Consider the following 205,870-nt stretch of genomic DNA (forward strand, 5'->3'; position numbering starts at 1 on the left):
GAGCCTGACCGGTTGTCCATATCGGGATTTTCCCCCAGGGGCGTGGTCATCTGCCACCGGCCCAAGGATCCACCCACAACTCTCCTAAATAATAACAGTTTCATTACTGTACTATATATCTACTTCTATCTATATAAGCTTGTGTATATCAGTCAGTCACATTGTTGTGTGTCTGTTGAAACCAGACAGCACCGCCCTAGAAGGTGCACTGAAGTGTTGCCAATCTCACTTATTTTCCGTGAGTTTGGGCTTTTTTTTTCTAGCGATTCGCTTTTTTTTTTTTTTTCAATTCACGGGTTGCTTATTATTGGATGTCCTTCTCTTTCAATCGTGTTTTTTTGGGCTTGGTGGGTGGGACTTGAGCCCACCTGTCCCTGTGATTGGCTACTGCTGCCATTGAGGCCTGTTCACTGTCAAAGGAGCACATGGACAGACAGGTACTGACTGCAAGTAATAGCGACTGGTGACGGAGCAAGATTTTATGCAGCACAGCAGGCTTGAATGCTGAAGGGAAGGAAGCTCTTAACTGACAAAAATAAAAGAGGTACCCAGAGGGGGAATGAGTTTGAGGGGGCCAAAGAAATGCTTGCATGGGGTGGAGAGGGGTAATGAGTTTGAGGGGGAAAAGTGTGTGGGGGCCAGGCCTGTGCTTGGGGAGGGATGAGTGTGAGGGGCCATTGTTTTTTTTTTATTTTTCATTTTTAAGGAGCTACAGTGTTCAGTGGCTGAGACTGGAGTGGTAGTGCACCAGTCAACCAAAGAACTGGTCTGCATAGGAGGGTGGCTAGATAGAACCAATTACTGAATAATGAATTTGAGTTTAAAAATTTACTTTTAGCGCATGCTCTCTGGAAGAATCTGTGTAATGTAATGTAATCCACAAAAATTTTAGGGATTTAAATACTAGGGATGTGCATTCGTTTTGGACAAATTAGGCAATTTCGTTGAAATTGCCTAATTCATCCTGTTTCGGGAAACCCAAAAAACGAATGCACTTTTTCCCAAATTTCAGAAAAATTCATTTTTGGGAGTTAGTGTGCACTAACCCAAAATTTCTGGTTCCCCAAAAACAAAAGCCCAAAATGCGGGAAAAACGAAATTTCCTGTGGCGGGCTTTGCACAACTCTATTAAATATTATTACAAGCCACTGTGTTTCCTTCATTACACTCACTAAAGTATTTTTAAAGTGTTTTCTGTGTATAAACACCTTCTAATAAAAGTAGTTTTAATCTCATGTGTTTTGGGCTTGTTTTTTTGGAAAATATTGCTTGTTCTTTCATGAAAACCTGACAACCCTGGTGTACTGTGCAAAATGAACATTAAGACTGGGGCTGTGATTGAGCTCTGAGCCTAAAGTGAGGCACGGAAAGGTGAGTGAAATGAGAAAAGAGAGACTAGAAAGAGTGTCGCTAAATGGTCCTATTTGGAGCTACTCCACTCTCAAACATTTGCAGCTGTTCACAATCTTTGAACGCTTTCTTCCTCTCAGCACGAAACCCCGAAGATAGGCCTATTTTTTGGTTTCTTCCGCCTAGCTTTATCTCTTCATCTATGTTTTTGCCACATGTGCAGTAACAGCTAAAAAAAAAAAAAGTTGATATGATAGCAACTATAAAAAATAGAGATATTTTACAAACACTACCCCTCTCTCTGTACTTCCGCCAGTCACAATACATGTTAATACAGTGCAGACTGCGTAGCAACGGAAATGCGATTCACGTGACAAGATCTGGCCAACGGGAGACCAGCCTGTAAATTTACTGATATTTAATTGAAGCTGGTATAGCCATCTTGGAAACGGGAGGTGCAATCACAAGAAATATAACTATGAAGATGACTGAATGAAAAGCTTCGCTATTTTCAGACATCTAAAATCAAGTACAGCATAGTTAGCTAAGAATAATTCGCCGTGAAACAAGAGTAAAGACAAAAAAAAAAAAAAGAGACTATGGTGCAGTCCTGCTCGGCCTATGGTTGTAAAAACCGCTATGATAAGGATAAACCAGTCTCCTTCCACAAGTAAGTGTCTTCGCTGCGTGGAGAGCCATAGAATGGCATTCTGTAATATTTTTTTAAGCCTTGGAACCTCAGCGCGCGCGTCTCTCTTTGTACGTCATACTTCCTTCTAACCGGGGCGCGTACTCCTTGGCTCTATCAGAGGCAAAGTGTCGGGGCGGTGGCGCGCTTAAAGGAGCAGGAGCGCTATGTGGCCCCTTGTACCAAGAATTTAGGGGGGTTGGGGTGGGGAATGTTTCAATATGTTGAGTTGAGCACGTGTGGAAACATCTCTGGGTGAGTGAGTTGTGCGGTTGTGGATTCCGAGTTTGTTATAGCGTGTTGGCGGTGGACTATTAGTGTGTGTTTGGCTCTGTCCCAAGAAACTCTCCGCTTTTAGAGAACACTTTTAGTATTTTTGTGTGTTTTTCTCGCCCGATAGCTGCACTGCGAAGTAGGTAATAAAGGATCTGGGGTGAGGCATTTCATCATTGTCGAGGGCCTGCTGTTTACGAAAATCATTGTTATCTATATAATTTTCTGAACCATTACGACCCTCCCTTTTTTGCAGGCGTCATAAAAAACAACTTTAGAAACTTGAGCATGATTCTATACTCATTGGTGGAAAGAGAAACTGTGTTCATAAGTCAGACTCTGATAAGCTCACGGAGAGAAGGGTGGGGACGTGGGGTGAGGGCACTTTGAAAAAGCTATTGGAGGGTATTATGTTCTCTTGAAAGGGACCACACTCATGTATCTCGTGCACGTACAGCACAGTTGAGAATAGAGTGTATATTAATGTCCAGGCAGATGTTCTTATGGTAACTAGCAGAAATTGATCCCCTTGCCGTTACAGATCATATGCCTTAATGGGTTGATTTGAAATGGGAGGATTTTTGTGGGGCAAGTAGGTAGTGTAAACAAGAATACATGAATAAAAAGTAGGAAGAATTTCAATCCCCACAAGTGGGTTGTGCATCTCTACCAGCAGATGGAGATGGAGTAAAAGCTGACCTCATGGACATATAGCCCTATCAGCCCTCTGTCTCCCAACAGTTGGTGGACATGCATTTCCCGACTGGGGATTGCTTGTAGTAAAAATAAATAAAATAAAAAGAAAATTCAGGAGAAGTTTATTGTCACCACGTGAACTCCTGAGGTGATATTGGTGGGTTCCTCCCTCAGTTGAGCGCCTTTAGTACAGCAGCTTTTCAGGCAGGGACTTAAAAATAAGGCGAAGTGGTTGAAGGATGAGAGAGGCTTGGTGGTGAAGGATTTCACGCTCTACCCCCCCATTGTCAGAGACTCTTGTGCTCTCAGCCAGGGAGGGCTGAGCTCAGGTAAATAAAAATGTAAGTAGAAAAAGAAGAGTAGAGAGGTTTCTTTTCCCCTATTCTAACCTTACCAGATCTTCTGCCTTTGCATAAGTGGTCACCATCTTTCCCTTCTCCCTCTTTCGTCTTTGGGGAGTTTTAGTGAGGTGCGGAGGTGCTGTATCCTCAGTGGGTTGAACAGCCTTTAGGCTAGGCCCCTCAGGCTTGTTTGTCAAGCTTGTGGTAGGCTTTGGTAGCTTTTTTGTATGCTTCCATATGCACCCTTTTGCTTAGTGGCAGTGCGTACTGAGTGCCTGCTTGAGCATGTGCCGAGCACCAACTAGAGGTAGTATTGAACGTGAGAGTCCTTGAGCGCATACTGTGCACGTACTTGATTGAACATGTATCTTATTTCGACGCACAAGAAATTTGAGACAGTATGGCACCAGTGACTAAGTTTAAGCTCAGCGATCTGTGCTGCTTGCCATTTATGGGCAATACAGCTAGGGAATTCTGCAAGTCTGTGTTAGTACTGCCTGGATGTTCGAGATTATTTTGCCTCTGACTGATTTTGCTGATACTGATCCATCCTCTCGGCCGGGGGATCATTGGAGCTGAGGGCGACACTACGAAGGTGTCCTCTTCTTCAGTTAGTCCTATGAAAGAAATGTCTTCAGGGGATATTCAGTCAGAGGATGTCAGATTGGGGCATATAGGGCCTGGTATGGACCTATCCCCCTTTTCCTGGGTGGAATTTTTCCAGGGACTACAGCCCTTTCTGCAGGGTCACTCTGCAGAGATGATGATACCTTCGTACTTGGGGTCATGTACTTGGGGTTCCCAGATGTCATAAGAACATGCCATACTGGGTCAGACCAAGGGTCCATCAAGCCCAGCATCCTGTTTCCAACAGTGGCCAATCCAGGCCATAAGAACCTGGCAAGTACCCAAAAACTGTCTATTCCATGTTACCGTTGCTAGTAATAGCTGTGGTTATTATCTAAGTCAACTTAATTAATAGCAGGTAATGGACTTCTTGTCCAAAAACTTATCCAAACCTCTTTTCAACAAAGCTATACTAACTACACTAACCACATCTTCTGGCAACAAATTCCAGAGTTTAATTGTGCGTTGAGTGAAAAAGAACTTTCTCCGATTAGTTTTAAATGTGCCACATGCTAACTTCATGGAGTGCCTCCTAGTCTTTCTATTATCCAAAAGAGTAAAAAACCGATTCACATCTATCCGTTCTAGACCTCTCATGATTTTAAACACCTCTATCATATCCCCCCTCAGCTGTCTCTTCTCCAAGCTGAACAGTCCTAACCTCTTTAGTCTTTCTTCATGGGGAGCTGTTCATCCCCTTTATCATTTTGGTCGCCCTTCTCTGTACCTTCTCCATCGCGATTATATCTTTTTTGAGATGCGGTGACCAGAATTGTACACAATATTCAAGGTGCGGTCTCACCATGGAGTGATACAGAGGCATTATGACATTTTCCGTTTTATTCACCATTCTCTTTCTAATAATTCCCAACATTCTGTTTGTTTTTTTGACTGCCGCAGCACACTGAACCGACAATTTCAATGTGTTATCCACTATGGCACCTAGATCTTTCTTGGGTAGTAGCACCTAATATGGAACCTAACATTGTGTAACTATAGCATGGGTTATTTTTCCCTATATGCATCACCTTGCACTTGTCCATATTAAATTTCATCTGCCATTTTGATACCAAATTTTCCAGCCTCACAAGGTCTTCCTGCAATTTATCACAATCTGCTTGTGATTTAACTACTCTGAACAATTTTGTATCATCTGCAAATTTGATTAACTCACTTGTCATATTGCTTTCCAGATCATTTATAAATATATTGAAAAGTAAGGGTCCCAATACAGATCCCTGAGGCACTCCACTGCCCACTCCCTTCCACTGAGAAAATTGTCCATTTAATCCTACTCTCTGTTTCCGTCTTTTAGCCAGTTTGTAATCCACGAAAGAACATCGCCACCTATCCCATGACTTATTTTTCCTAGAAGCCTCTCATGAGGAACTTTGTCAAATGCCTTCTGAAAATCCAAGTACACTACATCTACAGGTTCACCTTTGTCCACATGTTTATTAACTTCTTCAAAAAAGTGAAGCATATTTGTGAGGCAAGACTTTCCTTGGGTAAAGCCATGCTGATTTGTTCCGTTAAACCATGTCTGTGATTTTGATGTTTAGAACACTTTCCACTATTTTTCCTGGCACTGAAGTCAGGCTAACTGGTCTGTAGTTTCCCGGATTGCCCCTGGAACCCTTTTTAAATATGGGGGTTACATTAGCTATCCTCCAGTCTTTAGGGACAATGGATGATTTTAATGACAGGTTTCAAATTTTTACTAATAGGTCTGAAATTTCATTTTTTAGTTCCTTCAGAATTCTGGGGTGTATACCATCCGGTCCAGGTGATTTACTACTCTTCAGTTTGTCAATCAGGTCTACCACATCTTCTAGGTTCACCGTGATTTGGTTCAGTCCATCTGAATCATTACCCATGAAAACTTTCTCCAGTACGGGTACCTCCCCAACATCCTCTTAAGTAAACACCGAAGAAAAGTAATCATTTAATCTTTTCGCGATGGCCTTAGAGAAGATAAGTGCCCCTTTAACCCCTCGATCATCTAACGGTCCAACTAACTCCCTCACAGGCTTTCTGCTTCGGATATATTTTAAAAAGTTTTTACTGTGAGTTTTTGCCTCTACGGCCAACTTCTTTTCAAATTTTCTCTTAGCCTGTCTTATCAATGTCTTACATTTAACTTGCCAACGTTTATGCATTATCCTATTTTCTTCTGTTGGATCCTTCTTCCAATTTTTGAATGAAGATCTTTTGGCTAAAATAGCTTCTTTCACCTCCCCTTTTAACCATGTTGGTAATCGTTTTGCCTTCTTTCCACCTTTTTTAATGTGTGGAATACATCTGGATTGTGCTTCTAGGATGGTATTTTTTTAACAATGACCATGCCTCTTGCACACTTTTTACTTTTGTAGCTGCTCCTTTCAGTTTTTTTTCTAATTATTTTTCTCATTTTATCAAAGTTTCCCTTTTGAAAGTTTAGCACAAGAGCCATGGATTTGCTTACTGTCCCCCTTTCAGTCATTAAATAAAATTTGATCATATTATGATCACTGTTGCTAAGCGGCCCCACCACCGTTACCTCTCTCACCAAATCCTGTTCTCCACTGAGAATTAGATCTAAAATTGCTCCCTCTGTCTTTGGTTCCTGAACCAATTGCTCCATAAAGCTATCATTTATTCCATCCAGGAACTTTATCTCTCTAGCGTGTCCTGATGATACATTTACCCAGTCAGTATTGGGGTAATTGAAGTCTCCCATTATTACCGCACTACCAATTTGGTTAGCTTCCCTAATTTCTCTTAGCATTTCACTGTCAGTCTTACCATCTTGACCAGGTGGACGGTAGTATACTCCTATCACTATAGTCTTCCCCAACATACAAGGGATTTCTACCCATAAAGATTCAATTGTGTATTTAGTCTCATGCAGGATGTTTAACCTGTTGGACTCTATGCCATCGTGGACATAAAGCGCCACACCGTCTCCCGGGTTCTCCTCTCTGTCGTTGCGATATAATTTGTAGCCCGGTATAGCACTGTCCCATTGGTTGTCCTCCTTCCACCATGTCTCTGAGATGCCAATTAAGTCTATGTCATCATTCACTGCTATACATTCTAATTCTCCCATCTTACTTCTTAGACTTCTAGCATTAGCATACAAACATTTCAAAGTTTGTTTTTTGTTTGTATTTTCATTCTGCTTTTTTAATTGATAGGGATAAGTTAGAATTTTTTAGCTCAGGTGAGTTTTTAGTTACAGGCACTTGGACTATTTTTCTTATTATTGGAACCTCATTGTCGGGATGCCCTAATTCTAATGCAACATTAGTATCCTTTGAAGATACCTCCCTCCGAAACTTGCGCTGCTGAGCGACTGTCGGCTTTCCCCTTTGTTCTAGTTTAAAAGCTGCTCTATCTCCTTTTTAAAGGTTAGCGCCAGCAGTCTGGTTCCACCCTGTTGAAGGTGGAGCCTATCCCTTCGGAAGAGACTCCCCCCTTCCCCAAAAGGTTCCCCAGTTCCTAACAAAACTGAATCCCTCTTCCTTGCACCATCGTCTCATCCACGCATTGAGACTCCGGAGCTCTGCCTGCCTCTGGTGACCTGCGCGTGGAACAGGGAGCATTTCAGAGAATGCTCCCCTGGAGGTTCTGGATTTTAGTTTTCTACCTAAGAGTCTAAATTTGGCTTTCAGAACCTCCCTCCCACCTTTTCCTATGTCGTTGGTGCCCACATGTACCACGACAGCCGGCTCCTCCCCAGCACTGTCTATAATCCTATCTAGGTGACGCATGAGGTCCGCCTCCTTCGCACCAGGTAGGCATGTTACCAGGCGATCCTCACGCCCACCAGCCACCCAGCTGTCTACATTGCTAATAATTGAATCACCAACTATGGCGGCCGACCTAACCCTTACCTCCTGGGCAGTAGGCCTTGGGGAGATATCCTCTGTACGAAAGGACAGTGCATCACCTGGAGAGCAGGTCCTTGTTACAGGATCCTTTCCTGCTACACTAGGTTGATGCTGTCTAGTCATGAGACCTTCTTCCTCCAAGGCAGCACCAGGGCTGCCAGTCTGAAGTTGGGACTTGGCTACTATGTCCCTGAAGGTCTCATCTATATACCTCTCTGTCTGCCTCAGCTCCTCCAGGTCTGCCACTCTAGCCTCCAGAGATTGGACTCGTTCTCTGAGAGCCAGGAGCTCTTTGCATCACATGCACATGTACAACTTCTCACCGGTGGGTAAAAACTCTTACATGTGACACTCGATGCAAAAGACTGGGAAGCCCCCCTCTTGCTGCTGGACTGCTGCCTTCATCCCAATTTTGATCAGTTCCTAGTTAAGTTTTACGTTGCTATGGGAGTAGGAATGTGTCTAACATCCTTTAAAGGTATTGGTGAATTTACTTTATGTCTGGTAGTGGCCTACAGGGGTCTGATAAAACTCTCAAAGTTTTGTTTTTTTTTTTTGTGTGAAATTGGCACCTTCCTATAAATTAATGGATGGGAGGGTTGGGAAATACAGTCTAACTTCAGTTAGTCAGCCAGAGTGACTCACTGCTCTCTTGATTAACAAATGTTGGTACCTATTCAAACCAAATCACACTACTTCAACACCATTCCAAGGTGAGTAACTGAACTGAACTTTTCAACCTTTTTACTTAGGTATACACTGCTCCTAGCTTATTTCTAGCTTCTGGCTACTTTTTGGGGGGTTTTTTGGGTTTTTTTTTGTTTTGTTTTTTTAAATACAAGCACTCAGTTCTGCTTACTAGCTGCCTTATTGACTGACTATTTAAAAATACAAAAAATCTAACTTGTTTATTCACCGCCTTACTGACTATTAAAAGCACAAATACACTAAATAATATTCCCAAATAGTTAACTTTGCCCCAATACTTTTAAAAAAGACAATGTCCCAAGCAAAAACTTACTGATTCCTTTCAGCCACCAGCAAGGTGATCCTCTCTTCTCAGTGCTCCCACTGGAATGTCTGTTATTACGTGCAAATGCTGCAGGCAGTGGTCCTTGAGGTTGTGGATAAGGATGACTCTGATGCCGATTTGGGTTTCTCCCCTCTGGAAGAGGGGGAAATTCCCCCAAATTTAGAGCTCATAGAGTTGCCAAGTCTATCTCAGACTGGGCTGGGGGTGACTATGGGTGCGTAAAAGAAGGATCCTCTTTTGGTTACCTTATGCAAAGCGTCATGTTTCTTTCCTCGCCTGGATGCAATTCAAGAGTTTACTGACCTTGAATGAAGTGCTCCAGAAGCAAACTTTTAAAGGGGGATGCACTTTGGGTTTGTATTCCTTAGATCCAGCCTCAAGGGAACAGTTGCGTTTCCTGAAGGTAGATGCGCTAGTGTGTTCTGTGACAAAGCGGGCCACCATTCCATTGGAAGGAGGGCAGCTCTAAAGATGCTCAGGATAGGAGACTTGAAGCTATTTTTAAGCAGGCCTTTGAGGCCTTAGCAATGAATTTGCAAATTGTCTCTTGTTGTTCCCTGGTGGCTTGGGCTAGTCTGCATCTCTCTCAGGAGAAAGATGGAGTAGGGTAGCATTGTAGAGCTGTGATGGAACTGGGAGCCGCCTTCTTGGCTGATGCCCACTGCGACCTTGTTCACACTGCCGCCAGAGGGGTAACTTCTGTAAAGCGGCTTGGTGACAGCTAATGCTGCGAAATTGGTGAGCAGACACAATTTCTGAGTTCATTCACACGGGATTAACTTTTAAGTGTCCTTTCTTATTTGACAGTGAGTTGGAGAAAATGGCAAAAAGATGGGGAGAATCCCAGGTCCCTCATTTGACAGAGGATAAGAAGTTGGCATCGCGTCCTTTTGGGTCAAGAGGCTGCGCTAGAGACTACAGGTGTTTTCATCTGTATAGGGGAACAACTACTAAGGGGTCTCAACCTTTTGGTAGGTCTCAGTCCTTTTGGCCCAGACAGCCTTGTAAGAATGTGGGCTCCGGGAACAGAGCACCTCAGTCTTCACAATGAAGTGCACTGACTCACCTATGGTACAGGAGATAGGTGGGCGTCTATCTCGCTTTTATCGGAGGTAGGTCCAGATCATGTCGGATCAATGGGTCCTGGGAAGTGATACAAGAAGGCTACGCTCTAGAGTTTATTCGTATTCCTCTGGATGCCTTTATGGTCTCCCTGCAACTCCCTACAGAAGAGGGTGGCAGTGGAGACCACCTTAAGGAGTCTGTTTGTCTTAAAGGCTGTAAATCCTGTTCCTGAATCACAAGAAAATACGGATCGCTATTGTCATACCCAGAAAGGAGGGATCTTTTCGGCCCATCCTGGATGTCAAAGGAGTCAGTCTGCATTTGCAGGTGGAAACTCCACATTCCATAATAATGGCAGTATAATCGGGAATTTCTCATGTCTCTGGATCTGATGGAGGCATATCTGTGTATTCTCATTTGTCAGGAACATCAACAGTTCCTGCGGTTTGCCGTACTGGGACATCATCTGTTTCAGGCCCTGCCCTTCGGACTGGCCACTGCACCAAGATTATAGTGGTGGTAGCAGCATCCTTGCGCAAGGATGAAATCCTGGTTCATCCATATCTGGACGACTGGTAGATTCAGGCCAAAAGTGTGGAAACGAGTCACCTGGCTTCTCGCAAGGTGGTTTCATTACTGCAAAAATTAGGCTGGATAGTGAACTTGGCCAAGAGCAGTTTATGGCCATCTCAGGTGCTGGAGTATCTTGGATTTCGTTTCAATATGAAGCAGGGTAGAGTGTTTCTGCCAGAGAGTTGCATTCAGAAATTGATTGCTTGAGTTTCATCCCTGAGAAGGGCTATTCTCCCCACAGTGTGGTCTTATCTTCAGGTGCTGGGTTTGATGGCAGCCATCTTGAAAGTTGTCCCTTGGGCAAGAGCACACATGTGGCCTTTTCAGTGCATGTTGCTTTCCTGGTGGGGTCCGCAGTATCAGGAATAGGTGGTAAGGCTTCACTTGCCATTTACAGGTGAGTGTCCACTTAACAGTGGTGGTTGCAAGCAGATTATTTCAGGAAGGGAGTTTCCTTAGAGACACCGGAATGGTTAGTGCTCACAACAGATGTGAGCCTTCAGGATTGGGGGGCTCCCTGTCAGGAGTTGCTGGTGCAAAGTTGCTGGAGTGCCGAAGAGTGACAGTGGAGCATCAGTTGATTGGAAGCACGTGCAGTTCGGCTGGATTGCTTGAGGTTAAATATTTTGTAATTTGCTAGATCAGAGCATAATCCTATATCTGGATACCTTCTTGATATTTTCTGAAGATCTGTCGTGTTGCACCATCCCTGGAAACACAAATTGTATGCCAAGCTCGAGAGGTGTGAATTTGTCAAGCAATCCATGGAATTCTTGGGACATATTTCCTCCGAAGGAATACAGATGGGCCCCAGTAAGCTTGGTTCAGTGGCCCAATGGCTTGTCCAAAAAAGTGTTAAGAAAATGCAGTGCTTCTAGGGGTTGTAACTTTTACTGGCTATCCTGGGCTTCTCCAAATTGACGGCTCCGCTCATAATAGGATGGTTCTATGCACATGTCCGAAATTCCTGCCTTAACCAGTAAATCTTTCTTCCATCATTTTTCCCCAGGACACATTTCATCAGGAGTGTATAAACCTTGTACAGTTTGGATTGGTAAAGAACCTTTTTCCTCTATCGGAAGTGTTCTTTTTTTTTTTTTTTAAATTCTTTATTTCCTAGCGTGTAGCAGATGGACTCAGAACCAATGGGTATAGTGTACTCGTGCTAGCAGTTGGAAACGGATCAGATTTCAATATGACGTCAGCCCCTAGTACATTTACCCCTGCAGGAAGTGCAGATCCTCAGTATTTTCCGTCTCCATAGCAGTTAGGAGCTATCTGCACGCTCTCAGAGCGTTGGAACCAAATTTAAAGAAGAACATTCTACTGACGACGAGCCCCGCTCTCTTGCGGTGATACCCTCGGGTCCCTCCCCCAGTCTAGATTCCCGAGGTGATTTCCGTGATCCCTCGGAGGTGAGCCTCGGTCCGGCGGCCGAATCGCGGCGAGGACTTACAGCCCCCGAGTGAGAGGAGTTCGGGCACGGCTGAGAGGCAGCGGGTGCACCCTCAGAAGCGACGGTGAAGGTAGTTGCCCTCTCCCCCCGCAGCCGGAGACCGCCCGGGTCGAGACCGGGAAGCACCGAAGATAAGGTAAGGTAGAAATCTTTACTTGTTCCGGTCTCCGAGGATTGAGGACGAGCGCAGGCCATTGGCCGAAGCCAGCGCCACCGGGTTGATTCGCCCTAGCAGGTCCAGACCCCGGCATTTCCAAGGGCCTTCCCACGTGGAGATCCTCCGAGGTAGTTGCCCGCATGGTCGCCGTTGCCATCTTGGCCTTAATCTCGCCGTTCACATCGCCGCCCGGCCGAGCACACAAAATTTACCTGTGCGCACAAACCTACTTCTGCGCGTAAGTTATACGCACAAGAACCCTTGGACGCATAAGCTGCGCGCGCAAGTCCCGGTCGCACCTGAAGAAGAGCGCGGACTACGCGCACTCGACTACCAGCATGCACGTCCCGGGTTAAGCGCTCAGATACGCACACGCGGCCAGGCGCCCCGGAGCGAAACATGTACGCGCAGGCAACCTCGACACCTCCAATAACGGAAGTAAAATCCCTAGGCCTCTGCTCAGCATGCCACCTCAGGGCCGCCCAGAGCCAGGAAGCCGATGCCTTATGCACCCAATGCGAAGAGGCCCTGGGAGATCCACCACAGGCTCAGTCTCACCCAGGGCCGGGGACTAGCTCTTCAGGGGGCTCCCTGGAGCTAGCAACCCCCAGCGGGACTCCCTCTCAGCCGGAGGCTCCCAGGGAAGCAGCGCCACTCAGTGTGGACCCCTCGTCTATTTCTTGGGTGGAACTCTTCAAGGGGATTCACGCCGTTGTCCGAATGCAAACAGATTCCCAGGCGGACCAACCACATACGTCGCAGGAGGACCCCTATGCTCCAGGCCCCTCAAGATCTATGCATAGGCCTTTACCGCCAAGTAGTCCCACCTTCGGGGGTACGGACATCTCAGAAGAAGAAGACGAACACCTAGAAGAAGGAGAACTCCCCCCGGGGACAGAACCCCACCGAACCATGAGACGGTTCTTCACAAGGGAGGAGCTCCCGGATCTGGTCTCCCAATGCCTGGCGGAACTGGCTATTCCGGATTCAGAAACCCAGGGGGATCCCGAGGAGAACCCATTTCTGGAAGGCCTTCGACAGACCTCCCGTCATTTCCCGCTCTTGCGAGTCGCTCAACAGCTAATTGACCTGGAATGGAACACCCCAGAGTCTGCCTTTAAAGGGGGGCGGGCCTTGGCCAGCTTGTACCCCCTGGATCCAGCAACCAAAGACATGCTCGCTTGCCCTAGAGTGGATGCCATGGTCTGCGCAGTCTCCAAGCGCACCACCATTCCGGTAGAGGGAGGAGCAGCACTCAAGGACACGCATGACCGGCGGCTAGAAGCCATGCTTAAACAGTCATTGATGTGGCCGCTATGTCTCTTCAGATTGCGGCCTGCTGCACCATGGTGACACGTGCCTGCTTATCCCAGGCCAGGAACGGCACCCCGGGAGATATCCTGGACCCAGCGCTATCCTTTCTAATGGACGCAGCCTCAGACCTCGTACTCACAGCGGCCAGAGGAGTATCATCGGTGGTGGCGGCCAGGAGACAGCTCTGGCTCAGAAGCTGGTCGGCCGACCCATCTTCCAAAACACGCCTCACAAGGATGCCCTTTAAAGGAACACTTCTGTTCGGCAGCGATTTAGAAAAGATGGCGGGCAAATGGGGCGAATCCCCAGTACCGCGCCTTCCGGAAGACAAGTCAAGGAGAGCCCAGCGACAGCCTTCCAGGGCCTCCAGGGGCAGAAGCTCGCAGCGCTTCAACCCATACAGGAGCAGCTACCAGGCGCCCCGCCCTCCGGGCAGGAACCAGTCCTTTTGGAACAAGCACAACAAGAGGGGAAACAGCTCGGGCTCAGGGCCCGGCCGCGCTCCGCAATGAGAATCAACCGACCCATCCAAGGTAAGCCATAGGGGGCAGACTGGCCCTATTCTACCAAAGATGGGTCGAGATAACTTCGGACAAGTGGGTCCTAGCCATCATCCGGGAAGGGTACTACCTGGACTTCATACGCACCCCCCAGACAAGTTTGTGGAGTCCCCCTGCCACGACCCTACCAAAAAGGCGGCAGTGGAATTTACACTGGGCAGGCTACTGAACCTCGAGGCCATAACTCCGGTACCTTCTCAGGAGATAAACTCTGGTCATTATTCCATATATTTTCTTGTTCCCAAGAAAGAGGGAACGTTCCGACTAATCCTGGATCTCAAATCCGTAAACCGATACCTGAAGGTCCCCCGCTTCCGCATGGAAACCCTGAGATCCGTAATAAAGGCAATACAGCCAGGAGAGTTCCTCATCTCCCTGGACCTGTCAGAGGCGTACCTGCACATCCCAATTCATCAGGAACACCAGCGTTACCTACGTTTCAAGATCCTGGGCCATCACTACCAGTTCCGGGCCCTACCCTTCAGGCTAGCCACAGCACCATGGATGTTCACCAAGGTGATAGTGGTAGTGGCGGCAATACTGCGGAATGAAGGAGTCCTCGTACATCCTTACTTGGACGACTGGCTGATCAGGGCAAAGTCACCAGAGGAAAGCATCCAATCAACCAACAGAGTCAAGACTCTACTGGAGAGCCTCGGATGGGTGGTCAACACTAACAAGAGTTCCCTGCAGCCCTCACAATTGTTGGAGTACCTGGGGGTCCACTTCGACACCAAGGAAGACAAAGTCAGCCTGACTCCCACAAGGAGGTCAAAACTGTGGAACCGGTTGCAATCCTTGATGAGCGACCCTCGCCCCACGGCATGGGATTACCTGCAGGCCCTAGGGCTGATGGCATCCACACTAGAAGTGGTCCCCTGGGCGAGGGCCCACATGAGGCCTCTACAACACTCACTGCTGTCCCGTTGGAACCCACGGTCGCACAACTACACCGTACGCTTAGCCCTCCCGGGCACTGTTCGGACCAAACTACACTGGTGGCTGCAGCCCAGCCACATGAACAGAGGCTCAAGACTATCATCCCCAACCTGGACTCTGCTAACTACAGATGCCAGCCTACGGGGATGGGGAGCACACTGAGAGGAATTAACCGCCCAAGGGCAGTGGAACACAGAAGAGGCAGGATGGAACATCAATCGCCTAGAAGCACGGGCAGTCAGACTCGCCTGCCTGCGGTTCGCCCAAAGACTCTGAAGCAAAGCGGTCAGGGTGATGTCCGACAATGCCACAACGGTTGCCTACATCAACAGGCAAGGGGGAACCAGAAGCCAACAGGTGTCACTGGAGATAAACCGACTGATGGCATGGGCGGAAGCAAATCTACAGGAGATCTCCGCCGCCCACATCGCCGGGAAGGACAACATCGCGGCGGACTTCCTCAGCAGAGAAAGTCTAGACCCAGGAGAATGGAAGCTGTCTCCCACAGCCTTCCGGATGATAGTAAACCGGTGGGGAACACCGGAAATGGACCTTCTGGCGAACAGAACCAACGCCCAAGTACCCAGATATTTCAGCCGCAAGCGGGATTTACAATCCCAAGGGATCGATGCCCTGGTGCAGGCCTGGCCAAGGGGGACCCTACTATACGCCTTCCCGCCATGGACCCTCTTGGGCGCAATCATTCACAAGATACAGCTACACAAGGGACTAGTTCTTCTGGTGGCCCCGGATTGGCCAAGAAGACCATGGTACGCAGACATGAGAAGACTGCTGGCAGGGAACCCTCTACCCCTGCCCTTTCTCAGGGACCTGCTACAATAGGGTCCGATCTTCCACGAGGACCCAGCTCAATTCTTGCTTACGGTCTGGCCATTGAGAGGGCTCGCCTGAAGAAGAGCGGATATTCGGGGGCGGTAATAGACACCCTCCTCCGAGCACGCAAGTTCTCCACATCGTTAACATACATAAGAGAATATTTGAAGCCTGGTGCGAAGATCACGACATCAAGACACGTTCACTTAAAGTTCCCATGATGCTGGAGTTCCTACAGAGCGGACTCCAGAAAGGACTGTCCCTCAACTCCACCAAGGTACTGGTGGCAGCACTGGCATGCTTCGGCACCAGGGGCGAGAGCGATAGCCTAGCCTCTCACCCAGTTGTGTCACGTTTCCTGAAAGGAGTCAAACACATTCGTCCACCTCTGAAGTGGCCGGTACCTCTGTGGAATCTCAACCTCGTCTTGGACTTCTATCTGGAACCACCTTCAGACCTCTTCGAGGGCTATCACTCCATCAGCTGACCCTGTAGATTGTCTTCCTCCTGGCAGTTTGTTCAGCGCAACGCATCTCTGAACTAGAAGCGCTGTCTTGCCGTGAACCCTTTCTTAGGTTCACTCCGGGATCCATCCAGCTGCGCACGGTACCGTCATTCCTTCCCAAAGTGGTCTCCCACTTCCATCTGAACCAGACCATCTCGCTCCCGTCGGCGGGAGCCCTGAAGAATTCGGAAGAAGCCCGTAGTCTGTGTCACCTCAACGTTGGCAGAATCCTTTCCAGATACCTGGAAATGTCAGAACCCGTACGGAAGACGGACCACCTTTTCGTCCTTCACAGCAGGAAAAGACTAGGGGAAGCAGCCTCGCGGGCAACCATAGCCCGATGGATCAAGGAAGTCATCAAGGCGGCCTATGTAGAAACAGGGAAACCTCCGCCTCTACAGATCAAGGCCCATTCGACCAGAGCCCAGGCAGCATCCTGGGCAGAAACAAGAGTGATGTCGCCCGCCAAGATTTGCAGGGCGGCGACATGGTCCTCCATCCATACCTTCTCCAGATTCTACCGTCTGGATGTTCAGGCCCGGGAGGACACGGCATTTGCAAGGGCAATACTGAGTGGGTCACAGGCAGCCTCCCACCCGGTTCGGAAGTAGCTTTTATACATCCCATTGGTTCTGAGTCCATCTGCTACACGCTAGGAAATGGAGAAATTACTTACCTGATAATTTCGTTTTCCTTAGTGTAGACAGATGGACTCAGCAGCCCGCCCTTGGCTGCCGTCACGCATGGAATTGCAAATGATTCAAGGGTAAGCCTCCTTTTCGTTTACCTAGGTCTCCACCCGGCTGGGTGTCGACGCTTTCCGGTTGAGCTCCATGGCGGTCTCCAGCTATACTCAATCGACCAGTTCAAATTAATCCAGTTAATCAAGTTATAACGTTTATATAGTTACGAAGTTATACAAGTTAATCAAATTAACCAATCGGTCAGTCAAACATATATCCACAATGCTTGGCAAGGAAGAATACTGAGGATCTGCACTTCCTGCAGGGGTATATGTACTAGGGGCTGACGTCAGATTGAAATCTGTTCCGTCTCCAACTGCTAGCACGAGTACACTATACCCATTGGTTCTGAGTCCATCTGTCTACACTAAGGAAAACGAAATTATCAGGTAAGTAATTTCTCCATTTATTGCTTTTCATTTCATTACAATAAACAACATAATGAAACATAATGACTGAGTTGAATAAACATCTAACCATATTACAACTTAATCATATGCTTTTCCTTTATCAACCTTTTGTCAATCATAATTCAAAAGGAAAATATCAGTGAAATCCTCTCTAAACTGAACGGCATACAAAGGTAAAACATTTAAACCTGAAGAATATACATTATCTAAGACCTGTCTTTATTATTAGAGCCAGTCATTTTATGCAAGTAGGTCCTTCAAACCAGCTGGGTCTAAAAATGAATAGTTCTTACCTTCCAACTTAATACACTTACATGGGTATTTTAAGTTGAAATATCCCCCCTTATCTAATACTACCTTCCTATATTGCAAAAAGTTTTTCCTACAAATTTGAGTAGATTTATTGAGATCAGGAAAGATCCATACTTTTTGACCGTAGTAAGTATTTAGCCTACTACGGAAAAAAGTCCTCAATATATTATCCCTATCTGAGGAGAATGCAAATTGAACTAATAACGTCCCTCTTGTCTTTATTTCCATATCATCTTGTGATTTTTGTAATAAATTGGATATATCTATGGAATTACTACTTGTTTCCATTCCTTTACTCTTCTTTACTATTCAATCTAATTCAATCTCACTTTTCTTACTCCCCAAATAGAAGGCTTTAACTATCACTGGTAGACATTTTTCAGGAATTTTCAAGATTTGTAATGTATAATTCCTAAACAATTCCATGAAGTCCATTTTGCTTATAATTGGAAAATTATTAACACTTAAATTTAAAGATCTTACTATATTTTCTATATTTCTAATCTTTTATTAGTTTCCCCTTCTACATTTATCTGGTGGCTCTGAATTTTCTCAATTTGCAAAACCCGTTTTTCTATTTCATCTATATCTTATTTTTGCTTTTCCAACTCAGCAGTATTTTTAACTGATGAGTTGGATGTTTTCATCACAGCTTCAGTTAACTTATTTATTGAAAGATCTAATTTCACCATATAATTCCATAGACTTTCCAAAGTTATATTTGCAGGTTTCATTGGCAAATTTTCCACTTTAATTATTACATCAATATTATCTTGTTTCCCATCAGTGGGGTTAATCAATCTTGGTGTACTGGTCTCTTTAGGTATATTGAGGGAACCTTCCATCAAGCTCAATTGTATTGCTTCTTGCAATGTTTGTTCTATAGGTTTCAAGTTCTTATAGGATTGATCTAATTTTCCTTGAAGATCCAAAGGGTTTGAGGTTCCCTCATGCAAACCACTTGGACTTAACGAGAGAATACATCTCTCTCTTCCAGGTGGTAATGGAGTAGCTGGCGCCCCTGGGCTCAATGATGTCTCAATGGCCAGGAGAAAGGCATTCCGTTCTAATACCTCTCACAGCGGCCTGCCCTTGCGGGGAATTCTGAGGGTCTAACCATTCAAGTACAGTTTTCTGTCCAATTTCTACCATATTCACATCACTAGGAGGCCTTAATTTTGCCTTCCTTTTGGTGTGCGGCATGACTAGCAAGGAAAAACAAAGTTTTTAACATGAAAACAAAAAACTTGAATGGAACAATGTGTAATTAAAAAAGAGGATTTCACTTTGGAGGTCTTTGAGGAGAGAAAAGTATAGATAATTCCTACCTTAGGAAATCAGCTGTAGATGTTAATTTGCTGTCTGGGCCAGCATGTAACCCCCAAAATATTCAAAGGCAAATAAAAGCAATTAGCCAGCTCTCCCCTCCTCACCTCGGAGAACACTGGCAGATAGTTCAGTTTTTGTAGCTGCTTCTGGGTCCCGCCTCCAAGTGACGTCTCAGCAAGCAGAGCAGGAAATCAGCTGTAGATGTTAATTTGCTGTCGGGGCCAGCATGTAACCCCCCGAAGTATTCAAAGGCAAATAAAAGCAATTAGCCAGCTCTCCCCTCATCACCTCCTATCAGAAGTGTTCTAAAGCCCTTACAGTCCACCTAACCTTTTGTTTCTACTGACCCCTCCCCAAAAAACCTGGAATAGCTATTGCCACATCCACTCTTTCTAATTGGATAGCAAATTGCCTTCCCTTTTGTTATGGCAAGGCAGGTCTGAATATGTATGTGCATATCAAGGCGCATATTAATATTGGCACATTGAAGGCCTACCTGAGATTGGTCTCAATGGTAGAGATTTGCAGAGTTGCAACTTGGAGATCAGGCCACACATTCACATGCCATTATTGTTTGTTTAGATAAAAATTCCTGACTTAACTGCAGGTTTGGTCCTGAGGGACCAATTTGAGGTTTAGAATCCAACTCCATCCTATTTTGGCCCTGTTGTTGTTTTCAAACTACTCTCTTCAAAAACATAAAAAAGAGATAATGACAAAAATATCTTGTTGCAAACAGTCATAGTTCTGGCTATTGGCACTATTTTATGGTTATATTTTTTTCCCTTTTTATGTTAGGGGTATCCTGTAACTAGGGATTCCCCACATATGAAGACTTCATATCCTTCTTGTATTTGGAGAAAGCAAAAGTTGCTTACCTTCAGCAGATGTTCTCTGAGGACAGGATGTAAGCCATACAGAACCCATCTGCTTCCTCTTGGAAGTTGGTTCCTATATGTTAGCTATATTAAAAATTGAAGGGACCCCATACAATGTCAATGACCACAGGACTGCTCACTTGTTTGGAGTATGCGAAAATAGCATCTAGAAGCCTCACCATCTCGGGTTCCATCAGATGATGTCACTCTAACTTCTAGGACTTATATCCTGCTGTTCTTGAAGAACACTGTTTTTTTGCGCCCCTTTGTGCGCCACTTTCCTCTTCCCTCCACCATTGCATTATATCAGTCCCCACCCTGCTTAGAATCTCTGCGGTGCCATACTCCCTCCCACCCTTGACCTACCTGACCAGCCTTTCCCCACTGCATCCTGCTACCTATACAGCTTCCCATGCAGTACGTAACTACATTCTTTCGCAGTCTCCACCTCTCTAGATACTGTTCCCCGCTCTCTAATTCTATGACAGCCTCCAACATGGCAACCTACCCTATCCCTAGTATCCATCACCCTCTCCCCAGACCCCCTGCAAAATTAGCCCTCTATCACACACACCCACACAGATCCCTAATCCCCATCCTCACCTCACCGCTGACACAATTCCTAGGCCTCACCACTCCCTCCCTAATTCTATTCAACGCACAATCCCTTAACAAAAAGTCACCTATCCTCAATGACCTGCTAATCGACTGCAAGCCTGATATCTGTGCGGTCACTGAAACTTGGTTTAAAGAAACTGACTTGGTTATCATCAACCAACTCCCCACATCATCTTATGATCTCTTTTTTCAATCCCAAGGCCCAAAAAAAGAGGAGGCGGCCTCCTCCTCGTTGCCAAAAAATTCTTAAACCTCAAACCTGTACACACACCCACTCCCCCGAAGCTTGAAATAGGCTTATTCAAATCCTCTGAACTACAAGTATGTCTGGTCTACTCACCTCCAGCCCTGCTTGAAATTAACCCATCTCCCTTGATCGAATTCATTGCTGAGTACATTAAGGCTGACATCCCCACCATTATCCTTGGAGACTTTAATCTCCATGTAGACGCCCCCACTCCTTTCGTCATCATGCGAAGCCCTCCTCAACTCCCTTCAAGCAATAGTATTTTAACAAATCATTACCACCCCTACACATAAAGCTGGCCACACCCTTGATCTAATTTTTATTAACTCTGGTATCCACGCCCCCACCTCCCCTTCATGCACCCTTGTACCATGGTCTGACCATCACTTCATAAAAAGCCTCCTCAATATTAACACATCATCCCCTAGCACGAAGGCCTCCCACACCACTATAATCTCCAGAAAATCCTGCCCTAGCGAAGAGCTTATTGCCGCACTAACTACCTCCCTGCACAATTTAGATTGTACCGACCCCGACTCTGCGCTAACATCATGAAACAACCTCACCATGGATATAGCCAACAAACTTTGCCCCATCTCTAAACGCACCATAAATACTGCCTCCAAGCACACGAACCCATGGTACACCCCTGAGCTAAAAGCAATGAAAAATAAACTCCGCCAAAATGAAAGAACCTGGCATAATGTCCCCACTCCACAGCACTCCGCCAGCTATAAAACAACCCTTCACTGCTACAGAATTACCACTCTGAAGCACAAATGTGATTTCTATGCAGCCAAGATTCACGACTATAGATACAAACTTTCAAAAGGGAAACTTTGATAAAATGAGAAACATTGTTAGAAAAAAACTGAAAGGAGCAGCTACAAAAGTAAAAAAATGTCCAAGAGGCGTGGTCATTGTTAAAAAATACCATTCTAGAAGCACAGTCCAGATGTATTCCACACATTAAGAAAGGTGGAAAGAAGGCAAAACGATTACCTGCATGGTTAAAAGGGGAGGTGAAAGAAGCTATTTTAGCCAAAAGATCTTCATTCAAAAATTGGAAGAAGGATCCAACAGAAGAAAATAGGATAAAGCATAAACATTGGCAAGTTAAATGTAAGACATTGATAAGACAGGCTAAGAGAGAATTTGAAAAGAAGTTGGCTGTAGAGGCAAAAACTCACAGTAAAATCTTTTTTAAATATATCCGAAGCAGAAAGCCTGTGAGGGAGTCAGTTGGACCGTTAGATGATCGAGGGGTTAAAGGGGCACTTAGAGAAGATAAGGCCATCGCGGAAAGATTAAATGATTTCTTTGCTTCGGTGTTTACTGAAGAGGATGTTGGGGAGGTACCCGTAATGGAGAAGGTTTTCATGGGTAATGATTCAGATGGACTGAATCAAATCACGGTGAACCTAGAAGATGTGGTAGGCCTGATTGACAAACTGAAGAGTAGTAAATCACCTGGACCGGATGGTATACACCCCAGAGTTCTGAAGGAACTAAAAAATGAAATTTCAGACCTATTAGTAAAAATTTGTAACCTATCATTAAAATCATCCATTGTACCTGAAGACTGGAGGATAGCAAATGTAACCCCAATATTTAAAAAGGGCTCCAGGGGCGATCCGGGAAACTACAGACCGGTTAGCCTGACCTCCGTGCCAGGAAAAATAGTGGAAAGTGTTCTAAACATCAAAATCACAGAACATATAGAAAGACATGGTTTAATGGAACAAAGTCAGCATGGCTTTACCCAGGGCAAGTCTTGCCTCACAAATCTGCTTCACTTTTTTGAAGGAGTTAATAAACATGTGGATAAAGGTGAACTTGGATTTTCAGAAGGCGTTTGACAAAGTTCCTCATGAGAGGCTTCTAGGAAAAGTAAAAAGTCATGGGATAGGTGGCGATGTCCTTTCGTGGATTGCAAACTGGCTAAAAGACAGGAAACAGAGAGTAGGATTAAATGGACAATTTTCTCAGTGGAAGGGAGTGGACAGTGGAGTGCCTCAGGGATCTGTATTGGGACCCTTACTGTTCACTATATTTATAAATGATCTGGAAAGAAATACGAGTGAGATAATCAAATTTGCAGATGACACAAAATTGTTCAGAGTAGTTAAATCACAAGCAGATTGTGATAAATTGCAGGAAGACCTTGTGAGACTGGAAAATTGGGCATCCAAATGGCAGATGAAATTTAATGTGGATAAGTGCAAGGTGATGCATATAGGGAAAAATAACCCATGCTATAATTACACAATGTTGGGTTCCATATTAGGTGCTACAACCCAAGAAAGAGATCTAGGTGTCATAGTGGATAACACATTGAAATCGTCGGTGCAGTGTGCTGTGGCAGTCAAAAAAGCAAACAGAATGTTGGGAATTATTAGAAAAGGAATGGTGAATAAAACGGAAAATGTCATAATGCCTCTGTATCGCTCCATGGTGAGACCACACCTTGAATACTGTGTACAGTTCTGGTCGCCGCATCTCAAAAAAGATATAATTGCGATGGAGAAGGTACAGAAAAGGGCTACCAAAGTGATAAGGGGAATGGAACAACTTCCCTATGAGGAAAGACTAAAGAGGTTAGGACTTTTCAGCTTGGAGAAGAGACGACTGAGGGGGGATATGATAGAGGTATTTAAAATCCTGAGAGGTCTAGAATGGGTAGATGTGACTCGGTTATTTACTCTTTCGGATAGTAGAAAGACTAGGGGGCACTCCATGAAGTTAGCATGGGGCACATTTAAAACTAATCGGAGAAAGTTCTTTTTTACTCAACGCACAATTAAACTCTGGAATTTGTTGCCAGAGAATGTGGTTAGTGCAGTTAGTATAGCTGTGTTTAAAAAAAAAGATTGGATAAGTTCTTGGAGGAGAAGTCCATTACCTGCTATTAAGTCCACTTAGAGAATAGCCACTGCCATTAGCAATGGTTACATGGAATAGACTTAGTTTTTGGGTACTTGCCAGGTTCTTATGGCCTGGATTGGCGACTGTTGGAAACAGGATGCTGGGCTTGATGGACCCTTGGTCTGACCCAGTATGGCATTTTCTTATGTTCTTAAAGCACTTTTCTCTTACGTCGCAGGGCTGACTAAACCAACACCCCCCCCCTCACACCATACCTGACTCCGTAGCCTCCGCCAAATGTGAGGAACTTGCACTCTACTTTCACAATAAAATAACGAAGCTCCTCACAAGATTCCCCAACTCCTCACTCCCCCCCCCTTCAAGCACAGCTCCTATCCTCCCCACACTCTATCTCCTTGATCCCACCTCCTCCAAAGAGATAGAATCCATCCTCAAAAAACTCAAACCCGCTTCCCACCCCAATGACACCATCCCTTTTAAGGCACTCCTAGCTATCCCCAGCTCTATAGCTAGAGCCATAGCTGATATTATCAACTGTTCCCTCTCTTCAGGTCTTGTCTCCGATACACTCAAGCATGCTGTGGTCAAACCCCTCTTGAAAAAACTCTCCCTCGATCCAAAAGACCCTTCCAATTTCCGCCCCATCTCAAATCTCCCCTTCATTGCCAAGATAATGGAAAGAGTTGTCAACACCCAACTGATGGACTACCTTGAAAACCACAAGATCCTTCACACCGCTCAATTTGGTTTCCGGAAACATTTCAATACAGAATCCCTATTTCTCACCCTATCTGACCATCTCCTCAGAGGTATTGGACAAGGTCACAGCTACCTCCTTGCCCTCCTAGATATTTCTGCAGCGTTTGACACCATATGCCACACCCACCTACTTGCCCGTCTTGAAGAGATTGGCATATCCGGTCTTACCCTACTATGGTTTAAATCATACCTATGCGACATAAAATTCTCCGTTAAAATAGGCAAAGCCATTTCTGTTCCCCATCCCTTCTCACAAGGAGTCCCACAAGGCTCCTTCCTCTCCTCCACACTCTTCAATATTTATCTCACTCCGCTCTGCCACCTACTCTCTGATCTTAATCTTAAGTTCTATCTCTATGCTGATGATGTGCAAATCATCATCCCCATCCACACCTCTATTTCTGATGTGCTGAAACACTGGGAAGCTTGCCTTACATCAATCAACTCCCTCCTCACCAACCTCCACCTCTCCCTAAATACCAATAAAACTGAGCTCTTACTCATCTCACCACATTCCTCTCCCAATCCCTCCCTCTCTTCTGATCCAGCCTTCAAGACCATTGCCACACAACCCTTTGTAAAAGACTTAGGAATTTTCCTCGACCAACAATTGACCATGAAGAAATACGTGAGCTCTATTCTTAAGGAAGGTTTCTACAAACTCAATGTCCTACTACACACCCAAGATTTCCGTACTGTGATTCAAGCCACCCTAGCTTCGAAACTGGACTACTGCAACTCACTCCTCCTAGGACTCCCATACTCCACGATTAGACCGCTGCAAATGCTCCAAAATGCGACAGCTAGAATCATCTCCAACACCCGCAAAACAGACCACATCACCCCCATTCTTAAAGACTTACACTGGCTCCCCATCCCATCCAGAATTCTCTACAAAACATTAACTATCATTCACAAAGCCATCAACTCCCACAATCCCCTTCAGTGTGGTGTTGTCCAACCGACCTACGAGAACAGCCAATAAAGGAGCCCTTCTTGTCCCTTCCCTAAAAATAGCACACTTTCCTCCACCAGAGACCGTGCTCTCTCAATTGCTGGCCCCTCACGCTGGAACTCCCTACCGTCCAATCTCCGCTTAGAGCCATGCCTCTCCAACTTCAAGAAGAAACTTAAAACATGGCTATTTAGACAAGCCTACCCAGACTAACCTTTCCCTCTTCCCACCTCCCTCCCCCCTCCCTCCCTTGCCTCCTCCTTGCTTTACCTTGCTCTACCTACAGCCATGATTCTACTTTGATTTTGTATATATGATCTGTATACATTGTATTATTGACCTGTATATTCCTGACACAGTTTTTTACTTTGACTTTTTTGTCACCCTTTCTTAACTAAGTTATTTACTCGTCACGTTGCATTTGCGCTGTACTTCCTCGCTTTCTTGGTTTGAACCCCTCCCATTATGCAGCCCCTGTTATTATGTATTTTCTCAAACCTTTTGTTGTATGTAAACCGGCATAATGTCCACACTAATGCCGGTATAAAAAAGTCCTTAAATAAAATATGTAAACAGCTTTTGCTTCACCTCCTTTTTCTCACTGATATCTCTTCTTTATGTCATTCTGCTAGAGCAGTCCAGATGTTCTGGTTTATGCCATCCTTCCAGAAAATGGAGACAGAACAACGATAAGGAGTGGTGCAGCTCAGGAACTTGTCAGTATTTTCCATCCTCAGCTGAGGTTGGCACATGCTGGACTGATGCAGCAGAATTCTTGGCTCCCAGAGCTACAGACTTTTTTTCCTGAAGGAGCAGCCTTAGCTTCGCTCCCAGGATGTCAGCCTCTGTCTGCTTTCCCTGGGAGAGCTGGATCTTCAGCTGCTAGGTTAATAATTTTGTAATTGTTCCCCTAGTTGAGTAGGATTGTTGGTTCTGACTCCCTGGACACCCCCCCCCCCCCCCCCCCCACCAGTGGCCCTGGTAGGTGGCTCCAAGAGTTTCTTTGTGTCCTAGTTGAGCCAAGAGTTACAGATAGGATTTGGAGAGGAATCCTTGTGAGAGTGTTTCCTTTTCACGGGGTGGATGGATAACGTCTAAGGCTCTCCCTCTTCCTCCTTTTTCCCCTGCCTCTGACCTGTTCTAGCTCCTCTTTCTCCATCCTTGTTCAGGCCTTCAAATGGGAAAATCAGCTGGGAAAGACAACAGGGTTAAAGATGCTATACTGAATGAAAGAGTAGTCTTCAGGGAGAAAGAATTACTTCAAAATGGTGGACGCATGGCATTTGCTCCTGGAGCTCCAAGTAGCTGACAAAGTTAAGATCTACATTTGCATTTTTATGGTGATGTGCAAGAGGAGTTTGTCCTGCGTTGCTGGTTTTCTCTTCTCCAAGGGACCCGAGGAACTCCTTTTGTGGCTTGTGGGATAGCGTCTGGCCAGAGAAGGGAGTGGGAGGAGGAGAAGCAAGTGGACCTGGCTAGCCACGGAGGTTTGCTGCTTTGAGCTCTGAGGACAGATACACTTCGCAGCAGCCAACAGAGAATGAGATGCTGTTGAACTTCGATTGCCATCGCAGCATGCTGATATCAGACACCAAAGGCCAGAAGTGTGGAGAGCAGTTGGTTGAGGTTCCTGTTCCAATGTGATTAGTTTGATTATTCCTTCTGCGGTTGGAACTCCTTCCAATGTTTTTTTAGAGGATGTTTTGGCAGTAGTATCCAAACTGAATACTCCTTAACTGTAACTGTTAAATATATTGAGGCCAATATTCAGTAGACCATTTACTGGACAAGTTATCTGGCTAACTTTAGCTGGATAACTTGTCCTATATATTCAGCAGGATAAACATTCTGCTGAATATACTTGCTTAAGGTAGCTGGATAACTTGAAATCCTAACCAGCTATCAGCTCGATCCAGTAAAGTCCGCGGGAGAGCGGACGAACGCCCGCTCTCCCGGCGCGCGCACCGGCCCCTCGCCGGTGCGCGCTATCCAGTATTTAAATGAGGCGACGCGGTGCAAACGGGGAAAAGGAGGCGCTAGGGACACTAGCGCGTCCCTAGCGCCTCCTTTTTGTCAGGAGCGGCGGCTGTCAGCGGGTTTGACAGCCGACGCTCAATTTTGCCGGCGTCGGTTCTCGAGCCCGCTGACAGCCACGGGCTCGGAAACCGGACGCCGGCAAAATTGAGCGTCCGGTTTTCGGCCCGACAGCCGCGGGCCGAATTCAAAATTTTTTTTTATTTTTTTTTTTACTTTTTTTTACTTTTGGGGACCTCCGACTTAATATCGCTATGATATTAAGTCGGAGGGTGCACAGAAAAGCAGTTTTTACTGCTTTTCTGTGCACTTCCCTGGCGCCGGAAGAAATTAGCGCCGACCTTTGGGCGGCGCTAATTTCTTAGAGTAAAATGTGCGGCTTGGCTGCACATTTTACTTACTGGATCGCTAGGGAATACCTAATAGGGCCATCAACATGCATTTGCATGTTGAGGGCGCTATTAGGTGCCGCGGGCGGGCCGCGTGTTTTCCTCCCCTTACTGAATAAGGGGTAAGGGAAAACACGCGTCCAGAGCAGGGTGACAGTGCGCTCCGACGGAGCACACTTTACTGGATCGAGCTGTATGTTTGAATACAGTCTGGATAACATTCTACTTAGCCGGATATTTATATCCAGTTAAGTAGCTGTCAGTGTCACCCAAAAAAAAAATAAATTCTAAGGGCCTGTGGCCTAATTATGAATCATTCCCTCCACCCCCTTAAACATGAGATCCAAAACAAGTACATCCCTTCCCCTGTCCGCTTCCGTTGCTGCCTCTTTCCAGGTCCGGTTTCATGGTCATCTGTGCCCCTGGCCTTCATCCTGCTGTCTCCCTGGTCACAGCAAGAAACTTTCTCACCCACCCCCGAAGGCCAGAACAGATTCCTGCTGGGAGCAAGGGTCTTGCCTAGTCCTTGTGGCTCCAGAGCTGCTTCTGAGCAGTAGTGCTGGAAGCAGAAGCAACGCTGGAGCCACTGAGAACAAGTCGGTAAGAGTTTCGCTCCTGGCAGGGATTTGTTGTGGTCATTTGGGGGGGGGGGGAGGGGATAGGGGAGTCCTGTGTGGGGGGGGGTGAGACAGTTTCTGCTGTGACTGGGAGGGGGGTGATGAAGACCAGGGCACAGATGACTACTTTTTGTTATGAAACGGGATCGGGGAAAAGTGATGAGGTGGGAGGGGGGGGGGGGGCGTGCTTGTTTTGATGCTGCTGGGTCCAATAGGGCTGTTTATGTTTAAGGTGTGCAATCAGACCACAGGCCATTAGAGTTATTTTTGGGGAGTGATACAACTATTTATATTTCAAAGATATCCATTTAAGTAAAAAGTTATCCGGCTAACCTAGCCAGTTATACCAGATATTTGGCTAGGGTAGCCGGATATCTTAGCCCTCCTTGGAATGCCCCCGAAATGCCCCTTTATTATACAGCTAAATTTATAGCTGGATAAGTAGTTATCAAGCTATAGTTTAGTCTATGTGACTGAATATTTATTTATTTATTTAACGCTCTTTTTTATACCAGTATTAGTGGACACATCATACTGGTTTACATCAGAACTGCAGGTAGAAAATACATCAAACAGGTACTGGGTACGGGATAACAGAGGATAGAGAGATGAGAGGCCGGATACTGGCATAAGTAAGCAACATAAAATATAAATAACAGGAGAACAATGTAACAAACTTTATACATAATTTCTGGTAGAGTACTGATGCTGCATAGGGTCATATTTCCTAGCATGTAGACAGGACCAGTGGGCTTATGCTCCCCTGCCAGCAGATGGAGACAGAGCAAGCTGACGTCACAGTATATATAGCCCTGCAGTGACCCCAGCCTGCCAGTATTCTCTGTCTCAAGCAGATTGTGGACGTGCATCTCTGTATATGGATTGCTTCGAGCTTTTTGGAAGGAGAAATTTGAAATTATAAGTAGGGAAAAGAAAGCCTCTCTCTCCTATGGTGATATCTAAAGGTCCTTCCCCTGTTTGCGAATTCCTCCCGTGACTTCCGTGGCCCTCAGAGGTGTACCTTGGTCCGGTATCTGGGTTTCCTGGTGTGAACTTAGCTGCTAGTTCAACTGAAAGGCAGCGGGTGCAAGAGGCCGAGTGTGGCGGTGACAGCAGATGCCCTTTCCCCCCGCAGCTGGAGACAATCTCTGTACTTAGTCGGTATGCGAGCTCAGGTCAGGTTAAAAAAAAAAAAAGTTTTACCTTTGAATCAGAGACAGAGGGGGTTCAGGACTTCCTCCGATCTCTGTGTTTGACGCACCGTACTGTTCATTTACGCTCCCATCGGGGATGGGGAACTGGGCAACCTGGTGGGCTGAGCCCTGCCCTTAGGCTTTTTTCTTACATGCCGCATGGTGGCATTATTTTTTTTTTTTGCACGCTCCTGTGCGTGCTCTGCTGCGCTCTACAGGCCATTTGTGTGCATGGTTCATTGGCTCTGTGCGCGCATTTACGCTCATTTTTTGGGCGTGCTTATTACGCTCACAAAATTTTACATTGTTCACATGCCTAGCTAGGCACTTGCCACACTTTCTTCTAGGCGCTTATTTTTTGTGCGCATATCCCTTTGAGCACGAGCCATTCAGACGCATGTTTACCGCATCAATGGTGCTGGTGAGCAGGAAGCCTAAGCATCTTCTATTTGTGTTGCCTGACCTGGCTTCTAACCTGTGACAGCACTGCGCAGACACTCAGGGAGTGTTCTCTTCTCTTCCTTGGATTTTGCTAAGCCTGGTTCCTCCCATTCTGATGAGACCTTGGTTCTCCCTTGACTGGATTCTCTGCAGGTGAGGGCAATTAGAACATAAGAAATTGCCATGTTGGGTCAGACCAAGGGTCCATCAAACTCAGCATCCTGTTTCCAACAGAGGCCAAACCAAGCCACAAGAACCTGGCAATTACCCAGTTCTGGCCAGTAAGTGGAGCTTGCCTCCAGTTCCTCGGTTGCCAGAGGATAAGAAGCAGTTACAGTGCCTCTTTGGTATGAGGGGTCGTCTCCGGGGTTCCAGGCGATTTCGTCACTACTGAGGGTTAACCTTTCAGCGGACTCAGCCTTTCGGTAGGTCTCAGTCCTTTCATCCCCAGCAGCCCAAGAGGGGAGCAAGTTCGGGTGAGACCTTTCCGAGTTTCCCAATGAAGGTTTGCCGACACCTTCTAGAACAGGAGATGGGGGGATGTCTCTCGCTTATCGGAGGTGGGTCGAGATTACCTCGGACCAGGAGATCCTGGAGATGATACGAGAAGGATATGCACTGGATTTTCACAATATTTCTCGGGATGTGTTCATGGTGTCCCCTTGCCACTCCCCACAGAAGAAGCAGACCGTGGAATTTACGCTTCAAAGGCTCCTCAGGCTGAGGGCTGTGGTTCTGGTGCCCATGTCTCAAAGTATGAGGCAATATTCCATTTATTTTGATTTGCCCAAGATGGAGGGCTCCTTTCATCCCATCCTGGATCTCAAGAGAGTCTACTGTCATTTTAAGGTGATTCATTTTCTAATGGAAATCTTACATTCTGTGATAATGGCGGTGAGATCGGGGGGAATTTCTGACCTCCTTGGGTCTCTGAGGCTTACCTTCAAATTCCCATCCGATTGGAGCACCAGCGCTTTCTCTGCTTTGCGGTGTTAGGGTGCCATTATCAGTTTTGGGTGCCGCCCTTTGGTCTAGCTAGTGCTACCAGTACATTTTCCAAGGTTATGGTGGTAGTAGCGGTAGCCTTGCAGAAAGAAGGGATCCTGGTACACTTGTATTAGGACAACTGGCAGATTTGAGCCAAGTCTCAGGAAGAGAGCCACTTGGTTATACACAAGGTGAACTCCTTATTGCAGGAGCTCGATTGGGTGGTAGACCTGACCAAGAGCAATCTTCAGCCATCCCAGTCGTTGAAGTATCTGGGGGTCCTGTTTGACACAGGGCAGGACAGAGTTTTCCTACTGGAAATTCAGATCCAGAAATTGATGTCTCAAGTGCGTCAGTTGGAGAACACCATATGCCCGATAGTGTGGTTTTACCTACAGGTGCTCGGCTTCATGATGGCTACTCTGGAATTGGTGCCATGGGCAAGGGCACATATGCATCCTCTTCAGCCCCAGCTGCTGTCTCGTTGGAACCCACAGTCTCAGGATTTGAGATTCGGCTCCAGTTGTCAATTGCTCCCGCCTCCAGTGGTGGTTGCAGGAGGATCATCTGAGAAAGGGAGTTCTCTTGTCCTCGCCGACCTAATTGGTACTCACAACAGATGCGAGTCTCCACGGGTGGGGGGCTCACTGTCTGGAGTTAACGGCCTAAGGGCGTTGTAATGCCAAAGAGTCCCATTGGAATATCGATCGCCTGGAAGCCTGGGCGGTACGGCTGGCATGCTTGCAATTCAGCCACAGGCTGCGGGATCAAGCGGTTCACATGATGTCAGACAACATGACGATGGTGGCCTATATAAATCACCAGGAAGGAACCAAGAGCCAGCAAGTGTTGCAGGAAATGGGCCAGCTTATGGAGCGTGCAGAAGGTCATCTGCAGATTATCTCGGCCTCTCACATTGCAGGAAAAGACAATGTAAGAACGGACTTTCTCAGCAAGGAGAATCTGGACCCAGGAGAGTGGGTGGTGTCAGCCGAGGCATTTCAGCTGATTGTGGATCGCTGGGGCCTTCTGTTCCTAGACCTGCTGGTTCCTCGATTCTATAGTCACAGCAGAGATCTGTGGTCCCTGGGAATACACGCTCTCATACAGGTCTGGCTGGAAGACAGATTGCTTTATGCCTTTCCTCTGTAGCCCTTGCTGGCAGGATAATTTGTAAGATCGAAGGCCACAGAGGGCTTGTACTCCTGGTGGTACTGGATTGGCCCAGGTCATTGTGGTATGCAGGTTTGCGAAGACTCTTGGTGGAACCCCTCTTCGTCTTCCCCCGCACATGGATCTGTTACAGCATGGACCGGTTCTTCACGAGCATCTGACTCTGTTGTGTCTTACGGTTTGGCCCTTGAGAGGGCTTACCTGTTTAAAGTATGGTTATTCCTCTCTGGTTTATTGCCACCTTCCTACGTGCACTGCAAGTTCTCCACTTCTTTGGCGTATGTGCGGGTTCAGAGAGTTTTTGAGGCCTGGTATGAGGAGCGGGGTGTTCTTCATTCAGTTAAGCTCCCATTCATTCCTGTCTTTTTGCAGGATGGGTTGAATAAAGGGTTGGCCCTTAATTCCTTGAAGGTGCAGATTGCAGCTCTTGCCTGTTTCAGAAGCCCGGTGAATGGTGTTTCCTTATTGTCTCATCCTTCTGTGGCCTGTTTTTTGAAGGACATGAAGCATCTTAGGCCTCCCTTTAGGTTACCGGTTCCATTGTGGAGTCTTGGTGCTGGATGTTCTGGGGGGGCCTTACATTCTGACCGCTGTGTAGCCTTTCCTTGTGATTGTTGATCTTGAAGATTGTGTTCTTGGTAGCTATTTGTTCAGCACATCAAATTTCTGAGCTGCAGACCTTGTCTTGCTGGGAGCCTTTCCTTCGGGTGACTCCAGTGTTGTTACAGCTGCATACTGTTCCATCCTTCTCGCCCAAGGTGGTCTTGGACTTTCATTTGAATCAGTCCGTCTCCTTGCCATCTCTGGATAAGGTCAGGGATGCGGAGGAGTATTGCCTCTTGTGCTCCTTGGATGTCAAGTGACTTGTTGTGCGGTATCTGGAGATTTCTGAACATTTTTGAAAGTCTGATCACTTGTTTTTTCTCCATGGCGGGAGTAAGCAGGGTGCTCCGGATTCGCAGGCTACCATAGCTCATTGGATTAAGAAGGTAGTCACAACCACATATGTGGATGCTGAAAATCCGCTGACTACTCAAGTTAGGGCTCTTCCCACTAGGGCTCAGGCAGTGTCATGGGTGGAGGTTAGTTTGTCTACCATTGATATCTGGACTTTTAACATTCACCACACCTTCAATTCCAGCAGTCTTACTGCCTAGCCATACCGCAATATCCCTAATATTTTATTTATTTATTTATTTAATAGCTTTTGTGTGCGGTCATTCGAAGACCATCATAACGGTTTACAAGATATAGGTAAAAAAACAATAAATGCTAAAAGATAAAAAAAAAAAAAAAAAAAGCAAAGAATAAATAGTAACAAAAGATAAGAGGCAGGCAGCATTAAATGAATAAAATAATAGTATTGTCAACACCAAGTAAAATATATCATTAATTTAAAACACATCTGAATCCTTACGCTTCTAAATGAACCATGAGGGAAACCTAAGTTGGATCCTGATAGGCCTTCTGATATAGCCAAGTCTTTACCTCCTTTCTGAATAATTTTAGGTCTGATTGAAGCTGCGTTGCCATTGGAAGAGAATTCCAAATTCTGGGGCCTGCTAATGATAAAGCACGGTCTCTGACTTGGCCGAGATATGCTGATGAGGGAATCATTAGGAGGGCTTTGTTAGCAGAGCGGAGATTGCGTTGAGGGGTGTGTAGTCGAATAGCGGCGTTAAGCCAGTCTGTCCACCAAATATGATTTTGTGTAGGATACGTAGAATTTTGTATTCAATTCAATATTAAACTGGTAACCAATGAGTGAAATTAAAATCGGAGTTATTTGATCATGTTTCTTGGTTCCTGTTAGAATTCTCGCTGCAGTATTCTGTAAAATTTGAAGTGGGCATATAGTAGAGATTGGTAAACCAAATAGGACAGAATTGCAGTAGTCAGTGTTTGCAAAGATAAGTAGCAGGAGTAACATTCTGAAGTCGGATGGATTGAATAATAGTTTTTAAATGTTTTAAAATTTGAATGTTGTTGTATCCTTCTTTTAGTTTAGTGGATATGTGTTTTTTTTAGATACAATGATCACTCCTAGGTTACGAAGATGTGAATCAGGGTGTAGTGTATTTGAGTGATGCATATAGGGAAAAATAACCCATGTTATAATTACACAATGTTGGGTTCCATATTAGGTGCTACAACCCAAGAAAGAGATCTAGGTGTCATAGTGGATAACCCATTGAAATCGTCGGTTCAGTGTGCTGCGGCAGTCAAAAAAGCAAACAGAATGTTGGGAATTATTAGAAAGGGAATGGTAAATAAAACGGAAAATGTCATAATGCCTCTGTATCGCTCCATGGTGAGACCGCACCTTGAATACTGTGTACAATTCTGGTCGCCGCATCTCTAAAAAGATATAATTGCGATGGAGAAGGTACAGAGAAGGGCTACCAAAATGATAAGGGGAATGGAACAACTCCCCTATGAGGAAAGACTAAAGAGGTTAGGACTTTTCAGCTTGGAGAAGAGACGACTGAGAGGGGATATGATAGAGATGTTTAAAATCATGAGAGGTCTTGAACGAATAGATGTGAATCAGTTATTTACTCTTTCGGATAGTAGAAAGACTAGGGGGCACTCCATGAAGTTAGCATGGGGCACATTTAAAACTAATCGGAGAAAGTTCTTTTTACTCAACGCACAATTAAACTCTGGAATTTGTTGCCAGAGGATGTGGTTAGTGCAGTTAGTATAGCTGTGTTTAAAAAAGGATTGGATAAGTTCTTGGAGGAGAAGTCCATTACCTGCTATTAAGTTCACTTAGAGAATAGCCACTGCCATTGGCAATGGTAACATGGAATAGACTTAGTTTTTGGGTACTTGCCAGGTTCTTATGGCCTGAATTGGCCACTGTTGGAAACAGGATGCTGGGCTTGATGGACCCTTGGTCTGACCCAGTATGGCATTTTCTTATGTTCTAATATCAAAGAAGATGGTTTGTTAGGTGTGGGTCTTCTATCTAGTAGGATGATTTCAGTCTTGTCAATGTTTAGTATCAGTTTCATATGGAACAGTAATTGTTTGATGATTGTTAAATACATAGCTGTTATTTTGTAGGTGGATTCAAGAGATTTATGGATTGGAATGAGAATTTGTATATCTTCTGCATATATGTAATGTTTTAAACCAAGTCCAGAAAGGAGGTGACAGAGGGGGGAAGCTTGTAAATGTTGAATAAGGTGGCAGAAAGAGCTGATCCTTGTGGCACTCCAGTGGGAAGGGAAATTATGTCTGAGGTGGAATTATTAATCTTTTCTTGGAAATGCTGGTTGGAAAGATAAGAGGTGAACCAATGTAGAGTTGTATTTGACAATCCAATATCAGCTAATCTGTCAAACATAATGGAGTGTGACTGTGTCAAATGCTGCTGACAAGTCAAGTAGAATCAGTATGTCGTTCTGTCCACTGTCAAAACCTTTCAGAACGGTGTCTGTCAATGAAGTAGAAGGGTTTCAGTATTGAAGTGTTTGCGAAAGCCAGACTGTGATTGGTAAAGGATGTTGTTTTCTAGATCAGGTTTCTCACCTGTTTTTATGTCGGGACATATCTGACAGATGGTTCTCACAATGAAAAATTCAGGAACTGAAATACTTGTATGGTATATCTGAGATCTCAATATATTGAAAGAATCACACACACTGGAAACTTCTATATACAGTCGGTATGCCTCTTTTTGTAAATCCGATTTGTAATGGGATGTTGCCATTGATCTCCTTGAATGGTGTATAGACACATGTCACACTTATTATGTGAATAATGACCCACATTACTTTCCAGTATCGCATCTGGTGCCATATCAGGTAACGCGGCTCGAACCATTTGGTTTTTAATATTAGGACCACGTTTAAATTAGACGACTAAATACCCAATACATTAGACGACTAAATACCCGTTTTGAACAAAGGATCTCCATTCTAACTTCAAGTTCTGAATAAGAGCCTACCCTGACTCATTAACTGTTGTTAATATCCTAATCACTACGTTCCTTAAACTTTTTTGCTTTCTAGCAGTCTTTGCTTCCAAGTTTACTACCCCTGTTGAATGTAACTTTGTTCTTCCTATTTTTACCTATGGTTCTTGTTACAGTTCCCCCTTTCGATGTAAACCGATCTGATATGGTCCTCAACCATGAAGGTCGGTATAGAAAAGTGTTAAATAAATAAAAGAAATTAATGGTCTCTCACTGAAGAACAGGTACAGTTGCGTGCACAGACACTCAGGCTTTCTACTCCCTTGTTCTGTCTTACATATACAGGCTTCTCACTCCCATGCTCACTCTCTCTCCATATGCACAGGCTTCTCATTCCTATAATCACTTTCTTTCTCTCACATTCACAGAAACCAGTCTCTCTCACACATACCGTCACCTTACCAACCAGTCTCTCTAATGCATGCGCACACACACACATAGACTTCCCATGCTGTCTCTCACATATACAGGCTTCTCACTCCCATGTTTTCTTTCACACCCCCCCCCCCCCCCACACACACACACCAGGCTTCTTACTCCCATTCTTTCTCACATAGTTTTCTCACCTCCATGCTTTCTCTTTCTCACACACACACATCAGTCACCTCCCTGACCAGTCACTTTTATTGTCTCTCACATATACACACATCACCTCTCTGACCAGTTTCTCTCAATCACACACATACTCTCTCACACACTTACACACAGGCTGACTGGCTGTCTCTATCTCTCACTTCCTGTCCCCCCCCACACCCCCAACAGAGCACAAATGGTAGCTGCAGCAGCCTCCTCCTTCAGCCCCCGCAGGCCAAGAAAGAAGAATCCCATCGGCCGCGGGAGGTTAATGCTGCTGTCTCCTTTGCTGATTGCCGGCTGTTTCGGATTTTGCTCTAGGCCCACGCTACTGCTCGGGGCTGATGCTGCCGCCTCTACTTTTCCATGTAGCTTGGCTCTTTCTTCTTCCTGTGCATCGCACTGTGTTATCACTTCCTGTTCCGAGCCATGGAGGCAGGTGCGGGAAAAAGAAAAGGCAGTTGCCAGCCTCCATTAACATTGCTACTGTTCCATTGGGCTTGAATGTGCTGATAGCCTGGGCGACAACAGCAGCAGTGGAAGATAATCTGCCTCTCGCTTGGTGAAGGAAGAGCAGCGGGAGACTGGTAGCACATGACACACCTGCCAGTGCTTGGTGACACACCGGTTTAGAATCGCTGTTCTAGATGTTCAGTTAATTGTTTCTGAACTACTTTTTCCAACAGTTTGGCTAGGAAGGATAAATTAGATATCGGTCTATAGTCATTGGGTGCTGTGCAGTCAAAGTTGCTTTTCTTAAGGATGGGCTTCATTATGGCTGATTTAAGCAGATCAGGAAAATGGCCTTCGGTAAGCGATAGATTTATGATATCCTGATACAGGACCAGCGATTGTATGAGCAATGGATTTCAGTGTTGTAATTGGAATGCAATCTATTGGATGCGCTACTGGGTTTAATTGTTTTATTAATGATTCTACTTCAAGTGGGGAAGTGAGTTTGAAATCTATCCATTTAGAGGTTTCTCTGGGAGTCATACTGATGGATTTGCTATCTGTGCTATTTTTATTTATTTATTTATTAAAGGCTTTTATATACCGAATTTCTTGATACAAATCAAATCAGCTCGGTTTACATCGAACAAGTAGGAACTATAACCAACCAAACAGTAAAGACTATTAAATTGTGTTGTCAGGTTGAGTATTTTATCTTTATGTTGAAACGGTTTTTATTGAATTTTTGCAGTAAGACAATACAACTACCAGAGGGGAGCGGTTCCTGCACCCCTCCGGACCGCAATAACCATCAACAACCACAACCATCCCCCCCCCTCTCCCCCCCCCCCCCCAAGAGGAGCAAGCAAGATAGCAGTTAGAGTGATATCAGAAGTTACAACTTACAAAAATACAGGAAGTACAAAAGAAAAACACATGGAGATGTGGTCCTAATCATTTAGCACGTAGCTACGCGCACGGTGTGGGAGGGACTGTATGTAAGGCTGCCAGTTAACTAAGAACCGACGTCGCTGGGTTGGAGAGGACCGGGCAGCCAAGCCTTCCATGGTCATCATGAAATGAAAGCTGTTCCTCCACGCCCAGAAGGATGGATTGTCCGTTGAACGCCAGCCGGAGAGAAGGATCTTCTTTCCCACAAGACAGGCCTTGTGCAATAACATGCGCGAGCCAAGATCTCGAATGCGGACTGGGGAAACACAGCCAAAAAGCATCCAATGTGGTGTCACCGGGAATGCCACATCTAGCAAATCAGCCAAATAATCCCCCACCCTCTGCCAAACTGTCGTACAGAAGGACAGGACCAAAAAGCATGGGAGAGAGTGCAGGGAGTCGTGCCACACCGCAGACAGGCCGTGGAAAAGTCGGCACTAAAATGATGTGCCCTGTCCGGGGAAACATAGGCCCTGGAAAAGAATTTAAACTGCATCTCTCTATAATAATAGTTATTCGAGATCTTGGCTACGCGCCGAAATCCAGCTCGCAATATACAGGCAGTCACAGAAAAGTCCCCATCCTTATTCCACCGGGACACCAACACATCCATATAATCCTCAGCTTGGAGGGTCCTGACCCTCTTATAATACATAGATAAGGTGGGGGCCGTAGCGTTCCCAAAATGAAACACCCCTTCCAATGCATGTACCACCGAAGGCGCCTTGTAGGCATCCGGAATGGCACGAAGATAATGGCTAACCTGAAGATAAGGAAAAACCTGCGAAGGTGCCAACCCATACAACTCCCCCAACTCCCGCAAGGTTAAAAGGACCCCCTCCGTACTAAGTAAATGGCCAAGCCGTGTGATCCCCTGACGTTCCCAGGCAGCAAAACTAGCAGACTGGTATCCCGGAGTGAAGTCCACATTGCCCCGTACTGGCAAAAGGCTGGCACATTGCCGCGGCAGTCGCAGCAAACTAGTCAAGCGTCGCCAGGCCTGTCGAACAGGACGTACCAGGCCTGTGGTGCGTAACAGGGGTGGCAGCTTACTAGAGGAAATCTGCAGCACACACGCGGGGTCGTAAGGAGCCATTAGTACCTGATCTACGGAAAGTGGCGAATGGACCGAGGAGCCCAACAGCCAGTCCCGAATAATCCGTAAATGACTAGCCAAATTATAATCCATCAAATCTGGGACTCCTAACCCACCTTTCCCCCACCGAAACTGCAGCCAGCGTAGCGGCACCCGCGGTTTCCGGCCTCGCCAAAGGAAACGGCGTAAATCGCCCTCCAGGCGCCGAGCGTCCTTCCGACATAACATAATGGGCAGCGTTTGAAATAGGTAGAGCCACCGGGGCAAAAGAACCATTTTGAATAAGTTGACCCGCCCACTCAAGGAAAGAGGCAGGTGGGTCCACCTAGCCAAACTATCCCTTGTAGACTGAAGCCTGTCGGGGATATTCACCTGGTAAATACGGGCGGGATCTGCCGGTAGATGGATCCCTAAATAGGGCAAAAAGTCCTCCACCCATTGCAACGGAAACTCATCCTGCCAGGCTGCCTGCAGGGCCGGCGGGTAGATCAACGCCGAGGACTTAGATTCATTCAATTTCAATCCAGAGAACACCCCAAATTCCCACATCAGGCGCAGCAGCAGGGGCAGAGATGTCTGAGGGTCTGTCACCAGTACCAATAAATCATCCGCAAAGGCCACGGCTTTAAAAACACTGGCTCCCAACCTCACCCCTCTAATCTCACGACTCCTCGACAGGGTTAATAACAATGGCTCAAGTTGCAAAATAAAAAGCAGCGGGGACAGGGGGCACCCCTGCCTAGTGCCGCGGGCTATCTCAAATGGTTCAGACCGTGCCCCATTCGCCAAGATCACCGCTCGAGGGTCCGAGTACAGCAACCGCACCGCCTGAAGGAACAGCCCCTGGAATCCCATAGTCTCCAACAGAGAAAACAGGTAACCCCATTCAACCCTGTCGAATGCCTTCTCGGCATCAAAGCTAATAACCAAATGGGGCAGATCAAGCGCCCGGCAGACCGTCATCGCCGTGAGTATACGACGTACATTAGCCATGGCATAATGTCCCCGCACAAACCCCACCTGATGATCCCCCACCAGCGAGAGCAGTAAGGGCGCCAAACGGTCTGCCAGCACCTTCGCCAGGATCTTATGGTCAACATTCAGTAATGAAATCGGGCGATAAGATCCGGGCTCCAGTGAGTCCTTCCCCGCCTTAGGGATAAGAGTTATCAATGCCACATTATCCCGTGAAGGGAAGGAACCCACCTCAATCAAAGCCGTAAACGCTGCGGTCTAAGGGGCTACAAGCTTGTCAACCAATAACTGATAGAATTCCGCCGTATACCCATCGGGGCCCGGGGCTTTCAGAGGTTTGAGCTGGCGGATAACCCCCCGTACCTCTTGTTCCGACAGGGGTCTATTCAACTGCTCGAGTTGCCCGCCAGTCAGTGCGGGAATATCTATCTGAGAACAGAACTGTCTACCCTTGTCTCCCTTCCCTGCAGAAGACGCATACAGGGCGGCATAATAGTCCCAGAACCCTTGTAAAATAGACGGAGTATCGCGGGCAACCTTCGTAGGGGCTAGCCGCAAGGCCGGGATCACCCTACTAGCACGCGTGGACCGAATCAAATTCGCCATTGTGCGACCCACCTTATTACTGTACTGGTACAAGTGAAATTTGTAGTATAAAAGACTTTTTTTCCCCCTCTGGTGTAACAAAGAGTTAAGCTCTGCCTGGGCAGACCGATATTGCGCCACGGCCTCCGTTGAGCGACACCTCAACAGACGGCGCCTAGCCTTACCCAACTGTGCATTTAATAACAGGATGCGTTTATCAATCATCCGGCGATGGTGAGCAACATATGAAATAATATCGCCCCGTAGGACCGCCTTCGCCGTGTCCCAGTACAACGCTGGCTGAGATACGTGTAGTTGATTCAAGGACGCGTAATCCTCCCACTTCCCCCGCAGATAGGCCTGAAATTTCACATCGCGAGCTAGAAAATAAGGATAGCGCCACAACCGATTAGTCGACTGCAGAGAGGCGAACTGAAGTTCTACCCACACCGGGGCATGGTCCGAGATCACAATGTTCTCAATACCGGCTGCCTGAACCAAGCTAAACATAGTCCGACTAACCAAAAAATAATCGAGACGGGAAAGGGAGGCGTGGGCCCGGGATAAGTGTGTAAAATCCTTCTCTAAAGGGTGTAATGTTCTCCAAGCGTCTAACAGGTGCAGAGAGTCCTCCAACATGCGTGGGCCCGGGATAAGTGTGTAAAATCCTTCTCTAAAGGGTGTAATGTTCTCCAAGCGTCTAACAGGTGCAGAGAGTCCTCCAACATGCGTGGGCCCCGGCCCGCCCTCCGGCGACCCCCACCGGACTGGGAGGTATCCAAGGTCACATCTTGAACCGCATTGAAATCGCCACCTACTAACAAAACATCATTAATGTGGGGAAGTAGGAGGGAATAAATTTGGTGGAAGTAAGCAGGACAAGAAACATTGGGAGCATACACATTGCACAGTATCACGGTGCGACTGTATAGTTCAGCTTCCAAAACCAGATAAAGACCCTGCGGGTCAGCAACCTCTCGCTTAATCGTAATAGGCAAATTCTTATGCAGTAAAATGGCAACCTCTGCAGATTTGGTAGTGCCTGAGGCAAAGCGTACCTCCCCCACCCAGTCACGTTTTAATTTCAGGTGTTCTTCGGGAGTAAGATGAGTCTCCTGTAAGTAAGCTATGTGGGCCGACTGACGCTTCAATAATGAAAGAATTTTGGTACGCTTAATCGGCGTGTGTATCCCACACACATTCCAGGAGAGTAATCTAGTGGGATTACTCAGAGAAAATTAACAAAAAAAACAATACCACGGGAACAGACCTTATATACCCAGAGGGCGCCCTCCCAGCCAAGGCCCCTCCAGACAAAATCCCTCCAATACAGCAAACCATAAGGACCAGGATGTCCAGGAAAATGAAGTAACTCACTCCATACCAACAGTGTCGTTCCTCCCTCTGGAACTGCGAACCCCCCCCAAGTCAAAGAGACGAACCCCTAACCCCCTAGTCCCGCCATCGAGTCCCATACCTTCCGAACAGAAGGTAAAGGTCAGGTCATGAAGTGTCCCCGACCCAGCCTCTCTATAAACTAACACGAAAATCCCACCTATGTTTCAAAGCCCCAACAAGACTAACCCTGCAACAGGCAGACCCACGCAACCCCATGTAACCCCCCACAGTCACACATGTCCCACAATAGTGTCCCGTTCAGTCCCAGAGAGCTCCTCAGGGCAGTCGTCTGGAGCGGGCTGTGCAGTGCTCACTTCACCAACGGGCATCACGTCTGCGACTGAAAGAAACCAGTCTACGTTGCGGGAAGCAAGTGTGCAAATCCAATTGAAATGTCAAGCAAAGCTCATACTCCAAGAAAAAAACAACAACAACAAAAGAAACGTCCGCGGCAGGCCCCCCCTGACAGAGCACATCCAGCCGCACCAAGTCAGGCAGGGCAGGCATGGGGAAAAGAGAAAAAAAACCCCACTCAGCCCTTAAAAGGGGGGAGCACACAGTCCAAAATAAACTGTCCCCTTCATGTCCAACTCACAGAGGTCAACCAAAGACCTAGGCCACCTCCAGGGCTCAGTGTCTGGGGAGCCTGAGCAAAAGTAGGGAAAAAGAAAAAAAATTTTTGTGTTTCAAACCGTGCACAGGCCCAGCTGCAAACATCGAAAAAACCTCAAGCAGTTCCCCAGGGCAACTGTACAGACAACTGGAATACCAGAACCGAACTTTATCGCTGGCCCTCTTACCCCCCAACACAGAGGCCTAGGGCAAGGGCAACCAGTCTTGCAGCAGCAGGGAACAGATGCCAAAGTAAACCATCCAAGTCAAGTCAGGAGTGAATCCACAAACTGCTGCGCCTGGGCCACCGAGTCAAAGACATGCGCTTGGTCTGCTTGCCAAATGCGGAGGCGCGCTGGAAACAGCAAGGCAAATTTCACTTCCCTGTTATGTAACGTTGAGCAGATGGTAGAGAAGCCCTTCCGTGCCTCAGAGACCGACGTAGAGAAATCTTGGAAGATGCGAATATCATGGGCCTGATAACTTAAGTCCCGCTTCGCCCTGGAGGCCCTCCAAATCTCACTCTTATGCGCCGAGTTGAGTATCTTGGCGATCACGAGCCTCGGGCGAACATGCTGCGCGCGCTTCGCGCCCAGCCGATGTACTCTCTCCACTACAAGTTTCCCTTGCAGGTGAGGTAAAGCGAGCGCCTCCGGAATCCAGGTTTCTAAAAGGGTGCAGAGCGATCTCTCCTCGATATCCTCGGGAAACCCCAGAAAGCGCAAATTGTCTCGTTGCGCCCGGTTCTCCAAATCATCCACTTTCAATTGTAAGGCCTTCAGGGCACTATCATGAGCCGCCATTTTGTGTGCCGTCTCGCCCCCTGCGTCCTCCAACGCGGAGATTCGGGTTTCAGCTGCCTCGAGCCGCGGCGGCAAGGCTGCCAAAGAATCGTGGACTTCCCCCATCTGAGCGGTTAGCACTGACCATTTCTCCTCAAGCGTTTCCCGCATCGCCTCCTTTATGTCCGCCAAGGTCAGCGGAGCCTGTTGGGGGGAAGGGAAGTCCAGTGCCGCCGCATCCGCCATCTTGGGGTCCCGGTCCTTCTGCTTGTCGCGATCCTTTTTCGCCGGTTTTGTAGTCATCGGGGAGAGCAAACTGGTCCGGGTCCTGGCCACTGACATAGGCACACTACCCCACTAAAAAGCCACAATCGGGGAGGCCGCAAACGCGCTAATGGAGCCGCGATAAGCGAGGCTGGTCGGGAGCCGAGGAGACCCACGTCCTCCCCGCTACCACATCACGTGACCCTCTCGAGTATTTTATCTTTAAAAAAAATGTGCAATTTCATTACATCTGGTCTCAGGGAAAGAAGTATTTTCCTCAGTTGAATTCTTTGTAAGGTTTTGAGCAATGGAAAATTAAAACCTTCAGGCTATGGGTAAACTTGTATGTTCTCTTGGAATAAAAGTCTTTCTTTATCTCATTGATTAATGTTTTGTAGTAATTTTTGTAAGCTCTATATGCCCCAAGCGAGCTGTTTGATCTATTTTTCCTCCAAGTTTTCTCTTTTTTTCCTAGTTTACATTTTACATTCCACATCTTAGTATTATACCAAGGACTGAGCAGTTTTGAATGTTTTATAGTTTTTGGGCGCAATGGGTTTATGTTGTCGGCAATTGAAGAGGTCATCTCAAGCCAAGATTTAGTGGCTTGTTCACAATCATTAAGTGACATATTGTCAGTGCGTTTTTGCAATTGTTCATCTAACTGTTCTATCTTAAAAGGAGGTTGAAAAGGTGAAGGATACTGGTTGAACTTTTTTGAGAAGTGTATCAGTTGTAAAGGGAGAAGGAGGGTTGAATCAAAGAATGCTCAGACCAAGGAATTTGTATAATGATCTGAGAGAAGCAGGTAGTAAGCTTGGAATTGGTAAAAATCAAGCAAAGCGTATGCCCAACTTTGTGGGTTGGACTGGATATGATTTGCTTTAAGCCAAGAGCTGAAAGAGAGTCAATCAGTGCATCATATGTTGCGGAGCGTGGAATTGATTAAATATGAAGATTGAAATCCCCGAGGACTAATGTGGGCTTATCAGGATCCAGGTTACCAGCTAAAAATTCAATGACCGGCGAGCAGTTATGGTCTAAGAGTCCAGGTGGACAGTACAGAAGGTAAATCTGTAAATTATGTGTTTTTAAATAAACCAATTTCATATGATGGCACAATGTCCTTTGGTATTGTTTTTAGGTATAGCTCTTTTTTGGCTATGAACATAAGACCACCCCCTTTGTGATTTGGTCTGGGAACTGAGAAAATAGAATAATTCGTTAGATATCTGGTTGAGTAAAACATTATCTGGTTTCTTTAGCCAGGTTTCTGTTATAGCAAAGACATCAGGTTTGAGATCATCAAGTATGTCTGAGATTATAGGTAATTTTTTAGTTAAATGATTGAGCATTAACTAGAAAGACAGTTAATAAGAAACAATTGGTCAGAAAGGCAACATTGTTGTATGGAATAGGAATGAGAATCAGATTAATCGAATATCTTACATTACTCTTTGATTGTGGGTGTTAATCCAATAACAACCCTTATTTGAGTTACAGGTAATGTGGCAATTAATGTTGGTGCCGCAGCGTGTCTGACAGCGGCTGCTCCTACTAAGGACCTCTGCATATTTCCTATAATACTCCTTATTAATGCTATTTCAATTCTACACTGGTTAGCTTTTAAATTAGCCACCTCAACAGCTGTAGCTGGAGAGTTTCCTTCTGTAATAGGATCTCCTGGCATCCAGGGTTCTCTAGTAGTCTATCTGTGCCTGTTAATTGAGGCAGGAATTTCAAACGCTCCACCGAGCCAGCCTGAAACTGTTAGTGCTGTAGTAGTAATAATTATAGAACTGTACTAGGACTGGTGCTTTTTAATATATTTATTATTATAAATGATCTAGAAAGGGGCATGTTGAGTGAGATGCTTAAATTTGTGGATGACACACAATTATGCAGAGTAGTTAAATCACAAGCGGATTGTGATATATTACAGGAAGACTTTGCAAGACTGGAAGATTGAGCACCAAATGGCAGATGAAATTTTATGTAGACAAGTGCAAGGTGATACATATAGAGAAAAATAACCCTTGCTGTGGTTACACGGTTAGGTTCCATATTAGGAGCTACCACCAAGGAAAGAGATCTAGGCATCATAGTGGATAACACATTGAAATCATCTGTTCAGTGTGCTGCAGGAATTATTAGGAAGGGAATGGTGAATAAAATGGTGGATATCATAATGCCTTTATCGCTCCTTGGTGAGATTGCACCTTGAATACTGTGTGCACTTCTGGTCGCCACATCTCAAAAAAGATATAATTGCACTGGAGAAAGTATAGAGGAGGGCGACCAAAATGATAAAGGGGATGGAACGGCTCCCCTATGAGGAAAGGCTAAAAAGGTTAGGGCTGTTAAGCTTGGAGAAGAGACGGCTGAAGGGGGATATGATAGAGGTCTAGAAAATCATGAAAGGGCTTGAACAGGTAAATGTTAATCGGTTATTTACTCTTTCGGATAATACAAGGACTATGGGGCACTCCATGAAGTTGGCAAGTAGCTCATTTAAAACAAATTGGAGAAAATTCTTTTTCAGTCAATGCATAATTAAGCTCTGGAATTCATTGCCAGAGGATGTGGTTACTGCAGATAGTGTAGCAGGTTTAAAAAAAGGTTTGGATAAGTTTCTAGAGCAGAATTCCATAAAGTGCTATTAATCAACAAGGATTAGTAGCCTGGGATCTATTCATTTAATGTTTGGGTACTTGGCAGGTACTTGTGACTTGGTTGGCCATTGTTGGATACTGGGCTTGATGGACCCTTGATCTGACCCAGTATGGCATATCTTATGTTCTTATGTCTATTTACTACTCTCCAAGTAGGTATTTGTAATTGGAGAGCAGTATCTTGGGTATGTATTTCAATAGTTAAATACCACTCAGCTAAATTCTAAAAGTAATGTTTTCTTGATCAACTAAAATTGGAACGCCTTGTGCAGTGACTTCCAATTGAAATACCGGCCAAACCCTGAGTTGATGAGCCATTATTTAGGTCTGTGGGATAAAATTGTATTGTGAATCAAATTACACTCCCAAGTTTTGCACCTGATCAGCAGATTTTATCTCTGAACATAGTATCATCCTTTTAGATATCTCAACAGGTCTTGATTTTCTTGAAAACCACAAAATTTCAGTTTTTTTCCCGGATGTAATGCCATGGCATTTTCTGACATCCAGTGAGGCATTGTTCTATTACAACTTGTACCTCAGAAAATTCACCAGTAACTGGGAAGTAAAAGCTGTATCTCATTGGCATAAAACAAAATATACATCAAGAGTATCAAGAAGTACACACAGTGGCTGAACAAAAATATTAAAAAGTAAAGCAGATAAACTAGAGCCCTGAGGAACACCAGTACCTGCTATATATCAATCTGAAACCTTGTTATTTGATTATACCTGAAGGTTACAAACCATTGCCAAACATTTTCCACTGATTCCCAGACTTTTTAATCTAGTTAACAAAATATGGTGGTGAACCGTGTCAAAGGCAGAGGTGATATTTAGATAGATTCCAATCACTGGGTATCCCCTCTCAAAATTTCTCAATACAGAATCATTAACAGTAGCCAATAACATTTCTGTACTGTGGTTAGTTCTAAAACCACACGGTCAGATTTTCAAAGGGTGCGCGTAAACCCCGAAAAGCTGCCCCTGCGCGCGCCGAGCCTTTCTTGCATAGGCTTGGCAGCACTCACAAGCCCCAGGACGCGCATATGTCCCGGGGCTTGCAAAAAGGGGCGGGGACGTGGCTTGAGCCTCCAGGGGCGCAGGCGTTGGCTGGCGCGCGTAACTTCTTCAACAAAGGTAAGGGGGGGTTCTAGGTAGGGCTGGGGGGTGGGTTAGGTAGGGGAAGGGAGGGGAAGGTGCGGGGGGCAGAGGGAACGGAGGCAGGCTGTGCGGCTTGGCGCGCACAAGTTGCACAATTGTGCACCCCCTTGCGTGCCCCGACCCTGGATTTTATAACATGTGCGCGCATGTTATAAAATCTGCCCCACATTGTTTATCATGTAAAACATGGGTTTTCAAAAAAATAATCAATCACTTGAAAATATACGGCTTTTTCAATTAATTTGCCTAATGATATCAAATTGACTATAGTCCTACAACTTGCTAGTAATTCATCTGATAAATTACCTTTCTTTTTTACTGGCCACATTTGAAATGTATTTATTTATTTAAAAAATCTTATATACCACTGCTCATTACATCTCAGCGGTTTATAGAATGCCATATACATTAACATAGTTTTGTCTACATTAAAAATATATAAAAGCAATACAGAAGAAAAGAAACATATCAATGTACAACAAGACATATACAGTAGCATTACTTCAACAGCCTTTCTTTACTATGAAGTTATATTCTCAATTCTGAATTCCTCAGCTAATAGCCAGGTCTTTATACCTTTTAAAAAAATCTTTATATCGCCCTGTGTTCTGAGATATTCTGGCAAGGTATTCCACAAGTTCAGGCTGGTGATTGAGAAGGCTCGGTCTCTTACCTCACCAGTGTGTGCCTGTCTAATTGTTGGAACCTCCAACAGACCCTTATTTTGTCATTGCAATGTTCTGGAAGGAGTATAAATGCGCAATGCTGCTCCTACCCATGGGGTATTGATAGTATTTATCAATTTATGTATTAGGACTATCTTGTACTTAATCCTAGATCTTATAGGAAGCCAGTGAAGTGCAACAAGGAGTGATATGATCATACTTTTTTTTTTTTTTTTAACCAGAAAGTAGCCTGGCCACAGAGTTTTGCAAGAACTGAAGGGAACATAAAGTAGATGTAGGAACACAGTACATTTGATAGGATGCCTTCATCTAAGGAACTATTTATCAAAGCCCTAAAGATAATTTTAAAAATTATCTTTTAGAACTGAAAATATCCAAAAAGGACAAGATCCAATGAGCAATATGATTTTGTTCATTTTATTTAAATAGATCTCAATATCTACTGTAGAAATAAAATCAAAATCACTCCAGACAGGATTAATACTAATAGTCATGGAAGCAATAATATCAGATTTTAACTCATTATCCCTCGTTACCGCAACTTTCTTTTGAAAATATTGTTAAGTAATCCTCTGATCCTTTCTCTATTTTAATTACTCCTTGAGGTTTTGGTTTTAAAACTTGATTAATAACTCAAAATATATCATACGGATGTTTTAAGGAACTCTTTAAACATGTTGAGACATAGGTCTTCCTTGTGGCCATAAACAGTTTTCTATACTCATCTCGCAGTTGTGGAGCCCATGCTCCTTTTTTTTCTTCTGAAAGCGTTTTTTCTGCGCCAGGTCCTTCTCCATTCCTCTCGGCATTACTTAGCCAATGGCCCGGTAAGATTTTGCCTTCTATGCAGTCGATTACCAGTAGCAACGTCCTCCGGTGTCCGTCGGTCATTGACCGCTTGCCAGCCTTCTTTTCGTCATGGTGTCATTGAAATTTTCATCGATGCCTCCAGTGCCCTCAGATTATGTCCCTCACGGATCCACATGAGGTGTTTATCCTTTGCCTGGGGGCATCACACGATGTCTGGGGCTGTCATTTTTGCGTCCAGGTGACCCCTAAGGGCCAGCGTGCCTGCCTGGACAAGATGGAGAAGTTGTTCAGCTCCAGGAAGTCTTAGCCTTCGACACCGGCTTCAGGGGCATTGATGCTGAAGGGGCACAGAGAGCCATTGGACACCGATCCCTTGGTGTCCATTCCTCCTCCAGGGAGGGGTGCCGGAGATCAGCCTTCAATGGTCTCGTCTCGCTCAAGGACTTCGGGGTCGTCTCATCCTTGGCGCCGGGGAAAGACCGGGCTGAGCACCTTGGGAAGTCCTGGAAACATCGCCACTGGTCTCCATCCTCGCAAGGTGCCAGGCTTGGGTTGGCGCTTGTGTCTGCTGTGATGCCCCCAAAGCGACCCTGCAGCAAGAAGGTATCGCCCTCCATCGAGGCTGGGGATCAAAGGCGTTCCCTACTGATTCCGGTGCCGGGTGCCAATTCCCTTCGGGGCTCTGAAGGCGATCTGGCTACGCCTTCTCCTCCTCAGGCTGTCCTCTCATCGGCTGCCTTCGAGGAGGAGCTTGAACGCAGGGTGCAGTTAGCGGTTGTTCAAGCCCTGCAGGGCATCAAGCCAGTGGCCCCACCAGTGCCACAGCCTGCCCCTTTGATGTTGTCGAAGTCGGAGGGGTTGTCAAGGCCCTCTGTTCCACAGCCAGTGTTACACGGTCTGGCTCCAGGTCCTTCAGGATCCTCAGTTCCCAAGCCATTGGGCATGGGAAGACCTCCTCCATGGGCTTCTCTGGGCAATCTTAGCGATGATGATACCTCCAAGTCTTCTTCCGATGACTTCGGTGACCTTCCTTTTGGACCCTGATTCCCCTACTACAAAGACTAGATTGGCTTTGCGCCCTTGATCTAAAAGATGCCTACACACACATCAAGATCTTCCATGCCCACAGGAAGTATCTGTGCTTTGTAGTCAGCGAGCAGCATTTTCAGTAAAGGGTGTCGCTGTTCAACCTGGCCTTGGCCCCATGTGTCTTCACCAAGTGTCTGACCATGGTGAGTGCATACCTCCACAGGTTGGGGGTGCATGTGTTACCCTACCTGGACAATTGGCTCGTCAAGAGCTCCCACCCAGGAGGGAGCGGTATGGTCTCTGCACTTGATGGTTTGGGTGTTTAGAGTCCCTGGAGTTTATTATCAACTACCCAAAGTCTCATCTTGACCTGTCGCCTCAGTTGGATTTCATTAGTGCCAAGTTGGATATGGCTCAGGGCCGAGCATATCTTCCCCGTGATTGGGCACTCACATTCATGTCCATTGCGGGAGTGGTCCACCAGAGCCGGCAGGTTTTGGCACACCAAATGTTGCGACTCTTGGGACACATGACCATGGTGGTCCATGTTATTCCCTTAGTTCGCTTGCATATGCGCAGAGCTGAATGGATCTTGTGGACCCAGTGGCGGTAGGCCACCCAGGACCCTCGCGTCTGCATCTGGGTTAATCCGCCTCTCCAGGACTTGTCAGTGAGAGTCTGACCAATTGGAGCAGGGGTGCATTTTCAAAGTCCCCCTGCCCAGATTGTGCTCACTATGGATGCGTCCAACCTGGGGTGGGGTGCCCAAGTGGAGGGGCTCTGCATCCAGGGCTTGTGGTCCACCCAGGAAACACAGTGTCAGATCAACTTCCTGGAGTGCTGCGTAATCCAGTATGTGTTCTGGGCGTTCAGAGATCGGCTGATCAACAAAGTGGTTCTGATCCAGGCAGATAACCAGATAGCAATGTGGTACATCAACAAAGAGGAAGGTACGAGGTTTTCCCTCCTGTGCCAAGAAGCCATTCAGATCTGGTCTTGAGCACTGTCGCAGGGTATGGTGCTTTGCGTCATGAACCTGGCCGAGATGGAGAATGTGATGGTGGGCAGGCTGAGTCGAGCCTTCTGACCCCATGAATGGTCCCTAAAACAAGAAGTGGCAGATCGTATTTTCTGCCTCTGGGGACCCCGGACGTGGAACTGTTCGCATTCCCCTGCAACAGGAAGGTGGATCAGTTCTGTTCCCTGTCCAGGGGGTATGGCAAACCAGCCTCAGATGCCTTTGCCAGCCATTGGGGCAAGAGCCTTCTGTAAGTGTATCCTCTGCTTCCCCTCGTGATGAAGACTCTCCTGAAGCTCCGACAGGAGCCCCTCATTGGCCGAGGCAGATCTGGTTCTCGATCTTGCGGGATCTTTCTGTCCAGGAACCAACCAGTCTGGGGACTTCCTCAGACCTCATCACGCAGGATTGGGGGAGGCAGCTCCATCCCAACCTCCGGGCCTTGTCCCTGATGGCCTGGATATTGAGAGGTTGATTCTGCAGGCCCTCGACCTTTGTGATGATGTGTCTTGAGTCCTGGTGGCTACTTGGAAGTCTTATGGCCCAAAGTGGAAGAGGTTTTCCATCAGGTGTGAGCACCTGGATCCTGTTCTCCTGCTCTACACTGAAGCTGCTTGATTACCTCCTGCACCTTTCAGATGCTGGCTTAAAGACCAACTCCGTTAGGGTCCCAGAAAACAAAGAAGTAGGTGATCTATAATGGCCATCAGATTAAAAAAAAAAAAAAAAAAAGAATAGATGCCTTCTACTTTTCCAAATTTTATTAAAAAGTGCCCGACTCAGGCCGAGTTTCGCAGCTCAATAGCCGCTGGGGCAGCGGCTGTTGAGCTGCGAAACTCAAAACTTTTTTGTTTACCCTACTCCGTTAAGGTACACCTGAGTGCGATCGGTGCCTTCCACCGATGGGGTGTGGATGGTTTGCTCATCTCTGTGCATCTCATTGTGGGTTGCTTTATGATAGGTCTGTTTCAGTTGACACCTTCCCTATGGTCTCCTGCAATGTCCTGGGATCTTAATGTAGTGTTGGCTCGGCTCATGAAAGCTCATTTTGAGCCGCTGCATTCTTGTGACCTGGAAGGTCATATTTTTGGGCGCAATCACAAAGGTGCGCAGAGTCGGTACGCTTCAGACCTTGGTGATATATCCACCTAAACGAATTTCTTCCATGATAGGGTGGTTCTGCGTGTACACCAGTCAATCGTCCTGCCCACTTTTTTTTCCCCAGGTCTCATTCGCACCAGGGCTGGATTGCAAGAGAGTCTTAGCATTCTACTTGGAGTGAACGGCAGGCCATAGGCAATCTATGCAAAAACTCTTTTGAAAGGAATAGATTAGGAGGTGCAGTTGCTAAGCAGACCCTGTTCAACTGGCTGGCAGATTGCATCTCCTGCTGCTATACAGAGGCGGGACTGCAATTTGGGGGCCATGTCAAAGCTCATTCTGTCAGAGCCATGGCAACTTCAGTGTCCCACTTGAGAGCAGTCCCCGTGGGCGAGATCTGCAAGGCTGTGAAGTGGAATTCTCTCCACGTTTTTGCCTCTCACTACTGTCTGGATAGGGATGGCTTACACGATAGCAGCTTTAGCCAGTCTGTTCTCCAGAATCTTTCAGCTGTAAAACCCAACTATTCTTACCTTCGGCCCTTTTTTCAGGTTCAGGCTGTCTCCCTCTGTTACCAACAGCACTACTGTTGTGCCTGTTGGCACATGATTAGGTGTTTGTCTGGTCGTCTTGTCTTCGGGGATAACCTGTAGCTAGGGATTCACCCATGTGTGAGGACTACCATCATGCTTGTCCTAGGAGAAAGCAGAGTTGCTTACCTGTAACAAGACAGCAGGATGTTGGTCCTCATGAAACCCGCCCACCACCCTGCAGAGTTGGGTTTCATTATGTTTGTTTGTTTTTTTCTTAATTTTGTGTTAGGAGACTGAAGAGGGATCCCACGTGGATAGTGGCATGCTGGGCATAAGTTTTCCGTGCCGGGCTCCATCTGATGATGTTACCCATGTGAGGGCTAACATCCTGCTGTCCTAGGAGAACACCTGTTACAGGTAAGTAATTCTGCTTTATCTGCTGAGTCAGTTTTCTTTTCAACCAGTACCATCTTTACCCAAGGGCATGTCATCTTTTCATTCAAAACAAATTATTTATCTTCCTTGCAGGTCTATACTGTAAAGTGCGGTTGGAGATTCCCCTTCTGCAACTCGCTGTGGGCGCACAATTTTTATTTATTTATTTTATTTGAAATTTTTGTATACCGACATTCGTTAGGCAAACATCACATCAGTTTCCATGTAACATAAAAACTGGCCATCTTTCTGCAATTGGGACGCGTAAAGCGATCCTGCGATACAGTCTCCAGTTTCACGCGTCCTTAGTGCTTCTTGAAACCGACGCGTAACCCTTTCCGCACCCAGCATGTATATCATATGTAAATGAACGAATTAGCTATTTAATGAAGGAATTAGCTATTCCCTCCGATACTGTGACGCGCGCTCCAATTATCTCCTTTGTAACCCGCTATTTTGCCGCGTCCTTAACCTGTTAGTTTACCGCCTACCCTCTACCTGGTGTTAGTCCTGCACCATGGACGACCTCCATATATACTAACCCGCTTTCAAACTGCATTCAGCCCTTCTTTCTGCATGAACGATGCTGCACGGAACGCCGATTGCATTAGTTATTTGCTTAAAAAAATTATTTCATCCCGCATGTTCCGTATGGGAGCTGACAGCGGCTTACAAAAAAAATTACAGTTCTCATAAAATGCTAAAGTTGAATCCCCCATCTCCACACAGGCGGGCGTGCGGTCATCCAGGCAGCGGCGGGAGCCGGCGGGCGGGTGGGCGTCCGTTCATCCAGGCGGAGGGAGCCGGCGGCGAAAGCGGCCTCCAGCAGCCCCCGCCGGCAGTGAATGAATGCACGCCTGTTTACGACCGTGCAATTTCGGCGCTCAAGATAGTCACATGCCGTGACGTCACGCCTTGAGCACCAAAATTGCACGGTCGTAAACAGGCGTGCATTCATTCACTGCCGGCGGGGGCTGCTGGAGGCCGCTTTCGCCGCCGCTGCCTGGATAAACGCGCGCGCCCTCCCGCCGCCGCCTGGATGAACGGGAGCGCAGCCGCCTCCCGCCGCCGCCTGGATAAACACGCGCCCACCCGCCAGCTGCCTCCCGCCGCCGCCTGGATGAACGGGCGCCCAGCCGCCCGCCGGCTCCCGCCACCGCCTGGATAAACGCGCGTGGAGATGGGGGATTCGGAAAGTGACATCTAGGTGTGTGTATGTATGTATATGTGTGTGTGTGTGTGTGTGTGTGTGTGTGTGTGTGTGTATATATATATATATATATATATATATATATATATATATATATATATACACACACACAACAAAAAAACCCAAAAACATTTTTTTTGGAGAAAAACAAGCACCCTTATTCAATAAACCATCTCAAAAATATGATATTTCATAAAAATATTACTTTTTATTGAAAATTTAACAGTAGCTTATCAACACATCATAAAGTGCATATTAAATAATTCATTGATTACTTCAAAAATTAATATTAAGTCCATATAATTATATCCCTCAACCTTCTACGTCTTGTCTCAATCTTACCCTTACCGGACATGATATTCCCTAACCACATTGATGTACTGATCGATCATTCATGTTGAATACACCATTGAGATTTGAAGAAACTTATCTCAATTATTCAAATTACAATCCTACATTAATTTATTAATTTTATATTAATGGTGTATTCCATTCAGCTGATTCTATCTTCTATCCCGACAAGGACCTCGTTTCGCCAATCTGGCTTCTTCAGGGGAATACTTTTAATAAGACCAAACATCAATGGACAGTAATCATTTCCACCTCTTGTATCTATAATACATAAAACAATGTTAAAACAACCTACACTCCCCAAATCCTAAATCCCCATATATCAAATTTCACCACATTTTCAAAATATTATCAAATCCTCTTTTACATCATTGTGCATATATGAAATTTTTTATCAATAAATTATTTTTAACAAACAATTCAATTTCTGAAAACCTCATCTGACTCCTACTCCTACCTGAACATAAAGGAGTGGATCAGAAAAAGCACGTTCAATTTGCTTCAGCTCAGTAGCTCCTATTGTTTTATTTAACAAAAACTCCAATATGAGCGTGCTCCTACAAAATAATTCAAAAAATGTGATTCAACTTTCTTCTCTCGATCAGATTTAAATGATAAAATTTCAAAAATTAATTTAAATCAACAAATTTATAATCTGGTGTAGTCTTGTGATGCTCCCACATTGTGACAATTGTTAAATTACCTCTCTGCAAAGTCAGAAGCCCGTCTCCACATATAATGACCGTAGCTCTTTCTCCCGTGGTCTCCAAATACCGTTCCACCGTTCCTATAAGGACCACAAAATTTATATCTACAAAATTCTCAAAGTTCATTAAATCCAGAATTATCCTAAACCCCTTTGCTTAGATAAAAAAAAACCTTTTTGTTTTACCTTGTTACCAGTTGAAACTTCCACCCTTCAAGATGGAGTCATATATCAAACACTCAACCACTTTAAATGAACTGCACGGGGGAAACTTTGTAACTTTTTAGGTTTGTTCACAATCGATCCCAATTTTCCTCTGCCACTTACAATAAATACACATGCTGAAAACAAATAGAGAATTTACTAGAATTCCACACTAAGTCTTGCTTATATTATAAAGAAAGCAACAGCGCTCACCTTATCCATCTCATAGCCGTGCGTCTCCCTCAATGCTGCTTCATAATGACGCTTACACAATCGACCTGCTCATTTATAATCCTCCTCTCACTACTCAAACATCCAATCCTAGATCACGTTTTATACCTGTCCAATCATTTCCTCCTCCTCATCACAACTCAAACATCCAATCCTAAGTCGCGTTTCCTACCTATCCAATCTTATACTCTCCCTATTCACAAACGATGTCTTCATTTGCCAGCTTCCCCTCCAAAGTTTATGAAATTTAAACAACTCCACCATTATCTACCCGAAGTATATTTTTCCACTCCACCACCCAAATTTTATCCCTAATACCTAGTTGAATAAAAATCATATCATCCACAAATTTAGAATCAATATTCCTCACAGTTATGTATGTTTTTAAATAGGAATTATCTATGTCCCTATATAAAAGAGCTATGTTCAGACCAATATTCCCTCCACACTGTACTTTTCTCTACAACTAGAATGAATTTCAACTGAGCTGAAAAATAGAAATAAATACCGGTTTTATGAACTATATTAATCCAAAACTTTTGTTTTAGTTTTGGTTGTTTTAGTTTTGATGGTTTCCCCCCTCCCGCCTTGCTTCGGGAGGGGGGAAACCATCCACTTCCTGGTACCTGTCATTTCAAATGTCAGTTGAAATGACATTTGAAATGACAGGTACCAGCGCACCCAGGATACTGTATAGGCGCTGTATTAAGCGCCTATACAGTAAAATGGGTTGCGCGGGCCTTACGCTTCGCCTAACGCTTCGCAGACGCGGCTTGCATTTGCAAGCAATTTGAATAGAGTATCGAGCGATATGTGAAGAGAACTGTGCGTGCGGGGAACGAGGGTGCGCCCTGCACTGCCGCACTCTTTCTAACGCGGCATAACTGTATCGACCTGTTGGTTCTTTAAAAAGGGAATGTCAGGGGTGGAGTCAAAATGGCGACTCATTGAGACGCACGATACTGCAGCTCTGGCGTTTATTTTTCCTTCAGAAGAAATTACCTTCATAATGCTCTAAAACGCAAAGGGAAGTCTAGAAGTTATCCCTCGACTTCTACAATCCCTCTGGGGCAGAAAACTATCGAGCAGTGTGCAGTCAAGCCAGCGAATTTGGGCGAGAGGTCCGGCTGCAGGGTCACAGGAAGGAGACTGTGACCCATCCTCGGAAGTAATATCCCTCAGCCCTTTGGATGCACGACTCCCTCCCGCTGCAAGAGCAACATAGACTCCTCGCCCAAACGGAAACCCGGAGTTGGTTAGCCGAGGAAGTCGGGCTGAGGGGGAGACGTTGGTGGAAAGACAATTGCAGCACTCCGAGGGAACCGGAGATTCACTCACTGGAGAGGGAAATTTAAGCAGACGGGAAGGACAGGACGTGAGTAGAGGAGGTGTGAGTACTGTCCCTATAATTCCTGCTTGTTCCAGCGAGTTGTTAACAGCGTGTAAACTGGAGGTAGTAACACTAGATTCTCTATGGGCTTTGACTTCGATGGCAAAATCTTTAACAGATTGCTCTGAGAAAATTAATGCTTTAGCCACTCAAATGGAGATCATTTATTTATTTATTTATTTATTTAATTTTATATACCGGCAACCGTTTGCACATCGTGCCGGTTTACAAGTAACTTACAACAAAAGATATATAGGCGTAGCCTTTACAGAGAACGGTGTATAACATAAACGCAGTAACAGAATAAATAACTAAATAACTAATAAATAACTAAATAACTAAAGGGAGGGATGGAGGGGGGTAGTCGAGACAAATGGGGGGGCAGGGGGAGGGTGCAAAAAGACACAGGGGGATAAGATATGAATTGGGATTCGAGGGAGAAATATGTACACTTGTTATATACAAAATTGTATGAATCATTAGAGGGGGAGGGTATTGGGTGTAGGACCTGAATGGGGGATGTTGGAGAGAGATGAGGGTTGGGCTAGCAAGTTAGTTGGTGGAGCTGATGAGGAAAGGGGGTAAGCTTGGAGGAAAAGCCAGGTTTTGAGTTTCTTTTTGAAAGTAGGTGTGGAGGTTTCGGTACGTAGGTCAAGAGGCATAGAGTTCCAGAGGGAGGGGCCTGCAAGGGAAAGGGCTCTATTGGTGGTGGAGATGAGTCTAGTGGATTTTATGGAGGGAGGGATAAGGGTTCCACGGAGGGAAGCACGGGTGGGTCTTGTGGAGGTACGAGGGAGGAAGGGTGGGTTTAGCCAGTTGTAGTGTTCGTTAGTAATACTTTTGTGGATGAGGGTGAGGATCTTGTAAATAATTCGTGAGTGAATGGGAAGCCAGTGGAGATCAATGAGGGTGGGAGTGATGTGGTCTCTCTTATTGACATTGGTGAGGATGCGAGCAGTAGCGTTTTGGAGGAGTTGTAGAGGTTTGATGTGGGTAGAAGGGAGTCCAAGTAGGAGAGCATTACAGTAGTCAATCTTTGAAAAAATTATGGATTGGAGTACTGTACGGAAATCGGAAAAGTAGAGAAGGGGTTTGAGTTTTTTGAGGGTTTGTAGTTTGAAATAGCAGCTGCTAAGGATAGATTTGATATATGGTTTGAAGGTTAGTTGGTTATCAAGTATAACACCCAGGTTTCTTGTGTCAGAGAGAAGGTTGGGGGAATGTAGGGTGGAGAGAGTAGGTGTGGCTGCATGTCTAGAGGAGACGAGGAGGAGCTCAGTTTTTTGCGGATTGAGGGCTAGGTGCATGTCAGTGAGGAGCTGGTTTATTGAGGCGAGAATGGTGTTCCAGTTTTGGATAGCAGTGAGAACAGAGTTTTTGAAAGGGATGAGGATTTGCACATCATCCGCATAGATGAAATGTGTGATACCAAGGTTGGAGAGGAGGTTTGTAAGGGGGAGCATGTAAATATTGAATAAGGTGGAAGAGAGGGAGGATCCTTGGGGAACGCCACAGTCGAGATTAACAGGAGGGGATGTAAAATTGTCTGTGAGGACTGTGTAGGTACGGTTTTGGAGGAAGGACTTTATGAATAAGAACTATGAGGCTAATAAGTAGGAAGCGTTTGTGAAACTTCAGAGTGTTGAAAAAGATGTGCAACAAATAAAGTTAAATTAACAATCATTCATTCAAGATTGTGGGGCCTTAAATCGTAAGGTTGAAAATATTGAGAACGCACTGAGACACTTAAATCTAAGAATTGTAAATTTTCCTAGGGTGATGGGAGAAATTCCTCGTATGACAATTAAAAGATACTTCTCAGTATTAGAAATTTCCTCGGATCAAACCCCACCCCTGGATAAGGTTTATTTTCTTCTCGTGCGTAAAACTCAAAAACAACAAGTTTCCCCTGATCTGATGGATAACCTTACTGGATTTCTGGAAGCATCATATGAAGTTATTGAGAGGTCAACATTGATCTCTCTCTTTAATGAGAAAGATCTTGGAGAAATAATGCGGGCGTATTTTAAAAAACCCAATGCTGAATTTATGGGTTCTCATATCAGGATATTTCCAGATCTCACGAAATCAACTTAAATAAAAAGGAAAAACTTTCTAGCTTTAAAACAAGAGACTTTAAGATGTGGGAGCAACATTTTTTCTTTGCTTTCCCTGCAAGTGTATTGTAAAGCATAATAAAGATAGTTTCAGTTGCTCCGGTTGGAAAAATATGTAAGATTTTGTTACAGCAAAAAAAGCTGTAAAGTTAATGAGTAATAGTGGTAGTAATCCGTGATAATGTAATAGCCGGAATAGAGAAGCCAATATTTCCTAAAAAATGTTTGTCTAATTCTCCTTTAATGTGCTGTTACTCCACCCCCCTTCCAGTTTGGGGTCTAAAGGGTGATTTTGAGAAAATTGAAGTATTTTTCTATGTTTGGATTAATTGCTTGATGTAATTTTTTTCTTCAATTTCTGTTTTCTCATTTATATACTATTTTTCTTGTAACAAAGTGGATACTTTGTATAATTTTGAAAATTAATAAAGAGAAAGTAAAAAAAAAAAAAAAAAAAAAAGGGAATGTCATGATAGGGATAGATTGCATCATTTTTGGGATTTCACATTCTTCTCAGATATTTGAAGATGAAGTACCCTTTTAGGCTGTTTGTTTTGTTCGATGGACTGCTCGAAGGGGAGACAGCTTCAAAATTCTCTTTGGCAAAATAGATTAAAGAGACTATCTTCTCAGCATATTTGCTGAAGAGTCAGCAAGGCTCTTCATGCTCATACTATGAGGGCTGAGGCTTCCTCTTGGGCAAAGCCTTCAGCAATTGCTCACAAGGATATTTGAAAGGTGGCCAACTGGTCGTCCTTACATTTCTTTACTAAGTGTTATATGCTAGATGTTGCTAGCCAAGGGAGATACTGCATTTGGGGCAGGGATTCTCGGAGCAGCTCTGTCTTCCTTCCACCTATGTTAGAATGGGCTTGAGTACTTCCCATGTGTCTAGATGGGTCTATCAGGTTGATTTCCTGTTTAATTTCCTTTCCATGAATTCTGCTTACCTAGTCCAGGACCCTCCCAGGAAGTCAGTGGTTACAATTTCTCTTGTTCTTGATTGAGAGGCTCTTTGGTCTTCTAGAAGATTTCCAATTTTTTCTGTGGAGCGAATCAGTATTCTCCGGGTCTTTTTCCTGGATCCTATGTCTTTCTTCTCTTCCCCTTTTCCTTGTTGGAATTGAGAGGTTTGCTTTGGGTTTTCTCACCTTTCTTTTTTTAATAGCTAGTTTTTCTTAGGGGTTTTTAACCACTTTTTTGCTTTGGCAAGTATCTGTGCCGCATCACGCCTTATAGTAATGATGAGGTGACTGAAAAATTGTCGTTCTCCATCTGCTGATAGTGGCTTAAACCAATGCATCTGGACTAATTTAGCAGGATTTAAGAAAATAAGTCTAAATTTTTCCTTATGCATTCAAGAATACTTTTTTCAGTTGCTTTATTATGTTATTTGGCTACCCTGAGGTCATCTGAGAAGATTACTCCCAGATTGTCTTTTCTCTTTAATTGATGCGAGATTAAAGGATGTCTTCATCCCAAATAAATGATTTTCCTTTTTTCACTTTGAAGCTCATTTTCCAAACCCTTTACTCTTTCCAGCTTTTTGAAGTCCCTTTTCATTTTTTCCACTTCTCTTGACATGTCCACATTTATAGATTTTAGTTTCATGTGCAGATGAGCATAGTTTCCCCCTCAAGTTCTCAGCAATGGTTATTTGTTTCTTTATTTTATTTACTTTAGTAATATTTATAACCTGCATGATCTAAAAATCTCGGAAGTTTACAAAAGAACATTTTCCTTGCGTGTAGCCAGATGGACTCAGGACCAATGGGAATAGTGTACTCCTGATAGCAGATGGGAGACGGAGTCAGATTTCAAAGCTGACATCAGCCTACATATTCCTGTGCAGGAAGCTACTCTTCAGTATTTCTCCGTCTCCTAAAGCAGATAGGGACACATCCACATACTAGAATAGTGTTAACATTTCTAAAACAATGAAAGAAAATTTACCTAAAGAAGGCGAGCCCTGCTCTCCTGCGGTGATACCTAAGGTGTCCCTCCCCCAGTTGAGAATTCCTGAGGTGATTTCTGAGATCCCTCAGAGGTAAGCCTCGGTCGGGTAGCAGGCTTCCGGTGTGGACTTAGCCCCCAGGGTGGCTTAGAGGCAGTGAGTGTTGAATCGAGCGTGGCGGTGAAGGTAATTCCCTCTCCCTCCGCAGCGGAGACCGTCCAGCACAAGACCAGGAAACGCAGAGACCAAGTAAGGTAGAAATCTTTACATTTAAGTCTCTGGTCTCCGAAGCTCAAATATACGAATCGATCATCCACCTGGCAAGGTTTAAATGGCACTGATTGGGTTGAGCAGCCCTGGTTGGGCTAGGCCCCAATTCAGTGTGAGGGTCCACACAGGTGGAGACCCTCCGGGGGGGGGGGGGCACCATCTTGTCAGCGGGGTCATCTGTGCCATTTTCCCCCTTCGACCGGTGGTACGAGCGGGGCAGGCTGGACGGCCGAGGCGCCTAACTTCAGCGCACCCATAGAGGCACACGCAGAGCCATGCGCACAGCGGCGCGCACATCAGAGTCCGACGCACAAACTCCATAGCCTGTGCGCACTCTGTGCGCATAACTTCGGCGCGCACAACTAAGCGCATCCGCACGCATACCTACACATAGAGACAAGTTTTTAGCTTTCCACACGCACAAACAATGGCACCACTATCCAAGAAGGCCAAGGGACATTCCCTTTGCCCAACCTGCCACTTAAGAGCCGCGCAACCTGAATTGGAATCCTTCCTATGCCAGCAGTGCGAAGAGGCCTACGGGGAACCAAAGCAAGGTCCCCTACAGCCAGGAGAGGGATCCTGAACCACTGATGATTGTACCCCGGACCTATGTATTTCCAACTCTGCGCCCCCACAGGAAGGCTTCTCTCCTCTTCGGCTCATCAAACCTCGCTGGATCCACGTTGATCGCTGCATCGGGGGTAGGCCTGCGCGATCGGCGCCAAGCCCCGTCGGGGGAAGGTCAGTGAATTAAACTCCCACCCAGACGGACTCAGCCCCGATCGCGCAACCGCACCGGCTCAGGCTGATCTGAGAAACCTAAAAGCAAAATAAAAAAAGAGAAACCGCGCCGAGGCCCGCCCACCACCCAGCGGCCACCAATCAGAGCCAGCCCCGCTGGGATTTAAACAGGGCTCTGCGGGCGCCATTCCTCCTCTTCGGCTCATCAAACCTCGCTGGATCCACGTTGATCGCTGCATCGGGGGTAGGCCTGCGCGATCGGCGCCAAGCCCCGTCGGGGGAAGGTCAGTGAATTAAACTCCCACCCGGTCGGACTCAGCCCCGATCGCGCAACCGCACCGGCTCAGGCTGATCTGAGAAACCTAAAAGCAAAATAAAAAAAGAGAAACCGCGTCGAGGCCCGCCCACCACCCAGCGGCCACCAATCAGAGCCAGCCCCGCTGGGATTTAAACAGGGCTCTGCGGGCGCCATTCCTCCTCTTCGGCTCATCAAACCTCGCTGGATCCACGTTGATCGCTGCATCGGGGGTAGGCCTGCGCGATCGGCGCCAAGCCCCGTCGGGGGAAGGTCAGTGAATTAAACTCCCACCCGGACGGACTCAGCCCCGATCGCGCAACCGCACCGGCTCAGGCTGATCTGAGAAACCTAAAAGCAAAATAAAAAAGAGAAACCGCGCCGAGGCCCGCCCACCACCCAGCGGCCACCAATCAGAGCCAGCCCCGCTGGGATTTAAATAGGGCTCTGCGGGCGCCATTCCTCCTCTTCGGCTCATCAAACCTCGCTGGATCCACGTTGATCGCTGCATCGGGGGTAGGCCTGCGCGATCGGCGCCAAGCCCCGTCGGGGGAAGGTCAGTGAATTAAACTCCCACCCGGACGGACTCAGCCCCGATCGCGCAACCGCACCGGCTCAGGCTGATCTGAGAAACCTAAAAGCAAAATAAAAAAAGAGAAACTGCGCCGAGGCCCGCCCACCACCCAGCGGCCACCAATCAGAGCCAGCCCCGCTGGGATTTAAACAGCCCTCTGCTAGGCGTCGCGCGCCGAACGTCGCGCGACGAAGGAGCACGACAAAGGGGCATGCCCCTTTGTCTCGCCCCTTCGTCGCAGCCCCGAGGAAGCCCCGAGTCTACATCCTGGTCTTTTGTCCGATACTATAATTACATACCATCTTTGTTCTGCCCACCGTCCAGCTCATACAACATAACATCAGCACCAACAAATCAAAGCACAAACATCACTTAATAACAGCTTTAATCTTCATGCCCCAGCTACTTCCAAAAGATCTGACTAACTAAACCACATACAGACAGTGGCACCCGAGACTCCAAGCCTCAGATCTGCACAATCCAAACCAATTGCACAACGATAGCTCGTGGACTTTACCAGACTTGCCAGCAGACTCCTCAGAGGAACCTTAAACATCTCATTACTCGTCCACCCAATAGCACCAGGTCTGCTTCCGCTTAACATTCGCCCATCATTCTCCAGACTGCACTCGCCCATCACTCTCTGGACTGCACTCGCCCATCACTCTCTGGACTGCACTCGCCCATCACTCTCTGGACTGCACTCGCCCAACATACATCCTTCATACATACAGCACTCTTCTAACATTATCCATCTAGCACTCTTCAAACCACATTCGTCCAGCACTCTTCAGACAGCATTCACCTAGCACTCCTTTCTGACCATAACGATTCCTACAGTCTTCCACTTCAGCCTCTTACATCCCAACATGCACCCCCTCTCAATTCCCATCATCCTCAATTCCAAATGGAGAACACCAAAGCCCTCTTCCCCCCCACATCACAATCGTCAACAGAGGCTCAGGCCCATTTTGCTGACACCAGCCACTCAATTCCTTGGACTAACTCTATTCTCACTCACATTGATTAATGCGCAATCAATCGCTAAGAAAAGTCATATATTCAACGACTACCTATTCGATACAAAACCTGACATTTGTGCTATCACAGAAACCTGGTTAAAACCTTCCGACACAGCGCTAATCAATCAACTACCCATACAGGATTACGATGTTCTCTCTATTCCCAGACCCAAAAAAAGAGGAGGTGGACTTCTCCTCGCAGCCAAAAAAACACTGGGTCTGACTTTGCAGACTTCCAATAACATATCAAAGATTGAATTTGCCCTATTCAACTCAAAACATCTGACGATCGGCCTAATCTATGCTCCCCCCGGAATACTGGAAGCTGACCCATCCCCCATCATAGAACTTACAGCAAAACACCTAAATTCCAGAAAACCTACCATCCTCATGGGAGATTTTAATCTGCACGTAGATATTCAACCTCATTCTACCAACTGTAAAACTCTTCTCTCCTCTCTCAACAATATGGGTTTCAGACAATTAGTGACTGAACCAACACACAAAGCAGGCCATACATAAGAACATAAGAACATAAGAAATTGCCATGCTGGGTCAGACCAAGGGTCCATCAAGCCCAGCATCCTGTTTCCAACAGAGGCCTTATCTTCCAACAGAGACCTTATCTTCATAAATGAAGGTATCACAACCCACACCACTCCAACTTGCACTCCAATACCTTGGTCAGACCATAGAATTATATCATCAGTTTTAAAAATTAAAGATCTTCCACCACAATCCATACTACCAATAACTATATCACTTAGGAAACAGTGCTCTGGAGACCAACTCAGTGAACACTTGGCCAAGGAACTTGAGCACCTTGACCTATCCGACATAAACTCAGCAACTTCATCATGGACCAACATCACTAAAAAGGTTGCAGATCAAATTTGCCCCATGACAATTAAATCTATAAATCCAAATAAAGACAACAGGAGACCCTGGTTCACACAGGAGCTAAAAAATTTTAAACACGAACTGAGATGCAAGGAACAAAATTGGCGAAAAAACCCATCTTCAACCACCCTCCTCACCTACAAATCATGCCTTAACTCTTACAGAAACAACATCAACACAACAAAGAGACTATTCTTCTCCAAAAAAATCCACCACCTCATTTTTGATTCAAGAGCTCTTTTCTCCTATGTATCAACCCTCACAAAACCCCCGGCACCCATCATTCCAGACGATCAAGCACTCAATAAAGCAAACGAACTGGCAGACTTCTTCGACAACAAAATCACCTCACTCCTAGCCCCCCTCAAGGGACCATCTACACATCCAAAACACGTAATCAACCTCACCCCTCAATCTTCGAGTTCACCCGCTCAACAAACACCACTCTCAACCACTCAACAACCTCCACTCCCAACAGATCAACAACCATCGCACCCAAATGTCAATCAACACAACACTTCACTAACAGTGCTCAACACTTTTGAGCTCACATCCACTCTAGAAATAGAGAACATTCTCAAGAAGATAAAACCATCCTCCCATCCATCAGACCATATTCCATCCAACAAACTTAGTCTTATCACCAACATCATAGCCAAACCTTTAGCAGACATTATTAACTGCTCTTTCAACCAAGGACATGTCCCGAACCAACTCAAGTTAGCCATGCTCAAGCCGCTCCTCAAAAAACCCAACTTACCCACCTCAGACCCAGCTAACTTTAGACCCATAGCAAACCTCCCTTTGATTGCCAAAGTTATGGAGAAAGTTGTTAACAAACAACTTACAGAATATCTTGACGAAAACAATATCCTCACCTCAAACCAATTTGGCTTTCGTAAGACTATGAATACCGAATCATTATTAACATCATTATCAGACACTATCATTTTCAACCTAGAAAAGGGCCAACCTTGCCTCCTCGCTCTCCTGGATCTCTCATCAGCGTTTGATACTGTTAACCACTCATGCCTCTTGCAACGCCTAATAGACATCGGTATTACAGGAGTAGCTTGTAACTGGTTCAAATCATTTTTGGAGAACAGATCATACAAGGTCAAGATAAATAACAAAGAGTCCCACACCATCGAATCCAAAAGGGGGGTACCACAAGGATCATCCCTCTCCCCGACCCTTTTCAATATTTATCTGCTCCCACTCTGTCAACTTCTTACTAACCTTAAGCTAAGACATTACCTATACGCGGATGATATTCAAATCCTCATCCCTATAGAAGATTCCCTACACAAAGCCATATCATTCTGGAATAAATGTCTGTTAGCTATCAACAATCTACTCACCAGCATCAACTTGGTTCTAAACAAAAACAAAACTGAAATCCTCATCATTTCACCGGAAAACTATACCCTCTCCTCACTTTCTACCACTAACCAACATCCGGAAACACAGGGCTCTCCACCTCGCAACAAGTTAGAGACTGGGAGTCATCTTAGACAGCAAACTCTGCCTCAACAAATTCGTCAACAACACAACAAAAGAATGTTTCTTTAAACTTCAAACATTAAAGAAACTCAAACCTCTCCTCCTTTACAGAGACTTCCGCATGGTCTTACAAGCCATCATTCTCCCAAAGCTGGATTACTGTAACTCCCTCCTCCTAGGCCTTCCAGCATGTACCATCAAACCACTTCAGATGGTCCTGAATGCCTCTGCAAGAATTCTTTCAAATGCCAAAAAAAGAGATCATATCACCCCTATTCTCCACCATCTCCACTGGCTTCCGATTAAATACAGGATCCAGTTCAAATCTTTAATGATGATTCATAAGACCTTACACAACATCGCACCTCTCAACCTAACATTTCAAATTCGATTACACACATCCGTGAAACCAACCAGAAGCGCCTATCAAAACAGACTAATCACACAACCGGCGAAATCCATTTTGAGGAAACGTGCATTATCCACAGCTGGCCCATCACTTTGGAACTCGCTCCCTCCAGACCTTCGTTTGGAAACATGCCACCCTACATTTAAAAAGAAACTTAAGACTTGGCTGTTCAAACAAGCTTTCCCCTAGAGCCAAGAACACGAAGAAAAGTATTTTCAAGCCCACAACGTTTTATTCAGATCTATTATTTTATTCAATCAGAAATTTACACATGCTGAATTCATACATACTACATACATATACTCATATTGACTTCATATTTTTCCATGTTATTCATTGATTTATTAACTGCTTGTTTATTAACGGTTAAATATCATACACTATTTGCTTCAATTAATTTATTCAATGTAAAAACTTTGCTTACTTAGATTTGTTCAATGTAAAAACTTCTTTTATTATGTTCTATGTTCTATGTAAACCGCTATATTTTTAGCGATAGTTACTGTTCTTTGTAAACCGGGGTGATATGTATACTATACAGGAACCTCCGGTATATAAATCATTTAAATAAATAAATAAATAAATACTACAACCCCTCCTGAGATCAATATGGACCCAGAGACCTTCTCCTGGGTAGAACTTTTTTAAAGGGCTGCAAACCTTTGTCCAGGCACAACCAGCCCCTGCTGTGCACCAGACTCAACCCCTGCCGGAAGCACAAGATCTTCCTGGCACCTCCCGGGTTCCTCAAGACATGCCTCTCCTAACCAAGAGCCTCCCTAATAGGGATCCAGACACTTCAGATAATGAGACTGACTCCCTGGAAGAAGAAAGAATCCCTCCAGGGATGGAGTCATACTGAACCATGCTCTGATTCTTCCACAAGGATGAATTACCAGCCCTTGTGTCCCAGACTCTGAAGACGCTGGGCATTCCATGCACGGACCCTATAGCGGAACCAAAGAAGAACCCCATCTTGGTGTCCCTCCGTAAGGCCTCATGCTACTTTCTGTGTTGGAGGGCATCCAGGAACTGATTGACCTGGAATGGAATGCCCCCAGAGGCCAGCTTCAAAAGGGGGGGTGGGGGGGGCGGGCCGGCCCTAGAAGCCCTATAAGCCCTATATCCTCTGGAACCCACAGCCAAGGAGCACCTACGTTTCCCAAAAGTGGACACTATGGTCTCTGCAGTCTCAAAGCGCACTACGATTCCCGTTGAGGGAGGAGCGGCACTGAAGGATACCCAGGACAGATGACTGGAGTCCATCCTTAAGCAGGCCTTTGACTTATCAGCAATGACACTGCAGATTGCTTTCTGCTGCGCTTTGGTGGCACATTCCTGTTTGCTCCTCTCCAGAGAGCAACTAGGTCCGGAAACACGATGGAGCCTGCTGTCTCTTTCCTCTCTGACGCTGCCTCAGATCTCGTTTGCACCTCCGCCAGAGGCGTCGCCTCGGCTGTGGCAGCCAGAAGATAACTATGGCTCCGGAATTGGTCGGCTGATGCAATATCCAAAGCGAACCTCACGAAATGCCTTTTAAAGGATTTCTCTTATTTGGAAGCGAATTGGAGAAGTTAGCCAACAAATGGGGCAAATCTCCAGAACCCCGACTACCGAAAGATAGGAACATAAGAATTTGGTGCTCCTCCCCCAGAAGAGCCAAGGGCAGAGGATCACAGTGTTTTAGACCTTACAAAAACACACAGTCCCAAGCACCTCGCCCCTCAGGAAGGTCTCAGTCCTTTCGGAACAGACACACCAAGAGGGGGGCAGGCTCCGGCTGTACCACACAATGAGAAGACGGAGACCCCTCCACAGGAAGAATATATAGGGGGCAGACTTGCTCTCTTCTACCAAACATGGGTCAAGATAACATCGGACAAGTGGGTCCTAACTATCATTCGAGAAGGGTACTCTCTGGAATTCCACAGCATCCCTCAAGACAAATTTATGAGATCACCCTGCCACTCCCACTCCAAGAGGCTGGCAGTAGAAACCACCCTAGCAAGCGTACTCAACCTGAAGGCAATAGCCCCGGTGCCCATGACCTAACAAAATACTGGCTACTATTCCATCTATTTTATCGTCCCCAAGTACCAGGCTTATTTGGTTTGGGGTAGTAACTGCCGTAACAAGCCAGCTACTCCCCGCTTTTTTGTGAATGCAAATCTTTTTCCACGTTTCCTCTTGCCGTTGAAGCTTAGAGCAATGTTGGAGTCACATTAACCGTGTGTATGTTTATTGAATTAGGGTATTCTCTCCAGGCAGTAGCCGTCATTCCCGTGAGCCACCAACTCTTCATTCACATCCTCTAGACTTTATGGATCCACAGTGTTTATCCCATGCCCCTTTGAAGTCCTTCACAGATCTGGTCTTCACCACTTCTTCCGAAAGGGCATTCCAGGCATCCACCACCCTCTCCGTGAAGAAATACTTCCTGACATTGGTTCTGAGTCTTCCTCCCTGGAGCTTCAAATTGTGACCTCTGGTTCTGCCTACATCAACTGCCAGGGAGGAACCAAGAGTCAGCAGGTATCTCTGGAGATAGAACCCCTCATGGCGTGGGTGGAAAAAAACCTGCAAGGGATTTCGGCCTCCCACATCGCGGGAAAAGACAACATCTCAGCGGACTACCTCAGCAGAGAGAGCCTAGACCTGGGGGAATGGTCGCTGGCGGACCCGGCCTTCCAGCTGATTGTAAATCACTGGGGCTTTCCAGGCATGGATCTACTGGCAACCCGTCTCAATGCCCAAGTTTCCAGGTTCTTCAGCTGCAGATGAGAACCACAATCCCAGGGAATCGACGCTTTCATCCAGAACTGGCCAGAAGAAGACCTCCTGTACGCCTTCCCACTCTGGCCACTACTGGGCAGGATCATCCACAAGTGAGAGCACTACAGGGGGCTAGTTCTACTAGTCGCTCCGGACTAGCCAAGACGGCCATGGTACGTGGACATGTGAAGACTACTTGCGGGGAACCTCTGCGTCTACCTCCATGCAGGGACCTTCTTCAGGAGGGACCGATCTTCCATGAAGATCCGGCTCGATTCTCTTTTACAGTATGGCCCTTGAGAGGACTAGCCTGAAGAAGTGCGGCTACTCTAAGGCCATGATTGACATCCTGCTCCGGGCATGCATGTTCTCCATATCTCTGTCTTGCATATGAATCTGGAGAGTATTCGAAGCCTGGTGTGAAGATTGCAGTCTCCTCCCGTGGACAGCCAAGATTCCCACAATCCTGGAATTCCTGCAGGACGGCATGAAGAAGGGGTTGTCTCTCAACCCCCTCAAGGTCCAAGTTGCAGCACTGGCCTGCTTCAGATCCGAAGTGGACGATACCAGACTGTCAACTCATCTAGATGTGTCTCGCTTCTTGAAAGAGGTTAAGCAACTCTAACCACCCTTAAAGTGGCCGGTGCCTCTATGGAACCTCAACCTAGTACTAGGCTTCCTTGCAGGGGATTCCCTCAGACCAACATGCGGCCTGTTGCTACATTTCCTGACCTTTAAAGACGGCATTCTTGGTTGCAATATGTTCAGCTCGGCGCATTTCCGAACTTCAAGCACTATCCTGCCGGGAACCGTTCCTCAGGTTCACTCTGGGCACCATACAGCTGCATACTGTACCATCGTTCCTACCGAAAGTGGTCTCCCAGTTCCACATGAACCAAACCATATCTTTACCATCTCCAGATGAGCGCAAGGACTCGGAACACTCACGCCTCCTTCGCCACCTGAATGTCTGCAGAATCCTAGTCCGATACTTGAAAAGATTGGAACCCTTGCGCAAAACAGATCACCTGTTCGTTCTTCACAGCGGAAAGAAACAAGGGGAAGCGGCATCGCAGCAACCATAAGCCTGCTGGATCAAAGAAGTCATCAAGGCAGCCTACATAGAGGCAGGAAAGCCATTACCTCGACAGGTCAAGGCTCATTCTACAAGGGCCCAGGCAGTCTCCTGGGCTGAAACTAAGCTGCTGTCGCCAGCCGAGATCTGTCGGGCAGCAACGTGGTCTTTCCTACACACCTCCAGGTTCTACCGCCTGGATGTTCAGGCCAGGGAGGATACAGCCTTCGCAAGGGCAGTACTAAGTGGTCTACAGGCAGCCTCCCACCCTGTGCAGGAGTAGCTTTTGTACATCCATTGGTCCTGAGTCCATCTGGCTACATGCTAGGAAATGGAGAAATTACTTACCTGATAATTTTGTTTTCCTTAGTGTAGACCAATGATTCTCAACCTTTTTTTGGCCGGGACACACCTGACAGATGGTTTTCACATGTGTGACACACTAAACATGACCATCACGGGATTAAATGTAAACATGCACTCTGCATCCACAGGAATCCCCTCAACCCCCAGCAATGAGTGGAGAGCAGATCTAGGGCATTACCCTGTACAACTCGCCATACAAAAAAGATATTCTGGTTCTGATGACATCCCAGTAAAAGTAAAACGAACTCCTTTTACTACCAGGCAAAATAGCCTTCTTTATGAAAAGACAGTAATTTACCACTAATGCATATCCTATTGAGAAAACAGAACAAATAAGATTGATGCAAATGCCTACATGCTAGTTAAATACCTCACCTTAGTCACTTACCCTTCACCAAGTACAGAAAAACCACAAATTATAAATATGGAGACAGAAACTGGAATGGAAAACTAAAAAAGCCACTCTGCATGCAGTGCGAACCTGGAGAAATGGAAAGAGAAATATAGCACCTAAAAGACTCTCAGGATTTGCAATAATGCACACAAACTAACCTGCACAAAGTTACACCTGTATTATGGAACACACTAAAACGATTTACCTACAAATGTCGGTAAAAAAAACCAACCCTTTAAATAAATAAAGAAAGAAAGTAACTATCCTATCTAAGAAATACAACTATTAAACCAGGCCCTAAACACTAATACATTTCCTATTGGGAAAACAGAATAAGCCAAGCTGCTATAGAGCCCCACACAGAAATAATTGTAAAGCTATACTAAAAATGTTACAAAACAGCTGCTGAACAGAATAATATCCAACAATTAAAAATGCATAAAAATTATTAAAACATGTCCAAATATCAATAAAATATTTCAAAACAGCAGACATTGCATAATACCCAATAATTAAGATGTCAGTCAATCAAGAAAAATAAATTTAAAAAGCCACCTTTACTTACCCTCTCCAGCAACTCTCCTACTCCTTTCCCTTCCAGGCCAATAGCACTCACCAGAAGCAGCAAGGGCTGCTGAAGCTCTGTCCTCACAGTCCTCTTCCTTGGCGCCCACAACCAGTCACTCACACACATACCTCCAAATAGACGCCACGACCAGTCTCGGTCTCTTTCACACAAGTCATCTTCCTGACCAGTCTCTCTCTCTATCACACTCATGGTCTCTTATATACAAGCTCTCGATCACACACAAATGCTCTCGCACCCACACACAAGAGCTCTCACCCAGGCATCCATTCGCACCCAGGCGTCCATTCACACCCACGCACACAAGCTCTCACCCAGGCTTCCATTCACACCCACGCACACACCAGCTCTCACCCAGGCTCCCATTCACACCCACGCACACACCAGCTCTCACCCAGGCTCCCATTCACACCCATGCACACACCAGCTCTCACCCTGGCTCCCATTCACACCCATGCACACACCAGCTCTCACCCAGGCTTCCATTCACACCCACACACACACCAGCTCTCACCCAGGCTCCCATTCACACCCACGCACACACCAGCTCTCACCAAAAACGTATTCGTTCTTCACTGCAGGGATGGGCTCCAATTCCGCCATGGCTTTACTCTGGCGGGCCTTCTTTTTGCGCCATCACTGGAATGGGCTTTGTGGTGGCCTCGGTCGGGGTCGGGTTTCCTCTTCGCCGCCACGGGCTGTGGCGGCCTTGCTTCATCGGAGTTCGAAACTGCTATTTCTCCCATCCCACCCCTGGGCTAGGCGATGCCTTGCCTCACTGGCCAATCAAAGGCTTCCTCCCTTCTTCCTACTCCCACTGGTAGGTAGAAGGGAGGAGGTTTCTGATTGACCTGTGCAGGGGCAGGCAGAATGAAGGAGGCTTCCTGTTGGGCAATGGGGTAAGAAGAAAGGAGGCTTCCAATTGGCCCGCAGGGGCTGGAAAAAGGGAAAAGGGAAGTGCAATGGGCAGTGGGACACCGGGAGATGCAACACACCGGTTGAGAAGCGCTGGTGTAGACAGATGAACTCAGCATTCCGCCCATGGCTGCTCCAGAAATTGAGAACCTCTGATAACTAATCTCGAGACTAAGCAAATACGGGTAAGCGACGGCCAATCCCTAGTTCAAGACACCCACAGTTTGTCTGGTGTTGGCGTTTTATTGTTTGAGTACACTGGCGGTCTCCAGTTAAAAAAAATATATATATATTATCAGTTGAACCAGTTCAAGGTTAACCAAGTTTAATCAAGTGTTAAGCAACATATATCCACATTGGCTTTTCGAAGAGAATACTGAAGAGCTAAGCTTACTGCACGGGTATATGTAGGGTGATGTCAGCTTTGGAATCTGACTCAGTCTCCCATCTGCTATCAGGAGAGCACAATGCCCATTGGTAGATCCAATATAAAATCTTAACTATTATACATAATTTTATTCATAACAACTGCTTGTGGCTAACTGCAACTCTTCATCTCTACATTCCTTCATGCACTCTCCGTTTACAAAACCAACTTCAAGTTCCATCCCCTAAAGCCACGAAACTTAATATGACAAGAGAATGGGCATTTTCCATCACTGGCCCCATTACATGGATCTCTATACCAAATTCCATCAGAATTTTAAGTGTCAAACAAGAATTTAAGAAAGCTATAAAACACTATCTATTTAAACAAGCTTTCAAAAATCTTTTATGAATTTACCTTTTGTTTAAGAATGCTGTCTGTCGTTAAGGCTTATGGTGTGATGTGTGTCTGTCCTTTTTATTTAATGATTTTATTTTACGTTTTTATTTGACTTTATTCTAATTATCATATTTAATTATTTTATTTTATTTAACTTTTGTTAGTTGATGTATCAGGAATTATACTATTATGCTTGTACTATTGTAAACCGCCCCGAACCTTGGAGGGCGCAGTCAATAAATCTTTTTAAATAAAATAAAAATAAATAAATTACTGTTTCACCCACACATTACCATGCATGTAGCTTGCCATGCAGGTCTGTCCAGTAATCTCTATCCTTCTGACATCTAACCTTGGCTTCCTATGTGTCATTTCTGGTTATTTTGTTGTGCAGTCTTTACTTAGCATCCCTGAATGACCAACTTATAAGCACAACTCGTCTGAGGTTGAAATCTGCATTTATGTCTTATCTCCCCAAAGGACCAGAGATGTTTGTGCAGCTAAGTCTACGGAGTAAAAATTCTTGAATGCTTCCCAATTACTAAAAGCACAGTGCAGGACGATAAGGATCTCACATGAAGGTTAAGGTACAACCTCCCCAGAGAAGAGGTGCTATAAATGTAACCCAGTGGTTAAAAATTATTAATGGTGGTGTAATTTTTATTTAAAAAAAAAAAAAAAAAAGGGCTGAAAATTTATTTTACTTGTCTGCTGGATTTGGAGGCTGTAATAGCCCATGATGTTGAGGCAATCCTGAAGTCTTGGGCATTTGCTGCACTGCAGGGAAGGCAGAAGAAGCTAGGGAAGCTGCTGCGATTATCGCGGTGAAGACAGGGAAGGCAGCCAGCTGATTAACACAATCACAAGGATTTCCTGCCTCATGGCTGTAGGAAGACATTGGCAGTCAACTGTTCAGGGGAAAAGATGGTCCCCCGGAGTGAGTACGTGCAGCGCCTTCTTTTCTCAGGTTAGTGGCAGTGAAAGGCCAACTGGAGAAGGGAGGAGAAGGAGTCATGCCTGCCATTGTGGGAAGCCAGGGCAGGTTGATTTGAGCAGTTGCAGCGCAGAAGACACTACCATTGTCATGTGGAGCTAGCCAATGGCATTGAGGACAACTGAGAATGTCCCTGCTGCTTGCAAGAAGTGTGAGAGAAAGTTAATTTTGTTATAGTGCTCTGGAATTGGGTTCAGAGATGTTAAGAAATGCTGCAAATTAATTTAGAACCCTCACAGACACATTTTAAAGAGACAATTTAAGTTTAAAATTCAAATTTTCCACTACAGCAGACTACATTTTACAGAAATACTGTGTAGAATTCCTGTTAGAGTCTATACAAATAAGGTAGTCTCGACAGTATAAATCAGAGCTGAGGGGATGCTGCGAGGAGCTTGTCAGAAAAAATTCTAATCCCATATTTTCTAATTTGGTTATAAAATTTCTAATTGTTAGTCCTATAACTACAATGAAGGGGTGTGTCCATGAGTTAAAATTAGATTAAAACTTGTCCTAAAGTACCCCAGAGAACTATTTTTGATGAGGTCATCATCAGAATGCTAATCTCACTGAGTTATGACAGTTGAAATGGGCAGTTAGTCTGATTTAAGTAAGGGAAAGAGCAGAAGATGATATTCGTGATCTCTATTTTGAGACTGCTCTAAGTTGCTAGTAAAATACCAACTTAAGCACACAGAAGCCAAGCACATTATAAGAGAGAGAGAATGAATGTGAGTGATTTAGTGAAAGTGTGTTTAGAAATTTAAACCAAAGGTAAGGTTTAGGCTCAGGATAGAACAGTAAATTTCTACATAATGGTTGACCCATGTGGATAGATGTCAACTTTTATAAAATTGAGACAGTCATTAAGCTCCTATTCTCACTAGGGTGAAACTGAGATGTAACCCTGATTTAAATACATTCAGCAAAGGGTGAAAGGAACATTTTTTTCTCTGAAAAAGAATAAATATTAAATAAGGGGAAAAAATTCTCTGTGAAGGTAAATACCTTTTTTATAAAATAAAAAAACATCCACATGAACCATTATATATCAAAGAGATAGCTTAAAGAGAAAAATAAGTATGTCAGAAACATTCTTAAAGAAAAGTTTTATGAATTGTCATTGTTTCTCCATTGTAAATATGGGTCTCAAACAGCATGAAACATGTTGATTTTGTGATATTTTGGTGCTGTTATTTTGTTCATTGTACAAATTGTATCCAGACGTGCCAGAACTCTAGAAAGTGGTGAGATATGGTCCAGTCTCCAGTAGTATGCTATCTCCATTCTTGTTGCTGTGCAGACATGCGGAATCAGAGGTTGGGAAGTCCAATCCTCATCGCAGATTTGATGAATTAAGTGCCAAGTCTTTTGTCAACTGAATATTAGTGTTATAAATCTTGGATAATATGCCCGATATCTGCTGCCAAAGATGCTATACCCTAGAACAATCCCACAACATGTGTAAAAAGGTACCTCTAGAAGGACAGCCCCTCCAACATTTTTCACTTATTTTAAAGCAGAATTTATGTAATTTAATTCATGTAAAATACCACCTATATAGCAATTTATAGCTGTTCTCTATTATTAAAGATGAAATAGAGGATTTCCTTGCTTGGAGGACAAACAACCAAGTATCCTCAGTAGGAACATACTCTAGATCTTGCTCCCAAGCTTTTAAATGGGTGGGCTTATCCTTCAGTTTAGCATTTAATAGCTTATATATTTTAGAAATCACATTTTTCATATGGTGTACGTGTGAACAAAATCCTTCAAATAAAGATTTCTCAGTATGGAGTAAGTCTCTGTCTTGGATACTGGCTATAAAGTGTTTAATTTGTATGTATGAGAAGATTTTGGAATATACTTATACTTGTCCCTCAAGGTGTCAAAGGATAACAATTTCCCATTTACACAAACATTTTCAATCAACAAAATTCCTTTCTCTTTCCAGCATTTAAAAGATTGTAAAGGTAAACAAGGAGGAAAAGATAAATTATGAAAGAGATAGGACGAGTGGAAATAAGTCCCTGGCCCTACCAAATGACATTTCCAAACATCCCACACTTTTAGAGTATGTCGAGTAGTAGGGGCCATATCTGGGCAGTCTCGCCAAATTTGTCTAGGTTGCCATGCTGTAGCAGTTAAGGGCATTCTATGTAACAAAATTGTTCTGTTTGAACCTACTGTTTACTCACATCTGTGTTGTGCCAATCAATAATGGATCGGAGCTGGGTTGCTGCACAGTACCATGTTAAGTTAGGGACCCCTAAACCTCCATTTTCTTTAGATTGGAAAAGGACAGTACAAGTGACTCGGGGGGGGGGTGTTTCCCATATAAAGCGAAAAAGTTTTATTTGCCATTGTTTGAGCAGTGAACTGGATATTGGAATTGGCAAAGTTTAAAACAAGTACAGGAACCTAGGTAAAATATTCATCTTAATTGTGGAGATTCTCTCAAGCCAGGATAAAGAGAGATGTTCCCATTTCTCTGGGTCTAAATGGATTTTCCTCAATAAGGGTGTATAGTTCAGCAAATAGATATTATTCAGAAATCTACCAATATATACTCCCAAGTATTTGATCTTTGGGTAAGACTATTTGAACTAATGATGAATTTTTAAATAAGATTCCAACTGGCAATTGCATGAGATATTGAGAATCTCAGATTTCTCCCAATTAATTTTAAAACCTGAGGCCTTACTAAATTGAGCCAAATTGGATTCGATTGCTTGCAGAGATGAGTGCGGATTGCTAATGGTGAATAAAATGTCATCTACAAACAGTGAGAGTTTAAATGACTGGGAGTTCAATTGGAAACCAGTGAAATGTGGGTTATTTCTGATGGTTATGGCCAGGGGTTCCAAAAATAATGCAAAAAGTAGAGGTGAGAGGGGGGCGACCCTGTCTGGTGCCTCTCCAAACCTGGAAGGAATCAGATTTTGAGGCATGCTTTTGAGGTGTCATAAAAGGAGTGCACCCAGTTTAAAAATTTGGAGTCAAAGCCCATTTTGCTTAAGGTGGCAAATAGATATGGCCAGTGGACCATATTGAATGCTTTTTCAGCATCTATAGCTAAGAGAAGTGTGACTATTTTTCCCTTGTTAGCTGCCCAAACTATGTTTTAAGATTTTCTGGATATTATCCCTCGCCATTCTGCATGGAATAAAGCCCGCCTGTTCCCTGTACATACCAGGATCATTCCAGACGGTGGGTTATGTTCCCTGTCCATCAGATGGAGTCAGAACACAAAATTCCCAGGGGAGGACCCATATAACTACGCCTCCCCTGTAACAGCTCTCTGTAACGTTCTGACTCCAGCAGATGTGAGCAGGTGACTTGGGGTGGTCCCCAGCTTGTTAGCTTAGGGCTACCTCCTCAGGGGGATCAAGTTTAAAAAAAAAAAAAAAAAAAATAGGAAGCTTTAAATTTACAGTTTAGGTCACTTTGCTAAGGCTCCTCTTACAGCAGGGGGAGAGCTCTCCGCTGGTGCTGGCTCATCGCTCTCTAGCCTGGTGACTTGCTGACAGGCTGTTGCCTGTTTTCTTTCTTTCTTTTCTCATTTTCCTCACTGAGGGCTCAGTTGGGGTAAGTGTATTTTTGTTTCATCTTCTTTTTCAGCAGAAGACTGCAATTTTTGGACTCCGTTCGGCTCTCTGAGGTGAAAGTCGGTAGTGCCGGCCTCTCCCTCCTGACCCAGGTTTTCCCCCCTCCCTTTTGGGGAGCGACCGACATCCCGACCTGCGGCCCCGCAAAGCACCATTCCCCGGGGCCGCCTGCTGTCGGGAGGTTAATTCCCCGTCAGTTCTTCTTTAGGTCGGTGGGGGACCGCGGCAAGCGTCCGTTGCCGGGTCGGCGCTCATTTTAGGCGCAAGCCACCTGTAGAGCCTCCCCCCCCTCTCTCCCTGCGGCGATACAGTCCGCGGCGCCTTGTGAGGGCTCCGACAGGGCCGGATTATTTTCTGAAGAGGGTCTGTGCTCAGGCTGTTTCCCCGAGGGGGAATGTGCGCCAGCTACTAGCAAGGACATTCGAGCTGCAGACCGCGTGGGAAGGAAGCGCCAGGCCCCATTCCCTCTCAACGTGGGAACGGCGGCCATTTTGTTGCAAGATTCTGATGCCGCGTTTTCTGAGGAGGACACGGATAATTGTATATATAGAGGACTCCTTATTTACATTGTACACTTGTATATAATTATCCTCCTCTATCTCTTTTATTTCTTATAATCCCAGTTCATGAACCCTTGTTAATTGTAACTGCTTCTCTTCTCCACGTTTATTTATGTTTTTGGTTATATTTTTGCACCCCTGTTTTCTGTAAACCGATATGATGAGAACGAGTTCTTGAATGCCGGTATAAAAAAACCTTAAATAAAATAAATAAATAATCCGTTCTCCATTTCTAGGCCCGTTTTGGACCCTTACTCCGAGTCTAATCCTGATAGGCAGAGGGGGGATCCCTCGTGGGGTGACCCCTCAGGATGCCAGGCCTTTTCCCCTGAATTCATAGTCCTGATGCACAGGGCTTTTCTTCAGAGCAGAGACACGACCTTTGGGACCTGGGGACCCTCTCCCCCCAAGATACCATGTCCTGCCCCCCTCCTGGGTGGGACCCTCCCTCAGACTCGCCCCCCTTTAGTAGGCGGGGGAACAGGGACATCTCGTGGCTCTACCGGGACACCATCGATAATACAGACTTCGTCGGGGGAAGGACAATCCCAGGATCCTGAAGTGGACGACCCCACCTTGGCGGCCCAGGTGGAGGGCGACGACCCTAGGGTCCTCCGCATCTTCCAAGCAGCGGAGTTAGATGACCTCATTCCCTACATCCTCCAGGAAATGGATATTGATCCCCCTCCGGAACAGGTGGGGCTTGACCCGGCTCTCAAGATGGGGGACCCCCTCCTAGCAGGACTGCGGCTTCTAGCCAAGTCTTTTCCCACTCATCACAAGATCTTGCAGTTGATCACTCGGGAATGGGATTCCCCGGAGGCCAACCTTAGGGTCGGTAGAGCCATGGAAAAATTGTATCCTCTGCCGGCCGATTTTTTGGAAATTCTCAAAGTTCCCACCGTAGATTCTGCGGTATCAGCAGTCACAAAGCATACCACTATTCCTGTCACTGGAGGGACGGCGTTGAAGGATATGCAGGATCGGAAGCTGGAGGTTTACCTCAAGCATATCTTTGAGGTCTCGGCCTTAGGGATGCGGGCGGCTATCTGCAGTTCCCTCGCACAGCGAGCGGGTCTTCGGTGGGTGCAGCAGCTTCTCACCTCCCAGTCCTTACCAGACGCTGAGGCTCACCAGGCGGACAGACTGGAAGCCGTGGTTGCCTATGGAGCGGATGCTTTATATGATCTTTTAAGGGTCCTAGCCCGAACCATGGTGGCGGCGGTCTCAGCACGTCGGCTCCTTTGGCTTCGCAATCGGTCGGCTGATGCCTCTTCGAAGACTTGGATCAGATCATCAAGTCCCTTAATGAGCACGCAGTGCACAAGTTGCCCGAAGATCATATAAATACTCCAGAAACCGTTATTGTAACCAGCGGAGAGCGCGTCCTCAGAGGCAACAGCCACCTCGGGCTCCCTCTTCTCGTTCGCACTCCTGGAACCGGCCCTTTCGTGGGCGCCGCCAGGGTAAGGAAGCGCAGGGTGCTGGTACATCCGCTAAATCTACCCAATGATGCCAGACGGACCCGCAAGGTGGTCCCTCGACTGGGGGGTTGCCTTGTTCTCTTCTACGAAGAGTGGGTCCAAATCACGTCTGATCAATGGGTTCTGGATATTCTAAGACGCGGTTACGCTTTGGATTTTGTTTGCGCTCCTCGGGACCGGTTCCTGTTTTCTCCTTGCGGGTCCTTAATCAAACGGGGAGCCGTGCGGCAGACCCTCGATCGTCTCCTTCAATTGGGGGCCATAGTGCCGGTGCCAGCCGCCGAACTGGGCCGGGGGCATTATTCAATCTACTTTGTGGTTCCCAAGAAGGAAGGTACTTTTCGTCCTATCCTGGATCTCAAGCATGTCAACCGGTCCCTCAGAGTCCCTCGTTTCCGCATGGAGACACTCCGTTCAGTGTTAGCAGCAGTTCATCCGGGAGAATTCTTGGCTACGATGGATCTCACGGAGGCGTATCTCCACATACCAATTTGTCAAGCTCATCAGCGTTACCTATGCTTCAAATTTTTGGGTCAATACTTCCAATTTCGCGCTCTTCCCTTTGGCCTGGCTACAGCTCCACGGGTTTTCACGAAGATCATGGTGGTAGTGGCGGCAACCTTGCGCAAGGAAGCCATCCTTGTGCATCCTTACCTAATCGATTGGCTCATCCGTGCAAAGTCACGAGCGCAGTGTATCCTCGCAGTCGACAGAGTGGTACAACTTCTCCAATCTCTGGGATGGATTGTCAACTTCACCAAGAGCAGCCTGGTCCCGTCCCAGTCGTTGGATTTTCTGGGAGCTCGCTTTGACACCAAGAATGCCAGGGTTTTTCTGCATCTGGACAGAGCTCATTCTCTGCGTCAGCAGATTCAAGGATTTATGGCGCTCGAGACGCCCACTGCCTGGGACTACCTGCAGGTACTGGGGACCATGGCCACGATCATTGATCTGGTTCCTTGGACATTCACACATCTGAGGCCTCTGCAGAGATCCCTACTCTCCCGGTGGCAGCCGGTGTCGAGAGATTTCCTAGCAATCCTTCCGATTCCAAGAGGAACCTTCATCAGTCTCCATTGGTGGCTGGAACCGCGGCACCTAGCTCAGGGGGTGTCGCTGGAGGACCCAGATTGGGTGATTATCACCACGGACGCCAGCCTCACAGGCTGGGGAGCGGTCTGTCGGGACAGCTCAATCCAGGGTCGATGGACGGAGGAACAGTCGAAGTGGCCCATCAACCGCTTGGAGACCAGGGCTGTCCGTCTGGCGTTACAGGGTTTCTTCCCCATAGTACGCCATCAAGCAGTCAGGGTGCTATCGGACAATGCGACTACAGTGGCGTACATCAATCGCCAGGGAGGCACGAGAAGTCCGGTTGGTCCCTCTGGAAACCGACAAATTGATGGAGTGGGCAGAGCTTCACCTCCAACGACTAGCGGCCTCGCATATAGCGGGAGTGGACAACGTACAGGCGGACTTTCTCAGCCGACAAAACTTGGATCCCGGAGAGTGGGAGCTCTCGCAGCAGGCGATGCGGATAATAGTACGGTGATGGGGTACACCGCACGTAGACCTAATGGCAACCGCCGGAAATGCAAAGGCTGCCCGCTTCTTCAGCCGCAGGCGGGAGCGCGGCGCCGAGGGCGTGGACGCGCTGGTCCTGCCCTGGCCGCGCCACTGTCTCCTATATGTTTTCCCACCGTGGCCCCTCGTGGGCAAGGTCATCCGCAGGATAGAGGCACACCAAGGGCCGGTGATCCTTGTGGCGCCAGAGTGGCCCTGACGACCGTGGTTCGCGGATCTGCGCAATTTGACGGTGGAGGTTCCCCTTCGTCTCGGTCAGCTGCCACGTCTTCTACGCCAGGGACCAATATTTTTCAAGGAGGCAGATCGCTTCTGACTTGCGGCCTGGCTTTTGAGAGGTGTCAGTTGGAGGCGCGATTATCCGGAACCGGTTATTTCAACGCTACTGAAAGCACGTAAGATGTCCACCTCTGTTACCTATGTTCGAGTCTGGAAGGTCTTTGAGGATTGGTGTGGAGCGAATGACATTCTTCCCATGCAGGCCTCAGTGCCACAAGTTCTTTCCTTCTTGCAGGCAGGTTTGGATTTGGGTCTTGCTTACAATTCTCTTCGGGTTCAGGTGGCGGCCTTGGGGGCTTTTTTTCGCAGTGGAAATAAGGAGTTTCCGTCCTCGCATCCGGATGTCTTCCATTTCCTTAAAGGAGTGAAACACTTGAAGCCTCCGATTCGCCACCTTGTCCGTCGTGGAATCTGAATCTGGTGCTCTGAGTCCTCTGTGGTTCGCCGTTCGAACCTCTAAGCTCGGCTACCATCAAGGACGTCACTCTCAAGACCATTTTTCTCGTGGCAATCAGTTCAGCAAGACGTATTTCCGATCTGCAGGCCCTATCCTGTTGTGAACCATACCTTCGTTTCACGCCTGAAGGGGTTTCGCTGAGGACGGTTCCTTCTTTTCTCCCTAAAGTGGTTTCGGCATTCCACCTCTACTAATCGGTGGAATTACCATCTTTTGCCTTTTCTGAGTCTGGAGACCTTCATAGACTGGATGTACGGCGGTCTCTGATACGCTATCTGGAGGTGACTAATGATTTTCGGCTCTCCGATCATCTGTTTATCCTCTGTTCCGGACCCTGGAAGGGTGGCATGTCCTCCAAACTATCTATAGTGCGGTGGTGGAAGGGAGTGATCATAGCGGCGTACCTTGGCGTGGGTAAGTCCCCTCCGCTGGTTGTCAAGGCTCATTCTCTTCGAGCCCAGGCGACATCTTGGGCGGAGAGCTCCTCCGTCTCCACTCAGGAGATTTGTAGGGCGGCCACCTTGAAGTCGATCCATACGTTTGCGAGACATTATCGCCTGGACGTCTGTGCTCCGTCGGGCGGTCAGCTTGGAGACAAGGTAATACGAGCAGAGCTGTCTGCGGCCCACCCGTGATGGGAAAGCTTTGGTACATCCCAACGTCTGGAATGATCCTGGTATGTACAGGGAAAAGAAAATTATTCCTTACCTGCTAATTTTCGTTCCTGTAATATCATGGATCATTCCAGACACCCTCCCTTGGTTTGGGGGTTTGCTTGTGGGACATCCCTGCCTACCTGTCTTAACAATCTTTTACTCTGTATTTCGAATCCTGCGTGTCTTTTTTGTTCACGCACTGCTGTTCGCAAGTTCACTGTTCAGAATTTAGTTGCTGTTTATTTGGACAGCGGTTATTTCAATTCCTTCTTTGATTACTTGATCCCTCTGTTTTTGGTCTCTCTTTTTTGGGCTTTGTTAGTCTAGTTACTGAGAGCTGTTACAGGGGAGGCGTAGTTATATGGGTCCTCCCCTGGGAATTTTGTGTTCTGACTCCTTCTGCTGGACAGGGAACATAACCCACCGTCTGGCATGATCCATGGTATTACAGGAACGAAAATTAGCAGGTAAGGAATAATTTTCTTATCTGACTGGATAATCTGGCCAATAAAGCAGTTAAAATGGTTGGCTAATATCTTATCGTAATGAGCTCGCAAACTATTGTATTCCTTAGGCTTATGAATCCTCTCAATGTAAATCTACAGCTAACTAACCATAATTTCAGAGGAACCTCTCATTCAAAATTTCTTAATTAAAACACTCTCAAAAATACTTATGGGAAATTGTATCAGAAAGCAATGTGCTCTTACAGTCGTCTGGCTCTTGCCCACAAAGGGCTGCAACCAGTTTCATGTATGTGGCACTCACAGCCACCTCATTTACTCTTTCCCAGTGATCATAGTTTTTTTTTCAATTTTTTAAAAAAACTTCAATCATCCCACTTGTGTTACCAAAATTAAAACCACAGTTGCGCTTGTTGTTACTTATCTTAGTTAATGCCAGACACCGATGTGCTCCAAACCTTCTTTCATTCACTCATTATTTCATCCTATCTCTCGGTGCCGCTTTTTCCACAGCAAATTCACGCTCACTGGCGCTTCACTCGCTGTTTTCTTATGGTGCTGTCTGCCGCTGTGTACATGCTGTTATACCTCCGAACACTGGCAGTGAGATTGAAGGAAAGAAATGTTTAAATTGTTATTTCTTGTGAGCAATGAGTTCTATGTGTCTTACATGATAGGAGATTCCCCTGAAGAAGGCGGGAACAACCGCCGAAACATTGGCAATGTAGGGAGGTATAACAGCGTGTACACAGCAGCAGACAGCACCATAAGAAAACAGCGAGTAAAGCGCTAGTGAGCGCGAATTTGGTGTGGAAAAAGCAGCACCGAGAGATAGGATGAAATGAATGAATGAAAGAAAGTGTGGAGCACATTGGTGTCGGGCATTAACTAAGATAAGTAGCAACAAGCGCAACTGTGGTTTTAATTTTGGTAACACAAGTGGGATGATTGAAGTTTTTTTAAAAAATTGAAAAAAATTATGATCACTGGGAAAAGAGTAAATGAGGTGACTGTGAGTGCCACATACATGAAACTGGTTGCAGCCCTTTGTGGGCAAGAGCCAGACGACTGTAAGTGTACATTGCTTTCTGATACAATTTCCCATATGTATTTTTGAGAGTGTTTTAATTAAGAATCTGTGAATGAGAGGTTTCTCTGAAATTGTGGTTAGTTGGCTAATATCTTAGCCAGAAGCTTTAAATCAAGGTTTATTAAGGAAATAGGTCTGTAGGAGCCGCAAAGTGTGGGATCTCTACCTGGTTTGGGAATGATAGTAATTCCAGCTAGATTAGAATTTGGAAGCAATGAGTCGCCCATGCGCAGAACGTTGAAAATTTTCTGCAATTGGGACATAAGATAGGGTGCAAATTAATTATAAAATTTAGCCAACAATCCATCAGGTCCTGGAGCTTTACCTACTTTAAGATTCTTAATGGCGAGTAGGATTTCAGGACTAGAGATTTCCCTGTCAAGATCATCACGCATCTCATCAGTTATGGTAGGGAAATTTTTTTCAGATATTCTTCAATATTATCTGAATTGATTGAAAAATCTGGGCTGTAAAGGTCCGTATAAAAATTAAGAAAGTGTTGCCCAATATCTGAATTAGTAGACAAAATGTGACAGTTAATATCTTTGATTTTTAAGATAAAATTTCCTAGCGTGTAGCAGATGGACTCAAAACAAGTGGGTATAGTGTGCTCGTGCTAGCAGTTGGAGACTGATCTGATGTCAGCACGGGTACATATACCCCCGCAGGAAGTGCAGCAATTCAGTAATTTTCCGTCTCCAAAGCAGTTTGGAGCTACCTCACGCTCGCTGAGCGTTTTTCCAAATTCTAACGACTAAATTCATAGAAGAAACCTACCTGAAGACGAGCCCCGCACTCCTGCGGTGATACCATTTGGTCCCTCCCCCATTTGAGTTTCCCGAGGCGATTTCCGTGGTCCCTCGGAGGTAAGAGCCTTGGTCCGGTGGCCGACTCGCGGCAGGGACCTAGCCCCTGAGTGAGAAGGGCTCGGGCGCGGCATAGAGGCAGACTCGGTCCCGGCGTGGACTTGGCCCCCGAGCGAGACGAGTTCGGGCGTGGCCTAGAGGCAGCGGGTGCACCTCCTCGAGCTCGGCGGTGACGGTAATCACCCTCTCCCCCCGCAGCCGGAGACCGCCCGGGTCGCAGCCGGGAAGTGCCGAAGACAAGGTAAGGCGTACATCTGTACTTGTTGGTCTCCGAGGAAGCGAGGAGTAGCAGAGTCTGCCTACGTGGCAACCCGCCAAGGGGGTCGCCATTTTGCCTGCCTGCTCACCATCGCCTTCTGCCCTGGTTCGTCACCGCGCCATAGGCGCACGTTGTTACGCATACGTCGATAGGCGCACGTTATTAGGCGCACGTTGCTAAACGCACGTTGTTAGGCGCACGTTGATAAGCGCACGTGGACAGGCGCACGTGGATAAGCGCATATTGGTAGGCGCACATATTTAGCGCATATTACAAAGTGCAGACTCTAGCTGAGTTAACAGACGAGATGGAGCGTAAGAGAGCCCATGTGTCAGCGGAGCCGGCACCTCCACAATCAGGCATAAGCCTCTGCTCTGCATGCAACCTCAGAGCCACACAGAGCGAGGAAGCAGACTCCCTATGTGCCCAATGTGAAGAGGCCCTGGGAGTTCCAGGCCAGGACCGGTCGCAGCCCAGTGTATTTGCCGGTTCCTCAGGGAACACCCCAGACCTAGCAGGCAGCGGTGAGCTGCCAGGGAACCCGAGAGACCTGATGCCCCTAAGGCCAGATCCGGCTTCGCTCTCCTGGGTGGAATTATTCAAGGGGATTCATGCCTTTGTCACAATGCAGTCTGCTCCCTGAACGGGTCCATATGTATCGGATGACCCGGCCCCTGGACCCTCAAGGCCTAGGCACGGCCACTCGCCACCCGGAACCCCCACTTATGGGGATTCAGATTGCCCTGAGGAAGACTAAGAGCCCCCCGAGAAGGGAGAACTTCCCTCGGGGATTGAAACATATCGGACCATGAGGCGCTTCTTTCTGAAAGAGGGTCTCCCAGGCCTGATCTCTCAATGCCTGTCGGAACTGGCTCTCCCGGGCCATGACACCCCAGGGGAACCTAGAATGAACCCCCTGTTAGAGGGCCTGCGCAAACGACTCACCATTTTCCCCTCCTACAAGCAGCACAGCAGCTAATCAATCTGGAATGGAATGCGCCGGAGGCCTCATTCAAAGGGGGTCGGGCCTTGGCTGGCATGTACCCCTTAGACCCGGCAACTAAGGAAATGCTGGCGTGCCCTCAGGTAGACGCCATAGTTAGCGCAATTGTGAAGCGCACCACCATTCCGGTGGGGGGGGCGGGGCGGCCCGGCCCGGCCCTCAAGGATGCACATGACCGGCACTTGGACGCCATTCTGAAACAAGCCTTTGAGGTGGCAGCCATGTCCCTACGAATTGCGACTTGCTGCACTGTGGTGACGCATTCCTGTTTATCACAGGCTAGGAACAACACCCCGGCTGAAGAGATGGAATCAGCTCTCTCGTTCCTCACTGACGCAGCCTCCGACCTAGTCCGTACGGCAGCCAAGGGAGTGTCATTCTCAGTGGCAGCCAGGAGGCAGCTCTGGCTACGTAATTGGTCGGCCGACTCCTCTTCCGAGACACGTCTCACGAGAATGCCCTTTAAGGGATCCCTCCTGTTCGGCAGCGACCTCGAGAAACTGGCTAATAAATGGGGTGCCTCTCCATTACCTCGTCTACCAGAAGACAGGCCAAGGAGGAGTCAGCACCCTTTTCCTAGACCATCCAGAGGTAGAAACTCTCAGCGCTTCAACCCTTACAGGACTCGCTACCAAGCACCTCGTTCACAGGCCAGGAACCAGTCCTTTCGGACTAAGCACAACAAGAGGGGAACCGGCTCGGTTTCGGGCCCCGGCCGTACCCCACAATGACAATCAGCCGACCCATCCGGGGGTAGCAGCCATAGGGGGCAGGCTAACCCTCTTCTACCGCAAGTGGGTCGAGATTACCACGGACCAGTGGGTCCTCGCCATCATCCGAGAAGGGTACTACCTGGACTTTCTTCGGCTTCCGCCGGACAAGTTTGTGGAATCTCCTTGTTCACCCCTCAAGAGGGCGGCACTAGAAGTTACCCTGTAGAGGCTTCTGTCCCTAAAAGCCATAATCCCAGTGCCTGCAGGGGAGATAAATTCTGGGCATTATTCTATTTATTTCATAGTGCCCAAGAAGGAGGGCACTTTCAGGCCCGTCTTGGACCTCAAGTCAGTCAACCGACACCTACGGGTCCCCTGCTTTCGCATGGAAACTCTGCGGTCTGTCAAAAATTCAGTACAGCCAGGGGAGTTTCTCACATCCGTAGATCTGTCGGAAGCCTACTTGCATATCCCAATCCATCGGGATCACCAGCGCTATTTACGCTTCAAAGTCCTGAACCAACACTTCCAGTTTCGAGCTTTACCCTTCGGGCTAGCCACCGCGCCGCGGACCTTTACCAAGGTCATAGTAGTAGTGGCAGCGTCCCTCAGGAAGGAAGGAATCCTCATCCATCCCTACCTGGACAATTGGCTGATCAGGGCAAAGTCACCGGAGGAGAGCCACCAGGCAACCAACAGAGTTATAGCTCTTCTGGAAAGCCTAGGATGGGTAGTAAACTTGAACAAGAGTTCCCTACAGCCTTCTCAGTCGCTGGAATACCTAGGAGTCCGGTTCTACACCCAGGAAGACAAGGTCAGCCTGACCTCCAAAAGAAGATCAAAGCACCGGAATCGTCTGCAGGCCCTGCTGAGCGCCACCTGGCCCACAGCGTGGGATTACTTACAGGTCCTCGGCCTTATGGCATCCACTCTGGAGGTGATACCGTGGGCGCGGGCTCATATGAGGCCATTACAACGCGCCCTCCTATCTCGGTGGAGCCCACGATAACAGAACTACACCGTACACCTACCTCTACCAGCCAGAGTGCGGAATCAGCTACAATGGTGGTTGCAGCCCGGCCTCATGAGCCGGGGGTCAAGAATGTCCTCCCCAACCTGGACCCTGCTCACTACAGATGCCAGCCTGAACGGATGGGGAGCACATTGCGAAGAACTCACCGACCAAGGGCGGTGGAACAGAGAAGAGTCTGGGTGGAACATCAACCGACTAGAGGCACGGGCAGTCAGGCTAGCGTGCCTGCGATTTGCCCACAGACTTCACAACAGAGCGGTCAGAGTGATGTTGGACAACGCCACCATGGTGGCATACATCAACCGACAGGGCGGAACCAGAGGCCAACAGGTATTCCTAGAAATAGCCCCCCTGATGACTTGGGCGGAAGCAAATCTCCAGGACATCTCCGCTGTCCACATCGCTGGGAAGGACAACACCACGGCAGACTTCCTCAGCAGAGAAAGCCTAAATCCAGGGGAATGGCAGCTGTCGCCCACAGCTTTCCAGATGATTGTGGATCAGTGGGGGACGCCGGGCATGGACCTACTTGCGGACAGGTCCAACGCTCAAGTACCCAGATATTTCAGCCGCAGGCGGGATCCTCTATCCCAGGGGATCGATGCCCTGGTACAGCCATGGCCTCAGGGGATCCTGCTATATGCCTTTCCTCCATGGCCCCTGCTGGGCGCCATTATACACAAGATTCAGCGGCACAGAGGCCTAGTTCTTCTAGTGGCCCTGGACTGGCCAAGAAGACCCTGGTACGCAGACATGAGAAGACTACTGGCAGGGAATCCACTACCCCTGCCTCCACACAGGGACCTGCTGCGGCAAGGTCCCATCCTCCACGAGGATCCAGCTCAATTCTCTCTTACGGTCTGGCCATTGAGAGGGCTAGGCTGAAGAAAAGAGGATACTCGGGGCCAGTAATAGATACACTCCTCCGAGCACGCAAGTTCTCCACATCACTAACATATATAAGGATCTGGAGAGTATTTGAAGCCTGGTGCGAAACTCACGGCACCAATCCACATGCCGCTAAGATCCCTATCATTTTGGATTTCCTGCAAGAAGGACTTCAGAAGGGTCAGACCCTCAATTCCATCAAGGTTCAAGTGGCAGCGCTATCCTGCTACGGTCCCTGGAGTGACGGCAACAGCATTGCCACACACCCAGACGTTTCACGTTTCCTGAAAGGAGTCAAACACATTCGCCCGCCACTGAAGTGGCCAGTGCCCCTGTGGAACCTCAACCTAGTTTTGGAATTCCTAGCGGGACCTGCCTTCAGACCACTTCGAGGCCTGTCCCTCCGTTTGTTAACTTTGAAGATGGTGTTCCTGCTGGCTGTATGCTCAGCACGCCGCATTTCAGAGCTACAAGCACTGTCCTGCCGTGATCCATTTCTCAGAATCACTCCAGAGGCTATCCATCTTCGCACGATTCCTTCCTTCTTATCCAAAGTAGTCTCACACTTCCACCTCAACCAAACCATATCCTTGCCTACCACGGAAGGTTTGAAAAAGTTGGAAGAAGGTCGAATACTACGCCATCTCGACATCGGCAGGCTACTGTCCAGATACCTGAATATGTCAGAAGCAGTACGAAAGATGGACCACCTGTTCGTCCTTCACAGCGGGAAGAAGCAAGGGGAAGCGGCCTCACGGGCAACCATCGCCCGCTGGATCAAAGAAGTTATCAAGGCGGCCTATGTAGAAGCGGGAAAACCACCACCTCTATGGGTTAAGGCTCACTCTACCAGAGCGCATGCGGCCTCCTGGGCAGAAACTAGGATGCTGTCGCCTGCAGAGATATGTAAAGCGGCGACGTGGTCCTCCCTCCATACCTTCTCCTGATTCTACCGTCTGGACGTCCAGGCCAGGGAGGACACAGCATTTGCGAGGGCAATCCTGCACGGACCTCGGGCAGCCTCCCGCCCAGTCCGGGAGTAGCTTTTGTACATCCCACTTGTTTTGAGTCCATCTGCTACACGCTAGGAAATGTAGAGATTACTTACCTGATAATCTCGTTTTCCTTAGTGTATGCAGATGGACTCAGCATCCCGCCCGGCTGCCGGTAAAAATGGGGATTCACCGACTCACGGTAAGCCATGCTTTCTTATATAGGGCACCCACCCTGTCGGGTGTCGACGCCTTCCGGTTGAGAACACTGGCGGTCTCCAGCTACTGTCAGTCGGTCAGGGTAATCCTGTTCATTTAATTGATCGGTCAGTCACACATATATCCATAAAGCTTTTGCAAGGAAGATTACTGAATTGCTGCACTTCCTGTGGGGGTATATGTACCCGTGCTGACGTCAGATCCGTCTCCAACTGCTAGCACGAGCACACTATACCCACTTGTTTTGAGTCCATCTGCATACACTAAGGAAAACGAGATTATCAGGTAAGTAATCTCTACATTTTGGAAGGTTATCTTTTTCAGTTTGAGTAAGCAGTTTACCCACTTTTTCACCTCCTTCAAAGTATTCCAGTCATTAAGTCCTCTCTAGCTTTAGAGAGGAGGGATAGGGTATCCCTAGAGGTATTCGTTTGATGTTTCTGGGATAAAAGTTTAATAGTATGGCGCAGCTTTAAACATTCCTCCTTGTTCTATCGCTTGAGGAATGTGCCCCTAGAAATGAAAAAAACCCTAATGAAGGCCTTGAAACAATTATAGGAGAAGCAACGGAGTTGTCATTGTCAAAATTTTTTTTGAATAGCATTAATAACAGAATTGTTATAAATAGGGTCTTATAGTAAAGACTTGTTGAGTCTCCAAAATCTTATACCTGCATCATAATGGTCAAATAATACATCTACCTACAGGAGCATGGTTGTAATTATCCCTATATCAGTGGCTTGTACATTATGAATAATTGTCTTGTCTACCAGGAGGTAATCCAGTCTAGAGTAGGCATTGTGGGTTTTGAGTAGTAGGTAAAACCTGAGAGGTAGGGAATCGAGTCCTCCATGCATCCATCAGGGATCTCACAACTGTAAGGTGAGCTCTCGCAAAGGAGGAAAACCCTTTGATGCATCCAGATTAGGAGAGATAACCATGTTGAAATCACCACCCACAATTAGGTTGCCTGTCATGGATGTAAGCAGAATTTTGTGAAGTTGCATGAAGAACTTCCACTGATCTTTGTTTGGGGCATAGATGTTAGCTAATGTATAATCAATACCTGTAGTATTAAATTTCTTCCCAAGGGATCCTCAATACTACGGTGAAGGTGAATGACAGGGTACACTCTGCTTCTACCCTACCTGAATCACACAACCCTTCTGCCCTTAGGAAGAAGTTTATTATTTATATAGAGATGTGGATCCTTCTTTAGTGATATTTAGAGAAATAAACCAGTCTGAATGTATGAAAATTTCTTTTATTCAGATAAAAAAAGCAATTATGTTTTAATACCAGCTTGGAATAACTGACTACACTGTTCATACATGATTATAAGCACATATTATAACATTTACTAACATTTTCTGACAAAGGACACATTCACAAACAAAGGGGCAGATTTTAAAATGTTCAAGCGCGGCGTACATTTGTGCGTGCAACCCGAGGCCTCAGAGGGAACTTTCCTTTCCCCCCCCCTCCTCCTTCCCTTCCCCTACCTGTCCCGCCCCAGCTCGAAAAAAAAAACCAATAACCCATACCTTTATTTCACAAGTTATGCCTGCTGGCTGACTGCTGGACCGCCCCGCGACTTACAAGTGTCCCGAGGCTTTACGCACGCCACCGGGCCTTTTGGAAATCGCCCCGGCACGTGTAACCCCTCCGAAAATCTGCCCCAAAGTTCTTTGACAACATTATGCAGACCCCGGTGTATTTCGAAGACTTACTACAGGGAGAAAAGAATATTTGAGAAAGTTTAGAAGATTGGAGATGTTCGTATCTTCATGATAGATGTGTTTCTTGGACGAAAGTAATATCAGCCCTTAATAACTCTAGCTCTCGAAACAAAGTTTTTCTTTTATAAGGGGAGTTAAGACCTTTATCATTAATGGAGAGTATCCAAAATGGTGGCATCTGCCTTAAGGAGTGATAATTTTAAGAAGTCAAAGAGACTGAGTCCAAACCATCAACAACACAACCAAGGACTGCTTCTACAAACTTCAAGTTCTAAAAAGACTCAAACCACTCCTACATTTCCATGACTTCAGGACAGTCCTCCAAACCAAACTTTTTGCCAAGATAGACTACTGTAACACTCTTCTTCTGGGTCTCCCCGCCTCCACCACCAAACCTCTTCAGATGCTCCAGAACACGGCTGCCAGAATCTTGACAAACACCAACCGTGGAGATCACATCACACCCATCCTCAGGAACCTACATTGGCTCCCAATAAGTTACAGAATCTTACACTAGTCCCTCACCATCATCCACAAAACTATTCACAAACAGCTCCCGCTCGACCTTCAGATCCCATTCAGACTTCACACCTCTACAAGACCCATCAGAGAAGCTTACAAAGGAACCCTACACATCCCCCACAACCAAAGCCACCCTTCGTACAGCCATTAGAGAACGGGCATTCTCGACAGCAGGACCTGCCATCTGGAATACCATCCCTCCAGATCTCAGACTGGAACCCTGCCTGTTAACATTTCGGGGAAAAAACTCAAGACCTGGCTGTTCCTACAAGCCTTCCCTTAACCATTCCGATCCGCTGATAAGTGCCACTTAGACAGACCTCTCTATATATGTATCTAGGCATCTCCAATTTTACCGTTTTGTTAAGTTCATCTCGTCTAACCTCTGCCTCTAGCTTCTTCAGCTCCCAAGTTCACTCGACCTTGTTTATTGTAACTTTGCTTAGTCTTCAATGGTAATGTTAATGTTATAGCCCTTGTTCCTTGTAAACCGATATGATATGATCAGTATCATGAATGTTGGTATAGAAAAGAGTTAAATAAATAAAGGAAAGAGAAAGCAGATTAAAACTCCCCAAACAATAAGAAGGAACATCCCCAAGAGCTATAGAGAGTCAACAATTGTAAACCATTACTCATACTGGTCCAGTTTCTGATAGAGATAACAAAAGTATTTATAAAGGATAACAATAGAAAAAGCAAATGGAGGGCAGCACTCCAAAGTTGTTACATCCATCCCCAAAAAGAGCAATTGACCTGTGTAAACCTCCCTGCAGGACTTTTCCATTGATATCATTGGGGGAGCTATTATCAACAGCATGATGGGATCAGAGCACCACCCAGCAAATAGGTAGACATAAGTAGAAAGCTAGACACTAGCATCTTGTAGATTGTCTAAGAAAAATATATAAAAAGAAAACAGAAAGTGAATTGGCAGACATGTTGTGACAGGAAAATAACCAAGGTTCATGAATATCAGTCAGGAATAGTATTACAGTAACAGTCAGGTTGTTCCCTTATTGGGCAGGGAACCTCCTAAATGGCAGCAAAATCTATTACGTTTCCCAACTCTCTGCCAGATGGGAAGAGTAGCTCTTGCGGTGTTTGATTTAGCTGCTTTTGCAGGCCTCTTAGAAGAAGTAAAACCTCAAGGGGACAAGATGGAGATGGCGTCCTTGGGGGGGAGTGAATCTTATCTGTAATTCCCTCTAGAGAAAAGGAAAGGCCAAATGTGTGCATCCATCTATGTTTGATGTTGTCTTTCCTTAGGAAAGTAGTCATGTCTTTTAATTCCTAGCAATTTTGTAGTGTGGCAGGTCTGCGAAAACAGATTTATCCTGGCCTTTCCACTGCCATGTAGCCTGCTTTTTAGCAGCCTGAGCTACACTTTCTTTGATGGTGAAATTATGAAAACAAACCACGACTTTCCTGCTGCAGTTTGGCAAGGGAGCTCTTAGAGCGCAGTGAGCTCTGTCTAGTTTAATATCAGAAAGTTCAGCCTCGGTTGAGAAAAGTAAAATCTTACAGAAGTGAGAAACCAAGTTAGTGCAGTCCTGATTTTCCAGAGATTCCTTGAAACCCCGAAATTACAGGTTGCTGCTTCTTGCATGATTTTCAAGGTCTGCTAGCTTTTTCCTTGATTAGCAAGTTTATCAGCCTGTATCTTAGAGCAAGTTTCTTTTACATTTTTAGCCACTTCAGTTTGCTGGTCAAGACGCGAGTCCAGAACATCCATGTGGTGGCCTAGTGAAGCTATATCCTCGCGTATTTCATGGAGGTACGATTTGATGCCCGAGTCGGAAGATCATGTTCCTGATTGATATCGGGGGGGTAGAAAAGTCCCCCTCGGATCCTGCTTCATCAGAGCCATCTTTGCTGAGGTGCATGCTCAAGCCACCGTCCTCGGTAACAGGAGTGCCCTCCTAAAAAGAGAAGCAGCAAAAGTCGAAATTTTTGCATTTGGCAGCCGTAATAACGTTTCCCTGTATTTAATGGTAGGCTAGCACACTTGATTTTGTTAGTCTATAACTTAAATGATCATAGATTTAGCTGGGTGGTGAAGGGAACGCCGAGGCTAAGCTGCCATCTTCGCCATCTTCCCCCCTCCTACTTGATTTCTGATGGTAATTGTGATCAGATATAACCGTTTCTAAGGCATAACAACTTTGGGTTTTAAACTAAAAGTGTGATTTTATTTTGAAAATAACCTGCATAGCTTGTCAGGTTAAATTTATGTCAGGAAGAAATATCCTATAGGGTTACCTGACTTACGATACTATGACGTACTAAATTACAGTGTGAAACTAAGAATTCTTCTTAATGTAAAACTGTTTTCCATAGATAGCAGGATGAATTAGCCATACAAAGTACCCACCTGCCTCTCTGGAGAATTAACTACTTAGCTAGATTTAGTTATGATATTGACTGAGGAGGCTGTAGAGCAGGGGTGGGCAATTAATTTTCCCATGGGGCCGCATGAGAAATTGGGATGGTTTTAGAGGGCCGGACTAATATAATTAACTCAGTTCTCAATAGCCCTACTTATGAAAAGACAGCAGTTTACCACCAATGCATGTCCTCTGAGAAAACACAACAAATAAGACCGATACAAATGCTTACATGCTAGCAAAATATCTCATCTCGGTAACAGACACAGAACCGACCTAACATACTCCCAGGATCTGTAGTAATGCACATAAACTAATCCACACACAGTTACACCTGTATTATGGAATACAAAACAGGAGCAACCCTATCTATGAAAAGGCAACACCACAAATATTAAATCAGGTCCTAAAAACCAATACACCTCTTAGGAAAACAGAATAGCAAGCAGCTATAGATCCCCACACAGAAATAATTGTAAAACTATACTAATAAGCAGAATAAATGTTTCAAAACAGCTATGAACAGAATAACATCCAACAATTAAAAACTCATAAAAACTATTAAACATTCTCCAAACACCAATAAAATATTTCAAAAAAGCAGACATCACACAATTAAAATGGCAGTCAAGAAAAATAAACTTAAAAAGCCACCTTTACTTACCCCCTCCAGCAGCTCTCCTATTCCCCTTCCCTGCAGGCCGTGGCACACACCAGAAGCAGCAGTAGAAGCTAAGCTCTATACTTATGGTCCTCTTCCTTAGTGCCCATGTCTCTCACACACACACCATACCAGTCATGCCCCCATGACCAGTTTCTGTCTCTCACACACCAATCATCTCCCAAACAGTCTTTGGCACACACACCAGTCACCTTCCTGAACAGTTTCTCTCATGCCATACACACACACAGGCTTCCCACTCCCGTGTTCTTCTTACATATATGGGCTTCTCACTCTCATAATCACTTTCTCTGTCTCTCTCTCTCACACACACCCACACACTCACTCACCAGTCTCTCACTCCCATGCTTGTTCTCTCCACATGCACAGGCTTCTCATTCCCATAATCACTTTCTTTCTCTCTCTCACACACACACACTCACACTCACCAGTCTCTCACTCCCATGTTCTCTTTCAGATATACAGGCTTCTCCCTCCCATGCTGTCTCACACACACCCAGGTTTCTCACTCCCATGCTCACTCTTCACATGCACAGGCTTCTCATTCCCATAATCATTTTATTTCTCTCTCTCTCTCACACACACACACCAGTCACCTGATCTCACTCATGCATACACACACACACAGGCTTCCCACTCCCAAGTTCTCTTTCAGATATACAGGCTTCTCCCTCCCATGCTGTCTCACATACACCCAGGTTTCTCACTCTCATGCTCACTCTTCACATGCACAGGCTTCTCATTCCCATAATCACTTTCTCTCTGTTACACACACACCAGTCTCTCTCTCATTTCCATGCTCGCTCTCCACTGCACAGGCTTCTCATTCTCTGAATCACATTCTTTCTCTCACATTCACACACACCAGTCTCTTTCTCTCACACACACAGTCACCTTACCAACCAGTCTCTCGCTCTCATGCATGCACACACACACACACACACACAGGCTTCCCACTCCCATGCTGTCTCACACACACCCAGGTTTCTCACTCTCATGCTCACTCTCTTCACATGCACAGGCTTCTCATTCCCATAATCACTTTCTTTCTGTCACACACACACCAGTCTCTCTCATTTCCATGCTCATTCTCCATGTGCACAGGCTTCTCATTCCCTGAATCACATTCTCTCACATTCACACACACCAGTCTTTTTCTCTCACACACACCGTCACCTTACCAAGCAGTCTCTCTCTCTCATGCATGCACACTCACCCAGGTTTCTCACTCCCACAACACCAGGCTTCTTACGCTCATGCTTTCCCACATACCCAGACTTCTCACTTCCATGCTTTTTCTCTCTCACACACACACACATCAGTCACCTCCCTGAGCAATCACTTTCATTGTCTCTCACATACACACACACATCAGCTCTCTGACCAGTCAATCACACACAGGCTGGCTGGCTGCTTCTCTCTCTTTCTCACTTCCTCTCCCCCCCCACTGGAGCACAAATGGGAGCTGCAGCAGCCCCCGAAGGCCAAGAAAGAAGAATCCCATCGGCCGCGGGAGGCTCATGCTGCTGACTCCTTTCTCGATTACTGGCTGCTTCAATTGCTCAGGGACCGACCCTGCAGCCGACGCAGCACGGCTCTTTCTCCTTCCTGCGCACCGCTCCGTGTATCACTTCCTGTTCTGGGTCACGGGAGGGGGTGCAGGCGCGGGAAGAAGAAAAGGCCAGCCGCGGGTGCCACAGCTTCTAACACTGCTGCCGTTACCACTGGGCTTGAACGTGCTGACAGCCCAGCGGCAACGGCAGCGGGAGAGACCGGGAGCGCGCACCGCGGACTGGCAAAAAACTCCCGCGGACCGGTGGTTGGGGACCCCTGAAAAAGACCACGAAAGGCGGAACTGGTAGGTAGGTAGGAAAGAAACTCGAGCGAAGACACGCTGCCCGATTGGCCGGTGCTGGGCAAGGCTTGCCCAGCACCGGCCAATCGGGCAGCGTGTCTTTGCTCGAGTCACTCCCTCCCCCCCCCACCGAACGCTGTAAAAAAAACAGTTCATTCTCCGCTCCCTCGCTCCCCGATTGGCCAGCCAATCGGGGAGCGAGGGAGCGGAGAATGAGGCACGCTGCCTTCCCTTGCAGAGGGAAGGCAGCGTGCCTCATTCTCCGTCTGCTCTCAGCAGTGGGCGGGCCGGTCACAGACCGTAGGCGGGCCGGATTCAGCCCGCGGGCCGCCCCTTTCCCAGGTCTGCTGTAGAGGCAGTCCTCAAGGAATTCCCACACATGCTCAGTAGAGCTCAAAGCTCTACTAGCTGGGAGAGACGAGTCTGATGCCGCTGGATGACCTATCTACGGAAAACAAATTTTACAGTAAGCAAACTGGCATTGCATGCGAGGATAAGCAGTCTCTTCTCCCACCCATTTGCTTAGTTTGCATGGTGTATGAGTAAGACTTAATACAACTATGTCTTTCTTGGATAAATGTGAACCATCTCATTTGAAAAGATCCATATTCTCTCAGGTACATACCCAGTGAAAATTAAAGGTTCTTTGAGAAAACTTGGGACATTTTCATTGAAAACTGCTTTGACTGATATTTTTCCATTCCTTAATATTTGGATGATGGGAAATAAAAACTGGATCTGAAAAAGTGTTTTTAAATATATGAATATGATGCTGTTAGCCAATAGTCATGCTTCCTCAACCCCTTTACAAATAAGGGGTAAATTTTAAAAAGGTTCGCGCGCTACCCGGTGCGCGCACATGTACACCCAATTTTATAACTTGCGCGTGCAGGCACACGCAAGTTATAAAATCAGGGGTCAGCACGCACAACAGGATGCACAATTGTGCACCATGCGCACGCCGAGCCACGCTGCCTTCCCCCGTTCCCTCCCCCTAACCTAAACTTCCCACCCCTTTCCCTAACCTTTCCTCCCCTAGCCCTACTCTGACCCCCCCCAAATTTTTTATTTACCTTGTGCACCTGCCGGCCAACTGCTGGCATGCGATCCCAAGTATAGTGGCAAATGTCCACTGTGCCTGGAACCTCGGACCACGCCCTGCCCCGCCCACGCCCTGCCCCTTTTGTAAAGCTCTGGGGATTTATGTGCGCCACTGGGCCCTTTTAAAATAGGCCTGGCGCGCGTAAACTTTTGAAAATCTGGCCCTAAATGTATATGTATGTAGTTTTTTAACTTGTAAGTCATTACACTTTGTCTGTTAAAGACTTGAAAATGTGTTTTGTTTGCAGGTTCCCTCTTACACGACCTGGTCTTTGCGAGAAATGGGAGGCTGCTGTGAGAAGAAAAAACTTCAAACCATCAAAGTATAGTAGTATTTGTTCAGAACACTTTACACCCGATTGCTTCAAAAGAGAGTGCAACAACAAGCTTCTAAAAGAAAATGCAGTACCTACAATATTCTGTTTTACAGAAAGCAGAGGCAAGGTAATTGTAATATTTTAAAGTAACTTGCTTTTTAAAGTCACCCCTGATATAGGCTGTTTTCACTAGAACTGCATGATGAGATACAAATTTGTTAATTTTATTCTGAGGGAGAGCAGAGCTTTAAAGGGATCGTGTTAATGCAAGGGAACAATTACCATATGAGAAAAGACTCACAATCTTGCCTTCTTTACCTTAGCAAAAACACCACACAACAAGACGCTTTTTTAAAGGAAGAACACCCTTCCAAAATTGAAAATGTATTTCAATTGATTTCAGATTTTATTGTGTGTATTTTGCATTTTATTGTGGATTTTGTTTTTTACCCCGGCAGTTTTCCTTTTGCAGTTTTGGGCTTGGTCAGAACCAGAGATGAGATCCAGGTCCCATGAGCATTCATATGCAACTCCAAGGGATATTTTCCCCATAAGTTATACCCCCCACTCCACATCCAAATTATCTAGTCTAGTCATTGCAGTAATGGGCCTGGTCCAGGGACCATGCATCAGGGCTCCTTCTGAAATAATGGGCCGTGAATCTGGCCATTAGGTATCACCCATGAGTAATGATTATGAATTCCATACCCCTGAAGTGTGAGAAAGCTGCCTCTGTAGGATCCCAAGCTGACCTGGTAGCAGAAGACCTGACTTTGGGATTAAATCTGAGACCACCTTCTGAGCCATCAGACTGGGCCTGCATTGTATTTTTAAATTTTACTTTATTTTTCCTACATTTATCAATAACTTAATAAATATATTTTAGTGGATGTATGTTTTGAAAACTTGAAAGCATTGAAAAGTAAATAACTTAGCACAGTCAGTGACAATGCAAGCACTTTCAGTGCTTCCAAAATTTGTCCTCAAGGAACCAGTCCTAAAGGGGAACAAGTATCTCTGTTTCTCTGCCTGTGCAATTTTTTACCCTCAAACTGCCAACAAGAAGTGATTTATTTAATTTAAAAACTTCTATTCCACACTCATGCATAGTGTGTTTGAAGTGGATCACAGTAAAAATACATACACACTGCAATAAGACAATAACAAATTCTGGTGGTAATATTTTAGTGATCAAAATATATTTTCCCAAATGAAACACGTGAATGGATACAATAATTATCAGTGCTAAATAATCCACTTTATCAGTAAATCTTATGGGTTTTTTGGTGGCATATGTGAATCCTTGCTATGACAGATACATGTTATCACTAAAATGTTCATAATTTAGTCCATTATACTAGACTTCATTTATTTTTTTAGATTTTTATATTCCGCTTTTCACATTTTTTTTTTTTTTTTTTTTTTTAAGCACTTCAAAACGGTTTACATTCAGGTACTACCTACATTCAGGTACTGTAGGTAGATCCCCATCCCCAGAGGGCTTACAATCTAAGGGGGTTATTTTCCAACTCGCGTTATGGCGTTTTCGCATGTGAAAAGCAGCGTAACGCATGGTGCGATGCTAATTTTTAAAAGGGGAGGAGTCGGGGATGGGATTTTTGTGAAAGTGCATGATATTGCACAGTTTTAACGCCAAATATAACCACCGTTTTCATTGGCGTTAAGCTGTGCGATATAAGATTTTTTTCACAAGTTGTGTTTTGGGCATTTTTAGGCTGGGGACGGGCCTGAGATGGGGGGGGGGATTGGGGGAAGGGCCTGAGATGTGAGGAGAGAAGGGGTGGCACCATAGTAAGCAGCTATTTATGTTACTATAGGAGGCCCACCTAGTAACTTGAGGTGAGGTTTAGGTAGTAGTGTAGGGGTAAGGGGCCACTTTGACAGAGTGAGGAAACTCGCACAGCGATGCGATTTGTACAATGTTCTCTCAACCTAGCTTGATGGACTCTCTACCTATGCACATTGCGATAAATAGGCTATTACCATAAAACATACCCCTCTTCTTATCGCATGTGGTATTTTGATGAATCTAGCCCTAAGCTTGTACCTGAGGCACTGGAGGGTAAAATGACTTGCCCAAGGTCAGTGGACTCAAACCCTGGTTCATGGCCCACTGCTCTAACCACTAAGCTACAGAACAGTGTAATTAGACACTTTGTTATTCTTCCACCTTATATATATAATCATAGGTCTATACAAATCTCCCACAAAAATGGGTATGTATTTTTTCATATTTTTTAGTTGCAAATAACATGTCTAATTTTCTCTTTTGTATATAATTGTTCAATAGGAAATGACTTATCTTATATCATGTTGCATATGGTAAAAAAAATGCCAAACAGTCACCATCTCATAATGCTTCTGCAAATGCCTCTGTCTTCTCAACCTGACATGGGACTGTGTTTCCAACCGCAGTTCTTCCTTAGAGTGCTATATGCAATAGGTCTAAAAATAAAAGGCTTTACATCAGCCTGAAAAATAGAAGATAATGTCTAAGTAAAACCATCAGAAAAACTTACTGGTATGGTGGTGTATAGACCAGAAATGATGTCTCTCAGTTTCCTATCTAAAACTGATCAATATATTGGTTCCTTGGATGTCATTTGAGTGACACAATGAAGTCAAATGGAAACTTAACCAGATAACGACACAATATTATATTATAGAAGTGAATATCAGTCAGTTTTGTTGTTTAAACCATCAGGGTGAACTGTATTAAAATGGAATATCCAAAATTGTTCCCTGAAGTTTAACAGATATGTAGGGTCACTGTCCCCTGTACATCGGTACTCACATGTTCTATCATGCGCCATTTAAGATCAGTGAATGAATGAGCAAAATCGACACAGTGTTGCACCATGGGGCTTGTAATTTGAAATTAGAACATAAGAAATTGCCATGCTGGGTCAGACCAAGGGTCCATCAAGCCCAGCATCCCGTTTCCAACAGAGGCCAAAACCAGGCCACAGGAACCTGGCAATTACCCAAACACTAAAAAGAACCCATGCTACTGATGAAATTAATAGCAGTGGCTATTCCCTAAGTATAATTGATTAATAGCCATTAATGGACTTCTCCTCCAAGAACTTATCCAAACCTTTTTTGAACCCAGCTACACTAACTGCACTAACCACATCCTCTGGCAACAAATTCCAGAGCTTTATTGTGCGTTGAGTGAAAAAGAATTTTCTCCGATTAGTCTTAAATGTGTTACTTGCTAACTTCATGGAATGCCCCCTAGTCCTTCTATTATTCGAAAGTGTAAATAACCGAGTCACATCTACTTGTTCAAGACCTCTCATGATCTTAAAGACCTCTATCATATCCCCCCTCAGCCATCTCTTCTCCAAGCTGAACAGCCCTAACCTCTTCAGCCTTTCCTCATAAGGGAGCTGTTCCATCCCCTTTATCATTTTGGTTGCCCTTCTCTGTACCTTCTCCATTGCAACTATATCTTTTTTGAGATGCGGCGACCAGAATTGTACACAGTATCAAGGTGCGGTCTCACCATGGAGCGATACAGAGGCATTATGACATTTTCCGTTCTATTAACCATTCCCTTCCTAATAATTCCTAACATTCTATTTGCTTTTTTGACTGCTGCAGCACACTGAGCCGACAATTTTAAAGTATTATCAACTATGATGCCTAGATCTTTTTCCTGGGTGGTAGCTCCTAATATGGAACCTAACATCGTGTAACTACAGCAAGGGTTATTTTTCCCTATATGCAACACCTTGCACTTGTCCACATTAAATTTCATCTGTCATTTGGATGCCCAATCTTCCAGTCTTGCAAGGTTCTCCTGTAATGTATCACAGTCTACTTGTGATTTAACTACTCTGAATAATTTTGTATCGTCCGCAAATTTGATAACCTCACTCGTATTCCTTTCCAGATCATTTATATATTTATTGAAAAGCACTGGTCCAAGCACAGATCCCTGAGGCACTCCACTCTTTACCCTTTTCCATTGAGAAAATTGACCATTTAATCCTACTCTCTGTTTCCTGTCTTTTAACCAGTTTGTAATCCATGAAAGGACATCGCCTCCTATCCCATGACTTTTCAGTTTTCGTAGAAGCCTCTCATGAGGGACTTTGTCAAACGCCTTCTGAAAATCCAAATACACTACATCTATCGGTTCACCTTTATCCACATGTTTATTAACCCCTTCAAAAAAATGAAGCAGATTTGTTAGGCAAGATTTCCCTTGGGTAAATCCATGTTGACTGTGTCCCATTAAATCATGTCTTTCTATATGCTCTATGATTTTGATCTTGAGAATAGTTTCCACTATTTTTCCCAGCACTGAAGTCAGCCTCACTGGTCTATAGTTACCCGGATCGCCCCTGGAGCCTTTTTTAAATATTGGGGTTACATTGGCCACCCTCCAGTCTTCAGGTACAATGGATGATTTTAATGATAGGTTACAAATTTTAACTAATAGATCAGAAATTTCATTTTTGAGTTCCTTCAGAACCCTAGGATATATACCATCCAGTCCATGTGATTTGCTACTCTTTAGTTTGTCAATCTGGCCTACTACATCTTCCAGGTTCACAGTGATTTCGTTCAGTTCGTCTGACTCATCATCCCTGAAAACCATCTCTGGAACTGGTATCTCCCAAACACCCTCATTAGTAAACATGGAGGCAAAGAATTCATTTTAGTCTTTATGCAATGGCCTTATCTTCCCTAAGAGCCCCTTTAACCCCTCTGTCATCTAATGGTCCAACCGACTCCCTCACAGGTTTCTTGCTTTGGATATATTTTAAAAAGTTTTTAATATGAGTTTTTGCTTCTATGGCCAACTTCATTTCAAATTCTCTCTTCGCCTGTCTTATCAATGTTTTACACTTACCTTGACAATGCTTATGTTTTATCCTATTTTCTTCAGATGGATCCTTCTTCCAGTTTTTGAAGGATGTTTTTTTGGCTAAAATAGCCTCTTTCACCTCACCTTTTAACCATGTGTTGTGCTCCGCGGCCGTGGCGATTCACGACTGCGTCCCTCTACCTGACTCTCAGTGCCATGAAAGCCCCGGGGGAGGGCTCCGACTCGGGCCTGTGCTGCCCGCTGCAGGGGAAGCCGTCCTGCTTCCCCCAGCGGCGTCTCTCCTCCACCGGGGAGATCAAAGATGGCCGCCGCCATGGGATCCAAGATGGCCACCGTCAACTCATTTGCATTTAAAGGGACCTGGTCCCTTTAACTAGACTCACCTGCTTCCAATGATCCAGAGCAGAGGAACTATGTAGGGAGGCTTCCTCTGCTCATTCCTCGACTTGGCAACGTCTCTTGCGAGTGTTGTTTGAGTCTGCTTGCCTCAGTGAGTTCCTGCTTCTTGCTCCTGTTACGTCTTGGTGTTCCTGGTTCCTGACTTCGGATTGGCTTACGGTGATTCTCTGGTTCTTGACTTCGGATTGGCTTACGGTGATTCTCTGGTTCCCGACTTCGGATTGGTGAGCGACGACCCTCTTGCACTCGACCTAGGACTCCTCCAATACTCCGTCTCCAAGGGCCCACCTAAGTCCCAGCGGCCCGGGTCCCTACGGGCTCCTCCTGGGGGGACCGCGGGCTTCCATGGCGAAGCTCCAGTTGGCCTTTGCACCGTTGCTCTGACCTCCCTAGGTCCGCCTAAGTCCCAGCGGTCGGGTCCCTATGGGCTCCTCCTGGGGGGACCGCAGACCACCAGTGGTGAAGACTCAGCGCCTCATCTCGTCTCTTCATCGCCTCCGTATTCGCCTCAGCCTCCAGTGCCAAGGGTCAGCTGGTCCCGCCTCATGTTCTGCCTCGCCGCCCGACAAGAGAGCCTACGGACCTTCCGAAAGGTATACCATCCTCTTGTCGGCCAAAGGGTCCACAAGCCGGAGCATAACACCATGACTGTAATCGTTTTGCCTTCCTTCCACCTTTCTTAATGCGCGGAATACATATGGACTGCGCTTCTAGGATTGTATTTTTAAACAATGTCCCAAGCCTGTTGAACACTTTTAACCTTTGCAGCTGCACCTTTCAGTTTTTTCTATTTTCCTCATTTTATCAAAGTTTCCCTTTTTAAAATTGAGTGTTAGAGCTGCAGATTTACTTATTGTCCCCCTTCCAGTTATTAGTTTAAATTTGATCATGTTATGATCACTGGTGCCAAGTGGCCCTACCACCGTTACTTCTCTCACCAAATCTTGCGTTCCACTAAGAATTAAATCTAAAATAGCTCCCTCTCTTGTTGGTTCCTGTACCATTTGCTCCATGAAGCAATCATTTATTACATCCAGGAACTTTGTCTCTAGCAAGTCCTGATGTTACATTTATCCAGTCTGTATTGGGGTAATTGAAATCTCCCATTATTATTGCACTGCCAAATTGGTTTGGTTTGCTTCCCTGATTTCTCTTAGCATTTCATCATCTGTCTGACCATTTTGTCCAGGTGGACGATAGTATACTCCTATCACTATACTCTTACCCAACACACATGGGATTTCTACCCATATAGATTCTGAGTATTTACTCTCTTGTATGATCTTTATCCTGTTGGACTCTATACGCTGCCGGACATAAAGTGCCACACCCCCACCAAGTTGATCCTCCCTATCATTGCGATATAATTTGTACCCTGATAAAGCACTGTCCCATTGGTTATTCTCCTTCCACCAAGTCTCTGTGATGCCAATTATGTCTCATCATTTGCTGCTATACCCTCTAACTCTCCCATCTTGCTTCTTAGACTTCTGGCATTGGCATACAGACATTTCAAAGTGTGGTTTTTGCTTGTTTTAACAACCTGCTTTTCAGTTGTTTGGGATATACAGTTGTTCGTGAATATACAGCAACGATGTTCAAGAATTCGTTTTCATACAGGACAGGAAGTTCTGCTGATATATTTTTTAGCACAAGGGCAGATGATCAAGTTTATTGCATTAGAGGTTATACAATCAGTGTAGTCCTGCGACCTACATGTTTTCCCTGTGGCGTTATAACACAATGAAGAGCCAGTAATGGACTGACTGCAGATGAAACATCCATCGCAGCTCCAGTTTTCCCAGTGATAGCAGGCTGAATTAGCCATGCTTCTGGGAGCGTTGCGGCCGGATCAGTAGGCGGAGTTTTCTCCAAGAGTACAGAATTTTGAACTCTGTGCGGCTGCGCGGTGAGGTTCCTGCGCGATTGCCAATTTACCTCCGTCTTTTTTTTTTCCGCGAGTAGGACTGCACGCGGGGATTTTCTCCTACCTCGTCTCTTCAATTTTTTTCGAATTTTTTCTCAGTTTTTCTCCCGTTCCTTTGGTAGCGATGGCTCCGAAGCCATCGGTTTCAAGTACTGCCAATATGGGAAAATTATGTCCATAACTGATGGACATAAATTGTTATATTTGTTTGGGTCCGGAGCTCGACCCAGCCTCATGCCGAAACTGTGGTTGGATGTCGCCCCGGGCCCGAAGACAGCGCGCCGAAAAAATCACGCGCCTCCGATCACCACATTCTTCACCGGATCCAGCAAAGAAACTCAAGAAAACTCCAGCAAGAAGATCCGCATTGCTGGAGGGCGCTTCGGCCAGGTCGGTACCACCACCAGGGCCGCGAAAGGAGATCGAGGCCTAGACTCCTTCGTTAGAAAAGTCCACTCATGCGCCGTTCGGGTTACTGGGCTCTGAACTCGCTCGTTCCCGCTTCTCAACACCGAAGCACTCGGAGCATGGGAGACCAAGACGGAGGAAGTATACGGCGCATCTGCTTATGGCGCTTCAACACGGAGACCGGCGCACAGCGCATCGATTCACGGCGCATTGACGCCTCAGCCAAGTCACGGTGCATCGGCACACGGTGCTTTGGAATACGACGCAGGGTGCGTCGGACGGTGCATCTGGAAGAGCTGTATCACTATCTGGGTCATCTCACCATGATATTCGCAAAAGAAAACATGCTAGACATCACCAGCATGGTGATGCAAAGCGTACAAAACATCATGACCCACCTACATCTCCACCATCTGCCTCTCCCCAGGATCCACTACAACACGAACACCATTGTAAACAAAAAGCAAAGAGAAAACATCTCCAAAGGCCTGAATCTCCACGGACGGATTCTGATGTAGAAGTAGTTCACCTCTCTACTAACGTTTCTTCAGAGGCTGATAGTTCTCATTCGGATTGGTCTTCTCATAGATCTCATTCAATCCACCATCCGGACCCACGCCATCCTTCTCAGGACTTGTCTCTGGGAACACTGCCCCCAACTTCAGCACCATTTCCAATGCCTTCACAACATACCCTAGCATCAAAGGCGATGTTACAAATTTCTCTGGCTTTGAATACATTCTTCCAAGATCTGGAAGCCGTTCATCCCCAGATTCCAGGTCCATCTTCTCCAACCTCTCCTTGACGTCTACCTACGGTCCCATCACCAAATCAACGAGAAAAATCAATTCCAGTTCTGGATCGACCAGATTCTCCACATTCACAATGGTCTACGTCGTCCCCTTCCTCATCTACAGGATTTCTGTCAGATCCCCCCCGAGGGCCTTCCTGAACCTTATTCTCCTCCTGAGGATTTATCCTACGCTAAATTCATAGAAAAAGTAGGATCTCTCCTAAACATTGAAACAGGAAAGGTTCCCGACCCTCGTGCTGAGGTTCTAGGGATTCTAGAGATATTTGAAATGCCGCCAGAGCCAACAGCTCTACCACCACATGCTGTACTAGACGCGGTTCTACATAAAATATGAATCTATAACAGAATCTATCTCAAAAGCTCTTACCCATTGGAATAACTGCCTTCTTTCCATCACCAATCTACTTAACAGCTTAAACCTGGTCCTCAATGCCTCAAAGACAGAGCTACTCCTCATCTCCTCAAATGAAAACAATTTTCCGCCACCATCACCTCACAATTCTCACATTACCTGTAAGCATGTTAGAGACCTTGGGGCAATACTAGACAATCGACTAAACTTAAAGAAAATGGTCAACACAACCTCCAAGGATTGCTTCTACAGACTACAGGTTCTAAAACGTCTTAAACCATTACTATTTTTCCAGGACTTCAGGACAGTCCTACAAGCGCTACTATTCGCCAAAATAGACTACTGCAGTGCACTCTTCCTAGGCCTCCCCAAATCTACCACCAAACCACTGCAGATGTTACAAAATGCGGCAGCGAGACTGCTGACCAGCACCAGCCGCGGTGAACACATCTCACCCATCCTCAGTAACCTACATTGGTTACCAGTAAATTTTAGAATCCTATACAAATCAATCACCCTAATTCACAAAACCATCCACCATCAACTTCAACTCGACTTGGAAATCCCATTCAAACTCCACTCCTCTAACAGACCAACTAGAGAGGTTCTCAAAGGCACTCTACAATTTCCTCCGACTAAGGCCACACGTCTCTCCACGACCAAAGACAGAGCTTTTTCGATAGCAGGCCCATCTATTTGGAATAACATCCCTGCAAACCTCAGATTGGAACCCTGCCTCTTAACTTTCAGAAAAAGACTCAAGACGTGGCTCTTCCACCAAGCCTTCTCCGATCCTCCAGACAATCACTAATGGCTTCCACTCTCATCCGGCCTTGGCATTTATTTTCATGAACTATGGACTCTGGTACCTCCAGGTTAAAGCACTTCCAAGCTTTAACCCGTTCTCTCTATCATATCTTTCATAATTAATACTTGCCTTTATCTTCCTTCCAGCTTGTTTTAAGCTTCCAAGTTCTTGACTCCCGTTGATTGTAACTTTGACTTATTCCTATCTATGGTTATTTATTGTTTACCTGAATTGTTCCTTCAGTTATACCCTATGTTAAATGTAAACCGATCCGATATGGTTATTTACTATGAAGGTCGGTATAAAAAACTGTTAAATAAATAAATAAAATATGGGAAAAACCCTTTACCACCTCAGCGGCCTCAATGAAGATGGACTTAAAATACCAAATGAGAAATTCCACGGTCTATGATTCCACTCAATTACCCCACAACTCTGTAGTAGTAGTAGTAGTAGTAGAATCTGCACTATTACGTGCCAAAAGATCAAAACTTCATGCAAATTCACCACCGGGAAAAGACCATAAATCCCGGGATGATTTTGGCCGTAAGGTGTATCATTCTTCCATGCTGGCCACAAAGATACACCATCAATTTTACGTAATCCAGTACCTCTTTGAATGTCTACAGAGATTACATCCAACATGTGTGGCTTCCGATAACTCCTTACCGCAACCATTTACAGACATGGAGGAAGGTCTTCGACATTTACTCTTTTCTGTTTATGAGTCATTTGAATCATCGGCTAGATCCTCAGCGACAGCAATAGCAGCACAGCGCATGGCATGGTTAAGGGCTAGTTCCATACAAGACGATGTCCATGGCAAGTTGGTTGATATACCTTGTCTGGGAGACAATCTTTTTGATAACAAATTTGGTGAAACTGTTACCCTTCTGAAATAACAGAATACTGCAGTTCAACCTTTGACATCATCAGACCCTCATCCTTCTTCTAAAAGATTTTACCCTTAATTCAGAAGAAGACTGTATGCAAGGACACCTTTCAGGCCGTACAATACTTATAGATCACAGTATTACCTCAATCAGCGTTACCAACCACAAACTCAACCTTCACGTGGACGTCCTCGCCATCCATGACCTTCAAAACCAATTCCAGCTGCACCTCCAAAACAAACTCAATCTTTTTGATTTACCCAGAGCCACCCCCACCGCACATAGGAGACCACCTTCAACACTTTTATACCAGCTGGGAGGCAATTACTTCAGATTGATGGGTTGTAAACATCATGAAAGAAGGTTACAGATTACATTTTCTAACTCTTCCCACACTTCCTCAAGTTTCCCCTCTCAGTAACACATCACAACACTCCAAAGACCTACAGGAAGTTAGTTACTGTACAGTTCCAGAACTCAATTCAAGTAATCCCAATCTCCTTAAAAAAAAATCAAGGGTTTTACTCCCCATATTTTCTCATTCCAAAACAATCGGGAGGTCTTCAACCAATCTTAGATTTGAGGAACCTCAACAAACACATTCAAAAAGAAAAATTCAAGATGACATCTCTAAAGAGTATTCTACCTCTTCTGCAACCCAACGACTGGCTATGCTCCATAGACATGAAGGATGCTTATTCCCATATACCCATGCACCCTTCCTCCTGGCATTACCTTTGTTTCTAAGTTCAGAACAATCATTTATCAATTCAAAGTTCTACCCTTTGGCCTTTCCTCAGCCCCAAGGGTATTCATGAAATGCTTAGCGGTGGTGGTGGCTCATCAATACTGTGCATCAGAGGGCCTACCTACCACAGGACAGGATACAAACTCTGTCTTCTCTGGCTCAGCATCTATTCAATCAATCGCACGCATCGGCATGACAAATTCTTCAACTGCTGGGTCATATGGCAGCAGCCATCCATGTAGTCCCATATACAAGACTCCACATGCGTCGTCTACAATGGGGACTCAAGAACCAATGGTCACAGTTCTGGCAACCACTCTCAACCAGAGTACGCCTTACCAGACAAATGCTTACAGACATTCAATGGTGGATAAACACCAACCACCTGAACTCGGGAACACCTTTTCAGCGACTGCCTCATCAAGTCACTCTCACCACGGATGCATCCCGGAAGGGCTGGGGAGCCCATTTAAACAGCTTAAAAACTCAGGGCCGTTGGTCTCTTTGGGAGTCCAACTTTCAGATCAATCTCCTCGAACTTCAAGCCATTTGGAAGGCACTTCAAACCTTCTCTACCCATCTTCGAGGAAAACATATCATGGTATACACAGACAATCAGGTAGCCATGTAAACAAAGAAGGAGGGTCAGGTTCCTGGATTCTCTGTCGGGGAAGCGCTTCGCATACTGACTTGGGCAATATCCTACCAAGTCTCGATACAAGCCACTTATCTTCCCGGTCTAGACAATGTAACAGCGGACCACCTCAGCAGAATTTTCCATCCACACGAATGGACCTTGAACCAGGAGGTGGTGTTCAACATATTCCAACAGTGAGGTTTTCCAACCATGGACCTGTTTGCCACAGAGAGCAACCGGCAAACACAGGCATTTTGCTCCATCTACCCAAGCAAACTTTGTTGCGCTCCAGATGCTTTCCTCATTCCATGGACAGGGTGCCTACTCTATGCTTACCCTCCCATTCCACTAATATCAAAAACGAATAAAAAATGCATCAGAGATGCAGCAGACATGATACTTATAGCCCCATCCTGGCCAAGGCAGCCATGGTATGCGTATCTCAAACGACTATCCATTCGCCCACCAATTCTACTGGAAAACCATCCCCAACTTCTAACTCAGGAGGGGGGATTCCTTCTTCATCCAATGCATCAATCCCTCCATCTGACAGCATGGAGATTGAACGGCACATACTAAATTACCTAGGACTCTCATCTCAACTTGAGGACGTTCTCATTGAATCCAGAAAACCGTCCACCAGGCGTAACTATGTCGGAAAATGGCGTCGTTACTCAGAATGGTGCAGACCGAAGAATCTAGACCCTTTCTCTACAGCGATAACACATCTTCTGGAGTACCTCCATACTCTTTTCGCAGCAGGTCTAGCATACGCCTCCGTTCGATTGCATGTTAGTGCAATTGCAGCTTTCCATCGCACTCACAATAGACTACCCATTTCCAACCACCCTTTAATCTCCAGATTCATGCGTGGCATTCTGCATCTGAGACCACCGGTTACAAAGCCGCCAGTACCATGGAATCTCAATATCGTACTGGAACAGTTAACGTTACCTCCCTTTGAACCTCTAGACTTCTGTCGTGTCAAATACTTTACTTGGAAAACTGTTTTCTTGGTGGCAGTAACATCAGCACGGAGAGTAAGTGAACTATAAGCCTTAGTTCACTACTCCCCGTACTTAGAATTTTTTTCATGCTGCCTTCCTCCCTAAGGTGGTATCTGCGTTTCATATCAACCAGTCCATTACTCTCCCAGTCTTCAAGCCAAAACCTCATGAGAATGACAAAGATAAGCTTCTCCACACCTTAGACTGTAAAAGAGCATTGGCTTATTACAAACAAAGAACACATTCTGAATCCAGGCCATCTCAGCTGTTCCTCTCCTTCAACCCAAATTCTCCCAACCAACCTGTCTCCAGGAGAACTCTGGCTAGTTGGTTGTCCCAATGCATTACGTTTTGCTACAATAAGCGCAATCTGCCATTAAATGTGAGACCAAAAGCACACCAGATACAAGCAACTGCAACGTCAGTCGCACATTACAGAAACGTTCCGCTGATGGACATTTGCAAAGCAGTAACTTGGTCTTCTCTCCACACTTTCACAGCGCACTACTGTTTACAACAACAGAGCTCTTCTGATGCAGCCATGGGTTCGGCAATCCTGTCAACCATGGCACAAAAATAAGACTGTCTACCGTTCAGAATTCAAGGGTGGCGTTCTGACCTACACAACAAAACACCTTGACACCACCCGGGAGCTTGGCTAATTCAGCCTGCTATCGCTGGGAAAAAGCAAGTTTGCTTACCGTAAATGGTGTTTCCGTAGATAGGATGAATTAGCCATGTGTCCCCTCCTTCCTCCCTAGACAGTCTTCACATACACTGACTCTACCTTTTAATTTTTTTTTCTATGTACTTCTCGCTTTGTTACAAGAGACTGAGGTAAATCTGGCAATTGTGTGGGAACCTCACCGCGCGGCCACACAAAGTTCAAAACTCTGTACTCTTGGAGAAAACTACGCCTACTGATCCGGTCGTGACGCTCCCAGACAGCATGGCTAATTCATCCTGCTATCTACGGAAACACCATTTACGGTAAGCAAATTTGCTTGCCCAATAGGTGCAGATGTTATGTGCGTTTCAGCAGTTGCTGTGTCAGGTAACCACGAATGCACTACAAAATCACATACATTCTTCCCGCATTTGTAGGCTATTAGAGGTTTGTTGGAAAAGACAGTATGTAACTGCAAGAGAGGTCAATATTTGTAAATGAGGGAAGCCATGGCAGAGACTCTCACCATTTATTTTAAAACACCAGTGTGTCCTCTGGTCATCTGTTTTGTCTAGAAGGAGCCACTGTATTTCAGCATGCATGGCCCTTTTAAAGGCTTGTTTTATAATTTTAGTTGGATATTCATGATACACATACTGTCTGAATAAATATTCAGACTGCTTTACAAATCTGAGGTAGTAGAACAAATACACTTCAATCTCAAAAATTGGCCCATCGGTAAATGCTTCCTAAGATGATATGGCTGGAAGCTGTGAAATTGCAAGACAGTGTTCCTGTCTGTAGTCTTCCATAAAATTATAGTACTGAATGTAGTCCCAGATCTAAAGATAACAATATCCAAATATCTGATAGATTGTGAATGATGAGTCATGGAGAACACCACATTAGCATCCAAAGTATTAAGCCAATCAATGAAAGCTTGTAATGAAGGACAGAGAGAATATATCGGACCCACAAGGCCGCATGCTCAAACCAGAAGGCTGGGTACAAATGTACCTTTTCAAATCTTGCAATATATAAATTTGCAAGGCTGGGGGCCATCGTGGCCCCCATTGCTGTACCGTTAATTATTTTTGTTTTGAGAATTCATCCTACAAACAAATTTTGGTCGTGCATTGTCCTTTTACACCGAGGATGTGTCTCCAAGGCATACTGCCCAGGAGGGAAGGGTTAAGTTGGCCATCATAGTTGGTGATTCCATTATTAGGGTTGTAGAGAGCCGGGTGGCTGGTGTGTGTGAGGATCGCCTGGTAACATGCCTACCTGGTGCGAAGGTGGCGGACCTGACGCATCACCTAGATAGGATTTTAGACAGTGCTTAAATAAACATGTCGTGGTACATGTGGGCACCAATGACATAGGAAAATGTAGGAGGGAGGTTCTGGAAGCTAAATTTAGGCTTTTAGGTAGAAAGCTTAAATCCAGAACCTCCAGGGTAGCATTCTCTGAAATGCTCCCTGTTCCACGCGCAGGTCCCCAGAGGCAGGCAGAGCTCCGGAATCTCAATGCGTGGATGAGACGATGGTGCAAGGAAGAGGGATTCAGTTTTATAAGGAACTGGGGAACCTTTTGGGGAAGGGGGAATCTCTTCCGAAGGGTGGAACCTCTTCTTAACCAGGGTGGAACCAGACTGCTGGTGCTGGTGCTAACCTTTAAAAAGGAGATAGAGCAGCTTTTAAACTAGAACAAAGGGGAAAGCTACAGTCGCACAGCAGCGCATGTTTCGGAGGGAGGTATTTTCAAAGGATACTAATGATGCATTAGAATTAGGACATCCCGTCAGTAAGGTTCCAATAATAAGAAAAGTAGTCCAAGTGCCTGTAAGTAAAAACTCACCTGAGCTAAAAAATTCTAACTTATCCCTATGAGTTAAAAAGCAGAATGAAAATACAAACAAAAAACAAACTTTGAAATGTTTATATGCTAATGCCAGAAGTCTAAGAAGTAAGATGGGAGAATTAGAATGTATAGCAGTGAATGATGACATAGACTTAATTGGCATCTGAGAGACATGGTGGAAGGAGGATAACCAATGGGACAGTGCTATACCGGGGTACAAATTATATCGCAATGACAGAGGAGCACTCGGGAGGCGGTGTAGCGCTTTATGTCCGGGATGGCATAAAGTCCAACAGGATAAACATCCTGCATGAGACTAAATGCACAATCAAATCTTTATGGATAGAAATCCCTTGTGTGTCGGGGAAGACTATAGTGATAGGGGTATACTACTGTCCACCTGGCCAAGATGGTGAGACGGACAGTGAAATGCTAAGAGAAATTAGGGAAGTAACCTAAACGATGGGGAAGTTTGAACCATGAATGAGGGTTGGCCCTCATTTCATTTTCCTTATGGTTCCAGTTCAAGTTTTGCTTTGCATACTAAAGGCAAATTCATATGAAAATCTTTTTTATTTAAGCACATTAGGCTCACGGGGGGGTGAGGGAGCATGTCTTGTGAGTGCACCCACCTTCATCTGTGGCAACAGATCTGCCATGATTAAATGGCAGCGAATTGGGGATTGGGCAACTTTTATACACACATAAACACATGCAGTAAAAATATTCACGATATGTAGCTGGAATATTTGTTTATGGAGTGAATGGTATTGTCTAAATATACTCTCGTTTAATCAAGCATTTTGGAGAAGGCTCGATTTCAGCATAGAAACGCGAAGGGAGATCAGGGGACTGGGAAACAGAGGGATCTGCGATTAATAAGTCGTATTAAACTGTATTAAGGACTGAACAGCCCTCAGAAAAGACAGCTGCTTAGGGCAGAAGCACAAAGTTTGGGTGCCGCCATTTTATTTTTACAAGAGAGACAGTTAAAAAAAAATGTTACGAGCGCCTCTTACAGTGGCTTCTATATCCTCGGCAATATTATGTGGCAGCACCCAAAACAGGCAAGTATGCTTGAGTCTGTATTTTATTACATGAGGACTTCCAGGGTCAAGTTAGGAAAGCAGTGGCAGACCCAGAGGAGCGCTAGCTCCTACTTCTAGTGGAAATTGGACAGGTGATGTATTCCCTTTTGAATATTTATGCACCTAATACAGATCTTATTGAATATCTACAAAAGCTGGATGGGTTGTTGGATAGGGAAGGCGAAGGGCATATATTGTTAGCAGGAGATTTTAATATGACCCTACAACCCAAACTGGATAATTCCTCGGGAGGAGGATCGGGTACGAACCAAGGGAAGACCTGGCTGAAGTCTTTTATCCAAAAGTGGGATTTCACTGATATTTGGAGGGATAACACCCCCAGGAGAGAAGTTATACATTTTACTCTAACCCACACAGCTCTTATTCACGAATTTATTTTTTCCTAGTAGACAAACTTATTAGCCAGCAAGTAGGGAAAACAGAAATAGGTATAATAACATGGTCTGGTCATTTATTTTATTTATTTATTTAACATTTTTTATATACCGACAGCCGTTTGCACATCGTATCGGTGTACATTTAACTCAGAACTAATAGGCGATGCCTTTACATGGAACAGAAACTAAAAAATAAACAGTAAAGTATAGTAACAGATATTACAATGGACAAGTTAAACAATATTAATAAGAGTAATGTACAGTATATTTACAATAGCGACAATAGCATCAACAGTCATATGTACAATAGCGTCAACAGTCATATAGACAAAAGATTTTTGTACGTCAGGTGGAGGGTGTAGAGGGGAAGTAGGCTTGTTGAAAAAGCAATGTTTTTAATTTCTTTTTGAATTTTGGGGTGGATGTTTCTGTGCGGAGATCTGGCGGGAGGGAGTTCCAAAGGGTGGGGGCAGCGAGGGAGAATGCTCTATTCATAGTATAGTTTAGCTTGTAGGGTTTGATGGAGGGGGAGCGGAGTGTTCCTTGGAGGGCAGGACGTGTAGATCTAGTGGAGGAGCGAGGAAGGAGGGGGGGGGGCAGAGCCAATTGAATTTTTCATTAGTGATACTTTTGTGAATGAGGGATAGCGTTTTGAACAGGATACGTGATTGGATAGGTAGCCAGTGGAGTTCTATGAGGGTAGGCGTGATATGATCTCTTTTTCTAGTGTTAGTAAGGATACGTGCAGCAGCATTCTGTAGGAGTTGTAAAGGTTTGGTGTGGTTGGAGGGGAGGCCGAGGAGGAGAGCATTACAGTAATCGATTTTGGTCATGCACCAGTGATGCTAGAATTAAGAATTGAATCTAAAAACCCTGGCACGAGATATTGGAAATTGAATGACACCTTACTGGAAGATGTGACGTTTGTTCCAAGATTGCTGAGGCAATTAAGGAATATGAGCACTTTAATGAGCCCGCAGACCTTGATCCTCCCTTATATTGGGACTGTATAAAAGCAGTAATTAGGGGCCGATTCGTATCTCAGGCCACCTTCCAAAAGAAGGTGAAATTGGCCAGTAGAATGGAATTGTTGAATAAGATTGCCACATTGGAAAAGAAGCACAAGACTCATGCCTCTCCCCGGGTTTATAGGGAATTGCAGACGGCTAGAGATTCTTTACGCTTTTTACACATGGATACTATTTTCCATCAATTGAATATTGTAAAACAGGAGCACTTTGAGTGGGGAAACAAGGCAAGCAGGCTCTTAGCCCGAAGTCTGAAACATCAAATAGCTCAGAATCAAATAACTAGGATAAAAGGGGAGGATGGATCTCTTTTGAGATCCTCAAGAGAGATTCATCAACGATTCCAACAATTTTACAGGAAATTATATGCAAAAAACCCCAATAAACAGGAAGACCAAATTGAATCCTATTTGAAATGATAGCTCTCCCTAGCCTTACAGAAGAGGATAAACTCTTCTTGAATAAAGAAATTACAGAAGGAGAGCTCTTACAAGTCATAAAGGATCTTAAGCCGAATAAGGTGCCAGATTTAGACGGCTATATGGCTCAATTCTACAAAAAATGTAGAGGATCTGTTGCCTTACCTTTATTAAACTTGTTTAACTCCCTGCCTCCTTATTTTTAATGCACGCACAGGTTTGTACGCATCTACTTCCTAGCTTCTTAAAATTCACGTTGCTCGTGCTTGTCCTACATATATATTTATGGGGCCATTTTTGCACAAGGAATGCTTTTAAAATCTACCTATTAGATGATAACTTTAAAACAAAGCGCATGGGCGCTCATATGCTGGAAATTTAAATCGCGCTCGCAGTTGCGTGTGTATGATTTAAACTACGCCTTCTGCATATTTATATGCTCCTAATTTCAAGCGGTTACTCGAGCAAACTTGTTTCATATCTCTTCTTTAGGGCTTTGATGTGCACATTGAAGCAGATTTTTTTTTTTTTTTAATTTTCAAAATAAATTTACAAAGCATCCACTTTGAAACAGAAATATGGCATTACAGCAGAACATAAAATAAACTTTCAAATAAACAATACATATAATAATTTCTTCTCCTTGTAATACCCTTTAGACCACTCTAGTTGTGGTGGTGGGGGGGGGGGAGGGGTAACTGCTTACTTAGGAGATTACAAAAGAAATTATACTTAGCAAAAAGTGTCACTAAAACACTTATATCACTTTTAGGATCAGACATTGACACTTAATTGTAGGGAAGCTTTTTTCCCTTCTACAAAGGTTTTTAAATGCTCTGGCTGATAAAATATATGTGTGTGGTTTTTATATTTCACAATGCACTTGCAAGGGAAGTGTAAAAAATAAGACGCTCCCAAAGCTAGCACGTCTGTTTTTAAATCAAGAAATGCCTTTCTTCTTTGTTGTGGTGTTTTAGACACATCAGGGTATATTCCCACAATGGATCCCATGAAATTTTTATTGTGCTTTTTAAAATAAGCCCGCATGATGTCTCCCAAATCCTTCTCAGTAAAAAAAGAAACATAAGAACATGCCATACTGGATCAGACCAAGGATCCATCAAGCCCAGCATCCTGTTTCCAACAGTGGCCAATCCAGGCTATAAGAACCTGTCAAGTACCCAAAAACTAAGTCTGTTCCATGGTACCGTTGCTAGTAATAGCAGTGGTTATTATCTAAGTCAACTTAATAGCAGGTAATGGACTTCTCGTCTAAGAAATTATCCAATTCTTTTTTAAACACAGCTATACTAACTGCACTAACCACATCCTCTGGCAACAAAATCCAGAGTTTAATTATGCATTGAGTGAAAAAGAACTTTCTCCGATTAGTTTTAAATGTGCCACATGCTAACTTCATGGAGTGCCCCCTAGTCTTTCTATTATCCGAAAGAGTAAAAAAACGATTCAAATCTACCCATTCTAGACCTCTCATGATTTTAAACACCTCTATAATATCCCCCCTCAGCCGTGTCTTCTCCAAGCTGAAAAGTCCTAACCTCTTTAGTCTTCCCTCATAGGGGAGATGTTCCATTCCCCTTATCATTTTGGTCACCCTTTTCTGTACCTTCTCCATCGCAATTATATCTTTTTTGAGATGCGGCGACCAGAATTGTACACACTATTCAAGGTGCGGTCTCACCATGGAGCGATACAGAGGCATTATGACATTTTATTTATTTATTTAGCATTTTTTCTATACCGACCTTCAAGGTTGAATACCATATCAGATCGGTTTACATCGAACTGGGGTAGAAGAAAACAACAGTAATTTTCCGTTTTATTCACCATTCCCTTCCTAATAGTTCCCAACATTCTATTTGCTTTTTGACTGCCGCAGCACACTGAACCAATGATTTCAATGTGTTATCCACTATGACGCCTAGATCTCTTTCTTGGGTAGTAGCACCTAATATGGAACCTAACATTGTGTAACTATAGCATGGGTTATTTTTCCCTATATGCATCACCTTGCACTTGTCCACATTAAATTTCATCTGCCATTTAGATGCCCAATTTTCCAGCCTCACAATGTCTTCCTGCAATTTATCACAGTCTGCTTGTGATTTAACTACTCTGAACAATTTTGTATCATCTGCAAATTTGATTACATCACTCGTTGTATTTCTTTCCAGATCATTTATAAATATATTGAAACGTAAGGGTCCCAGTACAGATCCCTGAGGCACTCCACTGCCCACTCCCTTCCACTGAGAAAATTGTCCATTTAATCCTACTCTCTGTTTCCTGTCTTTTAGCCAGTTTGTAATCCATGAAAGGACATCACCACCTATCCCATGACTTTTTACTTTTCCTAGAAGCCTCTCATGAGGAACTTTGTCAAATGCCTTCTGAAAATCCATCTACGGTTCACCTTTATCCACATGTTTATTAACTCCTTCAAAAAAGTGAAGCAGATTTGTGAGGCAAGACTTGCCTTGGGTAAAGCCTTGCTGAGTTTGTTCCATTAAACCATGTCTTTCTATATGTTCTGTGATTTTGATGTTTAGAACACTTTCCACTATTTTTCCTGGCACTGGAGTCAGGCTAACCGGTCTGTAATTTCCTGGATCTCCCCTGGAGCCCTTTTTTAACATGGGGGTTACATTAGCTATCCTCCAGTCTTCAGGTACAATGGATGATTTTAATGTTAGGTTACAAATTTTTACTAATAGGTCTGAAATTTCATTTTTTTAGTTCCTTCAGAACTCTGGGGTGTATACCATCCGGTCCAGGTGATTTACTATTCTTCAGTTTATCAAGCAGGTCTACCACATCTTCTAGGTTCAGTCCATCAAGCAGGTCTACCACATCTTCTAGGTTCAGTCCATCTGAATCATTACCCATGAAAACCTTCTCCAGTACGGATACCTCCCCAACATCCTCTTCAGTAAACACTGAAGAAAAGAAATCATTTAATCTTTCTGCGACAGCCTTATCTTCTCTAATTGCCCCTTTAACCCCTCGATCATCTAACGGTCCAACTGACTCCCTCACAGGCTTTCTGCTTCGGATATATTTAAAAAAGATTTTACTGTGAGTTTTTGCCTCTATGGCCAACTTCTTTTCAAATTCTCTCTTAGCTTGTCTTATCAATATCTTACATTTAACTTGCCAACGTTTATGCATTTTCCTATTTTCCTCTGTTGGATCCTTCTTCCAATTTTTGAATGAAGATCTTTTGGCTAAAATAGCTTCTTTCACCTCCCCTTTTAACCATGCCGGTAATTGTTTTGCCTGCTTTCCACCTTTCTTAATGTGTGGAATACATCTGGATTGTGCTTCATGGATGGTATTTTTTAACAATGACCACGCCTCTTGCACACTTTTTTTACTTTTGTAGCTGCTCCTTTCAGTTTTTTTCTAACAATTTTTCTCATTTTATCAAAATTTCCCTTTTGAAAGTTTAGCACGAGAGCTGTGGATTTGCTTACTGTCCCCCTTCCAGTCGTTAATTCAAATTTGATCATATTATGATCACTATTGCCAAGCGGCCCCACCACCATTATATCTCTCACCAAATCCTGTGCTCCACTGAGAATTAGATCTAAAATTGTTCCCTCTCTCATCTGTTCTTGAACCAATTGCTCCATAAAGCTATCATTTATTCCATCCAGGAACTTTATCTCTGTAGCATGTCCCGATGATAAATCAGGAGCTTTGCTCTCTCCACAACCTCATACGTTGATGATTCCAGAAACTCCGTGAGATTTTCTAGAACATTGGTAGATATTATCTGTCCCTGTTGAGCCTTGCAATTAGGAAGGAAATAAACTTTATCCAGTGGAGGAGATTTATCTGTAGCAATATCCAAAACTTCGGCAAAATACCTTTCAATAATTAATCGAGGAAACTCTCCTACCACTCTTGGAAAGTTCAAAATCCTTAGGTTTAAACGCCTATTCGCATTCTCCAAATGTTCAATTTTTCTGTTCACAATCCCAAAGTTCTGCACCATAGTAGATTGTACTGTTTTAACTTGTTTCATTTCTTCTTCCAGTTTTTCCAAATTCTCTTTTGTTTCTAATTTAGATTTTCCAAGGTTTTCATTTATCATACACAGTTGAGAAGATAAAACACTAATATTTGTGGAACACTCAGTCAAAGACTTTGCTAATGTCGATGTTAAAGTCTTCAAGGACTCCAAGGTTACTACCTCTGTTTTGTCTATGTTCACAATCTCGCCGGGTCTTATGGGGGTAATAGAAGTCAGGTTCTTACCGCTTCTGTTGCTCCAACTCCCCTTGTTATTCAGCTCAAGGCCTCCGGCGACGTTCACTCCGGGCCTCCGAGCTTCCTGCTCTCCCAGCACTTCCCCCTTGGCTCGATCGACATAGGCACTTACTTCGGATCCTTCGGTTGAGCGTGATGTTGGGGGCTCCCGCTCAGACAGAGGCAGCCTCTGATCCAACGGGCTGAGAGAAAACAACTTCGAGGTCGGGTCGTGGTCTCCCTCCACCGGCCCGACAGCCGGACCATCCAGCCCGCTTTCTTGTGGTTCTGTGGCGCATTGTACATTGTGCAATGGTCAACTGCCCTGGAGGTAGCGAAGACTTCGAGGGGTACGTTCGATTTGACACAAGGTTATAGGACTGAGGGCACTCTACTGAAGGAGGAACCCACACGATATCACCTCAGGAGGCAAGCAGTGCTATATAGACGTCTCTTCTTTCCAATATCTCCTTTCAAACTTCTTTCATGTCAGGGCGACACTATATGGCCATGACATCCGCTTTTGCTCCATCTCCATCTGCTGGCAGAGGTGCATAACCCAGTCATGGGAATTGACCTGCCTTCTCTAAAGGAAAGGAAATTATCAGTTAAGTAGGAATTTCTCCTCGTCTTTGACTTGGCCCGGATCACGTCCAGGCCAGTTGCCCGGACTGTGGAAGAATGTTCCCAAGAGCACAGAGACAGTGTGCTGACAAGATAGTATGGCTCCGAGCAGACATGCTGGTTTTCAATGCCTCGGCCTCCATATCATCTTTTTTGGGAGAGGTAGGAGACTGTCAATGAGGTCCTTTCTGGGATGTCAGTATCATCCTCTGGCCCAGGAGTGCAGGCTGGCCTCCATGGAAGCACTGTCAGGGCAGTCCCATAACACTGACCAGCCTGTATAGGCCGAACATCAGGTTATGGGGGTTTGAGATGCATTACCCCTGCCACAGGCACTGAAGAAGGCATACCAAGCAACGAAGATGATGCACCACATGTCAAAAGAATGGCATTCCAATCGACTTAAGTCAGTGACATCCAAGAATGTGTCAAAGACCGCGCCCCATGGGCCGAAGACTCCCCCATGCATTAAAGGCATTACACCATGCACCTGAGACGCACCATGTGCTGTAGATGGTGCACTTTGCGCCAGCAAATGCCCTGCGCCTACCACAATGCTCTCTAATGATCTCTGCGAGTCCTTTTGAGATGCATTGGGATTCGGTAATCATAGAGGTTTTGGGGAAGTGGGTGAGTAGGTTGGGGGGTTGGGGGACTGTTAGGGTTCATCTCCTGTGGCCTAGTTCTGGGACATTATGATATTCAACATTTCCTTAAATGTAGTGCCTCACCAAGTTTTGTTGTACGTCTGGAGTGGGGGCCTTTGCTGGGAAGGTGCTGTTTTCCAAATTTTAATTAGCATTTTTTACTCCTGGGGGTAGAATGTGATGGCTGCTCGAGGTTTGCGACTCTCTTTTCTTGGAATGTGTGCAGTATCAGTTTGCCTATTAAAGGAACTAAGATCTTATTGGTACTTAAACAGTCAACCAACATAGCTTTTTTACAAGAAACACATCTCAATGATTTAGAACACCAGAAATTGAGTAAGACTTGGGTGGATGCGGTCCATTATGCCTCCGCATCTACATGATCAGCTGGTGTTGCCATCGTGGTACATAAGCGTCTCCCACTACAGAAACAAAAAGAAATCAAAGACCCACTTGGGCGGTATGTTATTCTGGCTGCTGATCTTTATCAGATTCCGGTTACTCTCTGTAATATATATGCTCCCAATAATCCACGTCTAGATTTTTTTCAGAGTTTGTACAGCCAGCTTACTCCCTATATGGACCATGATATAATTATTGGGGTGGATTTTAACAGTATCAGGGATCCTCATCTGGATAGGATGAGCACCCACAATACAGAAGGTGTTATGGGACGGAGTCTTTCTTAGAGACCTCGTTATGCTTGGTGTATATTACATCCTACCGCTAAGGATTTCACACATGTCTCAAGGGCGCATGCATCTCAATCCAGACTGGATTATATTTTAGTAAGCACCTGTATTTTCTCTAAGGTCAGTGCCGCGGATATTGAGGACGTGACTGTCTCTGATCATGCCCCTATCTGGATTGCGATGAATTGGACTCCCGCTTCCACTCAAACTCGGGTATGGCGCTGTCCCTACTACCTGAATGAGGATCCCCCTTTCCATGACTATTTGCGTGGTAATGGGAGGAATATCTGCAGAATAATCATGAGCACTCCAATAACCCAGTTCTGTTCTGGTATGCTGCTAAGGCAGTCCTTAGGGGGGAGATCATCTCTTACATGGCCCGACGACGGAAAATGCTTGACAAGCAATTGCTGACCCTTAGTACCTGGTTACGGTGTGCCTCCTGAACTCACATGCTCATACAAGAGCTAACAGGGACAAGTACTTTACCCTTCAAACTACTATTAACACCTCATTACATCAGCGTGCTAAGAAAAGTCTATTCTATTATCAATTTAAACTTTTTCAATTTGGCAATAAAGCTGGTAGAATGTTGGCAAACCTGATTAGATCAAATAGAGCCCCTCGTCAGATAGCAGCTCCGAAGACCTCTGTGGATAGAGTCGCATATAATACCCCCACTATTTTATCTTCATTCCGGGCCTTTTATGCACGCTTGTACTCAACTGGCACATGAATCCGCAGGCTTGCGAACAATTCTGTGCCTGATTAAACTTCCTCAACTAACCCGTGAGCAGCAGATATGGTTAAATGGGCCGATTACAAAAGACTAAGTTCGTTTGACTATCAAACAGGCTAAATGTTATAAGGCCCCTGGCCCAGATGGCTATACCGCCGAATTTTACAAGTGCTTGGTGGACTCTGTGACAGTGCCCTTAACAAGTATTTTCAGTTTATTTATTTAAAATATTTCTATACCGTCTTTCCCAATGAATATTGATCGAAACGGTTCACAATTTACCAAAAAACATTTTCAAGATAAAAAATAAAATTATAATTAATATCAAAAAATAATAATATAATAAAATCAAACAATAAAGTAAAAATTCAAATAAAAGTAAAAATAAAAAATAGTATAGTTGGAGAGAATTACAATTTGGGGTAGATTTTTAAAGAAGTGCGCGCGGGGTACCTTTGTGTGCGCTACCCGGCGTGCACAAATGTACACTCGATTTTATAACATGCGTGTGCTGCCGCGCGCTTGTTATAAAATCTGGGGTCGGCGCGCGCAAGGGGGTGCACCTTGCATGCGCCGAGCCCTACCTAAATCCCCCCCCCCCCCAGCCCTACCTAAATCCCCTACCTTGTTTCACTTTTTACACCTGCCTGTGACAAGCGTATCTTGCCCTTGCCAGCGGTCTGCCTGCGTGCCATCTCCCGGCACAGCCGCTGTGCCGGAGGCCTCAGTCCCGCCCCCGGACCTGCGCTAAGCCCCTGCCCCTTCCCGCCCCTTTTTCAAAGCCCTGGGACATAACGGGAGCTGCAGGAGGGTTTTTAAAGGGTTATGCGCGTATCCCTTTGAAAATCTACCCCTTTATACTTAAGCCCTATTCAAACACAATTTCCAATATTTCCCTATGTTTCAGTTTTAATAAACAAGAGATAGTCAAGAAAATAAATAGCATAAGTAAAGTTTCTTTTTCCTCAGAAATAATGACAAAGTTGGTGTATAAGAACAAGGATTCTGCTAAATTTATTTTCAGTTGTTCGATTGGTCAAAACCTGCATATGCCTCTTTAAACAGATGTGTTTTCAATGATTTTTTAGACTCTTTGTGATTTGAAATTTGTCTTAAATCATTTGGAAGAGAGTTCCAAAGTATGGGGCCGGCTATAGAAAAGCTCTTTCCCTTATGATATTTAGTCTTGCAAACCGAACAGTTGGAACTTCTAGCAAGTTTTTACTAGCACATCTGAGGTTTCTAGTTGATCTATATAATCTCAGTGCAGTCATAACCAAATAGAATCTTGGTTATTTATAAGGGAATGTATTAAAGATAGTATTTTGTACTTAACTCTGGACTTGATTGGAAGCCAGTGTAATTTATAAAGATTGTTGTAATATGTTGTTTCATTAAAGAACCTGTTAGTAACCGAGCTGCAGCATTTTGAATTAATTGCAATGGTTTTGTTGTAGAATCAGGTAGGCCTAAATAAAGGCCATTGCAGTAATCCAATCCCGAAAAAATGAAGGATTGAAGCACTGTTTGAAAATCAGATTTAAATAACAATGGCTTTAGTCTTTTTAAGGTATGTAATTTAAAAAATGAATTTTTTACTATTTTGAGATGTGCTGTGTTAGTGACAGATTAATGTCTAATTGGATTCCCAGATTACGAGCAACTCTTTTAATTTCTATTTGTTCATTACCAATTGTGATTGAAGGTGGTGGACTATTTTCTGGATTTTTGATCACGCTTAACAGTACAATCCTGTTGTTTTTTTTAATTTAGTTTGAGTCTACTATGAGTCAACCATTGTTCAATTGTCTTAATATAAATTTTACTTAGCGAGATAGTATCTGCCCATGATGATTTATATGGGACAAAGATCTGTATATCGTCCACGTAGATCTTAAATTGGATGTTTAAGGTAGATAATATTTGGCATAATGGTAATACATATATGTTAAATAATACTGGTGAGAAGGAGGATCCTTGAGGGACTCCAGTAGATTGGGTGTAGATTTGAGAGGAGCTGCCTTTGAGATTATTTAATAGATTTAGGATCCTTCCCTGCCCATATGAACAATGCACATATTACTCTGCTACCAAAACTTGGGAAGGATCCGCTGCTTCCAGAGTCCTACCAGCCGATTTCTCTTCTAAATGTAGATCATAAATTTCTGGCTAAGATCCTGGCAGACTGGTTGGCGGTGTTGATAACCTCTCTAATTCATCCAAGTCAGCTGGGATTTGTGAGAAAGTGGTATACGCTTACGAATATTGGCAGCCATGGCTCTTTGTCAACAGGTGGGAGAGTCATATCTCACGGTTAGTTTCGACACTGAAAAAGCATTTGACTGAGTAGAGTGGGACTATCTGTTTCGCATTTTACAATCCCTGGGCATAACGGGAGCCTTTTACAATGCAGTCAAGCTACTATACCAAGATCCCACGGCCATTATTGTAGCAAATAATTCTCAGTCTGATCCGTTTGCCGGGGCACTCGCCAGGGATGTCCCTTATCCCTGTTATTGTTCCTTCTGCAGCTGGAGCCTCTCCTCATAGCGGTGCAGACAACGCGAACAGTAAAGGGGGTACGGTTCGGTACGGAAACCTTTAAATATGCCGCCTTTGCGGACGATATCATAGTTTTTCTGACTATCCCTCTACCCTCCTTGCATGCTCTATTACATCTTTTTCAGGAATTTGGTGAGTGTTCGGGACTTAAATTAAACAAAGGGAAATCAGAGGCCTTGGCTTTCCCTGATTCCTTACATGAAACTTGGGGAGAGCCGTTTCCGCTGGCCTGGGCAGACTCCAAATTTAGATATTTATTTATAAAGGTGAACTGGTAGATGTAGTGTATTTGGATTTTCAGAAGGCATTTGACAAAGTCCTTCATGAGAGGCTTCTACGAAAACTAAAAAGTCATGGAATAGGAGGCAATGTCCTTTCGTGGATTACAAACTGGTTAAAAGACAGGAAACTGAGAGTAGGATTAAATGGTCAATTTTCTCAGTGGAAAAGGGTAAACAGTGGAGTACCACAGGGATCTGAACTTGGACCGGTGCTTTTCAATATATATATAAATGATCTGGAAAGGAATACGACGAGTGAGGTTATCAAATTTGTGGATGATACAAAATTATTCAGAGTAGTTAAATCACAAGCGGATTGTGATACATTACAGGAGGACCTTGCAAGACTGGAAGATTGGGCATCCAAATGGCAGATGAAATTTAATGTGGACAAGTGCAAGGTGTTGCATATAGGGAAAAATAACCCTTGCTGTAGTTACACGATGTTGGGTTCCATATTAGGAGCTGCCACCCAGGAAAAAGATCTAGGTATCATAGTGGATAATACTTTAAAATCGTCGGCTCAGTATGCTGCAGCAGTCAAAAAAGCAAATAGAATGTTAAGAATTATTAGGAAGGGAATGGTTAATAGAACGGAAAATGTCATAATGTCTCTGTATCGCTCCATGGTGAAACCGCACCTTGAATACTGTGTACAATTCTGGTCGCCGCATCGCAAAAAAGATATAGTTGCGATGGAGAAGGTACAGAGAAGGGCAACCAAAATGATAAAGGGGATGGAACAGCTCCCCTATGAGGAAAGGCTGAAGAGGTTAGGGCTGTTCAGCTTGGAGAAGAGACGGATGAGGGGGGATATGATAGAGGTCTTTAAGATCATGAGAGGTCTTGAACGAGTAGATGTGACTCGGTTGTTTACACTTTCGAATAATAGAAGGACTAGGGGGCATTCCATGAAGTTAGCAAGTAGCACATTTAAGACTAATTGGAGAAAATTCTTTTTCACTCAACGCACAATAAAGCTCTGGAATTTGTTGCCAGAGGATGTGGTTAGTGAAGTTAGTTTAGCTGGGTTCAAAAAAGGTTTGGATAAGTTCTTGGAGGAGAAGTCCATTAATAGCTATTAATCAGTTTTACTTAGGGAATAGCCACTGCTATTAATTGCATCAGTAGCATGGGTTCTTCTTAGTGTTTGGGTAATTGCCAGATTCTTGTGGCCTGGTTTTGGCCTCTGTTGGAAACAGGATGCTGGGCTTGATGGACCCTTGGTCTGATCCAGCGTGGCAATTTCTTATGTTCTTATGGGTATATATATCCCCTTGCAACTCACAAAGCTTTATGATGTGAATGTGCTTCCCCTCCTCAATACCTCGGTGACCCGCCTAGAGACCTGGAGGTATCTTCCTTTGTCATTGATGAGCAGAGTTCATTTATATAAGATGATCCTCCTTCCCAAATGGCTATACTTATTTTAAAATTTACCTTTGGTGGTCAAATATAGGGACCTGGGGTGCTTGGAGGGGGCGCTGCGGACCTTCCTCTGGAGAGGCAGGATGTCACGAATTCCGCTGTGCCATCTCCGGGCGAGCTGGGGCCAGGGTGGCCGGTAATCTACATATTGTCCATGACTGGCTATTGGGTCAATCAGCTTATGCCAACATTCAGGCTGAGCAAACATTAATGGGGAAGTTGGAACAACTGTTTGCATTATAGGCGGAGGGATTATCATTGCCCCCTCTCCTAAAATGTTTCCTGTTTCCGATCCAGAGGGCCTGGAAGCTCACCACAAAACTGCTTTCCATTCCTGTGAAATGTGCATATTTTCTCCCCATTAGGGGTAACTTAGACTTTCTCCCGGGCTCCCTCACCGCTGGGTTCTGTGTTTGGACCTCTAAGGGCATAGTACATGTAGGCCATGTCTTAGATGGGGAGGGCCAATTGTTACCCATTCATTCCCTGTCTGCCCAATATAACCTATCAAGGACACACATATTTTCGTATCTGCAATTACAACATTACATTGCCTCGCTGCCAGCACCTTCTAAGCATCCTCAAAGTTGCCTGACTTTGGAAGAATTTTTTGCGTTGGAGAGAGAGCAGTGTCCATCCCTGGCCTATTACGATAAAAAATTAACTAACCGTGGCAAGGAGGGTGTATTTTCCTTACTAGCGTCATGGTGGAACGCTGAAGCAGAGAATCTGGTAACCGTAGAACAAATTAAAATAGGCTTTCGCCTAATCTCAGGGATATCCACCAATGTGTACTTTAGAAAATTACAATTTAAATTTCTGTGTTGCGCTTATATTCTTCCTATTATAGTGTTAATTATAAAATTTCAGCATCAGACCTATGCAGGAAATGTGAGAAAGAGATTGATACCTTATTGCATATGTTCTGGGGTTGTTCTCTGGTCACAAGCTATTGGGAGCATATTCTTCAAAATTTATCTCGTCTATTGGATGTTTCCCTGCAACCGACCCCACAATTGGTGGTGTTTGGGATTGTTCCGGCCTTGTTGGTAAGAGGGAAGGGGAAAAGGGCATTGTTACAAAAGGCCTTGTGTTTGGGGGGAAAAAGGTCATACTTCTTCAGTGGCGGTCCCCAGACCCTCCTTTTTATTGGATGTGGCGGAATCACCTTCACGGAATGCTTCAGATGGGCAAAGAGATGGCCAAATCCTCTTGTCAGCAGTGTTGGCGGTTCTTACAAACATGGGAACCTTATATTCTAGCATTGCCACACAGACCCAGGAGTTTGATATTTAACAGTTAATGACTTGGCGAGATGAGGACACTACATCGCTTGTCATCTACCTAGGTCGGATCCTTTTGTGGACCTATAGGCCATGGGGGATTGGGGGTTTCAAAGGGGAGGAGGGATGGGTGGGTGGGGGAGGTTTTATGTGATGGAGATACAAAATGAGTGTTCTTTTTGACACTTTGTTGGTATAACTGCCTGTTGTTGCCTGTTTTACCCTTTGTTTTGTACTGGTACCATCATGGTTGGCATTTACTCTCATCCAAGTCACCGACTGGGGCCGGGTTGTTCTTTGTAGGGAAGGAGGACGGATCTCTTCGCCCCTGCATTGATTATAGAGGATTGAACGCTATTACCAGACGAGATCACTACCCACTACCCCTGATTCCAGAACTTCTCGATCGTTTACAAGGGGCAAAGGTATTCACCAAGCTTGATCTTCGTGGAGCCTACAACCTAGTGCACATCTGTCCTTCAATACCCGGGATGGACATTACTAATACCTGGTGATGCCTTTTGGGTTGTGCAACGCTCCCACAATCTTCCAACACTTAATGAATGAGGTACTGCGAGAGATGCTACACTCCTCCGTCATTGTTTACCTAGATGACATGTTAATTTACTCCAAAGATCTGGAGGCTCATCGTCAACATGTAAGACAGGTGTTACAGATTCTGAGGGAGAACCGGTTATTTGCGAAACTGGAGAAATGTCTGTTCGAACTAGTCACTCCCCTTCTTGGAGTATAATGTCTCAGCTACAGGGTTCCATATGGACCCAGATAAAGGTATCCGCCATCCGAGAGTGGCCCCAGCCTATGGGAGTAAAGGCCCTTCAACGTTTCTTGCAGTTTGCCAACTTCTATAGGCAATTCATCCCGCACTACTCCTGAAAGGTGGCTCCACTAACAGCCCTTACCAAGAAAGGGGCAGATGCTAAAGACTGGCCCTTAGAAGCATGCCAGGCATTCGAGGCCCTGAAAGAGACTTTCCTAGTAGACACCTGCCTGCATCAACCAGATCCTCATAAGACCATTCATCGTAGAGATGGATGCTTCCGACCTCGCTGTGGGCACAGTCCTCAGTCAAGTCTCCAATAATGGGAAATTATTTCCATGCTCCTGTTTTTCCTGAAGGTTCTCTGCTGCGGAGAAAAACTATGGTATCTGGGACAAGGAACTACTGGCCATCAAATTGGCGTTTGAGGAGTGGAGGCAGTGGTTGGAGGGGGCCCAACATCCCATAGTAGTGTATACGGACTACAAAAACCTGGAGTTCTTATGCCGGGCTCAGCGCTTGAATCCTAGACAAGCCCGCTGGTCCCTGTTTTTCAGTCGTTTTGACTTCTCTTTGTGCTACCGACCAGCGACCAAAAATGTACGAGCTGATGCATTATCCCGTATCACAGAGCTGGAGGAAGAGGGCAATCCTCCCCAGTACATCTTAGATCCAGCAAGAGTCAGTGTAGCCAGCACCACGATCACTTCAGGAAGCAAGACAGTGGTGCCCCGTCGTCACAGAAGAAAAGTCTTGTCTTGGGCTCCTGACTCCCTCATGGCCGGACATGCCGGAAGGGCTAGAACTCTGGATCTCTTGACTCCGTACTATTGGTGGCCTCGCATGAGACAAGACATCAACCTATATGTCAGTTCCTGTCCTACTTGTGCTAAACAAAAACTGCTACCTGGTCATCCGTGGGGATTTCTCCTACCTCTACCAATTCCCGTTGAACCCTGGACGCACCTTTCCATGGACTTCGTAGTAGATTTACCCATTTCCGAAGGGAAGACGGTTATTTGGGTGACGGTGGACCGATTTTCAAAGATGGCTCACTTTGTTGCTCTGCCTAAACTAACTTCAGCCCCGGAACTGGCCCAGCTCTTCACGCAGCACATCTTTCAAGCCCATGGTCTACCTTTACATATTGTTTCAGATAGGGGTCCAGAATTCACCGCAAGATACTGGAGAGCATTATGCAAGAAGTTTGGGGTCCAGTTATATCTCACCTCGGCGTTTCACCCACAAAGCAATGGCCAGGTAGAACGCACCAACCACTGAAGACTTTCTTACGGACCTTCGCCACTGAAAGTCAAAATAATTGGGCGTCCCTGTTACCATGGGATGAGTTCTCCTATAACAACCATACTCACTCTGCCATAGGGAGATCTCCATTTCTGCTGGTAAATGGGAAGCAATCCAAGATACCCTTACCACTACCGGTAACAGTTTCATCCCCGGCTGCCCAAATGGCAGCCCAGCAGCTTCACGACCTCTGGAAAATGATCCAGAGGAAGCTTCAACACACAGCAGCAACAGCAAAGCGATTTGCCGATCGTCGCCCAGCTCCAGTTTTCCTGCCAGGAGACAAGGTGTGGCTGAGCACCAAAAATATTCATCTTCGTCTACCTTCCAGGTGCATGGCACCTAAGTACTTCGGACCCTTCAGAGTGGCAGAGAGAGTGGGTGATGTATCTTACCAGCTACATTTGCCTTCTACATTAAAGATTCATAATGTATTCCACATTTCTCTTCTCAACCCGGTGATTCTTTCCAAGTTTCATCGCAATCCATCTGATCCCTTAGAGATACCTTCTATGGCAGAGATGGTCTATCAGGTTCGAGAGGTATTAGATGTCCGCTTCCATCATCGTAGATGGAAGTATCTTCTATCTTGGGAGGGATGCGGCCCTGAGGACAATACCTGGGAACCTGCTTGTAAAATCCTGGACAAATCACTTCTACATCAGTTCCACCTGGATCATCCTGGGAAACCCAGTCCTCCGAGGAGGGGGCGTAAGGGGGGGGGTACTGTTGCGATCCCGGTTGCGGCTCCCGCAACCGGGCTCTTACCTCCGCCGCTGGCCCCGATGTTCAGCCAGCCTCCCCAACGCCGTTTATGGCCTGCACAGGCCTTTCTCCGCTGCAGCGTCTCCACAAGGGAGACGCCGTCGAGCTCTCCGGCCTGGCCCCACCCACCGAGTACGCGCACGTGAAGAGGCAGTTTTTTGTTTTTTTTATATAATTTCTTTATTAACATTTTGTATTACAATGGTCAATTCACAGGATATGGCAGACACATAGTCAGCAATAATAGCTTACACAATCCCATGCATCTCCCTTCCCTGTCCGTATACAAAGTCTTAGAACAATATAAACAGAACAACTTAGGGATATCCCACCCCTCCCCCCCTCCCCCCCATATACCACGAAGATCTTCTCATTTGATGGAGTCTCTGGCCTTCGTTCAGGATGATGAAGTTGGTTGATAAACCGTCTGAGCAATTTGGGTAATAGAGTCCCTTGTGGACAGTGGGAGTCGACACCAATAGTCCTTCCAGATAGCCTCACATGTGGCATAGGCTTTTTGGGACCTGGCTCCAGCAGTTATGTATTCAAATTGCATGTGCATGCTTACTCAATTTTTCCAATGGGATACTTGCGGTCCCTCCTTGGAGATCCAATTTGCCATAATAGATTGTATACCAATTAACAACACTTTGCCTAAAAACACTTGAGGTTCTGTAAGAGAGGTCAGGAGATTGAACAGACGGAATAAGCAGATTTTTGGATCTCTGGGTACAGACTGTCCCAATATCCTAGTCACCTGTTGTAAGAGATCTGTCCAAAAACCGGTTATCACTACACAATCCCATATACAGTGGAAGAAAATTCCCTTTTCCTGTCCACATTTTATACATAGATCAGAATCACATAGTTTTGCAGCAAACATCCTAGTCGGGGACATGTACATACATTGCAACACTTTATACCCCACTTCCCTCATATTTGCATTTTCTGAGAACACATTCCAGCCTTTTAGGATTTGCTGGATTTCCTCCATAGATAGTTCGATATTGGCCTGTTGTAGCCATTTGCATTGAATGTTGGCTAAAATAGTGTCATTGGGGAATAGAATTTATAAGTTTCATGTGTGTAGCGCTAGAATTGATTTTGTTCCCAACTTGCAAGAAGAAGTCCCTTAATATGGCTGGCTGAAATGGGTCCGACCCTGTAGGCCATAACTGTTGAATGTAGTGGCACACTTGTAGTTACCCATAAAACTCCCTGGAGTCTATATTAAACTGATCTTTAAGATCCTGGAAGGATTTGACCCCCAAATGGCGAGGATCTAGGAAATGATACAAATTAATCAATCCCCGTTCCTCCCATGATGCAAACACGGGCGAGGTCATTCCCCCCGGAAATTGGGGATTGCCCAGTAACGTTAGAAACGGTGTGTATACGTTCTTCATTCCTAATTTGTTCACACATAAGAATCTCCAAGCTGCTCTTCCGGATTCGAAAAGCAGGCTATCTCTTATTGGCCCTGGCAAGTCAGAACGCCGACTCTGGAAAATGTTCCCCGGTCTGAGAGGCGAACTCCATTCCATAAGAAATGAAAAAGTTGTGCATATACTAATGAAGTTCAGCCAATCGTGTATATGTCGAAGAATACATGCTAGATTGTAGTCTCTCCAGTTAGGGCAACTCATACCTCCCTGTTCTTTGGGCTTCATTATTATATGTAAAGGTAATCTCGCTTTATGGGAGCCCCATAGGTATGCCCTTATTATACGGTTAATATGAGCCAGATCAGGTTTCGTTAACCATAGAGGAAGTTGTTGAAAAACATACATCCATCTAGGCAATTCCACCATTTTCAATAAGCATATCTTTCCGGTTAGGGAAAGGGGCAAATTAGTCCACATACGAAGTGTCTGTTCCATCTTTTTAAGTAGTGGACCAATATTCGCAGCATATAGATTAGATACCCCTTTAGGAAGTCTCACCCCTAGATATTTCATTTCAGATCCCACCCACCTCAGCGGGAATGGACCTACCCAGCTAGATTGTACCAAACCCCCTATGGCCATAGCTTCCGATTTGTCTGTATTTATTTTCAGACCTGCAAAGGCTCCAAAGGCAACCTGATGTTGAAGTACATGGGATAAAGAAGTTTGAGGATTGGTTAAGAACACCAATACATCGTCTGCAAATGCAGACACTGTAAAGACTTGGTGTCCCACCTGATACCCTGTAATTCCCGGGTCCGCTTCTATTTTTCTCAGCAGTGTGTCTATGGATAACACATATAACAGCGGGGATAGAGGGCAACCTTGTCTTGTGCCGCGGTACAGACGGAAATCCTCAGATACCTGACCATTGGCACATATCGCGGAGCACGGCTCAGCGTACAACATAGCAATGCTCTCTACAATTGCCCCCTTAAGTCCATAGCGAGCCATGACTGAAAACAGGTATGATCAGGAGACCCTATCGAAAGCCTTTTCCGAATCAAATCCCACCACTATGGCCTCCTGCCCTCGTCTTTGGCAAGATTCCATGGCAAGTAGCAGCTTTGTCATATTGGCACTTACAGTCCTCCCCTTAACAAAACCAGCCTGCTGAGCTATGATAATATCTGGAAAGACAATACTCAAACGATCTGCCATAATCTTGGCGAATAACTTTGCTTCAAAATGTAACAATGAGATTGGCCTATAAGAGGCAGGGAAAGAGAGATCTTTGCCAGGTTTTTCTAGGACAGTAATATAAGCTTTGGTAACCCCTGTAGGAAAACGATGCTTTTGCTGTGCGTCCTTAAAGTATTGTAACAGGGCCCCTGATGCTTGGTGTAGTAGTATTTTGTAATATTCGGCACTCATCCCGTCCGGGCCGGGAGCCTTGTTTCTCTTACTACCCTTAATGGCATCAATAAGCTCTTCCAACAGAATTGGTGCGTTCAGGCACTCAAGCTGGACATCTGTAACCTGAGGAATATGGAGGCCTTTAAAGAAGTCATTTTCCTCATTGTAACCACCTGATCTATCTTCCTTATAAAGGATCTCGTAGAAAGCCAGGAATCTCGCACATACCTCCGCACTAGAAGTAATGGGATCACCCTTCTCGTTTTTTAATTTATCAATATAGGTTTTGCCCCGCTGCTTCCGGATCAGATTTGCTAGTAGCCTCCCGGTCTTATTACCAAATTGAAAAAATTTGTGTGTTCCTTTGTTAAGCATTTTTTGTGGTCTAACATGTAGTAGTGGGTTCAAAGTACTCAGGAGGTCATTATACACCCTTTGAGTCTCACTAATCTTTGTTGTGCCAATGTTTGTTTTGCCATGCCTACCTTCTGTTCCAGTAGGAGAATGTTTTTCTGTAGAGCCCTATTTTTGGCTATGAGATAAGAAGTGATGTCCCCCCTGAGTACCGCCTTACTAGCTTCCCAGAATAAACTTGGGTCATCCATGTGCCCTTGATTGTACTGTACGTATTCATGCCATTTTTTTCTTAGGTACTCCTGAAAGTTCTTGTCATCCGCCAACTGAGATGGGAATCTCCATAGGCAATTCATCTCAGACCTACCCCCTAGTAAGTCTAGCCACACCATAGCGTGGTCTGATACTGCTACATTCCCGATCTGCGCATTTTGTGCTCTAGGGAACAAGGTATCAGAGACAAGGATATAGTCAATCCGAGACATGCTAGCGTGGGCCCTCGAGACATGCGTATAATCACGTTCGGTAGGGTGTAGGGTGTGCCAGATGTCTAATAGGTGAAGTTCGTTACAGAGGTACGCTATTCCCTTATCCTTGGATGTCCTATTCAGAGGTTGTGCTTGGGATCTGTCTATGCTGTTTTCATGTACACAATTAAAATCTCCCATGAGGATGAGCAGGCCCTTTTGAATAGGGATCAGTCTGCTCACCAAGTTTTGAAAGAATTTATGTGAGTAGGCATTGGGAGCATACGTGGAACAGATAGTCACGTCTTTACCCTGTGGCCTACCTGTAACTATAATTATGCGGCCATCGTCATCTATGACTTGTTGGGAAAGCTCAAAATGCAAATTTTTGTGAATTAAGACAGCCATACCAGCTTTGCGGCCACTGCTGGTGAGTAAAAGCAATAACCTACCCACCCACGTTTTATCTTTTTGCTCTCATGGTCAGAGAGATGTGTTTCCTGCAATGCTACAATTTCTGATTTTTGTCTACTTAGCACACTCAACACCTTTTGACGTTTAATGGGCGAATTTAAGCCCCCCACATTCCATGTACAGTATCTCACCTTACCCATCCCCTAAGCATTCATTTAGCCACCGCTCTTGCCTTTTACGTCCTCTGGTAGCTGGAGGCCTCCCAGCCTGAACCCCCAGCCCAATCTCATCCTGAACTTTACTATCACAAAATAGTAATCTCAGTAGCCTTGTAAAATTATCAGTTTTACAGTTGGTGTGATCTCTATCAGACACAAGAAGCCCTCGAACCCCCTCCCACCATAACAACCCCCCACCCCTTCCCTCCTCACCCCTGTAGCACTATCTCCCACCCCAACCCCTCTTGTCCCCCTTTCCCCCTCTCCCCATAATAATAACAAGAAAAGAACAGTTGCCCCTCTAAAACGGGACATGAGGTCAGTGTCAACTATGCGATTGGGTGTAGCCCCCCTTCCCTGCAGTTCAGGTCACTTCTTTGCTCAGCCCCACATCATGGAAGTCTTAACCATCGTTCATAAAGGAGATTAATTATAACCATACGAACCACACGGAACCACGGTGGTCTTTACTGTCTCCACAGTCTCTAATAACCATTGGTAATGAGTGTAGGATGTCGGAGATCCCCTGCTAAAGTTCTGCTGTAGCCTTTCTCACAGCCTGTGTCTTCCTGTCAGCTTTGTCCTTCCAGTCCCGCTAGCCAATCCGCCGCTTTATCCGGGCCTTCAAACGAAAAAACTTTTCTGTCCCTCCACACTTTCAGAGTGGCGGGAAATGTCAGGGAGAATCGAATATTTCTGTTGAATAAGTCATTACATGTAGGTGAGAAAAGTTTGCGTTTAGCCGCTACTGCTGCTGAGAAGTCCTGAAAGATGATAATCTTTTGTTCTTGATATTTCAGTTCCCGTTGCTTTCGAAATGCTGTTAAGACCATTGTCTTCTGTGTCCAGTCGAGGAATCGTGCAATCGCTAATCTGGGCCTCCGGTCATTATCCCGCCTGGGCCCCAACCGGTGCGCTCTTTCAACAGTCAATTTTCCTACAAAGTCCGGTAGCTGCAGGGCCTTAGGTATCCAGTCTTCCAACACTGCTTTCAATTCTCCTTCACTAATCGCTTCCGGCAAACCCAGGAATTTTAAATTGTTCCTTCTGGCCCTGTTTTCTAAATCTTCAATTTTGTTCGCTGCCATTTTCATCTCTGTTTCCAGGGCTGTCACGCGCACCGTAAGCGCCTGTGTATCCTCCTCCACCGCCGCGATCCGCCCCTCTGCGATATCTATCCTTTTGCCAATATCTTCCATAGCTGCTTTTAGGACCTGAAAATTTTCTGCAATTCCTTCAAATTTCGGCTCTAGGCCTTTGAGCATCGCGTCTGTGAGCCGGGATATCGCCATATCGTCCAGGCCCTGTCCTTCATTATTGCTGCGAGCGTCGGCCATTTTGAGTTCCTGCTCTCCACTTTTGGTTTTATCTTTTTTCGCCGGCTTCGCCACCATCCCTTCAATATTACACTCCTCCGTTGGCTGCAGTCACTTTTCCACGCCAGGTACATGGGACTTCCACCAGCAAGCTGTAAATTTAAGGGCTCTTTTTTACGGTTTCAGGGGGGGCTACACCCGGAGCCGCAGCGAGACCAGCCCATTCGGCTCACCGCATGATGTGACCTCCTGAAGAGGCAGTTTTTAAAGCTGCAGGCGCGGGAAACCTCGGCCGACCCCCGGAGTGATGTCAGACGCCGGCAGGGTATTTAAACCCAGGCCCTGCTCCAGAGGATCGCCTTGCAACGAGGTTCACTCCTGGAGTCGTCTAGTTGCAGTTCCTGTTAGCCTCCGCTCCTGATCCAGTCTCCGTTCCTGTCTCAGCCTTGCCTTACCCTCGGACTGATTTCCTGGTTTCTGATTCTGGTACATCTGCTGTTATCCTTGTTTGCTGCCAGCCCTGATCTCGGACCGTCCTCCATTCTGCTGTTCTTCTGCTCCGGGAGACCTCTCCTAAGTCCCAGCGGCCCGGGTCCTCATGGGGGGACCTCGGGCTTCCAGTGGCGAAGCTCCTGTCTGGTCTCCCGGCTCCATGCTGCCTCCCGGCCATCTCATCACTGCGGACTCATCTTCATGTTCCCTCTCCATCCGCACGGCCGGCCCAAGGGTCCACTAAACCCAGCCATAACACATAGTTCTGCTTCAAAAGTGTATACTTGTGTTTCAGTATGCACGAATGTTTCCAGTGCAAGAAAGCACACACTTTCTCTAGCTATTTTATAAACATGCACATTTACTAGTCTATTTTAAAAACCTAATGTGCCAAAACTGGGAGATACTCACGTGTCTCAAACCTCTGCATGCTGCGCAGATTTTAAAGCCAGCGTGGTTATGCACATAAAAACTTTTATCACCAAAAGGGGCAAGGCATGGTCTGGGTGGGGCATGGGCAGGATATGGGTGGGCTGGAACTGCACCATGAAGTCTGTGCATAAGTGTTTTTGCACACAAGCTCGTGCTGGGTCCCCTACTGCATAACTTTACTTTTGCTATGGACAGCATGTAAGTCGTGTAACAAAAAAAACCAGGCTAGTCAGCAGGTTTTTAAGGCTCAGGGCTAATAGGGTAAAAGGGAGGCAAGTTATCTAGGAAGTTTAGGAAGTCCTCTCCTTTACTGGGCTAAACTGTGGAAACAGGTTATTGTGTTGGTGCACATAGCTACTAAAATTCCCCCCACTTACGCGTTCAAGTTGCCATATGTGGGCGTCAGTATAAAATCATGCACACATGTACATGCCTATAGCAGATTTTATAATATGCGTGCATGTTATAAAATTGCTGTGTCCATGTTCGTGCGCCAACAACTGCGCTGTGTGCCCACGCACAGGTCTTAAATTTGACTTCATATATGTTAGATAAGTTAAAAAAAAAAAAAATGCATGTCCATAACTCCAATTTATATGCGGAGGCAGAAATTTTATAAAGTGTGCACAAATACTGTTTTGAAAATACGTCGCATATACTTGAAATCACCAATTTGCCATTGCTTCCACTACTTCATCCAGTCCATCTTCAGTTCACCTCGATCGTCTAGCACTTCACCCTGAAACCCCATCAGTTCATCCAGACTTCCTTCCTAAAAATTGCAGATGTAAAATTTTATGAATAAGTTTGGCAATGTATACATCTATATCTCTTACACCTACCATGCTTATTTATGAACTACATTCCCAAATACCTCTAGCCTGCCCCTTTTTTTTCTAACAATGAAATGTACATGTGAAATGGAAAATATGCACATACTTGCAATGTTTATAAAATAACATAGCCGTGCTTGCTATTTTTATGGCAAAATCCCTTTGAAAATTATTTTTTTGACTTCTGGTATTGACATTATTGTTTACACTGCAATTTCTTGCAATATTGTATGTACCATAGAATGCTGGTAGAATCTCTTTCTCCCTATAGTCTGTGCTCCCTTCCTTCTCTCGCCCTTTGCTAATATTCGGATCTCAAGCTGAGCAAATCTGGCCAGTGAAATATTTGTTTTTTTGACTCGTGCAGTTGAATCTGAACTTTAATATCTTGAGTGATAGTCAGACTCTTTCTCCCTCGGCACTGTGGATACTTCTTCTGTATCATCCACAGCTTTGTTTGGTTCAAAGAGCGAGAAGTGCTTTCAGAATTTAACCTAGGTCTCCCACACTCTCTGGACAGTTCAGGGCTAAGTTTGTTTTTATTTTTTTAATTTTATTTTTATTTGAATTTCCATTATCATATAATGACAACAACTTTAAAAGAAAAACGGAAAAAATAACATTAATACAGGAGGTATATACATCTCCAATCTAGGCAATACAAAACTGAATTAAGTTTAAATCAAATATTACAGGAGTGATATTCCTTCCATTTCTGCATATAGGGAAATAAACATTTTTTTTTTTTATAAGAATAAATGGGGAACCATATAAAAGCGGTTCATAAGAAAAAAATTTATAGGAAATGGCTGTTTTATCTAGCACAGCATTTACTTTTCCTTCCATGCCCTAGATCCACATGGAGACATTAAGAATGTGAGTCCAGGTATAAACGTAGCTGTTGAGGATCCGAAAAAATATATCTATCATTTTGATGAATCAAAAGACATCTAGAGGGAAATCGCAAGAAATATTTAGCTCCTCGGGAGAGGACTTCATCTTTCATCTGAAGAAATAACTTCCTTTTTTCCTGTGTTCTTTTTGTAATGTCGGGAAACACTCTCACTTGAGACCCATAAAAAGAAGATTGGTGTTTTCTAAAGGATAGTCTCAATATATTTTCTATATCAGAAAGCAGAAGAAAAGACACGAACAAAGTTGCTCTCACTTCAATTTTGGCCTCATAGGATTTCTCCAGGAAATCTGTAAGATTGTCAAATACAGTATTATCCCGGTCTTCCTGCTGCTTTGTAGCTTCTTTCCCAGGGAGATAGTAGATTTTTGAAAATTCTGGTATAGCATTTTCAGACAGTCCCAGTATATTTATAAAGTAACTTTTAAGGAGATCTTTCGCATTTGCCCATTTTGTTTTAGGGAAAAAAAGGAATCTTAAGTTATTTTTCCTTACTTCATTTTCTAAAAAGTCCATTCTGTTATTCAGCATATTTTCTGACTTAATAAGGTTAGTTTGAACCTCTTTTATTTCCTTTATCTCTGTTTCTGCATTTTTTAATGTTTTTTCAACTGTCTGTACTCTTGTTTCCAAATTTTGAGTTTTATCCATATTATTTTTAACAGCTTTAGTCAGTTCATTAATAGCGGTATTCATATTTGAAAGCACTTTCCAAATTTCAGTGAGAGTTATTTTTTCCGGCATTACCAGATCTGTACTCAACTCCACATGAATCCCGGTCTCCTCACCTCTTATCGCCATGGGGTCCCTCTTGTCTGGACTCTCCTGCCGCGAATCCTCCATGTTGTCTCTGGAGCCATGTTCTTCCTGGCTCACCGAGGACAATGATAGTTCCTCATGTCCTCTCTGAGCAACCTCGGAAGTACACGATGGAGCTGTCTGCTGTTCCGTCTCCCCAGGAGACTGGGGTCTATATGACAAAGAGGGCACTACTGGGGCTCCGGGGCTTAAAGATATTTCTTCGGCTAGGGCGTCCGACGGCCGCTTTCCGTCTAAGACGCCAGCAGCCAAGCTCTCCGGTGTTTGTTGTGCCGCACGCAAAGCTTCCTCCAAACGAGTTTACTGCATTGCAGTTTCAGGAGTAGAGGTAAGGATCTCTCGAATCCTTGCCTTTCTTTTCGAATGAGGCATGAAATTTTAACTTCACTTGGCAGAAAGTTCTTAGGAAAATTTCGAGGAAAAGCGGAGCAGAAAGATTCTCGTGCTCACGATATGGCGGCCATCTTGGTTCCCCCTGATAAATCTCAGGGCTAAGTTTAAGGACATGACAAAAGTCCACAAAGCCTTTTGGGCAAAAGATGTACTATTTCAAAATTATGCAAGCTGATATGCAGAGTTTTTTTTGCCCATTTTTCTGACCTTACGTACTTTAACTTGTATTTTTAATAATTCAAAGACACAATAGTTGATTACAGTGGTAAGAAAGCTTAAAATAAAGAAAATGTCTTATTTAATGCCAATGTATTAACATTACATTGTTCTCCTTATTACTTTAGGGTGAGGACCTTGAAAAACAAGAACAGACATTCTCATCACCTCCTTCCCTTCCTTCTGTTCTTCCAGTGGATGCTTCTGTTGGATTATTGATGCCTCCACCTTACACACCCAGTTATCTTGGAGTTTTTTGTGATCACAACTATACTGTAGAGGATACAGTGCATCAAAGGAAAAGAATTCAACAACTAGAGGAACAAGTTGAGAAACTGAGAAAAAAACTCAAGACTACACAACAGAAATGCAGACGTCAGGAACGACAACTTGAAAAACTCAGAGAAGTTGTTCAGTATCAAAAAGATAAAGGCATATTATCTGGGAGAGGCTATGTGATCGTACCAAATAATTACTTTGAAGTTATTGAAGAATCTGCGTAACATATCAATGTTATGGTAAAGAACAATTCCACATTCTGCTTTACCCTTAAAAATGGAGATTAAAGAAGTACAATCTAAATCAGAGTTTGTAACATCCTTTTGTTTTTGTTGAGCTTAAGCATAACTATATGGTTACAGTATCAAGTATTACAGTTTTTAAATCAAGCTTAGAATATGATCCTGAATTTTGCTTTATTGTAAGGTTAAAGAGTAATTATCTGTAGTGTTTCCTTGTAAAGGTTTGGTAACTACATTCTTGAAGATACAGATTTGTTTTTTTTTTGGGGGGGGGGGGGGGGGGTTTGCCTCTGTTTCATCTTTTGAGCTAACAAGAACAATAGACATTTTTACACTTCTTTGAAATTAAAGATTTGTGATTTTTTATAATGTCCATGCCCCCATTTTAAAATAATTTGTTTTAAATTCCTCTTTTAGTTGTTTTTAGTCTAAGCTTTACGTTTATCACTGTGATACCTTATGTTTGCTTGAGATTCCGTGTATATAACTCAATTTATTTTTATTAATTGTATTAAGTAAACTGACTGGCAGAAACTCTTTAAAAAAAAAAACCCCAAAACAAACAGTAACCTAAACAGTAACAACATAGTAGATGATGGCAGCTAAAGAACAGTTGGCACATTCAGTCCATCCATTTATATCTCTCCTAATTCCAACTGAGTTGTTTTCCTCATTGCTTCTCTCCAATTCTAGATATAATTTCCCACACTTAATGCAACACCTAGCAGACCCCCTTATACCTTACCACCAAACTTTTTAATAATCTAAACAGCTACCAAAACTAGTGAGGCTGTTGCCCAAATATCCAGTCTTCTGGGTTCCCTTGGTCTTACTGGACAGTATCTGCCTCCTCCAAACTGTCAGAATCAACCAGATTGGTTTCTGGGGAGTATAGCATGTTGCTTCTAACTCAGCTTCTACATGGCCTGTGATATAGTTAGATTGTATTTCTTTATCTATCCCTTATTTTCTCCTTAGACCTCTGCCCTTGCTTCTGTACTTAAGGGTGGGCTTTTTGCAGTACTGCAACTTCCTCATCTTGTTCTACCACTGTTCCAAGCATACCTGAATCCTATCAAATTTCTGGTTTCCACCGCCTCAATAGGTAGGCTATTACAGGCACCCTCCACCCTTCAATAAAGAGGATTTCCTACCATGTAGCCAGGTGGACTCTGGACCAATGGGTTATGTGCTCCCCTGCTAGCAGATGGAGACTAAGTCAGGTTTCAAAGCTGACGTCACCCTACATTTGCTCCTGCAGTGACCTCAGCCATTCAGTATCTCTCCGTCTTCTAGCAGAAGTGGACGCTCTCCCCACACCAGCAGTGGTGTTTAGCGAGATTGCAGCACTAGTTTGAAGGAGAAATTTATCCTTAAATTGAGAGGAAGATCGAGCCCCGAGCTCCTGTGGTGATACCTAAGGGTCCCTCTCCCAGTTGAGAATTCCTGAGGTGATTTCCGAGATCCCTCAGAGGTGTGCCTTGGTCCGGTAGCTGGCTCCTGGCGTGGACTTTGCTGCTGAAGCAGCTGAAAGGCAGCGGGTGCAGGGAGCCAAACGCGGTGGTGATGGCCTAAGCCCTCACCCCCCGCAGCTGAAGATCATCTCTGTACTCAGCCAGTAAGTGCTGAGACCTGGTAAGTAGAGAACTCCTCCGATCCAGAGACATGGAAGGGCTTCAGTAAGTCTTTCCTCCGGTCTCCTTGCTCAGCGCACTGTACCGACGTTGTTCCCAATCCCATTAGGGCAAGGGAAGGGGGTTTCCGAGTGGATTGAACGGCTCCCCGATGGGCTAGGCCCCACTTCAGGCTCGATGGCAGCCCACGGCGGTGCCATCTTGTGCGAGGTTTGGTGCAGCTCCATTTCCCCTCCCCCCCTTTGTCAGTACGCGCAGTGCGGGCCAGGCCTTTTGCACCTATTGTGCAAAAGTACGCGCATAACCATGCGCATAACCGCACGCATAAGCACACGCACACTTTAGGACACTACTGGCCACTTAGATTTACACTTGCTGAGGCGAGTCTGTGCATGCTCGAGAGGCAATAGCCGGCTGAATGCACAAGCTACAGAGTATTATGGCCCCGGCAGCAAAGAAGCTCAAGCAACACTCCCTTTGTGCTTCCTACCATATTAGGGCTGTACAGTCTGACCTGGAATCCTTCCTGTACCAATGTTATTCCTAATCCCATTAGGGCAAGGGAAGAGTGTTTCTGAACGGGTTGAATGGAAACTGTGAGGAGGCCCAGGGAGGGCTGGGCTCTCAGAACTTTTCCATGTCCGGTCCCTCCCAGTCGAAGGATGGCTCAGCCATGATCTTAATTGGAAGCACCCTGGACCCGAGCAGTTCCAGGGCTGTGTCATCCCCAGAAGAGTGCAATTCAGCGGCCCCTAACCGGACTTGAACCCCAGTGACCTTCTCTTGGTTGGAATTCTTTCAGGGCCTTCAAGCCTTTGTTCAGGCGCAGTCAGCTATGGCCCCTGCCCGGACTGAGCCCCAGCTGAGAAGGCCTCACCCTCCCAGCCCTATCAGCATGCCTCGGGACATGCCTTGCCTTACCAAGGGTATCCCTGACAAGGGACCCAGACACCACGGAAGATGAAAGGGATGCAGATTTATTGGAGGATGGGGAAATCCCTCCAGGCCTGGAGCCATACCGGACCATGCTTCGTTTTTTCCACAGAGATGAATTAACTGTTCTCGTCTCCCAAACCCTGAAGTCTCTGGGAGTTCTGGGCACGGACCCTATGTCAGAGCCAAAAAAGAACCCCATCCTACTGTCTCTACGGAAAGCCTCTTGCTATTTCCTGATGCTGGAAGCCATCCAGGATTGACCTGGAATGGGATGCCCTGGAAGCAAGTTTTAAGAGAGGTTGGGCCTTGGAGGCCTTGTATCCTCTGGACCCAGTGATTAAGGAACGCCTGCGGTTCGCAAAAGTGGACGCCCTGGTCTGCGCCATTTCAAAACGAACAACTATCCCAGTAGAGGTAGGAGCGGCCTTGAAGGATGTTCACAATAGGCGTTGGAATCCATCTTTAAGCAGCCTTTGACGCGACAGCAATGACACTGCAGATTGCTTTCTGTTGTGCCCTGGTGGCTCATTTGTGTCTGCTTCTCTCTCTCGAGGCAGATAGCTCAGGGGCCCATATCAGAGAGGCAATTGAGCCCGCTGCGGCCTTCCTAGCCGGATGCAAGCTCGAACCTAGTGCGTACCTCAACCAGAGGAGTAGCCTCAGTGGTGGTGGCCAGAAGACAGCTATGGTTGCAAAATTAGTCGGACGCAACCTCTAAGGCAAACCTCACAAACATGCCCTTTAAGGGATCTCTTCTATTCGGAAGCAAATTGGAGAAGATAGCCAGTAAGTGGGAGAATCTCCAGTGCCCTGGCTACTGGAAGATAAGAAAAGAGGTCACAGTGCCCTTTACCCATGAGGGGTCAGGCCAGGGGCTCCAAGTGCTTCTGGCCATACAGAAACTCGTCATTTCAGACATCTTGGCCCTCAGGAAGGTCTCGGTCCTTTCGGAACCGTCAACCAAAAAGAGGAACAGGTTCAGGCTCAGGCTCGACCTGAAATTCCCAATGAAGTTTTAAACGACCCATCCACGGGACAAGGAGATAGGGGACAGACTATTCCTCTTCTATCAGCGGTGGGTTGAGATCACGACTGACAAATGGGCACTGGACATCATACGAGAAGGATACGCTCTGGAATTTTGCAGCATCCCTCGGGACATGCCAATCCCAGCACAAAAAACTGGCAGTGGAATCCACACTGGTAAGGCTCCTCCGTCTGAGGGCTATAATTCCTGTACCTACACCCCAAGTAAATATGGGGCATTATTCCATCTATTTCATCGTTCCCAAGAAAGAGGGTTCATTCTGACTCATCCTGGATCTAGAGCATCAATCGTCATCTGCATGGAAACTCATTGCTCAGTCATAATGGCCCGACAAATGCGGAGAGTTCTTGACCTCCCTGGACCCCCCTCAGAGGCATATTTTCAAATTCCAATCCATCAACACCACCAGTGTTTCCTACACTTTGCGGTACTGGGCCGCCATTACCAGTTCAGGGCATTGCCCTTCGGCCTGGCAACTGCCCCCAGAACATTCTCCAAAATTATGGTGGTCGTAGCGGTGGCACTGAGAAAAGAAGAGATCCTGGTGCACCCTTACTTGGACGACTGGTTGATCTAGGTGAAGTCATTGGAAGAGAGTCTCCAGGTGACCAGCAGGGTCAGGTCCCTCCTACAGAAACTCAGTTGTGAACATGGTCAAGAGCAGCCTCAAGCCCTCCCAGTCTTTAGAGTACCTGGGAGTCTGATTCAACACCAAGCAGGTCTTCCTCCCTCCCTCCATCGAGGAGAAGGAAACTGATGGACCAAGTGCAGCGGTTAATGAACACAATTTGTTCCAGAATGTGGAACTATCTCGAGGTCTTCAGCCTCATGGCAACAACCCTGGAACTAGTACCGTGGGTGAGGGCACAGATGCGGCCTCTTCAACACTCCCTACTGTCACGTTGGAACCCACAGTCTCAAGAATACTCGATTCGCCTCCATCTACTGTTGGAAGTATGTTCTCAGTTCCAGTGGTGGCTACAGGAAGTTCACCTAAGCAAGGGTGTAAGTCTGTCCTCACCCAGGGGCAATGGACCGAGGAAGAGGCGAGCTGGAACATAAACCGCTTGGAAGTAGTTCAGCCACAGACTCCAGGGACAAGCAATCCACGTGATGATGGACAAAGCAACAATGGTTGCCTACATCAACCACAAGGGAGGAACCAAAATCCACTAAGTGTCTCTGGAGATTAGACCCCCTAATGGAATGGGTGGAGTTAAACCTACAAGGGATCTCAGCTTCCCACATTGCGGGAAAAGGCAACATCAGAGCAGACTTCCTCAGCAGGGAGAGCCTGGATCTGGGAGAATGGACATTGTCGACCAGAGCCTTCCAGCTTCTGGTAGATCACTGGGGTCTCCCATCCATTGACCTACTGGCTACATCTCACAATGCAAAGGTTCCCCGATTCTTCAATCACAAACGAGATCAGAGCTCCCAAGGAATCGACGCCCTCGTTCAGACCTGGCCAGAGGAGGACTTAATGTACGCCTTCCCTCTGTGGCCTCTACTGGGCAAGATCATCCGCAAGATTGAACACCACAGAGGATTAGTCCTTCTGGAGGCCCCGGACTTGCCCAGACACCCATGGTATGCAGACATGTGGAGGCTTCTCGTTGAGTCACCTTTGCCTCTCCTCGCTCAGGGACCTTCTCCAGCAAGGTCCGATTCTTCACGAAGACCCAACTTGATTCTCTCTTATGGTCTAGCCCTTGAGGGGGCTCACCTGATGAAGAATGGATATTCAGGGGCTGTGATCGCCACATTGCTCCGCACATGGAAGTTCTCTACAGCCTGGTGCGAGGAACCTGGGGTGGCCCTGCGAACGGCCAAGATCCCCATGATTCTGGAATTCTTACAGGATGGCCTAATCAAAGGATTGTCCTTCAACTCCTTGAAGGTCCAGGTGGCAGCTCTCTCCTGCTTCAGGGCCGGGGTGAACGGAACCCGTCTGTCGGCGCATCCAGACTTCGCCTGTTTCCTAAAAGGGGTTAAACACCTCCAACCACACTTAAAGTGGCAGTCACCATATAGAACCTCAATCTAGTATTGGAGTTTCTAGCAGGTCCTTCTTCAGACCACTGCACACTGTCACTACGCCTATTAACACTAAAGAATGTATACATGGTGATGATATGCTCAGCTCGTCTCATCTCTGAACTATAGGCGTTGTCATGTCGGGAACCGTTCCTTCGCTTTACTCCAAGGACAGTACAGCTTCACACCGTCCTCTCCTTCTTACCAAAGGTAATCTCAGAGTTTCACCTGAACCAATCCATTTTCTTACCATCCCCAGATAGATGCAAGGACACAGAAAACTACCACCTTATTTGCCATTTAAACGTCAGACTTTTAGTGCAGTATCTGGAATACTCAGAACCGATGCACAAGACAGATCGCTTGTTTGTTCTTCACGGGGGAAAGAAACAAGGCGAAGCGGTTTTGCGAGCTACCATAGTTCGCTGGATCAAGGCAATAATCACAGGAGCTTACGTAGAGGCGGGGAAGCCTTTACCCCTCCAGGTTAAAGCTAATTTTACCAGGGCCCAGGCAGTATCCTGGACGGTAGCTAAGCTACTGTCTCCCACTGACATCTGTCGGGCAGCGGCGTGGTTCTCCTTATACACCTTCTCCAAGTTCTACTGCCTGGATGTCCAGGCCTAAGAGGACGCAGCCTTTGTGAGGGCAGTACTAACCGGACCATGGGCAGCCTCCCGCCCCGTTTGGGAGTAGTTTTGTACATCCCATTGGTCCTGAGTCCATCTGGCTTCACGCTAGGAAATGGAGAAAATACTTACCTGATAATTTCGTTTTCTTTACTGTAAATAGATGGACTTAGCATCCTGCCCATGACTACCCATGAATGGTACCAAGAAATCGCCCATAAGGCGAATCTCGATTCCATGAGGTGGCAGTAAAGCCATCGCCCTATCCCCAGATCAGGACATCTATAGTATTGCTGAGATCCAGCGCTTTCATCGTTGAGTACAGTTGCGTTCTCTAGTTTTTTAATCAAGTATTAAGTTATATCCAAGTTCAAATTAAGTTTTTCAATAGTATGACCACAATGGCTTTGGAAGAGAATACTGAATGGCTGAGATCACTGCAGGAGCATATCTAGGGTGACATCAGCTTTGAAACCTGACTCTGTCTCCATCTGCTAGCAGGGGAGCACATAACCCATTGGTCCTTTGTCCATCTGTCTACACTAATCTGATAATTTCGTTTTCTTTAATGTCTCCATTTTTCTCCTGTTTCCTCTGAAATGTCCTTTCTACATGTTAAGACCTCTTGTTATGAAAAATGACACCTTCTTGTAATTTATTGAAGCCTGCAAAATATTTGAATGTTTCTATCATATCTCCCCTCCTTTCCTTTATATTCTCCAGTAAGAATATTTTGAGTATCTTAAGCTTGTCTGTATAAGGTTATGTTGTAGGTCCTACACCATTCTGAACTCTTTCAATCCTCTCTCCGAACTGTTTCAGTGCTTTCACTGTCCTTATATCTGTATGGTTCTCAGGGGGGGTTTCACTAATGATCTGTTCGAGAGTAATATTACTTACTTTTTCCTATGGATGATAATTTACTTAGGTTTCCCTTTATGCTTTATTTTATTGACTGGCAAACTTCAGGTTATTTGATATAATTCCAAAGTCTCATCCTATATAGCAGTTTTCCTCTATGATTATATATATTTCATATAGTTTCATACCACAGATGTTTAATTTTGATTTTCTTTTATTTCCTTTCATTTTTATCATTCTTTCCAGCCTATCCACTCTGTTATGTTATTTGTATCATTTGCAAACATTCATATTATATTAAGTTCCTCTGTATTATTGCTCGTAGAGGACAATTTTTGAGTCCAGTAATTTACTTGCATAAATCAGCCATCTGAAAATTGCCCTCCTTCAGTGTGACTGTGTATTGTCTAATTTTTAACCACATTAAGAGGCATTCCTGAGGGCTTATTTTAGCTGAAGAAGAAAACGTATGAGTGTAAGTTCATTGTAAACTCTGAGTAAATTTTTAAAGGGGTTATATATGGAAAATTAGCATATATGCACTTAAGTAGCCTGTATTTGTATAGATGCTATTTTATAAACTTCAAAAGTACATGTGTATTTCAGTTATGCACATACGTTTATTGGTGCAAAAGAGGGGTGGCCTAGAGGTACTTCGAAGTGGGGTGATGAGGTGTGTACAGAAGTTGCTATTTTGTAAGAGATATATGCAAATACATTAGCCAAATTATTTGTGCAGTTTTACATATGCTAATTGATTTGGGCAAGTAAAATAGGACTTGTCTTTTAGACATAAAACTTGCCATACTGGGTCAGACCAAGGGTCCCTCGAGCCCAGTATCCTGTTTCCAACAGTAGCCAATCCAGGTCACAAGTATCTGGCAGAATTCCAAGGGGAAAGATAAATTTCATACTGCTTATCCCAAGAATAAGCAGTGGATTTCTGCAATTCTACCTTAATGGTTAATGGTCTTTTCCTCCAGGAACTTATCTGTATATTTTTTTTAAATGCAGCTATACTAATAGCTTTCACCACATCTTTTGGTAATGAATTCCAGAGTTTAATTATGCATTAAGTAAAAAACATTTTCTCCTCTTAGTTTTAAATGTATCACCTAGTAACTTTATTGTATATCCTCTAGTGTTTATACTCTTTGAAAGAGTAAACAACTGTTTACCCTTTCCACTCCACTCGTAATTTTATAGACTTGTATCATATCACCCCTCAGCCGTCTCTTGCAAGTTGAAGAGTCCTAACCTCTTTAGCCTTTTCTCATAGGGGAATCGTTCCATTCTCTTTATCATTTTGGTTTCCATTCTATGTACCTTTTCTAATTCTGCTATATCATTTTTGAGATGTGGGGACCAGAACTGCACACAATACTCAAGATGAGGTCACACCATGGAGCAATACAGAGGCATAATGAGATTCTCTGTTTCTTAGCGTTCAAACAGATGAAACCAGAACCAGTGGGTTATGCACCTCTACGAGCAATGGAGACAGAGCAAAGCTGACATCACAATATATATACTCCTGCAGTGACATCAGTCCGCCAGTATTCTTGGTCTCCAGCAGATGGTGGATGTGCATCTCTCTATTGGGGATTGCTTCAAGTTTTAGAAGAAGGAAATTTAATTTGCCCAACTCTTCTGCAGTGATACCAAATGGTCCCTCCCCCAGTTGAGAATTCCTGAGGTGATTTCCGTGGTCCCTCAGATGAGTGCCTTGGTCCAGTAGTTGGTTTTTCAGCCGTTGTGGACTTAGCTGTTGAAACAGTTGAAAGGCAATGGGTGCAGGAAGCCAAGTATGGCGGTGAAGGTAGATGCCCATTCCCCTCACAGCTGGAGACCAATTCCGTTCTTAGCCAGGATGGGCTGAGTTCAGGTTAAAAAAAAAAATGTAGTTATTGTAAGCAGAAAGTGAGTTTTGTGTGCAGTTCCTCTCTCCTTTGGTCTCTGTGCTCGGTGTGCCAATCTGATGTGTATCCCCGCTGCTGTGGGGATTGGGGAATGCGGGCATCTGGTGGATTGAGCAGCCCTTTGGCCTAGGCCTCGCTCTCAGGCTTCTTGTTTGCCGCATGGTAGGCTGTGACAGTGTTTGCTCGCTTTTTCCCTTCGCGTTAGGCTACCCTCTTCAGTTCCGTCAGATTGTGCGAGTGCGTCCGACTGCATACAGATGTGTGTCCAATAGCGAGCTTAATTGAACACCTAGTTGGATATCTTGTTGGTTGGGAGCGACGATCTGTGCACCTAATTTTGTATACACTTATATCTGCACCCAAGCAGTGCGGCATCATTGTCCATCGATTTATGGTGTGGAGCCTAAATTTTTGGATGCCTATATTCAGACGCCTGTATTTTGGACACTTGGTGCTTGCTCTGGCAGCACATAATTTTTGATGTCTGAGTTTTGGGTCATCCAAGATAATTCGGACGCCTAGATTTTTTGTGGTGGCTTCGCTGGATGCACACTTTTCAGACACTTATACAGATAGACTGATAGCACTTATGACTAAGAAACCTAACCGCCTTAACCTCTGTGCTGCTTGTCATATTTGGGCGTCTCAGTCAGACTTTCCCTATAATTGAGCCAGCATTGCTTGGAGGCTCAGGAGGAATTGCCTTCGTCTGATTTTACTAAGCCCGGTTCTTCTCAGCCTGGTGTGGGACTGGAAAAAAAAAAAGATGCCAGAAAGGTTGCATAACTTGAACCCTCCCCTAAGTGGTTCATCATTGGGAGATGGTAGTTCAGTGGGCTCAGGATAGGTGCCTCTGGTTTTGGCATGGATCCCTCACTTTCTTCAGGTGCATTCCTCTGCCCCAACCTCTATTGTCGTTTCTGGGTCATAGGCAGTGAAACTCCTCTGGCATGGTGCTGTGGTAAGCGTCAGGCATGCCTAGATCAGCTGCTGGTCTTCCCAATGGGGTTCATGATGGCACAAATGATGAAACCGATCTTTTTTTTCCCTGGAGGATGGAAATTCCTCCGGGATTGGAACCATTTAGAACTATGTTTCAGTTTTTTCATAAAGATGAGTTACCGGCCCTGATTCCCAGGCATTGAGATTGCTGGGACTGAATCCATGTCTGAGCCAAAGAAAGATCTCTTATTATGGAAGCCATTCAAGAATAAATTTATTTTGAGTGGGGCGCCCCAGAAGCTAATTTCAAAGGGAGACAGGTCTTGGAAGGCCTGTACCCCCCCTGGACCTGGCTGCATGAGAGCAGTTACGTTTTCCAAAGATGGAAGCGCTTGTGTGTATTGTCACCAAGTGGACGACTATTCTCGTAGAAGGGAGAATGGCCTTAAAGGATGTTCCCTGTACATACCAGGATCATTCCAGACGGTGGGTTATGTTCCATGTCCAGCAGATGGAGTCAGAACACAAAATTCCCAGGGGAGGACCCATATAACCACGCCTCCCCTGTAACAGCTCTCAGTAACGTTCTGACTCCAGCAGATGTGAGCAGGGGACTTGTGGTCCCCAGCTTGTTAGCTTAAGGCTACCTCCTCAGGGGGATCAAGTTTAAAAAAAAAAAATAGGTAGCTTTAAATTTACAGTTTAGGTCACTTTGCTAAGGCTCCTCTTACAGCAGGGGGAGAGCTCTCCGCTGGTGCTGGCTCATCGCTCTCTAGCCTGGTGACTTGCTGACAGGCTGTTGCCTGTTTTCTTTCTTTTCTCATTTTCCTCACTGAGGGCTCAGTTGGGGTAAGTGTATTTTTGTTTCATCTTCTTTTTCAGCAGAAGACTGCAATTTTTGGACTCCGTTCGGCTCTCTGAGGTGAAAGTCGGTAGTGCCGGCCTCTCCCTCCTGACCCAGGTTTCCCCCCTCCCTTTTGGGGAGCGACCGACGTCCCCACCTGCGGCCCCGTGAAGCACCATTCCCCGGGGCTGCCTGCTGTCAGGAGGTTAATTCCCCGTCAGTTCTTCTTTAGGTCGGTGGGGGACCGCGGCAAGCATCCGTTGCCGGGTCGGCGCTCATTTTAGGCGCGAGCCACCTGTAGAGCCTCCCTCCCCGCTCTCTCTCTCCCTGTGGCGATGCAGTCCGCGGCGCCTTGTGAGGGCTCCGACAGGGCCGGATTATTTTCTGAAGAGGGTCTGTGCTCAGGCTGTTTCCCCGAGGGGGAATGTGCGCCAGCTACTAGCAAGGACATTCGAGCTGCAGACCGGGTGGGAAGGAACCGCCAGGCCCCGTTCCCTCTCAACGCGGGAACGGCGGCCATTTTGTTGCAAGATTCTGATGCCGCACTTTCTGAGGAGGACACGGATATTCCGTTCTCCACTTCTAGGCCCGTTTTAGACCCTTACTCCGAGTCTAATCCTGATAGGCAGAGGGGGAGACCCCTCAGGATGCCAGGCCTTTCCCCCTGAATTCATAGTCCTGATGCACAGGGCTTTTCTTCAGAGCAGAGACACGACCTTCGGGACCTGGGGACCCTCTCCCCCCAAAGATACCATGTCCTGCCTCCCTCCTGGGTGGGACCCTCCCTCAGGCTCGCCCCCCTTTAGTAGGCGGGGAGAACGGGGACATCTCTTAGCCCTACCGGGACACCATCGATAATACAGACTTCGTCGGGGGAAGGACAATTCCAGGACCCTGACGTGGACAACCCCACCTTGGCGGCCCAGGTGGAGGGCGACGACCCTAGGGTCTTCCACATCTTCCAAGCGGCGGAATTAGATGACCTCATTCCCTACATCCTCCAGGAAATGGATATTGATCCCCCTCCAGAACCGGTGGGGCCTGGCCCGGCTCTCAAGAAGGGGACCCCCCTCCTAGCAGGACTGCGGCTTCTAGCCAAGTCTTTTCCCACTCATCGCAAGATCTTACAGTTGATCACTCGGGAATGGGATTCCCTGGAGGCCAACCTTAGGGTCGGTAGAGCCATGGGGAAAAAAAAAATTGTATCCTCTGCCAGCAGATTTTTTGGAAATTTTCAAAGTTCTCGCCGTAGATTCTGCGGTATCAGCGGTCACAAAGCATACCACTATTCCTGTCACTGGAGGGACGGTGTTGAAGGATATGCAGGATCGGAAGCTGGAGGTTTACCTCAAGCGTATCCTTGAGGTCTCGGCCTTAGGGATGCAGGCGGCTATCTGCAGTTCCCTCGCACAGCGAGTGGGTCTTCGGTGGGTGCAGCAGCTTTTCACCTCCCAGTCCTTACCAGACGCTGAGGCTCACCAGGAGGACAGACTGGAAGCTGTGGTTGCCTATGGAGCGGATGCTTTATATGATCTTTTAAGGGTCCTAGCCCGAACCATGGTGGCGGCGGTCTCAGCGCGTCGGCTCCTTTTGCTTCGCAATTGGTCGGCTGATGCCTCTTCGAAGACTTGGATCAGATCATCAAGTCCCTTAATGAGAACGCGGTGCACAAGTTGCCCGAAGATCAACCCCGTTCGTCAAGATCATATAATTACTCCAGAAACCGTTATCGTAACCAGCGGAGAGCGCGTCCTCAGAGGCAGCAGCCACCTCGGGCTCCCCCTTCTCGTTCGCACTCCTGGAACCGGCCCTTTCGTGGGCGCCGCCAGGGTAAGGAAGCGCAGGGTGCTGGTACATCCGCTAAATCTACCCAATGATGCCAGACGGACCCGAGAGGTGGTCCCTCGACTGGGGGGTCGCATTGCTCTCTTCTACGAAGAGTGGGTCCAAATCACGTCGGATCAATAGGTTCTGGATATTCTAAGACGCGGTTACGCTTTGGATTTTGTTTGCGCTCCTCGGGACCGGTTCCTGTTTTCCCCTTGCGGGTCCTTAATCAAACAGGGAGCCGTGAGGCAGACCCTCGATCGTCTCCTTCAGTTGGGGGCCATAGTGCCGGTGCCAGCCGCCGAACTGGGCCGGGGGCATTATTCAATGTACTTTGTGGTTCCCAAGAAGGAAGGTACTTTTCGTCCTATCCTGGACCTCAAGCAGGTCAACCGGTCCCTCAGAGTCCCTCGTTTCCGCATGGAGACACTCCATTCAGTGTTAGCGGCAGTTCATCCGAGAGAATTCTTGGCTTCGTTGGATTTCACGGAGGCATATCTCCACATACCAATTTGTCAAGCTCATCAGCGTTACCTACGCTTCAAAATTTTGGGTCAACACTTCCAATTTCGCTCTTCCCTTTGGCCTGGCCACAGCTCCACAGGTTTTCACGAAGATCATGGTGGTAGTGGCGGCAACCTTGCGCAAGGAAGGCATCCTTGTGCATCCTTACCTAGACGATTGGCTCATCATTGCAAAGTCACGAGCGCAGTGTATCCTCGCAGTCGACAGAGTGGTACAACTTCTCCAATCTCTGGGATGGATTGTCAACTTCACCAAGAGCAGCCTGGTCCCGTCCCAGTCGTTGGATTTTCTGGGAGCTCACTTCGACACCAAGAATGCCAGGGCTTTTCTGCATCCGGACAGAGCTCATTCTCTGCGTCAGCAGATTCAAGGATTTATGGCGCTCGAGACGCCCACTGCCTGGGACTACCTGCAGGTACTGGGGACCATGGCCTCGACCATCGATCTGGTTCCTTGGGCATTTGCGCATCTGAGGCCTCTGCAGAGATCCCTACTCTCCCGGTGGCAGCCGGTGTTGAGAGATTTCCAGGCAATCCTTCCGATTCCGAGAGGAACCTTCATCAGTCTCCATTGGTGGCTGGAACCGTGGCACCTAGCTCAGGGGGTTTCGCTGGAGGACCCGGATTGGGTGATTATCACCACGGACGCCAGCCTCACAGGCTGGGGAGCGGTCTGTCAGGACAGCTCAATCCAGGGTCGATGGACGGAGGAACTGTCGAAGTGGCCCATCAACCGCTTGGAAACCAGGGTGGTCCGTCTGGCGTTACAGGGTTTCTTCCCCATAGTACGTCATCAAGCAGTCAGGGTGCTATCGGACAATGCGACTACAGTGGTGTACATCAATCGCCAGGGAGGCACGAGAAGTCTGTTGGTCTCTCTGGAAACCGACAAATTGATGGAGTGGGCAGAGCTTCACCTCCGACGACTAGCGGCCTCGCATATAGCGGGCGTGGACAACGTACAGGTGGATTTTCTCAGCCGACAAAACATGGATCCCGGAGAGTGGGAGCTCTCGCAGCAGGTGATGTGGATAATAGTACTGCGATGGGGGACACCGCACGTAGACCTAATGGCAACCACCGGAAATGCAAAGACCGCCCGCTTCTTCAGCCGCAGGCGGGAGCGTGGCGCCGAGGGCGTGGACGCGCTGGTGTTGCCCTGGCCACGCCACTGTCTCCTATATGTTTTCCCATCGTGGCCCCTCGTGGGCAAGGTCATCCGCAGGATAGAGGCACACCAAGGGCCGGTGATCCTTGTGGCACCAGAGTGGCCCAGACGACCGTGGTTCGTAGATCTGCGCAATTTGAAGGTGGAGGGTCCCCTTCGTCTCGGTCAGCTGCCACGTCTTCTACGCCAGGGACCAATATTTTTCAAGGAGGCAGATCGCTTCTGTCTTGCGGCCTGGCTTTTGAAAGGCGTCATTTGAGGAGGCACGGTTATCCGGAGCCGGTTATTTCAACGCTACTCAAAGCACGTAAGATGTCCACCTCTGTTACCTATGTTCGAGTCTGGAAGGCCTTTGAGGATTGGTGTGGAGCAAATGACATTCTTCCCATGCAGGCCTCAGTGCCATAAGTCCTTTCCTTCTTGCAGGCAGGTTTGGATTTGGGTCTTGCTTACAATTCTCTTCGGGTTCAGGTGGCGGCCTTGGGGGCTTTTCTTCGCAGTGGAAATAAGGAGTTTCTGTCCTCGCATCCGGACGTTTCCCTTTTCCTTAAAGGAGTGAAACACTTGAAGCCTCCAATTCGCCCACCTTGTCCGTCGTGGAATCTGAATCTGGTGCTGCGAGTCCTCTGTGGTTCGCCGTTCGAACCTCTAAGCTCGGCTACCATCAAGGACGTCACTCTCAAGACCATTTTTCTCGTGGCAATCAGTTCAGCAAGACGTATTTCCGGGCTGCAGGCCCTATCCTGTCGTGAACCATACCTTCGTTTCATGCCTGAAGGGGTTTCGCTGAGGACGGTTCCTTCTTTTCTCCCTAAAGTGGTTTCGGCATTCCACCTCAACCAATCGGTGGAATTACCATCTTTTGCCTCTTCTGAGTCTGGAGACCAGCGTAGACTGGATGTAAGGCGGTCTCTGATACGCTATCTGGAGGTGACTAATGATTTTCGGCTCTCCGATCATCTGTTTATCCTCTGGTCCGGACCCCGGAAGGGTTGCATGGCCTTCAAACAATCTATAGCGCGGTGGTTGAAGGGAGCAATCATAGCGGCGTACCTTGGCATAGGTAAGTCCCCTCCGCTGGTTGTCAAGGCTCATTCTCTTCGAGCCCAGGCGACATCTTGGGCGGAGAGCTCCTCCGTCTCCACTCAGGAGATTTGTAGGGCGGCCACCTGGAAGTCGATCCATACTTTTGCGAGACATTATCGCCTGGACGTCTGTGCTCCATCGGGCAGTCAGCTTGGAGACAAGGTAATACGAGCAGGGCTGTCTGCGGCCCACCCGTGATGGGAAAGCTTTGGTACATCCCACCGTCTGGAATGATCCTGGTATGTACAGGGAAAAGAAAATTATTCCTTACCTGCTAATTTTCGTTCCTGTAATACCATGGATCATTCCAGACACCCTCCCTTGGTTTGGGGGTTTGCTTGTGGGACATCCCTGCCTACCTGTCTTAAGAACATAAGAACATAAGAAATTGCCATGCTGGGACAGACCAAGGGTCCATCAAGCCCAGCATCCTGTTTCCAACAGAGGCCAAAAACCAGGCCACAAGAACCTGGCAATTACCCAAACACTAAGAAGAACCCATGCTACTGATGCAATTAATAGCAGTGGCTATTCCCTAAGTATAATTGGTTAATAGCCATTAATGGACTTCTCCTCCAAGAACTTATCCAAACCTTTTTTGAACCCAGCTACACTAACTGCACTAACTACCTTCTCTGGCAACAAATTCCAGAGCTTTATTGTGCGTTGAGTGTCTTAACAATCTTTTACTTTGTATTTCAAATACTGCGCGTCTTTTTTGTTCACGCGCTGCTGTTCGCAAGTTCACTGTTCAGAATTTAGTTGCTGTTTATTTGGACAGCGGTTATTTCAATTCCTTCTTTGATTACTTGATCCCTCTGTTTTTAGTCTCTCTCTTTTGGGCTTTGTTAGTCTAGTTACTGAGAGCTGTTATAGGGGAGGCGTGGTTATATGGGTCCTCCCCTGGAAATTTTGTGTTCTGACTCCATCTGCTGGACATGGAACATAACCCACCGTCTGGAATGATCCATGGTATTACAGGAACGAAAATTAGCAGGTAAGGAATAATTTTCTTCTCATGATGACAGAATTGAGGCTATCTATAAGCAGGCCTTTGAATCGACAGCTTCCTGTTGTTCCCTGGTTGCTCCTTTTGCTTATTGCTCTCCCAGGAGGTCTGTAAACCTTGGGCAGTGATGGATCCAGCAGCTGTCTTTTTTGGCTGATGCAGGCTGTGATTGGTCATCATCTCGGTCACAGGAGTGACTGGTAATAGTGGCTAGGCGTCAGTTGTGGCTGAAAAGTTGGTCGACCGATACAACCTCATTGTCTGACCTTACAAAGTTGTCTTTTAAAGGTTTGCTCTTGTTTGAGACTGAACTGGAGAAGCTGGCCAATAAGTGGGAGAGGCACTGGTTACTCAATTACTAGAGGATGAGAAACAGGCGCCACAAGCCTTCAGTATGAGGGGTCATACGAGGGGATTCACACATTTTCGACCCTTCAGAGGAGCAGCTTTTCAGAGGATTCAACTTTTGGGAAGATCCCAGTCCTTCATCACAGACCACCCAGACGAGGCGCAGACTCTGGGAGTGGAGAACCCAGAGTTTGCCAGTGAAGCTATGTTGACCCTCCTCTGGGATTTTATCGGTGGTGGGTCAAGATCACAACAGACCAGTGGGTCTGGAGGTGATACAAGAAGGCTATGTACTGGAATTCCACATTGTTCCTTGAGCCATGTTCATTGGTATCTCCTTCAACTCTCCGTAGAAGAGACGAGCAATGGAGGGTACGTTGTTAAGACTTTTCAGCCTGCAGGCTGCGGTTCCCGTACCCACGTCTCAAAAAATAAATAAATAATAATACAAGCCACTATTTCTTTGTGTTCAAAATGGAGGGATCGTTTGTTCCGTTCTGGATCTCTAAGGTGTCATCTGTCATTTGCATATGATTCGTTTTAGCATGGTGACCTTGTGCTTACTGATAATGGCAGTACTGTCGGGGGAGTTGACTGACGTCTCTGGATCTGTCTGAGGCATACCGGCATATCCCCTTTGACTAGAGCACCAATGATTTCTGCGTTTCGCATTTTTGGGACGCCATTATCAGTTTCAAATGCTACCTTTTGATTTGACCACTGGAGTCAGGATTTTTTCCAAGGTTGTGGTGGTGGCGGCAGAGTTGAAAAAACATGGAATCCTGGTATACTCGTACTTGAAGAACTGGCCAATTTGGGCAAAGAGTCTGGAAGAGATCCTTAGAGTCTCGCACAGGGTAATCTTGTTGCAGAAACTAGGTTGGGTCATGAACCTGACCAAGAGCAATTTTCAGCCAACACAGTCACTGGAGTATCTTGAAGTTCGTTATGACTCAAAAAAGGGGGTAGTGTCCCCTGCCAGAGAGTCTGTGCAGGTTCGGATATTGATGAACACGATTCGACCAACTATTATGGTCCTATCTTCAAGTGCTTGGATTAATGGCGACCCTGGAGGTAGTGCTGTGGGTGAGGGCACATTTGTGTCCTCTTCAGCACACTCTGCTGGCTTACGGGAGGTCACAGTCTCAAGATTATTCAATTTTGCTTCTCCTGCCGATGGAGGTCTGTTCTCAACTACAGTGGTGGATCAAAGCAGATCATCTAAGGAAAGGCATTTCCCTAAGAACACTGGACTGGCTAGTAATCTTGACAGATGCAAGCCTCCAGGGTTGGGGTGCTCACAGTCAGGAACTGACAGCGCAAGGGCATTGGAGTGCAGAAGGGTTTCTCTGGAACATCTATTGGCTGGAAGCCTGTGTAGTTCAGTTGGTATGTTTGCAGCTCAGAGACATATCACAGAGTCTAGTGGTCCAGATAATGTTGGACAATGCAACAACAGTGGCATATATCAGTCAGTAAGAAGGAACCAAGAGCCAGCAAGTGTTGCAGGAAATAGCCCAACTTATGGAATAGGCAGAAGGGCATAGTCAGATCGCAGTCTCACACATTGCAGGAAAAGACAATGGGAGAGTAGATTTTCTCAGGAGACAAGAGTCTGGACCCAGGATAATAGGAATTATCAAATGTGGTGTTTCAGCTAATAGTGGATCGCAATGCGAAGATTCTTCAGTCGCAAGAGAGAAGAATCTTCTCTCTTGCGACTGAAGAATCTTCGTGAATCTCCGTAAAGGTAGAACACCAACCACTGCCAGTGGCCAGTGGTTGGTGTTCCACCTTCACGGAGCAGAAGGATGGAGGGCTGCCATCTCCAAATTAAAAAAAAACAAAACAGGGGTGGGTAAGAGTATGTAAAATTAACGGAGAGTTCATAGGCTATAGGTATTACCAATTATTAGGCTTATTCAATATTTGTTGATAGTTAATGTGGCTTTCAATGCATACTTCATTTTCAGTGCATATCCAGCATAGCTCTCTGCTTCAACAGCAGGGGAGAAGAAAAACTTATACTTCACGCATATCCAGCATAGCTCTCTGCTTCAACGGCAAGGGAGAAGAAAAACTAATAGTTCACGCATATCCAGCATAGCTCTCTGCTTCAACGGCAAGGGAGAAGAAAAACAACCAATAAGGGCTGAATAACATAGTCTGGGTAAACAAATAAGTATGGGTGTAGCTTGCTTATTGCGGCGGTTACTACCCCTAACTCATCAAGCTTGAATTTTCACTTGGATGCAGCTCCATCACTGCTCTCTACATTAATGGTGGGAGTGAAAGGGAAATAGAACCAAAGGTTACTAAGAGCCAAGAGAAACAGATAAGTATGAGAAAAAAGAAGTGTGAAGCTTGCTGGGCAGACTGGATGGGCCGATTGGTCTTCTTCTGCCGTCATTTCTATGTTTCTATCTATGTTTCTATGAGATTCAAAGTCCTTGGGCATCGATGTCCTCATGCTGGAGTTGCCAGAGGTCGAGCTATTGTATGCCTTTCTCCCGTGGTCCATGTTGGGCAGAATGATTTGGAAGATCGAGAGTCACAAGGGGATGGTGCTTTTGGTGGCACCAGGTTGGTCCAGAAGACTGTAGCATACAGATTACAAAGATTCCTAGTGGACTCTTCCCTCCGGTTTTTCGGTGCTCGAGGATCTACTGCAACAGGGACCTCTTCTTCATGAAGATCCGACTAGATATTGTCTTGCGGTATAGCGCTGGAGAGGACTCGGTTGCTGAAGTGTGGATATTCTACTGTGGTGATTACCAACTTACTATGAACAAGAAATTTCTCCACTTCCTTAGCCTATGTAAGGGTTTGGCGAGTGTTTTGAGGATTGGTGTGATGATCGAGGGGATTCTTCCCCACTCAGTTCAGGGAGAAGGCATCAGATGAAGCCCCTCCTAGCCCTTTCCTAACTGGACCGATGGACGCCCATATACTGCGTGGGTTGAAACCAAAATTTGAATTGTTGGGAGATGAGCAGGACAGAGAATTACTTGCTCTCCCCTTGGATTCCACGGCCACCCTTTCACCCAACATTTGGATTCCCCCACTGAATCCTGAGATTGCGAGAGCCTCGACCCCTTGCAGGTGGATGAAGATCAGCGGTCCCTCCTCCCTCTTGAGTTGGAGGGCCTTCCTGTAGCTTCAGAGGCCCAGCCTCTCTATTCCATGAGCCATCATCGAGACGAGATATTTATTCTTCAGAATCTGGACTTGAGGTAACGGCTTTCAACATTTCGTCTTTTCTGGTCAGACTCTCTCTTATAACACTTGAATCGATATGGGAAGCTATAGAAGCTTTAGGCAAAGCGATTTCCACACAAGTTAAACCTGTTGAGTCTAAGATTTGTGAAATGAGAACTAGATTATCTACTTTAGAAGCTTTTAAAAATCAAGCTGAGAAATCTTTTTAAAGAAATGTCTGAAATTGAATCTGTGACATCCTTACAATCCTCTATTATAAAGGAAAATTCACAATTATCCTTAAAATTGAAAATTTGGAAAATGTATTGAGAAATCGAAATTTGAGATTTATACATTTTCTTAAAAATTCTCTGATTACACCAAAGGATATGCTTAAAAAGGTATTTTGAAGAAGTTTTGGAGATATCTGATCAGGCATTACCACCGATCTCTAAGGCATTTCATGTACCAAATTTTAGAAGAGATCCACCAACAACACCTCAACAGGATCCTTTATTGGAAGTGGATAACCTTTCTGCGATTTTGGAACAATCAACTACAGAAGTTTCATTCTCTACCTTGGTAGCAACTTATGTCTTTGAGCCAGATAGAGATTGGGTTCTGCACCTTTTCTTTCGATATAAGTCTGAGTCTTTTCTGAATCTTCAAGTAAGAGTATTTCTTGATGTCGCGAAACAGACTCAGAAATGACGTCAACAATTCCTGATTTTGAAACCCTGAGCCTTGCAAGTGGGGTTGATGTTTTTTTTAAATTTCTGTGCAAATGTTGTATTAAGTATGGGGGTGATTCTTATATTTTCTTCCAACCTGCACAGTTGTCTTTATTTCTTGCAGATAAACAACCTGTTGAATGATTATTTTTGCCCTGATAATTGTAACTGTCATAACAGCGTAAGAATCCTTAAAGAGTATACCCTCACTCATTACTTGGCTTTCTACATTTTGTGATTGTGGTAATATTTTCCTGAAGTTGTGTAAACCTCCCTCCAGATTGAGGACTAGATCTGAATTTGGAAATAACTGTGTATTTATATAATGTGAATTTTCCTTGTTATTCATTTCTTGTCCTTTTTGGATTTCCTACACAAGAATTGTCTTGTAAAATTTTGTTGAAATGGAATAAAATATAAATAAAAAAAATAATAATATGTAGTTCTTCCAGGTGAATGGTGGGCCTTTTTGGCTCACCCAGTTATAGTCCGTTTCTTGAAAAGAGTGAAGCTTTTGCATCCTCCTTTGTGGTTTCCAATGTCTTTGTAAATGTTTAGCAGGTTTCCAATGTCTTTGTAAATGTTTAGCAGGCCCTACTTTTCGATCGATGCGTAATCTTCCTTGACTGACCTTGAAAACTGTGTTCTTTTTACAATTTATTAGGGGCATCAAGGATCTGAGCTACAGGCCTTACCTTTCTGGGAGCCATTTCTGTGAGTGACTCGGGGTGATTCAGCTGCGTGCTGTTCCTTCCATTTTTCTAAAGGTGGTCTCGGATTTTCACTTGAATCAGTCTATTTTCCCTGCCATTTCTAGACAGGGCGAGAGATGCGGAGGAATATCGCCTGTTAGGTCCCTTGGATATAAAAAGGCATAGCTTGTGATATTTAGAGGCTTCTGAACCTCTCAAAGTCGGACTGGCTTTGTTCTCCTGGTGGGAGTAAACAGGAAGAGCCAGTGTTGGGGGCTGTAATAGCCCACTGGATTAAGGAGATAGTCACAGCCGCATCTCTGGATGCTGAGTAGCCATTCCCTAGTCAGGTTAGGGGTCATTCCACTGGGGCTCAGGCAGTATCATGGGTGGAGGGTAGTTTGTTGTTTCCTGTCAAACATCTGCTGAGCTGCAACATAGTCCTCCTTACATATCTTTTCCAGGCATTGTCTAGATGTACAGGTCTGGAAGGACGCTGCCTTTGCATATGCGATTTTGACTGGATTGCGGGCAGCCTCACGCTGGTTCTGGATTCATCTGCCTGAATGCTAAGAAATGAGAAGTTACTACTTTCCTGATAATTTCCTTTTCTTTAGGACAGACAGATGAATCCAGCTTCCCACCCTTGGCTGCCGAATGATTGTGCTATGTATTCTAGGGAGTATTAGTAAGTGTCAATCCAGTCCCTACATTAATGTTATTAAAGTTATTACACATTTTATTTTGGCTCAGTGTTTCCCTGTTGGCTGAGTGCTGGAATGTTTATCTGTTAATAATCAAGTTTTGTTTGTCCACAGTTGGCTTTTGCAGAGAATACTGGCGGGCTGATGTTACTGCAGGAGTATATATACTGTGATGTCAGCTTTGTTCCGTCTCCATCTGCTGGTAGAGGTGCATAACCCACTGGTTCTGGATTCATCTGTCTGTCCTAAAGAAAAGGAAATTATCAGGTAAACAGTAATCTTTCATTTTATTCTCCATTCCTTTCCTAATAAGTGTTAGCAATCTGGCTTCTGCTGCACACTGAGCAGATTTCAGCATAGTTTCAATGATGACACCTAGATCTTTTTCTTAAATGGTGATTCCTAATGTAGATACTTGCATTGTGTAACTATAATTTGGTTTACTTTTCTTCCCTAAGATTTTCACTTTGCATTTGTCCACATTACATTTAATTTGCCATTTGTATGACCACTTTCCCAGTTTTGCAAGATCCTCTTGCAATTTCTCGCAACCCTTTTTTGATTTAACAACTTTGAATAATTTGCTGTCATAGGCAAATTTGATCACTTCACTTCTTGTTCCCATTTCCAGGACATTTATAAATATAGTAAAAAGTAATGGTTCCATAAAAGATCCCTGGGGCGCTCCACTATTCACCTTTCTTCATTAGGAAAAGTTACCATTTAGCCCTACTCGCTGTTTTCTATCTTTTAACCAGTTGGCAATCCACAATATGATACTGCCCTCTAACCCATGATTTTTTTATTTCAAATGTCAAATGCTTTCTGGAAATCCAGATATACTACATCAACTGGCTAACCTTTATCCATATTTATGCCCTCAAAAAAGTTTATTGGATTGGTGAGACAAGATTTCTCTAGGCTAACTCCATGTTGGCTTTGTCTCATTAAACTATGCCTATCTATATGTTCAGCAATTTTGCTCTCTGTCAGTGTTTCCCAACCAATGTGCCGTGGCTGACCTGCAGGTGTGCCGTGAGAAGAGCCGGATATGAAAAGTTGAGCCAGCAGCAGTCTTATTTCTTTCCTTACTGCCTGCAGAATGTCCTCCTGCAGAAGGGGTCAGAGAACAGCGCTTATCTGCTCCTGCTGCTACTTCCCTCTCTGTTAGCTCTTTGTAGTCTTGCTTGACATGCTGGCCTCGTGCTGTTACAATTGCAGAGGCAAACCGACAGATGAGAAGAAAGAGCACCAGGTAAGTGTTGCTCAGCCTTCTGCCAGCTCCAGGGAGGGAAGGACAGGAAGAAGCAAGAGATGAATGTGCTGGGGGCAAATACGCTTGTGCCACACAGAGTGTCTGGGTGGGGGGGGGGGGGGAGTGAAGGTGATGATGCCAGAGGGAAGGAGGTGATCTCGACAAGGGCTAGAGGAGCTGGGTAATGGGACAAGAAAGGTGATGATATACCAGGGGATTAGAGAGAAGGTGATGTTGCCAGGGGAGAGGGAAGATTAAGATGATGATTGTGCCAGAGGGGTGGAGTGAAGAGAAAGTGGTGATGATTCCATGGGGTTGAAGAAGAAGAAGGTGGTGATACCAGAGGGTGGAAGGAGAGGGAAGGGAAGAAGGTGATGATGCCAGAAGGGTGGAAAGAGAGAAAGGAAGGTAGCAATGCTAGGGGAGATGGAAGATTAAGATGATGATGATGGTGCCAGAGGGGTGGAGGGAGAATGTGGTGATAATACCAGGGGCTGAAGGGAGGAGGTGATGATGATGATGCCAGTGGGTGAAGGGAGAAAGTTTAGTCAGGAAGGAAATGTGGTCATATCAGGAGAGAGGGAAGAGAAGGTGGTGATGTCAGAAGGTTTATTTATGTATTTGGCATTTTTATATACCGATATTCAAGTAACAAAGTTGCCAATCAAGTCGGTTTACATTACAACAATAACCATGACATGAGGGTGTCTTACAATAAACAGGAAGATCGAACTTGGATATAACGAACTGGGTTTAACAGCAAAAAAGCTAGATAAGGAGACCAGTGAAGCCTAATGTTAGGAGGAGTGAAGATCAGCAAGTTAATAGTAGGGTAGGAGGTATCAACGATTTAGCTACATCAGGTAAAAAGGGCGAGTGATTCTCCTAAGGAGTTATCAAAGACTAAGATCACTGGTGTGAAATCTAGTGGGATTTAGAGTTAGGAGGAGGCTTGGTTACAACCAGGTCTTGAGTCTTTTTTTAAAGGTGGATGGGCATTGTATTAATTTGAGGTCTGAAGAAGAGAGTTCCAAAGCTTGGGTCCGGCTGTGGAGAAAGCTCTTTTGCTTAATGATGTTTTGATCGGTGGGGCCTGTAGATTGTCTCTGTATGCTTGTCTAACTGGTCTGGAGGAAAAGAGAGAGAAAATGTGCTGGTGCCATAAGGAAAGTGGTGGTGGTAATGCCAGAAGGGTGGAGGAAGAGGGAAGATGAATCCAGGGGAAGGGAAAAGAAGGTGATAGCAAGGGATGTGAAGGAAGAGAGAAAATAATGCTAGGAGGGGTGGGGGAAAAAGGGAAGATAAGGGAATGATGGGGGGGGGGGGGGTGTTGAAGGGACAGAAAGAAAAGGTGATGGTGCTAGGAGTGGTGGGGAAGGAAAGGGAAAGTGATAATTCCAGGGGTAAAGGGAGAGGGAAAGGGGGGAAGCCAGAAGTGAGGGAGGGAGCGGGAAGAGAAGATGGTGATGGTGTGCCACAATGAAGTGAACCCTGTATCGGATGTACTGCACTATGTTTGGGAATCACTGTTCTATCTGATAGTTTCTACCATTTTGCCGGCACAGATGTCAGAATTGCTGGCTTGTAGTTTCCTGGATCACCCCTTGAGCTCTCTTTAAAAATTGGCATGACATTGGCAACCCTCCAGTCTTCAGGTAAAACATGATTTTTTTTTTAATTTTCTCTTTATTAATTTTTCCATTATAACAATAAAGTAATAACACTTTGTATAAGAAATTAAAGTATGTACAACAATAGAAATTATTACATACTAAGTAACAAAAAAAAAAAAAAGAATTCTTTATCCCACACTTTCCAACATCATAGAGGAAATTTTTTTTGGGGGGGAGGACATGGGGAAAAAAAAAAGGAGATATCATAACAGCACTATTTCTTTATCCTAAGAAACAAGAATACAGGTAGCCTGAAAGGTAACCCACAGTCATATTTCTTATTTGATCCACTTCCACTACAAATTAATAACAGGCTCATGTCTTCTAGCAGTCTGTTGTGCCCGTCGGTCGCAGAAGGCTGTGACCTTGCTCACCTCTCTTCTGCCTGCTCCAGTGATTTCCAAGTCTCTCAGCCTTATCCTGCAAACACCGCTCTACCCAGGGGTGTGCAAACACCGCTCTTCTGGGGCATGCCTTCCAGTGATGTCACCCACCAAGAGGTATTTAAACCTGCAACTTACAAGCATCCAATGAGTTAGCAAGGACTACCGTCTTGCCTGATTCCACTCCTTCGGAGATCGCCTCTTTACAGTACTTGTTCCTGACTTCTGTGACTGAACTTAGGTACCCACTCCTCGGGGGCCTACCTTGGCTATCTGCTCCTCAGAGGGCCATTTCTTCTACAGGACTGTATTGCTGATTGTGAGTACCATGATCTATCACCTCGGTGACAAGACCTCTAGTGCTTCCCGTGCCTCAGGCCACTACTGAGTGTTCGCTGTTACCTGCCTCATCTCTTCTACGTGACTGTGCTCATCTAACCTGCTTCTCTGCTACGAGTGCTTCTGTCTCCTCTACCAGATTCATGGCATATCCCGCTTGCAGGTCACTACCGAATCTACCTCACGAAGCATCTCCACGCCAGAGGAGCTGCCCTGGCTTACCCCGTTTTGTGGACCACTACTAGGAGGATCAGTACCACACCACCTCACTCCAGACTGAGCATTCTACATTCCTGTATAATAAAGCTTTATCATCAGTGTTTGCCTATTAAGACTAGAGCCTGTTGTAGAGAGTCCCCACAGGGCTCCTCCCTGTGGGTGGAGCCACCCTCACTACGACCCAGGCAGGGGTCTACAACCACACCAAATGATAACAGATTGCTAACTCCATGGATCCGGTTCAGGTCTCAGCTCTACAGGCCATCCCTGGCCTGGCCCAATGCATTGCTGAACAGCAATGGACTTTAGAAACGCAACTGCATTTAATCAGTTGAATTCTCGACAGAACTCTGCTACACCGGGTAAGGACACTCTGCCAGTAAATTCCTCACAAGTGGTGGAACCCTTACCAGCACCTACTTGCTTTTCAGGAGACTCCCTGTCTTGTCAGGACTTCCTCAACCAGTGCTGCATGCACTTTGAACTCCAACCTAACCAGTTCCCTACCGTACTAGCCAAGACCACCCAATATTTGATGACTCAGCCCACAAGACCATCGCAGGGTCGGCCCTGCTGCATCTTCAACAGGGAACCAAGCTATTCTCGGACTATGTCACCGACTTCAAGACACTATTCTCAGAGCTTCACTGGGACCAGGGGTGTCTACATACAATTTTTCTTGAGGGTCTCAATGCTCGCATAAAGGATGAACTGGCATCCTGCGAACTACCAGAGATGCTGACTTCCCTCATTGACCTGGCGGGAAGAATTGATCGCCACCTGCGGGTAAAAAGTCTCAAGAAACCTTCGCCTGGAAATGTACATCTTCCACCTACCCCAGTTATGCAGACTCAACCTGCTTCTATATCTGAGGAAGACGAATCCATGCAATTAGGCCGCAGCCATTTAACCAGTAAAGAGTGACGTCACCGCAAGAAGATGGGTCTCTGCATGTACTGTGGTCAACACGGCCATGCGGTTCAATCTTGCCCCATCTGTCTGGGAAACATGCAGACCTAGGATCCATGGGAGGACTCTTCCTAGGTCTTACTACAACATCTCCTCCACTTACACTCCCAGTCTCACTTATTTCCAGGACTCTGGAATATCAAACGCTTGCATTAGTTGACTCCGGAGCAGGGGGCAATTTTATACTCAGAAGACAGGTTGAGCATCTTCGGATTCCTACCATTCCGAAATACACTCTACTACTTCTGTCTTCAAACCATGGGGAGCCGTTGCCTGGAGAGGTTTCATGCTTCATGCAGTCTGTAAGCCTGCACACAGAATCTCTTCACACTGAAACCATTTCTTTTTTTTGTCCTCGACAAAGCCATTCACCCCATTGTACTTGGCCTACCTTGGCTTCAAGAACACACACCCCAGTTCGACTGGGCCATGTTGGAATTGTCACGATGGGGAGCAGCTTATCACGACAGATGTCTGAAGAAGATAACTCCTGTCCCCTGCTTGGTAACCTCCACTAGTCTGTCTGGACTACCGCCTCAGTACTCCTCATATCAGGATGTCTTTTTTAAGACCGCAGCAGATATCCTACCACCACATTGGTCTTTTGACTGTGCAATTAATTTAATTCCAAACTCTGACCCCCCTAGAGGAAGAGTTTCAGAGTCTGAGGCCATGTCGGCCTATATTAAAGAAAACCTACAGAAGGGTTTTATCTGTCCCTTCAAGAGTTCAGCTGGAGCAAAAAAGATGGATCCCTTCGCCCTTGTATCAATTAGAGGTCTCAATGAAATCACAATTAAGGACAGATACCCTTTACCTCTGATTTCAGAGCTATTTGATTGTCTCCAAGGGGCCAAGATCTTTACAAAGCTGGACTTAAAAGGTGCATACACCTTGTGCGCATTCATCAGGGGGATGAATGGAAGACGGCTTTTAACACTTGTGATGGCCACTTCAAGTATTTAGTGATGCCATTTGGCCTATGTAATGCACCTGCTGTCTTCCAAAATATGATGAATGAGATCCTGTGAGACATGCTTTATCAATGTGTGGTTGTGTATTTGGACGACATACTCATTTTCTCTTGAGACCCACAGTCATCACACTTGATGTCGTCAGAGTTCTTCAGAGACTCCGAGAGAACCTTCTCTATGCCAAACTTGAGAAATGTGCATTCCATCAAACATCTGTATCTTTTCTGGGCTACATTGTATCTAACAAAGGATTCCAGATGGACCCCCCCCAGAAGACCAGAAGCATACAAGACTGGCCACAACCCACAGGACTCAAGGCTCTCCGCCATTTCCTGGGCTTTAGAAAACTATTACCGCTCATTCATTCCCCATTACTCTACCCTAACAGCACCACTCACTGCTATGACCAGAAAAGGAGCCAATCCCTCACAATGGTCTTCCGAGGCCATTACTGCCTCCAAACCCTCAAGGAGGATTTTCTAAAAAAAAACCTTTCCTTCATCACCCAGACCCACAACGACCATTCATTGTGGAAGTCGACGCTTCTAATCATACCCTCCATCCTTGGTTTTTTTTCTCAAGGCTCTTTTCACCTGCTGAAAGGAACTATGGCATTGGAGATAAAGAGCTGTTGGCCATCAAGCTCACCTTCGAAGAGTAGCGTCTGTGATTAGAGGGAGCACAACACCAGATTATGGTGTTTACAGATCAGAAACATTTAGAATATCTGCGCCACGCTCAACGACTCAACCATCGTCCAGCCAGATGGTCACTCTTTTTCAATTAAGAACATAAGAAATTGACTTCCTACTCTGTTCCTACTCAAATACCGACCTGTGACAAGAACATTAGGGCAGACGCCTTCTCACGTTTTTTCACGCCAGATGATGTCCCAGACGCACCTCATCACATCATCAGCCCAGAGAAAATAACGCTGGCTGCTACTCACACTGTGCCAGCAGGGAAAACCGTAGCACCTCAGAACCTAAAGAAGAAACTTTTGACATGGGCACACGATTCTTGTTTAGCTGGACACCCCGGGCAAGCTCATACACTAGCATCTCTGGAGAGATATTATTGGTGGCCTACCTTGAAGGAGGATGTGAGGATGTACGCCGAATCCTGTGCCACCTTGCCAGGCAAAAGCTTCCGGCCGGTCGCCCTTGGGGCCTTTTACAGCCTTTGCCAGCACCCGAAGAACCCTGGACGCACATCGCTCAAGCTCAACACCGCTGGCTCTGGCCGGCTGAGGTAAACCAGCAGGATTCCCTCCTGTTTCCCCAGCATCAATGATATCTCTTGAGGGAGAAGCTAAGAGCAGCTGTCGTGGATCTGGAGGACTCAGAGATATTTCCCCCAGTGAGAACAGGGTTCCTCTCTCCATTCCACCAGCGGGAGTAAACATCCCCAGTTCTGTTGTGGAAAATGCAAACTTCCGGATTAGGCGCTGATCTGCTGGAGGGTTGGGTTCAGGCGGAAAAACCCTAACCTTCCCTTTTCTCTTGTACTGCATAGTAACAAAAATCAAGGAAAATTTCAAAGATAGCAGCCATATTGGATCAGCCCCCACCATAGATGATTTTAGTGATAGTTTGGAAATTACTAATAGCAGGTCTGCAATTTTATTTTTCAATTCTTTCAGCACTTTAGGATGTATACCAGTATCCTGTGACCAACAGTGGTCAACTAAGAAACAAGTACCTAGCAAGTACCCAAACATTAAATGAATAGATCCCAAGCTACTAATTTGTATTGATTTTTATGGACTTCTGCTCTAGGAATTTATCCAAACCTTTTTTTTTTAAAAACCCAGTTACACTAACTGCCATAACCATATCCTTTGGGTATGAATTCCAGAGCTAATTGTGCATTGAGCGAAAAATAATTTTCTCCAATTTGTTTTAAATGGCTTACTTGCTAACTTCATGGAGTGCCTCCTAATCCTTGTATTATCCAAAAGAGTAAATAACCGATTCACATTTACCCGTTCAAGTCTTTTCATAATTTTGTAGACCTCAATCATAGTCTCCCCTCAGCCATCTCTTCTCCAAGCTGAATAACCCTAACCTCTTTAGCCTTGCCTCATATGGGAGTCTTTCCATCTCCTTAATCATTTTGGTCGCCCATCTAATCCAGGTGATTTGCTACTCTTTTTATTTTGGCAGTTTATCCTAATGCATCTTCCAGGTTTTCTGAGATTTGTTTCAGTTGTGCAGAATCATCACCTTTCTGGCATGGGTATCTCTCTTACCTCTTCCTTAGTGAATACCGAAGCAAAGAATTCATTTAATCTCTCTCCTATGACTTTGTCATCCCTAAGTGCCCCTTTTACCCCTTGATAATCTAATGATCCAAAACAGTTTTTGCTTCCATGACAAACTTATTTTCAAATTCTCTCTTTGCCTTCCTTATCAATGCTTTGCATCTAACTTGCCAGTGCTTATGCTGTTTCCTGTTTTCTTGATTTGGATTCCTTTATCATTTCTTGAAAAATATTCTTTTAACTATTATAGCCTCTCTCAACCTCACCTTTTTTTAAAAGCTTTATTAGCATTCAGACATGTTAATCTACTACAAGTGGGTTATACACCTCTACCAGCAGATGGAGGTGGAGCAAAGCTGACATCACAGTATGTATATACCACTGCACTGACATCAGCCCGCCAGTATTCTCCATCTCCAGCAGATGGTAAATGTGCATCTCCCTATTGGGGATTGCTTAAAAAAAAATTTTTTAAGGAAATTAATTCACCCTACTCTGCTGTGGTGATACCTAATGGTCCCTCCCTCAGTCAAGTTTTCCTCAGGTGATTTTTGTGGATCCTTCCCTCAGTACAGTGCCTCAGTCCAGCAGCTGGTTTTCCGGTGTGGACTTAGCTTCTCCCCTACAGCTGGAGACTGACTGTATACTTGGCAGGGATGGGCTGAACTCAGATAAAGAGTAAATATAAAAAAAAAAACAACTGATTTCCTTCCCCTTCTGGTCTCCAAGCTTCGGCGCACCAATCTGACGTCCGTTCCCACCTCTGAGGAAGCTTGCAGAATCGTGGCAGCTTTGGATGAGCAGCCTTTTGGCTAGGCCCCATTCTCAGCCTTTGCTCAGACACCACATGGTAGGCCGAGACTGAGTTCACGAACTTTCCTACTCACAAGTGTGCCGTGAAACAGTGTCTGATATCTGTTCACGCTTGCGTGCTCAGGTGGGCGTCTACATGGACTGCATATTGGCACCTAAATTTTGGTCATCCATAGTATGCACTTATTGGATAGAGCTTGTTTTTGGGCACCCTGTCCAGGCTCGCTTGTACGGATGCACAATTGAGCACACAATTGTCAGATGCTCTTGGGGAGTGTACCGACTACCCCCTCTCTATCATGCAAGCCCCCGGATTGTGAAGGGGGAGAACAGCTGCAAGAAACCTCACTGAACCTACCTTTAGGAACATCGGAGGACCCCCAGAGAAGCGGTTTGAATATCATACCGGCTTCGGAGAGCCTAGAAAGCGCAGGCTCCAGGGGAGGAATGTCTGGTTCAGAACGTGAGGAGAGAGATGTGGGGAATCTTCAGGATACAGGAGGTGAGGAAAAGACATTACACGTATTATTGCAACATTCTTTAATAACTCCAAAAAAGATTACATCTGAAGAAATTTGGAAGGCTTTGATGCAAATGAATAAAGCTATAGTAGATTGTGAAACAGAATATAGAAAAATCTAAGAGCTTGGAAAAAGAAGTTCAGAAACATGACTCACATATTTTATTGTTGGAGCAAGATATTAGAAATATGAAGGAAGTGAATACCAACTTAATAAAGTCAGATTCATATGTTAATGGAAAGATAGATTTTTTGGAGAATCAACTAAGAAGAAACAACTTAAGAATACTGAACTTTCCAAAAACAAAATGGCTGCCATTAAGGGACTTAATTAAAAGTTACTTTAAAAATGTCTTACTTTTTACGGAAGAAATACCAACTGTGACAAGAATGTATTACACTTTTGGAGGGAAAGTGAAAGAGAGAGAACATCAAGAAGCCTTGTCGGAAGAAGTTATTTCCCCTGATAACTTAACAGATTTTATTGAAAAATCTTATGAAGCAAGAATTACAGAACTAGCAACTATTTCTTTAACTTTTCTACAAATGTCAGATAGAGATGAAGTATTGAGGAGATCCTTTAAGAAGCAGTCTGAATTGTTCTACGGATATCAAGTTAGAGTATTCCCGGACATTACAAGAAAAATTTCAAGAAAAAAGGAAAGCCTTCATTTCCTTGAGGAATGAAATAGTAGCTAGGGGAGCAAAATTTTTCTTGAAATACCCCTGCCGGTGTATTTTGGTACACAATAATAATAGATATGTATTTACTGAATTGGAACAATAGCGGTGCTTTCTAAAGCCAAATCTCCAGTGGGCCTCTTATGTAGTTACAAGCTTGGTGTGTGCACACATATAAATGTCACAGTTTTAGTGTATATCCAGGCACAGCTTCGTAGGCCTGGGGGCACTTTTGCAGACTCATGTATATTGGGACAGCGGTGCTCTCAAGCCAAATCCCCATTGGGCCTCTTTTTTCAGTTGCAAACTTGGTATGTGCAGACATACAGCGTTCCCAGTTTTAGTGTACAGCTAGGCAGAGCCTCGTGGGCCTTGGGGCACTTTTGCATACTCACTTATATGGGGACAGTGATGCTCTCTGAAGCCAAATACCAAGTGGGCCTGTTTTTCTAGTTACAAGGTTGGTGTGTGCACACATACAGCAGTTCCATTTTTAGTGTACCTCCAGGCACAGCCTAGTCTGCCTGGGGGCACTTTTGCAGACTTACATATAATGGGACAGCGGTGCTCTCTGATGCCAAATCCGCATTGGGCCTCTTTTGTAGTTACAAGCTTGGTATGTGCACACATACAGCGTATCCTTATTTAGTGTATATCCAGGCACAGCCTCGTGGTTCCTGGGGCACTTTTGCAGACTCACGTATACTGGGACAGCGGTGCTCTCTAATGCCAAATCCCCAGTGGGCCTCGTTTTTTTATTTCCAACCTTGTAAGTGCACACTTACAGCCTTCCCAGTTTTAGTGTACATCCAGGCAATGTCACAGCCTCGTGGTACTGGCGGCAGTTTTGCAGACTCACGTATATTGGGACAGCAGTGCTCTCTGAAGCCAAATCCCCAGTGGGCCACTTTTTTTTGTTACAAGCTTGGTATGTGCACACATACAGCGGTCCCAGTTTTGGTGTACATCCAGGCATTGTCACAGCCTCGTGGGCCTTGGGGCAGTTTTGCAGACTCACGTAAGCCAAATCCCCAATGGGCCTCTTTTGTAGTTACAAGCTTGGAGTGTGCACACATACAGCGGTCCCAGTTTTGGGGTACATCCAGACAGTGGCACAGCCTCGTGGTCCTGGGGCACTTTTGCAGACTCACATATATTGGGACAGTGGTGCTGTCTGAAGCCAAATCCCCAGTGGGCCTCTTTTTTATAGTTACAAGCTTGGTGTGTGCACACATACAGCGGTCCCAGTTTTAGTGTATATCCAGGCACAGCCTCTTTGGTCTGGGGGCACTTTTGCAGACTCACGTATACTGGGACAGCGGTGCTCTCTGAAGCCAAATCCGCAGTGGGCCTCTTTTGTAGTTACAAGTTTGATGTGTGCAGACATAACAGCGGTCCCAGTTTTAGTGTACAGCCAGGCAGAGCCTCGTGGGCCTTGGGGCACTTTTGCATACTCACGTATATTGGGTAATAGTGCTCTCTGAAGCCAAATCCCCAGTGGGCCTCTTTTTATAGTTACAAGCTTGCTGTGTGCACACATACAGTGGTTCCATTTTTAGTGTACATCCAGGCACAGCCTCGTGGGCCTGGGGGCACTTTTGCAGACGTACATATATTGGGACAGCGGTGCTCTCTTGTGCCAAATCCCCATTGGGCCTCTTTTGTAGTTACAAGCTAGGTTTGTGCACACATACAGCGTATCCATATTTAGTGTATATCCAGGCACAGCGTCGTGGGTCTGGGGGCACTTTTGCAGACTCACGTACACTGGGACAGCGGTGCTCTCTGATGCCAAATCCCCAGTGGGCCTCTTTTTTTAGTTTCAAGCTTGGTGTGTGCACACATACAGTGGTCCCAGTTTTAATGTACATCCAGGCAGTGTCACAACCTCGTGGGCCTGGGGACACTTTTGCAGACTCACGTATATTGGGACAGTAGTGCTCTCTGAAGCCAAATCCCCAGTGGACCTCTTTTTATAGTTACAAGCTTGGTGTGTGCACACATACAGCGGATCCATTTTTAGTGTACATCCAGGCACAGCCTCTTGGGCCTGGGGGCACTTTTGCATACTCACGTATATTGGGACAGTAGTGCTCTCTGATGCCAAATCCCCAGTGGGCCTCTTTTTTTAGTTTCAAGCTTGGTGTGTGCACACATACAGCGGTCCCAGTTTTAATGTACATCCAGGCAGTGTCACAGCCTTGTGGTAATGGCCGCAGTTTTGCAGACTCACCTATATTGGGACAGTAGTGCTCTCTGAAGCCAAATCCCCAGTGGGCCTCTTTTTTTTTGTTACAAGCTTGGTGTGTGCACACATACAAATTCCCCAATTTTAGTGTACATCCAGGCAGGCTCGTGGGCCTGGGGACACTTTTGCAGACTCACGTATATTGGGACAGCGGTGCTTTCTGACACGAGGTCCCCAGTGGGTCTCATTTTTTTAGTTACAGGCTTGTATGTGCACACATACAGCGGTCCCAGTTTTAGTGTTCATCCAGGCAGAGCCTCGTGGGCCTGTGGGCACTTTTGCAGACTCACGTATATTGGGACAGCGGTGCTCTCTGACGCCAAATCCCCAGTGGGCCTCTTTTTTTTATTTACAAACTTGTAAGTGCACAGATACAGCAGTGCCAGTTTTAGTGTACATCCAGGCAGTGGATTCACTCCCGCCTTGTGGTACTGGCGGCAGTTTTGCAGACTCACGTATAATGGGACAGCGGTGCTCGCTGATAACAAATCCCCAATGGGCCTCTTTTTTTTATTTACAAACTTGTAAGTGCACAGATACAGCGGTCCCAGTTTTAGTGTATATCCAGGCAGAGCCTCGTGGGCCTGGGGGCACATTTGCATACTCACATATATTGGGACAGGGGTGCTCTATGAAGCCAAATCTCCAGTGGGCCTCTTTTCTTGTTAGAAGCTTGGAGTGTGCACACATACAGCGGTCCCTGTTTTAGTGTAGATCCAGGCACAGCCTCTTGGGCCTGGGGGCACCTTGGCAGACTCACGAATATTGGGACAGCGGTGCTTTCTAAAGCCAAATCTCCAGTGGGCCTCTTTTGTAGTTGCAAGCTTCGTGTGCAAGCTTCGTGTGAGAAGCTATGTGGTTCTCAAAGGAGGTGGCTGACAAAATTAAAGCTAAAAGAACAGCATTCAAGAAATATAAAGGATCCCAAAGGGAGGAGCACAAAGAAGAATATTTGTATCAACTGAGGGAGACAAAGAAATTAATCAAGTTGGCAAAAAGTCAAGCAGAAGAGAGGATTGCCAAGGAGATAAAAAATGGTGACAAAACATTTTTTCAGATACATCAGCGAAAAGAGAAAGGTCCAAAGTGGTATAGTGAAATTGAAAGGTGGTAATGATCAATGTGTGGAGAGAGACGAAGAAATGGCAGAAATATTAAACAAATACTTCAGCTCTGTGTTCACTAAAGAAGACCCTGGAGAAGGACCATCTCTACACAACAAGAAACTGGAGGAAGTGGAATAGATGAAAATCCTTTACAGTAGAAAATGTGTGGGAAGAGCTAAAGAACCTGAAAGTGGACAAAGCCATGGGGCCTGATGGGATTCATCCAAGGATATGGAGGGAGCTCAGAGATGTTCTGGCGGGTCCGCTGTGTGACCTGTTCAATAGATCCCTAGAAACAGGAGTGGTGCCGAGTGATTGGAGAAGAGCGGTGGTGGTCCCGCTTCACAAGAGTGGGAACAGGGAGGAGGCTGGCAACTACAGACCAGTCAGCCTCACTTCGGTGGTGGGAAAAGTAATGGAGTCACTGCTGAAAGAGAGAATAGTGAACTATCTACAGTCTGGAGAATTGATGGACCAGAGGCAACATGGATTCACCAGGGGAAGATCCTGTCAGACAAATCTGATTGACTTTTTTGACTGGGTAACCAAGGAATTGGATCAAGGGAGAGCGCTCGATATCATATACTTCGATTTCAGCAAAGCTTTTGATACGGTTCCGCACAGGAGACTGGTGAATAAAACGAGAAGCTTAGGAGTGAGGGCCGAGGTGGTGACCTGGATTGCAAATTGGTTGACGGACAGAAGACAATGTGTGATGGTAAATGGAACCTTCTCTGAAGAGAGAGCGGTTTTAAGTGGTGTACTGCAAGGATCGGTGTTGGGACCGGTCCTGTTCAATATCTTTGTGAGCGACATTGCGGACGGGATAGAAGGTAAGGTTTGTCTTTTTGCGGATGACACTAAGATCTGCAACAGAGTGGACACGCCGGAAGGAGTGGAGAGAATGAGACGGGATCTAAGGAAACTGGAAGAGTGGTCGAAGATATGGCAGCTGAGATTCAATGCCAAGAAGTGCAAAGTCATGCATATGGGGAGTGGAAATCCAAATGAACTGTATTTGATGGGGGGGGGGGGGGGGGGGGGGGGGGGGAAGGCTGATGTGCACGGAGCAGGAGAGGGACCTTGGGGTGATAGTGTCTAATGATATGAAGTCTGCGAAACAATGCGACAAGGCGATAGCAAAAGCCAGAAGAATGCTGGGCTGCATAGAGAGAGGAATATCGAGTAAGAAAAGGGAAGTGATTATTCCCTTGTACAGGTCCTTGGTGAGGCCTCACCTGGAGTACTGTGTTCAGTTCTGGAGACCGTATCTACAAAAAGACAAAGACAAGATGGAAGCGGTACAGAGAAGGGCGACCTGGAAGGTGGAGGATCTTCATCGGTTGACGTACGAGGAGAGATTGAAGAATCTAAATATGTACACCCTGGAGGAAAGGAGGAACAGGGGTGATATGATACAGACTTTCAGATACTTGAAAGGTTTTAATGATCCAAAGACAACAACAAACCTTTTCCGTAGGAAAAAAATCAGCAGAACCAGGGGTCACGATTTGAGGCTCCAGGGAGGAAGATTCAGAACCAATGTCAGGAAGTATTTCTTCATGGAGAGGGTGGTGGATGCCTGGAATGCCCTTCCGGAGGAACTGGTGAAGACCAGAACTGTGAAGGACTTCAAAGGGGCGTGGGATAAACACTGTGGATCCATAAAGTCAAGAGGCCGCCAATGAAGAGTGGGTGACTCGCCAGAATGATGGCTACTGCCTGGACACAATACCCTTATTCAATAAACACACAATACCCTTATTCAATAAACATACACATGCTTACTGTGACTCCAACATCGCTCTAAGCTTCAACAGCAAGAGGAAATGTGGAAAAAAGGATTTGCACTCACAAAGAGGGGAGTAGCTGGCTTGTTACGGCAGTTACTACCCCAAACCAAATAAGCCTGATACTTCACTTTCAATGCATATACAGCATAGCTCTCTGCTTCAACGGCAGGGGAGAAGAATAACTGATACTTCACACACCCAGCGGAGCTCTCTGCTTCAACGGCAGGGGAGAAGAAAAAAGGGTTCGCACTCACAAGAGGGGAGTAGCTGGCTTTGTTACGGCGGTTACTACCCCAAACCAAATGTGCCTGATACTTCACTTTCGATGCATATCCAGCATGGCTCTCTGCTTCAACAGCATGGGAGAAAGACTGATACATCACGCATTTCCAGCATAGCTCTCTGCTTCAACAGCAGGGGAAAAGAAAAACTGATGCTTCACGCATTTCCAGCATAGCTTCAACGGCAGCGGAGAAGAAAAAAGGATTCGCAATCACAAAGTGGGGAGTAGCTGGCTTGTTACGGCGGTTACTACCCCAAACCAAATGTGCCTGATACTTCACTTTCAATGCATATCCAGCATGGCTCTCTGCTTCAACGGCATGGGAGAAAGACTGATACTTCACGCATATCCAGCATAACTCTCTGCTTCAACGGCAGGAGAGAAGAAAAACTGATACTTCACGCATATCCAGCATAGCTCCCTGCTTCAACGGCAGGGGAGAAGAAAAAACAACCAATAAGGGCTGTATAACATAGTCTGGGTACAACAAATAAGCATGGGTGTAGCTTGCTTATTGCGGAGGTTACTACCCCTACTGCCCCTAACTAATCAAGCTAGATATTTCACTTGGATGCAGCTCCATCACTGCTCTCTACATTAATGGTGGGGGTGGAAGGGAAATAGAACCAAGAGCTAAGAGAAACAGATAGGTGTGAGAGAAAAAATGTGTGAAGCTTGCTGGGCAGACTGGATGGGCCGTTTGGTCTTCTTCTGCCGTCATTTCTATGTTTCTATGTTTCATACAGCTGTCCCAGTTTTAGTGTACATCCAGGCAGCGGCACAGCCTCGTGGGCCTGGGGACTCTTTTGCAGACTCACGTATATTGAGACAGCGGTGCTTTCTGTCGCGAGATCCCCAGTGGGTCTCGTTTTCTTAGTTACAGGCTTGTATGTGCACAATTACAGCTGGTCCCAGTTTAGTGTCATCCAGGCACAGCCTCGTGGGCCTGGGGACTCTTTTGCAGGCTCACATATATTGAGTCGAGGTGCTCTCTAAAGCCAAATTCCCAGTTGACCTCTTTTTAGTTTCAAGCTTGGTGTGTGCAGACATACATCGGTCCCATTTTTAGTGTATAGCCAGGCAGAGCCTCATGGGCCTTTGGGCACTTTTGCATACTCACATATATTGGGACAGTGGTGCTGTCTGAAGCCAAATCCCCAGTGGGCCTCTTTTTTTTTTGTTTCAAGCTGTCCCAGTTTTGGTGTACATCCAGACAGTGGCACAACCTCGTGGGCCTGGGGACACTTTTGCAGACTCACGTATATTGGGATAGCGGTGCTCTCTGAAGCCAAATCAGCAGTGGGCCTCTTTTGTAGTTACAAGCTTGGTGTGTGCAGACATACAGCGGTCCCAGTTTTAGTGTACAGCCAGGCAGAGCCTCGTGGGCCTTGGGGCACTTTTGCATACTCACGTATATTGGGACAGTAGTGCTCTCTGAAGCCAAATCCCCAGTGGACCTCTTTTTATAGTTACAAGCTTGGTGTGTGCACACATACAGCGGATCCATTTTTAGTGTACATCCAGGCACAACCTCGTGGGCCTGGGGGCACTTTTGCATACTCACGTATATTGGGACAGTGGTGCTCTCTGAAGCCAAATCCCAGTGGGCTTCTTTTTATAGTTACAAGTTTGCTGTGTGCACACATACAGTGGTTGCATTTTTAGTGTACATCCAGACACAGCCTCGTGGGCCTGGGGGCACTTTTGCATACTCACGTATATTGGGACAGTAGTGCTCTCTGAAGCCAAATCCCCAGTGGAACCTCTTTTTATAGTTACAAGCTTGGTGAGTGCAACATACAGCGGATCCATTTTTAGTGTACATCCAGGCACAGCCTCGTGGGCCTAAAAACACACCCTCTTGGGGCACTTTTGCAGACTCACGTATAATGGGACAGCTGGTACTCTCTGACGCGTAATCCCCAGTGGGCCTCTTTTTTATTTACATGCTTGTATGTGCACATATACAGTGGGTCCCAGTTTTAGTGTACATGCAGGCAGTGGCACAGCCTCTTGGGCCTGGGGGCACTTTTGCAGACTCACGTATATTGGGACAGTGGTGCTCTCTGAAGCCAAGTCCCTAGTGGGCCCCTTTTTTTTGTTACAAGATGGTGTGTGCATACATACAGTGGTCTCAGTTTTAGTGTATATCCAGACAGTGGCACAGCCTCATGGTCCTGGGCACTTTTGCAGACTCACATATATTGGGACAGTGGTGCTTTCTGAAGCCAAATCCCCAGTGGGTCTTTTGTAGTTACAAGCTTGGTGTGTGCACACATACACGGTCCTAGTTTTAGTGTACATCCAGACAGTGGCACAACCTCGTGGGCCTGGGGCACATTTGTAGACTCACGTATGTTGGGACAGCGGTGCTCTCTGAAGCCAAATCCCCAGTTGGCCTCTTTTATAGTGGCAAGCTTGGTGTGTACACACATATAGTGGTCCCCGTTTTAGTGTATATCCAGGCACAGCCTCGTGGGCCCGGGGGTAATTTTGCAGGACTCACGTATATTGGGACGGGGTTGCTCTCTGAAGCCAAATCCCCAGTGGCCCTTTTGTTGTTACAAGCCTTGTGGGTGCACACATACAGCGGTCCCAAGTTTTTAGTGTACATCCAGGCACAGCTTCTCGGGGCCTGGGGGCACTTTTATTAATTTATTTATTTTTATATACCGATTTTCATGCGAGCATATCAAATCGGTTTACAGTAGGTAACAAATATGCATTTAAAAATATTTGGATTTCCAAAAGAAAAATGGAAGTAAATATATAGTTTCATAATATAAATAAAATAGTAAACTAAATAAAATAAATTAAATAATCATAAAATTTAAACAGTTAGAGAGGCTGTATAGAGCAGAGATAATAAAATCAAAATATACATAACCTTTTTATAAAATCAGTGTTCTGATATCATTAAGTTAACAGCTCTTGGAAGGCTTGTTTGAATAGTCATGTTTTAATGCCCTTTTTAAATAATTTTGATGTCTGCTTCCAGTCGTTATTACTGTGGTATAGAGTTCCATAGTTGGGGTCCAGCAATGGAAATAGTCCTTTGTCTTAAATTATTTAGATGCGCAATGTTAGGGGAAGGAATTTGCAGCATCCCTGTACCTGTTGAACTAGTAATTCTTGAAGGGATATGGAAATGAAGTGATTTATTTATTTATTGAATTTTATATACCGTCATTTGGTTTCGCCATCACAACGGTTTTCAAAGTGATGAAGTTAACCATTCATTTCCTGGCGTGTAGCCAGATGGACTCAGAACAAGTAGGTATAGTGTGCTCGTGCTAGCAGTTGGAGACTGATCTGACGTCAGCACGGGTACATATACCCCCACAGGAAGTGAAGCAACTCAGTAATTTCCGTCTCCAAAGCAGTTTGGAGCGCCTGCACGCTCGCTGAGCGTGTTTTCCAAATCTACTTTCTACTTTTGATTTCTAAATTCTTGAGAAGATACCGACGAGCCCCGAACTCCTGCGGTGATACCCTCGGGTCCCTCCCCCCAGTTGAGTTTCCCGAGGTGATTTCCGCGATCCCTCGGAGGTCTAGGCCTCTGTCCGGTGGCCGAATCGCAGCAGGGATCTAGCCCCCGAGCGAGAAGGGCTCGGGCTTGGCTGAGAGGCACCTCGGTCCCGGCGTGGACTTAGCCCCGAGCGAGACGAGTTCGGCGGCTTAGAGGCAGCGGGTGCACCTCCTTGAGCGCGGCGGTGAAGGTATTTCCCCTTTCCCCCCGCAGCCAAAGATCGCCCGGTTACAGCAGCCCGGTTTCAGCCGGGAAGCGCCGAGGATCAGGTAAGGCGTACATCTCTTACTTTTAAAAAGGTCTCCGAGGTGTGAGGATCGGCGGCGTTGCCGGTAGGCGACACGCCGTGGAGGTCGCCATTTTGTCTGCCTTGTTAAGGTATTGAGCGCCCAGGATAGGCGCCTGTGGATTGGCGCACAATGTAGCGGGCCGTCTCGAACAGCCAGGAATCCCGGGGGACCTGGTACCCCGACGGCTGGAGACCGCTTCCATTTCCTGGGGTGACATATTTAAGGGGATCCACGCCTTTGTACAGATGCAGTCGGCTTCCCGTCCAGGCCCTGCGGCTGCTCCGGCTGACCCTGCCCCCACGTCTCACAATGAGAATCAGCCGATCCATGCGGGGGACGGAGCCATAGGGGGCAGGTTTAACCCTCTTCTACTCCAGATGGGTCGAGATTACGTCGGACCAGTGGGTCCTCGCCATCATCCGAGAGGGCTATTATCTGGACTTCCATCACACCCCTCCGGACAGGTTTGTGGAGTCTCCGTGTCCAATCCACAAGAAGGCGCCATTAGAAGTTACCCTGGCGAGGCTCCTGTCCTTGAAAGCCATAATCCCAGTACCTGCATGGGAAATGGATTCTGGGCACTATTCCATTTATTTCATGGTACCCAAGAAAGAGGGCACTTTCCGGCCCGTATTGGACCTCAAGTCAGTCAACCGATACTTAAGGGTCCCGAGGTTTCGCATGGAAACTCTGTGCTCAGTCAAGACCGCAGTACAGCCAGGGGAGTTCCTCACAGCCTTAGACTTGTCAGAAGCGTACCTGCATATCCCGATCCATCGGGATCATCAGCGCTACATACGCTTCAAGGTTCTGGGACGACACTTCCAATTCCGGGCTTTGCCCTTCGGGTTAGCCACGGCGCCGCGGACCTTCACCAAGGTGATCGTAGTGGTAGCAGCGGCGCTCAGATGGGAAGGAATCCTTGTCCATCCCTACCTAGATGATTGGCTGATCAGGGCAAAATCACAAGAGGAGAGCCATCGGGCAACCAACAGAGTGATCTCCCTTCGGGAAAGCCTGGGATGGGTAGTCAACCTAAACAAGAGCTGCCTACAGCCTTCCCAATCACTGGAATACCTGGGAGTCCAGTTCGACACCCAGGCAGACAAAGTCAGCCTCACCACCAAGAGAAGATTAAAACTCCAGACGCGTCTACGGTCCTTGATGGGAGCCAGCCGGCCCATAGCTTGGGATTATCTGCAGGTTCTCGGTCTCATGGCATCCACCCTGGAAGTGGTACCCTGGGCGCGGGCCCATATGAGACCACTACAACGCTCCCTCCTCTCTTGATGGAGCCCACGCTTCCGGAATTACTCCGTGCATCTACCTCTACCAGCCAGAGTGTGGACCCAGCTACGGTGGTGGTTGCAATCCAACCACATGAGCAGGGGGTCGAAGATGTCCTCCCCTACGTGGACTCTGCTCACCACAGATGCCAGCCTGAGCGGATGGGGAGCACACTGCGAAGAGCTCACCGCCCAAGGGCGGTGGAACAGAGAAGAGTCGGGGTGGAACATCAACCGTCTAGAGGCACGGGCAGTCCGATTAGCCTGCCTGCGATTTGCTCCCAGACTGCGGAACAGAGCAGTCAGAGTGATGTCCGACAACGCCACCACGGTGGCATACATCAACCGACAGGGCGGAACCAGAAGCCAACAGGTGTCCCTAGAGATAGCCCCGCTGATGGCTTGGGCAGAGGCGAATCTCCAGGACATCTCCGCTGTCCACATTGCCGGAAGGGACATCACCGCGGCAGACTTCTTCAGCAGGGAAAGCCTAAATCCGGGAGAATGGCAGCTGTCCCCCACAGCCTTCCAGATGATTGTGGATCAGTGGGGGACTCCGGACATGGACCTACTAGCGGACAGGTCCAATGCTCAAGTACCCAGATACTTCAGCCGCAAGCGAGATCCGTTCTCTCACGGGATCGACGCCCTGGTTCAGCCATGGCCCCCAGGGACCCTGCTATACGCCTTTCCGCCGTGGCCCCTGCTGGGCGCCCTTATACACAAGATTCAGAGGCACAGGGGCCTAGTTCTTCTAGTGGCACCAGACTGGGCAAGAAGACCCTGGTACGCGGACATGAGAAGACTACTGACAGGGTAGCCTCCTCCCCTGCCTCCGTTCAGGGACCTGCTTCATCAAGGTCCCATCCTCCACGAGGATCCGGCTCAATTCTCTCTTACGGTCTGGCCATTGAGAGGGCTAGGCTGAAGAAAAGAGGTTACTCGGAGCCGGTGATAGATACACTCCTCCGAGCTCGCAAGTTTTCCACATCCCTCACTTCCATAAGGATCTGGAGAGTATTTGAAGCCTGGTGCGACACTCATGGCACCAATCCACATGCGACCACAATCCCTATTGTTCTGGATTTACTGCAGGATGGGCTTCAGAAGGGTCTCTCCCTAAGCTCCATCAAGGTTCAGGTGGCTGCACTGTCTTGCTACGGTCCCAGGAGGGATGGCAAGACCATCGCCACACACCCAGATGTTTCCCGCTTCCTGAAAGGAGTCAAGCACATTCGTCCGCCACTGAAGTGGCCAGTGCCCCTGTGGAACCTCAACATAGTTTTGGATTTCCTCGCAGGATCCACCTTCAGACCCCTTCGGGGCCTGTCTCTCCGTTCGCTAACTTTGAAGATGGTGTTCTTGCTGGCAGTGTGTTCTGCACGCCGCATCTCAGAGCTACAAGCGCTGTCCTGCCGTGATCCCTTTCTCAGAATCACTCCAGAGGCTATCCATCTTCGCACGGTTCCCTCTTTCTTACCTAAAGTAGTCTCACAATTTCACCTCAATCAAACCATATCTTTGCCAACCACGGCGGGTTTGAAGAAATCAGAAGAAGGGCGTTTGCTACGCCATCTCGACAGCGGCAGATTGCTGCCCAGATACCTAGAAAAGACAGAAGCAGTACGAAAGACGGACCATCTGTTCGTCCTTTACAGCGGGAAGAAGAAAGGGGAAGCGGCCTCTCGGCCCACCATAGCCCGCTGGATCAAAGAAGTTATCAGAGCGGCCTATGTAGAGGCTGGAAAGTCACCAGCTCTGCAGGTCAAGGCTCATTCCACCAGAGCGCAGGCGGCCTCATGGGCAGAATCTAGGATGCTGTCGCCCACGGAGATATGTAAGGCGGCGACATGGTCCTCCCTCCATACCTTTTCCAGATTTTACCGTCTGGATGTCCAGGCCAGGGAGGACACAGCATTTGCGAGGGCAGTCCTACGCGGTCCTCAGGCAGCCTCCCGCCCAGTCCCGGGAGTAGCTTTTGTACATCCCACTTGTTCTGAGTCCATCTGGCTACACGCCAGGAAATGTTGAGATTATTTACCTGATAATCTCCTTTTCCTTAGTGTAGACAGATGGACTCAGCATCCCGCCCGGCTGCCAGTATACATGGGTTTCACCGATTCAAGGTAAGCCATGTCATTTTCTTACATAAGAGCGTCCACTCTACCAGGTGTTGACGCCTTCCGGTTGGAAGTGCTGGCAGTCTCCAGCTACTATCAATCGGTCAGGGGACTACCGATTAGTCTACACTAAGGAAAAGGAGATTATCAGGTAAGTAATCTCAACAATTTTTTCATTGTAGAACGTTTTATGAATTAGGGACAGTATTTTATGCTGAGCCCTTTATTTAACAGGCAACCAGTGAAGGTCCTTTAATATTGGGGTAATATGATCAGATCTTCTAGTTCCTGTCAGAAGTCTAGCCGCTGAGTTCTGCAGAAGTTGTAATGGGCTTGTAACATTTGCTGGTAGGCCTAAAAATAATGAATTGCAGTAGTCTAATCTCTACAAAACAAGTCCTGTAAAACAGTTCTAAAATCTTTTGGGAATAGAAGAGGCTTTAGTCTTTTTTTTTTTGTATTTTTTTTTTTTTGTTTAACAATTTTTATTGCTTTTTCAAAATAACGAATAACAATACAACAAGCTGAGCACAGGTATCCTTCAGTGCCCAACTTCAAATAACCCAAACCACAACTGATCACCCTCCCCTCACCACCACCCCCTCCCGCCCAGACCAAAGCAAATCATACTGTGATGGAGGAGCGCAATTCATATCAATCAGAAATCTAATTACAGAAGAGAGTGTGTGCCAGTCATTTAGGATCCAACTACGTGCTCTATGCGGTAAGGCCTGAAAGTAAGGATCTCAAATCTGCAGGAACTTGCGGCGATGTCTAGGAGATGTTCAAGCCATCAGTCGTTCCATCGGCATCAGACAATGCAAGTGATTTCTCCAGGCCCAGAAGGAGGGCACCATCGCTTCTTTCCAGTGAAGGAGTAGAGTATCAATTTCTTTCCTACAAAACAGCATACGAGGCCCCCACTTCCCGAATACGTAAAAGAGGTATACATTCAAATAGTAGCAAGACAACCATTTTATAGCATTTATACAACCATTTTATAGCATTTATCTTTGTTGTTCAGCATTACCTTTGTTTCCCCCCCCTCTCCCCTACCCAGTTCTCTTATCAGTTCAATGTAAAGCCCCGTTGGCTATTTTTTGTTCCATGGAAACCGATGTGATGTATCTCCTAACGAATGTCGGTATACAAAAACTTTAAATAAATAATAAATAAATAAGACGGGAGAGGCTTGCAATGGAATACCCAACAGACCAGTCAAATAAGATACAATGTGCCTCCAAAACTGTTGAATAAAAGAACAGCCCCAAAACAAGTGAGAGAGAGTTCCTATTGCCCGATTACACGTCCCACAGGTTGCCACTGGCACCAAGGTAGAATGAAATGCCACCTGCGTGGAAACATATGTTCTCCAGAGAAATTTGTATTGCATTTCTCGGTAATAGGAATTGGGAGAGACCTTCTCAATACGCCTAAAACAGGCTCCCAACTGAGGGTCCGTGACTCGGAATACCCCCTCCCTATTCCAGCGTTCTGCTAGGGATTTTGAGAAACTACGCTCCGCAGTTTTTTATAATAATGCGAGAGTTATGGCACTTGTGCCTGTTCCAGCAAGAAACAGTCCGCTACAGCGCGGAATCCACTGGGCAAGAGACTCATCTTCGGTAGTGAGTTAACATAATGGGAGAGTTGTAAATAAGAAAACATGGATAAGTTCCCCAGGCCATACAGTTCAGACATCTTTTGGGGGGTGAGTATTTGCCCTGTGTCATCTAAAATATGACCCAATTGTGTAATCCCCCGGGCTGCCCAATTTTTAAAAACTATGGACGAGGAACCTGGGGAAAAATCAGGGTTACTTTACAGAGGTAAAAAATAGGCGCACCCCTGGGGAAGCTGCAATAATTTTAATAGGTGAAGCCAGGCATGACGTATCGGGGAAATCAAACCCGCCAAAGGATTGGGCAAGTTGTGTTTGTCCCATGTGTAAGTCGCGGGAGCCAAGGAGTGTGCGCTCTGCCGCGAGATTTATATAAAACCTTCCCCTACCAACCATTCCCGCACTACCAGTAAATTACTTGCCCATTTATATAAACGAAGATCTGAGACACTAAGTCCACCCACACCCCACTGTCTCTGCAGTCGGCAGAGCGCTATCCTAGATTTTTTCCCTTTCCAAAAGAAACACCGTGTGCCTCTCTCTAGCTGTTTTATGTCTAACTTTTAGGTGAAGCACCAGATTCTGAAAGACATAAAGCCATTTGGGTAAAATTATCATCTTAAATAGATGAATGCAACCCCCAAGGGACAACGGGAGGATCCCGCCATTTTTGCATCCGTTCCAGAGTGAAGGCCACTAAGGGAGGCACATTCAGGTCCAGGTCATATAGCTGAGAGAGCTCGATGGATAGGTAGACACCCAGGTACCGTATGTGCCCAGAACAATGGAAAGGGACCCTCCCATTTGTCCCACAGTGCATCTGGATTTGCCAACGCTTCAGATTTTTCAGGGTTTAAGCGGAAACTGGAAAAGGAATCAAATTCACCAAACAGGGACAACAAAGGCAGCAGAGAGGATTTAGGATCAGTTAAAAAGACCAATATATCATCGGCGAAAGCCGTGTATTTGAAAGTCTGGGTTTGAAACCGAATCCCTTTAACCTGCCTGGCCGCCTGGATGGCCAATAGAAGCGGCTCAAGTTGTAATAAGAACAACAAGGGGGATAAGGGACATCCCTGTCTGGTTCCCCGGTGAATGGGAAAGCTTTCGGAATAGGATTGGTTAGCCACTAATCTCGCCACAGGGCCCCTGATAGAGAAGGTGAATCGCCCCTTGAAAACCGGCCTGTAATGTTCATCTCATCTAAAGTATGAAATAAATAGTGCCTCTCTACCCTATGAAAGGCCTTTTCCGCATCAAAACTTATGGCCAGATATGGCACTTGGGACTGTGTGCACAATGCCATTGCAGCCAATACCCGTCTAATATTCATGAGCGCATATCTTTTTTTACAATCCAACTTGATCTTGTCGAATTAGGGAGGGCAGAATCTCTGTAACGATTGCCCTGCATCGAACAGGGATCCCTCAAACATGCAGCGAGTTGGCTCCAGAGGCCCCATACAGCACGCTAACATAAGGAGTGCACCGGCAGAGAGGGGACCCCTCGACACTGTTCACCGCACCGTGTTCAAGTAGGCCGCCATTTTCCAGTATCAGCTGCTCTTACCAGCCCGTCGAGTTTAACAGAGTCACTCGCAGAGATCACTGACTAGGAGCTCCCGCTAATCCTGGCGTGGAAGAATCCAAGCTCTCCAAATATTGCCGTGTTTCTTCTGGAGTATTGAGCCATCGGACTCCATCTGGGGTAGGTACTCATAAGCGTGACGGGTAAACGAGAGTCGCCCGGATGTTTAGGTCGTAGAGGCGAGTACAAAATGGCGTCAGCGCTTTCCGTTGCTGGCTAAGGCCGGCTGAAAAATCCTGGAACATGAGCACCTTGCGATTTTCGTATTCAAGCCCCTTTCCAGTGCGTGCAGTCTGGAGAATCGCTGTCTTATGTTGAAAGTTTAGAATCTTCGCAATCGCAACTCGCGGCTGTGCGTCCTCAGCTTGTTTAGGGCCTAAGCGATGAGCCCTCTCAATCCTTAACGGCCCATGAACCAGGGGAAGCTCCAATACATGTGGCAGCCAGTCCTCCAAAAAGGCAGCCAGGTCTCTCTCAGCCACCGATTCTGGCAGCCCAACAAACTGCAAATTTGAACATCTGGACCAATTTTCAAGGTCCTCTAAGCGGTTTGAGTGCTTTTTTGAGGATGGCTTTAAAAGAGTCCAGCTCTTTCCGGGCATCTGCATGGTCATCTTGCACATCGGAAATGCACTGTTCAATCGCAGTAAAACATGATTTGAATCCTGTTATGGATGCTGTCAGTTCAGTTAGCTGTTTAGAAATTGTAAGTAGTTCAGGCCCCAGAGCTTCCTGGAACGCTGAGCGAATCTCTGCCAGTGCCACAACCGGGGTTACTTCTGAGACAGCGTTCTCATCTTCCTGGGCCTGCTCGGGTGATCGGGCCTTTTCCTTTTCTTTCTCTTTTTTTCGTTGCTTGGGAAGTCATTCTGAAAAATTCAAAGACGTAGTAGTTCTCCCAACGTTAATAGGCTATTATATCAAATTTATTTTACGACAGGGGGCTTCAGATGGGTCAGGAAGAGGGTGGAGAGGCTGAGAAGGGAAATGCCACGTCTGATTCCCTTTACTGCATCACGTGATCTGGTTTTAGTCTTTTAAGGATATTTAATTTAAAATAACCATCATTAATGATTTTTTTACGCAAGTTTTCATTGTGAATTCGCAATCTAGGAAGATCCCTAGATCTTGTACTTCCAGGGAGATGGGGTAATTTTTAGCTGCTTCTTGAGTTTCAAGTTTTTTGCCTTGCTTAATTTAGGTGAGATGTATAGAATTTCAGTTTTATTTGTATTTAGGAAAGATTCATTTGGGTTAATACTTTTTCTATGGCAGATTGATATATATCCCAGAGCTTAAGAGTTAGGTCGATAGATTTTTCGATTGGTATTAAAATCTGAACGTCGTCAGCATTAGATAAAATGTGTTAGACCGAAGCCAGATAGAATTCTGCACAATGGAAGCATATATATATTAAAAAGGGTTTGCAGAGAGGATCCCTGTGGTACTCCATACTGGAGATCAGTTGGTTGAGATTCGTTATTAAGAAATTTAACTTTGAAGGTTCTATTTTTTAGGTAAGAGCCAAACCATTTCAGTGCGGAGTCTTTGATGCCTATTTCGTTTAGTCTATCCAGGAGGATTTTATGATTAACTGTATCAAATGCTGCTGAAATATCTAGCATGATGAGGAAATAAGTTTGGCTGTTATCAGCTCATCTGAGGATAATATCTCGTAATGAAGTTAATAGTAGGGATGTGAATCGTTTTTTGACGATTTAAAAAAATCGTCCGATTATTTTTTAAATCTTTAAAAATCGGTACAGTGAGCGATACAATAGAAATTTTCACGATTTATCATGAAAAATTGTTACTCCCGTTAATGTCCACTAACGGGAGTTATTTGGGGGGAGGGCAGGAAAACCGGCACACCAAAACAACCCCTAAACCCACCCCGACCCTATAAAACTAATCCCTTACCTTCCCCCACCCCCCCAAAACCCCCCCCAAAACTTTTTACGAGTACCTGGTGGTCCAGTGGGGGGCGCAGGGACCGATCTCCCGCTCTCGGGCCATCGGTGCCATTTTGGCTGCCACTCAAAAATGGCGCCGATGGCCCGATTAAAAAAAAACCCACCCGACCCTTTAAAGATGACCCCCTTAGCTTCTCCCACCCTCCCGATCCCCCCAAAACATTTTTAAATTACCTGGTGGTCTAGTGGTGGTCCCGGGAGCGATCTCCCGTTCTCGGGCCATTGGCTGCCAATCATAAAGACGGCGCTGATGGCCCTTTGCCCTTACCATGTGACAGGGTATCCGTGCCATTGGCCGGCCCCTGTCACATGGTAGGAGCACTGACTGGCCGGCGCCATCTTTTAGAAAGGGTACTCTACTGAGACACTTCTTTTATCCTCTTTTGATACGTTCTTAAGAGGCTTTGACCTCATACACAGACGTCATTGTGATATTTTTAGACATCTCCGGCAGCTGTTTGATACGATCAATCATGAAATTTTAATTTCTGGTCTTCAATCAATCGGAATTCAATCTACAGTTTTAAACTGGTTTGAAAGTTTTTCTTAACAAATGTACATGTCAAATTAACATTGGTTCAAATTTTTCACAATTCTTTACTCAGACTATGGGGTACCACAGGGATCCTTATTCTCTCCCATACTCTTCAATATATATCTTTTCCCACTTTGTCAAATACTATCGCCACTAAATGTGCAATTTAGAGTCTATTGCAGATGATATCCAGCTATTCATTCCTTATAAATCGTCATGGTCGGATACCTTTTCACTGATTCAAATTATGTTAAAACAATCGAGCAATGGATGGCCCACAATCATTTAAAATTAAATACAAAGAAAACTGAAATCATTTTCCTCAGTTATATAGAAAATCCTAGCAATGCGCCTCCTGCAAATATCACTTTAGGCAAAGATATTATCACAATTACCAAACTTGCACGAAACCTAGGTGTTTGGATAGATTCCAACTTATCATTAATCCAACATATATCAAAAGTAGTTAAGAACTCTTTTTTTAAATTACATGTCTTAAAACAACTACGCCCTTTGCTCTTCTTTCGTGATTATCAATCAGTGCTCCAAGCACTGATATTTTCTGGTTTATATTATTGCAATGGATTATTTTTGGGCCTACCTGATACTGTAATTAGATCCTTGCAGCTGATCCAGAATTCAACCGCAAGACTTCTCACTGGTACTCCTATGAAACATCACATTTCTCCCATTCTGCAAGAATTACACTGGCTACCAGTCAAATTTAGGATTCGGTATAAAATAGCCATGATAATACACTCTTATTAAATAACTCAGACTCTATCTGGTTATGCTCGACCCTGCGGCTTTACAAACCCACTAGAGAGCTCAGATCTGACTCAAAAAAAAAAACAAACCTCCTGACTGCACCCCAGTCCCTTGGTCAGACCATGCTCTTATATCCTCCTCTCTGACAATTAATACACGCTCTAAACAACTACAACCCCATTCTACTATCCACTTCTGGAAATCATGCCCTTCTGACACCCTTATTGAACACTTATCTAAAGAATTCTCAAACTTGGACACAACCAATCCCAATGCAGCTATACTCTCTTGGCAGAACATCACGGAGGGTATAGCCAATAAACTATGCCCAGCAGTTGTAAGAACAATCAACCCGGATCAGAAAGCTAAACAACCTTGGTTTTCACCAGATCTTAAAAAGTCTAAACAAGACCTTAGACTTAAGGAACACCAATGGCGCAAAGCACCCAGCCACACTACCTTATCCATCTACAAAGACCAGCTCCACCGATATAGAAACCTCATACTACGATCAAAAAAAATCTTCTTCGCTAGCAGAATCCATGAATTCCAATTCGACGCAAAGGCTCTATTCACATACGTTTCGCAACTCACGAAAACCAATGCTCCGGCTATACCAGAGGATGAGGCACAAAACAAAGCAGAAGAACTTGCTCTTTTCTTTCAAAAAAAAATAATAAACACTTTAGCACGGGCTCCCCCCTAACTCCTCCACACTACAGTCTTCGGCCGAAAAACAGTCCAATATCGGAGCCAAATTTGATACCTTTGAACCCATCTCATCCAAGGAGATCGAATCCCTCCTAAAGAAACTGAAACCATCAAGCCATCCCTCAGACAATATACCTACTAAACTCCTCCTTCGTATCCCTGACACCATAGCCAGTCCCTTGGCAGACATCATAAACTGTACCTTATCTCAAGGAATTTATCCTGACTCTCTAAAATCAGCATCACTCAAACCTCTTCTGAAGAAACCCAACTTAGACACACAAGATCTCTCTAATTTCCGCCCAATCTCCAACCTTCCTTTTGTTGCAAAAATCACTGAAAAATTGGTCAATTCCCAACTATCGGATTTCCTAGACGATCACAATATTCTCTATACTAATCAATACGGGTTTCGCAAATCCTACAGCACAGAAACCCTCCTCCTCTCCCTTACGGATCACATCATCTTAGGCCTAGACAAAGGTCAAGATTTTCTGTTAGCTCTGCTTGACATCTCGGCAGCTTTTGACACTGTGAATCACTCCACTTTGCTAAGCCGTCTCTCAGACATTGGTATTTCAGGCTCAGTTCACAGATGGTTTAATTCATTCCTAAGCAACAGAACCTACAAAGTCAAAATTAACAACAAAGAATCATCCAGTATTAAATCTTCAGTAGGTGTTCCTCAAGGATCCTCCTTATCCCCCACCCTTTTTAACATCTACCTCCTCCCCCTCTGTCAACTGCTTACTAACCTAAGATTAACACATTATCTCTATGCAGACGATGTGCAGATTTTAATCCCCATAAAAGAATCACTATCAAAGACCCTCCTATACTGGGAAAATTGCCTTCAATCCATTAACCAACTCCTCAACAATTTGAATCTAGTCCTAAATACGTCCAAAACCGAACTGCTCATTATTTCAACCGACCATCATGACTCCTCGCTTCAGCCCCCTCTTACAGCCCAAATTTCTCATGCTAGAGACCTCGGAGTAATCCTTGACAATCGCTTAAATTTAAAGAAATACATTAACAACACAACAAAGGATGGCTTCTACAAACTGCAAGTCCTAAAAAGGCTTAAACCCCTACTGTTTTTCCATGACTTCAGGACTGTCCTCCAAGCCACGCTCTTTGCCAAGATTGACTACTGCAACACTCTTCCTCTGGGGCTTCCACTCTCATCCACAAAACCATTGCAGATGCTCCAGAATGCAGCAGCTAGAGTCTTGTCCAATACAAACCGCAGAAATCACATCTCCCCCATCTTAAAGAACCTACATTGGCTGCCAATAAATTATCGAATCTTACACAAATCCCTTACCATAATCCACAAAACGATCCACAAGCAACAACCGTTGGACCTCCAATTCCCCCTCAAACTTCATTCCTCATCCAGGCCCATCAGAGAATCATATAAAGGATCTCTCCATGTACCTCCTAACAAAACTTCACGCCACACTGCAACCAAAGAAAGAGCATTCTCTATAGCGGGACCCACTATTTGGAACAATTTACCGCCAGACCTCAGACAGGAACCCTGCCTACAAACATTTCGAAAAAGACTTAAAACCTGGCTATTTAGCCAAGCTTTCCCTTAATCTATTCAATTTCAGAACTCCACATCTCAAGCCTACTGGACAACTTACTTAGTGATACCTTTTATCACAATGGTTATTCCTCTGTCCTTCTCTTTCTTCTTCTCCCAAGTTCGATCTCCTTGTTATATGTAACTTTATTACCTCCTCTGATTATTTTACTGTTAAATGGTTGATAAGAATGTTTACCCCCTTGTTACATGTAAACCGATTTGATATGACACCTGTCATGAAGGTCGGTATATAAAAGAATTAATTAAATAAATAAATAAATAAATAAGTTTGATCTTGAGAATAGTTTCCACTATTTTTCCCTGTACTGAAGTCAGGCTCACTGGTCTATACCCGGATCGCCCCTGGAACCTTTTTTAAATATTGGGGTTACATTGGCTACCCTCCAGTCTTCAGGTACAATCGATGATTTTAATGAAAGGTTACAAATTTTAACTAATAGATCAGAAATTTCATTTTTTGGTTCCTTCAGTACCCTAGGATGTATACCATCCGGTCCAAGTGATTTGCTACTCTTTAGTTTGTCAATCTGGCCTACTACATCTTCCAGGTTCACAGTGATTTCATTCAGTTCGTCTGACTCGTCGCCCCTGAAAACCATCTCCGGAACTGGTATCTCCCCAACATACTCATTAGTAAACACGGAAGCAAAGAATTCATTTAGTCTTTCTGCAATGGCCTTATCTTCCCTAAGAGCCCCTTTAACCCCTCGGTCATCTAATGGTCCAACCGACTCCCTCACAGGTTTCTTGCTTCGGATATATTTTAAAAAAATTTTATTATGAGTTTTTGCCTCTATGGCCAACTTCATTTGAAATTCTCTCTTTGCCTGTCTTATCAATGTTTTACACTTAACTTGACAACGCTTATGTTTTATCCTATTTTCTTCAGATGGATCCTTTCTTCCAATTTTTGAAGGATGTGTTTTTGGCTAAAATAGCCTCTTTCACCTCACCTTTTAACCATGCCGGTAATCGTTTTGCCTTCTTTCTACCTTTCTTAATGTGTGGAATACATATGGACTGCGCCTCTAGGATTGTATTTTTAAACAATGTCCAAGCCTGTTGAACACTTTTAACCTTTGCAGCTGCACCTTTCAGTTTTTTTTCTATTTTCCTCATTTTATCAAAGTTTCCCTTTTGAAAGTTTAGTGTTAGAGCTGAAGATTTACTTATTGTCCCCCTTCCAGTTATTAGTTTAAATTTGATCATGTTATGATCACTGTTGCTAAGAGGCCCCACCACCATTACCTCTCTCACCAAATCCTGCGTTCCGCTAAGAACTAAATCTAAAATAGCTCCCTCTCTTGTTGGTTCCTGAACCAATTGCTCCATGAAGCAATCATTTATTACAACCAGGATCTTTATGTCTCTAGCAAGTCCTGATGTTACATTTATCCAGTCAATACTGGGGTAATTGAAATCTCCCATTATTATTGCACTGCCAAATTGGTTTGCTTCCCTGATTTCTCTTAGCATTTCATCATCTGTCTGACCATTTTGTCCAGGTGGACAGTAGTATACTCCTATCACTATACTCTTACCCAACACAGATGGGATTTCTACCCATATAGATTCTCCTGAGCATTTAGTCTCTTGTATGATCTTTATGTTGTTGGACTCTATACCCTCCCGGACATAAAGTGCCACACCCCCACCAAGTTGATCCTCCCTATCATTGCGATATAATTTGTACTCTGATATAGCATTGTCCCATTGGTTATCCTCCTTCCACCAAGTCTCTGTGATGCCAATTATGTCAGTCTCATCATTTGCTGCTATACACTCTAACTCTCCTATCTTACTTCTTAGACTTCTGGCATTGGCATACAGACATTTCAAAGTGTGTTTTTTATTTGTTTTAACAACCTGCTTTTCAGTTGTTTGGGATAATTCAGAAATCATTAGCTTCGGTGATTTTTTACATATAGGCATATGGACTATATTTGCTTTAATGGAACCTCTCTGTTGAGGTGCCCTAACTCTCCTGTTTCATTAGTATCCTTCAAGGATACATTTCTCGATCTCCTCAAGAAAAACTGGGAACATCATGGATCAATTGCTCCAGTACATAGGAAAGCTGACACTACCTATTTGGTGCAGTTAGCCCCAGGTTTTCAAAAATCACAGCTTGATCACCACTCGGTCGTGGTAAAGTCTGCACAAAAGAGGTCAAAGCCTCACTCGTCTGTTCCTCCTGGAAAGGAACAGAAGTTCCTAGATAACATTGGTCGCCGAGTATTCCAAGGGGCCATGCTCATCTCCTGAATTGCCGCCTATCAGCTTTATATGACCCAATATAACAGGGTCATTTTTAAGCAGATACAGGACTTCTCAGACTCCCTGCCTCAGCAATTTGAAGAACAATTACAAATCCTAGTAAACAAGGGTTTTGAGGTAGGCAAGCATGAGATTAGAACATCTTATGACATTTTTGACACTTCTACCAGAGTGTCTGCAGCTGCTATTTCGGTGAGACGGTGGGCCTGGCTCAAGTCTTCTGACCTTCGCCCAAAAGTTCAAGACCGGTTATCCGACCTGCCTTGTGTCGGAGATAATCTGTGTGGCGAACAGTTTCAACAGACGGTGGCAGAACTAAAGGACCATCATGAGACCCTAAGACAGCTCTCTTTGATGCCTTCCGACTTCTCCTCAAAACAGCCCTTCAGAAAGGACTCTAAGAAGTCATTCTTCCGCCCGAAGAAGTCTTACCCGCCACCAACCAGATCCTGTGCCAGGAGACCTTATCAAAAACCGCAGTCTCGTCAAACCTGTAAACAAAAACCACTAGCAGCTCCTCAACCAGGACCTGCTTCAGGTTTTTGACTTCCACCTAGAGAGCAGCAACCAGATTCCTCAGTCGCACATACCAGTGGGAGGTCGATTGTGCCACTTCCACAACATGTGGCAGTCAATCACATCCGACCAATGGGTATTGGCAATCATTGCTCAGGGTTACCATCTAAACTTTCTCGCCCTGCCACCAGACTCCCCACCTCTACAGACGTGGAGAACATCCAAACACTCCATTCTTCTGGATCAAGAGGTTTCCCTCCTTCTCCAGTCAAGAGCAATGGAAACCCGTTCCATACTCTCAGCAAGGCCTAGGGTTCTATTCCTGGTACTTCCTAATCCCCCAAAAATCGGGAGGCGTCTGTCCTATTCTGGACCTACGGGCCCTCAACAAGTACCTCCAGCGAGAAAAGTTCAAGATGGTCACCTTGGGATCGCTTCTACCTCTTCTACAAAGAGGAGACTAGCTCTGCTCTCTGGACATCCAGGACGCATACACCCATATTGCAATAAGTCCAGCTCATCGCAAGTACCTGAGGTTCCTAGTAGGCCCCAAGCATTATCAATACAGAGTGCTTCCATTCGGCCTAGGATCTGCACCACGAGTCTTTATAAAATGCCTCGTAGTCATCGCAGCCTTCCTCAGGACACAAGGTGTTCACGTCTACCCCTATCTGGACGACTGGTTAATCAGGGCTCCCACTCAGCAAGCTGCTCTATCGTCCCTCAATCTAACCTTACACACTCTAATTTTGTTAGGATTTCTCGTCAATTATGACAAATCCTACTTAGTCCCATCTCAAACCTTATCGTTCATTGGGGCAGACTTGGACACCTTACAGGCAAAGGCTTTCCTGCCTCGACAACAAGCATTGACTCTTGTATCTCTTGCTCACCAGCTGCAGTCTCAGCACTCTGCGACTGCACGCCAATTTCTCATCCTCCTGGGACACATGGCGTCCTCAGTTCATGTCTCACCAATGGCCCGCTTGGCCATGAGACTCATGCACTGGACTCTGAGGTCTCAATGGACTCAAGCTATTCAGCCTCTGTCGGCCATTGTCCACGTCACCGACTCACTCCGTCTGTCTCTCGCCTGGTGGAAAAATCAGAGCAATCTCCTCCAGGGATTGCCCTTCCAGGTTCCAAATCCTCAAATCATTCTCACCACCGATGCTTCCAACCTCGGGTGGGGAGCCCACGTAGCCGATCTGCAGACACAAGGCTCTTGGTCTCCAGAGGAAGCCAAACACCAAATAAATTTCCTGGAATTTCAAGCAATCAGATATGCTCTCAGGGCTTTTCAGGATCGCCTATCAAATCAGGTCATCCTGATTCAGAAGGTCAACCAGGTGGCCATGTGGTACATCAACAGCAGGGAGGTATGGGCTCCTTCCTTCTGTGTCAGGAAGCTGCACAGATTTGGGCGGAAGCTCTCTCCCATTCAATGTACCTCAAGGCCAGCTACTTACCAGGAGTGGACAATGTGCTGCAGACAAGCTGAGTCGCGTCTTTCAACCACACGAGTGGTCTCTCAACCCCTCAGTAGCGAACTCCATTTTTTAACAATGGGGATATCCTCGAATAGACCTATTTGCGTCCCCACAAAACCGCGAAGTGGAAAACTACTGCTCTCTCATTTGCAGCAAACTGTCTCGATCCAGAGATGCATTTTCCCTCTCATAGACAACCGGTCTGCTCTATGCATTCCCTCCACTTCCTCTTCTCTCGAAGACTCTCGTGAAGTTACGTCAGGATAAGGGAACCATGATCCTGATAGCACCTCACTGGCCATGCCAAGTGTGGTTTCCAATACTTCAGGATCTCTCCATCTACAGGCCCATTCCCTTGGGAAAGGACCCGCTTCTGATCACTCAGAACGACGGGAGCCTACGCCATCCCAATCTTCATGCCTTATCCCTGACGGCATGGATGTTGAAAGGTTAATCCTTCAACCACTTAACCTTTCTGAACCAGTTTCCCGTGTCTGGATTGCTTCACGGAAGCCTTCCACAAGAAAATCTTACTCTTAGAAATGGAAAAGGTTCATGTCATGGTGCTCTTCTCAGTCCCTTGACCCCTTTTCCTGTCCAGTCCCGAAGTTCTGGACTATCTCTGGCATCTATCTGAGTCAGGTCTAAAGACTTTTTCCATCAGAATGCATGTCAGTGTGGTAGCCGCCTTCCATAAAGGTGTCGGGGATGTCCCTATATCAGTATAACCCCTTGTAACACGCTTTTTGAAGGGCTTGCTCCATATCAAGCTTACACTACATCCTCCGGCCCCTTCTTGGGACCTTAATCTGGTTTTGGGTCGGCTCATGAAACCACCGTTCAAGCCTCTTCACTCCAGTGACCTTCGATATCTCACATGGAAAGTGATTTTCCTTTTTACTATCACTTCAGCTCGCAGAGTTAGTGAATTGCAGGCTCTAGTTACCTATCCGCCTTACACTAAACGTCTGCAGGACCGGGCGGTTCTCCGCACTCACCCTAAATTCTTACCTAAGGTAGTTTCGGATTTTCATCTTAATCGATCCATCATTCTACCTACCTTTTTTCCCAGGCCCCATGCCAACCCAGGAGAACAGGTTCTGCATACCCTTGACTGTAAATGGGCTCTAGTGTTTTACCTAGACCGTACAGCTGCCCACAGGGAAAGCACTCAATTGTTCGTCTCTTTCCACCCTAACAAGTTAGGGAAGCCTGTGGGTAAGCAGACTCTCTCCTCCTGGTTGGTGGACTGCATATCCTTCTGCTATCAGCAAGCGGGCATTCCATTCGAAGACTGTGTTAAAGCACACTCTGTGAGGGCCATGGCGACTTCAGTAGTACACCTATGATCGGTGCAGCTTCCTGACATTTGCAGGGCTGCTACCTGGAGTTCTCTCCACACCTTTGCAGCCCACTATTGCTTGGAAAAAGCCGGAAGACAAGATTCCATCTTCTGCCAGTCTCTCCTTCGTAACCTGTTTACAATGTGTCGTACCAACACCCTTCTGCCTGCCTGTGGGGTTCAGGATGCCCTCTACCAAATTCCACCCCAGTTGTTGTGCTTGTTGCACACCTTTGGGTACATTTGGTGCATTTTCGGACATCCTCAGCTCGGTGCTCACCTATATGTGAGGACTACCATCCTGCTTGTCCTGTGAGAAAGCAAATGTTGCTTACCTGTAACAGGTGTTCTTACAGGACAGCAGGATGTTAGTCCTCAAGAAATCCGCCCGCTGCCCCGCGGTGCTGGGATCGTAACGTTTTGTTATTTTATTTTTCGGCACTGCCTGTAGCTTTCAAATAAGACTGAAGGGGAACCTCTGCTGGCTGCAGAGTTGGTGCCATGCTGGGCATGCCCAGTAGGGGCCAGTCAAAGTTCTGGAAACTTTGACAGAAGTTTTCCGTAATTGGGCTCCATCATGATGATGTCATCCATATCTGAGGACTAACATCCTGCTGTCCTGTGAGAACACCTGTTACAGGTAAGCAACATTTGCTATTTTCTTACCTGTCCTAGTTTTGTTAAAATAATGGTAATAAATTTATGGTATTTCTTATTTAACGATAGTTTATAAATCCTTAGGATTTTTTATATTGATCACATATTGAATAGTATTTTTTTTTCTTTTTTTTTTTTCATTTCCAACTGTACTTTATTTTTATCAACATTTTAATTTTTATTTTATTGTCATAAGTAAATTTTGTTTTAATCTATTTATGATTGTAAACCGCTTTGATCAATTTTGTATTGGTAAAATGGTATATAAATATTTTAAATAAATATATAAATCCGATGTTTTGCACACACTCTGCACCTGGTAGTGAAGTCAGCTCTGGGGTTGGAGTCCAATCACCAGGAGAATGAATACCTGCATATGTTAATACACAAGTGCAGGAACATAGCAGCGCACTTCCACAGAAGTGTGAAGGCGGGGCAGGTTCTCCAACAAAAGCAGACTGATTTGGAAATGCCTCACAAGCGTCTCATTCAAGACATTGCCACCTGTGGAATTCTACCTTTATGATGTTGCAGAGGTTAGTGGAGCTACAGACAACCCTTCATGAACTTTCTGGTACAATGGACATAAGTGTGCAGAATCCCCTAGGGCATCGTGATTGGTTAGTCATGAGTCAGCTGGTAAAAATCCTGCAGCCCTTCAAGGATGTCACGGAGGAGCTGAGTTCCAGAAGTGACACCTTGGCTGACATCATCCCTATAGTTAATTTTCTGGAGGAAAATTTGGAGGGCTTTAAACAGGAAGAAGGAATGACAGCTGAGGTGCTGCATTGTCTGGACATTTTGCAGGAGCAAGTGCAAGAGAGATTAGGGCCTTTAACAGAAGAGCACACATACATGCTCGCCACAGTCTGTGATCCCCGTGTGAAAGGGAAACTCACCCTACAGTCCAATTGTCTCTCATTTGTGAAGGAACTGCTGTTAGCAAAAGTCCATGATCAGGAGCGCCACAGGCAGAGACAGATTAGGCATGAAGCAGAGGAGGAAACAGCGGTGGGCACTTCAGAGAGTTGTGCTATCCCAAGCATGAGCAGCACTCTGTCAGCGACAGCTAGTACCTCCTCCTTCTCCACTTCAGTACGCCAAAGGCATGTTGCCCATAAAGAATCATCTGTTCTGCTATGGGCTAGAGAGAAAGCAGCTGGCATGTGTGACTCTCAGCCCACCCAAGGAAAGGAGACACCAGCACAGCTGTCAGTGACACGGTATCTCTCAGAGCCGACAGAGGACATGCAGACAGATCCGCTGGCATATTGGGCACACAAGTCCACTGTCTAGCCACACCTAGCCAAAGTGGTTCAGCGATATCTGTCATGTCCACCAACCAGTGTGCCCAGTGAACGTGTCTTTTCAATGACAGGGATATCATGAGCCCTCACCGCTCAAGGCTGGCACCCGAGTTGATGGAAATGCTAGTGTTTTTGAAAGTAAACCTGCCTTTGCTTGGGTTTCCAAATTTTCCCTGTGAATGGCAAGATGAATAAAAGCTATTGAAAGCCTTGCAGCAGCTTAAACTGCCTCCTATGCTCCATATAATATAAGCACTGCAGCACATGTAGCTGACCTGAAACGCTGTGCCTGTCCGTCCACTGTCCAGGCCATACGTCCCTACAAGGGCCTGACCTCAAAAGCTGGGCCTGACCATCCACTGTCCAGGTTGTACGTCTCTTCAAGGGCCTGACCTCTAACGCTGTGCCTGTCTGTTTACATTTGGAATGTAAGAACATAAAAAGCTGAGTTAAGATGGTTGGACCTTGCATATTTCATATGCTGAATATTTTTCATGACCTTGCCAACAGTAATGTTTCAAGTACTATTGAAAACTGGTGGTAGTTGCACTCTAGTTCACCCTCTGTGTTCCCATTGTTTACAGAGGCACTGTGTAAAGCACAAAGTCAACATAGGTTGATATTGTAGATTATGACTTGAGTAGCGGTTTTCTTATTTCTGAGAGCTCTTCATGTTCCTTTATCATCAGCTGAAGTGCATAAGTGTACAGTTAGTAGCTTCTGGGTATTAAAAAATAATCTCTAGCTCAGTTCTTGCTTCACAAATGGCAGTCTCTATTGCTCTAAAAGCATCCTCTTTTGAATTATCTTTCAGAATTGAAAAAGA

General features: G+C 45.6%; 1 protein-coding gene across 4 annotated transcripts; it reads left to right on the top strand.

Moving 5' to 3' along the window:
• The first annotated feature begins 1,712 nt into the window (after positions 1 to 1,712).
• THAP1 (THAP domain containing 1) lies at positions 1,713 to 144,312 on the top strand. Of its 4 annotated transcripts, none has more exons than XM_029602436.1 (4): positions 1,713 to 2,020; positions 95,230 to 95,314; positions 99,811 to 100,006; positions 143,369 to 144,312. In XM_029602436.1, exons 1-4 carry the CDS (start codon positions 1,972 to 1,974, stop codon positions 143,741 to 143,743), a joined length of 705 nt encoding a protein of 234 aa, XP_029458296.1. In that variant the 5' UTR covers positions 1,713 to 1,971; the 3' UTR covers positions 143,744 to 144,312. The 4 variants fall into 4 exon arrangements, with proteins under 4 accessions (XP_029458296.1, XP_029458305.1, XP_029458323.1 ...); XM_029602455.1 differs by lacking the exon at positions 1,713 to 2,020 and adding an exon at positions 2,267 to 2,293; XM_029602445.1 differs by lacking the exon at positions 95,230 to 95,314 and having other exon boundaries at positions 1,718 to 2,020.
• Positions 144,313 to 205,870: the final 61,558 nt, after the last annotated feature.

The sequence above is a fragment of the Rhinatrema bivittatum genome, chromosome 1 (genome assembly GCF_901001135.1).
Source record: "Rhinatrema bivittatum chromosome 1, aRhiBiv1.1, whole genome shotgun sequence".
Taxonomy (NCBI): domain Eukaryota; kingdom Metazoa; phylum Chordata; class Amphibia; order Gymnophiona; family Rhinatrematidae; genus Rhinatrema; species Rhinatrema bivittatum.

What these genes read in the sequence shown, in the direction of transcription:
- THAP1 (XM_029602436.1), top strand. Translation starts at nt 1,972, where the DNA reads ATGGTTGTAAAAACCGCTATGATAAGGATAAACCAGTCTCCTTCCACA. An exon ending in AAACCAGTCTCCTTCCACAA is followed by an intron (nt 2,021 to 95,229) that starts GTAAGTGTCTTC and finishes TTACATTTTTAG; the next exon opens with CCACTTCAGTTTGCTGGTCA. An exon ending in TCCTCGCGTATTTCATGGAG is followed by an intron (nt 95,315 to 99,810) that starts GTACGATTTGAT and finishes TTTTGTTTGCAG; the next exon opens with GTTCCCTCTTACACGACCTG.